Source organism: Plectropomus leopardus, chromosome 12 (assembly GCF_008729295.1).
Source record: "Plectropomus leopardus isolate mb chromosome 12, YSFRI_Pleo_2.0, whole genome shotgun sequence".
Taxonomy (NCBI): Eukaryota; Metazoa; Chordata; class Actinopteri; order Perciformes; family Serranidae; genus Plectropomus; species Plectropomus leopardus.
The window spans coordinates 27,398,221-27,686,578 of record NC_056474.1 but is presented as its reverse complement, the minus strand read 5'-3'; the positions used below and the strand labels follow the sequence as shown (position 1 = coordinate 27,686,578).

Sequence of the window (288,358 nt, the reverse complement as noted above, 5' to 3'; positions counted from 1 at the left end):
TAAAGTCCCGTAATAAAAACCTTGATCCAGACTTGTTTATTATATGTTGCACAATACTGTAGGAAATAAAGAAATATATATACTACATCATCACCATGTCCATCATGCTGGTGGAAAGAAACACTCACTAGCTGATAACAGATTGCTGAGCATTCGCGCGTGTGTGTGTGTGTGTGTGTGTGTGTGTGTGTGTGTGTGTGTGTGTGAGTAATCATAGCTTGATAAGCAATTAAGTGTAAAGGACAACAATTAACTACGTCTTAATGAGCAAGTTCTACAATCAAGTGCTTGTCAACTGATTGCATTACTAAAGATTCAGCTCCGATGTGAGCCCATTAATGGAGACAGAAGGGAAGACAGAGAGAGTTAGTGTGCAGCCACTAGCTTACAGGAACAAGCTGCCCCCCTGAAAACCCCATTAAAGCAATTAGTAAAGTAAAATAAATGACTGTAGGACAGTGGCGAGCTGCATGGGGAGCAAAGTTGCAGTTAGTGTGTGGCTGTGTGTGTGCGTGTGTGTGTGTGTTCCTGCTGTAACTTTCTTCCCTTTCTCTCTCCAGTGTAAAGCGGTCTAATTGTGCCCCGTGGTGTCCGCCTGGCATTTAGTTGTTTCGGAAGAGGCCCCGTTCGATGAGAAAATGTCACAGTGGCTGTATAGCTAAGACCACTGTTGTCTGGAGCTATTGTTTCAGGCTGGAAAATTACTAGCTACATCCAGTTGGTAACAAACTTGTCCCGGAGGCGGAGGGAAACAAGTCATCACGAGAAGGTGGGGGTGTGATAGAACGATGGACACCAGGGGAGCAAGGAGGGAGAAGTGAAATGAGATAAAGGAGAAGGAAACTTTAGCCGAATGAAACGCAGCAAGGGGGGGGGGGGCAGCAGATTCAAGGAGATTTAGCACTCTCCGGATACCAAAACTACTTAAATGTTCATGCGAAACCAGACAGATTTGTCTTGTTTCCTGATAACTGCGGCTGTAGATCCGAGGTTTAATTCCTCTCCTCACTACAGTTGGAGTTTCCACCCCCCCTGTGCAACAACACTGAAACCGTTTTAGAGCACATGGTTAGAGACATGAATTGTGAGCAACTGTGTTATTGTGCTGCAAATGGGAAAAAAAAACAAAACAAAAAAACAAGCTGTTAACCCAGCATTGAGGTAAAATTGTTTATTCAAACTGCAGGGTGCATGAAAACCTCGAGGATGTTGAAAGCCCAAGGCCGTGACACATGAAGTAAACATCTACAGGGTAAGAGCTCTCCGGAGTTTTCTTGACGTTGTTGCTTTAATCACATTGAAACACCTTGTGGCCTTGTTATTTCTGTCTCAGTTTATTGCCTGTCGCTGGGAGGATTGCCAATTGACATTCCACTTCCCAAAAACCACACTGATATCTGCAGGTGGTGTTTGTAAAAGAAATGAGTCTCTCTGGGCGGGTTTCCGTTAACCCTCAAATTGCGCAAATTGAAATTGCGAACATAAAATGCGCCTAATGGAACCACGTCAATTTCTAAAAAGGTGGTATTTATTTGATATATATATATATATATATATATATATATATATATATATATATATATATATATTTGAAAAAGCCATATTTGCAATGGAAACACTGTTTTTGCTTTTATAGCCCATGTGATGTGTAACACCGGGTGGTGGTAATGCGACTTTATGGATGCCAAACGCCATTCATCCCAAAGAAAAAGAAAAAGTACAACAAAGTCACGTGACATTCTAAAAAACAAGGCTTGTTGTGTGTGGATGGAGGAAGAGACCAAGATCCTTTTAACTCTTATACCAGACAAAAAAATTATGGCGATTTGATTGGCTTTATTTAGTGGCTGCAGTGGAAATTAATATGTCAGTGTTTTGGACATCCATTGCCATGCTTTTTGGAATGTTATCAAATTTTACAAGGAAAGTCACGTAACATCATGTCAGAAGTCGCATAATATCACTCAGTCATTTTGCAATTGTGTTTTATCAAAATTTTGAAAATATCACTTAAGTTTTGCACACATCTGTAATGGAAACCCACCTAGTGACACTTTAGCCATTCAGTCACAGTGGAAGAGGGACAGACAGCCCATTGGAAAGACAAACTGTCACATCTGACATATTCATGTGCTAAACAACAACAAAAGTGGAGGAGAACTATTTAGTGTAATATAGAATGATCCCTCTCAGAAACCCATACAGACCGCTGGGTCCGTGCTCTCTGCATTCAGCCTTCCTCTCATCCATAGCAGGCACTCTACCTTTGCACTGACATGTTTACCTCTAAGGATATTTTGTATCATAGCAACCAGACGCAGCGAAACCTCCTCAGCTAAAAAAATGCTGCGCCTCCAAAGCGCTCTCAAACACTCCTAGTTAAGCATTTCCTGATGAGCACCTGGTGTTTTCAGCTGTAAAACCAAATGCCTTGGTAGGCATGGGGGATTATAGTACTTTAAAAAAAAGTAATCACATTACTGTAAGCATTTACTTAGTAATGTGTCACATGCCCAGCACTTGTGGAGCACATCTTAAAGTCTATAATTAGAAGTCAAAACTGTTCTTTTACTAATGTGGCATTGCATAATATGGCATGCTTAAACCCAAAAAAAATATGCTACTTAAAAGGCTCAACAAAAACAACTTAAGAAAAAAGAGCATCAAATTATTCATGCTTGAACTTCATGTGTGCTCATCTTCTTTCAAAAAACGTCAAAGAAATGAGTCAAGCGGAAACTACACTTTGATCACTTATGGCTATTAATATGCACTTTTTGTAAATGTATGAGAGATAAGCCTTTCCTTTAGACAGACTGTAGAGATAAGAGAAGAGGAGCAAGAGACAGGCTGCTGATTTAGCTCGACACAGATTCTTCATTGTTGTTTTGGGCTCACAGTCAGCTCCTATACATGCTCTCTGCACTGTCCTTATATACTTTTATAATTGGCACTTCACATTGCAATTGGCTGCTTAATATCATGCTTCAATCCACATCAAACTGGCCACTATAAATGTTTTTAAGGTGTTTCAGATGTTAAGGGTGATGAGTCGGCTTGAGAACTTATAAGAACTTATAGTTTTTAAGGACAGAAATCTGAGAGTATTGCCTTAATGATAAACCAAACATATATTCAAATTAGGGTTGGGCGATTTAGCTTTCAAATATTATCCCAATATTTATGTCACGATAAATGATATATATCGCGATATATATCATGTCCGATGTCCTTTAAATTAAGTTAACTACTAAAATGAAAGAAATATTGAATAAAGTACTATAACAATAAAGTAGCTACTGTCAAATAATAAAGTTGAATACACTAGTTATAATAATATTTTATAAAATACAGTAAAGTGGGGTCACATTTGGAGCTCTGCAAATATAAAAAAATCCCACCTTACTTGCTCACACTACCACCACTACAACTAAAGTTCACTGTAAGCTGGAAACAAACCAACAGCTCTCCAGCTCTCCATTTACATTGTGTAAGTGTACTTGGCAATAAAAACCGATTCTGAATCTAATTCTGATTCTAAAGTCCTTTTTTAATATCGCATGTGGAACAAGTTGCGATACATCGAGAATACTTGGTAAATCGCCCACCCCTAATTCAAATACAATCTCTGAATTGAAATGTTCTGTATCTGTGGGAAGGAGGGACAGAAAAAGTAGGAAAAGAGCAGAAAATAGGGCTGATCCACACTCACGCATGAGCTGAAATCCTGGCTCAAGCTTCATTGCAGCATCTGTCGCTTTCTTCATTTCCCTTTAATAAAATAATGAACATCTAGCACTAGACTTTCACTCATCAAATATAAAGTGTGGTATCTTTTCCTCTGCAGTGTCAACCGTCTGCTCAGCTCGCTGCATAATACAACTCGCAGGACTGAGCTCTTAAAAGTCAAGTCTTGAGTGCTGCTGGACTCAACTCTGCAACACAGCCTGCACACACACGCACGCACGCACGCACGCACGCACGCGCGCACACACACACACACACACACACACACACACACACACACACAATCTCACTTGCCTGTCAATCACCAGACAACCATTTTTTCCTTGCCTTGGCAGGTAAAAGAGAGAGCACCGACAATAAGACTGAGCTGCCAAATGTATGAAACCGTTGGCCCTTTCTACCACCCCGTCACTGCTCTCCAGTTCCAGCAACAGACAGCTAACAGCCATACCAGTGACACTCTGAAAAGGGCATGCATGCAAATACGTATGCACTCAAATGCAAACTTAAAATTACTAGTTAAAGGTAAAGGCAAATAATATCAATTTCTAAACGATTCAGTGCCTCTAAAACTAATTTGCCACAAACCTTTACGACTTTGTTTGATAGGAGAGCATTAGTAGCTTGAAAAAGCAGCACTTAGTGCATAGTCTATTGAGTATGGATGCAGACATACTCACAAATAAACAGACTCATATTCACACAAAAAACATATTCACAACAGATTGCTTAGGTGAAATAAGACATGTTGTCCAATTCCTCCTGCTGTGCTCTGGCCTGGAGTCTTCCTTCAGCTTGAAGACGAAGTATAAGTACACACACAATTCCTCCCAAATCCCTCCCTCCTCCTCCTTCGATATTCCACTTTTTTCTTTTTTCCTGCATGCCCCCTTGCATAAAAAGTAAAACAAGATAAATATTTGATCCACTTTGAAACCACTTCTTATGAATATCTAACTCTGTTGTGAACTTTGAAGGGAACTATATTTGGTGATTTAATGAGGTAGCCAATGCTAAACAAATCTTAATTAATCCTTAATAAACAAATGAAGAGAGCAGCGGTGAGAGGGGGGAAGGAAAAGGCTGATAGCATCCGTTATTATCACCATGGCGCCGCTGTTAGAAAACACCAATAAAATAAACTTAATGAATCATCCAGGAGTGAGTACAATTACCATAAGGCAGATTGTTTTCAAAAAGCTATTATTTTATCACCTCACATATCATAATACCCATCAGAAATGGAATGAGTGTGCTCTGAGACCGCTACAAATGGAGTATACCACCAAATGTGTAATTAGAATGTGTTCAGTTAGGAGCATGACAGGTAACGCTTTAGCAGTATTCATATAATGATGTGTAGGTCGGTGAAGAGAAGAGCCTAGACGAGTTTAATTAGGCTTACAGGGAAAATAAAGTGTAATTTCAATTAACTTGGTTCAAACTGCGCTCAGTTTGGATTCTTACGACTCGTAGGTCAGACCTCAGTGAAGCTGTTTCCTGACACACCGCCAATTAGAGCTCCACCGAGCGGCTTGATTCACATTAATTATCAGGCTGCAGAAACATTCAGATTTGATAGCTATTAGAAAACCTTCTTTAGGTTTTCACCATTTTGCCTTTTTTTTCCAGTTGTCTTCTCTCCTGGCTGCATTTTCTCCTGTATTTTTTATCCCTGAATGCATTGTCATGTTCGCTTCTCTTCTGAGGCAGTAAATGTTCTTTTCTGTCCGACATTACTCATGTTGCACCACTGTTGTTGCTTGTAGAAACCACGGCAGGAGGTCATGTTGCGAACATGATAGAAGTGAAGGCTGGAGCAGCGATGTTATGTGCTGTACCTGCTCTGGAATAAGCAGAACAAGCACACGTGGTTGCTCTCTTTAATGAGGACCACGATAAGCTTTTACCTTCATTGTGGGTTTATGCTTGAGAAGTGTAATTGAATGTCAGGTTTGGCTGACTGCAGTCTGGTAGTCGTGAGCGGTGAGAATCACACTGAGGGGATGTTTACCAAGCCGACTGCAAATGATCATCAGAGGTACAACATTTTGCAACACCCCATTTTTTCAATTTGGCTGGGGATTTAATGAGCCGAGCTGCAGCTCATCTGATTTGTGTAAGGCAATATGATAGTTTTTTTTTTTTTTTTTTAAGTAAACTCCTTCAACTGGGTTATTGACTAGGTATTGATATGCTGCCTGCACATGCTCCTCGGATATCTCATATATAACGTATTTACAACTTACAAGTTACGAGCACATAAGCGGCCCTCCAAAGTCATTCGAGTCATTCCGATGATACCTGAGTTGCCAAGTTGTGACGTTTGCGTGACGCTTCAGAGCAGCAGAAATACCAGACAGCATGGAAACAGTGTCAACAATTGATGATAAAAAAATTAGTTATTTTGTACCTAGTAGCAATCAATTACTTGTAGTAATTAATTAATAACAATGTTATTTTGTAACCAATAGGCAATACTGAAATTAGAGCGTTGTTGTTCTAAAAAAAAAAAGAGCATTCTATTTCAATATGAATTATGGTTCCACTTTACGGTTTGCTGCTCCATTTGTGCCCAGAGTGCTGCAAGAGATACAGAGAAGAGAGGCAAAACTTCTAAAAAAAAATGCAACTAAATGTGGCAGCAAATGCTAAAATTGTTGAGGTCCAGCACAAATAAATGACTAATGACTAATTTATTTTATTTATTTATTTATTTATTTTTAATCAGGCCAGGCCCAAAACTGCTGGGTTTGGGTTTTGAGACAATGCATGTTGGATTAGCTTGTATATACTATATATCTAAATAATCTGAATAATGAATGCTATCTTTACTGCTGTCATTTTACTCCTGCTTTCCCCAGACATTAAATTTAAGATGTAGTTTTTCTCTGCTGCAGCAGTCCATCAGTGATGTTGCATCAGTTGCAGAGGCTATATGTATACATTTACATTCCCTGTCCTACTCCTGTATTTATGCCTCGAAATAAGAACACCATACATATTGCATGAGCTAAAACATGCACTACTTAGCAATGCTGTTTTTCTTACACTTTACTGGCACAAAACTTTGGTACGGTCCTTTAGTAAATATGGTGAAATACAAGAGAAATATTTAGCTCCAAAAAGGCTGAGAGCACCACACAAAAAAAACATTAAAATTAATATTTTAAAACGAGATGAAAGATTTTGTTTTGCACTGCTGTAGGTCCTGCACATGCAACATCTTGATAGTTCTGTACTGGACTGTCAAATGTTACCAGGCTGCGAGTAAAAAGACAGCTAATCAATACCCTGTGCCACTTTTACTTTATCTGTCATTCAACGAGACAATATGTCAGATTTTCCAAATAGGCACATCTCACATTGGAATGAAACTCTTTCAGAGCTGCCACTTCACACTGCGCTGCCCCAATAGCAGATGTGTTGACAGCAGAGATGATGAACGATACGAGGACAAAAGCTGACAGATGTGATAAATACAACGTCGAATGGCTAATCAATCTCATGTGGGTAGAAGGAAACGGAGGAGAAACAGCAGCAGGGATCTCCTGGAGTGAGTCAGCAGAGGCAAAAGAGTCTGATTGGCAGCGTGAGCACAAGGTTGTGTGTGTGTGTGTGTGTGTGTCTGCAGACCGCATGTGTGCGCGTCTGTGTGTCCAAGTGTGTGTAAGGCCTTTTCTTATAGTCTTTCAAGCCTGACCTTGTCTTTATGAACCAAAATAAACTCTGTGTGTGTGTGTGTGTGTGTGTGTGTGTGTGTGTGTGTGTGTGTGTGTGTGCGTGTGTGTGTGTGTGTGTGTGTGTACCCCCCCCCAAAAAAAGAACCCATCCTTGCTTCCTGGTTCCAAACACTGGCAAAAGCCCAAACACTGAAAAATTACACACTGCAAAAACAAGTATGGAAGGAAGTGACAAACGACTGGCTTAAAAAATAGTAATAACTTCACTGTGGTGCAGGAGCATGAAATATAACGACTTCAGGAAGAAGGGAGGCTGAAAGAAAGAGCTGAAAGAAAAGAGCGAGCAACTATCCATTTGTCTTCACTTTCTTCTAACAGCTGACACTCCTTCCACTCCTGTCTCTTTCTCGCCGGCCTTTTTCTTTTTACACACTCTCATCGGAAGGCAATTATCATGTCCTAGATTAGTGATACTCAACTTACGGCCTGCGGGCCAATTCTGGCCCCTGAAAGAGTGCCAGGTGGCCCCACAACTATTTTCTATTTCACATAAAAATAAAGTGATTCACACTGGGAATTGGTTTTGTATACATAAGGTGCCAGAGTGCATAGAAAAGCATCCAAATTGGGCATGTTTATCAAAAAAAGTGGCAATGGAGGATTCCCAACACCCTACCACAGCAGTCCTGGTTAAGCCCCTAATCTAAGAAATGCCCTGAAATCCTAGAAACATGCTAAAGTTCTGGAAATGTCCCAAGATCCTTGAAATGTCCAAGAAATGTTGACAATCCAAGAAACAACTTAAAATCTGTGAAATTATCTAAAATCTTAGAAACATCCTAAAATCCTAGAGATGTCCTACAATTCTAGAAATGTCCTTAAATCCTTGAAATCCAAGAAATAAACGTGCTAAAATCCTAGACATAACATCCTAAAGGCCTGAAGTGTCCAAAAGTCAGAGAAATGTGCAAAAGTCATAGAAATGTCCTTAAATCATAGAAACATTTATGGGGCTGGCAAGTAGAGCAAGTAAAGTCTCTCAGCCCTAGATCACCTTTGTGTGTGCGTGCTTGCATGACCCATGTGTGTATACATCCTCGTCATGTGCCCTACTTAGACTAGTAATGGACTTGGAGAACACAGTAGTAACTCGCAGTGAGGTTTCAGTCCAAAACATGCACAATCCATTATTTTCTCACTCTCAGCACTTTCACCTTCTATCTTTAGCATCTGCATTTCAGAGTACATCTCATCGTACTCAAGGACACACACAGTGTCCACAGTATCAAGTACCCACTCGACCCCCCCCCACACACACACACACACACACACAGCATGTAAAAATACACACTGTCACATGCACTCTTCTCAGACCAAACAGAGGTAACATTCATAGCACTGCTACCTACTGTCATTAAAAATGTATTCCATCGATTTTTCAGACTCACCATGGACAGTCAAAATCAGCAGCAGTGTAGCAGAAACAGAGATATTGTCCTTTTTATTCTGTGCATTCTTCTGCCTCATAAAAACCTGGAGCCTATATTACCCACAATATAACTCAATAGTCAGAGATTCTGGTGCTAATGTAGCCATGGGCCACTGGCCTCAAGCCGAGAGGGCTACAGAAGTCTGGTGAGTTCACTTCTTTCGAGAGATGTTCCGATACCAATTCAGATTGCGATACCTTAACATTGCATCGACCAATACCGAATACCTATCCTAGACTACGGTGTGAAAAAAATAAATCAAATCTGTATACTGCTCACTACATCGGTATGAAATGACAACTATTATTCTTGTATGGCCTGGCTCAGGTCAAACCCTCTGTAAAACATGAACAATATACAGAATAGATTCCAAAGAACTTTCTTTTGATATTTAATTTGATGTTTTGCTAACGGCTAACCTCTTACTATTTACTAGAAATCAATTATTTTCCGCAGCTCTAAAACAGCAGTTGCAGTAGTTACGCAGCCTTACTTGCTGTGTAGGACAGACTACTTAAAAGTTTATTGATAAATTACATGATATAGAATATAGAAAGTCCGATTTAAGTCAGACTAACATGTTTACATGTATAGAGTCCAGTTTTAGTCGGACTAACACAGTAATTTTGACTTTTTCTAAAATGATGTAAATGTACTAAGTACACACTTTATAAGGGCAGCTGTGGTAACTACTCTGAGTAAAAAGTAAAAGTATGCAATTCGGAACGCACTCTATTCTTTTCTTATTACATCTCTTGACATCACTTGAGGCAATTCATCAGATTTTACCATGAATGTATAAAGATAACTGGATACAGCATTAGACTTGAGGTGCCATTCATTCTTATAAAAGTTACTCAGTGGTGCATAAATCCAACAAAATCCGACGTCGCGGGTATAAAATTACCAAGATCTTCCTGGTGGTTTGAGTCATAGAGCAGGTGCACAGGAGACTTCTGCCACTTTAGCGGCTAACTTTCGGTTTAGCCCTCAGCTACCTTGAATGGGGCTAAAATGATTTAATTGTCTTTGAGACAAAAATTACCCACTGATTTATAGATGTCATTTTAACGATGTAAGTCTATGGGAAAAGGTCTTTTTTAGAGTGACAGAAGACCTTATTTAAACTTTTGTCACATATGCAGTAGCACTCCCTTAGACTTGTTAACACGCTTTGATGTAAATTCAATGGAGCTCCCCTTAAAATTTAAATAAATAATGTGATCTAGCATCTACATCACATTTAATCTGTTTTGCATTTACTGTATGTTGATTGGTACTTATCCTATGGAAGAGTAAGCTGATTGGATGTCGTTTTAAAACTCACTGGTGTGACTCGGGGCGGCCCAACTGTTCAACATGTAAATCCAGATTAAAATAGCTGGACAAATTCTGGATTAAATTTGGTAGAGGCATAGTCCTCAAACGCTAAACCCCACTGATTTGGGTGATTCTTGTCCTTTTCTATCAGCAGCCAGTCAAAATTTCCACTTTTCAGGTCATGACAGAAAACAGTTCTAATGATCCAATTCCCAGCAGCAAAGTTGTCTCTTCTTCTTTCATCCAATCAGTGAAACAATTTTGTTTCCCTAAGTGGCTGCAAGTCTTGCTGTGAGTTTTAAATCTCACTATATCTTGGATTTCAGTATACAACATTAAATCATATGCAAAACTAGTGAGGGCAACACTAAAATCAATGCAGCAGTGATGATATTATGACTCTTTGTGAAATGTTGGTGTACAATTTCTTGAGCTGATCATCCCCAAAGTTTAATCAGTATCTCACAGAGCGACTGGGACGTAGAAAAACTACAGCTCTAAGGCCTAGTTCTCATGTACAGGAGTATTTTTAGAAACATAGCTTCTAAGCATTTTGGCCTAGACAAGCAAATGGAGTTTCTGATCACTAAAAATGGACATTTTGGAAAACTTCAGAAACTGCACTTTCAGTGATGTGTAGACAGGAGAAACTGTTGTTTTTTTTTTTTGCTTGCCTACTTTGTTTTTAACGTTAGCTTGTAATTTTTTTATCTCCACCTGCAACACACTGCACGCCTGAGCACCGTGTGATGCAACCTCTCCAAACTGCAGCATGTTGCACGCTCGCGGCTTTGTGGCTGTGACGTTACTGCAGCGCTGCCTGCCACTATGAGTTCTGTATTTCCACATTTACAAACACACATTCCACTCATTTATGCAGTCGTGCACTCTCCTACGTTGTCGACAACACGTCCTGAAAATGTTCCATTATAAAATGCCTTATGTCAACAACTTATGGGATTCTGTCAACAAAGACTGTCAGAGGGCTTTTATTTTGAAATAGAAGCAGGGATGTTGGAGTGCAACACATGTATTCGTATTTCCTCATCTCTGTGACAGATAAAGACATTGAAATTGTGATAACAGGTGGTATAGAGTGGATATAATTATCAAAACACCATTTTTACTGTCCATTTCTGCCAACAACAGCGCATGGCATACTGAAAACATCGATGAGCCACTGTTTCTCTAGAGTGCATGTAACTTCTCCACTGTCTCCCCACGATGCGCCGTTGTTGTTGTTTATATGTCAACACATAGCATACAAAACACAGCACACCTCATACATGTTAGGAAGAGTCTAAAAGTCAGTGTAAGTCTGAAGAGTAATGTAATGAAAGACATCCAGCAGACAAAAATGAAAGAGAAGTTTTAAACAGATGGACACATCAAGACACATTCTGGCAGAGTCATGAATATTCTAACCTTCATAAATATGTAACAACCACAAAAGACAAAATCGACCTCTAGAGCTTACTGTTAGCGTTATTGAAGAAGAAAAATCAAGGCGTGGGCTTTGTCTTGTCCCTTTACTGCTTCGTCATGCACGGCGTCTCCGACCAAGCTCCTCCGACTTTGACAAAATGTAGCGAAATGAAGCATCCCACCACATTAGAGCAGTTTCAAAATTACACCGAGCTGCTGCAGCCCGAGGCTTTCCGCTAACAGATCAAAATGTGGTGACATATTTGTGACACATTAGCTCAGATGGGCATTCCATCATTTGTGTTTACTGTTTACTGTCGCCCTGTCTCACCCTGGAAGGACTGAAGGAATTATCCCCACTACTTTGTGGTGCTCATATTTCATTTATCCTGACATGTTACATGCGCGTACACACAATCACAATCACACACACACACACACACTGTTCTAACCTGTTCTTTGACGGAGGCAAGGATGGCGGAGGTGGTTTCAGACTCGGAGCCGTCTCCGTTGGAGGCGTTGAGGACGGGGCTCAACATGGTGGCAGCGCTGGCAGTGTCAGACGCCACCTCAGGCACTGGCATACCTCCTGGAAAACAAGGGAACATGCAACTCTTTTACTATTATTAAAGACACTGAGACATGCCAGTGTTTGGACTGAGTGGCTGTCACACCCACACTGTCCTACACTCTGGTACTGAGGGACAAACACATACAGATATGGATGTACAGTGGAGGCAGAGGTGCAGAGAGACACACATTCAATATTGACATATGGAGCTAATAGCTCAAGGATACACTGATAAACAGGCCTACTATTAGACTTCTAATAAAATCTGGATACCAGCCAGTTAGTGCTGTCCAAGCACCTTACAGTGGCCTAATGCAGTTTGACTGTGTGCTACTTTAACCCTTTGAAATCTGGAGCGACATCATATTTTTTGTGCTGCTCTCAGGTGACTGTCACAAGCATTTCAATGAAATGGTGGGAAAAACAATGAGCAACTTGGTAAGAAATGTTCCAAAAGTTTGTAGATTTAGAAAAGTATCTTAAAAACGCTTGGGAAAAATGTCTAGGGAAAGCAAAAACCCAAGGAAAAACTGATCATAATTATGTATTTGATTTGATTTATTTAGCGTATATTAAAAGTGACAATGTTATGCTTTTCATGAAAAGGAGACGTGCAGACCCAGAAAACCCTGAAGCGGCTTGACAGGTGGGGTTCCAAAACTGTCAATCAGCACATACAATCTCTTAACATTGATCAAAAACAATTACAAAGTTGTTGTTTTTTTTTTTTTTTAAAAAGACAAGCTATAATAAAAATATAAATAAGAAAGGACAGGCAGATGAGGACAGAAATAATCATTTAAAAAATAAAAAAGAAGAGAAAAAGGTAAACATGTTGAGCTATTGTTGTAGGATATTTCTCAGAGACTAAAATTAGTCAAAAACTCATCATTTTTAAAGAATTTTAAATGGGTAATATCAGTGTATTTGTATTTAAATGTTCCTTTTTTGTTTTGTTTTTATTTAATATTTTTTAAAGTAATTTTCTCTTCTTTCTTTTCTACCAAATTCTTGCTAATTTTGGGTCATTTCTTCTTTCGTATCTCCATTGCCTTCTTCCCATGTTTTTGAAGGAAATCAAGCCAATTTACTCCAGTTTTGAAGGCTTAACTACATTTGAGTCCACTGAAACATTTATTTTGACCAGTTTCGATTCATGTGTTGAGATTACCATTTTCACTTTTTTTCCCCATTTTCTTATTCACGTTCAGGGTCATGTGGAGTCTGAGCTTATCCCAGCATGCATTTGGCAGAGCAGTGACAGATCCTGGACAGGTGCTCTGGTGCATCTTGGAGCTGGAAATCTCAGCCAGTGAGAGGAAAGTGTTCAGACTCCACAGAGACACTGTTAACAGGTCTTGTGGTAGTCTGAGATTACAGGGATTAGTTAGGGCAGTAGTCAGTGCTGGTATGATTTGTGGGTGTGTAGCACCATAAAAAGTGGTAGTGGTACTAGAAGATTTGTGACAAGAGGAATAAACAGATATGTGCACCAACAAAGGTGTTTCCAGTTTTCATGAAAACAGAGGTGTACTTTTTGAATTTTACTAACACATACACATCTGGCACACATTTGTGACGGAGGTTGCTGCTGTGCTACAGTCATTTGTACCAAGGACCATATAAATGTCTAAAGTACTGCTCACACAATAATCATTGTACTCCACTAATGTGCCCTCACTGTAGTAATGTTACTCTTACTTGTAGAAGTAGCAGTAATCAGAATAGTTGTAATACTCAGGTAAACACTAATAGTGGCAATAACAAAGTAGCCAAGGAATAACATTGTTTGCCTTACAAACTTTACAGGGATAAAGCTGGGAATTTTCTGATTTGTTGCCATCAGTCATTCAGTGAAAACATAAAAAAACAATGTGTTAGTCAGCAAGGCATAGGTTTTGTTTCATCACCGGGGGCGGCAAATATGAAACTGGGGGTTTGAGCATTGATCATTCATTTCCTGCATTCTGGTGGTTTTTTTTGTTTTTTTTTTTTACCAATTTGTGCCTTTTCTGCATAAATGCATAGTGTGTTAAATTTTGTCGTGTTGGTTGGTTGTGGGTGTGGTTGGGGGGGGGGGGGGGGGGGGGGGGGATGCACATGTTGTAAATACTGAGGGGGACCTGTCATCTGCGTTTTCTGTCTGTGACTTCCAACCACAAGCCCATGAGCTCCTACTGAAGATATAATACATAAACTTTATTTTATTAAAGCTACTGACTTCCTCTGACAGCTGGTCACATGTGCATTTTGGGAACTATTTCAAAAAGATGAATCTATATTTGGTACATTAATTAGTATTCCAGCCACAGGATGATGGCTACTCAAAATAAGTTACAGTGTGTGTGTGTGTGTTCATGGGAGTGAAGAAATATGTCACCCCGTGCAACAATGTGGCTACTAGATGTGTTTTAATAGTTTTTTGATAACAATGAAACTCTATGACACAGAGGAAACAGCTAAGCCAGGGTTTGGATACACACACAGTGCTGTTAGTGGATTTATTCATCATTGGTTTTGGTCTTTTAATGTGATTTATTAACAATTAAAAAAAAGAATATTACTTGCCTTATCCGTTAAGGACAGAATATGCAATAGCAATTTTGCATCGTTTGTTGTACCATTCACTCACAAAATTATCCACTTATACAATAATGCTCACCCTGAGCTACGCTGAATTCATAAAGAAAACCTTTTCTTGTATGCCTCCATGACAAACAAAGAATCCAACAACAGGAAATTCTTGATAAATTAGTAACTGATATTATGAACCAATATGCATTAACAATGAAATAAAAGTCTTTCTGTCAATATTTAGAATTCGAAATATAACAAACTCCAACACCAAACACCGTTTAAATGCCTTTGGCAAATGCTGAATCAAAACAATGAATTTCAACTTCATATACAGCAAGTTCCCAGCAACTCTTTTTTTTATAAAGTCAAGTGAAAATTTAAACAAAAAATGAATAAATAAAATAGCTCCCTGAGGTTTCATAAAGTAAAAGTTCCTCCCATGCTGCACCTTTTAATCAGTTCATTTTATTGTCGATCATTAAAATAACATGTTGGTACAGATAATCAGCAAAATGCCAAATATCGGCCCAAATAATCGACCAGGCTGATAATCATCATGTCAGCCTCTAATCAAAACATGTTCTGCCACGACCAGTATTGAGAAATGCTATTATCATCTAAATGAGGTGTTTTGAACCATGATTTTTAACAGCTGAGAACATTTATTTTCACTGTAAATATTTAATGAGGCACTCAGTTTTGATATAATATGTGCATTCTTACTATTTCAAGCCACATTTCCAGAGGCTTAAAGCATGTTTGAACCGCAGAGACAGGTTTTATGCATAAATTGAAATCTGGCGTGGAACTCTTTAATACTTCTTGATGATACAAATACAAACTGTCACCCTGATTGCACTTAAAGTACTAGCTGCAGTGCTAGCAGAGTCAAGTCATAGCAGTAGCAACAGTATTAAGAGAAGTAGCTGAAGCAATCGTCGTGCTCTTTCATGGCATTAGTGAACAAATGCATGCCCCAAAAAAGCCAAAAGCCAGTGTCAGAGTACCAGAGGGACTGGCATACACACGCAACCACACACACAGTGGCATGCTTGACGCCATGTGTCATCCTGTATTTGACCAAGCGTTGGAGGACACGGGCTTCACATGTGCCATGTAATCCTGATGCAGCACAGAGCTGGTGTAACAGCTGCATCAGCCAGCTTTACACACTGATGAAAGGCTTGTCATGAGGAATCGGCCACACACACACCTACACACACACACACACGCACACACACACACACACACACACACACACACACAAAGGCTGGCTGTCAGCATGGGGCAGCACCGGCCTAGTAGTGAGGTAAAAATATCAAAAAAAGAAAGTCTGTGAGCAGAGTGGAGGGATAAGTGCGTAAAGCAGAGGGTAGATGGAGAGGTGAAAGGAGAAGAGGAGTGGAAACAGAGTGTGAATAACACAGGGGAGAGGAGGAGGCGAGGTGAGGAGAGAGGAGTAGGATAAGAGAAGAGGAAAAAAAAACTATTCTTGCATGCTGCTAGGCAACAATCACTGGTCACTGAAGGCTGCTAATATGGCTGACCTGGCTTTACTTGTCTTCCATTTTGGAGAGTGTTCCTCCTCCTCTCTACCTATCCGTCCCTCATCACTGTTTCTGAGCCTAAATATTTCATACGCACCCACCTTTCTACTCACACTACATTCCCAATGCATCCTCCCCCTCCTTGTTGCCTCTAAACTTTCTCTCCTCCTCCTTCCCTCTCTCTCTCTTCTCTTCACTTGACCTATTTCCTCGTCTTTTCACCACATTTCTGCTTTATTAGGCAGCATGCAGCAGAGGGTGACAGGAGGAAGATGGCCCCAAAGGTTGCCGTTTGGATTTGAACTTGCAACGCTGCGATGCACCTGAGCCCTCCCTTCTCAGAGCATGCACTGCCCCCTCGTAAATACTCGGTTGCTTATCTGGTCCCGTGACCCCACGACATGCTTCACAGACTTCACCCCATACCCGCTTTTCTGTCCTCCTTTTGTGGATTTTTTTACTCTCGGACTGTGCGGTCACAACTGCATCGCATTATGCCGGCACGTCTTCCATCCTCCCACTCTTATCTACTTCTCTGCCTTCAACTTCTCCTCCCTTTCCCTCTTTGCTCCTCCTGTACTCACATCACACACACAATGTCATTGCTCTCATTATCACCTCCACTCATCCTAATCTGTCTCCATCCCTCTCTTTCTTTATAGACTAATCCCAAATCCCTCAGTTACACTCCTTTTCGTTTTACTCAGAGAGCTAATGTGACTGACCTGTGTTAGCATGTTCTTGGCAGGCTAGAATGTTAAAGAAAAAATGGGGGTAACAGCAATACATCCCCTAATAATGCCTTTTTTAGGAACTACAACTGTTTTCTTAGGCTACTGAAATACCTTTAAACTAGGCCATCAGTTGGCAATACATTGCTGCACCAATAAATTCCCCCACATGATGGTGAATGAAGTTCTGATTCTGTATATGAATTCTTTACACTGTGCAAGGATCTGTAAGCATGAAACATTTCACAAGACAGCACATCCAAGCTTGAACTTGATCAGAGAACCGGATCAGAGAGCGGAGGAGGATGCCCGGTGGCCCAATTTGCCTATAGAACAAAACAAGAGAGAAGCTCTGGTTTTGACTGCGCAAACAGGGCAGGCAGCCAAATATAGGTCAGCTCAACAGACCGTGTCCAAGCCCTCATCACACAACTGACCAGTACAAAGCTGCTTTCCCCAATCACAGCCATCAGAACTAGGTTATAGAGGCCCACAGCCCAGCTAGAGACAAGACTTTGAATATGGATTAGGCCTAAAGGCTTTATTTCACTGAAGTATAATCTTGGATTTTTTAGGTCTATATTTCAGCGCCGTAATGCAGGGGTATTTAGCCCCGCATTTCAAAGTGGTAATCTCTGATATTGCTGTAACATTGTAAATGCAGCTCACCATGCTATGATTGACATGGCTGACATGGGGAGTATTGAGCTTAATCTTTTGACCCTTTAAGCTCATCAGTCAGGTCTGAGACAGGCGTGTTTTGGTGAAGACAGGATTCATAATAGATCAGTAGCAAATCAGCTAAGTGTCCATGTGGAAGTGTTATTTCCCTGTGTTACGGACGCATGTGTTGTTTATTTGCATGCACGGCTGTAGACGTGTGTGGAGCGCCAGCGCGAACTTGTGTGTGTAAATGTGTGCGCGTGTCCCTTCTGGGATGCGAGTGTTTGTAATGTGTTTGACGGGCAGTCCCCTGTCGCCTCATTAAAACTTGCTGCAGTGTTTTGTTTGGGCTTCACCAGTCATCTGTCCCTTTGTCTAGACCCTGTGCCCACAACTCGGCTTTCAAATTAACAACACTTTAACACTTACACTAACAATATAATTAGCGCTGTCTGTGTCTCATTGTTTATTTATTATGGGTACAGCGGAGGTATGTCTTTAATTTTTTGTGTTTCCCATATGATTCCTGTGATGCGTGAGTGATTTACTTTCAACCTTGTTTTGGAAAGCGGCACAGTGAATTAGAAAAACTAAATTAAACATGTGGTAGCGGGGATTGGAGTTTGCATGTAAATCCTCTGATCTGTGTTCTGTATTCACTGCTGCAGACAGCACAGGCACAACTCTCAGTGCATGGGGAATAGGGAATAGTTTATTTTCACTATTGGATTCACTATAGAAGTGCACCCAACAGGATTAAGAGTCAAAAAAGTAAGTAGGTTCCCTCCATTGGTATATCCTCACCAGTAGTTGACAATAGTTGTGGGCAGATTAAGGTATACCAGGGTATTTAGAAATCCTGAAGGTATGTTTTTCAATACTGTCATAAATACAGGCGCTCCACTTTCTATTAAATTCATTGTTTGTAGTGCACAGCACGCACCATCAGAGCTCAGTCTGTGGTCTTTACTGGTAGAACAGGCAGCTGAGCTGAGAGATACAGACACCTAGTGGTGAAGGGAGTTACATTACTGTACAGAGCTGGCGGCAAGCGAGACTGTCTTCGGGGAGGGGAATAACAGCTTTTTTTTTTTTTTTTACATCTTACTTAGAGAATTAAGGATTTATTTCAACCAAAATGGAGCTGGTGATTATTGGAACACTGGACTTGCAAAAGCACTAGTGCAAGAGATTACTAGCTCGGGTAAGCAAAACATTTTGGGTGAGTTTTATTTTGTTTCTGTCGAGTTTGAATGAAATGTATTTTATGATGAATTAATGAAGCAATTAAGTCTTGTTAGTCTTTTAACTACTTTATTTTAGTTTTTAGGGACTGTTTGTTTTTTGTGTTGTTTTTATTAATAATGATGATGTGTTTAGTGTTTCTTATTTTTTTTAATATATATTTTGCACCTGAGATCTCTGAGAAATGCTCTTTCATTTTGCTCTGCTTGTAAATGTATAGCAAAATGACAATAAAGCTGAACTGAGATTGAATTGAATTGAATTTTCTGAGGAGACTGTATGTAATGGCAGACAAGAGTTGCACAGTGAAAGCGTGGCTTATTGCAAGCTAATCTAAATACAGATGGGCCCATTGTTCTTGAGCCATTAAATTGTGCAAACAAAATTTACTTAATAACGAAGTTAAAGCCAAAAACAGCCAACACGACAATGATGGAGATGTCAATCAAAAGCAGTCTGTACAGCCAAATACAAGGTCTAATCAGACACATGGAATAACCTGTGTGTATGTGTGTGTGTGTGTGTGTGTGTGTGTGTGTGTGTGTGTGTGTGTGTGTGTGTGTGTGTATCTACCATATGCACGGCCTTTAAACTGAATGACTTCTTACTACAGAGTTGTCACCGGCAGACAATGGCAGATGGCCTCACGAGCATCATTGAGGGTTAATCACCCAACAGCAACATCTATCCATGGTAAAAGTCCAGATGCTAATGGACATTTATATTCAGCACACACACTACTTCACACACAAACACATGCCTACTGTACTGCTGTGATACACTGTGCTTCCCTCCGAGTGCCACTTAAGGATAGCAGCTCTGATGACAAACCATTAAGAAGTGCTTGGCCACAATAAAAATCTGTTATTTAACAAAAATGTATTACCAAAAGCATTAAAACACAAAGCCAGTTACATTACAAGGAAAACAATTGCCAAAGCTGTGTTGTTATTCTGGACGCCTGGCTCGCTGAATATGGATCACAATCCAATTGAATGATTGTGTTCTCATTTCAAATATCTATTTCAGGCCTAAATGCTAATGGTGCTCACTGATGTTTGGTGGTGTGTGATAGAAGGCGCCGCTGATTATATAATCAAAACACCTTTAGTATAAAGTTCCAAGGACAACTAATGACTTCAGTAACAACACACTTTGATTTCTTTTCTTTTCTTCCAAGCACAGTCGGGCTTCACAAACACATGGATAATTACCCAGAGGGAAGGAAGAGCATAGTCAGCCAATATAGTGTAAATATGGTGGTAGTGTGTGAAGAACAATGTGACGAATAAAAGAAGCTGGAAATAGTAGTCTGACAGCAGCCTTATGGCAGAGCTCAGGTGTTGAGGGATGTTGAGGAGCGTGATGATGATCGTTAAGGTTTCACAAGCCTTCAGGGTCTTAACAAAACAAACACTGCGGCTAATGTGGCTGATTAGACCTGTGACAACCACACTGTCAGCACATAGCACAAGAGAACGGAGCTATATTTAAAGCTGAAAAAGGCAAAAAAAAATGTATTAACCCCCTCCCACCAGAAAACCATGCTCATGCTTCATACAGCCACCCAGTGTTTCCCATGCATTGTTTTAATTAACCTTGTTTCATTGTATGACTGCACACAGCTCATTTGCTCAGCCCCTCTTTGCCCCACTCTCTCTCACTTGTTTATCAAAGCAAGGACAAGAATTAGCTAACTAGGCACCCCAAAATCACTCCACCTCGCTCTGCCACTGCACAAAAAGCCTGCTAACACCCGCAAACATCTGGCTTTCTAATGCAATGAGAATGCGTATGATTGGCATTCACACCCGTTCAAATGACTCTTCAGTAGACACGGGTTTTATAATCGCCTCTGGCTCTGATTGGCACTGATGGGAACACACCACCAGGGTAAAGCTAATTTCAGATCCTTAACCAGCGAGATGCAATGATGCACTGTTACTAATTACCACCCGTCTCCTAAGCAACCTAAAATACAGATCCAAATTAGTCTGCACCAAGTTTGAAAGAGACTGAATAAGTAAGAGATATAGAAAGAGAAGAAACCGCGGGAAAGTTCTCATAGACCTCAGCTCCTGATGCTGTGTACTCGTACCTGTTCACCAGCCTGTCCTTTACATGGCACCTATATTTAGCAGGTTCACCCGTGTTTGAAAAACCGTGTGCATGCACTAATTTTGGTGGGAAATGGGTATTGGAGATGGACGTTCAGTCAGTGGCTAATGCAGTTAAATGTAAATGAATTTTCTCAGTTTTTGGATTCTTCATCCACAGTTGTGGCATGCAAGAAAAAAAAATCTTCACGAATTTAACATAACACCTGCTGAGTAACTGATAAACAAATGATCACTTTGGGGCAGAAGTATTCCCTTTGGAGTTTTACAGGCTGTTGTCAGATGACTTTACAGAAATAAATCTTGTGTCTGTTTTCTTTATTTGTTTTTAACTGCTCCAAGCAGCGGCTACCACAGTCTGATTATCAGGCAAGATATGGATAAAATATCAAAAAGAGTTTTGTTTAGTCCTGTATTTGGATCCTGTGGCCTGCAGGACAGCAGGGCTTGTGGTTTTTACTTTGTTAAGTGGGTACATCTGACTGTCATTTCATTTTGTGCTTAACATTAACTCTTTAAGTCGATATACAGTATGTGTTCTAGTGTAAACTTCTACGATACTGACATCAATGATTATAAGGAAATGGTAAGCATAAGGAAGAAGCAGGATTAGTCTTAAATCAGAGGGATTTGGTGGACCTATTTAAAGCAAGAGACATACACAAGCAGGAGCCTGATTAACAAAATGAGAGTGTTAAAGATGCATATGGGGCACTTGGACATTTGGAAGAAGTGGATTTCGCATGCTTTTTGTGTTGCTGTCTTTCAAGTCGGAAGAAAACCAAAGAGAAACGTTTCAGAGAAAACAATAAAAAATGATTTTGCTCAGAGAAAGTTACGTTGGATCAAACCAGTGAACGCAGAATCAGATCAGCTGTGATTTCAGTGGCTTTAAACTGACTATTCTGGAGCTAGCCAACGAGACAGACAGACAGACAGACACACACACACACACACACACACACACACACACACACACACACACACACACACACACACACACACACACACATACACAAGCTCCAATATATACATAGCAGGTCTTTTTATAGCAAACTGCTTTTAAGGGTTTTTTTTTTAGACATGTCCTCAGATCTTTTGTAACATATCATGGAATAGAACAGATAGTAAAATGAAAATCTTTAATCCCATGCAAAACAAGATTCACGGTCCTTAATAAAATGAAGCCATAACGAAGGCCTGCTCTCTCGATCACTACCTGCTACAGCGCAGGGGTTATTGATGGGCACTATCGGTTCATTCGAGTTGATACATGTAAATGTATCGAACTTATCCAGCTTTGATACTTGGTGTCAATATCACTGTGTTTTTCTCTTATAGTACATGCACATTCAAAAGCGTGTTCTGTCTGCCCCATAAAACGTATCCTCAATGCATTACAAGTTGTCTTGTATACATTTACATTACTAGACATAAAATATTTATTTAAGTGGCAAGTAGTAAATATCCCACATTAAGAGGGTAGTATATTTGGTCTCATGCCGTGAAATTACCTACAGGCCTTTTGGGCTCGAGTCCTGTGCAATTGCTTCTTGCTCACTCATATAGCAGGCAACATTCGCAGTACCTTACCATAACAGTGAGTGGGAAAAGTTAGGACATCATGAGCACTTGGATGTTCAACAGGCAGACCCAGTACATGCAAAACACTTTAAAGTGTTGTTCAAAAAGACTTGTTTGTTTGTTTTCACCCATCACTAATGAGAAAAAAAAAAAAAAAACTCATTCAATTTGTACATGGCACTCATCCTCACGTAACTCTTTCACTTAGACAAACAGTTGTCGGCTTTCTTCTCTTACTTGCAGTGCTATTTATCAATCTACGGTTGATACGGTGGGTGGGTTTAGTTCAGTAGAAAGAAAATAGTTCCTTGTGAAACTGCTCACAAGGTCTGTGGATAATCTTGAGGAGCGGGGGTCATGATTTCTGGAAAGAGACATTGTTGTTGGGTTTTTCAAATTTATCTTTGGTTCTTTGAGCACTAAAAGCAGAGTGAAATCAAGTTGTATTTTATTGTAGAAAGGTCAGACATTTCTATGGCTGATACCTACAACATTCTCACAACAACTCACACCGAAACTATCTACATTGATAAACAGCAGAAAAAATATTTGTTTTTGACTTTAGGGTTAACTGTCCCTTTACGGTGATTGTTTTGATCACTGTTTATTATTAAACTTCACATTACACTTTTAATTTACTGCAGTTTAAATTCCAACTAATTTCCCACAATTCGATAAAGACTAAGGCATTTTGCTGCCTTATTTTGCTGATTAGGATTACATAATGATTCAACACATACAGTACAAGGAGGCACACAGCATATGTAACGTTATAGAAAAATACACACTTATGCCCGTACACACACGGATACCCTTCACTTGTCACTCTTTAGCCTCTCTGTCAATATGCTTAAATATCAGTTTACACACACATGCCATATGCTGCTGTGCCATAGCGACTGTGTCATTCCAGCCAACAAAGCTTCACCTCGGCACATTGAGTCAGTCTGTCGGGGACTGACTCAAATGAAATCAGAACACATCTTGTCACAACAGCGCTGGCCTTAATCAGTGATCTGTGTGCGGGAGTGTAAAATGTTTTCAGAGTGTCCATGTTTCTTTCATGTCTCCTTGGTGACAGTTAAAGCTGAATTAACACAATCCCCATGACAGCCAGCCCTTAACTCAATAATATTACTGCGTTATATAGCCCACTTAACTGATGGACAACGTAATTTTGCAATATGTTTGTCCATCATTACGGCATTGTAATGGTGCTTCTAAAGTAATTAGTCTCCAAATGAGCCTATTTGCTGAAAGACTGATATCTTCTACCTGCTCTGACATTGTTCAACATTCTTTACATGAGAATGGAGTCAGAAGTAACTTCAGAAAACATGTGAAACATGGACTTTAAGCTGCTCTAACATTATTTTATTATCAAACTAGATATACTGCTGTTATCTGTGGTTGTATACCTCTGCAGACCAGTCAAGTTGCACCTAAAGTGAAAACATGATGGCTTCTCACATAGAATATATACACTATGCAATGTTTTAGGTTGACACCCAAGGTTCTTGAGTTATGGCCAAAAACATGTTGTATGAGGTAAGGTCACCATGAGCTTGACCTCTGACCTTCAACCACCAGTGTCCTATCAGTTCATTCTTGTTGACCTCTGACAACCAAAATCAATTCATCACTGAGTCCAAGTGGACATTTGTGCTAAATTTAAAGAAATTCCCTCAATGTGGCCTTGAGATATCAGATTCACAAGAATGAGATGGATACAAGGTCACAGTGACCTTGACCTTTGACCTGCAAAATCTTATCAGTTCATCCTTGAGTCCAAGTGGACATTTGCACCAAATTTAAAGAAATTCCCTTCAGGTGTTCTTGAGGTATCATGTTCACGAAAATTGGACAAATAAAAACAAACCCTGATATCTCCAGCTATGGCATAAAAATATGTTAACGTAGGTTTAAAAAACATGTCTGAAGCTTCGTATGTGCAACATACGAAAATAGGCTAAAAGAAATGAATTACTAATACCCATGAAGTAAAAGATAAGTCGGATGGGGGAAGAGAGTGTTTCTGTTTTTGCCGTCCTGTTTTTACTTTCTCTGCTTCTTGTGAGGAGATGTTTTTATCAGCCCACCTGAACTATTTTATTTGTTTCCTTATTTGCCACATGCAAATAAATCAGAAATAAAGCCAATTCCCTCTCTTGCTTTTCCTCCACATTTCCCTTAATTTCTGTCACACACACACGCATACACACACACACACACACACAAACAGCCAGCCTCCATGAGTCGTTATACTTGTGAGGTCATACTGTTGGTGACAAGGCCTTCCACGCTTGGCAATGACATTCATGAGGCTTTTTAATCTTTCATTTGGTGGAATTCAAGTCATCATTCAGCCGAAAAGTCTGCATATTTAGAGATAAGACATGAAACTGGTCAAAAATTATGATCACACAGGCCTCATCTTTTACTCATGATCTTGTCAAGTGAAGAAATCCGAAGGAAATCATTTTCAAACTACTGCCATATCCATGCAAATCTCCTTCGCAGGTTTATCCCCAGGATGTGTGTTGATCCGGGGTCGGAGAGAGCAGAGGCATATTGATGAATCTGGGCATGATATTTCAGGAAAAGTTCTTTCAAGGTCATTCTGTTAGTGTGGGAAACTTGTAAGAACTTATTTTATTTGTGTCAGACCTGAAATTAATAAAAAAAAAAAAGGGACCTGGATGAATGATATATCACAAATTGCTGTCATTTGAGTTAATGAGTGAGAGAATCTCCTGCAGTTGATCTAATCTTCACTCTCTGACTGCTCTCTGCTCATTTAGCTGATTAACAAATCTCATTACAGAGCAGTTCAGCATAATGCACATCATCAAGAACTGACTGACATAAATGAAATGAGCGTGCAAGAACAATCACTACTTAGTAATGGATATATAAACTATTTGGCCAAAAGTATGTGGACAGAGCATTTGCATTTTGGAATGGGGCTGCTTTTTTAATAGTAAGAGATAGGCCACTTAGTTCCAGCCAAGACCAGTGGTTTTCAACCAGTGGTCCCGCAGCGGTTCTTTAGGGAGTTCGTAGGGGTCCCCTGAAAAATGGGGAAAAGCTTTAGACACTGTTAAACTCACAATAGATGTGAACCACAAGATTGATGATTCTGATTTGAATGAATCCACAGTTATCTTCTCAACTTAGACGAAAACTATAGAATTTTGGTCTTAATCACGTCTAACAACCAAAAGCTTTTCAGATGGAGGTCCCTGAAGTGAAATCTTATTAAATGGGAATCTGTGACCTCATGGATATCGCCCCACCCTTTGAAAAATGAATAAATTGGTCTTTGTTTTCCCAAAAACATGGGAAGCAATGCGAAACTTTAGAAGAAATGACCTAAAAATTAGCAAAAATAGTTATAAGTACAATAGTTATAGTTATAATAGTTATAAGTACCTGAAAATTAGGGGAAAAACAAAACAGATTTTTTTAACTAACAAAAAAACATGGAAATGACCTAAAAGGTTCAGTAAAATAAATAAATAATAATAATTCTGCAAAATATTTTAAATATATAATTATTATAATTATGAATATAGTTTTTGGACATTTCCCCCTAATTTTCTACATTTTACGGAGCATTTCTTGCGAAGTTGTTCAATGCCTTTTTTCCCATGTCTTCAGAAGAAGGGGTTAAGGAGTCGTTGACATGAAAAAGGTTGAGAAGCATTTGATTAGACAATAGTGAACCTCTGACTTTGCAGCGCCAGTTTGGGGAAAGAGCCCCTGTTTTAACATGATTATGCCCTCATGCACTACAGCTTCAACGATTAATCGTTTAGTTGTCAACCGGGCCGGGTATCTATGATTTTACGTATTGGCAGATATAACAAGCTGTAACAAGTAGTATCGAAATGTCTTCAGCCAAATGATACCTGTATTTAACCTTTATTGTACCCAGATCCCCAAATACTATTTATATGGTTTTACCCGCAACCATCACTGCAAGCGTACTTCGATTTAATGCAAATATAAGTGTTTGGCCCACTACTGCAGCAGCTACAACCCATACAGTCTGCAGTATGGTGAAGTTAATTGCCTTAAATTTAATAGCTGTTTGTACAGTGGTTTCAAAAATGTTCTTACATTTTGAGCACTTTCAAAATTTATTTATGCAAAAACAATTTACATGGGAAGTAAGCAACCAAATACTCCTATCAATATGATGGACGCTGTGGAAGAATGGAAGAAAAAAAGGAATCAAATAAAGTGTGGTATCTGTATTGGAATTGGTACTAATATCATAAGTTTTAACACGATACCAAGCCTTAGTTCTCCACTTTTAGATAAATCGCCAACTAATATGACAATCACTTAATTATTCTGAGTAGTCTTCTATGAAAAAAATGCCCAAATTCTCTGATTCCAGCTTGAAATACCTTTGAAATGGACTGGAACGTCAACTGTGAGCCAAACCTCATCAACCAGCATCAGTTCCTGACCTCAACAACTCCAAACATCCACAAAATGGGGCTGCATTCCAGCTCAGTTACACCTCTTTTCTCCACTCCATTCACACAGATTAAATTTGTCTCATTGCAAATCTGAATCTTGAAATTCTGACTGTTATAAATTCAGGAGTTCTTAAGTGCTTCCACAATCCTTTTTTGAAATTGAAGAATTTTGTCCAAGTTCATGGATTATTATCAAAAAATGAGACAGGCCCTGCTGTGCAGTAACCCTAACCCCTCGCTTAAGAAACAAGTCATGGACAGGGTGCAGAGGGCTTCACTGTGATTGGCTGAGGGTGTTGAGTTTCTGTGGGAGACCCCTGCTGGCTGGTTGATGGGACAACAACAGGGATGAACCTTGGCCGCAGAGAGAGAGAGCGAGACCTTCACACAGGCAACACACGCTGACCTCCACACACTGCCGGTCACTGCTAATGTGCTCTTATTGATGAGCACACACACGTACACACTGAGCAGGGGGCAGAGATACTCAGAGGTCACCAAGCTTCCCACTGTGTTCGATAAAAATCACATTCACACATACACACGCTGGTATCCACCTTCCGCAGGAACAAAGTCTTAGACACCGAAGTGAGCCGTTTTGCATACACTGAGCAGACTTGTGATTCCTGCTCATGAAGATCTGCTGCTCCCGACTCAAACATCATGTAGTCAGTCGTCTCCAATTTGAAATGAAAGAAAGCACTCCTAGCTGTCTCATATAAATTATGCCACTCTAACGAACAGGGAAATGTGGGCAATTCAGAGCTTAAGATATTGAATTTTTTATGCAACGTAATGGCACTCACTGGAATGTCTGTGACTGCACTGCAGAGCTTAGTGTTTTAGCTGGAAAGAATAACAGCAGTTAAATAAGAATAATATTGACATTAACTCTGCTGCTGAGGTTGATTATTCTTACCTTTAAAAAAAAAAACAAAAAAAAACACAGATGGGGGAACGTGGGAGAAAAATAAAAAATTGAAAGGCTCCACCTCTTTGAGCGCAGCCTCCCAGCGGGCAGCGGGCGAAAGTTAAAAGAGGAGGAAAACAAAGTGTTCACTCAAGGAGTGGATCCTCATCTTCATTACAAAGTAGCCCTTGTTTAACGCTACATCCTTGTCTCCAAACAACAAGCCGGAGCAGCTAAAAATACGATCAACATCATGAATTATACATCTTTTCCACAGATCCTCTGGGTGAGCTGCGCTCGCGAGCGGCTGCACCACATGGTATAATTACAGAGGTTACAACGGCGGTGATAAACACAGTGCAAAGACAAATTAAAACTCACACTGCCCTCCTCCGCCCACGGAGGAATTCAAACTGCTCGATGACAGACGACCCAGCATCGTGACAAAGCTGTTTGTGAACGGGAGGATTCAGGAATGAAAGTTACAAGCTGAGACACTTCAAAGTTAACTGCTGTGTACAAACTGTGGCGTTTTGTCGGGGAAAAAAAAAAGCTGGCGGAGTGTCTTTTAGAACTGCGCTCCCGGGGGTTTACGTGCTCATCAGTGAAGTAAATAAGTGGGGCAGAGTTGTATTTGCAGAGGGGGTCCGCTTGATGTAAAAGCACTGGTTCAATCCCCAAGTTTCAAGGATCATATACCCAAGATACATCCCGACAATAAAACCCAGACTGATGTGCTGAACTCTAACAACAACGCCTGAGGCTGCTGAACATGTTTTCTTCAGCCACACAGCAGGCTACACTGCTTTCATGTGATCTAGCTGTATGATCAAACTGATGCATACACATGTTCTCATATAAGCAAAGAATCTCTCCTCCACGTTTAATGTCCACATCTTTGATACATCAGAATAGCCAGTTAGTTTCAAAGATGATTTGTGTTGCATAGCAACACCTTGAACTCTTAAACGGCTGCTGGCGTAATGTTCAATCTGTTAGCGGAGCGAGCTGCAGCTGCTAATGACCTTGTGTTGGATCCTCTTCACAACCTTCACAACTTATAAAGGAAGAAGATACTCAGAAGTGAACTAATTGTGGTATTCAGTTCCAATAAGCCTATGGCTACAATAGTATTTAAAGACGCAACAAGACTAAAGCCTCCTTTCAACCAAGCAGTTCAGTTTAGTTCAGTTAAGTTTGTTACACTTTAGAACTTTTTTTGTTGTCCGGAGGTACAAATATCGGTCTTTCCAGGATGTTGAAATCGCAAAAAAATTAACAAATTGGACTATTTGAGACAAGTGAAGTCTCATGTAATTGCAGAGCTGCACACATGTTGATTCACTCAGCCTCTCCATGCCCCACTCTCTGTTTATCATGATACCACTCCTCATGTTTGGAAAACAGAGCCAAAATATAACATTATAGTACCCATACTATACTATACTATACTATACTATAATATAATATAATAAATATAATATAATATAATATAATATAACATAATATAATAACAAGAAAATAGAGCCAAATATAATAAAACTATAATAATAGGAAAATAGAGCCAAAACATAATATAGAAATGTAATATAGATATGAAAATATTTAGCATTTTTAGCCAATAGACAATATTAATTGTATTTTTTTTCCAGATATATATTTCTGTTTATTAGCCCATTGTATATTTTTACTATTGTTTGCATCTTGACACTACAAATAATTATTTTGAATAATTGACATAGCAATTTAAAAAAAAAAACAAAGCCTGTTGTGCTGCCATCCTAAAATAATTTAAATATTATTTTTATTATTTTTATTTATATATGTTATTTATTCCATACAATCTCATAAGAAAACAGGAGACCTTAAATGTGGACTGCATCATGTATATGAATTTGGGTTGATGCTCTCAGAATGCAGTTTCATAGTGACATCCTTTCTCTATGTGTAAATTAAAAGTTGCCAAATTGAGAAAAAAAACTCAACCCCCCACCCAGAAAAGATGTTCTCTATTTGAAAGAATTTAACTGGGATTTGATTTCCTTTTAATGCACTGGAGTGCTCTGAATATACTCCTCAGTAGTAAGTGATATCTCTATACTGTGCACAATGATAGCACTTATTAGAAATTACACACAGAGGAGGGAAAATGTCGACCATAGAGTCCAGCACAAAGGCTTCCCATTGCTATTCTCAGCACTGCAAGCATCACCATCCCCACCCTAGAGCACTACTAGCACGCTGGCTAGCTACTGTAGCGCCATGCATAATACATCAGCATGACTTTGAGGGCTTTTCTCAGAAGAAATGACATCACTGGAGAAATCGCTTATGGAAGGAGGCATCAAAGAGGTGCGACTGCCCTGGGCCTCTACTCCCGAGCTTGAGAACAGCGGCATCAAACAGCTGAGCTCACTGTGGTTTGGACAGCGTGATGCAAGTCAGGACACTGTGAGAATAAATGAAATGTCAAAGAGCTGTCTAAAAGCACTCAGCATTTTCTGAACTGCGCAAGTAGTACTTTTTATGTCTTGGAAAAACACAGAAGAAAGATTGATTTTTTGTATTTCATTGTTGAGGTAAAAGTTGCAGGCTGGGCCATTTCTTTACCTCACGTCACAAATCAAAGTCTTCCTGCAATTATGTGATGTTCTTTGGCTGACAGTACTGAAATGTTACGGAATTCTTAATCTATCTTACATCCAAAACAACAAGCTGAAGTGCAGTGATACTCAACTTATGGCCCATGGGCCAAATCTGGCCCCCAATATGGTGCTGAGAGGCTCCCCAACCATTTTCTGATACACAATAAAAAAATAAAGTGATTCACACTTTGTTGTTTTTGTACTTTTAGTATACATAAAGGTACCAGAGTGCATAAAAAAAGATTTATCAAAAAAGTGCCATTGAAGGATTCCCCACATCCCCCAAAAGAGGTCGTGGCTAACCCCCTAATGTCCCTAAAATCCTTGAAATCTCCTAAAATGCCCTACAATCCTAGAAACATCCTAAAAATCAATATATAATCCATAGTAATCACTACGGCATCTAGAGGGCACCACCCTCCAAACGTATGGGACGTAATAAGCTGCTTGCACTGTCGACCTATAGCCTGTGGTGGGTTCTTTGTGCAGGAGCATGACTACCTCTGCTTTGTAACTGATATAAGCAAAACTTAAACCTTTCTTTTTTCAATATTGTGCTTTTAAAACGTGTACCAGAGAAAGAATTTATTTGGCGCAGGTGAAGCTTAGACCTTCACAGTTTTGCTGCCCTCTCAGAATTTGCACATTTCTCTGTCTCTTGATGCCAGGGCTCTTTCTGGATCAGTTTCTCTCTCTTTTCCTCCCATATCTTTATCTTAACATTTTGACTAAATACACCTTTTCCAATTTCCCTGTGTTTCTCCTTTGTCAGAGTTTTTTTTTCTCTCATCCCCTTTTTCAAAAAGGCATTTTGAAAGCCCCATAGTGTACAAAGATTATTATTTAATGCAACAAATGTTTCAAATAATGTCATGTGTCAACCCTCTGAGCTCACATTTGTGTACCCCATGAATCAGCTCCAGCTAGTTTTTTAGCATGCTAGCTTTAGCCTGCTAGCTGCAAGTTATATTTCATATTAACTTAAAAAGGACATATAGGGGCACTGTAATTATTGTTTGTCCTGTAATATTCTGAGAATACTTGATGTGGGTAAACATGCGTGACTTTCTTTTCTACTTATGCTCCACATATAGGGATCTAATGTTAGTCCCCTGCCACTTGAAACACATGACTTGGGCCTCTTCGGTTAAAACACAGAGAGGAGGGACTATTAGACAGCAGTAAGGAGAGTGAGGGAAGTGGATACAAGTGCAAAAGGAGGCAAGAAGAGGCTTTATGTACGCAGTGAACATTCTTCACCAGTGACTGTGGGAGCCAGTGACACATGAAATATGAGAGACAGCAGCACTCTCCACTATTTATAGCTCTGCAAGAGAGAGGGAGAAAGATAGAGAAAGCGGCCACACCACATACACTTCAGGGCAGAGCCGGCATCATTTTTTCATCCGCTAAAGAGAAATTGCACCCAATTCTTTTTCAGCGTGCACGTATGTCAGGGCAATGGCATCGGACAGGCCAGTCCGTACTCGTGAGCGTACACGAGTTCCTTTCCGTAGTGAGATGCTAAATAAGTCTCTGGCCATCAGTTTTCTTTTTTAACTCACAGAGCTAAACAGATGCTCGGGGGGGGGCTGGTCCTGGCTTTTGTTGTCGCTTTGTGATGATTGAAACCCATCTGCAGCTCAGCACTGTTTTTGTACAAACTGCTAAAAATGTATCAGTGCTGCTGGGAGCGCAACGGCACGTCCTGTTCTGCTGGAGATAATGATGAAAAGAAGCCAAAAAGAAGCCCAGTCAAAGTGGGCACGCAGCTTTAAGAATCATTCCAGATATGTGATGTGTTTAGATGAAGCTTTGGCCCGTGAGTGAGAATCACAAGAGACTAGAAATAGGTAAACACTGCTATTGCTAAACTAATAGAGGTCAAAGGGCAACTGTGACTGTAGATGGAAGAGTATTTGGGGAACACTCATCATTAGACATCAACCACTTCAGCAGGGATACTCAACTTGCTTTGGGGTCTCTTTTGCAAAATGACAGGGGGCCAGTCGCAGCAGCCCAATACATGTTTCTAGGATTTTAGGATGTTTGTGGGACTACAGGACATTTCTAGGATTTTGCGATATTTCTAGAATTTTAGGATGTTTCTATAATATTAGGAAGTTTCAAAGATTTTAGGACATTCCTAGGATTTAGGATGTTTGTAGGACTTTAGAACGTTTCTAAGATTTTAGGACGTTTCTTTGATTTTAGGATGTTTCTAGCCATCACTAACACATTCATTGCCCCCTTGTGGTGTGGCATACTAATGCCTACCAAAAAATAACAAGAAAGAACCCAAAATAACACCCATAGTAACTTCAACACGTGCTCACAGTTGTGCTTTGTGTTTAGCACTAATTAACAAATGTTAGCATGCTAAAATGCTAAGATGTTGCACAAGGTCATCATTACATGTTAACAATGTCATTCTGAGCGCTCGGCTCAAAGCTCTGCTGCGCTGATGTAGCACTTAAATGCCTGTAAACGCAACATGACTCTGTATAAATCATGAGTTGCAATCAAATGTGATAAATATTAATGCAAGAGGCACAAAGTCAAACACATCCAGGCCTAAAACATAAAGGTCGACAGTGCTGCACATACACATACATCCAGCTTATCGTCTTCTGATCAAAGTCTTCCATTAATTAAGCTGAGAGCGAGTTAACCGAGGACAGTTATTTCACTGCAACAAATCAATGAGATTCATTAACTTAGCCCGAAGCCTGAGATAAGTACAAACACACTGTTATTTTACTATAGATGCTCAGTGCAAATAAGGAATTCCCAGCTCTAACTTGCATAGTTGAGCACATGGAGTGCAGTATGTTAGCCAGCTGAGTGAAAATCTCTGAGGGATTTGACCCTTAGCCAATAAACTGGAAAGTCTCTTCATCTCTCAGTCAGACACAATGCTTAGTCATCAGCGAGACGCTAAGCTCAACCTGACAAATCCTTATTAGTCAAAGTTTAAAGGTCTGAGAGAAAATATTTCCTTTGAGCTATGTTCAGAAGCTCCGTCTGGGTTTCAGGCCTGTCTTTAAGGACTGTGAGACATTTTCAATCAGCAGCTGCCAAATGCCGGAGCTGTTTTTTGCCTGACTAGGTCCGGTGATAAAACACCCTAAAAAAGTCTGACAGAGAGTTGTCCGACGGCTGATTCACACCAGTTATAAAAAGTACAAGCATCTTTGATTTCATTTCATTTTCATCTCATTCTATTTCCCAAGTGTAAATGTCCTGTTTTCTCTCTGACATCAAAGCTGATTAAAATACCTCAATCTTTTTTTATGTCTCGGATGAACTGACGAAGAAAAAAAAAGAAGTCAACAAGTTCAAACTGTAATGAGTTTCCTTCTGCGAAAGGCTTAAATATTATCAGGTGATGTAACAGTGAATGTAAAAGATGACAAAAAAAAACTGAATTATGGATTTTAGGAAAGCATTTACTAAAAGATGGGGTTTCTATTGATTGTATCAGTGTGTGCAGCCCCAGCCCCAGGCAGATCAATGACAGCACTCCTCTCACTAATCCCAAATCCAGAGCGGTGCACAAACAGCACGGGCGTGGCCCTGCAAGCCGAGGCTAATTTCACACGCGCGACTGGAAACAGCATCCTCATTATTTGCACAGCTTACTCTGCATCTAAATATCTCATAACAAGACCTTTCTGGCTAATTAGTTCTCTTAATGTTTTCACATTTCACATATGACTCATTTAGGGGGGGGGGGGGTCCACAAGTGATGTTTTCTTCATCCTGGTTATGAAAAGGTTGATTATTGTGAGTGGGGAAAGAATTGACAGGTCATTTATTGTCAGGGCTGTCTTATATTTCAACAAATCTGATGACTCGTATCGTCTTTAAGCACAAAAGGTCCTAATATTTACACACTCATGACATCATCCTGGCTATTGTGGTGACAGAATGTGAATAAAGGATGACTCTGCTGTCAAGGGTTAATGGACACATACATGCAGAGACATCATATTTCATTTTTTAGACATGTAGGACAATAAGGCGCAGTGACTCTTCACTGGCAAAAATGACCATCTTATGTCTGAAGAAGAGATTGTGGTATTATCAGAATGAGAAACACTTTATTGATCCATCGGGCTGGAAATTGGGATTCGTTATAGTCGTTTTGATGCCAAGCATAGATAATTATAAAAGTGTATTAAATATCAATGTAAAACTAGAAATACCGTAATAGTAAACAATTAGCACAATAGGTAAATATTTGAAAAAATAAAGTTTGTATAATATGCTGAGTATGTAGATATGTAAGATATGTAAATGTATATCTATGTTTATGTAAATGTATAAAACTAGTATGAAAGTTTAAAATATAAAAATATGTGTGCAATGCTACAATGAACAACAGAGATATACACAAGAATAACAATAAGAATATATATGGTATTAAGAAATCCATACAGTATGATTTTAAATATTGTCATAAATACAGATCTTTCTGTTATCTTTCTATTACCTCATAATGAGAGACTGTAATGAGAATGTTTTGTATGCAGTGCATATCGCACACCATGCCAGTTCAGTCTGGTGCAACAGGCAGCTGAGCAGAATGCGAGTGGTGGGGATAACGTTACAGGTCTGTGGTTGGCCTGCAATAGCAGAGAAAGACCGCAGAGGAAAGTAACCCTTTTTCCACATCTAACACTGTAAATCAAGGTATTATTTTGATCAAATATATAATGATTATTGTGATTATAATGATTAACATTTTCACCATCATAGTTTAGCTTGTTAGCATGCTAACATTTGCCTATTACTAATAAACAATGCATCTAGCAACAGCTGATCAGAATGTCATTAGTTTTGCAGATTATGGACTAATACCACTACTACTAACTACTAACAATTAAACCACATCAGTCACTTTACCTTAACTTTTAAGTTTCACAATTTTTACCCCATATTCTCTTATTTTGTTTTTATGTACCTCTTATTACTGATTTATTTTACTTCCTCTATTTATCTGCACTATTGCTGTCTTTGTGTTAGTGCATGAACCAAATTTCCACGCTGTAGATCAATAAAGGTTTATCTTATCTTAAACTTTGTGTATTTTGAGATGAAGTAAAACTTATAAATAGCCAAATTAAATCATGTAGAATAACAACAAAGGAGTTCCCCAGGGGCGAAAAAATAAAGGTCAGAGATTGGTTGACAATTATGCACATTCACAGGTCATTCATGTTTCTGTCTGCCCGATGACTGCTTGACTAAACTGGCTGCTTTTTTGCCTGACTCCCTGAACACAGTAAGTGCAGAGAGCCTCAGCCACATGAGAGCACATTCACTAGGAAATTTGGGTGACTCCTTTTAAGTGAGAAGAGATATAGTCTGCCAAAAAGTCACTAAATTTGTCACTAGGTGTTTTTTGACAAAAGTTGCCAAAGGGGTCTTAACATTAATTTGGAAAGACTGGATTCATCCTCTGCGTACCATGAATATCTTTAGCAAATGTTGCAAAAATCACTTGTACTCATGCATACACACATGTAAAGATATATGGTCTTGCAGACATGTATCCTAGAATCACAGTAACCTTTTCTTGGGAAAAGTGATCATTTTTTTTAAGTCTGCATGTGTGAAATTTCTATTACAGCTAGGTTCGAGCTATTCTGGAGCTAAACCAACCTCACTACTCCAAAGTACAATGACAACTAATGGACATAGTAGAGCAGTGAACTAGGAGTGCCGCTTTGCTGCCTGAAATCTTTGGTTTGCACCCGTCTGAATGGGACACCAAAGTGCTGAGCAAACCTTTAAGATAAAGAGGAGATTAGTTGCCGTCAGGGCGCTGGCTGGATGTGAGTACAGTGAATGAAGAGGCATTAAAGCTAGACAAAGCTGGGCAGCACTGGCCTTACGCCACTTCCTCTGCTGCACGCGTATACACACACACACACACACAACCCACTCATACAAAAACCTGCAAGCAAGCAAATGCTTGCATGAGGTTAGAAATTAATGAGGGCTGGGGGCACCAAAATGCCCTTTAAAGTTTAAAAAATGCTTACAAAACAAAAAACTGTTGGAGAAAGAGAAAAGATAACAACCCCGCCCATTTTTGGCTGTGCAATTTTTTTTCACCATCTTCGTATTTAAATGGTTGAGTGGTCATTTCCTCACATGCAATGTCCACTTTAGGTCATCTTTGAGGGTTGGAAAAATGGAAGTGTTTCTGGTCAGACAACAATCAAGGACACAGCCTGGAGCAAAAGATTACACTGACACCATGCAGTCTGCAACAGACCCCACAAACCACCACGTCAGCAAAAATGAAACAACCAACAGGGTCGAAAACTAAACAATGGCACCAAGGAGGGTGGGACGGTTGAGGACAAAGAAGAAAATAACATTTTTCAATGACTTCCATCACTGGAAAAAGTCAAATCTTAAAATTGTAATTTTAGCATTTAATTGCAAATATGACGTGCGGGCATAAAAAGGACCAACACTTGAAACAGAAATCACAAGGGGGCAAAAAATGCCCTCAGCAAAACCATTCATTTCACACCCAGATGAAAATTCTCTCTCTGCCACCATCTGTGAAAAATCTGTATGATTTCATCCGCTGCCAAAGAACACAGGCAGTAAAATAAAGCCGAGTGAGAACTGTTCTCATCAAGGTGATAAGTGATGAATGGGTGTTTGGCCACTACAATCTGTCAGTTTTTTTTAACTTCACAGCTCCAAAAAGCTCTGCAGGACATAATGGCTTTCTCTCTGCAGTATTATGGATAAGAAGCTCATTTGTAATTATGTAAGACCCACTTACACATAAGAGTTCATAAACGCTGAAGGCATGTGAGAACAAAGAGCGGCTGTCAGGCTGCAGCCAGTCCTCCAACGCCCACCCAGTCCAACACACACACTATACACACACACACACACACGGAAAAAAGACAAGGGCATGCAAAGTCAGTCTTACATTTGAGTATACCAGATTAAAAAAAAAACAAAACAGCTTTTTCGGTGAAATGGACTGAGTGAGCAGGTGAATATGTCTGAAAGCTCTGGTATTCAGCCTACTGAAATCATGAGAGGCAAATACAGGGCAGAACATGAGCATACACGGGTTAATATACCCTAAAACAAATGAGGCATTGGTTATGGAGCATAGAAGGTGGTTCGAATATTTGGCATGCTCATATGCTATTAATTTTACAGCTTTGGGAGCTTGCCATCATGGCTGATATTTGGAGTTAACCTTTTGAAACTTCAGCAACATCACTTTTCTTTTCTTGCTTTCAGATGCCTGATTTTTTTTTCTCCAAAATATGGGAAAAAAATGGGTATGAGGAACTTGGTGAGAACTGTTCCAAAAATCTTTTAAAAAAAATATTTGAAAAAAAGCTAGATAAGAATGTCAAGGGGCAGGGGGGGAGTTGCTTGTTTTCAACAAATTTTCAGGTAATTTTCTCATACTGTTTTTTACAAATTTCTTGCTACCAGGAGCTGGAAGTGACAGGCACAACTGAGAGAGTGTCTAGTGTCAATGTGAATGGAAACGCATCCAACATGCTAATGCATATTTGGCAGCATCATAAAAATGTGTCAATCGCCTGGTGGATAAATCTTTGGGTGTTTTGAAAGTATTCTATGCATTTGGGTGTTTTTAGTTTATAGGATGAGAGATGCTTTTCACTCTTATAGCCTGTTGTAACCTGTTGCTTGAAAGTGTTTGTTTAGTGTTCATGCAGTTTTATACAGAAGTGTATGAAATTGTCCTTCTTCTTTCACGACAACAGTTTTTCAAAGTTGCCAATGGGCAAAACATTACCTCAGTCCCCAGCAAGAGGATTTTGTCTGGCTTTGAAACTAGCACTGCTGTGTGTTCACAATGGATAGTAATAAGAAAAAGAAATGAAAAGAAATGTATCCTTATGCATTTGTTTTTTTCTACCTTTCAGAACTCGCACCATGCCGTGACTCCTTAACTATGTGACTTTTGTGCACCACTACACCCCTATAATTACATATACATATACATATACATATGCCGCACACTTAAATGTGTTTTTAATATTTCTTTCACTTGTTGCAGAAACAAGCATTTGTCCATACATAAACATACAAGTAACAAACCAGACGGGGAGACCTTTCCTGTCCCACTCCTATACACCCACTCACTCTCTCCTTCACACACTCCAAGCTAATTGGGAGTCGCCCCTCGCTGACCTCCCCTCGTGCACCAAAAGAGTCATCGCCATGACAGCAGAGTCTTGCTCATTATCCCCAACAAGGGTCGGCCTTGTTAAGAGCCCAAACTGCCACGCCGCACCTGGCTGACATCACAGCAAAACCCTGAGTCCCTGTTGCCACGGCAACCACAACTTGGCAACCGCAACTTGGCAACGTCCCACTCCACGGGGGATTGATTGGGTGAGCAATGCAGTGAGAGGTGGATTAGGAGGAGTATTATTGTCTCCCTGGGTGCAGAGGGACACGCGGGGTCTGAGCTTTGCCAGACACTGAGAGGATGGTGGACTCAATGAAACAATGATGACAGCGCTGGCCCCAACTTGGTTTAACACAGAGATGAAAGATGCCTCTCATGTATCCATTGCTCATTAATTTGCTAATGTGCTGCAGTGATTAAAAAAATACTGTGGTGCTCTTCTGGCTGAGCCGGCTAAGCCTTATTCCATGTATTTTTTTGATTACTAAATTGAACTAAATGCCACTATTCAGCCGAGCAGAGTGAGACAGACATGGTCGCATTTTCACTCAAGTGTATGTCTAATACACAACCAAATAGGTGCCGGCGTAAATATAGGTCCAGAGTGATTTTGCAAGGACGGTTTTCCGGCTGCAAAGTGCACACTCAACCATGGAGGGAAATGAACAAAACTCAAGTGACAAAATGATGTGTCCGACAAACAACCATTACCCTCTCCATAGCTCCCGCTCTGCTCCTCTCTACTCTTAGGGCAGCGGAGAAGAGGGAAAACCACTCAGTGCCTGAGACAGGGAAGCAAAGTGCAGCTGTTATTTGTCATCATCCATTAGTGAACCAGGCGGACCCACGAGTGGAAGCTGCAGAGAGGAAATGGTTGGTGGTCAATCTGTCACCTGATTTCTGCACCTTATTGGCGCTGTAGGTAATAATATATTGTGTATACAGCATGGGTCAACACCAGCAATGTTGAACCGCCACACATGACTTTTGACAAGAACCACCCCAGTAAAAACAGAAAAGTCTTTCCATTGCATTAAAAAAAAAATCAGCGTTCATATGATAACCTTGTGAAAATGGTCCTCATGTACACAGATCCGCAAAACCCAAAAATTCTGTAGTATGCATGCCAGGCCAGTAATCGGTGGTGTTACTTTGTAATGACACCATAGAAGAATACCAAAGTGCGCAAAGTGTGGCAGTGACATAACCGCTCTTGGAGGATCTGCACATTGGGTTTTGAAAAAATGTTAAAAATGTGTTTTGTCATGTGAACAAAAGGCCAAACTGCAACAAAAGTTTAACATTTCATGCAAGAACCGTTGCTGTGTAAATGGCCCCGTTGGTCCTCACCTGGTTAGTCAAGTAACTACTGAAATACAGAAAGTTGTGTGCTCTTTAACACCCTTTTTCCACTAAAATTAGCACATGCATATTGAGTATGTGCAGGTTTTTGAAATGCAGGAATAGATAAAGACAGACTAGACTCCTTTCTCATTGCTGGTAGACAAGTATGTCGCACGTTGTTTTCTGGTGTTGCACATTGGACGTCACAAACACGGCAGTAAACAGGAATAGGAAACAGTAGAAAGTAGTGTGGTAGCCAGTGAAAATGTTACAATGCTTACTTCTATCTGTTAATTATTTAGTCTCTCTTTCAAACTTGGTGCACACTAATTTTGAACAATGTTAAAGTGCTACTTGGACAGAGATAGACGGCATTTTGTGTCAGAGTGTCTTTGCACCGCACTGGAAAAGGGGTGAGCATTACCCAGGATTTCCACTGCTTCCATGTGCGTTGCGCTAGGGCTCTGCAGCAACCAGTTGCGTTTTGAGTCCGGCATGGCGCAGCACTGCCGGATCAGCTGAAGTGACGAGACCAAGGAGTTCCCGCAGTAACAGAAGAAGAAGTAATAACTCCATTCTCTCCATGGATTCACCATAGTAAAGTCAATTCACTCCCATAACTCCCAATAAGTTGTTCCACGCCATTTCCTCTCTATGGTTGTGGTGGTTGGTATTCCACCTCCCAAATTAGCTTCTCCTCGTCCGTGTTGCCAGTACTGACCTCTGAAAACCTCTGACCTGATGAATACAGGCCTGGATCTGCTTATTGTGAAGTTTTGTTGATGTAGTTAAGTGAAATACAATTAGACGTAAACATGGCGTGCTTTATTCTGAAAATTAAGCAGATGTTTTAATGTTGTATCGCTGTCTGATTTCCTGTCTGTTCTGTTTTAAATTTGGCTGAACTTGTGTGGAGTGATCCGGCGCCCGGCAAAAATAGGAGGCTTGCGTATCTGATCCGCAAGCCACCAGACAGCTGGAGCTGAGACGGAGTAGATCCGCAACGCTGCGAAGTCAGAGGAAATCAACACATAGACTAAAGTGTAATCTATTTGCTCCGTCTGCCGTGACGGAGCGGAGCCGGACCGCACACAGATCTGGTGGGAATAGCGTCCACCCCGGTCTTGTATTCCCAACACTGCCGATCAGTGTCAATCAAAGCTGGAGCTGATTTCCAGCAGGAGCGGAGCTTTAGTAACAAGGGTGTGGAGGTTAAATTGGTGGACAGATGTGTGGTGTGGCTGAGTTTGAGGCAGGAGACTACAGTTTGCACCCTTTTAAAGAGATGCACATTCATCTTACCCTAACCATAACCACAATAATTTCCGAAATTAAACTTTTTAGCTACCTAACCTTAACCAAACTTTGGCTTATTTACAATAACCACAATCTTTCCCTAATTTGAACCATACCATGTCATTGCCATGACTGTGCAGATATTTCAGAAAGTGGAACGTTTAACATAATTGTCATTTGATGTAATTGCAGGGTTTTGCAGAATCATCCAGTATTGACAGGCATGTCTTGGCAACAGGTTTGGTTATAGAGTTATCACACTGTATTGGTTGTGCGGTTTGACATGACATCACAAATGCACAGAAATGCAGTATTTGTGAGGCCATCATCTACTGGACGCTTGACCCAAAAAGGTACGACGACTACAAAAACATAGGTCATACTATGATGTAGAGCTGCTCCGATATAACTGGTTATTTGCATCAAAGCATAAATTGTAAAGAGTTAGGCTGGACGCAAATATTCTGAGCAAACTTTATCAAGTTTACATTAGGTACATTTCTATTTTGTGGAAATTCAAACAAAACCCGCAATATCTGGACATAATATTTTCAATTTAAAAAATGGGACGATTCTTTAATTCATTACTCATTCCATGATTTAATAAGGTATTGATAAATGAGGTATAAACTTGACACCCAGCACTCCTGAGAAAGATAAGCGGGTTTGTGCTGTACTTTATACAGAAGAAGCTATCTGAACTCTTAAAGACACATTTTAAAGCATCTTTTAAATATTTCCAGTGCGGATTTCTCTTGGAATGTATTCAGTTAAACTTTTGAACCTTTGGCTGATTTTGCTTGGTATTTTTACTCCATTTATTTACAGACAGAGGCAGTAGTCATTCCCTCATCCTTGGAATATATTTAGTTCCAGAGAGATTTAATACAAGTGTTAGAAAGCTCTACATGACTTAATTTGGGTAGTAACTTTAAAAACTCAACTCACAGGGACTCACATATCAGTAAAGTACCATCTGCAAAAATGTTTATTTGCACTGGTGATTGATGAGGCAATGTAATTAAAACAGAAGTGGAACTAAAACCAAACCTTGCGGGACTCCTGCATTGACACTTAAAACATCAAAAGCTTTATCACCATAAACCACACCCCATAAAGCTATACAGTTGAATCCAACAGTAGAAGGTTATATATATATAGAAGGCTATATCTAACAATCAGATTTGCGCACAGTTAATGCAGTTTTTCAGCATGATTCATTACTATGGTAGCAGTAAATGTGCAGTGACCTTGCTCTAAAACCCACTACAGATATGCAGCCCACTACAGACATGCACTGAAATAACTGAGGAGAAATGCCTTATATGCTCACAACTGACTTAAACATTTAAGAGGTTGTAAAAAGACAGCAATAACAGCACCAGTAGATTTCATATTGGTTGTAAATAGTTTTTTTTTCTTGTATGCAATTGCTTTGCATTGGTTTTTGTATATGGTATTTAGTTTAGTATAAATTACATGCTAAATTAGTCAAGTAAGGGAAGTGAACTACAACACATTGGTCTATTTGTTCTTCAAGTGTTGCTAAATTCCTTATTTTCTGTAGTACTTTTTTCATTTATTATTTTTTAAAATGAAACTATTTCAGTTTAATTTTAATACTTTAATACTGGTATCTTCATCTTTGCCATTTTACTGCAATATATGATGATTTTAAAAGTGCTTCATAAATGCATTTTATTTATATTATGCCTTGGAAGAAAATGTGGGGCATAATGTCTCTGACTCATTCTGCTTTTCGCATCTCCTACTGTGTTTCAGATCTGAACGGTTCAAGGAATAAAGAGGTTGTTGACCAGGCAACCTACCTTCCCCATCTATTCACTGATGGAGGGGGGGGCAGCTGCGATATGAATCAGATACAGCCATGATTGGAATACAATGGCCTGGCAACACACGGTCTCTCCCTCTCTCGCTCTCTCTGTCTTGCCATGTGTCTCTTTTTCTGAACAAGGTTATCAGCAAAGATAATCGGGGTTAGGACAATAGATGGCTTGATTCACATGTAGTGAATGGTTTTGGCACAAAACGTATTTGGGTCTGTGAATGTCATTTCTTCTCAACTGCAATTGTTTTTAATAAAAAAAGAGGGCAAGGTGTGATCAAAATCATCCTTGGTATATTAGTATTATTAATTGTTTTAGTAAAACAACTTTGGGCCATGGAAATAAACATGTTACATATGAAAAATTATTAAATGTGATGACATTTTTACAAATCTGTTAAGTATTTACAAAATCCTAATTATTATCAGCACTAATAATACTACCATTTCCATCAAGAATTCCCCAGTTAAATATAGCTTCTATATAATTTTAAATAAAATCTACAGGGAGTTGATGAAATAACATACCCACCCATGAAAAACAACTTTAACTTTGATGTTACTAGGCATGCTAATGCTGCTACAAAGTGGGTCATATGATGTCTCATACTAATTAAGTATTTGTCAACCCCCCTATATGCTTTATACAGTATCTTTATTATCCCCGATGACTTGTCTCAACTAGTGGAGGCTGTTGTTCTTTCTCAGTGCAGTTCTTGATTTTTAACACTGTACTCCTTGAGGTATTGAATAATTTAGCAGTTTTTGGACTGATGCGCCTGCAGTTTAAGCACAGATGATCTAACTGTTTCAGATTTTGTGCCGGTTGTCACATTACACCCTGAATGCTCACACATCAAAGTGCTGATTGCCACACCTTTTTATCAGTAACAAATACTGCTTACTGGCATGCAACCTAATTATGATTCACCTTTGAGGCAGTTGTTGTAATTACGTTACTACAAGGTTAAATGACAGCCTGGGTCTATTTTTCATTGTTTGGGCCTCATTTTCTAATGGAAACAATAACAGTGTATACATCAAGTTAATTGCTGAGATTTCAGAACATGCAGACGTCGCTAAAAAGGATCCCAGTGGACTAGAAAGACAAGCAGTCAGATCCTGGATTAACTTTGGCCTACCCTTGTTGCCGTAGCTGTGCACACATACAGTTGTGTGCAATGACAGATACAGTATCACTCCAAGTGCCTGTACAATATGCTTGGGCAGTTTCACTGCATGATGGTATACCAGGGTATTTAGAAATCACGAAGGCATGTTTTTTTAATTCTGTCATAAATACAGGTACTCCTCTTTCTATTAAGCTCATTATATGTAGTGCACAGCATGCACCACCAGAGCTCAGTCTCCAGTCTCTACTGGTGGAACTGGCAGTTCAGCTGAAGACACCGCAACACCTAGTGGAGGAGGGATAAGTTACAAGACTGTAAAAAGCCGGCAGAGAGAGACTCTGGGGAATAACGGCATGTTTTTCACATCTAACTTAAAAAAAAAAACTATTTATTTGACCAAACCAGAGCTGATGATTGTTGGAACAGTGGACTCACTAACTAGATTACGAAAATTAACCAAGACTGTTTGGGTGAGTTTTAATTTTGTTTCTGTCAAGTTTGAATGAAGCGTGTTTTATGACGAGTTAACAAGGCAATTAAGCTTTCACAGTCTTAAAATGAGAAAGTTTCATCCAAAAGGTGTAGAGTTGTATTTCTCTGTTTAATAAGGAAAAGGAAAATAGGTGTGACAATATTACTTTTAGAAATTATGTACTATTGAGTAAGCTGAAGGGGGGGGCTTGTGCCACACACCTTCATATACCCCGGTGAAATTTCAAGAAGGTTAGAAAGTGTGACATATTACATAACCACTGTCATCATAACCACTAGAAAATGATTGCAAACCCTACAAACTCAAATTATAATGCACTTGAGAAAACTTTCAAAGTCCTATGTCATTGAATGTTTATATCATTTTTTGCGATCCCTCTTTATAATAGTCTTGTAAGTAATCTTGTAATATTTTGCATGCATAGCTCTTTCGTTCTACAGTAATGCAGTTCATTTGGAAAACACACTTAAATCAGAGTGTGTTTTCCAAATGAACTGCATTACTGTAATATGAAAGAGCTATGGATACAAAATATTTTGACTGCAGCTGATGCACAGGGGCACTAATTCACATCTCGGATCTGTCTCAGCAAAAGGTTATTAAGAGTTTGTCCACATCTCATGTATCATCTCCTTAATATAAAAACTTAATGAAGCCTGTTGAGGCTGCAGCAGCTGAGGCGAGTCTTTGGAAAAGGATATAACACGCTCTTAACACCTCTCTGAACCGTGGCAGAGTGCATCACTTTTCACAATTTTCACCCGGGACGTAACTATGGGGTCACACCAACATTCACCATGAATCTTTGGCAATTAGGCAGAGAAATGGAGAGTGGAGCTGGGGGTTGTGAGATAGAGGGGGGTACTATATTATACCTAAGGGTAGCAGGTGAATGTACTCTAAAGACTTCTGGCTTCCTGTAATGCTGCTTAGTGTGTTTCAGGAATGCATGTGACACCGTTTGGGGGGAAAAAGCTCTTTGATCAGTTAAATGTTGTGTGACAAGAACACTGGCTGGCAGTTTCACCTGTGTGTGTTAATGTAAGTGTTTAGAGCTCCGCTTTGAGATGTTGCTAATCTAAGTTGTAGCAGTCAGTTAACTCAAGCTGTTTGTGTGCACTCTGGCAGACAAAATGAATACTGTAGGCAAAGAGTTGAAACTGTGATCATGTCCATGCCAGAGTCATTCCATTATTAAGAACTGTTATTAAAACACTGATTATGTTATGTGTTTAGGATAATGTGGCCACACTGTGTTCAATCAGTGGCTCCCAACATGAAGATGACCCCCAAGGGGTCATAAAATGAACTTGAGTATTTTTACCTCCTTAGGCCTCTAAAAACTATTAAAAAAAATAACCTGAGAAGGAAACATCATTTAAACCCAGACACATGTTACCTCTGACAATGGGCTCTTGGTCATACAATACTTTTCAAAGCAAAAGTTTGATTTTGTGGAGGGAAATTTGGTTTCTTGCCTTGAGTTAGGTGAGGAGATTAAAACCACTTATGTCCTTTAAATATAAAGCTGTCATCATATTGATGTGGCCAAGCAACCACTCCAGGAAGTTAGTGCACCTGACCCTTGGATGTGTAAAGAGAACTGGATACAGCGCCTGAGGTGGGGCACCATTCATTTCTATGAAAACTGCAGTTTGACTGTCCCAGTCTAAAATTACCTGATCTTATGTACGATAGAGCAGGCACACTAGGGACTTCAACCAGCTGTGCAGCTGAATTCCAGCTTACAGCTTTGCTAACTTGAACTGAAATGGGTTTTTTTTTTCCAAAGAAATTAAAGTTTTATCTGACCTTAAGGGTCAAATCCAAATAGAGTGCTGCAGGGATGACATTTTTTCTGTAGGTCGACACTGAAGTTAGTGTTGCCCCAGTACCCTCGTCAAAAAGCCAATGGGATTTTTCCATTTGATTTTGGATTATTACAGAAAATAATTGGCAAGCAAACATTTATGACACTTAAAAGCAAGATAATCTTACAAACAAACACCACGTTTATGATTTTTGAATGGTAAATGCAATAACTACAAATAAAAAAGCTAACGTTAGACTATGAACAAGCTACACCACCGTAGCATGACTTAACATGTATACCACAACAAGGCTGTAAAGCCATATTTGGCATGATGACGATCTGTAGTCTAATTTAGCCACTTGTTGGCAACCATCCTTTTTCAAACACATTAAAGCTTCAAAACATACAGACATATTCTCAATCACAGAACAAAAGTGAAAGTCTCTTCAGCTTGTGTTAACCACAGACCGTATTTCAGGCATCTAACCAAAAAATCCATTATAAAAACACTGACTTCTAGACGAGAGGACCAGGTGTGCTAAAACGCTAACTCATGTCTACATTTTAGGACTCATTCCTGAAGTTACTTTATGGCGAAACGAGTTGTGCATTCATCAACGACTTTTTGTGGGGGTTGTGACTCTTGAAAAAATGATCCACTGATTTATAGATTTTTGTTTCGATGTAAGTCTATATGGGAAAAGCTCTAGACGAAAAACCCGGGACTTGTAAGTCCGCGGTTTGGCCACTACGTTAAACTGGCTTTGCAGCCAGCACTGTTTCTGTAGGCTGGACTCTTCCAAGATATAATCAAGCTCACTACCCTCTGTTAATCTAAAAATGGTCATTGTTACACTTTGGTGTTTGTACAAATTACCCAAGAGAGAAAAAGTGCTTATTTTGTTGCCTTGGATGATCCAGACTATGTCCCCCTAATTTCAGGCTTTAGTCTATGCTAAGCTAACACACTGCTAGCTGTAGCTTTCTATTTAGCATATAAATATAAGAAAAGTATCAATCTTCTTTTCTAACTCACAGCAAGAAAGTCAATGAGCATATTTCTGCAAATGTTTAAGAAATTCGTTAACAGGTCGTTAACAGGTTAACAGGTTGGGAAACAATCACGAGAGTCAGTAAAAAGTCTAGAGCCACAGTCTTAAAACCACCAACCCCCTGAAACAGAAATAGCTGCCATTTGATCAACGGATCTGTTTTGATGTGATCGGTTCTATTGTTACATCTGAGCTGTGACTTTCCATCGGTCTAGTGGGCGGCTGCATGTTTCACCCACAGGATACAGAGATTAAAAGGCAGAGGAACTTGCATCAGCTGCCTCGGTAAATATAAACACATCACTACTAAGCTCATTTTCACGCTGCCGTATGCACTGATCTTTGTCGTGTTTTTTCATTCAAACCCCATGGAAAACATCTGCTACAACACACTCCAGAAAAACAATGATCGATGTTTGATACGCAGCCTGTTGATAACCTGTTTAATAAGATATTTCACTGCCAGACACAATCTGGCCTCCCTCAACCCCCATGTCCACCACATTAAACTTCTTATTAGGGCTGGGTAGCTCCTCCATCTTGGGAGCGATCTGTGATCTACAACCCAATAGCCCATCAGAGAAAACACAGGAATTAACTTTTAAATGAGGCGTCATAAACTGCCATGCAACACAGTGACTGGAGATCCCGTTAGGCAACATGAGGGGGCTAATTCAATAGGCACAAGCAGGCCCCAATTTCTGCCAGGTCACAGAGCAGAAATCCACACACAATTAGCAAACATCATAACGCTCTCTGCTGAAACACAGTGATCTTGGCAATGTGATGAATGAGATGAATTACTCTACAGCAGGAAGGAGGAAACAGCCCGGAGGTGATCCGAAACACGCCGTAGTGGTCTTTTTTTTTTTTTTTTTTGTGATCAACATGGAGCGATTGAAGCAGGCAGGCCGGAGCTGGAGCACGCAGGCAGCAAGGTGCTCTTCATACAGCTCACATGCCAGCTGACGGCTGAGGGAAACAAAAATTCTGATCGTCCGAGTATCGCCCAGCAAAGGCAGCACAAAGGCGCTTGCAGCCGGTCACGATGAGCCGCTGTCACCTGTGTTAATCCCGCGAATATCACTCACATTTAGGTCAATCTGAAAGTAATACGCATCAGCCAACCCCCCCTCCCCTCATCCTCCGACCCCCACACACCCTCGTATGGACGGATGGATGGCGAGTCTAGCTGAAATGGGGGGTTTTCCATTTTCGAGCACACCACAGCCCTTTAGCGCATCATAATAAAAAAAAAACACAATCCACACCACGCCTCGGAATAAACTCACACAAAATAACAAAACAAACCAAACAAACAACAAAAAAAAACCCAAACATCTGGCGCACACTTCGAGCAACAATACAACAGCCAGCCATATTCCCAGCAGGCTGACACATTCTAGCATTTTTCAAGCATTTGCACAGATGGGAGGTGTGAGACGAGCGGAATGAGGAAACTGGAATGACATTGCGCCTGCTTACTGTAAAATAAATTCTCTCGGGGGATGGAGAGCCTCCTTTTTTCTCCCCTCTCTTGACTCCCCTCCTTTCCGACGTGCGAAATTCCCGAAATTCAGACCATGCAAAACAGGTAGTCAGTCATTCCGCCCTCCGAAGTATTTGGTCCAGCGCGGCGGTGGTGGTGAGGAAGAGGAGAAGAAGGCAAAGAGGAGCCAGCATCCGAGAGGAGAGAGCCAGCTGTGGGGAGGAAATGAGGAAGGAAGGAAGGAGCGGCCGGGCCGGAGCTCTGCGCACAGGAGAGGAGGCAGGAGGAGCGGCGGCAGCGGTGCTCTCTCTCTCTCTCTAGCTCTCTCTCACTCTCTCTCTCAGTTCACAATACAACATCCCCCCATCCCTGCCAGACAGACTGACAGACGACTTGGGTACCAGTGTCAGCAGCGACACCCACCGGGGATGAGAGGAACTTCTGTATGGAGGGTGATTAATGCCACAAGCGAGGCAGCAGCTGTAACAGAAGAACTCACTGTGGCTGCAGGTGCGTCAGGACATCGGTTAGCTTAAAATTTCACAAATAAACATTTAGGTCCAACTAAAATCATATTTAGCGATCCCTCTTTTTTTTTTTTTTACAAAGAAGTCATGTCAAAGTGATTATTAAGGTTATTAGCCTATTGATATTTTGGTATTATTGAAAGGAGTAGAAAGGGCTTGAAAGGCATGTATTGGTAGCCTAAGTATAACGTTTGAAAACAATATTTACATCATTAGTATTTTCAAATTCCACTGCGTTATTTTTTTTAACCAACATCAGTCCTAATCATAAATATCAAATATTCATTAATTTTCAGAATATTAGCCCTTTAAATGCCAGGTTGTCGTTATGATGCCACTGTGTTTTTAGATGAAAAAAAATATTTTCAATATACTATATGCAAAGTACTTTTTTTTTTCATGTATTTGCATGTATTTTCCCCAGATGCCAAATATGGTTAAAATGATGTCATCAGGTGGAAAAATTACAAATTCCAAGGCAAAAGCCCAGAATGACACCAAGATATAATACAGTAATACAATAATATTATTTTTATGCTTTGGAATTGAAAATTGCAGTTTGAATGGCACTTAATAGTATGAATGTTGCAATCTTGTTTCCGCAGTGTATTTTAGACTTATTGTAGGAGCTGAGTTGGAAATTGTAATATCAAACAAAAATGCAAAGTCTTGCCAAAATATGTGATATGCATGAACACGGCCAAAATTATCAAAAAATGAAGAACGGAAGGCGCCAAACAGCTCCTGAGAGAGGCTTAGGGCAGCTACACAGAGTTTTTAACTGGTCATGAAACAGTAATTATTATGCCTCTTTTGGACCTACATAAGCAAATGACAGTATCGGCTATTTCTATAAGTTATAGTTATTTTCAAAGTCAGTCCCTGGGTCTGATTCCCCACTAAATCACACAATCCCCACAAAATTTATACTACACAGAGCGGAACAGCCTGTGTTTACATTTTCTCAGGCAAGGTTTTGCAATAAGTAGGCTAGAATTGTTAAAAGGAAGCAGGAGTTTTTTTGTTTGTTTAGTCAGTGTTTTTGTTTGTTTGTTTTTTGGAGAGAATTTTATTTTTGACATTATATTTACCAGCCAGGACAACATTGCAATCTCTGGTATTGTTTTCACTTAGTGAGCGTGTGTGCTGAGTATTTTGCCAAGTGTTTATGTTCATCTGTTTCTAGACAGATTTTGTCAACACAATAATGATCTATTATCGCTTGCATTACATGCCTGCATTGCCTTCAATTGGAAATAACAATGGCTGATGCTGTGGCTATATGAAATAAACGTGCTAATGTTTTAAACAGCCATCGCCATGCTTCTTGGAATGTTATTGCAAGAGGAGTAACTATGGGGTCACTCAATGGAAACAGTCATCTTGCAAGTTTTGTGCAAATCTGTAATGAAAACCTGCCCTGTAAGTCAGATCAGCCCTTACTCCCCCACAGCTCTAGCCTTTCTGCAGAACTCGAGGCTTCAGAACAGGAGTCTACAAACCAATGGATGACGTCACAGTAACTATGTCCATTATTTTATATAAGCTATATTAATGTCACCCCATAGGTGTATGAAGAGCTAATATGTCTGTCTTGAGGAGGCCAGTGTGCTGAACAAGTAAAACAAACACGGGACTTTAACCTAAGAGACTGCTGTTTGTGTCCTGTGTGAAATTAGGAGGCAATGTTGACTTTTTAACTCCTTAACATATCGACATCACATTGACACACATCAGTTACAACAAAAATAATCCCATACATAATAAACTTTGTATTTTTAACACAATCTTTTTCTAAAACAAAAGTTTTGGTGCCTAACCATGTCGCTACCCTGTAATTAAGATGTAATTTCACTTATGTCTGTGAAATACCGTTGTGATGCCAATAGCTTTAGAAGCGCAAAAAAGCAGTTTCTAGAGTGCAGTTTCTTTGGATGAAACTATTTTTTTTAAGAGAGCCTCGTTTAATAAGCCTGTTAGGGTTAGTGTGCTCACACGAGCTAGAAGAATCTGGATGGATGCCTTATGGTTGGAAGACAGGTACTCTTACTGCTGACAAAGAGTTTCTGTCAGTAATGCATTACAAAAGTCAACCCCTTCCAATGAACTGCTCCTTTTTAGCAGTTTCAGCAAGTAAATTGTTTTTTTTTTGTTTGTTTGTTTTGTTTTTTCAATAACACACCATCATTTTTCTTTTTTGCCTCCTTGATATTTTCTACCTTGTTCTGTGCCCCATCAACTTTGAAGGCAAACCTTCATCCTTTGTTAAATAAACTACAATAGAAAATACAATATGCACAGACTCACATGCCAAATCAGGACAAATCCTTTACTAGAGGGAGTTAGAACACAAATGGAGACTGGGGAAAGTTTGTAACCCAGTTGAACTGAGCTCTGTTTATCCTGCGACTCTTTTCTATCTCTGGCTTTATCTATATTTGTCTGCCTCTCTTTCTGCCTCTCCCATTCTTTCGCTTCCTCTTTGTCTAACATTTCTTTGTTCAGTCAACTGTAAGCTATTTCCAAATGCCACAGTCAGTGGCATCAATGGCAAACTAAATCTTGCACACATTGTTCTTGCATGCACTGTTTGCTTCATTGCACAAGAAATGACTTGGGATGCTCAGATTATCTACACACATTGCAGCCCAAATGTCATACTTTAACGGTGGAAGAATGAAGGCTTTGTTGATATAAAAACCTTGAAATATGACTTTGATAAAGCATATGCATGGTGTAACAATGTACATTTTTAATTTATGTTACCCTGTAAATCTGTATTATTTGCTGCATCATCCCCAATCTGCTCCTTCTCACACAGTTTCTTGCAGTACACACTCCATTTGAGCTATTCTTATCTGTAGCCTATCCTCCGCTGCTCTAATGACCTGACATCTCCACAGGGATCATTAAAGTTTCATCTGACCTAATCTAAAAATTGAAGTCCCCTTAAGCAAGGCACTTGTCTGCTCCAGTGAAGCTGCTCAGTGTCCATCAGTGGGGAATGTGGCTATACTGAGAAGCTGCTCGCAGGTGTGTGTGTGTGTGTGTGTGTGTGTGTGTGTAGCACAATGCTGCAGAGAGGAACACATGCTCATTTAAACCTATGTTAACACAAAAGAATATGTCAGCCCCGTGGTATTGGATTCAAAGTGGTGATGAGACAGCGTGGTGAACATGCAGCAGTGGTGAATTGTTATCTGAACAGTAGGCAGGTTTCCATTAACCCCCACACTGCGCATATTGAAATTGCAAATAAAAAATGGAAACATCAATTTGGGGGAAAAAATTCTTGTTTATCGTAAAAAAGTATTTACGCTCGCATGAGGTGGTATTCCAGGTGATTCTAAAAAGCTATATTTTGCAAAACTGCAATGGAAACACAATTTTTCAATTTTACAGATCATATGATGTGCAATACTGGATAGCGTAATATGACTTTATGGATGCCAACCTCCATTTAATCCAAATAAGGAGAAAAAGAAGTACACAAAGTGGATAGAGAAAGAGACTGAGATTTTCTTAACTTATTAATGGAAATGTAGTCATCTTGCAATTGTGTTTTATCAACAATTCAAAAACGTCGCTCAAGTTTTGCGCAAATATGTAATGGAAGCCCACCTAGTGTCTGGCTTTTGGAACTGGCAACGTAAACAAACAAAGCATCCACCTACCACGGTGGTGCACGATGATGTCATGTGTGAGAGAGACAAGGAGAGAGGCAGAGAGAGAGAGAGAGAGAGATGGAGGTGCTGTGAAGTCAAGATGTGCAGACTATCAGTCATAAACCCAGTGACTCACTTTGCCTTTCATTTGTCTGCCATCATCCACTCATCTCTCCATTTACATTCACACAGTGTAACCTAAGAGGTGAGAACCAAGGTAGTATAGCTGTGTTAAGATTTTTTTAAAGACCCAATCTGCAATTTCAAAACATACACTATATTGCCATTTAAAATTTTTGGAATCTCCTTCCACAAGAGCTTGATTGAAAGGATTACTCAATATTTTTCAGTGGTCTTTGGTGCGTCCAGCTTGTACAAAGTTCTCTTTGAATAGATGTTATTTCGTAAGAAGATTTTTGGGGTTTTTTTGATAAAAAAATCCCTCTGAGTAAAAGTTCAATAATAATAGAAGCAATTACCAGTCATTGGTAAAAGAAACTGGAAGTTCAGCATGTTTAAATAGAAACAGGTTCCTGTTTCAAAGGAAAGTGCATAATAATAAGCTCACTGCCAGAATAAGATGTTCGAATTTTACATTTCTACAAATCAGGGATATATTACACAAATACATTTCATATGTATTTTAGATGAAATGTAATTGTGCTGAGTTTCTCCTTAGGTAGAGGAGGGGATGGTAAATGGTGTGACTGCCAAGCAGCAGACAGCAGCAGACCATTATTCAAGACCAACAAAAATGGGCATTTTTCAAAGTTTGCGACATGTACAGTCCTGTCTGTGACGACCAAACCGAGTATTTTTAATCCAAAACATGTTTACCTAACCTTAAACAAGTGTTTTTTGTGCCTAAACGTAATCAAACATTAACTACAGCATTGTCACAGCATAAAGATGAGAACTGAATCATAAAGAAAGTTTTAACATATCTGCAACATATAGCATGCAAATGTAGCATATATGTGGTTTGCAGAAGCGTACAATGGCAACATTTATTTTGGCATTTGTTTTGCAATAAAGTCGATAACAAGCTGGTATTAATTGGCAATGTGTTGCTTTAGCAGAGCTATTCTGCTATAAAGTTATTCTAGAGTTAGCACTGTTGGAATTAGATCAGGGAGTATCAACTGATCATAAAATGGACAAACAAATCACCCATTTAAATAGTTTCTTTAGAGCCCAGTTACACCGTTGTGTTTTAATCATGATCGAGGGTCGTTTCAACAAAAAGATACTTCTCACATTTATTTCCAAACAGGTGAGAGTAACAAGTAAAACACAACTTACAGAAAGACTCTCTCGAGACTGTCTGACTCAAGGACATTGGTGAAATGGAAGTTTGTATCATTTTCTTCTTCTTTTTGGGTCAAAACTATATTAAATGTAGATAATAAATGTGGGGTCTTAAGTACACCATTTTTATCTGTCTTCTTTCCTTTCCTAACGGCTATTGCAACAGACATCAATATTAACAGGTGATTCCAAGCATTTGAGCGGCAGTGTAAATATTCACATACATGACTTGAAAGGTTGGATTAAAGACCCCATTTACACCTATAATCCATATCTGCATCAGGTATGTGGGCATGATTACAGGTCAATGGAGGACATGGAGGACATGATACTGTATGGGCTCTTCTTATTTTTCATTATTAGTCATGCTAGCAGCATGTATGGATGGCAATGAGGTCGGTTAGTTGACCACTTTGGCTCAGACTGAGATATTTCAACAACTATATAGATAATGAAGAGTTAGGTTCAAGTGTGTTAGTCAGTTGATCTTCTTGTGATTCAAAGCTTGTGCCTGGTTCTATTGCATTTAACCCATTCCAACTTCACCATCCAAATTAGCCAATAATCTAACAAGTGCTATAAAAAGTACTGCTTTTGGCCTTAATTAAAACTTGCTGAGATTATGTCTGATCTCCAGAGTTGCTCCCTCCTCTGATAAATTCTTTTGTAGACTGCGGGCTGTTCAGGTTACAGCTAACCACATCTTCTGTGAGGAATAAAACATGACACTGCTGTCACTGAGGTCTGAATCACATCCTTTTCTGTACGAGCAACAGGTAAAGAAATTCTTCCCACTGAAGGTTAAGCTTGATCTAAAAATCAAAGGGACAGGTAGAAGTTCTGGGCAGGGAGAGTCTTTTTCCGCTTCTGTTGCGTCGAACCAGTGAACCAATCTTTAGGGCTGATGAACCAAGTCACTTCGTGAAACGACGCATTCTTTTCTTACTAAAGCTGAGCTCGCAGTCAGTTTTGAGCAAACATGCAGGGATGGAGTGCAGTGTGAGTGACATGCATGTTCAAGTGACTCGTCGCTGAAATAAAAGGAAAATTTTTAAAAAGTCAAGAAAAATAAATTTACCTTAAAATAAGCAACAAAAAAGTAAAATAAGAAAAAATTACCTAAAAAGTATAAAAATTTTGTTAAAAATGTATTGTTTGTATATAATTTTTGTAACATAATTTTAAATATCAAAATATATATAATTATAAATATAGTTTTCTGGACATTTCTCCCATTTAAAAATAATCTCATAATCTCCTCTTTTTAAATTTTTTTTAAGTTCTTTTCTTGTCACCTTTTACCAGTTTCTTGCAATTTGTGATACATTTTTTTGCCAAGTTGGTCATTATTTTCCAAAGTCATTCAACAAATCTGTTCTGTTTTTAAATGGTCAAATACTTGTGAAAGGTGTCTGAACGCAGCACTAAAAAAATTGATGACAATCCAGGTTTCAAAGGGTTAAGTCTAATGCTCCTTTTCCCTTGCTCTTAGGTCTTGAAGTCTCAAAGTTGGAAGTAGTGCAAAATATTTTATTTCATAATTAGGTACCACAAAAAAGTAGAACTACATGCAGCTGTTGCTCTGGCTGAACATTTTTTGGTGAACAAATCTTTTTAATGAACGGATTTTAGTGATTTAGTGCGCTGAAAAGAGCTGCTTTGCCCACAGTCAGCTGGAGAGTGAAAGCTCTAACATTTGCTGAAGATACTGTAGGAAGACACTGCAGGTTTTATTGATCTGCTCTGAGCTGCCATAAACCATACAGCTATAATGGGATGAGCACCACTGTGAGCACAGGAACTAGAGTTCATTTTTAAACTAGTACATCCATAAAGCTGCTCATTTTTCTGTCAGATAAACATCTTGTGTCTCTTGTTTTCCTGAGCACCAGGTATTTCATCCATTTTTTGTGCACCAATCAGACCAGACTGCTCAGATTTTCTTGAGTCAACAGAGGAGTGTGTGTAATCTTTTGTGTTTAAAGTACTTTGACCCTTTACTTAAAGCCACTGGAAACCCAAATCACCAAAAACTTTATTAATATTTAATTTAGGCTCTTAAATGCATAATAAAAAAGAATAAAAAATGATCAGACATTAGCCTTAATCCAAATTTGAACAGCATTATCTTTGCTTTCAGGGTTTTGATAACAAATGGGTGCATCTCAGCTCATATCATATGTGCTACGTGATGCTAACTGTATGCTGAAGTAATATCAATAATCAAGCATTCAATAAATTTGCCATTCGGTGACAGAGTGAAATATATTATTTTGAGAATCCTCCAATTCTGAAAGTTCAGAGGATGTGTTCAGAAACACACACTTGGAGTGCCAGAGCGCACTCTGGCACAAACTGGACCATTGGTAAATTCGCAGCGCTGTTGGAATGTAACATTTGGATATCCAGAGCACTGTACTCTGGAAGTGTCAGAGCACAATTTGGGCACTGTTTGGGGAGAAGGAGCCGCAAAGCATCGAATGAAGTGAATACTTAATGAACTTAACAGTTTGTTAGTTCTTGGAGAAACAGAACGCTCCATGGCTTCAAACAACAGCTCTCTCATTTTAGTGTACAGCATCAGATTGGATTTAGGAACGCAGCCAGAGTCAGAGGGCTGGAACAGATAGGGCCGTACCACGCCGATTCTGCTTTGCTCCATGGCTATCGTCGTGGAGACGAGAGACAGTTGACGAAGGTGGGATCCAAGGAGGTGTCAAATAAAATATGATTGGCCACGCCCAGACAGTCTGGAGAAATGCTGTTTTGAACTAGATTTGTCTAGTAGTTGGGAAAGTGAATTTCTTTTCATCCAGATTTTTGTAGATACTTAATGAGACACACTCAACTTTGATATAGTATGTGCATATAGTAACTATATCAAGGCATGTTTCTAGAGGCTCTAAGACAAGGTACTAATACAACCATTGCAAGTCAAAGTCCTGTATTCACAATCCTGCTTCTGTAAAGATGCAGAGTATTAACAGCAAAATGCACTTAAGAGTATCACAGCGGTTCAGTGAACTAAGTCCATCTCATCATTACCCCTCATGTGTAATGGACCGGAGACAATAAATTGATGCGAACTCATCTCTCTGCAAACTATAATGTCTGATTTCTCATTGCTTCCTCCTTACCTTGGTGCTGAGATGGAGTACAATGTTGCTAAAGCTAGTGTTGATGTGTGCCTGGATTCTCCCTTTGAGATACCTCAGATTAGCCAATTAGCAGAGTACAGGTAATGGAGTCTCGTATTACTAGCATGTGTCTGGAGTGCCAGTGAAATCTGAGACTGTATTAGCAAAGAGGAGCTGTTCTGACAGACACGGGGTCATCTCTACATTCCCAGGGTCCTATGTCTCTTGATATAAACTAACATCGTAAGAGATTTTAAGGGCTAGCTGCCTCGCTTTGAGTTTAAACTGAAAGATCAGATATGTATGTTTCAAATGCAATTCACATGAAAAAAAATCCACTCAGCCACTGTGGAGATATCAACGCCTAAAGTCAAGAAAACTGCCTGGCCCACAAATCTGAGAGTATAAGTTTCAAAGAGTGTAACATCAGAGGGCTATGAGCTGTATGTGGTTGATTTAAACTTTTCTACCCAGGAAAACACACACTGTACATTTGACTTCAGGAAAAACATTGCTGAGAACATAAAAACCTTCAAAAGTCCCCCTTAATGTGCATTCCTGGTGAATTGCAGATTTCAACCAGCTTAAGTATATATATATATATATATATATATATATATATATATATATATATATATAAATATATATATAAAACTTCTCTTGTTTAGAATTCCTTCAGTTTAGTTGTTCAGGAGGTTTTAACTGCAAGCTGAACTATCTGCAGAGGTCTCTTAGTCTCTAAACAAACTGGATGATTCAAACCGGTAAAAGCACTGATTAAAGCAGTTTCACATTATTCTCAATGTTTCTCTAGTCCCGTTTGGCATGTTGGACACAAGCAGCTTGCCCACCACCTGCTATTGTGCATCCACCATTTTCTCTGATAACTTAACAAGTGTTGACTTACTCTGATAAAAACGTTCAGAGGTTTTACGGGGAGCCAAATTATGCACAGAGGTCTCCTCATCTCCAAAACACACAGACCAGTTGATTAAAACCAGTAAAAACACTACATAAAGCAGCTTCACATTAAAACTCTGTGTTTTTCTGATACAGTGCTTGACACAGACTGGCTTCTAACAAAGGTGGCTGATGTAAAAACACAAATGGCCACATCTAGAGCCAGTGTTTGGAATTTTGATGATGGAATTTTAAACATCATCACTTAAGACAAGCTGTCATCAGTTTAAGATACGCCTTCGAGCAGGAAGCCACAAAGGAGACACGAATCTCTGCCGCACTGGGCTGACATGCCAAATCAAACTAAACCAAACCAAATTAAACCATGCTATACCAAGCCAAGCCAGCCCATGATTGTGAAAAAGGGGTTAGAGACTGACAGGAAAATACGAGTGAGAGTGAGGAGATTTAACCCCTTAAAAACTGATGTTGATAGCCTACAGGTGTTAAGGGTTAAATAGATCTAAAATAAGAGCCACAACAGCTAGCACATTTATTCTTTTTGCAGCAGAAAGGTAAGGCTTCTATATTCACTGTCATCTCATCATGACCTTTAGTTATCTTACCTTACATGCCATGTAGATGTAGTATTTCACTGCAGTTATATTCCGGTATTTGCCCAAAATAGCCGCAGGATATCGCTGTTTCCATCTTGTGTGTATATATGTCGCCCTAAAAATAAAATGAAAACACAATAGATTGAGAATCCATACTTTTAACAACAGAAAGCTAAGGCCACTGTCTTTCATGGCATAACTTCATTAGCTTGTTACCTTACCTTATGGGCCGTGCAAACTGTGTATTTCACCGAAATTACAGCGGAATTTCCCCGCTAAGGGACACGGAAGATAGTAATTTGCATACTCTTGTATATACTGATTTAATATATAATACATAATATAAACCAAAATAGCTAGAGCATTCATTATCTTTGCTGCAGAAAGCATGAATGTTTTTTTTTAAATAGTAGACTAAGTAGAAAGCCCAGGTTTCCGTCTTCCGTTACGCTACATGACTTGCGTTGTGAAAACACGCGGCACGCTAGTGCACTAGAATAATAATAAGAATCTCTTAAAGAGCTCTGGACAACGCCAGTGAACTCTGCTCATAAAAACAAGCACATCTCAAAAAAATAAAAAAATAACTTAGAAATATTTTAACTAATTTAATTAATTTTTAATTTTAATTGATAAGTTTCTATGTTTCTTTGGAAAATCCTTTGGCTCATGGCTGGTGTCGAGGAGTAACTAGTTACATGTAACTAGTTGCAGTAATTCAATTACAAAGTAAATGTAAAAGTTATCAGTTACAGATTATGCAGTTAAACTACAGTTACTAATCAAAATGTTGGTGATTACAAAGGGGTTACGTATGAGAAAAGTCTTTTAAGTAAACAGTTTATGTTAATAAAAAATTTGTTGCTTTACAACTGTTTGCTGTGCAGGAATTCTTTTATAATATATTTTTGGACAACACAGGGCCTTTACAAATCTGAGCACAACTTCTCTCAAGTTATTTTTTTAAGGTCTTTTCAGCTTTTTATCCTATTTAAAACATTTGTTAGAAAGTAATAAAATGTAATATGTTATATTACTTTAATAGGTAATAAAAGTTATATTACTTATTAATTAATGTAGTCAATGTGATTAATGTATTAAAGTTAACCGATTACATTTCAAAAGTAACCTTCATAGCGCTGATATAGGACACCTGGGCTTTTTTTTTTTTTTTTTTGCAGAGTTCAAAGGGTTAAAACAGAATCTTGAAAAGGGAGATCAAGGTTGTCAATCTCACAATGTACATCAAAGGTCTTTTCATGTGATATCTTAATATGAAAAGTAAAGTAACAGCTGTCAAATAAGCACAGTAGAGTAAGAATCACATTATTTTCCTATGAAATTTTCCTGATAGAAGTATAAAAGTAGTAGAGAAAAGGGGGAAAAAATTCTTAAAACTGCTATTTAACCCTTAGTACCCTTTAAAACCTGAGCACATTTAATTGATTTTTCAGCAAGCAACTTAGCAAAAATGTCCCAAGGAGCAAGAAAATTATTTTTTAAGAAGGTAAAAAAAAAACGAGGAAAATGTCCAGAAAACTAAATTTATAATTTTTATATACATTTATATAAAAAATTATATATATGCATAAATTATGTAAAAGAAAAAAATATATACTTTTTTTGTTTGTTTTGTGTTTGTCAATTTTCAATACTTTTTGGGGTCTTTTTTTTAACCTTTTTTTTTTTTTTTTTTACCTTTTTTTCTTACTTTTAGGTTATTTTCTTGTTTTTGGGGAGTTTTTTTTTTTGTTGTTGTTTTTTTTACCAATTTCTTGCTGGGCCAAGCCTAGTTATTTTTCCCCATATTCTCCCTATAGTTTTGCAAGAAAGCAAACCATTTGGCTCAGGTTTCAAAGTGTTAATAACCTGATATGATAGTTTTCTCTGACTGCAATGTGCAGTATTCTAATTATGACTAATGGTTGTTTAATTTCATAATTCCGCATGTTTCCAGGCCCAGTGGCTTGTCTGCTGATAGAGCCGCAGTCTTTCATGAAGCCATCGCTCACAGAGAGACAAGGTGCAGCTGGAAACATCTAAAGTGAGGTGACAGAGAGGTAAAGCACAGCATTGCAGCCAGCCAGTGAAGACAGCCAATAAGGACAGCCAGCGAAGACAGCCAGCGAAGACAGCCAGCGAAGACAGCCAGCGAAGACGCAGCTGAGCCTCTGTGGATCCTGTCAGCAGCAACGCATCTGAAGGTAAAAGTCCCTGAAGCTGATGGGAGTGAGCCCATCTCAACTCTTTGCCACTTATCAGATTCCTTTTTTCAAAACTTCCCCAAATGTGTCCTGCTGCTGAAACCCTGCACCACCAGTACAAAGAGGAGAAATTGTTTCCACAGCAACAAGATGCTCACGCTGTTCACTGCAGAGTTGGAGTCAGGGGTGTGGAAAGGTCAGCATGTTTTTCTCTCTATACTGCAACTGTTGGTTTTGTATGTTTTATCTTTAATTCATCAAGAGGAAACTGAAATTATCCATATTTTTTTCTTTACAACACAAATGGAACTATAAAGAAAACTGATGTGGTGAAGAAAGACATTGGATGCTGGTTCCCCAAAAGACAGTGGTCCTGAAATGTGTCACCACGTGCAGCACCAACGAGTTCTCATCCCAACTCCCAACATGTCAAATGCCGCCACTTTGTCAGTCGACCTACATGTTTAGATTTTTTTTATTTTTTTATTTCAAACATGCAAAAAAAGTAATATTTACAGACAATGAAAAGCATAAAGCAAGAGAAAATGGTCAAACACACGATTACTTGGTTTGCGTATTTGACAGAGTGAGAAGAACTTATTAAATCCCAATTTTAATTAACCAGCTTCCTTATTTATTTAAACCTACACTCTAACTAAAAATATATATGTAAACACCCACATACCCTCAATCAGATATCTTAATTTTTTATCATTATTTAAGAAAAAAAAAGAGGAAGATAAACTAGGAGAAAAATAAATATAATGTAACCAAATAAATAAACAATAACCCCTCAATCCCTGTACCCACATGTTAAAATACAATGCACTAGGTACCCTCCTTTGGGCACAAAAATCAATATTATATTGATATTGTGATATGTGACTAGATATTGTATTAGATTTCGGATATTGTAATATCGCAATTTATGTCTTTTTTTCTGGTTGTAAAGGCTGGATGGATGGACTGATCTCTGAAAAGCTGCTTTACAAACCATATGGCTGCTGGTGCAGTGGTGTCAGTGAGTGATGTTTTGTAGTTGTAACTGTTTCATTGCTCAAAATATAAAGGGATTTAAATATGAGATCAATAATTGGTACCTAAAGTATATTAGAAATGGCATGTTAGTCCACTGAGACCGCATCTTTACATTGTTGCTTTACATAAAGTATACTTTCCTAAATAAAAGTTCTAACAGTTGGACTTATTTTTTCAATGTATTAATTTGGTTTTATAGCAGTGATTAAAGGTAGATTGCAGGAAGCTGTGTTTACTCATGCTGACAGCAGCGCCATCCTGTGGTATGACAATGTATTGCACACAATTATCTCCTGGCATTATGTTGTTTCCAATCGCATTGCACATCATCACAAAAGAGCAAATATCCTTGAAAACAATGCACTGTGTGTCATCGAGCACACAGGGATTTCTCTGTGCTCATTCATTTAATTTACAATGGTTTTTTAGAAAGAGACAGACAACACTGTCAAAATGTGACCACATTCTTAACTTCATGTAATAGAAAAAATATGTTTTCACAACTATTTTATTCCACTTATTATGGACCCAGTCCGCTTACATTCAGTGTGATTCCTGGGATGAATAGATTTAAATGGGACAATGTGAATATGAAGATAACTCATATGTGAAATGCATTTGTGATATTTAACCCTCTACTACACCACATGATGTTGTGCGCTGTTAATTCAGCAGATGTGATAGGAATAAAAATAAGCAAATGTAACTTTTTAAATTAAAAAAACAACCTGTTAACAATGGGAGAAATTATTGTAGTTATGGCTTTTTGCCACCTTCAAGTGCTGTACAAAATACCGTTGTATGGAGTTTAGAGCACACGAAAAATTTAGTGGTTTGAATTATCATATTTTTAAACATTATTAAAGTATATTTCCTTTCATTTTATTTCATTATATTTTATGTTTTCAATCTGCGATTTTATCAGTATTTTTATTTTATTTTTTTAGTCTGTACTATAAAGATCCCTGCTGCATATTCTGAAATATTCACTATTATTTTTTTAGTTTAATTTTATTCTTTTTTTAAGTTTTAAATAAAGCAGAATTAAAAATCCTTTTTTTTAAAAAAAAAAAAAAAAAGGGACTTTTTCTTTCCATCTCTTTCAACTAAAGCCATGCTAATCTGAATGAATTTCTTTTGAAACTACGAAACATAATTACTTTTCTTATCAATAACTTTTCACTTTTTTTCATAAAACAACGTCCAAATAGCCAAAAACATCATAAGCAGATATTTTATTGCCGTCGCTGAGATTTACGAGCTGACTTTGAACGCAGCGCGAGCCTGGTGCTGCTCAGAGCTCTCTCCTCTCATCCTTTTGTGTCTGCTGTCCAATCAGCGCGCAGATGCTGCTTCCTGGCTACTGATTGGTCGCGAAGGAGGAAGATGCGACAGCTATGGAGGAGAATAGACTGGGGACTTTTCAAAGCATCCTGCTGATGTGATTAATCACGTTTAATGATAAACACGCATTGAGTCGTCGCGGTATGTAGCGTAAGGGTTTAGGATTATTATTATCTGCTGCTCGCGGGTCGGTTCCGGTATTTTTGTGTTTGGTGTTATTTGTTGTGTCGGAGCGTTTGATGTGATGTCGGGCCCGTGGCGCTGCGCTGGATGTGAAGTCACTCCCTAGATGTGTAGCTTTGGTTACAACACTGCTAGAGCTATCACTGCAGGTAAGGACACACCGAACCTTGACTAAGACATAAAGCAGTGACATCATGACTCATTTTGGGGATCAGACTTGACTTGTGGTCGGGTTTACACCTGATCCTGGACTTGTGGGCCTAACGGTGGTCGGGCAGCCTGGTTTAGCATGAGATACTATGGGAAAAAAATGCATGAGTTCAGATTAAAGACATGGGAGTGATTCAGATTGTGATAGTGGGTTAAAAAGGTTAACCCTGAAATCTGGATCCACATCACTTCACTTGTGCTGTCGCTTTTCACACAAACGCCTTTCACGTATTTAAACCTTTAAACCCTGAACAAATTGGTGCAATTTCTTTAGAATAAAATAAATAAAAAATATATATATTTATAAACTAGAGGAAATAAAAATAATTTTAAAAAATGGAAAAGATTATTACTATAATTTATTTATATACTTATTATTATATTATAATAACCATAATACTATATATTAAATTAGGTTACACAAATTAGTATAATTTGTTCACTTTTTTTCAGGTCCTTGTTTGTTTTTTTACTCTTTTTTGCAAATTTTCAGGTAATTTTCTTCCTTCTGTTATTGTAAATCTTTTAATTTTTTAAAAAACCTTTTAATGTTAATTTTTGTATCATTTTTTCTTAAGTTGGTCATAATCTACTTCCCATATTTTTTGAAGAAATTAAGCCAATTTGCCCAAGTTTCAAAGGGTTAAAACAAATAATGCCTTGTAGTTGTTTTCCTGTGTTGTGTTGTCAGTGGTGCTGTGCTAAGGCTATATGTAGACTAGAATAGGGGAGACGGGGGACGGTTGTAACACTTTTTGCATTCCTCTCAGTGACTCATATACAATTTGGACTACATCAACCACATTTTTATATATTAAACTTAAATCTGTCTGCTAATTCCTCATGCCATTTAAACATGATTAGGCTACATATGACATATCATTCATAATATTTATTTCAATGGAAGAAGGGAGATATTGAAACTAACCCCAACCCTGGGAAAAGTTGCTGAAAGAGTAGGTGTAGTTACATGTTCGAAATGCCAGAAATTTAAACTAATCACCTTTTGTCTCAATAAGCAGAATATTATGAAAATATGCATTGTTGTATGATAATATAGTATTTTTAAATATATACAATAAACAATATTATACTTTTATTAAAAATTAAGTAATATTTATCAAATACCAGTTTTGAGTTTTGACTGTGTCTGTCAGTAACCTTCTTCCTTACACTTGGAATACTTTAAAATAATAATAATAATAATAAATAATTCTACTTTAAATGACAAAATACATCATCAACAACATCAACATCAAAATAAACATGCCAGATTATATACTATAGTATACTACGACTCAAGTCTAGTATACTACTAGTAGTAGTAGTAGTAGTAGTAGTAGTAGTAGTAGTAGTAGTAGTGGAATTTCAGCATCTTTCCCAGCTTTAACGTCATGTAACCAGTGTCAGTCGTCGGTCTAAATATTGTTTGGTGTATGACAAATACACACTGTATGCTGTTTGCACTTTAATGTTGAAAACATTGACTTTACCTTTAGTAAATGGGCTACATGAATAATATAACCTTTCCAGTCTACATGTAGGCCTACTATACGCACACACTGTAAATGATGAAGCTGAACTTCGAGCTACTCCCCTTGCAGGTGTTGCTGTGTGAACGATGCACAAGCGATGTCTGATGTTGAGGCCACGTACGCAGACTTCATTGCCTCCGGCAGGACGGGACGCAGGAACGCCATGCACGACATTCTGCAGAGTCCCACCGACCCAGAGGGACGAGAACTGCCCCTCACCCTGTCTCTGTCCCAGCTGCACATCAACGCAGGAGGGGGAGGTAAACTACTGCGTCATACGGGGGTGGATTACTGTGAACTGATTTTACGTATAATAGTGCGTTTGATTTATTTGATCTTTTCTTAACCCTATAACACCTGGATTGATATCACTTTTCTTCTGCTGCGTTCAGATGCATTTGACAAGAATTTAAACCTCTGAAACTAACTTAAAAAAATTAATTCTTTCCTGGACATAAGGAGCAACCTGGCAAGAAATGTCCCACACTGGCAAAAATGAATTTTTCATCTGCTTGTAGTGCTAGATGAAAAGTCAAAGATCACCAAAGTAAAAAAAAAAAAAAAAAAAAAGAAAATTTATCCTCTGGGGACACTGAATGTCCAGTATGTCTTGAGATATTTCAGTCTTTTCTAATGTGAAGGACCTACAGGCCAATCAATAGACCGTTCTATCCCTGGAGCCTCGCTACTCGCTTAGCTAAAAAGTTAAGTATGATAGGGGCAAAGGAGAATATACTGAAACATGCAAAAACACTGATATAGTCCTATTCATATTTATGTCCTGTAACTTTCCTCCCAGATGGAAACGACACTGAGGACAACCAGAGCTCCTCCTCCTCGGCCCACAGGGAGGTGGAGCAGAGGAACAGCTAACCTGCCACACGCTCCTGCCAGTGGACAGAGAGCTGCGAAATGGATTCCAGCAGCCATTGTGATGAAGCCGTTAGTCAAGAGCGGGCTGGTAGCCGGAGGGTAGCACCGCCACTGCTGAGGTGCCCATAAACAGGGCACTGACCCCCCTAAATCCACTGTAGAGGCGCTGTGCTGTGCTGCGATGTGATCACCCAGTGCTCTCATGTCCCCGTGGCTCTGCTGTGCACTAGAATAACAGACTGTTGGCGAGGGAGTCAAGTACACAGAGAGACAAATGTGTAGCTCTTGTACAGCTGATTTTACTTTCAGTCTTTGTTACTAAACACACAGGCTGGATGGGTGGAATGAAAAGAGAAAAAAAGTGAGTTTTTTTTTAGTAGTGCGGGCAATTTGTAAGACCACTGAGACATGCTGATGTAATGGGTCACAGTGGGAGTCGCATGTTTGTCGTGACGCTGATAGAGATTATATTGCCAGTTAATGGCTTGTGCTTCCTTTAAATTGACAATACTGTGGAGGGAATTGGACTACTCAGCTGTAGTAAAGCTGGAAAACACCATGAACAAAAACACTGGGGTTTGGTTACTTTACTGTTGAAAGGTGTGTTCACTGATTATTATGTTTGATGAAGAAATTCAAGTGAAATGTGAAAGTGGTTTATACTGTAGAAAGCTGCAGACTGGATGGTGGTGTGACACTGTTCTGTTGACCAACACTACTTAATAATCAGTTTAAAGTACAGTACAGTATGGATGATGTTAGTCAGTGGCTCAGTGGTTAAAAAAAAGAAATAATGGTAGTGTACTATCTTTTAAAAAATTTTTTTTTTTTACTTTTCTAATGACGTCATTATAATCACAACCTTAAAGGAATAGTTTTAAATTTGGGGAAATGTGCTTATTTCCTTTTTTTTGCTGTGAATTAGATAAAAGGGGTTGATGTCAATGTAATCTGTTAAATATGTAGGTGAAAACAGCTAGCCTGGCTCTGTCCGAAGGTAAGAAAAACTTCTACACCTACCAGGTCTTTCTAAAACTCACTAATTAACTTGTTATATCCAAGCCACAATATCCATAATTAAAAAAATGAATCCAGTGCATAGTCATAAAGTTCTTGAATTTAATGTTAAAGAAGGTGTGCACACCACAATAATTTCTACAAAAAGTGAAGTTCATAAATAGCAATTAGCAATTTTACTGGTGTCATATGCCAAACTAGGTCTGGTCTTCTTGGATGTGACCAGTTGCAAAGATAGATAGATAGATAGATAGATAGGTACTTTATTGATCCCGAGGGAAATTTAAGTAACCAGCAGCATAATAAACATACAGAATAGAATATAGACCAAATAAACATACAGAAAAAGCGAAACTCCAGGAAGTTAGTGGTCACTTGACAGTTCAGTTTTTGTACAGATTGAACAAATAAAATAGATAGATAAGATAACAAGTTAATTAGTAATTGTTAGAGGTGTTGGCAGGTTAGTAGAGTTTGTGAACTTTGAACTGAGCCAGGCTAGCTGTTTTCCCTGGTCTTCATGCCAAGCTGGTTTAAAAAGCATTCATTAGCCTGCACATTAGATAAGTGTGTTCTCTGTTTGCATACATTCATGTACTTTGTTTTCCAGACAAAAGAGTAACAGTGGTGCTTTTTGTGTCTAAAAACTATAGATATGCTAGATAGTTAAGCTAAGCTGCTTGCTGCAGCTACATATTTAGTTTAGAGGCATGAAGCTGATTTCAATCTTCTCATCTCTCTCCCAGCACTTAAGTGACTGCGTATTTCCCAAAATGTCAAACTATTCCTTAAATGTAGATATGCAATACTCAGTGGAGCTTCCAGTACGTGTAACATGTTTGTGTGAGCGTTTCTATCTCTGACACTGAGGCTGAACTACATCCCTGCTTCTTTCTGTAATAATGGAAACATCCCATAATCGTCATCTGGTAAAGACCATCATGCATGCACTGTTTTAAGTGTGTATTTTGGTTATTTTGTTCCCAGTTTTTCTTAGAATAATCTTACCGTAACACTGCAGCTTGACTGCATCTCATATCCACACCAACAATAATAGCGAATATATAACTTGTTTTTATGTCACTCATTCAATCAGGTTTTCAAGTTGTAAACTGCCGTGAAACTGTATAGTGACTTCCACCTGCTTCAACGACACTGTAGAAAACCCAGCTGTTCATAATTCAGCATGTAGAAATATAGCAGGTGCATGACTCTGCTAAATGTGTAGGTGTTCGTCTGACTGTCTATAACCATATTTTCTACTCTGTGTGTCCAAAAATAAATGACTGATGACAGTAGAATGAAAAGCTTTGTTGTACTTCTGCAATGTGGCCAACAGGTAGCACTGCGGGAGAATTCACTGAGCCAGAAACATGCATGTCACTTAAACTGAGGTAAATGCATGCCAAACTGTATATATAAAGTTTCACACGCATGACCAGTATTAACACAATTAAAATGAAGTAGTACTGATAGTACTGATAGATTTTTTTCAAGAGATTCTGCTTGTTCAAGTCTTTTGTAACATATTGTAAAACCATTCTTAACAGCATTAACAAATGAGACAAAAAGACCTAAAGGCCCTTGTGTGCCCCTGTGTGTGCCCCTGTGTGTGCCCCTGTGTGTGTGTGTGTGTGTGTGTGTGTGTGTGGGGCTTATGCAAATATTCATTAGACAATTGTACCAGGAAGTTTCAGTAAAAAAAAAATCCCCCACCAGTTTCTCCAAGTTCCTCATTCTGTTGGCTGAGTGTAACAGTACATGTCGACCGGCTGACCCAGTTGCCGAGCCAAAAGTCTGTCTGTCCACCAGTCTGTCTGTCATCAAATGAAAATCAAAGGGAAGAAATCTAAGGACTAAGACATTTCTTCACAGTGGATGATCTGTTTCTTTAAGTGGGGATACACACTGAGAGAGGTAAGCGCTAATGCACTTGAGGTGTGAATGACAGATGTGCAACAGGTCACTGTGCTATCAGTCTATTTATATTCACTCACAGACAGAATAAAAGAATTGAAAACATGTTTTCTAGTCTAATTTGTGGAATAAAATTAACCACTGAGCCACTACACTGAAAATTATAGGCTTGGTTGTGATTTTTGTTATAATGTACCAGAGCATTTCAGAGAGTAACTTGAGTTAATTACAGAAAATATTTCAGTTACTGTTGGATTTTTATTTATTTAGAATTTATTTATTTGGAATCAAGGACTTATCTCCTCATGTATTTATTTATTTATTTGAAGTATGGTTTGTCCAGGTTTGAAAATTAAAATTTAAGGAATCTTTTGTGAACTGTACAATAATCAGTGGTTGAATTGAATGTGATGTAGGCATAGGTTTAGGGTGGAAATGTGTACTATATGCCATTATCATTTTGCAATTACTTGTATCAAATTCTGCAGTTGAATTTGTTCTTTCCTCTGGTTTCATTTCTTCACCATTCCAGCCTTTGGCTCAGTCCATCACTAAAGAAGGAAGTTTGTATGTTGGTCATAGGCACGCACACTGAGTGAGTGTGTGTGTGCGTGTGCGTGTGTGCTCCTAATCTGTTCCGACCCCTGCTTTCCGGCTGTTTGCTGACTGTCGAGTTAAAAATATAACAGAGGCACTGAACCAATAAATCACATAACCAACAACAAACTGCCAACCTGCTGGTAACAACACATTTTTATTCACCATCATGAATACTGTCATCTTGATTCATAAACCTCTATTTAGACAAGTTAAAAACTCGCTGAGCATCAATACAGGTTTTTAGGTGTGCTGCTTTTCTGTTGCCTTTGGGGTGATGGTATTTCAACTCTTTTTTCCCCCCTAACTCTTTCCAAACAATCTGTCAGATTCAGGTCAGGAGCTGACCCCAATCTGTCATCAGAATATCTTTGGGCACACTTTTATTTGCATACTATTACTCAAAAACTTTCCCTTTCTTTTGGCGCTAAAAGGGTCAGTTGTTTTGAGCTGCTTTTGGAGGTTTTAAAACTTTTAGTATTCAATGTGGGGTTTAGGTACCAGAATGGCTCTAACCTTTTCCTAAAGTGCCACTTACAGATAAAAAATATATATATATGTGGTTCCCAAATAATAAATCCTTTTGACTTATAGTGATCCCGACGCCACAACAAGTAGGGTGAAGTCAGGTAATGTGGGACGTCAGGTAAATCGCAACAAATTAGGTTTTACATCTTTAGCTCTTTAACAAGTGATAGCTAGTCACCAAACATGTTTCTGAGTTGCTGCTATAAATGTCATTTACATAAAACAATCATTTTTATTGGTCTGAGATAACTAGGATGGGCAGAGCAAAGAGAAAAATCACTGGTCCCAGAACTTGCAAGTATGTTGGTAATAAGAATATTGCAGCTAAAACAATATGGGTAATCAAAATATTTTTACAACACTCTTTACTTTTTGTGGTACAGGGTTTTATGTGAGTTCTTAATGCATTCAAGTAAAATGGGGGGAAAATTAAGCTTAAGTGGGACATTTTTCAAAAATGACACCAGCAAGTCTAGGCTAAGGTGCCATAAAATCATGACTTGTACTAATGAGTGCCACCCTGTCAAAATTCAGATATTTTTAGTACTTTTGTCACAAAAAAAAATAAAAATTAAATAGGATGCCACGAGTCCATGTCAGCCACAAAAAGACATATTTTTTTGAATTTCCAAAGGTTAAGTGAAAGATTTTAAATTCATGACTCTACTGAAAATGAATTTAATCATTTGGGGAAAAAAAAGATTGTCCCATTTTACCTTACCAACCGTCCCATTTTACCTAAAATGTCACCTGAGTAATATCGGTGTACTAAATGTATTTGAAGGTTCAAAGTCTCTAAATTATTTTACTTAACTTTTTTTTTATTCATACAAAAGTAGAGCAGAGAACCATGACAAGTTATAAAAGTAACTCTTCAGGTAGTCTGCAGAGTTTTAGGCGGTTTTCTTGATAATCTACCAAAAGGTGTCCCAAATAACCTGACTATACACTACACCTTTGTGGTTTTTAAGTGGAATGTCTCTGTTATTGGATGGAGTACCCTAAGGTTTGCAACAGACATTCATGTCTACTAATGACCTCCCCGTCAGCCTCAGCTGTATGGTAGACAAAAGTCAGGGCAAAGGTGTGAAATTTAAGTATCTTGAGCTGCCTTGCAGGCCAAAACAAAGTTGTCTTCATGACAACTGATTGTAAATGTAACCATGGTTGGCTGTCTTTGTCAATAGTGATTTATCTTGACTTTTGACATGTGACCTACTTTATTTTCTGACTGGCCTGGACCATTTACTGTACGACCTACTGTCTACTGGTGAACTTCTATATAGCCCTTCTATATAACCCACAATATAGCTAAACCTAACCCTAGGCGTGTTCCTCCTGTTGGTTTGTGTTCAGTCATGCACTTCAGTTTCCTGGAGAAAGAGCGACAGTGTTGTTTTTCTTCTTTTCGAAAGCAGGTTTTATATTTCTGACCAACATGTACTGCTGCTTCTGCGATGCCTCGGTTTCTCTGCATCCTATCAATTTTATCATATTGTCAACTTAGTTATGCTCCGTTGACCATCATCTGTTCGTAGGCTTACTATGATTCATCATATAAGTAAATTTCTGCCTTCACATGCCAAACATCATTCAAGGAAGTTATTTGATATCATTGAAGTGTTTGTCATAATAATCACTGTAATCTATATCAGTTTACCTGCTTGTGTGTGTGTGTGTGTGTGTGTGTGCGCGCACATGCGAGTGCTCAACCGGACTGTTGAATTGTATGCAAGACATCTGCAATTAAAGGGATGATTTACTTACACACACAAGTAAAACTAAAAAGCAGTTATTTAAATATTCAGCGACTAAGTTTTAACATTACCAAATACCGAAACTAACTATAGCATAAGAAGAATTAACCAAAATAAGGTAAAAAAGGGTAACGCAAGGCTTTAGTAAATGAAAAAATAACAAAGAGGAAGCAAACGGTGAGCATTTAGCCAACAGTATACTGTACTGGATTATTAAAGCTGAACTTAACAATGCTGGCAAAATTATTAAATATTCCCAAATGAGTAAGTTTAAATAAATATAGTATGCTGGTTGCTCCAGGAAACAAATCAAAAGCTTCTGCTGAATGTGAACTTTGACTAAAATCAGTTTTTACTTTCTGTCTGCATCAATGAAAGAACCCTTATCACATTTCCTTATAGCACATAAACTTTTTGTAAAGGTCACAAGGACAATTTGCAAAATACTTCAGCGTATAAATTATTTTATAACTTTGCACTTTAGCATGGTGTGCGCGTGGGTGTGTGTTTTCTTTGAACTTCAATACAGCAGGTGATATTGGGATGTCAGCTGTTGACAGGTTTGCTCGCAATTGTCATGTCTTCCTCTTTAATGCCCTTTAAAAGTTACTTCACTGGCATAAGTCATGTGAAAATACAAAGCACGCGTCAAAAAAAGTTGTCAGTGTAAAAAAAAATTCAGACAGGAAGAGAGTGAATAGGGTCCACATGCTCATCTCAAGTCAAGCTTTCAGCCATGGACCCCAGGGGACAATGGACCTCAGGGGATAGACATGCAGAGGGCCCCGCCGTCATGCAAAGACGCACATTTTATAGATGTTTAGCCTCTTTTTTTAAAATGTTATTTTTTTTGTCTCTTTGTAGTAGTTATGCAAATCTCTCTGGTTTTGCATGTCTTTTGATCATCTCTTGGTGTACATTTTGTGGTCATTTTGAGTCTGTAGTTGCCTTGGGTCACTTTGTGGTCATTTTGTTTCTCTTTGTGGTCATTTTGTTTCTCTTTGTGGTCATTTTGAGCCAATTTGTGGTCATTTTAGCTCTCTTTGTGGTCATTTTGACTCTCTTAGTGGTCACTTTGTGTCTCTGTAGTCATTTTGTGTCTCTTTGAGGTCATTATGAGTCTCTTTGTAGTTGCTTTGGGTCATTTTATGGTCATTTTTTTGCATCTTTGCAGTCATTTTTTGTCTCTTACTGATCAGTATGTGTCTCTTTGAGTGACATTTCGGTGGGCCTTGACACTTTGGTCCCCTGGGCCTGTGTGTGGTAGGCCTGTTCAGTAATCCATTAATGAACACAGAAGGTGACTGTCATTAACAGTTCACTGTCAAAAAGGCTGCTACAGACCATCACAGATACACACTATTACTTACACTAATAATCTACCACACCCCTTCTGAACTACCACCATTTGTTGCACAGGAAGCACATTGACAAAGATTTAGTGGTCATTTTGTTGCATGTACCAATCTGTGTGAGCTTGAGCGCAAATGTCACAGTGTGTCAGTGTTTGTGGGCCTCTTGTTGTCACGCAGACAACAGACTGACCTCAAGCCACAATCAAAAATAACAATACTGGCAACTGCAGCAGTACTCGTCAGTTAACAGCACCTTTATGACTGATTCTCCGATTTTGTTGTAGCACTCATAGGAGTGTCCTGCAAGCTCACTGTTGATGTTTTGAAACAGCTGTGAACTGAACTACAGTAACTTTAAAAGAAATTGTGATGTTTTCTAAATACAAGTTTTGTCAAATCGGTGAGCATGTTTCTTTCTTAGTTCATGTTATGGGGTTTTTTTTCTGTATTTTGAAGAGTGTTGAGCTATCAGTGCAGTGCCACCGATCAAAACTGCAATCTTTCAGATTGTATAGACTTTTTTTTGAAGTAGGTAAACTGAAACTGGAACTGTATTAGCTACAGTTGATGGTGGTCGGCTCACCCGCTGTTCTGAAAACAGATTTCATATGTATGTATGTATGTATGCTGTAGCAAAAATTTACAGCTGTGGACAGGGACAGCAACAAAACATATTTTAGCCTCCTAAAAACAAGGTCCACCCAAAAACAGCAATGTGAGTTTAAGTGTAGATTTAGGATATTTTAGCTGCCATATATTGCTGTCAGGCAGGCCTAGTCAGCAGGGAAATGAAGCCGTTATCTCTCCTCTCTTAAAAGCCACCAGACTCCATTGACAAAAACAGTCATTTTACCTTGCTGAACATGGGAGTTGCTGGTCTACCACTGCCTCCATCAGTGTGTCATTTTGTGACTTTGGTGAATTAATGGGTTTGTTCGGATTTACAGAAGTCACAAAATTACACATACAAACTAACTGATTGAGTAGACCAGCAACTCCCCTGTTCAGCAAGGAAAAACCACAGTTTTTATCGATGGAGTCTGGTGTCTTTGAGAGCAAGCATATACAGTATAAGCCTCAGTAACATCAGAGGGCTGTCTTATGGCAAGGTAAAGCAGTGAAAATATTCTAAATATACTGAAAATGATATGAATTTTTGGGTAAAGTGCCTTTTGCTGCTGCCCCCACTCACAGCAGAACATGAGTTTCAAAGTATATTTGTGCATTTCCACTTTGACTTTTTTTTAACACCAAGGGATTTAAAAAAAGGAAAACTGTTCACGTCACTAGTTTGGTCTTGTGTTATTTTTACATGTGAGAGCCAAAGAGTCACAGGTGTTTGGTGCCAAACATTTTAAGAATTGTTGACTTCAGCAGCTGTAAATGGTAAAGGTCTAACGGTTCAGTTCACTCTTCCTTTTTCTCACTTCCCCCCTGCAGGCAGTATGGGCTGTATGAAGTCCACGCTGAGCGGAGGTCTGAGCAGAGGTGTGGAGGTGAAGAGCGGCCAGCAGACTGTACGTACCGACTACACGCACTATGTCAGAGACCCCACCTCCAATACAAAAAACAACATAGTAAGTAGTCAGACAGTCGGGCTGAGCAAAACCAAGAATTTCAGTAGTAGACAGTAAGACACTGATCGCTGCTTTTGAGATAACCAAAGTAGAAAAAAAGTCACAGCATGAAAGTCGTGAATTTTATGTTGTTGTTCTTTATGAGCCCTTGGGGAATTTAAAAAAAGTAAACAAATGGAAAATGTCAGCGAAAGGAAATATTCATTTCTCAAGAGAGTATTTTACAATTTAGATACACCCTTTCCTATTGATTCGGATTATGACTCAGATATTTCCTAATGAATGGAACTTCCTTGTCTCACACGATTACATCAAGCAGAAGGAAATGAACAGATTTTGAAAGTCTGTAGCCTACAAGTGATAACTATATCAGCCAGACAGACAGATAGCATTAACTTTTGTAATTTGTATTATGTAACGTTTATTTTCTGATCCTAAAAGAAACCCTTGGTCTGTCCTTTGTAGCAGAATAACTCCCTGTTACCCGGTCAAGTGTTTCAAAAGATGGAAGGTGAGCCACATGTCTTCAGTTTTTATGTTTCAGTCTTTCTTTCTTACTTTCTATTGTAAAAGTAAAAATAAATACATTGTTCGATCTTACACTTGAAAACAAAAAAAAAGCAAGGAAAGGAGGTAAGGATGAAGTAACATCTTCCTAATGTGACCTCAGTGTCATAGATGTAGGAAAAAATACCTACAGTAATATGAGGCTTCAGCATTCTGAGTTAGCCCAATTAAGCGGTTATCAATATAAGTTATCAATATAATGATAAACCAAACCAGTCTGCTCAGCCTCTCTGTCCCACTGCGCTCCTCAGTTTTTTTAATGCTTAGAAATAACTAAGGCTCTCCAATCACATCAGTCATAAAAATATGTTTGTTACATGCCAGTTTCTGCTCATTACATGCATACACTGTATTTTCAAAATAAAAGTGAATACATGTTCATTGGAAATGTAAGTTTCAGCACCAAAACTATTTCAGGTTCAAGACAAGATCATGGTTTGGGTTAAAAAATATTGCTGGTGAGCCAGACCCAAAAAAACACCTGTTGGTGGCGCATTATCATGGCTGTGTTGATTTGGGTCACTTATCATGCTTCTCAGGTTGTGCATTAAATTACTGATTGATTAAGGTTGACATTACTATGTCAGAGTACAATAATTGGGTGTACAGCCCATTTTTAGCAGGTTTTCCTGTGTTTAAAAAGCTTGTGAGCACTTACTTATTTTGGAGGAAAAGGGCTATTACAGTCTGCCCTCCCACTACTGCAGACATACCTGCAGCTTCCTCTTTACTCCAACTGCTGAGTATCTGCTTTCTGTTCCACTCTTACACATTTTATTATGATTTTACATGTAAATTTTTACCCTTTAAGAAAAAAATAAAACAAAACCTAAGTAGAAGTGACATTATTAATTTTTTAAAAAACAACATTGTTACAGTAAGAGGAGCAAATGTAATTTGATATCCTTGTGGGCATGTGAGTGTTTTATTAAAATAGACTTTAATGTATCTAAAACTATTTTTTAATGTTGCAAAATTATTTGTTACTAATTTTCTGTTTCCTCTCTCAGAGCAAAGCGTGGGTAAAATTGTGATCGGCCTTTATCCGTATGAAGCCGTGCATCCCGACGACTTAGGATTCAAGAAGGGAGAAAAGATGAAAATCTTAGAGGAGTGAGTGTCTGATATTGATGGGGGACTGATTCAACTTTAAGAAATATTCATCATCATTAATTTATATACTGCATCATGAAAGGCGAGAGGCAAAGATGAACACGCTACGAAATGGGAGCACTGTTTCCACTGTATACCCATGAGAAGACCGTCAGAGTCATGTACAGTTCACAGTAACCTCTTCAACCCAGATAGACCTACTGATCCATCAGTCATTACAAACTCTTGCGTCACTTGAAAATATTCAAACACATAGAGCCTACTTGCCAAGAGTGTCAAAAGTTCAATACCAATATATTTCAGAAGACGCACCCATTAAATAATGAAAATAGTTCCTCTGTATACTTCATAAAGTTGCAATGAAGTGTTGGAAGGCTGATGAATAGATATATTCTGATGGGTACATTATATAAATGTATATATTCCTACTTTGAAGTCTGATTAAGATGGAAATTAACCAGAAAATCAAGGTTCAAGAGGCCATAGGTCAAATCACAATGATTATTAACATTAAAGTCCTAGTGGATAACCCCTGTATCACGAACAAACACTTTAAAGGCACTGAGCAAACAGGGGGGAGGAACAACTGAGATCTTGAGAGAAAATGCTTGAGTCTTGCTGTGTACGGGAGTGCAAACCTGCTCCAAGCTCTCAACTCAACATGGCTTTTTCATGATTCTTTCATCTCCTTCATCGAGGCTAAAATACGACTGACGTTTTCATATCTCATTAGAAACAACACTTTAACTTCAATGATTTTTTTTCCTTAAAGAGGCCCCTTTTATATCATTGAGTAAACTGACGACCCCCGACTAAGTGACATACTTTACGAATATTTCATCTCATATTCAGTGCATAACGATGACAGTACAAAGAAGCTGACAAGCTGTAAAATAACTTAGATAGTGAAAGTAAAATATTCAGGAAGTTTGGGTAAAATTATCAATTTGTATGAATTTTAAGCAAATTATTCCCTGTCCGAGCTGAGTTTTCCAGAGATATTTAAGGGAACTTTTAAAATAACTTTTTCATTTTTTAACAATCATACATACTTAAAGGCCTTCCTTTCGAAAAATTCAGTGTGTCCTCTCCCTGACACTTGGCCATTGTTCTATTAGCTCTTTGGCTGTTTAAACTGCAGACTTTTCTTAAGCAGGAGGAGGCTGTTTAGCAGCACACATGTCCTGTGAGACTGAAGGGCCGTTTACACTGCAACGGTTCCTGTATGAAACATTAAACTTTTGTTGCAGTTTGGCCTTGTGTTCACATGACAACAGTGTTTTGGGAGCCTGAAAACGCAAACCTTTGAAACTGGGTTCCAGAGTGTAAGTTTTTGAAAACACCACCCATGTGTCATTACAAAGTTATACCGCCAACTACTGGCCTGGCATGCATACTACAGCTTTTTTGGTTGTTTTTGCAGGCCCGTGTACAGGATAATCATTTTCCACATGAACGCAGATTTTCTAAAAATCACAAAGGAAAGACTTTACCATTTTTGGTAGGGCCATTCTCGTCGAAAATAGCCTTAGTTTATATTTTTATCTTTTCTGCCATTTTATCTTGAATGGTAATGTACACCCTAAAAATAATTTAATTTCGTTTTCTTCACAAAATGAATCAAATGCTGAGATATAAGCCCAATATACTTTTTAAAACGCTTTTTAAACCCCTTGAAATCAAGAAGGCCTTGCGACCCCTTTGTGAAGATCTGGCAACCCTCAGTGCAGGTTGGGAACCCCAAGGTTGGGAACCAGTGCTTTAACCACCGTTTAGTTGCAGCCTAATTTACCTGTTTGGCCACAGACTAAAGAAAACAAGAGCTTGAGTTTACCCAAAACTAGCAGTTAGTCAGACAAGCAGTTGCGATGTCATTGCTGGGTAGTGGCATATTCGGTATATCAAAGACTCTAGCAAAGCAGCAAAGTACATGAGATCAGCACAGCAGAAACATCAGATAGATCGGATCACCGTTCCTTAACTTTATGTCTTTAAATACTATAGTCATGGCTAAAAATTACAACAGAAACATATTTGCCGATTTCACATATCTCCGCAATACAAATCAGCTGCCATTTGTCTACCCAGAAGTGATTGTTGTTTGGCGTCATGGTGATTCGGTCTATTCTAGCACTTCAGGATACCCACAGGAGGTACTCTGTCAACACTGACATTCATAGAAAAAACAGTTGTGCTAAAATAGATTATTATTTCCTGCAGACATGGGGAGTGGTGGAAAGCAAAGTCATTGACAACCAACAAAGAAGGATTCATCCCGTGCAATTATGTTGCCCAAGCCGACACCATGGAAACAGAAGAGTGAGTAGCTCGTCTAAATACATGACTTTTTTTTGTTCTCAATAAACGCCCTCCAAAAAGGGATGTTTGATTTGACAAGCATTGTTTCATGCTGACAATAGACACCACAGTGGGAATACTAATGAGGCTATTATGCTTTATTAACTTCCCATATTTCATCTATACCGACTAAAAGGGAGGACTTCCAAGCTCTGAGACACCTGCTGCCACTTGTAAAAAATTGGAGGGATGTCAATATGAATTAAGAAATACAATATATTGTGTGAATTTCCTTACATTACAGGTGGTTTTTCAAGGACATCACAAGGAAGGATGCAGAGAGGCAGCTGTTGGCGCCAGCAAACAAACCAGGCTCTTATCTTATCAGGGAGAGTGAAACATCAAAAGGTATGGAAATCACAACAGCCCTCAGAGACACACATACATTCACTTTCAATATTCTGAGTTCCTTCAGCTTCATTTCAATTCACCAGTCACATTCTTTTACTCGATGATTTCCCCACAGGAAGTTACTCATTGTCCATCAGAGACGTGGACGCCCAGGGGACGGATTCCGTCAAACACTATAAGATCAGGATGATGGATAATGGCGGCTATTACATCTCTCCTAAAATCTCCTTCCAAGACATTGGCAGCATGATCAAACACTACCACAGTGAGTGCAGATCTGGGATGTAGGCGTTTAGGGCTGCAACTAACGATTATTTTGATAATCCAATAATCGGTCGATTACTTTTCGATTAATTGGTGAATCGTATTTAATAAAATAAAATAGAAATAATAATAAAATAAGACATTTTTTTTCTCTCATCACTCTGGTAAAAAATAGATTATCATTGACAACAGTGCTAAAAGTGCATAATCAGGTAGTTGCTTGAACACCCCTGAGCTCAAAATACTATTAAATTATAAAAAAAATAACTACAAAATCGATTCTGAAAAAATTCAAAAACTAAATGTTGACAGCATTTACAACATACTGTTATGTTTCCTTACTTTAAAACTGAACATCCGTCGTTTTTCGTCAAGACTTACTCTGCCGTTAAGCTCTCCTCCTCCTCACATTCACTTTTGTTTTAGATGCTGCATCTTAACCGTCGTGCTCGCATGTTGCCGTGTCACTTTTGCATATTTTGCAGCTAACACACTTTCTTGTTTTGCAATTTGACGTAAACAGTCCTACGGCACAGCGACTGACGTAGTAATCACACGACACAACGAACCAATAATTTGATTCGTTGCAAACAATTTAATAATCACTTATAATCAATTTTATCGATTCGTTGTTGCAGTCCTAGAGATGTTAAGTATACCTTGTTTAAGAACTGTCACCATACCCCTCTAATATGTTTGGCATCAGTTGGTGATATTTTTAATAAATCTAATGTAAACCTAAAGCTAATGTTTTATTCATAAAAACAATAATAAAAAAACACTAAAGCAAGTTTACCTTCCAGACAAAGCAGATGGCCTTTGTCGTAAGCTGGACCGTCCATGTGTGAAACCCAAAGCGCAGAAACCATGGGACAAAGATGCCTGGGAGATTTCCAAAGATTCCATTAAAATGGTGAAGAGACTCGGAGCAGGGCAGTTTGGAGAAGTCTGGATGGGTGAGTAAAGAGAAAATAAATTGCTAAACTTAGTCAATTATGTTAACAAGGAACAGCTTTTTAGGTTTAAACCCAATAAAAGAAAATGTAGATGACTTCCCCTGAAGAAAAAAGAAAGAAAAAGTCCAATTCCTTCAAGGGTCTTTTAGCAGCATCAAATGCTTAACAAGACTTTTTTAGATTACCAAAACGTTACAAATAACCTTCATGAACTAAGAACACACTGATATAGCAACAGCTAACATAGCAGCTATGTCTATACTCCGTGACTCTGGGGTTACGCCATGGTCATGTTACCTCATCAACGTTGTCGTGTGGTACCGGCTTGTCAACAGACAACACTCACCCGTCACATAAAGCAGCCACGCCCTTAATTGTGCATAACTTTAAGCCTTAACAGTAAACTGGTGAGTTATATAGAAATCCTATCCCAAAACATTCGTCATGACAGGGAAATTAGCTACAGAGGCCTTTAAACACCCTAAAAATAGCACATAAACATCAGTGGTTGGATGAACAGGCCTGTGCCTCATTCAGTTTCGCAGTGTGAGGATTTCAGTTTCTTTGTCTCATTTCTGTAAATTCAGAGCTGCAGTAGTGAACATTACAGGGAAGTTCCATTTCCCCCTAATTAAAACAAAAATGACTTCCTGCTTTTGTTACCTATTAGGTGTTTTACATAGTTTTGATCAGAACTGAGTCCTTTCCCTGAAAGGAAAAAGGTTCAAATGTGTCCATGAGGCATTCATGTGTGCATCAGTGTTTTATCCTCCATGTCTGAAATGTTTGAGTCTGAAATGAGATTTGCATTGGAAGTTCGGGAGCGGTGTTGATGACTGACAGACAGACACACATACACACACACAGGGGTGTGTAGAGAGGGCTAAAAGAAAAACAAGGTTTACACTTTCTTATGTTTCATGGATTAAAGACTTAGTCAGATTAATTATTCATTTAAAAAAAAAACTAGAATTGTTTTTTGAGCACTTACACAACTGGCTGCAATTCTTTGAAACAAGAGGGAAGTGTATGACAACATAGTGGTAAAAAGGGTTAATGTTGGCGTTGTCTCTTTGGGTGGGTAATGATGAGAAAGTTGTGGTCCTGGTTCCAGATTACCTTTTTTTAATGATAATATTACATAAAATACACAGAGAAATTACTGAACAAATATGTGTGGTTATCATTGATAAAAATGATCTTTCCAGCCACTGTATATTTGAGAATATCATAGATGTGTATTCATTGTAGTAAAACTATGTGTTTGGATGCTTTGGATGAAAAAAGAAACTGTGTCAAAACAGGTACAGTTAGTTTCACTAGCAGCTTGTTATGAGTGGCCCCAACACTGAACAGGCAGTGAAAATAGGACATAAAACCAACTGTATGAGCTTACAGTATGAACAGAGAGGAGGGGTTGTTGTCATCATGGTCAGCCGAAGTAAGAGGGAGAGTCTAAACTCACCACAATTTACCTCGTACTGTCTGGGGAAGCACTGTTAGGTCTCGTCTCTGCTTCATAATAGGAAACAGCTGGTTTCATAAACATCCCACAAATCCCACCAACAGCTCAGACTCACACTAACCCCGACTGAGCTTTTATATACCATCTCTCTCTCTCTGTGTAACCCCCCTGTCATGCTAATAACCAGCAGGCTCATATAGTGACATGGTACTGCGCTGTATGCAGTTTCAAATGTCTGTTCTTTTGTCAAACTGAAGTTCAGTAATCAAGTCATGCAACTTAATTAAAGTGAAGCAATGTGTAACTGTGACCCCCTCTTCACAGATACTTTATTCTGAGATTGTTAATTTGATTTTTGGAAGCGTTACTGTTAATCTTTCCAGTATTTCCAACACGTTCTCACCCCACATCACCACATATTGCCACTTTGCAGTAGACTTCCACGTCTATATATTATGCACTAGGTATCCTTCGTTCTACGATGGCACTGTCGTGATGTCAACAAATGCACATGGTGGGATGAACACATGGTTATGTTTAAGCAACACAAGCACATGGCAATCAATGCGGGATGTAAAGAAAAGCACATGCTGGCACGGATGGGCAATAAGGGAACAAAAATAAAATTAAAAAAAAAATAAATAAATAAAATTCACATTCAGACAGGAAGCGAAAACTAGACTCCTGCATGAATGTCTGGGATTTGTTCCAATTGATCCATCCATCACCACTCCCGCCTGCCCTATAGTGACCTTCGTGCTCCATATATCATGTAGTTACCAGCACCTTTCAACAGCATCCAGTGGTGTGTCACGAGGATGCAGCAAAAGGTGTTTTTTCGGGATCTTACACCAAAAGCACTGCGAAAGCAGCTATATTTGACGACTTCGGAATGGGAGCAGGCTGGTATTTCATAATCATCACTAGAAACTTAACCAAAAAAAAAAAAAAAGAACTGACGTTTTTTGTAAACTAACCATAGTTCTTGGTGTTGTATTTACTGTGCTGTATATTTGTCTTGTGCTGCGTTGGAATTGCACAGATCTGACTGAATGACTGTGAGAGTGAAAGCATCTTTATGTTGTAAAACTGCAGCTTCACAGTTCTAGCTGTGACTGTGTATATGGCCCACTACTCAAAATTTAAAAGTGAAAAGTGAAAAAGCTAGCATATGTTATTACTCTTTGTTTACTGAACTGTTACTAAAGCAGTCACATCACCATGCACAATTTTCAGACCCACCCTGCTCCAGCTGCTGTGTGAGAAGTGAAAGTGAAAACACCTGTGTGTGTCCTTTCGGCTTTTTAAACTGAGCAAATGGAACAACTGGCATGAATACCTTTTTAAAGGGGCGCTCTGCTGATATGACACATCAAGATGAGTGTACTAGTAATGGAGAGAACGCCTCAGTGTGTGAAAGTAGTTATTGTCCTTCTGGTTCTAAAGATTATGGGTCTATTAATGAAGTGCTTGTGTCTGACAATATGATGATATGGTGCTTTTTGGAATGACTGCTTTTTGGATTCATTGCTTTTGGATCTTATCCAATAGGGGCTTAAAAGCTAATCACATGACCCCTAATTTTATGGAAATGTAATATGTGTGTCTAGTTAAAGTTTCTCAAACTCATTCAATATTTTAGCTTCAACGCACACAAAAATCGTGTATTTTCTATTTTAGCATCATGCATTATCAGCTGTGTGATGTTTTTCTGCATCAATAAATACTGTACTACTGTTATAGCATCAAAAGTGATGTCCTTTTTCAAAGTTATAGCCTGTCAGACATTGTCTAATATTCATAGCTCACCAAAGCCAAGCAGCATGTCAAGCAGATGGTTTGACACTTTCACAGAAATGTATTAATATTCTCCATTTCTCCCCAAATCTCTCCATCGCCCTCTTGTCTGCACAATCAGCTCACTACAACAATGCAACCACAGTGGCGGTGAAGACGCTGAAGCCGGGCACCATGACTGCTGAGGCTTTCATGGAAGAAGCCAACGTCATGAAGACGCTGCAGCACGACAGGCTGGTGCGGCTCTACGCTGTCGTCACCAAGACACAACCCATCTACATCATCACGGAATTTATGGCTAACGGTACATGAGCTTGATACTCTTATCTTGAGCAGCTTCTCATGAGAGAAGCAGTGAAGACATTTAGAATAAGCATCCAGTAATAAAAAGTGCAGAGGTCAGCAGCTCAGTATTGGGACATACAGAATTCATGTGACCACACGCTGATCTGAGGAATTTGTCTGGACACAGACATCAAAGACACTGACAGTGTTTCTTGTTACATCTTGTTTCCAGGCAGCCTACTAGACTTCCTAAAAAGCGACGCAGGATGCAAACTGCAACTCCCCAAGCTCATCGATTTCTCAGCGCAGGTGATTTGCACACTGACCACAACATGCTGTTTTTTCTTACAGCTATCTCACTGCCATGGTTGCGAAACAGACGCAACGTCACTGTTTCCATTGTTGAACTGAAAGAAGGAACCATAACCAAAAGTTTTAAAAAAAAAATTGATGTTGCACTGATAAAGATTACAAAAATAAACATTGAAAAAATATATATTAATAGAGTTTTAATTGGAACAGTTCTTTCAAGGAAATTAGTGTTTTCTGCAACAATTAGTGGGAAATTATGTAATTCTTCGCAGAAAATCTCCTAGAAAATTATTAGGGAATTTACAGACTGGTTAAATGAGGCTTTATTGTCTTTTTTTTTCCTATTTATTACTTTTCCTCTGACAAAAAAATCACTTGAAAACAGCAAATCTTGCTTCTTAGTGTGTTTTTGAGTGACTGAATGAATGAAAAATGAATTAATATTTAATCAGTTCTACCAGTTTACTAATTTTTTTCCATTCGTGCTCATCCAATTTGAATGAAAATTAGGGATGCAGAAAACTATCAGCACGTCACCTGCTTTAAAATGAAAAATCGAAACTGGCCTACATGCTGATTTCTGCCAATATCACAAACTGATGTTTTTTCTTGAAAAAGTGAACAAGCAAACTTAACAGCAGCCCCAAGTTGAAGTATTTTTCTTATTTTGTACAATAAATAAATATCACATACATTAAAAACATTGTGTTTCATGTGTCTACCTGCTGGTGGGCCATCATGATAAGAGTCTGCATAATACAATGTCGTTTCTACTACAGGCGAGACTTGGTGATCACTGAAATAAGGTGTGAAAAAAATGGATGTTTAAATATGAGTTATCAGCCAAATGAGTGGTTTTTATGTCATCATATCTGATATTGGCAAAAAATCCAGTATCATGCATGCCTAATGAAAATTGGTAATAACAGATGATACAGTGCAGCTCTGTACACCATGCTTTCCTTGTGCTGTTGCAGATCGCAGAGGGCATGGCGTACATCGAGAAGAAGAATTACATCCACAGAGACCTGAGAGCAGCTAATGTCCTGGTGTCAGAGAGTCTGCTCTGTAAAATAGCTGATTTTGGACTGGCCAGAATCATAGAGGATGACGAATACTCTGCCAGAGAGGGTAAGCTCTGTGTGTGTGTGTGTGTGTGTGTGTGTGTGTGTGTGTGTGTGTGTGTGTGTGTGTGTGTATGTGTCAATGTTATTTAGTTTTCCCATCACAAAAAAGCTGACTACCTGACTGGATAGTTATGACACATTCAAGTAAAAATCCCCTTTGTGGAGCTGGAAGAGGAATTGACAACTATTTTTTTGTAAAGACCAGTGTGTTTTCTGACAAGCCAGACTTTTGGTTTCATTTACTGGTTGCTCAACTTCTTCCATCTCATTTCATGTGCACCAATACCACAATGACCAGTGCCTCAGATGGCCTTAGACCACATACTGGGTGTATTTCCTTTAATACTGAGCCCAGTCTCAGGTGCAGTCTACAATACTACGGTGTACACAGAGACAGGTGGGAAAAGTGTGGGTGCGTTCCAAATCACATACTTTTTATTTTTATTTTACGGCTGCCCTTAACGAGTATGTACTGTTGCATGCAGTACACACAAAATCAGGGCAGACTATTTCTTCATAATACTTTGCCCTGAACATTGACCCTCTTTTTCATATATTTGTTACCGTGGAAATAGGCCAAAACAAATCACCCTTTGCCAAAACTCATCAGAAACGGAGGTTAATCCAGGAAGCTCTGCTGTTGTTACTTAACAATGTGTAACTTTTAACCCTTTAAACCTGGGCAAATTGGTTGGAAAACCATGGGAAAAATGCAATAAGCACACTTAAGAAAAAATTGATAGAAATAGCAAGAAATAAAAATAATAAATAATTTACATATATATATATATATATATAACAACAACAACAACAAGAAAACAACAAGCTGGAAAGTAAAAAAAAAAGCAGAGAAATGAACTGAAATCACTGCTTAAAAATTATAGCATTTCTGCAAAATTATTTAAAATATATAATTCTAATTATACTTTTCTAGACATTTTTTCCTCGCATTTTTAGAAAAGTTTTGCTAAATCTACTATTTTCTTCTTCTCAATTTTAGGGAAATTCTTGGCATGTTGCTTATTGCCTTTTCCCCCATGTTTTTGAAAGAAATTGAACCAATTTAAAGGATTTTAAGGTTTTTTTTGTTTGGTTTTTTTTTTAATTTGCAAATGTTGGCATGCAAAAACAATGCAGTAGGTGTGTACTTAAAACAACACATTTCCCCCTTTTTCTTTTCCATACATAAACAACCCACCCACCCCACCCACTGGGTTTAAAGGTTTTAATACTTGTGAAAAGTGTATGAATGCAGCACAAGAAAAGTGATGTTGATGCAGGTTTCAAATGGTTAAGTTATAACTGAATACACTGAGGATTCTAACATTTTATATTCATTCAACTAGCCTAAGCGTTTCTCTGTCATTTTTATTTCCATTGTAACTTTGTCAGTTGTCAATCGGCTGTCAACTGTTTGCAGCTCAGTCAATGTGACATATTTCCTGCTGCACAGAGGACTGCAGCTCAGAGTAGTCAGAAAAGCATGCTGGCTTGAATACTGCAAAATTTAACCATATGTAGTACAACATCATGGCACTAGATTAATTACACTGTATACTGGGACATACTATACAGTATGCTAGTATGGGTACTGGAAAGCACAGAGGACGTCTCTCTGTGTCATAACATGAAAGCTGATTGATCACTGATCTGGAACCAGGAGACACTGAAACTAAACTAAACTAAGTATATAAATAGAGTCTGAACCTTCCATGACTAACAGCATGGAGAGTAGAGGCGAGCTGTGTGGTAATGTGGAGGAGTGTGGGTTATTTACAGACAGCAGTTGATTTGTAATCGCCATTAGCAGATGTTATTAATCTCTTCTTTAATATCTTTGTACCATTTCATCAAGAGGTGGAAGCATGTCATTGTTTTGCAAATCAAAAGTAAGTTTCAAGCCTTTGCACTCAAGTCCCAAGTCTTCAAGCTTTGAGTTTCAAGTCCTAAACAGGTCATATATGCGCTCTTCAGCAAATGTGAGATGATTTTAAAAATAGAGTAATAATTTAATTAATTTACCAATGAATGCTTTTTAAAATTTGTATTTATTTGTTAGGACAAGTTTGATAAAAAAAGTTACTTGGCAAACAAAGTTGAAAGTCATTGTGTCTCCACCAGTCACATTTGGTAAACTGCAATTTATTTTTTCTTGAAGTTTGCATAGTTTTTTTTATGCCAACAAGATTATCTTTGGTATATTTTTTTTCATCATGGTTCTCTCCTGCAACTTGACTGGATGCAGTCAGATTGGTTTGAACAAAGTGGATGTGGAGAAACTCCACAGTCATGTGTTAATGGTGACATGATGGGTGTGTGTGTGTGTGTGTGTGTTTGTGTGTGTTTGTGTGTGTAAATGTGTGCATGTCCTCCCCAGGGGCCAAATTCCCCATCAAGTGGACCGCTCCAGAGGCCATCAACTATGGCTCCTTCACCATCAAGTCAGACATGTGGTCCTTCGGAGTCCTGCTCTATGAGATTATAACCTACGGGAAAATCCCCTACCCAGGTAAACATTAAAGGAAATTGTTTTTTTAGTTTTCTATATCATTCTGTAGCTTTTCAGTAGTGTTGCAGTATTAGTATTCAAATCTGAAGATTAAAATTTTGGTCAAAGTATGATTTAGCCTCAAAATGCTATTTCCCATAGCCCTCCCACATTTCCTCACGTGACTTGATGTAGGTTTCTGCATGATGACCATGCTCCATGTTAACTGCCTGCCAAATGTGCCTCTTTGTGAATGAGCCAAACCTTCTTTGACAATTGTGTGTTTTCATTCCCCCAACTAGCTTTATTCCTTTAACCCCCTTACCAGCTCCTTACTATTACAATTGTGAACTATTGTGTTTATATTCTGATTGACCCTACTGTGTATGACTGGCCTGGGCAATATGGGCTGAAAATTATATTGCGATATTTTTAGGCTATATCTCAACACACAATATATATCTCATTATTTTCAAATCTCCTCAAAAGCACTTCATTAATGCCAGCACTGGGAGATTGAATCAAACAGTACAAACAAATATAAAACATTACAAATTCCCTCTTTGATGCGACAATATTGTAGGAATGACTATATAATATTAACACAATTCAAAGTACAAAGTAATGTAGATATTATGACTAAGCGGGTGAAGGCAAGTATTAAAACAAGCAGAACTATCTGATAAGTTGAGAAAAGTACATCACTTAACTGTAATGCAACCTTTAAAATCAGGAAGAAAAAAAAACACCGATTCCATATCACAATATAACAATGGCTTATATCTAAAAAAATATATTGTCTCATATCTCGATACAATATATCTTTATATTGCCCAGCCCTATAGTGTATGACTTTAAATTAGCACTGGGGTCATTTCAAGGGTTAAGGGAATGCCAAGTATTTATTGATAGGATCCAGTTTAACAACAGCAAACCTCATAGCAAATCATTGCTTTAAAAACTCTCAAACAACTTGTGCAGTATAATCCAAGTCTTGGTTATCAAGTCATATTCTCAGACATGCATTTTTGCTAAAAACTTAACTGAAACTTATCTATGTTCTATTCATACAAGGAGTTTTGTGCAAAAATGTATGCTTTTTGGAAGTACTGAGCATCCAAATGCTTAAAGGCTCTTAGTGTAATGAAGCTTTACTGCCCTCACCTGGTGAGTTCATATAAAAAATAATTTTTCACTTATATAGTGCATTTCTACACTTCCCGACCACTCAAAGCACTTTTGCACCACAGAGTCACATTCACCCATTCATACACACATTTACACACTGTTGGTCAAGGTTACTGTACAAGGTGCCACCTGCTACTCAATTTCAAACACTCTCACAGCCACCGCAATCAGGAGCAATTTGGGATTCAGAATCTTGCCCAAGGATACTTCGACATACAAACTGCAGGAGCCACTCTAGCCGCTCTACTTCCTGAGCCACAGCTGTCCCAATATACGGAAGATAATAAGCTATAGTACAGTATTTCTATATTGCCTCGCAAAACCCTTCTATATTCACACCTCCTCTACCCGCTTTGTCCTCAGGTATGACTAAAGGAGAGGTGATCTCCTCGTTGCAGCGTGGCTACCGCATGCCTCAGCCCGACAACTGTCCTGACGAACTCTACACCATTCTGATGTCCTGCTGGAAGAGCAAACCAGAGGACAGGCCCACCTTTGAATACATGCAGAGCGTCCTGGATGACTTCTACACCGCCACAGAGGGACAATACCAGCAGCAACCATAGAGAGGGACACCTTCAGCCAAAGACATTTCACATTCACTCCAGATTATGTCTGGAGCTCAAGATATTATTCTATTTTTGTAATATTTTGTATATACCACATTTTGTGTACTTAAGTGCTATATTCTGGGGATATTGAGGAGATGGATTTTGCACAAAATTGATAAAAACAAACAGAGTCTTCCTTTTGTTTTTTGACACTTGTGCTGAGGCATTTTAGCATTTGGACCTGATACATTTCGATATGCATTATGTTTGTTGAGGGACTGCACAAACAGCTGACATTATAAAAATAATTTGCAAATGTAGGACTGAATATAGGAGGGTAAGAGTCTTGATTTTTGTACAAACTGCTGCCTTATAGAGCATGGGTATGTGTAAATAATAAGGCAAAATGGAAAACTGGATATGCTGCATATAGAAATAGCTGTCAAAGGTACGCTTCTGGTCATCCTTTCATACTGAGCAAACATTTAGAGATCATATATTTGACTTTAAAATGGTAATGTCTAATTTTATTGGTGTTATTTACAGTAAGTTTTTTCTTTGACCACAATGTGTAACTTTTTACACAACACAGTTTTGACCACAAACTGAGTCCATCTCAGAGGCTGTACTTAGTCTCTTTCAAACACAAAACTTTTGCCCAATGTGTGAATAGCAGCATTATATGCTATGATGTTCCGTAATAATATTTCCATTTGTGTGAATAGTTGAGAGCTCTATAAGGTGTGGACTATGTGTTTTGCATTTCATGATAAATATTTCATAAGCTGCTCTTACAAAGTGACGCCCATCTCTGGAAAAGAAACATGCTGTTTAATGTTTGAGTTGAGTCTGTTTGCTTGCTGTTTCATTGACCACCGAAGGGTTGATCACCTTTAAGTCCACTTCATATTGAAGTGCTGTACGTAGCTCTTGCTTGTTTTGTTTCTTTGTTTAGATGTAGTATTGTATAATCAAAAGTATGATATGGACGTTGAAGTTGCATTTCAATTAAATCTATACTGTGCAGATGAAGATTTTGAATACTGCAAAGTTTGTAAACACATCGGTCTACAAGCTGTTTGTCAGAATTTTTACTTAACCGGTTAAAATCTAAGCAAATTTGCTTAATTTCTTTCAAAAATATCGAAAGAAGGCAATGAGCAATGGAAGAGGAAATGACTCCAAAATTAGCAAGAAATTGCCTGCATATTACAAAAACAAACAAAAATGAAAACAAAACAAACAAAAAAAGACCTCAAAATAGTGCAAAAAAAAAGATAGTACTTTTATAACTAAGTAATTCTGATAATTGATAATGAATTGCTAATTGTATAAATTAATCCTAGCATTTTCATTTCTTCCCTAGACATTTTTTCCATACTTTTAAAAAATGTTATTCAAAATCTATCAATTTCTTGACATTTGTGGAACATTCTTACCAAGTTACTCATTGCCTTTGCTTTCTTTGAAATGTTTTTGAAAAAAAATAATCGCACCAACTGTCTCAGGGTTCAAAGGTTTAAATATTTGCTAAAGGCGTCTGAGAGCAGCAAAAGGAAAGTGATGTCACTCCAGGTTTCAAAGGGTTAAATGTGAACGTGTCCGTTTTGTATGGACTGATGGTGTTTGTAGTCATTTTTTTTCTGTGTTGGATGACTTTGCTCATTTAGCTCTTTTACTCTAAAAGACTGAAAAGCTGAACTTTTCCCTGGCGTACTGCATTCAAGTTAACTGTAGAGACACAAGTAACCTAACTTGAGTATCAAAAAGTAGGCTACTCTCAAAATAATAGATGTACAGGTAGTGTAAAGCAAGTGGATAAATTAAATATCGTGATTTTTCGCACTTTAGCGCTAGTTAACCATCTTTCTGGCCTGCCAACCAGACTTTGTAAAGGTGGAAATCATCATTTAAAAGATACACCGCTGGGTCCATTAGTAATGGTACCCCGTTTGTTGTGCAAGTGTACTTATCTCCCCCTAAACACCAAAAAAAACACTGGTCATTGCTATATAAAAACGGTTCTCACAGAGCAAAATAAGCAGTATGGTTCAGGCAGACATGCTCAATAATGGCTTCAAGTTTCGTCATTTAGACGCCGAGCAGAAGTGTCCACATGAAACAATAAACAGTTCAGTGTTGAGTTGCATTATTTACCGTGTTTAAATGTTGACTGTAGCAGGCTGACTTCCACCGTCCACCTCCAAGATACTTGATAACGACACAAAAATATTTCCAAGTAACGACGAGAAACTTAGAGCAAACAAAAGCGGTTGAAGAAATGCCTCCGGGCGTCTTCCTGAGCTGACTAATTGACAGTAGTGGGGACGCCATTCTAATTATCCCGCGTTCGCAGGTAAGTCCAAGCTTCAAAATAAGAGAACCTATAAAAATAAAAGTTAAAAAAAAATCTACTTCTCGCCATATCGTGTACATAAACTAAGGCATTTATCAAAAATGTATCAGACTCAGTTATCAAATATTGAGATCATGTGTTTGTGTGTGTGTGTGTGTGTGTGTGTGTGTGTGTGTGTGTGTGTAAACCAGTAAACATAAGTCAAGTATCAGTATGAGCACGCTGGCAGCAACTGATAAAGATATGTTATATCATTTTATTACAAGTATTTACAATACAATACAAGTATTTTTAGACATTTGCATATTTTTTTACAATGTAATAACTTTTGAAAATGTAAAGAAAATCGTTTTGTTTTTAATATTCCATTAGTTTTATTTTTTCATATGTCACATACATTAGAAAAACAAACGTAACGTGGCAAAGTAGACATTAAATTCCAACATAAGGAGGAAAACAGCCAAGGATTTTATTTTGAAAGCGCGGCTCTTTTCCTGATATGGTCACATGGTCTTTCAAGATGGCCGCGCCCTGGAGTGAAGGGGTGTCTGAGCAGAAACAGTTGTGCAAGCAGCTTTAAATGACAGTTGAGGAGCTGCAGGTCGCAAGTGACATCTCCAGAGAGACAGAGGAGCGTCTGAGAAAGCCTGACTCCTCCTGACCTCCCGACATGAGCAAGGACGGGTTCATCCTGTGAGTTCTCCTCTTGTTAGCCTAAATATACAGTATTACATTAGCATTTTGGCTGCTAGCTGAGTGACGTTATTAAAAATGCCTGTGTCATTCTTATGAAAACATTTCCTCATACAATATGAATCGAATGTAACAACACGTTCACCGATTATGACCCCATTTTCACAACAAAATAGTAATATTTTATGGACGCTAATGCTGCATATTAGCTTTAGTTGGCACAACTCCCTCTGTAATGGCGAACCCTTATTCAGAAAACCATCAGTTTAATCGTTTCTCGCTCAAATGTGAAGGTGAGCTTCCTTTGCGACATAAATTATGAGCTTTAACCAATCATTTGGATCTTCTGATAAATTCGGCATAAAGATTATTCATCAAAGAGCAACTGATTTTTTAAAAATCCCAACAGTGACATCTTTTCCTAAGTTTGTTTTGTTTGTTTACCCGAGTTATCCCAGTTAAACACACATTATTTCTATGCCATTTATGTGAAGAGTTTAAGCAGCAATGCATTATGTAAAAGTGTTGTAGTTAATGTCTATATATATATTATACATGAACATGTTCATATTTTATTAGTAATTTGTTTGGAGGAATTAGTGGTCTGTGTTTTAATTGGAAAAGCAAGATTCACAGCAAAATTTGAATTTGTCAGATTGTGATGCATTGTAACCGTTTTTCTCCAGCTGTTGGAAGACGATAAGAGGGCAGACGAGTGTTATCTGTCATCTCAGTCATTGACAGCTCTTCAGCTGGATGCTTGTATGACTGCTGCAGAAAGGGAGGAGCACGCCTGTGTGTTAGATAACAGGAGCTTGGTACCGTATTGTAACCCTCAGAATCAAGTGATCAGACACAGCCATGCAAACTACATTCTCATAAAGGGCAAAAACTTAAAATTAATTTACTAGGTATGCATCAGTTTGTTGTATGGTAAAGTTTAGTAAAATTGAGAGGAATAGTCGTAGATGAATAATAAAAATTGGACTCAATGAAAGCCATAAATGTGACTTATTGTCCGCTAGGAAAAGACTCACATTCTGGTGTGTCAGAGTTAAAATTAACACAGTACTAAATACTACAAGGAGTACATTGCTGACAAACAGATAGAAGTAAATGGTGTCAGAGCCAACCAGCTGCTTGTAGATCAGAATAGATTGTGGTGCATATTCATGTAGAAATATGGAATCTTGGAAACACTCATGTATTTTTATTTCTGTAATTTTTAATTTTCATCATTGTATTTAGTGATTTGTTTTATACTATATGTATTAGTCATTTGATTTGATGACCATAGGTGACATTGTTGTTTTAGCACTAGGTATCGTTGCTCTTGCAGGTTTTTCTTTTGCATACTTATTTGCTTCATTACTTTACACAACACAACACTTTAACACACAGCTGCACTGCAACTGGCTGTATGGGTTAGCAAATGTCTGGTGTTGCGTGGATATTGTCCCTTTCACTGCATTAGAGGGCTAGTCCTTCCTTTGTTTGATGCACAGTTGCTTAATGAGCACAAAGAGGAGACTGAACCTGTTTTTTCCTCTCCTTTTCAGCCCCAAGGACTTCCCCCAGCTCCAGAACGATACATTCCTGCGAGCAGCACGAGGAGAAGAAACTGAACATGTCCCAGTGTGGTGTATGAGACAGGCTGGAAGATACCTGCCAGGTACAGAACACACCAGTGCTTCTTCTCTCCTGATATACTGTTTTCTCTGTTAGGAGACACACTGTTGCCGACTTAAGATGATATGAACAAAGGAAGAAGCAGGCAGCAGGTGATAATTCAGCTGATCCGTTTATTAAATTCAGGGGGTTAACAGGTGTGTGTGTGTGTGTGTGTGTGTGTGTGTTCTATCTCTGCCATCAGAAAACAAAGGAACACAAACAAATAGAAAAGTCAATGTAGTATTAAAGGAAAAGTTTCTTACATGACGCACACATGGTCGCTGTACAAAAGGTCCCACAAAGGGAGGAAGGCAACATTTATAGCCTCTCATTAACTAACTGAATGCACCTTAGGGGAGGTGGAGTCCTTCCAGGCAGGTGTGTTGGGTTTATACACCCTCCCTCAGGTGTGTCATGCGATCTCTTCTGTAGATCTTTCTGGGGACTTTTAACACTCATGCTCATCAAAAGTCAAAGACTCTTTTGTGCACCATGTCTTTTTTTTCTTTTAACTTTAAATAAATGTCTGTAGGCAGTATAATTTTAGGACAAATGGCTTTTCAAACACTGAAGGCATCATGAAGACGTTAATGTTTTGTTAACTGAAATCTGCAGAGTTTCGGGAGTCCAGAGCAGGGAAGGACTTCTTTGAGACATGTCGGTCACCAGAGGCCTGCTGTGAGCTCACTCTGCAGGTAAAGCATGAAAAGTCTAATATGAAATCATATAAAAAATATGTTTTCAGATTGTTAGACAGCAGTGTTAGTCCACTTTAAATAGAATTAGATTGATGTAATTACTGAAAATTACAAAAAATGAATGATCAAACACACTTAAAATATGATCTTTATCTCATCTAATATATAGCAAGCCACCAGTGGAATAAAACCAAATGATATCTTAATGTGTGTTTATTTTTGTTTTATCTTGTCTGAAAGATCACATTTTCATCACATTTAACCAAGTTGCCATGATATATTTTTATTACTTAATTTGAGCTGAAAAGAAGCTCCAGAGTGCAAATAACCAGTGAAAATCTATTCAAAACATTCACTTTTAAGATACTTAACAATACTTAAAGTAATATTAATAATAGTACAGTAGTAATGTGATGATGGTGTATAATAAAATATCTTAAGGCCACCAATATAAGACAGAAAATAACAAACCGAAATGACTTTCATATTTAAGTTGTTTTGTTTTTTGTTGTAGTTGTTTCGTTTCATTTTTTTTCAGTGTCCTCCTTTTTTCCTCACTTTCAGCCTCTGAGGCGTTTTCCCTTCGATGCTGCCATCATCTTCTCTGACATCCTGGTTATCCCACAGGTAAGGCCATCAGGACCAGAATCGCTCAGTAGCATGTTTACTGTCATCTCTTTCTTTTATGTCTTTGGATAAGTGTATGTGGTGTTTGCAATTTAAAGGGTGTTTGCCCATGAGGAGTTTTAGCCTCTTTCAGCTCTTTGTTTTAGTTTCACAGCCCAAAAATTAGTGGACTTACTGTCATCAGGCGGACAGATACAAAAGCTGGATGTGACAATAATACTGCTCCAAGCGAATGTTAGCAAACATAACTGCTTTATTAGCCAGTAGTGTGTGATGATTGTGAATCTGTCAGCGTGTTTGGATGCTTTTCTGCCATCTAGTAGACAAATTATATCAATAGACCTTAAATAGCGTTTACGGTGTTGTTTGTGTATATAAGCAGTTAGCTTACCTGGTAATAAGGACAAAGTGGGGAAACAACATTTTCCAAGCTCTTTAACCATATAAACCAGTGTATACAACCTCAGTTTGGAAATTCAAGAAATTTAAATATTCTGGTTTGAGCTACAAGACACAAATATTTATAGATGTGAAAGCGGGTTCCGTTTGGAGAACTGAACAGTTAAAAATCACTTAAATCACCTATAAAGAGTTCCATATTTCTATCATCTATTTAAACATCTACAGGCCATGTGATAACTTTCCTCTGCCTCTCCCAGGCCATGGGTATGGATGTGCAGATGGTTGCAGGTAAAGGTCCAACATTCCCGGAGCCCCTGAAGGAGCCCGAAGACCTGCAGCGTCTGCAGGCCAAAGTGGACGTTGGCAAAGAGCTGGGCTACGTCTTCAAAGCCATCACGCTGACCAGACACAAGATAGAAGGCAAAGTGCCCCTCATAGGATTCACTGGAGCTCCGGTTAGAGATGATGCATACATTTTTAAAGATGTATAGTGAAGCATGAAAAAAGAAAAGAAATTTAAAGTGCTGTGATTCTGACTCTTCCCTCTTTGCTGCGTCCCTCCACAGTGGACGCTGATGTCCTACATGATTGAGGGTGGAGGTTCTAAGACCTTCTCCAAGTCAAAGCGTTGGCTGTACAGACACCCTGAGGCGAGTCACATGCTGCTGAGGATGCTGACTGATGTGATCGTGGAGTATCTGCTGGGCCAGGTGGCAGCTGGAGCTCAGGTTAGATCATGAGAGTTCTCATTTCTGGATACGTGTTTACAGTTTTGATTATGTCGCCCCACTGCCACGACAAATTTAACTGAAATATGGCAAAAAAATGACTAAACCAGGGTTCCTGCAGATCCTTAAAAAGGCTTTAAAGGCATTGAGTTCATTAATCTAAAAATAAGGCCTTAATTGATATGAAATTGACTTAAATTAATCTTTCAAAAGTCCTGAAAATGCTCAGACATGAGAAGTAGGATTTTATCAATCTTTGTTTCTGACATTGCGCTGTAAAATCTCAAAATATTTGGTAACATCTGTTTTTTCTGTTAAATAATTTAGTAAATTCCTTTTCTTAAACTCGTCGTGATGGAAATCCAACAGTGAAATCTCACATGCAGATTGAGAAACACAAAATCACTCAATCAATCAGAAAATTGTCCGGAAATGCCAGATTTTTCCCACTTCTCTTGATAAACCAAAAAGATATTTTAATGATAACATAACATATTCATTGTGTTTAATGTGTTCCACTCTAAAAAGGGTTGCTTTTTTTCAACATTTGTCACAGATAAGTCCAATTTTCACTGGACAGAAAAGTAATGTTTTATGTTACAATAAATATTTGGGCAAAATAAAATTGTCAATTTTGGATATTAGAGAATTGGTCTTGTACTTAATTTAAAAGTGGTATTAAAAAAAGTCAGATCCATGTTGCTTTTAGCTGCAGGAACCCTGGACTGGACATGAACTGTTAATTAAGTTTAAAGAACCTGCGAAATAAGATTCAAAACGGTCGAAGAAACAGACTCAGCATAAGGCATATTGTGTAGATTATTTTGTTGTTTTGGGACATAAATACTATTTGCTGATAGTGGCAGCCCCTACACACACACCTTATGGAAAAAACCTGCTTCTCAGTATCAGCAGAAAATGTGATTGTGGCAGCATTTTTTCCCCCCAAAAAAAGTTGAGCACAGCCTGAGAGCACAAACCTTATTATTACACAAAGTCCAGACAGTGTCATAGCAGCACAGTGCGCTGCTTTTTTAATGCACTTTTCAGTGTTTGGGGCAGCAGGGTGGCTTATGTATATATGTATTTTATCTGGACGGCTGCCTCTAGAAGTGTCAAGCATCCTCTCTGCTGCTGTGTCCTTGACCTTTGACCTTATGGCAGAGCAGTGTAAGAAAAGAGACATGATTGTTTTTAGCGATCTACAACATTTTTTGAGATTATTTATATATTCAATATTACTCGAAATTCAAAGATTAAACAAAAATACACAATCTTGCCTAGATGTATGCTAGAGCATTAATACAGCCAAAATTATGTAAAATGCTCCAGAAAATTTGATCTGCGGGTTTTAACTGTATGTGTGTGTGTGTGTGTGTGTGTGTGTGTGTGTGTGCGTGCGTGCGTGCGTGCGTGCGTGCGTGCGTGCGTGCGTGCGTGCGTGTGTGTGTTCAGGCTCTGCAGGTGTTTGAGTCCCACGCCGGCATTCTGGGTCCAGTGGAGTTTAAAGAGTTCTCTCTGCCTTACCTCCGAGACATCGCTCGCCGCGTCAAAGATAAACTAAAGGAGGATGGAAAAGACGTTCCCATGGTGAGAGACAGCTGCACACAGAAGCTTCAATGTGCTTTTTTTTTTCCAGATATATAAATATACCCAAATCCACAGCACACAACACACATTTTAGACTCTGTGTATGTTTTTTTGTTCTTTTTCCTCATATTCCTGCATGTGTTCCTCTTGACAATGTCAGTGGCTAATGATGTACACCTGCACATCATCCAAACAGCAGATGACTCGCAACTTTGTTTATTTATTTATTTATTTATTTATGTGCCGTGTCTGCTTCTCTGTGTGTTCTCTTGTTATAATTACTTTCTGTATTAGTTTCTATTCTATTCTTATCATCACTCTGTTGCTTCAGCAGCACTGTCTCCCAGGAGGGATCATTAAGGATTCAGCTGGTCTCATAGAAATAACTAAAGTGTTGCACTTTTTTGACCACAAGGTGGCAGCAGTTCACCAGAAATGGTTCATGATGATTGCTGCAGAATTTGGTTTGAAAATCAATTCTGTTTACTTTTCTGTGTGTGTGTGTGTGTGTGTGTGTGTGTGTGTGTGTGTGTGTGTGTGTGTGTGTGTGTGTGTGTGTGTGTGTTTGTTGTAGATCGTGTTTGCAAAGGATGCTCACTACGGTCTGGAGGATCTGTCTCAGTCTAATTATGAGGTGGTCGGGCTGGACTGGACCATTGACCCACGATCAGCACGGTAAAACACACACTTGTGAACAGAGCTGTTTTGGGGTTGCTTTTTTACTTTTCTGCTGATGTATCATGTAATAATTGTAGAAACAGATGTTTTAGCTTAAAATGACAACATGACACAAAAATACAAAATAAAATGACCTAAAAATCTAAAATCAAACTGCACCTCCTAATTTAGATTATCTCCTCTGCACCAGGCTATGTGTTAACCCTTTAACACCTGGATTGACATCAGTTTTCATGTGCTGCATTCGGATGCCTTTCATTAGCTTTTAAACCTCTGAAACCTAAGAAAATTGGTTTGATTTCTTTTGGAAACCATAATGGGAAACTTGGCAAGAAACTGCAAAAAAATTGTAAAGGGTGACAAGGAAATGATCTGAAAATTGGTTGGGAGGATTATAGATATTATTAAAAAAAACAAACAAAAAAAAACGGGGAAAAGGTCCGGGAAACTAAAGAAAAAGAAAAAAAGAAACAAATTAAATTTTTTTTAGTTCTTTCTTTGGGTCATTTTTCTTGGTTTTTGTTTGCTTATTTTTAGGTATTTTTCTTGCAGCTTTTTACTAATTTCTTGCTATTTTTTTAAATTTATTTATTTTTAAATATATCAAGCCAATTTGGGTTTCAAATAGTTAAATATGCAGCAGCCCAGCGGCTATGTGTGAAATGGTAATAGGAATCTGAATTTGGAGTTGGCTCCTCCAGTGGCAGTTTGTAAGATTTAAGGTGTTGAGATATCTTTGGAATGTGAGCAGCAATCAAAAGGATCAATACGCAAATCTCCTCAGTCAAAAGCAGCTACAACATCAAAACCCTCTGTCATGGTCAGACTGCTGAAGACGTCGCTCGAGGCTGAATACATCCAGTCAGTCGCCGTAATCATGAAGCACAGCGTCGTGTTTCCTGAGGAGCAGGTTGACCATTAGTGACCTCCCTCATCCCTGGTTTTTCACCGCGTGCAGGATTTAAGTCAACAAACGTCTGTGTTTCCTGCTCCGCTCATCAAATGCTTAACCTGTTGGTTAAAGGATTACTCTGTGTGTCCTGTGTTGTGTGTGTCCTGTGTTGTGTGTGTCTGTGTGTGTTCAGGGAGCGCACAGGAGGGAAGGTCAGCCTGCAGGGGAACATGGACCCCTGTGCTCTCTATGCTCCAAAGGTAAACTCCACTCCCACTTTGGTTTAAGCTTGCACATCAACACAAGCTTCACTTTTTTCTCTGTTTTTGTCTCCTTTTTTTTCTTACTATATTTCATTTTGAAAATTCAAAATACCTCCAAACATTTACAGAAACCCTCCTATCCATCCCACATGACAGCAGTGCCTTTTTAAAAAGAAACTGAAAAGATGTAACATTAAATATAAATAAAAAATATATATTAAATATAAGATATATATAAAAATAATAAAAAATAGTGTAAATGAATGAGTAAAAATGTTAAAATAATCCACATCTCTAAAGCACAACCCAGATAAAAACAGGCAGGGCATCATCTTATTGTCCCTCCTTATTCACAAACATATTACTCTGGCTGTAATACCACGGAGTGACAGCACTACACCAATCATTGGTCCATTATAAACATAATGGTGTTCTTATTTTGAAATGTTCCGCTTGTTTTTAATCTGAGATTTTTAAATCAAAGTCAGCAAATCCTCTTAAACCTTCAAACTTGTCGTAAGGTGAAGTAAGTTTCATTCACAAAAATGCCACCAAAGAGTAAGTAGTAGTGTTAAATTAAATTAAAATAAAACAAAATGTATGATTTTTAATTATGATAATAATTTAATGTAGTTCTTAAAATTTGTTTTATAATTAAATATAATGTATTGGCATTTATTCATGAATGTATTCAAATTTTGATTTAATAGTGCTACTTACTTTTCATAACTTGATAACAATATGTCAAAAAACATGCACAGCTGAGCTCTGTCATTAATGGTTTAGCGTGAGTTGTTTAATGAGGGTTCCGGGGTAGAATTTTGTATTGTTTGTCACGAAATGAATAAGGAAGGACGGAAAATAATTGATAACTTCATTGCAACTCTACAGTTTTCTCAAGTTTCAGCTGCTGCTATTTTCAGCAACAGCCATGAATCCTATTTTTATTCAGCAGTATTTTAATTCATACATTTATTACAGTGAAGTGCTGTCATTCATTCTGACAAACTTTAGTTTCCACACACTGTGGCAATTTTTAACTCTTCACCAGAACTTTCTGAAATTGTTCTTCTCTGACCCAGTTTGAGCAAAGTTTGTCTCCCACAGATACTGTTACAGACTTATGGTAAATATTCTGAAGCCGTTGGTCTAAACGTGCTGATTCGTACATTAAATCCTCTCTCCTTCTCCCTCTTCTTCCTCTTCTTCCTCTTCGTCTTTAGGAGCGCATTTCAGACATCGTAAAGAAGATGGTGGAGGGTTTCGGCACAAGGGGCTACATCGCCAACCTGGGCCACGGCCTTTACCCCGACATGGACCCGGAGAACGTGGGCGCCTTCGTGGAAGCCGTGCACCAACACTCGAAACAGATGATCAAACAAATCTGAAGATGGATGTGATTGTGTGAGAAAGTGTAACCCAAAAATGGATGATATTGATGGAAACATTTATAGTAATGCATTATTTTATTAAAAACCAAAACTTTAACAGCTTTGTGTGTTTTCAGTCGCTAAATAATCCATTCACAGATTTTCTACGAGGAAAAATAAGAAAACACTTACTTATCCTGAATATATGGCACAAAAAAAACCCATAAATTCAGTACATTCTCATGCAGGATAAACAAGACGTGGGTTTTCTGATACAAGATTTTCTGTTCATCTATAATATGTTGATCTGAGCAGGAGTGGATTATGTGTTTCCACTGGAGAGGATCACATCATTTTTGCAATTGCATGCACACTGCAAATGCATTTAAGTTGTATGGGATTTGTATTAATATTAGATCTATTCAAAAATGCTGAAAACAGCTTTGACTTGAAGATGAAAACTCTTGATATTTTTCATCCAATCAAACTTCCAATAATGTCACTGCAGCACAAACAAATACAAATGGAGACAAACCTTTCGAACCTCTTACAAACGGCTTCAATCACAACAGAGCTCCTCATCAGCACAAGTAGCCGCTTTGTCCTTGAAGTGAAAAACAACAAGGAAACAAAAGCTGGCGATTCTGCAAAAGAACTTCAGCAAGAGACACTTAACTGCAGTTCTAAAAAATCAATTTTTAAGGAAAAATGTCAGCTGTTGATCATTCCAGCAACAGTCTGACATCTTAACAGGGAACAAAATCCCCCGCTGGATCTCAGCATGAAGGGATTTATTTTTACTCCCGTAGACGGAAAGTCTTCTAAGAAATTCACATTGTACAAGAAGACGCCTTCTATGCCTTTCATTCTAATCTGTTTTTATCTTCTTTTATTTCAATAACTCACGGAGAAAAAATGTCTTATGAGGTGAATCACATGGTCGCATGTGACTGCAGTTATGTGGTAGCTGTGATAATCATGCTTTGCTTTTGAAACATACATTTATACATAAAAAACATCCTCTGTCTCTGTGTCTATAACTTGCATCACATGCCAGTATTGTCATTTCACAGCAAAATCCTACTTGTCTTAAATATGATTATTTGTACCTCAAGCCATTTAGGAATTGAAGCTCATTTTACCAAAATACTTTTAAGTCCCATTGGATGAAAGTGCCCAATACTCTCAGCTATATCTACATTAAAAACCACCACTTTCTCTGTTTTTTTTTTGTTTTTTTTTTCTGGATGGTTTCTGCACTTACTGGAGGCTGGGGCCCGGCCCAGAAAATGGGACAGAGACGTGACAGTGACTGGGGCTTTAACTGGGACAGAAGTGAGACGGTGTCCTGCCTGAAGGTGCCTGAACACGATTTTATCATCCAGTCTGAAGTCCTCGGGGACTGCTTTGTAATGAAGGTCTATATAAATAAAAAGCACAAAGTGGCTTCTGGAACAACATTAACTATTAGTTATGAGAGAGTAACTTGACTTTTTCTATACGAATAGGCTTCCAAAAGAAAAAAATATAGGAGATTACTCCACTATCAACAGCTATTTAATAAAGAGAGATATATGTGAAAACACATCTGTGATTGTAATGTTAAAAATACTTATGAAGGTAACATTTATTTTGTACCTGCCTGATTCTGGAGCATTTTCCAGTGTTGTCAACGTACCTCCCCGACCTGACCTTGTCCTAGTTTTGAGTTTGAGTTTGCAAAGTTCTGACAAAATGTTACATAATTTGCAGGCTCCTCAGACTTGGTAAAGTCCTTCAAGATTCACAGTTTTTTGCTGCTGCCACCAAACTGCTTGTTAAATCCGAGTGATAACCAACACAGATCAGTGATGAAGCGTTGTCTCTATCATGGCTGTTGGAGGCAGACTCCAAGTTAGGCTGGTTGCATTGATGTCGATGGGAAAGGCCTTCCAAAAAAGCCTTTAAAACAGTCCAAAAAGCACAATAGGAGTGCAATACTCAATTGGTGGAGTAACCCTTAAAGGAAAATGTCCACACAAAACATCTTCTCTTGTGAGGAGTCATTTCAATAACCTTCATAATGATTGCTTAAATGTAATGGCAACTATCATTCCATTAGGCTTCTAAAAAAATCGTGGTTAAAAATACCTTTCATAGCACTGTGTTGTTATTTTATTCAAATAAAATGTGTTTTGTTAGCGCTTGCTCATATCTCACGTTCATTCAGTCACTCAGTGTCATCGTAGCAGTTCTATTAAGCTGTGGTGTGTTTAGGTCACTATAGTGTTGATATATTCCATAATATGTTTTTTTTTTTTTTTTGGCCTTCCATCTACACTAAGCACCATTTCCAATTCCAACAAGCTGAACCTGTTTTGTCTTCTAGAACCTGAGCGGGAAAAAATCTTTTTGAAAACATCTGATTATTAACCTGAGCAGAATGTGTAGTCATTACTTCAAACTGTTTAGAAGCACTTTCAGGACAGACAGGGGTGTTAAACAACTCATGTCATACCATCGCCATGACAACCCCTAACAGGATGCTGAAGCAACCAATCACAAACCTCCAAGTCTTTTGTCTCAATGCGAATTTAACAATTTAGCAAATTTGGGGTGAATGCAAAGCTACATTTTGTTACACAGAATTTGGCTTAAAATGCAATGATGTGCATTATTACAGTAATCAAAACGGAAGCTCTTTACACGAGGAATCAGGAAAAAGAGATCAGTTAATCCCAAATTGTGTTTTTCTCTGTGAGGCGGCTCAGAATGTCGGATAAGCAGATTCGAGTAAATCCGGTTGTTGTTGTTGTTGTTGCTGATGTTGTTGTGAAGGGTTCCAGCAAAAATCATAACATGGTGCAACCAGCTTGGATTTCAGGGGATTCTTCGTCACCAGTCACTGGGTTTCATTATGGAGAGCATGCTTCCATCACTGAGGGTGTGGAACAATGTTGACAGTCGATGCCGATATTTTAGAGTGAAATCAGTCATTTCTCCTGCTATTTTTGAGTTCTTGCTTTGTTTTTTTGGGGGGGTAAAAATTAAGGTTATTCTTATAATTTGATTTTTTTTTTTCATTTTAATATTTTCAGTCCAAATTGCATTACATCGGATATTATCAGAAGACTGCATTAGAATCTCTCATAGTAATATATAATTTGCATCTGAAAATTTGAAAAAGCAACCAATCTTAAAAACACCATCATATTTGCAATTAATTAGTTGGTCAAATATTTTATGTTTCAAAGTGAGAAATAGACATTGATGGTGTTGGCATAAATAACAATTTAACAAAATATCATCCATCAATTTTAGTTGTTTTTAGGCTAAAATGCCATTTCAGATGCTTTCAAGTAAGTTTTGCTAATAATATTCCATATTTTTCTTCCACAAATACTATGAAAAGGCCAAAACCCACATTGTCCTATGATGCTGTGCAATTTCTCAACCCTGTCTATGGCACTCAGCCCATTTGTTTTTAATTTAAGAAGTAAATCTTTAGTAGCAAGTAACAAATATAACGTTTTTAAAAAGGCTCAGTAATTTGCTGAATTTGCATTTGCATTTGCTGGGCAGTGTAGTCTTTACAGGGGTGAATAGTGCATTTGTTAGGGACTTTTTTCTGTGGAGGATTAATACACAGCTTGTGCCTTAGTGAGTGTTGTCAGTAGTAAGATGATCTGAGGTCTCACTCCATCTTGTCAGATTCTGATGCTTGGTCAGTGGCCCTGACTAAGGCACGCTTTAGGTGACATGAGACACACTGGGCAGTGGCATCTTTTGATGCTCCAAACAACTGCTATGTTACAAAGAGTGTGAACGTCTGCACAGGTCAAGTGTCATGTTATGCAGAGCAGGTGGACCCAAATGCAGGAGACAAAAGGAACTCAAAAAAAAATTGACTCAAAATCAAAAGGAACAACAACTAAACATCACATGACCAGAGCAACAATACAACAAAGACTGAACCAAAAAACAGGACTTACATACAAACTAAACTGACGAGGGGATGAAGTGCAGCTGGTGAAGCTCAGGTGGGGAGAATGAGGTGATGAGGCAGAAGAACAGGCAGGGAGCTGTGTAGCTGAAGAAACTGAGGAGCAGGAAGGCTTAAAGAGGCTGATTTAAGACAGGTGTGACAGAAAACAGGCAGGAAACAGACAAAGGCAGGAAGTAGCACAAGACATGACACATGACGGGATACAACTTACAAAATAAATCAGGAAACAGACTGACCATGATCAATTCATGAAACAAGGAAAAAGACAAACCTAAGACCCTAAAACATAATCCAAAAAATAATAGAATATTAACAAAAGCCCAGGATTATGACACTAGGGGGAGTTTTTGGGTCAAACAAACTCTTAATTTTCACCTAGGAGCCTGTTATTTGTGTCCCGTCTGAAACCAGAAGTCATTTGAGTTAAGGTCTCTGCACACTAAGACCGTTTTTTTTTCTACAGCATTTTTTTAAAATACAAAAAATAAATAAATAAAAAGTTACACAGAGAAACCATGCATGCACATTGCATCCAATGTGTTTTACTGTTCTATTTGCAACATTGCAACTTTTTTTTCGGATGACGGACTTTAAAGAATGCATAAAAAACAGACCCAGTGTGCAAAGGCCTTTACTACATTATGTGCTGGGATGAGTAGCATACTACGCCGGTGCCAGATGTTATGTAGCCTAAGTGATGTATATCACATGACATTACATTATGTTAATAATAAACGTTTTTAGACAAACCATATTTTTTCTAGACCTAACTACATGCTTTTGTTGCCTAAATCTTTTTTTTTTCTTTTTACCTATGTTCTATGTCCATTTTTAGGAGAGACTGTATGCATTTCACAAGCAGAAACTGTATGTTTACTGTGAAGACTGAAGATTATTTTGAAAAGACACAATGCATGTAATGAGTGGTAATAGGTAAGCAGTCCTTGAGCGTCCAAACTGATGCATGATGGGTACCTGAGCGTCATAGTTTGACATGTAGGGCCAATGACCAAGTGTGGTATTTAATGAGTTACAAGTGAGAATGTGTTGAGCAGGTTGGTGTGTGTGGAATTAACTCAGTATAAACTACAGTGTGTGTGTGTGTGTGTGTGTGTGTGTGTGTGTGTGTGTGTGTGTGTCCATGGTAATGAAGGAACTTGTCACCAAGTGCAACAGTGTGGCTCATTCATGTGTATTAATAGTTTTTGGAAAACAATGGAGCTCTATGGCACAGAGGAAGCAAGAAAGAGGATCCATCAAGTTTTGGATACACACAAAGCTAATCATTTATTTGTTGCTCATTGTTGATTTTGTTCTTTTCATGTGATTTATTAACAATAAGAAGCATTTTGAATATTACCAGCCTTACAACCACTGAAAAAGTTCAAGATAAAGGTTAGCCGAGCTGTTCCACCACAGCTGAATCTTGCAGATCCTTTATTGATTTGCCCGCTGAACACTTCAGTGGTAGAGCAAAATGAAATGCTGAACTCAAGCCTCCAAATAATTAAGACTGGGCAAAAGCAAGTGGGCTTTTGTGGTATTAATAAATACAAAAATACAGCGTGCTCAAAGCAGCTGAATTAATGTTGCTGATGATGGGAAAAGCAATTCCTCCTTCAAATGAAAGCGGGCTTTCATTCATCTCTGTCCTTTGTGTTGTTGTAGTACCATAAACACGGACACACACATCTCCCGCCCACACACACACACACACACACACACACACACACACACACACACACACACAAAGGCTTTTGTTGTGGCCCCCCTATTGCGTAAATAGCGGAGACAAATGAACAAAAATCACCGCTGATTGTCGACAGGTAGACTGAAGAGGCTGGGGCTGTGTGTCAGTGGGCCATCTGGGAACAAAGTGACAGGTTGTGTGTGTGTGTGTGTGTGTGTGTGTGTGTGTGTGTGTGTGTGTGTGAAAGAGAGAGAGAGAGAGAGAGAGAGAGAGAGAGAGAGGTTGAAACAATGAATCTATGCTCTTTAGAAATGGAGATCAATTTCCACATGGTTGCTTTAAAGGCTTTTGCAGGAGAATAATATATAAGTGTGTGTGTGTGTTTGTTTGTCTGCTTGTGTACGTGTGTGTGTGTGTGTGTGTGTGTGTGTGTGTGTGTACCGGCTTGAGTCAGTTCATAGTGTGTACTTGTGTGTATTTGTGCCTGTGTGTACATCCGGGCTTTTATGTGCTTATTTTGTGCACAGAGATTGAACAGGTGGATGTGCAGTTGTGTGTGTGTGTGTGTGTGTTTGAAGGAGGTCCAGACTCCATCTCTCAGCAAATCAGCAGGCCTGAAAATCCAATCTGCCTGGAGAGACAGCAGGCTGTACATCATCTGCCATGGATGGACACTATCAGCGCTTTATCAGTGACCGCCCCTCAAACACACACGCGCACACACACACACACACACAGACCCAAACTTTATCTATCAATGACCACATGCATGAATGAACACACACATCCACACACACACACACACACACACACACACACACACACACACACACACACACACACACACACACACATGCGCACACACACATCCACACACACACACACACACACACACACACACACACACACACACACACATGCGCACACACACACACACCACACACACACACACACACACACACACACACACACACACAAGCTGCTGTGACAGAGACTGATAGGCATTATTACCATAGCGTTTATGGAGGGAGGAGCTGAAACTCTGGCTTTAGTCTAAAGACCTTGAGATGCTTCACACTAATACAGATGCTGACAGCTGTTCCTCTCTGCTAATAACTTCCTATCCCACCATGGTCAGCCTCTTGATGTGGACCCACATGCCTGCACAAGGTAACACCTTGTACTGTATGTCTCGTTTATTACGTCACCTCGAGTTCTCATGTACAAAAATTTCATTGCGTCTACGGGCTTTGTAAATGATTTTAAAAAGATCCATGTTCCAATACTGATGAAAATTTGTAAGATTTTTTAAAATAACACTGTTAGCCTGCAGGGTGTGGTAACATCTGAACATGACACATGGATCTGTAAGGAGGCTCCACACAGATGTAACTGGTCCCCCTTTTATACCAACATGGAACAGATTCGACTCCGGTTCCTGCACCTAATTTTGAACCATTTGGAGCATTTCCAGCGACAAATAAATTGTTTGAACCCAACAAGTTGGTTTTTCTACCTGGAACCAAAAAATCTAAGATTTTTCTGGACGTGAAACGCAAACTGTGATGTCATTAATGGTCTTTATATTGAAGAATGGTTGGCTTTCATTGCCACTAGTTGTCTGACGTCCGTTTGTTGTGTCCTGACCTTTAAGCAAAAATGCCTCTGCATATTCAGAGCTTGTGGTCCATCCATGGTGGACTGTGCCAAAGTGTCTCAATCGAGTATAAACAAAGCTTAAGCAAGGTAACCCAGATGCTTCTCTCCCCAAGCCACTTCCTCCAAATCTTCCTGGGAGATCCTGCACAATTCCAAAACTATCTAGTATAACTAGACAAGGAGTTCTGTCAAAGTTTTCCTGGTGTCTTCAGGCACAGTACTGAGTGTGGATCACCTGTTTTTTCTGCAGTGCACAGAGCCCGACACACAATCACTGTAGCTACGCATATAACTAGATGAAGAAAATAGAACAGAATTATAAAAATACTTGCGGGGTTAACACACATATGATGCAAGTAAAACATAAGGCATCATGTGGCCTGTATAGACAGCTGGATTGATTACGAGAGAGATAGAGAGAGAGAGAGAGAGAGAGAGAGAGAGAGAGAGAGAGAGAGAGAGAGATTGGGGGCCGCAGTGCAAAGTGAGGAGAAAAAGACTAAGCATATAGCAATCACTTCTCCATCTATCTATCTGTCTGGATAATTAATATAAATCTGCTCATTTACCATCAGCCAATCAATCTAGATTTCCACACATACACACACACATACACGCAGTGTCACAGGCACACTTAGCTCTTCTTGATGGCCTGATTGTCTGCTTATATGGCTCTGCAGAAATCTCTAATGAATGAGAATGAAGCCGAGGAGGAGGGATAGAAGAAAAATATTCTGATTAGAGACAAATGAGTGAAAGATTGATGGAACTCTATCAGCCTCCGCGTACTTCATTTATCACTAATACCGGGTGGCTGGACGGGTGAAAATACAGGATTCTGGCACACCAGCTGGCGTAGACTTCTTTGCAAAATCTTTTTTTTCCATGAGTTGTGTGAAAGAGAGAGACACTGACAGTTTCAGAGTGTTGGACATCAAATCACTAATGAGATATTAGTAATTGAGCACATATACAGGTGCTGAACATTTCACTGAATACTGTCATGGTGTGGCTCAAACGGCCACAACAACAAGGGAGACGGAGATATTTTTAAAATCAAATTAAACCAAATTAGAGATTAACTTCCTATTTACAAGTCAAGTGGTGTCAGTGACCTCCAGAGGCTGTAATAATTATGACCGGGGAAAGAGGAAGTCAGGTAGTATAAAGAGCGACAGCCTGCTGACCCTAACCCAAACCAAGGAGACAGCTATCATATGTATGTCACGTAGTTACGTACATATAAGTGCGATTGGAACGTATATATATGTAACGTACGTAATACATGTATCATACTTATATATATATAAATATATAACCATATATGTATATATATATATATATAAACCTATGTATGTTATATATGTGTATATATATATATATATATATACCCATATATATATATATATATATATATATATATATATATATATAAATAATTATTGCACATTGCACACGTTTTTGCAGGATAATTTTTATCAGGGATCATTACTAAAGATTTACAGTGCACTCATGTTTAGATTTATCTCCAAATGAAGTGGTTTTAGAATATGTGGCTGGTCTGATTGTGTTTTCAGATTTCAGCAATGGCTTTTAGATGTACAGTGTTATTATACACACAAAACAATGATTCCAAAACCTATGGAATAAGAACCAAGTTCTATCTGAGCCCTCAACTCTGCAAAGTAAGGCGAGTCACAATTGCACCATTGTTTTCATCATGTTTCTTCCTCTCAAACTTCTTTTTTAGAGGTTACTTCATTCCCAGGACCCCAGCAATTGACATAGAGAGTAGAATGTGATTTTTAGCAATAGGAATGATGAGAAAAACTACAAAAACAAAGAGATACTCAACTTGCAGTATTACCAAAATTAGCTTTTAATATGTGGAGCATTTTAATACTGTAGCTGTTTAGGTTAGAGCTAATTGTATGTACTTCATATAGGTTTGGGTTGTTTTATCCATCACAATGTGTATTGTGTGTGAAACTCATTCAAAAAGGTAGTAGAACTGTCAAATAAATGTAGCAGGGTTGATGCTTTTTATTCTTACTTTGAATTCTTTTTCCCTGAATTCCATTTCCCTGAATCATGTCCGCAACTGCTTGTACCAAATAATATCGTAAAAGTCAAGATGGTTCATCCCTGCAGCAAAATCTGGGGACCAGAAGGTCCCCAGAAGTACCCTACACAGTACACTGACTAGCCAAAAAAAAAAAAAATCGACTGCTCCACTTCAAGCAGTCTCAGTCAACTCAGGGGTCTCCAACTGATGATTTGTATCTCTGACTTTAAAGTGGCAGCCTTAGTAACTACATTAGTTGAGTCAATGTCCTAAGTAACCTTCCACCAATGTTTGGATGTTCCAAACCCAAACCACCATAATGCCTCCACATATTTAAAAAAGTAGTCCATGTAACGTGTTTCACACTTTATTCATAGAAAAGCACTGAGATTCCAACACAAATCAATATAAAATGGTAGTAGCGTTACATAAATAGTAATAAATTCTCGCTTTATAGACAGTAGCTCAAGAAGTTGCACAAAAAAAATTACAAATTAAAAAAAAACAAATGTTGATGATAAGCTATCATACTTCTGTGGCAACAAATACTGGAAATACCTTTTCATAATCAGTAGCACAAAGAGGCAACAAACACTTTCAATTTTCCCTTAAGTTAGAAAGAATCCAAAACAAAAACATATGGGGAAACAGTAGGTGAACTAGATCTCTACCAGCAAATAGTACTCTCCTACCAAAGAAAGGGAAACAATAAGAACTGGCTGATACTGTTAACACAGACTGAAAAACAGGGATCAAGTTAAAGCGAGGAACTTTTTATGTTGTAATGCTGTCAGTTAACGCATCGCATAAAGGCAACTGGACGCAGCTTCCAAGTTTAGTTCACGGAGAGCTGGTCACTGACAAATAATGCATTAGTCCTCCGTCTGTGAGAGCGGGTGAGGCAAACTGTAAATTAGATAAAGAAAGAATGGTGATGAGAAAGAAGAGGTGAAAGGAGTTGAGAAAGCAATTTGAAAAAAAACAAACAAGTAACAACAAGGAACGAACACAAGGTCATCCACAGGCTGCCTCCTTTGTTCACACAGTTGCTGTTTCTGACTCTGACATTTTGTGTATTGTTCTGTCTCACTTGTGGCGCCGCCACACGACACCTCTGAGAAGACACTAAAGGCTTGAGTCCTGATTAAATAAAACCAACAAAGAAGTAAAGCAAATATAAACTTTGTACATTGATCGGTCACAAAGGCATTTTCCACCATTATTTTTTTCTCCTCTAAATGTTGCAGCGTATGCAGGCTGGCTACTGCGCATTGTCCAAATACAAGCATGCTGGGTCTTGTCTTTGTCCCCCCCCCCCCCAACTCCTCTCTTTAATAGTGGTTCAGTCCACTGAGTCTCTTCTTCCGTACTTTTTTAGGGGGCGTCTTTAAGAGGTGACAAGACCAGTCGAAGTGGTTCTGCATAGTCAGGTTTAGTTTACAAATGAATGCCTTCCTCATTTTCCTCAACTCTGAATAACATGCTTCCTTTTGGAAAACTTTTTTTTGTCTTTGCAAATTAAACAAAAAAATGTAAAGAAATACAAATAATAATAGTTATAGCAAAAACAAACTGAAAGAAATGTACACAGGAGCACCTGAGAAATGCCTTGAAGTCTTACAAAAAAACGCTTCCCGTCCAAAACAATTCAAGTACACCCCCGCCAAAAAAAAACCAACATAAAAATAAAGTAAAAACAAACACATAACATACTTATCATAAATAATTATAACTTTACAATTTTCTGAATTGACACTTTAATATTTACAATATCTTAAATGCTTAATGCTACTACTTTTTGTTTTGTTTCTTTAAGTGATGTCCCTGAGAACTGAGTTTAGCCTCTCTTTTCTTTCTTTTGCTCAGTTTTCTTCTTTTTTTTCTTCCCATTCTTCTATCTGCGTTTCTTCAGATTTAAAAGGCCCAGAGTTGTGACTGACTACCTGGGTATAGTGGGTGAAGGTAGCTCTCATGGAATGTAAAAGCAGACAAGAAAATGTTCCTCCATTCAAAAACCCTTTTCTTTTTTTACTCTCCTGCCATCGACAGGCCGACTAACTCGCTGTGTTCTGTTTGTGTGTGTCTGCGATTCCTACGCAGTCATACAAAGTTACGAAACAATCAATAAATAAATGCTGAAGCAGGCAGGAACGTACTGAAGAGGTATTTGTGTGAAGTGCTTGTACGATTTAGTCCGACCGGTAAAGATTCTTGCTGTACTGTATACTGCCATTAACAACAACACTTTGCCACTGGGTAACAGAAGGGAGCATGGACGTCCCTCATATAGAACAAATAACTTATTGTGCCAAGGCATGTGGTCTCAAATATGTACGATTAAATCATCAAGTCATAAAACATACAGTATCTGTTGTGTTTCTTTAACCCTTTGAGAAAGACAAGGACACTCGTCTTCACAGTCCACAATGATCACAACCAGTAGCATTCACAGGTGAGTGGCTTTAGTAACTAGAGACTCTTTTCCATCACAAGACCAGAGAACTGGAGGATTTAAAATTAAAATTCAGGATGCTTAAGGATCTTTGCTTTAGCCATGATGGGGGCTAATATGAATACTGCAATTAATGTGAGTTTTATTGTTTAGGTATTATTATTTTTTATGTCTAGGTTTATCCAAGCAATACCTAAACCAAAGTTAACTGATTTTGGGGGCCATGGAATGGGCTAAGAATACTACTACGACATACTGTTACCTAATTAAGTTCCTATGGCTGATATATTAGCAAACGTTTGCTAATTTACACATTTAGCAGAGAGAGCAATGTTAGTATTCCATTCACTTATGTGACCTCTGTTTTGGTCCCCACTGACTTTTTAGCAGCTCAATCTTACTATCTTTGTTTTAGTTCATCCAAACAATACTTTAACCACTCCATACCTGATCTGGGGTCAGTGGAACAACCTTAGGACACAACATTGACATGTTATCACCTCAGAAAGTTGATATGGCTAATGTGTAAGAAAAAGTTGCAAATGTACACATGTAGCACAGGTGGAGCAACATTAACATTGTTTTGGAGTCATGTTTATGGCTAACTAACAAATGTAAGTCCAATATTTACTCTCTTTTTAGCTCAGTTTTGGTCTACACTGATGTTAGCAACCAAATGCTACACTATGTCCACCGGCTAGCTGCTAACTTTCTCTGTCTATAGTGTTTGGTGCTAGACAGCTGGTGTACGGTTGGTTAGCTTTTTTTCCTGACAACAGCTAGCTGCTGTGGTTTGGGAAAATTAGCACAGCAAGTATATTTTTGGCAAGAAAAAGTTGAAGCAATTACCCAAAAAACTTAGAGTAGAGGGGAACAGCAGAGTTGGGTGATTATTGTCTGTGGGTTTGTTACTATGAGCGGCCTTTTCGCATGACACATACAAATATTGACTGGTGCAGATTTGTCAGTGGCATAAGCCCAACTCTCCTATAAATTCATTAAAAAATGGCAGGCTTTCAGCGGTAGATATACAAGGCAGAGCCTCTACCTTGTTATCAGTCTAAGACTTAACTTAATTGTTCAGCACTTGCTTTCTAATCTTGCTGCAATGGTAATTTTAGATAATTCTGGCTAATAAATTGAAACAGTGCTTGTTTGGCCAATCGGCAAAGGTAAGTATTGCACAAGTCAACCCGAGAACTCATAACAATTGGTATAAAGTACTATCTGGGCTGCTGGGGCTCTAGGGGTAGGAACTACGACCAAAAGAACCAAAATTGGAACCAGATTTCTGCTTTTATAATGAGGCTTTGGCTCTACGAAGTTGAAAAGTTCCAGGAAACAAAATAACAAACTTACAAAAATTCCTCAGCTCTGGCAAAAGTTCTTGAGATGGAAAAGGGACTAAAGCTACGGGCAGAGTTAACAACTAACAGTCACTGGAATCAACAAGGTCCCAATATGTTCCAAAGCTTCCAAACACAATACACAAAGGTGAAATTAATGCCGCTAGGTGATAAAATATGAAGCGCAGACTTGACTTATATTGCTTATTGACTAAATCTTGATCTAGCGAGTGAAAGGTGACCACTGGAGTCTTATAGATTTTAAAGTTTTGGCCACAATTAGCTGTACAGCAGTGCAGTGGTAGCTCTAAAGATGGGAATACTGTGACCCCACCGTTCATCACAGTTGTGTATTGTCACTGTTAATAAGCTTATAGGAGGACATACGAGATATACTGTATATATATATATATGTGCACGTGGAGCCTGGACTACTCTACCTTAGCGAGAACAGCCTGAATAATGTCACTCTCAGGCTTCTGTATTGGAAAACATGCACTCTGTGAAGCAACATGGTTCTTCCTCTGAAGATATTCTTTAGGAAAAGCACTGACCAGCAGGTGTAGAGGGTAGGAGCTAGTCTAGAGTGGCTTTAGTCAAGTTTATAAACCACACATGTGTAGTTCTGTATTGTGCCCTCTCTACTCTACGATGCCCTGAATGAAACAAGAGGCCATTTCTGATAGAGAAGTTAAAGCTGACAAATAATACAGTCGAGGTATGACAGTAACACTATGTGTGTTTTTGACCTCAGCAGGTTTTTTTTCTTTCTTTTGGAATGACGTGTTCCTTCCACTTTGAAAACCACTTCCTCTTCTTCTTCTTCTTAACCCCAGCTGAAAGCGTCTTCTGGCTCAAAGTACCCCATCCAACGAAATCTTTTGGTTTTTAAATCGTCATGTGCCACAGAAAAACAAAAGTTCCTTTTGTTTCTTTCATCACAATCTTTTGACTTTTTCATACTAGATTTAACATTAGTTGGAGGGGGAAAATGCTTTGTTTTTGTTTCTTTGACATTTCAAGCCGTTTCCCCCTTTTGCAGTCTCAATGAAGTAGAGCAATGTACTGCGAACACTTCCTGGTTCACATTCAAGAAACAAAACAACAAAACAGGACAAAAACTTAAGACTTAGTCAACAAATGGCTCAACATAAAAAGTAAAAATACAAAGAATCCAAAAAACCTTAAATAGAAACAAATAAGTTTAAACTACTTCCCAAGAAGAGGGTCCCTGTGAGGGAGGGGTAAGGTCAGCCGAAGCGCTCTCTGACCAACATCATCAGTTTTTTCTTGCCCTTGTAGATCTGTTTCAGGTTGTCTATGAACTGGGCAAACTGAATGTGGCCGTCCTGTGCCAGCAGGAAAGTCTCCCGTGCTTTGCTCAGGAACTCTATGAACTCCCCGTAGTGCCGCGGACTGATGTGCGTCAGTCGAGAGTGCGTGGTGTTGATGTACGCTGAGATTGTGGCGTCTAAGAGCTGCCGCAATGGCGCCTTGTCTGTTGACATCAGCTTCCCAGAGTTCCTTCTACCGGGAATGCCGGCGAGACCTGGCGCCGTCATGGTGCACCGCCGCAGGATATCGGACAGCACCGTGGCGCAGTGCACGCTCTTCACCACCAGGGGGATAATGGCTGCAAGCTCATTTTTACCCAGGGAGTGACTGAGCGCGCAGGCCCAGAGCACGTCATTAATGGCTGGGTGTGTGTCCTGGTTGTAAGCCAGGTTAAGGTGGGTCATGGCGAGGGAGGCCAACTTGAAGGACCGCAGAGGGTATCCTCTGTGTTCCATGTACCTCGCGATGGTAAACAGCTGGGAGTAAGTCATACCCGTGGATGCTGCGTCGATCACGATCTGGTAGGCCGTCTCAAAGGCGATGTGGTCCTTCTCGCAGAGCGTCAGAGCCGACAGGGCGCAGTTCTGGGGGTCCTTCATGGCGCACTGCAGCGCCAGGGTCCTGGCACAGCTGGCCAGCTCCTCGCGCTGGGGGTAGTCGAGGCTGAGGCGCAGGATGGTGTTGTGGGACATGACGGTGGCCGCGACGATGCTGGTGGCCTCGGTTGGTGTGAAGAGTGTGTACCAGCTCTGTAAGATGCTCACCAATGCCCGCAGACCTGAAGAAGAGGAGAGAAAAAAAAGACAAGATTCATTATTTATTGCGGTCAGAATGTCATATGTCGTATTATATGATACTGGTATGATTTTTCTCTTTTAAGGACTCTTGGATGATTGTTTTGTAAGATTTTTTCCAAGACAAGGGAGGAGAGGAGAGAAAAATAGAGAGGGTGTACTTTATTCTGAAACTTTAGTTTGACAGACGTCAGTCCTTCAGAATGATTTCTACAGTATTCTGCAGCTCAAATGCAGACAAGTTCTCTATTATTATTATTATTACCATCATCATTATTAAACAGTATCCACTCCTTTCCCAGAGTGTCATTTCTGACCATTTGTTCCCATTTTATTCCGTTAAAAGCTCATTTACACTCATTTATAGATCAATTTCAAACATAACCGTCACTGTCCTCATACGTCCATGCATCCTTTAAATAGTCATGGATGTTTCCATGCCAACTAGAAGGCACGAGAGGACAGAGGTATTGACTTTTAATTCCCAAGCAAAGTAACATTATACAGAAGTTCATGAAAAAGATTGCCTCAGCAGGTGGTTGATGCTCGTTTTTTGCTAGACTGTTTTCAACATAAATATACTTTAGTAAAATATGTTTCTAAAAACATTAAGGGCAAAAATACAGTGATGTTATTTTTGATTCATATTTGATCAGTGCTGCCTAGCTTGACCTCATCTCATGAGACACCTTGGCTCTGATTAGTGGTTTTTTCTTCATGACATGCAGCAGTTTATTGCAAATGCCGTTAGAAGCAGCAGAGGAGGCAGAGGAACATGATTTTTTTCTTCTTATCTCTCTCTCATGTACTACTGTGTGGACATAAAGACAGTTTCAGCAAATGTGATTATAGTGAAGTTTAACCAGTGAAGCCCTCGTGGTGCCACTGTATCAGTGAATTACAGACAGCAAACCTAAATTGAAGGAAAACCTTAACGCACTATGGAGGGCATAATTACACCATAAATCCTGTTTTACGAGTGTGTGTAAAAAAAGCATCACGTACCGACTTCAGTGGCGCAGGTTACCAGCCAGCGCACCATCTCTCTCCTCCTCCAGTTCAGAGTGGACAGAGTCATCCTCATCACCTGCAAAGCACACATGCACAGCATGTTCTCCGGTCCAGCTACTTTGTTCAATAGAGATACTAATTACATGCAGTGTTTTCTTGGCAGTCAGTGAGGTTTTGAAAAAAGAAAAAAACATTTTAGCATATTCTTACCTTTTACTAACAAGTGAACTCAAAATGTGTGATTTTCATAATTGAACAGTTAGCACAACACAACATGTCTCCAGTGATGACAGATGTATCCAAAATGTGTTCATAATTACACAGATGACTAATTGTGACCCTTTCATTTTTGAGCACTTTATTAGCAGTTTTGCTGACAGGAATCCAGCAGATACTCGAAATACCGGGAGGAAGAGGCGGGTGAAGCCACAGCGACACTGCTGCCTTGATGATCTGAGGAGGTTTTTTTTCTGTGTTGACTGTGGGACCCAAAAGGCTTAATTATGTGGTTTCTTCTCATCAACAGCAGCAAGACGCTGTGTGATGTTTTCTCTGTTAATTTGTAGCGAGGCTGTGGAGGCCGGCACAAATTACAAGTTCAAGGAAACTGTTGCATGTTTTGACTGGTGACCAGTGCTCGGATCTTTATTTATGTTTTGGTGGTGAAATGATTTATGAAAATTGCTGACTCGCCCTCATACCTTGCCTGCTCATTCCCTTTCTCTCACACACACACACACACACACACACACACACACACACACACAAACACACACACACACACACAGAGACACACACACACACACACACACACACACACACACACACACACACACACACACACGCGGTCAGTACCTGCAGTCCCAGCTCCAGTGCCACGTTGAGCAGGGTTATATCAGGCGGGTTGTCGGCGGGTGTGGCTATTTTGAAGGCATCCTGGGCCAGTTTGAAGATTAAGGAGGAGGAGTGGATGTTTTTCTGGATGGCCTCAAGCACCGTCCGCAACCTCAACATGTCACCTGCAGGCAAAAAACAAAAAAAACCTTTATCAACAAACATGCACTATTGGAGAAAAAATCTGAGAGATCATTTCTGTGATGGCAGCTATGGATGTGAGGATGTGTACCTTTAGCGGCAGTGAGCATGGTGGAGGCCAGCTCACACTGCTGTGACTCCAGGTGTCCCAGTGTGAACCAGCGCGGGTATCTACTGGGAACTATGGAGATGCCATGATGAGGGTGGCCCACGTCCCCGGAGCCTGCTGAAGACTCCAGCACCGGCAGCCTGACAGAAACACACAACAACATATTAACATATAGTTTCATCACTGAAATGCGCTTTGTTAAAAAAAAAAAAGCTCTCTGCATGTAATTCTAACTTAAAAGTAGCACTTGAATATACCGCAATAAGATAGATCTCACTATATTTACAACTAAATAATACCTGAAACAAATGAGAATACCCACACGAATGATCAGCTTTCCAGATTATTAAGTACACCGATGTAAAACTAATGTGGTCATTTTTATAAAAACTGTTTAGAAATATATCACTGTAAGTTGGACAAAATACTAGAAACACAAAGCAGTTTAGTACAGTACAATTCAGTAGCAGCAATACCACATGCTACGGGTTTCTAAATCACCATAAAGCTGAATCAGCTCCCTTTCTAAAACTAGTTCAACTAGAAAAGTGTACTCAGTCAAGTGCAGATCTCTGCTTGGTGTTTTTAGATTGGAAGGGTTCGCCTAGATGTATAAACCTAATGAGGAAACACTAAACAAGACGGTAAGTCCAAACTTCTCAGTTTAAACTCTTATTTATGTAGCACAGTTATTGTAACACACCACGGAAAATCCAACCCCCTACCAACCTCCTTCTCCCCTCCCCTCAAAAATAAGAGTTGAATCTCACTCGACCTTCACTTCAGCAAAATGCTCTGGTTCAAAATGAGACCAAAACTTTTCTATGGAAGTCAGTTTTTGAGCCACGACGAAGAACAAAATGTGGCCTCTGTGCGACAGAGTGGGTAGGGCTTGTTTTTAGCCAAGCTGATTGCTGAAAAACTCACGACCAGCCAGTCAGAGGATTGTTGAGTCTGCAGTTAATGATGGTACGAAACAGTCAATATAACAAGTATTTAAACAACTGTGTATTCCCGCAACCATGAGACGTCCTTGAGCATTAACATGTACATAAAAATATTAGGCTAATTGGCCAAGCAGTTTACGAAATTAGCTGTGAACAGACAGATACACACACGACTTGTCGCCTGGAGAACTAATTAAAGTGAACTCTGTTACCTTCATGAAAGATCTGTAAAAGGGCTGCTGTCTGAAACTGCAGAGACTAGCCATGTGGACCTCATAAGCTGCCAACTAAAAATCCCATATACTTTGCATTGTTTGCCAGATTTTTCACTGAACTGTGAAACTGACCTCATGGCGCGGAGAGCCACTTTATAAGCCAGGTCTGCATCATGCGGCAGCAGGGCAGAGAAGAGGTACTTGGCGAAGGTGTGCATGGGAACGCTCTCCCTGTGGATGACCTCACCGAGACCGCTGAACGGACCAGCTGCATCAAGAGAAGGACAAAACTGTGTTACATTTATTCGTCTTAAAATATGTGAAAGCCAGAGTGTCCATCATGAACACGGCATTATACGTGAAGATGTTGATGTTGTACCCTCTAGTAGCTGTATGGCCTGTTTCCGAAGAGTCTGAACCAGGAGGTCATCCAGCTCCAGTTCTTGAAGTTTCGCGACAATTTGCTCCTCGTTGCGACACACCTGGAACATGTTTATGACACACAATTTATTCACTGTGAACGTAACAGAACATGTTCAGTTTAGTGTCAGTGAAAAATGATCTACAGACACTAAAAACAGCAAGACTTTTTAATTGTTCAAAAGTTCAAAATGTGATGTCAATAGTGTCAGTGAGATCATGTTTGAATTAATTCAAAGATATACAGTTAAGGTCCATGACTTATAACTTACGTAAGAGAAAATGACTGAGCACTTTGAAGTTTAAATACCTTTTAAAGAGGGGATTTGGGGAGTTTGAGGTATTAAAGGACCAGCAGGGTGCTTTAATGCCTAACACTCACATCTGTGTATATCTACCGTGACAGTACACATGGCAGAGGCTGGTTTTATTTCACCATTAAGAGGTACTTTTGAACATCTGATTGGTTCATATGCAATTTTTGTTCAAAACATTAAAATCTTTTAAAATCCTATGCATCTTTGTTTTGCCCATCATTTTCTTATGCCTTTATGTCTCCTGTGAAGCACATTTCCTCGTTGATGAAAGGCATCAACGAGGAAAAACTCTTTGCATAAAACACTGATATTTTTGACAGTTCCCTTGACATTAAAAAAAGGTCTATAGCAGCCATGTTTTGCATTATAAAGCAGATTATCATTCACAAAAAGAAATGTTCTTTGGATTTCTTCTTATTCAAAGTGCACTAGAGTATGTCTGCTCATTTTTCAGGATACAAAATGCTGTGACCTTTTCTCTCTTTTTTTGCATTGTAATTACTTCACACAGACATTTAATTATAGTGATTTTCTATCATGCCGACATTGTCTGCACCAGGCAAATTCACACCGCTTGCTTTAATATGCAAAATGCAGTTTGGTTACTGACTGCAAGCAGCCTAGTATTACTGTTCTCTATGAAGGGGGAAAGCTTTCTATTGGATTATGTTAAAATGTATATATTATAAATGCCAGTGTGACAGTGTGTATTTAAGGCCTAATGTACCTTATCCTGAGCGTACAGGCCCTCTGGCATTATCCTCTGCTGGCCCATACCCATCAGAGCCACCTCCAATGCCAATGTCAGGTAGGACTCCCCCCCATCAGGACTGCCCCACACTGGAACGTGGTGGTAGACCGGAGGCCTGGGGTCCCCTTCTGAGAAGAAAAAAGAACATTTTTTATTAAATCTAGCAAAGATATGTTCAAGACTCCTTACAAAATAATATTCTGTGGAGGAACAAAAGTTTAGTCTCAATGAACTAACATTTGTTTTTGCTGGTCATCAGTTATTAGTCATTAGTCATTAGCGTTCACGCGGACCTCAATATTCTACTAATAATCAGATTAACAGTCCAATCAGAATAGAAATGCCTTATGTTAACACATCAATTGGAAGAGACTGGCCAGATTGAAAGGAGTTCCCCTTTGGGGTTCAGGAAGGGGCAGAAAAATGGTGGCAGCAAAACAAAACTGGTCTGTGGCTGATACAGCTCTTTTGTTGGAGTCCTTAAACCTTTGAAACCAGGACAAAATTATTCTAAAACATGTAAGAATTTAGGACCCAGAAATTAGCAAAAAATATGTCAAAAGTACAAGAAAATTCCCTGAAAATAAGCAACAAAAAAGGAAATAACCTGGCAAATTAAAAAAAATTAAAAGTTTTTACGAAAAAACACATATATATTTATAATATTTAAAAGCAGAGTTATCTGGACATTTTTCCCTTGCTTTTTTTTAAAGTAATTTTCTAAATTTACTAATTTCTTCTTCGTTTTTCCTTATGTTTTTGAAAGAAATCGCAACAATTTGCTCAGAGTCCAAACATCTAAAAAACTTGAAAAAATTAGGCGTCTGAGTGTAGCACAAGAAAAGTAAAGATGATCCAGGTTTCAGAGAGTTAAAAGACTTGTTGGATGCTTCGATGGCCAAAAGGCTAAAAAGGAGTTGCTCAGATGAATGTTAGAAAAGATGAACAAAGCCGGAATTCAAAGACCAATCGGCCAAATCAAACGCTGCTGGGAAAGTCTCAATAAAATTCTATTTGCGGTAGATTAGAGGCTTCACAGCGGGCGGAACAACTCTGCAGAAGTAAAAAAACATAAATGCTTTGGGGCATATACACGCACATCTTACAGGATCACTTTTTTGTGCCCATGTTAACAGTGAAGCTGGAATTTCTCATTAGAATGATATTTCAGTCAGTTTGAAGAAATATAGTCCATGTAAACACAGCTATTGTGTCAAACTGACCCCACTGTCTACCTACTTAATGAGAGGAGGGGCTGAGTCATCCGGTCTAACTCATCATTACAGAAAACCAACCTGATATTACATTAAGCTGCCAAAATGATCAGAACCCCAAAAACGATTTATTTTACCAGCCTGATGAAATTAAAAGTAACCCAGATGGAAGCTATGAGATTTTAGTTAGACAGAGACTGCTTCAGGGCCAGAGAAACGGTTACTAAGTACATGTTGTTAGATACTGTATTAACCCTTTGAGACCTGGATCGAGATCACTTTCTCTTGTGCCGCGTTTTACAAATATTTAACCCCCCCCCCAACTGGTTTGAAGAGGGTTGACAATTGGTTTAAAGACAGTGAGCAAATGTTCCACAAACTGCCAGAAATTGATTTAGAAAAATTATATTTTCAAAAAAAATTCTAGGCAAATATGTTGAGAAAACTACATTTATAATTATCAATATTGTAAGTTTGAAATTCTGTTACAGATCTTTAATTCTCTTTAAGCTGTTTTTTCAGGTCATTTTCTTGTCTGCTTTGGTTTTTGGTTTTTCTCCTTTTTTTCAATTTTCAAGTAATTCTCTTTTACATTTAGCTCATTTCCAGTGATTTGCGGGATATTTCTCCATAAGTTGCTTTTTGCCTTTTTCAAATGTTTTTGAAAAAGGCAATTTCAAAGGGTTAGACAGCCTTGAAAAAAAACTAAATCTATCCTTTAGTGAATACTGAAGCTGACATGTCTGAAACAGCTTCAACTCTCTGAGAAATTAAACTTGGTATGACCTGCATATATGTAACATTAAAGCTGCGTAACATTATATAAATGTGGCATTCATGATGGGTTGTGATCACTAATCTAAGATGGCCGCTAACGCTACACCAACACTCGACAGCTATAAGTGAGAACAGATGCTGTGAGAGTCTCAGCTGTTGATTGGTGTCCATTTGTTCTCTCTTGCTCCCCCATCCCATCATTCTGCTTAAATCCCCTCTGAGCAATAGATCCCCTCAATCCTGTTTATTCCGTGTGTGTGTGTGTGTGTGTGTGTGTCTGTGTGTGTGTGTGTGTGTAAATCAAGGGAAAAGTGGAAACTGATTTTACAGGCTTAACCCCACCGCTAACTCATTTTTGTTTTTCTTTCTGTCCGAGGGCTGCTGTTCGATTGGTCGATTTGAAAAGATCAAAGGGAAAACTGCATTCCCATTGGTTGATGGATAGTCTGGGCACGCCCCCTCTTTTAACAGATGTTCCCAGCTGTCTTCCAGAGGGAAATAAAGCATAGCGACCAGGCCATACACACACACACTTGCACACACACACTCACACAAAATAGTCATACCACTCTCCTCGAATTCCCAAAACAACACAAGACAATCATTCACTCAATCGCCAATACACACACATACACACACACACACACACTTGCACCAATGAGTGTGCCAGTGGTCAGCATTGTTTGGACTGACAATAGTTCCCTGTAGCCTGGTAACAATGGGAAAACCCAACCTCTATTCTGCTCTGCTGCGATGGCCACTGGTGGAATAAAAAAGGCCCTGGGCAGGGTGAGAAATGCAAATGGTGATGGATTCTATACATACCACACACGCACGCGCACACACACACACACACACACACACACACACACACACACACACACGAACACAACAGGAGTGTGGTCTAAATGAGCGGGGTGTTCCAGCACCATCCATTCATGCTCTGCTAGTTTATGGCTGTCTGCAGCACAATAGCGGCCGGCTCTGATAGGAGAACACGGGTTGTCTGTTGTCTAATGAGTCACTGCTGGTGTGGCCCATCACCTCTGCTCAGGATTACACTGCATCAGCTGGTGAAGTGTGCGAGGAATTATACCTTGTGTTTGGCAAAGAAACTCTTTGAGCGTGTACTGTGTGAGAGCAGGTTGGTGGTTGAGGAAGGTTTGAGCTTACTTTACAGGTTTAGTGGACATTAGGTCTCCTTAAAGCCACATGAATGGAAATGTAACAGTGGAGACACTGACGGACAATGAGTTTGATCTTAAAGGTGTAGTTCGGATTTTCTGAAGTGGGGTTTTTAACTTTTAAGCACCCGGTCATTCCCTTGTTTTAAACTGTCTTTTTCATTTTTTCCCAACAAATTTTCAGGTAATTTTCTTGTACTTTTTACAAATTCTGTGCTCATTTTGTGGGTCTTTTCTTCTCTTGTTGCTCATTGCCTGGTTGATGTTATCAACAACATGTTTTTGAAAAAAGTTTTTGCTCAAGTTTCAAAGGGTTTAACACCAAAGCCACACAATAACACATGTACAAAAAAACTTTTCAAGGTAGCAGTAGACCAGTAACTCCTGTGTTTGGCAATGTTAAATCACTGTTTTTCTTAATAGAGTTTGGCTTTGATGTGAGTGAAGTAAAAACTCTCAGACAGAAAGGCACAGCAGTAAAAATACTCTCAATACACCAAGCACTTAACCAGAAATAGATTTTTTAGGTGTGACTTTTTTAGGTGGCTATAATGTATGTGCATTTCCTAGCTTCCGTGTTAGACTCCTGCCTTCTTCTAAAACTGGGGGTGTGCCATCTCAGATCAACTCTTTGTAACACACTGTCTATGGGTAAGCACCTCATACAACCTCACTTCAAAAAAACTGGAACTATTCCTTTAATAAATGCATTAGTGTGGCTGCAACTAACAATACTTGTACCACTCGACATGTCTGAGTGATATCATTCTGTGAACATCTCACCATCTCTACCTCTTATTTCCCGTCTCTTCGGCTGCCGCAGCTCGGACCAGAGCTCTTTACTAATGGCTGCTCATAATAGAGGCGACATGAAAAGTGAAGTTCATTCTCAGCTTTGTTCACCATGTCACCATGATAAGAAGCAGTGTCAAAATGCCTATCATTGTATGTAAAAAACAAACAAACTGAGAGCCACATTATACATTTTAGTGACTAAGTTCTTGAACTTGGAAAGAAGAAATTAAATCTACAAGACTAAAAAAAAAAAGCCATGCCTGAACCTCGACTCACTTCCAGCCTTCTCATTGTTTTCTTTTAAGAAGAGTATCATTACAAAACTGGACCGCTTGTTGGTGCACCGTAACAAGATTCACTCTGCAGAAAATCCTTCAGTGCTAAATGATGCAACAAAAAGTGGGCAGTCACTGGAATTGCATTGATTTCTCATGATGATATCCAAAGACAGAATCTTTGACAAACACAACCCTATCTCCATACCTCCGGTGTCCATGGTGTTGTCGTCGTCCACGCGGCAGGTTTCAGTGAGCGTGGTGAACAGACAGCCAATCGGGTCCAAGGGATGACCCACCCAGCCCTCCAGGTTGGTGGTGGAAGTCACGCCCCTCTGGAGAAGCTCTGAAAGAGGAAGAGAAAATGATAGCACCCTCGCTCCAAAAAAAACCAACCAGCATTACGTGTGCTGTAATGTAACAAAGTCATAATACTTCATAACAGTACTTATTTTTGGGAAGAGAGGGAGAAGTGGATTTTGTTCTTTAATCCTTTAAGAGTAATGCAGGCTCCATTTTTAAAGTGGTGTAAATGTTAAGAAGAAATAAACTTCAGAATTCTCAAAAACTTTTTAACAGCATTTACTAGTACTTTTACTTTTAATACTTAAGTACATTTGATATCATAAAATGACTTTTGATAAATAAATATACATCAAATAATTAAGACTTTTATAAGTAAAACTCTAGTGGGTGACTTTAATTTCTACCAAAGTCATTTTTTGGTACGATATCTGTACTCAAGTGTGGCTTTCAGGTACATCATCCACCACTGAGCACTACACACACAAAAATGCTGGTTCCTCAGCGGTTCTTTGGCCCCAGTTGAGGTTCTATGTAGCACTGCTGCCACATAAAGAATGTTCTAAGTCCCTGTAAGGTGATTTGGAGGTTTTCGACTGGTTCTTTCCTCAGTAAACTAAACTAAGCTGAAGGATCAGCAAAGAACCTTGTAAGTCACTGTTATCATTCTTTACAGGTTCTTCGGCTTAGTTTACTGGGGAAGAAATAGAAACACTTCATTAAAATAGCGTGCAAACAGTGCATTTCCATAAGATAACACATCAAAGAAGTGGCTCTCTACCTTTTTGCCCCTATGTGCACGCAAATATTATTTCAGGTATGAGAAAATATCATACTAGGGGTGGGAAACACAAGAGGCACAACACAATACATATACATGGCATCTGTGCATCAGGACAACATTACCACACAAAAATATTGGGACATTATGCTGTATTGATGTTTTCATCCACTCTTATAACATATTGTGCTTCTCAGTGAGCATTGAGTTTAGGATTCTGAATCTTTTAAGTCAACATTTTGTGACAAATTATCAGTAACAATCTTAATTTCTTGTTACATTTTAAGTAAAAGTGTCATTTGGAAGTATATTGACTCATCAATGGTACTATCAGGCATTATTCAAGAACCCTTAGACTCAAAAATGTAACAAACAATATAGCCTAGTGCTATATGGGACCTTTAAAAAATGGTTGCATTAGAGCAACCAAACAGCTTCCCCTAAATTAAGAGCCAAAGAACTGCTTTGGGTTCTGTTTAGCACCATTTTTGTTAAAAGTGATATATGTGTGTGTGTGTGTGTGTGTGTGTGTGTGTGTGTGCACGTGTGTGCGTGCATGTGTGTGTTTTACCTTTCTTTTGGTGTTTGTAGATGTCCATTTGCCTCTGCTGCTGGAGGCGGAGTGTGTTGATGATGGCGACAGCCAATCTCAATGCTTCCCTGGAGTAACCGTGGGAACGCAGGGCGTCGACCCGAGCGCACGCTGTTGGGACGTGGTCTGTGTGGTCGAAAGAGAGATAAGGTGGAGTCAGGACAGCTTCACACACACATGAACTGAATTAGATGAGATGAACACACACACACACCAGGACCCCTTGATATACACAGTCACAGACATGTATTTTTTTTTGCAAACACACACACTATGAGATGCAGCCAGTTACGGCACAAATACACACACACACAGACACACACAAACACACACAGTGCAGTCTCAGCAGAACACCAGTGTGCGTCTGATAGCTGGCTTAAGTTGCAGAATCTGACAGATCTTAGCTGGAAGCTGCTTACTGCAGATACTGGCCTCAATATCAGCAGAATTACTGGTTGTGTGTGTATGTGTGTGTGTGTGTGTGTGTGTGTGTGTGTGTGTGTGAGTGAGTGAGTGAGTGAGCGTTGGGTCGGCTTTCAGTGGAATTAGAGATTGTATGTATGTGTGCCACAAAAAAAAACATTCTGAAAAGGAAGTTTTGCTATACATATATATATATATCTATATTGCAGACACGTGCACATACAATGCAGAGTGCAAATCATGCAATTACTTTTCCTAGAAATAGGTCATGAAATATTGCCTCAGTTTTAGTGACACCGAGGTGTTCTAACACATTACTAGACCAAATAAGAAAGCTGACTTCTGAGGAGTAAAATAATCTCACTATGATAAAACAGAGCAAGTGTGTGTGTGTGTGTGTGTGTGTGTGTGTGTGTGTGTGTGTGTGTGCGTGCGTGCTCACCTAGCCAGAGTGGCAGTCCCTGTGGGTTGAACAGCAGGCTCTCCCCCTCTCTCTGGTAGGATGGAGACATGTAGTGGTCGCTGCTGATGATCCTCTGGAGGTGGCTGTCCTGCCAGTGGAGGTCGCACGCCTCGATGGCCCGGCTGAACACAGACCTCCTCGGCCTGGACAGAGAGTCTGAACAGAACAACACACACATGAAAGGTCAGTAAGACGCATCTTATCTGTGCAGAACACACAGTATTCAAGTTCAGCTTAATTATGCAGTATGTATATGTCTGTGTGTGTGTGTGTGTGTGTGTGTGTGTGTGTGTGTGTGTGTTGTTGTTGTTGTTGCTGACCCTGCGCTAGGTTGCTCTGCGGCAGAGCGTTGGTGATGTTTGGGAGCTCGCTGCCGTAGTTGCCGTCCTCCAGCGGGCAGACGTCCATGTCGCCCCACTTCTTCAGCTGCTTCAGCCAGCCGCTCTTCTCCTCGCTCTTACAGTGGGGGTTGAGCACCACGCACACCCACAATGCACCTTGGGAAAAGAGGGCAGCCAGAGGTCAGGATACAAAGAAAGCAGAGACACTTGGGTGCTGTTTAAGACAATTTATTAAACTTGAGCCACAAGAGCTGGTTGAATTCTCTAAATGCAACAAAAATAAAGACTTTTCAGTGCTTGCCTTTGTTTTCCTCTGACCTTGAAAACTTGGGACCTTAATGAATTATTCTTTAGAGAAGAAAACAAATATTGCCATTCTTTGCTCCAACATGTGAAATTTCACAATGTTGTCACTCCTGACTGACTGATTTCAATCTGAAAATAAAGGGAATGAAGCTTTATTCTTGGTAACATGTCTTTATTACGTGCTTTCACAGAAAGAAATGTTTGAATACCACTAAAGTATTTTAAGTTTAAGCTACAACCTATAAGCTACGGGCACAGCTACAGTAAAGCACTTACTTTGAACTGTGTGAATTACCACAGACTTGTGGATCAACCTAAATCCAAGAAGTTAACTGCAGTGCTGCTAAATGAGTGGGACCTGACTGCAGACCAGTCAATACTGTGGAAGACTCGGGTCTAATGGAAGTTCTCAGATTGACAAACACTGTATTTGACAGAATAATCGCTTTAGGTTTTCTGTTCACTGCAGCACTAATTTGAGAGAAAGCTAAAAGTCAACATCATAAGTACATTTATTTGCATTTATCTGCTTTCCAAACAAGACACTGGTAAGATTTGCTTTTTTTCTTGTTAATGTGGACTTCAAAACTGTTTTGAAATGCAAGTAAATGGAATTTTAAGCATGCGATTAAAATATAATTGATCATGATTAACTATTGAAATTCAGTAATTAGTCACATTTTTTTTATTAATCACTTGACAGCCCTACAATGAACACATCCTTGTACATATTCTGGGAATTGGCAGCTATAAACCTCACCAATAAAGATATAAAAACAAGCTAGTGCTGGATTAATGAGTTGATAAATTGATGCATTAATTTTTCAAGAACATGCCTGCTTCTCCAGTTTGAGGATTTGAAGTTTTTTCTCTGTTCTACTTGAGAGTAAATTGAATGTCTTTGGCTTTTTACCATTGATTGAACAAAATATACGGTCTCATATGTATTTACAATATTCTGATGTTTCATTGACTAAACAATTCATCTATGACTACAGAAAGCTTACCATGGCTGGATGAAAAAAGCAGACAAAGAATAATATAGCAGAAAATATGCATTCAGTTGTGATTTATGTCTGAAAAGCTGAGGTATGGGCTGCTATGATTTTCTTTTCAATGCAGAACGTTTATCTACAAAAAAAGAATTTGGAAACTATTATGGGTTTCATAATTGAAATATTGTGTGTCAACTTACACAAAGGCCCAGAGAGTTTGCCTCAGCCATTTACAAAAGCCAGGGTTGGTATATTGTATGAATATAAATAACCTAACACCAACCTGACTGCACTGATCTCACCTGTTCTACGGACACAGACCTCAAGCGGGGTCAACTGTCACATGTCTGAATCTCAGAGGAAAATAATCAGGCAGCAAACTGCGACTGTCTGGCTGTTATTTCTGTCTGTGTCCTGATCTCCCTCGCTCACCCAGGAAGTGTTCTCATTGACCTCCTAAATGCTGAGATTGATTGCAGAGAAGCCGAGCAGCCGTATTGATCGGTAGCCTTTATCATTCGCTCAGTGTAGGGAGCGAGAGGAGATCAGAGGCCCGAGCAGGAGGAGAAGCCGCTGACTGGATGACCTAATAGCTTACTGACTGGATGAACGTTTACCCAACAAGGTGACTGGCGATTTGTCTGAGTAACTGACAGGCTGGACACTTCCGCCGGCCTCGCTGTCTGACCTCCAGTGACTGATGGACCAACTAGCGAGCTGATTGGCCCACTCATAAACAAATTTGTCATTCTGATTTTCTTTGACTGCTCTTACCTAGCTCGTCCCAGAGCTGCCGACATTTGTCTGTCATGCCCGTGCCCTGCTGTCTCCATAGCGACAGCCGGGGGTCTGCCATGAACTGTTCCGTTATAAGCGTCAGCATTCGGGCACCATTGGAGTCTCGCATTCGTAGCATCTCCCTCACCTGGAAAGACCCAAAGAGTGCAGACTTAGTCACTGTGTGCGATCCATGAGACTCTATCTTTCTTCCATCTGTTATTCATGTGTATGTGAATGTATTACAGGAGGGGAAAAAACACTTTGATTTGCTGTGTAATTGTATCCAAGATGCACTGTCGATCCAACCTTTAGAGGTTAACCCTTAACGCCTGGATCGACATCAGTTTTCTTGTGCTGCACTCAGACGCCTTTAACAAACACTGAAAACCTCTGAAACCCGAAAAAACGATTTCTTTTCAAAACAGAGGAGAAAATATAATGAGCAGCTTGGCAAGAATTGTCCCATGAATGGCCAAATATCTGCAAAAGGTGAGGAAATTATGTAAAAACTAGTTGGAGGGGAATATTTGATGATGATTATGATTGAAAAACGGTGGAAATTGTCCAGAATACCATATAAGTCTCTCAGTAATATATTAAAAATGATGTTACAGAAAGAATCTATTTTTCTGCACTTTCTTGAGGTCATTTTCTTGTTTTTGTTAGTTTGTTTTATACTTTTATTTTTCTTATTTTCAGGTCATTTTCTTGTAACTTTTCACTTATTTCTGATATTTTTTGGGCCATGTCCAAGTTGCTCATCATCTTCTTCCCATGTTTTTGAAAGAAATCAAGCAAATTTGCTTAGGTATCAAAGAGTTAATCATGAACACAGGTGCAACCAGGAAGTGCAGTTCCATCAAAAAGAAGGCCTGTAGCTTGGGTTAACATACCTGTCAAACACAAACTAAAAATACAACTGTTGCTGTGCGGCATTTTGGGAAATATGCTCTTTTGCATTCTTGCCAGAAGTTAGATGAGAAGAATGACACCACCTTCATGGTTGTGTAATTATTCTTAAGATGGAGAGGGGAACTTACCTTAGACTAGCATAAAGACTGTCCACAGGGGGAATCAGCTAGCCTAAAAAAAAACCCCTCTGCCTACCAACATTTCTAAAGCACCCATGGGTTTCTCATGCATTCATTTACTTGTGGCAGCCCACCAAAATGAAAACATCTGCCATGATATGTAGCACTCCTAATTTTCCGTTCATCAGGAGCGCTATCGTAATATATTTTCAGTTATTCACTGCACCACACTATCGGAGCGCAGGGTGTACTCTGGGCGCAGGCGGAGTAGCAGAATGGCAGGTGCTACATTTTTGGTTTGGTGCGACTTAAATACATGAGATATCATGTGTTAACTAGTGAGCAGCATCACATTTAACAGACAGATATGAGAGAACTGATCTCCTCAGGTGTCAAAAGGAAAATGAAAGAGTGTATTTCTTGAGACTTCAAACTATTCTTTTAATAATACTAGACGACAGACGCGTGTTTTGATAAGCCAGATATGACACATGAAAAATCTTATTTACATAATCAAGGGGAATGTAAAAGATAGAGCATGATATTCTGGCAACACACATATCATATCATCTAGTATACTTTGGTACTATGACAAAATAACATTGTGAGTGCCATTAAATGTTCAGAGCTCAGGCTCATCAGAATATGCAGTAAGTCTTTCTTAAAGGACCAGTGTGTAGGATTTAGTGGCATTGCATTGCAGATTGCAATAAACTTATTATCATACACTGAAGAAAACATTTTTATTACATTTTATTCCATTTCTACCAATATAGCTGCATAAAATCCTACACACTGGAAGTGAGCTTATTTTACTCAGAAAAAGGCATTAACAAAGGTGCATTTATGAATTCTCTACACAACTTTGAGGATTTGAGACTTTGAGACAAAAGTATATTCCACCATATTTAAGATTAAGACCTGTTAATGCCTCGAGTTTGAATAATACAGTTAAAGAAATCTCCAGTTCCTCAGGTCCTGCAGGGCACCCTGTTCCTTTGTACCATTTTCTCAGTGGGAGCCTGTACTTTTAACAGAGACAAGAGGCTGACTGTAGAATGGACGCAAAGGGCAGAGCGATTCAATTTAAATGTCTTTAAATCATTGTATTCTTTGACAGTACAAAATAAGCTGTGGAGTTTAATATAAGGTGGGACAGAAGTGGGAAGAAATTGTGACTAAATTATATGGTGGGATAATGGGAATAGTTAAGTGATGACATCATTAGGGTCATCTTGCATTAAACCTCTTTTTTACAGTTTTCAAATTTCTATTAAGATTCTTCTTGTTTACACAAAGCGTACGTTGCAAACTGAAGGTGTGGGGTTTGAGTTTATCAACATAGCAAGCGTTTAAGAAAACTCTATAGTTACACTGAGTTGCATTATGGGAGATGTCAAATTGAGCTTGACCAACACTTGGAACAATATATCAGGATACCTCAGTGTCTGCAGGAGCAATTTTAAACAATTATTTAAAAAATGTCTCTTGTGAGTCCCCTAACTTTATGGAAGTGCAATACTGTTTTTTTTTATGCACTCCTTCTGTTACCTCTCTCTAAATTTTTGCTGGTCTGTGAATGCAAATGATCCGGTCAGAGCTGATCTGATCAGATCAATGGATGAGAGGAGCAGCTGCTGCGGTGGTGAGAGGTTAAATTTCACTTTCAATGTGCCTGACGTTCTGCTGCTCCATCTGTGCCAAGAGTGCGCTCTGTGCTCCGTGAGGGAGGTGCAATTAATTACTGAACAGTATATGTATATTCCAAATGCTCTCCTAATGAATGGTCCAGCACGAAAATTATAAAATCATTACATGGTGGCACATGATTTAATCATGGTGGGCTGCCACAAATACATCAATGTGTGGGAAACCCTAAGATTTTTCATTACAAATTTCTAACAAGAAAAGTAACAAATAATCTTCTCAAAACAATTTCCCATTGACATCTAAGCTTGATGATAGTTATTAGAATATAAACAGATATATAAATGCCAGCCATATAGTGAAGCAGAAACAGGAAGTGGTGATGTATACCTTAGCGAACATAGAGTTGAGTTGCTTCCCAGAGCCATAGTATCCTCCCTGTGACAGAAACTGTTTGACCTGCTCCCTGACTTGATCTTCGTCCAGATGCCAGCAGTTGTCATCGTCAATGCTGGCGCCTGCGGTCGGGTCTGGAGCACCTGGGAATACATGCATGCACACATTAGATAGCACCCAACATACCCTACTGACAGAAACATAGGCAGACAGAAGGCATAGAAACACATAAAAGATGGAACAAAACTACACCTAGAATCACAGTTTCAATCCAACATTAACATCCTTCTCTCCACATCAAAGCTGGTGGAGTTCAGTCTGTTTTCACTCTGTTCCTTCCTGCTTTCAATTCACACTTGAACAAAAAAAATAAACAGACGGTGACCATGGGAAATAGAGCTTACTTTTAGATGACCTCACTTGCAAAAAACCAATTTCCTTTGCTTGATCCTAACATGTCATTCAAAATGTCCTCAGATCTTTTGGATAGTTAGCACTCCTTAGGTCTATGCTGAGTTGTTACACTGATGCTGTTCTCATACCTATTTGTTTTACATTTAACTCACAGCGCACCTACGTGACACTTGAGAAAAGCTGCTCGCTTTATGCTAATTGTGCACTGAGGGAACATAAGGGCAACTTTATTTTTCTTCTGCTCAGCACTGAGTGTGTCTGAGCAATACTACGGGGAAATGTAGATCTGCTCAGACGGGGGAAGCCGCTTTGATCTAGCAGGAAGTGAGGCTGAGGAAAGCCCAGAGATGTGTTTCCAACTGGCTGTGAAGACCCAACAGCAAACAAGCAACATTCCTCCATCAAAGAAAGCCTCGCTCCTGGATCGACTGAACTTCAACCCCCATGATCCCCCTTGTCAAGCACAGACAGGAAACACAGCGCGGGGCTTCCTGGACAGGAGAGCTGGAGGATGTCAACATTTAGCGAAGAGAAACAGAAAAAGAGTTTTGTTTGGTGAAAGGATGTGTCTAGTTTGTCGTTTCCCCGACGCGAGTCTGTTGTGGTTCTCCTCTTTCTTTTTCATCTCAGTACATTCTCCGCTGCTTTCATCTTTCCTCTCCTTTCCGTCTCCCCGAGTGCTGTTTCTCCCGTCTCTTCCTTTCGGTGTCCCTTTCCTTTCCACACATCTCTTGCTACCTTCTCCTGCATCCATTTCATCATTCACCTCTTCCTTTCTGTTTCCTTCAACACCCTCCTGCCACTGGAAGGAGGCAGCCGCTGGAGAGAGGGAACTAAGAAATCAAACGAGCCATTTGAAGCCTGCCTCACTGCTCCGTTGGAGTAATCAGGGCTGTGACGTATGACAGCCTGTAGGCTAGCATGCAGCACGTTTTAAGTCTGGAGGCTTTTAAGTCTGGCCTGTTGCTGTGAAGATATCACTGCAGAGGGATGGACAGCACCTCAACAGAGCCAACTTTTCAACCACTAAAAACGGCACTATTGACTGCCATGTGTTTATGATATTCAGTTCTAGGTGGATTTCTGGATAAGTGAGACATGAGAGTGGTTTTAAAATCCCACATCGTGGCATTTTCACTCCAAATGTAAGCTCAACCTGTCCTCAAAGGTTGTCCTCTCACCGTGGACCTGGTTGATCTCTGAGTTGGAGGAGAGGATCTCATCGGCCAGTTTCTGAGCGGTGGGCAGCACCTCGGTGTGGTGGGCTGTGATCAGGTACTGGACCAATTTCTGCAGCTGATCTCTGTTCATCTGGAACAACGTCTCCGAGATGGGCAACCGCAGCTTCACCTGTATCAAACACACACACAAAAATGTTGCTGTATGTCAACTACATCAGCAGTATTTATATCACATCTATGATACTTTTCATAGATGTTGATATCAGGGTTTCCACACATTTTTTCCAATGAATGAATGAACTTTTCCTTAATAGGCCTGGAAAACAGTTTTTCGAACTTCATAATTTCTCCTGTAAATTTCTCTTTTTTTATTAGTTCTCCTTTTTTTTTTTTATTAGTTCTCCTGTAAATTTCATGATCGAGGAAACCTTTCTGTTGTGGTTATTACCTGTTCAGGCTTGCGAATCCGGTAAAGAGAGAGTGCCACCACGTGGGCACAGTAGAAAATGTCTCTGTTCCCGCAGCCACAGGTGACGGAGGTGATCTTGCACCTGTCGAAGCTGATGGCCACCTTATGAGTGACCTCTGGCTCTGAGGATGTGGCAGGTTCAGTTACTGTGCCACTGAGGTGAAACCCTGAAAAGACACAAGAAAGAAGGAGAGGAGTGAGCTTCATTATTACTTCTACTTTTTATTGTAAAAAAACAACAACAAAAAAAAACATAAAAACAAATTATCTATTAAATGCACATTTAACTATTTTGACTGGCATTTTAATGCCTGCCTGATGATAACTGCAACAGGAAACTGCCAAATCAATGGAAACATCAGAGGTTTCCATTAGTTTTAAAACTACATTTGCAAAAGCTGACATTAGAGACACAGCTACCATCAATTACACATGTACTGTATATCATTTTCCCCAAAGTTAAGAGGTTCAACATCATCATCACAATGTCTTCTTTTGTGTTAGCTTCCATCCAGATCTAGTGTATGAACTGCCAAGCAGGAAAGAAGCACCAGAAAAGGAGCATCTGTGGTAATTTGAGCCTCTACAAACATACAGAATGAACCTTCAATACAAAACACACACATCTTAATGAGATGTCTCCAGCAGGGCACTGTGCCATCTGATACTCCCTCTACCTCTCTCTCCTTATGTCTCTATGCATTTGTGTAGGTGTGTGCAGCGAAAAGGGGGTTGCTAGGGTGTGATGATTTCCTGCCCACACACACACACACACACACACACACACAAACGCATACAATCAGCCTCCAGGATAGTAAAGGTTGTAATGGCCCTCAGAGATGAACTCTGCTGTGCACAGTTAATCTTCAGGGCCCTCACACGCTAGGTCAACCACTAGCTGTTGGCAGCTGTTGTTGAGCATCCGTGGACAACCACTGCTTGTACTTTTAGTGGTTCATCAGGCATAGTTGGCTCTAGCTGGCACTTACAATCAATTGTTTAGCCGATTTGGTAAACTGGTTGGATGGATTTTGAACACTGAGTACTGGTTCGTTATTTCTTCTAACACATGAGCATGTCGGCCATCAGCAGTCCAACAGCTGTGGTCAGACAGGGTAGAACTGCTTACAAGGCAACATCAAGTTATGGGTCTAGACACAAATGTGATGAATGGGAGAGAAAACATATTTCTGTGGAGTACCTCAAGGCTCTATCCTTGGGTCCCACTTCTATGCTGATGACCCACAACTCCATGTATCTGTTTAAAAAGGAACCAGCAACAGTGTGATATCGCTAAATGTCTGACTGATATCAAATGTAAGATGTCTAATAACTTCCTTGAGAGAAAAAAATAAAACGAAAAGAATGAGCAATAATAATATTTGTGCTAAACTTATCAAAATTTAGCAACTTCTCTTGAATATGGGAGTTAGCTTTGATTCTTGATTTCTACTTGATTATCATATTTATAAAGTAGTGCAGTTCTGATTTTAAATTTTGTAAATGCTTACCTAAAAATAAATCAATTCTACTAAGTCCTAAGTCCTTTCACTACAATGCCATCCACTGCAGGGATCCTATATAGCCCAGACACTGAATTAAAAATGTGTCTGAATGAAAAAATTACTGAAAAGAAGGACAGGAAAGGAAAGGTGGCTGAGTAAAAGAATGGCAAGTGAGGAAACAGAGGATAAAGGGGACGAGATAGGAGTAGAAATGTGAGAGGGGAACAGAGAATAGAGGAGGGGAGAGTGTATCTGGTCTGCCCTGTCGTCTCACTGTGACAGGTCAATTATTTATGAGGTGAGGTAGGTGTGTGTGTGTGTGTGCATGTGTGTGTGCATTCTCACATTGGATTACTGTATCTCACCAAACCATAGCAACCCCACTGCTGCTTTCAAACTAGAAAGACAGGAGAGAGAGAGACATAAAGGGAGGACGAGCAAGCTAACTGGAAAGCAATGATATGGCTATTCTGGGCATGGTCTGAAAAAGAAGTACATGTCTAAAACTCAAACTAACAAACACTAATGCAAACACCCACACCCACACACGAACAATTAAATTCTGGGGTATGGGCCAGCGTGGCAGAGCCGCCTAATAAGCGAGTGTTAAGCCATCTCCCTGGCAAAATCCCACAACTGGCTTTTCCAAACCAAATGTTCCAAGCACACACACACACACACACACACACACACACACACACACACACACACACACACACACACACAAGGAAGCAGCAGACACATGCTGAGATCCTATCAATTGCAAGCTGCTTTCACTATGACAAAGAAAGATGAGCAACAGGAGGATAAGGAAGGAACCAGACAACCACAGGAAGGGTTGAAAAAAAGCACTGATGCATGGTGTTGTCACGCCAACTGCTTGATGACCAAAGTACATTCTGAACCAAGACTAAACTTGTTAGCTTGACATTTCCCACCAGTATAATCGCCGCCTGCTGTTCAGATCGACATCTCCCATACCTCCCAGGCTGCCAAAATACAACTATCAAAACATCAACCTGCAGTACAGACACAACAAATAGGACAGAGTTTGGACCATAAATAGCACTGTCTTGAAAAAATGGAAGGGCCTTTGATGGTGTTGGCTTGCTGCTACAGGTATACGTGAAAATATGACCCAAGAATTCCAGTTCAGGTAATAGTGAGTGTTAAGTGAGGATGCACCAATCCCACTTTTATTCCCACATATGGATTCAGATATGCTGGTTTAGGAAATCTGCTGATAGAGAGTGCCGGTTTAATACCTGCACACTTCACTGCAAGGAGGTCATTAGGATTATTTGATTATTTTGACATGGATTAACTGTAGTCAGACTAGAACCAGAAATTTGAGGACTTGAGACTTGCTTGACTAACACTGATAAAAGACTTAGTATTCATGACTTGAGACTTGATTGAATTCAGATAGATGACTCAATAGAACTTGAATTTTTCATTTTATTCTTAATTTTTCTACAATATTGAGAAGGTACATTTTCTTTTTGAAACAAGACTGGATGATTTCTTGTGTAATGTGAACAAACCTAGCAATCTACTGGGACACGGCTTACGAGCTGACACTAATGCATTAGACAGGTATCCTGAAAAGGGCTAGTCCCAAAATATTACAATCTGGAATCAAGGAATCATTGGTAATGATGGTATTAAAAAGGAAACAGGAGTTTGCAAAAAAACATAAAAAAATCAATGACTCTACGACTGCAACATCGAAAATAACCTGCCTCTACAAAACCCACAAAGAAAACGCATGTGAATGTGTCTTCTAAGCTTACTGGTTGACAGGTTATTAGAATTTCATATGACTTGACTTGTGACTTGCTTGACCTGAGCAAAGACTTGATTGGTCATACTTGACTTTGATCAGAAACTCCACTTGACTTGTTTGATTCTCATCACATTAACTTGGGACTTGCTTGAGGCTTGCACACATATGACTTAACTTTGGTGTAATATAACATGAATACAACAGACAGCTAACACACTGAATTTAGATGATGAAACTGTTTTTCCAACCTTGCCAGTACAAACCAATGTGCAATGTCTTGGTATCATGGACTGGATCATATTTCATTTTCTTACTGGTACGTGCAGTAACACATCCGTACCAAGTGGGGCTATTTTCGGTTCCCACATGGCCAAACCATTTGAACTACCCTCCAACAGACTTACAGACCCACGCACAAACTGGCCCAGCAACCATCAAGCCACATGGAAACCACCAAGTGAGTAACTGGCCGACATACTTACAAACTGGCCAACTGGCTTCATGCCAACCAACACATCACCTAGTAACATACTGAGCAACCCAAAGACCTGCAGACATACCTACGCATAAACATGCTGACCTAGCACTTCAAAGATAACTAACCGACCTATAGATTCCCAAAAGCACCTGACTGACCAACACAAACTGTCCACTGAGCCAAACAGGGCATCTGACTACGACAGGAAGGATGATAGAGACACAGAGAGAGAACAGGCTGCAAAGGGAGAGATAGAGAGGCTGATGCATCTGCCAGTGATAGACATTAAGAGTCCTCCGAAATTGTTGAAATCTCTGCCTCCCACTGAGTCCGCCTGTCAAACCGATCTTTGTGTCTTGCTGCGCATGGTAATATCAGAAATGTCAGGATAAAGGCTTTCCAATTCTTCCCTCTGTCTTTATAATGGATATACCTGTAGAGCCAATTTGCGCTAACCACAGCTTAGTGTACGGGAGTGCAAATTTGATCTTCCAGTGCTGAAATCATCACAGCGGTGAGCAAAGGATCAGGCAAAAATCAGGGGAGTGCATATCTTAAAAGCATCGGGGGAACATTTGAGAGCTATCTTCCCTCCAAGCTGTCTAAATAATGTCTTGTCAGTCATCAGTCATCGCTACACTTGTCTCCAGAAATGCAGTCTAGCATCTACAATGAGTGTAGAAGTTTTGATGGCAGATGCTACTAGGTGTAACAACTTTCCCACAGCTGGGAGTGCTGCTCTCTCTTTCTGTGTTGGCTTCGGACCTAACCCCCCCCCCTTTCCTCTCCGTCTGTGTCTGTTAGGTTAAAGCCTATTGTTGCTCAGACCACAAGGATGAATGTGATGGTGACACCACTGCTCTTTTCACTTTCAATCAAGTTTAAAATGGCTCAGACACAGTTCACAGTCTGTCTGTCTGGTACCCCTCCCCTCCATCTTTTACCAGGTTTCACACAAAAAACGTGCAACATAGCTGGGTTTAATTATCCGTAAGTTAGCAGTTATTGGCATTTATTCCTCGGTCAAGTATTTTCCCACACAAAAGGCCATTCCTTAAAGATTAGTTAACGCTCATGTGAGACTTGATATCTGGCTCATGAGACAGGGCATTGCAGGATGTTACATTTGACAACACAATTTAAATCTCTTGTGATGGCTTATTTGTTTTAATTCTGAAGAAATAGAAACATTTTTGGAATACATTTTTTGCTTTCTGGCCAAGAAGATCAATATCACTCTCATATCTCATATAACATAAAGTTACAGCAAGCTACTGTAAAAAAAAAAAAAAAAAAAAATTAAAGAGACTTAAGAAAGTCACTGCTTGTATCTGATTTCTAGTCCAGTACATAACACCCCATAAAACTACAATGCTTTGTCTTAACAATGCATTTCAGGCCTGTATGCAGTTAATGTCAAAATTAACATGACTGTGTACTGATTGATAATGAGAGTGCCAAAAAGATACCCACATTACACCAAAAACTATGCGTATCTTCTCAATAACAATAATCAATACAAATAGAAGGGGACCTTGCACAGAACCTTGGGGTACTCCAAAGCTGAGTATATTTTTTTCTCTCTTTCGTTGAACTCCATCTAATCCCAAAACTAGGTGATTCAAACCTGCACCTTCTCTTACTCTTCTGCTGCTCTCTCACATACAGAGCACTTCTGTGTGTGTAAAGGCTAAGGGAGACAGTGTGTCTTCAGCAGATGGGGATGCAATGACACTTGATAAATAGACGCTGCAACAGACAGTCTACTAGCACACACACACACACACACACATAAACACACACACACACAAAGTGATGAAACAACCTTTTCAGAGCCTGTCTGCTTTTTTTCTTAATGCCACAGCAATATAGCAACACAAAATAGTCAGTGATATTCACATGGATATCACTAAACTCTTTTTGTCACACACACTCAAACATGTACATACACACTCTTCATGTTGTTCTATATAAGGCTATTGGACCTGTTCTGCAAAAACAACGAATGTCTAACAATGGTGAATTAGGAGTGTGATGTGTGTAAACTGGGAGCGTTGCCAAGTACAATACTCTGGCCTATTCCTTGGGGAAAATCACATGGTCCTGTGTGTCGTGTCTTTTTGTCTGTTGTGATGCAGGTACGCATGTTTGCCCTGAAGAACCACACACACACACACACACACACACACACACACACAATATCAATGACATATTTCATGCCAAAGAGAGTGTGTATGCTTGTGTCCTTTAACGACTGCATTTTTATTGTGCATGCTGCGCATCATTTAGAGCATCATATAGAGCAGCGTGCTTTCAAACCCCAGCTATAATCCTTATTCGGATTCTGTTTAGTGAAAGAAGACACAATATGAAGCACAGCGGCTTCCCCAATTTAGATTTTACATGAGGATTTGTTTTTAATCTGGATTTATTTTCCTTTTCAATCAAAATATATGAGAATGCATGTGGTAGGACTTGGCAATGTATAATGTCTATCTATGAATGCATGTGTGTGCACATTAAATCCTGTGGCACAATTTTATCCACAAAACCACAAAAAGTGCAGGGAAACAATAGAAAAAAAGAAGAGATGATGAATGAAGAGACCACCATTGTACATCTCTCTATCGTAATTAGAGGACCCCCCCTTGCTCCAATATATATATGTATATATATATATATATATATATATATATATATATATATATATATATATGTATACAGACATACACACTCCTCCCTTCCTCCCTCTCTCCCTCCCTGTTGTACGCCATCTGTTACTCGATGGCAACTCGCCCACACAATGCAGACAGCCAATCAGAGGGCAGAGAGCTCCCAACACTCATAGGCCATTAACCCCTAATCAGCTGGGGAGATGGAGGCGGGCAGTGAGCCAAAGTGTAGACACACATTTTCTCTCATCACACACACACACACACACACACACACACACACACACACACACACCCCTAAACTATAGTCTCATTCAAACAAACCCACACCACAGGCTCAACAGACTGACAGACAAGCCCTGCCCACCCCTTAGACTGGATTTTAAAATTAAGGAAAAGATCTTTGATTCCATTCATCTACTTGTCCCACAGTGCTGCACCTACATTACACATACTTTGCCAAAAGCCACTCCTTCACAGTAGCGCCCACACAGGATAACAGCATTCCCTGTTCGGTAAAGCGACATGAATAGGTGGCAAATTAAAGGGAAAAAAACAACATTTTGGTTCATCACAAGGCCCAGTTTTGTTTTTTTTTGTCCAAAAAGATGTTCCCTCATTTTCTTAGAAGATAATGGTAAAACATAAGTTTGCTCCAAAAATGTCCAGGGTATTATATTATCTAGAGAACTGGTAAATGTGACGGCCAATGTGAACTCAGTGACCCCTCACTCCCTGGCAGGAATCAGTTACATTCATTCTGTTTCTCAACTCATTTATTCATGTTGTTCATTTTATCAGCCTCTATCTCTAGCAAAAAACACTCACCTCATTGACCCTGTTCCCCAAACACTATAGTAACCTACAATGGCTGGCTTCATATCATATTGTTCCTCTAAATCATAAAGTGGGGCTGCAGCAGGTTTTAGAACTGCATTTTTTTAAAGTCAAAAATAATCTGATTAACCAAACCAGTCAGTCAGATCCAGCCTGTGTTGACTAGAAGTGACAAAGAAATAGTGAAACCAAGTGATCACTCTCCGTTTCATTGTAGTTTTTATAATAAAAGCCAAGTAATGAGGTAATGATAGACTGATTTAGGTAATTGGGTAATAATGCTTTGACAATTTGCAAAAAACATAGTATATATGAGCATATGTCGGCCAGTAACTAATTGTAACTTGCCAAAGGCATGATTTTAAGATATTCATGTTTGACTTTGCTTATGTTTGACGTCATCATTAAATAATTTGCAATGAGAAGTTCATGCTTTTACTCTAAAAGGACAGGCTTTAATTCAGCTAATTTTATGCAAGATTTCATGCGTAAAACAAAATTGCAAGATGGCAGCGTTTCCATTATGCTACTTCTCTCGCAATGTTATGCAAATTCTCCTCTCATGATAACATTCCAAGAAGCATGGCAATGGATGTTCAAACCACCAGCAGCTTTATTTCTATTGCAGCCACTGCAGTAGCTGTCATTATTTCCAATCCAAGGCCACGTATGCATGTTATAATGGAAAGGCGAGCCCCTTATACGTGGGAGCATTCAAATATGAGGGATTTCTGGGAGGTGATAGTCCACAATTTCACAGAGGAATTGTGGATTCAAGACTTTCGGATGTTCCGCTCAACTTTTGAAGAGTTATGTCACGCAACAACACCTTTCACAGCACCTTCTGCATCATGAGGGAGCTAGTTCCTACCAACGAGCACACACAGCCATAGCATCATGTGACCTATAAAAGACAAAAAAGTGTTTTTATTGTAGTTTTGCAAAATATATGGCTTCTTTTTCAAATCACCTGAAACACCACCTCATGCAAGCATAAAAACTTTTCTGCGATAAATTGAGGTATTTCCATTAGGCGTAATTTATATTCGTAATTTCAATTTGCGCAGTTTGGGAGTTAATGGAAACCTGCCTGCTGTCTCCTCCTCATCCTGGTTAGCTAAGCTGACTCTGTCTCTGAACCCTTCACTCTGTATGCTCACGCTGTCTACGTCAATGGCACATTTCTGTTTACTTTTTATCAAGAAACTGCATCTTCAGCAGAAATGCATCCCCCCACCCAGACGCTCACACACACATACACCCACCTTTTCCTTCTCGAATCTCACTTCCCCTTTCCAAAAGTAGCCTATACCGCAGGATTCATCCTCCTCCAGCAGCCAACACATCCCTCGCAGCCTGCGGCCCTTCCCATCTCCCATCTGTTCTGACAGCTCCAAGGTTTACAGCACCCCCCCGCTCGCTCCCATTCACACACACAGACACCCACATGGCCCCGTATTCAATCAGCCATCTATCTCTGCACAACAGACGTGCAAATGCACACACACGCATTGAGTCCACTGAATCTTCTCCTCCCCTCTGCCTATCCATCCATCTATCCATCCATCATCCATCCATCCTTCCATCCCTCCCTCCATGCAGTGTTTGCTGATGCGATAACAGCTGATTGATTCATTTGTGATTTCCCAGCAGCCCTGTCCCAAACACACACAGGCACACAAAAAAAAAGTCCTTGCTAACCGCCGGGACTCATTTGTCATGATTACATTGAATTGATTCCCTGATTTGCTCCATTCTGTTACAACGGGGGGGAAGGAAGGAGAGAATGGGAAGACAAGGGGGGGATAGAAGAAAAAAAGATGGGAGAGACAGGTTTAATCAAGTCCCTTTCAGCTGATGTGTCACTGAGAAAACAACGAGAACAGGAAAAAAAACTGCAGATCTGACAGAGCTGACACGGGTGGAATCAGCAAAAGGCTGACGTGTTGGTCCCGAGTTCCCAACCTGATTGAGCAACGGGCAAAAAAAAAAGAAAAAGAAAAAATGGGGGAAGTGGAAAGAAGAAATTGAGAGGGAGGGAAGGTAACACTTGACATAAACGAGATTACTCTGAAAGGAAGATCATGTTCAGCAAAATCAAAGAGATAAAGAGATGGACAAAAATCAATCAAAATCATCAAGATGAAAAAGAACACGAGCGCTCGTAAGTCTGTTTTTTTTAACGCTAACACACTCACACACAGGTATACTGCTTGAGATGAAAGCTGTGGCCTCTAAACAGCATGCAGCGAGGGGTGGATGGATGGATGGATGGATGGAGTGAGGGAGGGAGGGGCAGCATCCTTTTGCTTGATGGTGTCTGAAATTGAAAGCAAGCTATACAACCTGAAAGCGAAAGTGGTCCAATTCAAGACTCGCATACACTCAGCTGTTAATGGAGAGTCACTTGGTCGATTCATGCCATTGTGAGCGTGTGCGACACTAGAACGAAGGTTGCTCGGCGAGGAGAGAAAAGCCATAAATGCTGCTTTCAGCTTTTGTGGGAGAATACAGGACCAAATAAAACTGAGAGCAGAAATGCTCGCACATAAACATGAGAAACACATTATGAGGAATACAAAACTGAAGCCGGGCTGAGGTGAAGCGGAGTTACAGGGCCTTGGCATGCGAGTGTGTGTCGAACACAGAAGCTGTTCTTTTTCCACTGTGTGTAAACCTTTTTTCACTCAAGGCTAAATTAGAGATAAGAAGGCCATGTTTTGGGTTTTTTTTGTCCTGGCCTGTTGTTTGCAGTGTAGAGGCATTATTGGGGCCGCGGCCTTGTCTGGCCACATTTACAAAGAGACGAGCAGAAGCAATTTATTAAACTGCAAACACTTGGAGACAGGCTTGTGTCAATCCCCTGCAGGTGATAAAGCCAACATTCATTGTCTGCTAGAAAACTTGGACGAGTCTGACTTTTTCTATATTGTGGTTAAGAGGCGGCATTGTCTTGTATACATAACCCCTGGTGCAAGCAAAGTAATGGTGAAATAAAATATGTATTTTTGAGTTGGTTTACGAAAATTCCCATTCTTTGAGCTATTGGAGGCATTTGATGACAGGCCATTAGAAATATTTGGGGAATACATTTTAATTTTCCATATACTGAAGGGGAGCATACTGTATATACTTATATCATCGCACAGGACTAGCTTTACTTAGCAAGGGTCCTATCTGTTTACTTGTCAGATGACTGCACAAATAAGCAACTTACACAAAGACAAACTGTAACAAGTTAATCTCTATAACCACAAGTTGCAAATTAAAGCAGAATCTGTTGGCAACAGGACAAGATTTTGGTATCAGAGGCATTATAGTTTTAATTTCTAGTCGAAGTAATATTTATCCTATCATCTTTGAGCATGTTTAGCAGATAGGTTCCCAATATCAAATTCATTTATTCATTCATTCAAGTTATTTAATAACCAGCTCCCAGTCTTTCATGTGCAAATGTGGGAAAATAAAAACAAAAATAAAAAATAATAACACATTTTGTAATACATACTAAATTTTACTATTTTATTATTAATTTATTTTATTTTAGCAATTTAATTTATTTTTATTTTTATTTTTAATAATTTACAACTTGTATAATAAATTTCATATCACAGATGTGTTGTCTGACCTGTTTTACCATTAATACAACTGTAACAGGCCAGAAATTACTTCACATCATTGTAAATAGACAAAACCAAGTTGGCATTACCACAGAATTTTTTTCCATATGTATATGTGGTACTAAAAGTAGGACAAGTGCAGAGGAAAATGTGAAAATGACCCCTAAATGTCAGCGTGTCACTACTTTTCCTCCTAGCCGAAAAAGATGCAGCAATAATATGATATGGACACACACACCAGCATGTGAACGTATGAAAGGAGACATAAAAGGTTAATGCACTGGATTTACCCTCCAATTACTAGTACACCAGCTCAGCAGCTCACCAAAGCCATGCACACACATTTACACATGCAACACCATTTTTTCTTCATTCAGCGTAACCACCCATACACACGAAAAAACACACACAAATACATGATCTCTGCTACATGTCCCCTTTCTTCCCTGCAGCAGCACATTCATGTGGAACATGTGTTCTATTCTGGTTATCTCCGTGTGTCAATTTGTGCGTGTGCTAGTGTCCGTCTGTGTAAGCGATGCATGCAGCGTTAATGTGGTTATGCACACACACAAATGCACATTTTACACACATGGATTTCCTGCTTGTGTTTATGTATGCCTAGCCTGTTGTCTCTGTCTCTCCCTCTGCTGCTCTTTTGTCTCTTCCTCCTCTGTCTCTCTCGCACTTTGCCCTTTTTCCTTAAACCAGCCGTGGCCTTAGCCATGGTTTTTGTTTAATATGGCGGCATGCAAAGCAAAGGAACAACCATCTGCCACATGCATGCAGCCGCCGTCTTAGGGAACAACAAGGGGCTGGCATCACAATGCCTCTTTAGTTTTGTGTGTGTGTGTGTGTGTGTGTGTGCGCGTGTGTGTGTGCGTGCAGGCATGTGTGTGTTTGCTCTTCAAGCGCAGTCTGCAGGGCAAGATAAGTATGCATTTAAGAGGCTTATATTTCATTTCAGGAACTGAAGGAGACAAAATGGCTCCATTCTGAGTTGGCGGACACAACACAAGGAACGGTGAGGTAGTGAGAGAAGCATAAAGGCGAGAAAAAAAGCTTGGCGTTTGTGTACACAAACACACACACACACACAGAAAGGAAGAGGCACAAAGCCGAGCATTTTTGTAGTTTGTGCACAAACACAATTGAGCACAAAGCTGAACATTTGAAATACAAATCCAGCTTTATTAATCAGCGGTTTGTTTACTGTACGGCTAAAAAGGCAAATATCTGATGAAAGCAGCCAAATCAATGTCTGAAGACGGAACAAAAGTAACTTCACAGACATTTTGGGAGAAGTGAATATTGACCTGGGCTTGTCAAGCAGATGCCACACTCTGGTGGAGCCTCTGAAGCTGCGTGAGCACACAAAAAATTAGCAAAAAAATACACACAGTATGAATAATTAGGCAACTTTCTGATGTTTTGCAGTGATTGAATGTGGCCCAAGTACAGTATGTCAACGAAATTTCACGGTGTACTCTTTTTTTTGACACACAAAGCTGAAAAAATGCTTGCAACTCACTTAGAGACAATAATCTCAGTTAATTTTAGATCGCCAGTTGGATTCTCAGTGCACTCAGGGATGTGATAAGTGTTCATATCAGATAAAAGAAGCAGAAATTTTAGACATGGACTCAGTTCAATCCCTGCTGGCACTCGTGCAAATCTGAAAATAAATCCCGACTGCAGTTTTCATGTGATGTTTTGGTTTCGCTTCCACAAGATATTTGCTTCTTTCTGGGAAATGTTTCGTCTGATGCAAAGGTCGTGACATTTGTGGTTTTGTTGGACCGTCTGCATGTCTGAGTTTAGAATCCTTTCCACCCCCTGATTAGCCTCCACCCCTGCAGAGCTGATCGCTGCTCGCCTTGCACAATCATGCATGAAACTTGAATAATGAAATATAATGAAAACAGCTTGCAAGCCAATATACAAGCTGACGATCCACACATGCCCCTTCTCGCTCTCTCTCTCTTTCACACACATACACGCACAATAGCTCTGCAAGGGTGAAACTCTCATTTATCCATTAGCTGAAAAGCAATCACAGATTTGCACATACACACTTGCAGAGAGGTGGAGAGGTGGAGGAGCGGGGGGGGGGGGTGGGAGGGGGGGGGGGGGGGGGGGGGGGGGGGGGACTTCTGGTTGACTTCATCAAGCTCTCATCAAGCCAAGCCACCATATGGGGATGGGGCCCAAAACAGAGGGGATTGGATTGTGTGTGTGTGTGTGTGTGTGTGTGTGTGTGGTGTGTGTGTGTATGTATGTATTACAGAGACCCCCCCCCACCCCAAATGCAACACCAACACAAAGGGAAGCATGCATCACCAAATCAGCTTTGTCTTGCATGCATTATGACGCTACTGCTGCCCCATTAAGAGGACCTCCCCCTCCCAACACACACACACCCTGAAGGTGTGCTGGGCTCAAAGTGAAGCAATGAAGAGGGCCAGACACTCTGATTACTACCTCCTCCTCTCCCCTGCACATTTCTCCTCACTGTGTGTCTTTATCCCTGTCTCTCTAATTTCTAGCTTTGTCTTCCCTTCTTCCCTCTCGCAATGTTAACCGGCGAGCCAGCAAGGCACCCTGACAATCTGAAGAATACCCACCGCCAGCAAACACACACACACACACACACACACACACACACACACACACACACACACACACACACACACACACACACACACACACACACACACACACACACACACACACACACACACCATGTAACCGAGGCCAGCTTGCTGACGTAGGCAGACAGTCGTACGTGGGGCATACATTGAATTTTAATCTGGGCGTGACCTGCTTTTTCTTGGCTTCTACTTCAAGCTTGCCTCCCCTACTGGCTGCCCCCATAGAGTCAGCCTTTCACAGGCAAGCACACCCCCTCCTCGCCAAGCGCCTCCCACCCCGACACCCCCTCTCAGACCCAGGCTGTAGCCTCGAGGCTGGGGCCTCGCCTGCCATTGTTAGCCCACAATGGGTGAGAGGCGGCTGGCAGGCAGGCAGCAGCCGGGAGGCCTTGTGGTGGAAGCCAGGGGAGAGGGAGGAGAGAGCTGCTACTGGAGGGGGGAGGATGGATAAAGGGGGTCTGGCAGCCCTGCGTAGGCAAACACACGATAAACCTGTTAGGTGAACATGAGATGAAAAGACAAGAGTAGAGATTTATATAGTATATATACTGAACTCACCATATCAAGAAAAATGCAATAACTGAGTAGGAGAGGGAAAGCAGAACAATCACAAACTGGCTGCAAAGGATGGCTCCATACACAAAGCCACTATAGCACAATACTGAACGCAGGCTGTCTACTCCATTGAATCATCGTCTAAAAGCTGGGATCAAGCTTAACAAAGTGAGCTTTCTTCTCCAAATGGAGGTCCATTTATTTATGTCAAATGAGAACATCTGTCACTGCAGTCACACTGCACACATTTACTGTAGGGTCGTGTTCAAACCAGAATTTCAGGATTGAACAGGAAAAAAAAGTTGAAGATGGGTCAATTTTTGCTACAAGCCCACATTTATGATAGATTACTTTGTTACATGAACGTCGTGTTCTACTTCTTACCTGAAAATTGTCATGATGGGGGATATAACAGTTGTTTCTGTGAAAGCCAAGTTGTAATATCTTTCTCAGTGTTGTAGTTCTTGCTATGCTTCTATACCATCCGAAATAATTATTACAAATGTAATCTTATTCATGATTTAATGCAAAAAATGTATTTCTACTGTCAAACTTATTATTATTACCACTGGTTCTAGCATTATGGTGTACTACAGTTCTGTGTTTGCTTTGTCCAAGTGGTCCCAAGCCGTACACCAGCAGAATCCGTTGCCTGATTGCTGTGAGTAAAATCTATGTCAAACACTGTATTTCTCCATTTCATTACTTTTGAATGTACTAAAAAAGGGGAAACTAGAATGAAATTTGTGTGCTCCATGGGCTATAACACTGTTGTTTGTAATAGTTTTGGGTAATGTTAAAATGCTATGAAAAATGTCATAAAAAGTCACAGTATTGTATGTCATAAATCTAATTGCCCAAAGTCATTTTTTGTGACCCTATATAAATTGTTTTTATTCACTAGTAGGGCCAACAAAGACTTGTGTTTAATCTTTTGCTCACATCCTCCATTGCCACCCAAATAACTGTTATTTCCCAGTTAACTAAAATATTCACTTGTGCCTCAGCTAATAAACTTTTTTATTATCCAGCCCCATTTTCTCCCATTCTTTTTTGTTTAGTCAATTTTGCTGTTATTTCCCTTTCTCTACATCCCCCTGAAGGTGTAGGTTGAAAATGATCCCCACAGTGTTAAACAGATGATTACAGTCCTGCTTTAAAAACATAGTTTGGCTGTGCAGCGTCAGGTTGTGAAGACCTTCCCACAGGTCGAACTGAAGAGGTTAAAATCAGTGGTTGTTGAATGAGGCATGATTATGTAACTGTGTAACCTGTTTCTCACTTATACTCCAGTCTGAGAGTCTGACTCTGGTGAATAGTTAAGTAGAAATATGTTGTTTCCAGGACAGCCACATTGTTTTTTCCAGTTTGAAAATGGGGCAAAATGAACAATGACGGTCAAGTACACAACCGCATCTACAAAAACTTCCACTGAGGTTTCAAACGTTCTGTTAAACTAAAACCCATTGACCTCCAGTATGAGAATACACCAGCAAGAGTTTGTTTAACTCGGTCAACAACATGTTTGAAGAACTGAAATACAACTCTTACAGGCAACACTGCAATTCTGATTTAAACACATGAGAGCGTCTTGTTGTGAAACCACAGGCCACATTTGAATGGAAAATAATCAAGTGCATGCACACATCCACACACAATCAATCATCCAATAATGTCAATTGTTACACACACACACACACGCGCACACACACACAATAGTGGCGATCCAATAATGTCAGCTGTCATGTACATAACCACACACAGGCATGCGTGTGCGTGCAAACACACACAGTGACGAGTCGTGGGAGCAATCATCTGATAATGTCAACTGTCACACAAGGACACACATAATGTGTGCACACACAAACACACACACAATCAGAACAAAGGAGGGAAGGCTGGTAAACAATGCTCCACAATGCTCTCTGGCAGAGACTTGAGTTTACAAAAGAAAAGGTTTCCAATTGCTAGACATTCATTCAGTCTCTCTCTCAAACACACACACACATTGCTGGGGTGAGAGAGAGGGAGAGAGACCTTTACGACATGCGCTAGGGGACACACAATGCCAGGCAAACCATTCTCTCACTTACTCCATTCAGTCATTCTATTGCTCTTTTCCCCCCCTTCTCCCTCTCTCTGCTCATCTTTAATGCACTTCAAAATAAACCACTTTTTTCTGAATGTTTTCCTTTCTGTCCTCTGCTTTCTTCATTAAAAGGATCTCAGTCATTTATCACCCAGTTGCTAATATAGGACAGATAGGAAGGGATCAGGCTGCACTCGTTGCCCTGGCTCGGTACGTCACAACACACACAGACGCACACACACGCACACACACGCACACACACACACACACACACACACACACACACACACACAAACACAAACTAGCACACACATCACATCCCATCACAAATAGCCTGGATTCACACAGTGCAGGGACGGCTTGAGATTGAACCAACAGTGATGCAAGCCTCCCAATCCCCTCTGTATGGACAATGAAGGGCTAGTAACAACAACCCTGGGGCTACAGCTGTATGGATGTATGTATTTACTGTATATATATATATATATATGTGTGTGTGTGTGTGAGAATGTATACTTGTTTTTTCATTCATATACAAAGCTAGCAAATGATTATACAACTCATGGTTCCCAAAAGAATGTTTTTACAGAGGATAATCAAACTTGCACAAATCAATATTTGTATGTATAATGAAACTAAACTATACTGACGTGAAAGAACTAGCGAAACTAGAACTAGAACTAGCAAATTATATCCAAACAAGTTGCTCTTTGCTTCAGAACTGCTGTTGATGTGGAAATGCACAATAAAGACATGAGACAACTCAGATCTTTAACCTGCTCATTTGACCTCAAACCAGTCACCTTTTTAAGAGTGTTAAGTTGTCAAGAGAATGAAGAGCCAGTATTTGTAAGTCGTACCCTGCTTGGTATTTACCCCCTGGCACTGAAAACCACTATTGTGAAACCTCATTTTAAAGAAAAACAACCTAGACCTGCATTCTTTTACGCTTCATTGATTTCTTTCAGTAAAATCACTGAAACATTAGTCTTTAAAAACATCTAAACCTGGCTTAATTATACCTGTGCGTTTGCAGAAACTGAGTGTACTGTACACCACAGCAACAAGACAGCTATAGTTAAAGTGGTGTAAAAATTGTATTAGATTGAACATGAATGATAAGAAAACTTTTAGTATTTAAAAAAGGTACTAACATTGACATAGTCGCTGAGGGACACCTCCTAAAAGACTTCAAAAGACAAACATAAAGACTTTGTGCCTCTCTGCCTCTCAAATTGTCTCCCTTGGTGACCATTCCTTTGATAAAATGCAATGTGGAGTCCCTCACGGCTCCATTCTGGGTCCTTCATTGTTAAAGGGGTGACTGTTTGTTGGATGGTCTAACAGCATCTGGAACCCCATCCCCTAACACTTTTTCAACACTGGAGCTGGGGATAGGCTGTGTCTGCCATTTTTAGAACTTTAGAAACCCATATTTTGTCACTCGCACCAACTTCCCATGGTGGTCCATGTGTGTAAAGGTAAGAAAGAAAGTATGCACAATTTGATCTTCTCTCTCAAGCTTCCTTTTTCGTTCTTTATACAAGTACTTCAACTTTTGTCCATACAAACAAGTGCAACTCAATAAATGCCTTGGAGGAAATATTGTTTGAAAGTGTGCACCATTATCCCCGTTTGAGCGATTATCTTGTCTTGCGCCTGGATCTCCATGTTCCTAATACATGCCTGATTACATAAAAAGGGCAATGATAACACAGTTTGATATGATTGGACATGATTGTTATCCAACTTCCATGCACCTCATTTAATTCACTACTGTTGGTGAGTGGAGTCTGATGAGGGTGTATTTAGATCCCCTGGAGGCTTCCACTGAAGCTGTTGGATGACCTCAACCCAGACCTTCTTTTCTTGGCTGGCATTAACATGTTTCTATTGACTGGGATGCAGAAAATCCAGGTGTGAAAGTTAATTCGGCACAGTTAAGTTGACCTCTGATTAGCCATAGCACAAATTTAATGGAAAGCTGAGACCAGAAAAAAGGGATGACTAAGGAAACATTAGAACAGGGACTCATATGTTCAAGATTTGCCATTTTGGCAAGAAAAGAGCAAACCAATCCCACTGTGATAGTAGAGACTCATTTAATGCCAGATGGTACATTCACATTGAGCCAGTGTTGGATATGTGGCAATGTTAATGGCACTATTAGTGGTTTTTAACTGAAGAGTGATTTTAATCTCTACTTGCCACTTACAGAGTAACGCAGGGATAATGTTGATTTGCGGACCAGCCTGGAGGTTAGCATCACCCTAGTTCACTAAACAGAAAGCTAATGGGATTTGCTTCCAATGCATTTTGGATCATTGCAGAAAATAAGGTCAGTAGTAAACAAAATTTTATTACACTTTTTTTTCAGCAAAATAAGTCACAAATTAAAACCACTTTTATAATTTTTGACGCGTAAATGCATTCAACAGAAGTAAAAAGGTTACGTTAGGATATAAATGAACTGGACTATAGTCATGACTTCAATGTTGCCACCACAAAGCCATGTTTGGTGTGATGACGTTTTGTAGTCTCATTTAGCCTTATTAGCAACTGCCTTTTTTACGACATTTAAAGATTCAAAACTTATGAGTGGGGTATGCACTGGCGTACTTGTTGCTATTGATCAAAATATTAAAATCTCTTAAGCTTGTCTTAACCACAGGCCTTGTTTCAGGCATCTAACCAAGAAACCCATTCAAGAAACAAACCAAATTTGAGACAAAGGAACCAAAAGTGTTAACATGCTAACTACTTTCCATGTTTTACAACTCATTCCTGCAGCAGTCTATTCCAGAGTAGGTAAAGCTGTTCAACATGATCGAGAATTCTACCATTAGATGTAAATAAACTAGTTTAACATCTTGTTTTTGAAAACCGTAGTGGCAGTTTGCTGTTGTGGTTGACCAACATCTCACTATTCCAACTGCTTTTGCTTAATCAAACCACAATATGAATGCAGCATGACTCCTCCACGTCCCATTTTGGCTGTTTCACTCTTGCACACACTCCCTCTGTGTGACTTTCTTTCTCTTCTCTCTTTCTCCATCTTTGTCTCTTTTCTATGGTGGGACTCCTGTGCAGCCATCTATCTCTGTTTGTCTGTCTCCCTCACACACACACACACACATGCACACACATGCACACACGCACTCAGACGCACTACCCTACAAACAATGAGAGCCTGATTAATAAGTGTGTCTCTCCCTTGTTTCCGGAAAGTGTCAGAACAGGGAAGGCCATTTCAAAGGCACTTCAGCCCAAATTATGTAGATTTAAAAACAGCTTTGGACACATGAGGCAGCAGGAGGTGGGAGGGTGAAGGGGGGCTGAAGGGTTGGACTTTGTTCATGAATATTCATGAGCAGACACTTAAAACACATCCTCTCATGGGTCACCACAGGCAGAGAACCAGCCAATCAACTTCTTTTGAGACATTCTTTTTCTGCCGCTGTACTTCAAGTCAGTCAAGTCGGTCCGTTTCATCTACAGTAATGTTGAAACAGCGATGTCAAAGCATTTAAAACACAGTTGAATGAAAAGGATTTCAAAATATGACTTACATAACAGATCTGCCTATTAAATGCAAAAGTAAACAAAGAACCAGTTTCTTTTCATAAACTATGCCTGTAATGTGCTACAAAAATTGGGACGCATCTTATCAGCAAGTTACTTCTTCAATACTATCAGTTTAAATGCTAGTTCCACCAGCAAGTGCCAAATTTTTTACGCAAAACTCAAAAGTTCCAATAGAATCACCACCGTTTTCTCTATAGAGAATAAAAATCTTAACTTCTTAGGCATTGATTTTAATATTGGTGAACTTTAACATGCAAATTTGCACTGTTAAACAATAGCAAGCCATCTTGACAGGTTTGACCTTTAAGGTAGAGCCAGAGGAATGGAGGAAGCTATCATTGCTTATTAGCTCTGCATCACCATCCACTATTATATAACCTGCTCTGCTGTAACAGATGAATTAATTTGTAGGTGGTTATGAGACAAGAATCAATGGTAAAAATACATCTTGTGAATAAACTGCATGAAATTGTCCTGTTTGCGGCCTAGCCAATCGTCTCTCTCTCAGCTAGCCTAGCAAGCTAGGTAGCTTGGAGAGCTTCCTATCCTTTTTTTTTATCAATGTATTGGGAAAAAATCTAATATATATACACCCGCATGCACTGTAGAGACCTTTTATAAATAACACTGGAAAGCAAACAGTTCAGTACAGACAAAACAGAAATATGCTTAGAGAGCTATTGTGACTGACAAATGCTAGCATGTGTCTAGCATGTATCTGGCTGTCCATGGACGTATGAAGAGGACTGGATGCAGTGTTTGAGGCAGAGCCCCATTTATTCCAATGAAAGGTGCATAGTGGTGCATAAGGCCAAAAAAGTTCAACTTGAAGGTGTAAAATTACTTCTGTCAGCCTAAGCAGCTAACTTCCACCTGCCGTGCGGCTAACGTCAAGTTTAGCTTTCTGCTAACCTGAATGAGGATAAAATAATTAAATTAGGCAACTCTTTTTGACTGATCAAATCCAAGTCATTTTGCAGATGTGGCATCCAGGCATCTCTTTCACAAAGTGTTTTTGGGCACTATGGCATCACATGAGCAACACCGAAGTAGCAATTCTACTATTTGGCTTCAGTTAAAACTGGTTTTAAAACCGGGCACACTTTGTTGGGGCCTGGTTAACTCACCAATACTAGCAGTTTAACACCTAACCCTGTGAGTAGTCCGTGCACCACAAAGCTTCTAAGAACACCATACTTTGCAAAGATGGACCTTCACTATGACATATGCTGGTGTAAACCGGCCTTCAGGGTTCAGTGTGCTTCAGACACACACAGAAATGGTCACACCATTTCCATAAGGCAGAAAAAAAAAGTATGCTGTCAACACCCAAATCTTTTGGTTTAATTTGTAATCACAAAAGGTTCCAGATTTAGTTGTGTGAAGGATCAAAACAAGACAATTCAAGAGAAAAGTTCAAATCCTGGATACTTTACGCCACATTTAATAGCCTCAACTTATTTAGAGAAGAAACAGTTTGCTATAGATCTGCTTAATAATCAGTCCGTTAATATTTCCAGCTCCTTTCTGTATTGTTACACAGCACAAGGTGGAGAGTCACATATGCAATGCCAGGCAACAGTAGTCATTAACGGGATCTGACCACAAATCCAAGCAGCGCCCCTTCACCTCTTTGGTGTAACAACAAACAAAAACCACAGTTACAGTGTGTCCAAAGTCAAACACCAGTGAATATTAAGTAGGTAATTAGATGCAGCAGCATTTAATTTCTAATTTTCTCTATTGCTCTCTATTGGCCCACTCGTGTTTCTAGTTTTCTCCACACATCAAGGTCACTGCCATAGGAGACACACACATACACACACACACACACACACACAAGAGAGGACGAGGGAGGGAGAGCGAGTGAAAGGCTCTTCACAACAATGTGTGTCGTGGGCTGAATACAGAGCATAGCACAAAACAAAAGCATGAGCGACAGCCAGCTGGCTTGGCACCACTTGGCACGGGACAAGCCCGCTTGTCCTTGGCATGACAATGAAACGCACACATACACACGCAGACGTAACGACACACACAGATATCCACACACTCTGTTTTCTCCCTCTCTTCTCAGGGTGTAATGAAAAGCAGAGCAACAGAGAGGCTCGGCACTTAAAACAGTTCTGTTCATCAGATCCCGGTGAAAAGAGGCAGTGCCGGGCTACACCACAGAAACACAACGGGATCCTCTTTTCATCTTGGAACAAGAGTGGGGAAAGAAACATAGAGGAACTTGAACGAGACTCAGCTGGCAGCTTTAGAGGGATCTGGACGAATATTTGGGACGGGCTTTTACCTCATGTGTAGTGCCGGGTAGTTAAGTGTTCATGGGTTTAGAAAAGTGATTTGAACTTGTGAGTCAAGGGCTGGCAAGTTCTCGCTTGATGAAAAATAAACACCATTCAATAATGCAAACACTTTCTATTATCGCAGTCCATTATCTGTCTGGCTAAGTCTCACATGGTTTCCTATGAAAATGGGTTTAATGAGTATCCCAGGTTCTCTTATACAGAGGCGTGTCAATTTCACTTCCTGTCATCATTTCTTAAGACTTCTCGACTCCAGTATCCATCAAGTGTATTGGTATTGAAGTTTCAGTGTGGTTTCGGCATCTCTGTGGTCAAATCTACAGCAAGCACACACAAAGGCCACTCAGAGGGTCGACATGAAGTAGGGCTGAGTATCAGAACTTGATATCTTTTGAGGTACCGACTCAAATAAACCAGAATCAGTGGTATCGAAACTTCTACCATCAAATAATACCTGCTTTTGAACCTTTTTGGACACAGTTCTGGGAAAAAAACAACTATTTGAATGGCTTTTCTCACACACAGTCACTGCAAGTGTTCTTCAATTGAATGCAACATGTGATTAGCAAACTACTGCAGCAGCTACAACCCATATTGTCTGTGGAGTGTTTACTTCAAAGGTGATGTATCTGATAGATTTGGCAGTTTAGTGTGCCAAGATGCCACCAAAATGTTCAACAGTATGGCTATACAATGCCTGTGGCAACTGGTAACATGTTACACGACTAAATGCTTCCGTTCAAATGATGGGTATGAAATGAAGTAGAAAGAAAAGGTATCATATGAAGTACTCTAGTGGTATCGGTATAACTTAAAGGCTACTGGTAGTGTCAGCTTTTAACCTGTATCCCTTACATGAACACAGTTATACCTGCTGATTCTTTGGTACAATGCTCGTCCTATGGTACTGTTAAAGTCTAGAAAACTGCATCAATGGCTTAATATTTTAATGAAAGGCTTTTTGACAGGCTGGCACTCCAACAAATTGATCAATGAGACATGGCTGCCAAAACTTAACCAGTATACTGTACATCTAAACTTTTTTGTGTGTGTATTTCATACAGTGTAACTCCAAACTGCTACCCAGTGAAAGGCAGATAAATCTTTATCAAGGACATTGTTTCTTAAACAAAAGACCATTGTTCTGTGATTAGCAGCTGATTAAAACTGTTGGCTACACAGATCAGAGGCCAAGCAGCCTTTGACAATAAGGTCTGTAAGGTCTAAGTGATGGTACCAACTGCAATTGCAAATGTTTGGGTAAGGGCATGCAAAACAGTGCAACAAACAGGCAGGGTCCACTGGTTCTGCACTAGTAGCCATGAAGGAAACAGTATGTGATGTTAGAAATAATACCAAAACCACAGTCAGGTGTTGAGCAAAAAAAAAACAACCAGGTGTGGCTGTATGTTCAGATTTAATTTAAGGAAAGAGAGGAGTTGTTCCAGCTGGTAGTGCACTGAGGGGTATACCCACCTCTTTTTCTGGTATTTGACAGTATACGAACCTCTCAGCCTAAAAAAACCCAACATAAAAACACATAAAAGCACCTTCATTTAGACAATGTATAGCAACATCTATATTATGAGTGAGATCTACAGATGCTGTAAGTTGGCTTTGCTGGTATCACCGGATCAGAAAACCATCCAGAAGAATGAATACCAAAGCACACATAGACGAAACATTCAGGTTTCTTGAAGCATAGCAAGGTAATCGAAGTGTTAATTAGACCCCCAAATTATGAAATACTTCCTCCTTCAGGCTTAAAGAGTTAAAGAATGAGCCGGAGGCAGTTCAGCCATATTTCTCATACCAGGTCCAACCTCTCGCAAAGTATACGCAGTCATCATAGACAAGACTGGGTAGCAGTGAAGAACTCTACCTGTCTATGTTTTGCGCTGGGTCATAAATACTGTTATTATCTATATGGCTTACAGAACAGTAGTCATTGTACAGTTTCAGTCAGCAAACAGCTTAACACTTGTTCCAGTGACTCGTGTCACTCAATGTACATATCCCTTAATCAATAGCCAGCGTGCTTAGAGGGTATGAACAACCGTCAAAGTAGGGACGCTTAAACAGTAACCAAGGTATTGCCAAATCTATGCTTAAGAAGTTTCTGTATATTCAGGTTTCACCCTGGTTTATGTAAAGCTATACTCATCTGTAATTAATGTGAGTCACTGTGAGGGGGATTGGGCAAGCCTTGGCCATACACTACCTTCCATTGTGAAACATCATCGATATCTTAAGGCTAAATGTGGCTGCCTGGATCCCAGATGCCCCACCTCTAATTCTTAGCTGTTGAGACATTACCGCCAGCAGGAGAATAAAGACATGACTAATGGCCAAAGTTAAATCTTCACATCTAGTTACAACGTGTCAATTCAAAAGCATTGCAGTGCAGCTTAGTGATGCTGCAATACGGCTGACGGTAAAAAACCTTTTGAGGGATTTGATGGGGGCTGGCGTCAGGGAAAAAAAAAGGGTGAAAATGGGAGTGCCTTGGGTTTCCTTATTCTCTGCAGGTTGAGGACGTGTTAAATACGTGGGAAGAGATGAAATGAGACTACTGTGGGGGCATAAAAGGAACACAGACGGAGAGAAGGCCGGTCTGAAAAGAAACTGGAGGTACAAAAAGAGAGAGCGAGAGAGAAAGACCGAAAGAGAGCGAGGGCCTCCTTACTCAGCAGGAGCTGTCTGCCAAGGCAGGAGTCAGGCAAGGGGCGAGTGTGTGTTTTGTGTGTGTGTGTGTGTGTGTGTGTGAGTGTGTGTGTGCGCGCAACGTAGGGGGAGATAGTGGCCACGTGCCAAATACAATGACCCGCAAAGCTGGCAGGGTACGGGGTGGTTGTGTGTGTATGTGTGTATGTGTGAGTGAGTGTGTGTGAGAGTGTGCATAGGAATGTGTGTATGCTTGCATTCCTGGGACGCATGCTGCCGGTTTCTCCACAGTAACAGTGAGAGGAGGCAATAGACTCTGTCTCAACAGAGGGAGGGTGGGAGGGAACAGAGGACGAGTACGAAGGGGAGGAGGCGTTGTTGTAAAAGCGATGGAGAGCGAAGTGAAGATCAAACCGGGAGACGGAATAGTGCTTTAATGCGATGACCTATCCACCATCCTCTACAATCGCTTTATTGTGTACCTCTGTGCTGTACTTTGCATGAAATTAGCTTTAGCTTTACAGTACAAAGGAGTTAAAAGGCAGGGCTCTAAAAGATGGAGATGAGAATAAGCAGGTAGAGTGGGTCATTCACTAATTGCAGGGCTGGCGGTTCAATCGCAGATGTCAATCGAAGTGTCCTTGGACTTGATACCTAACGCCAAATTGCTCACAATGGTTACGCCAGTACTTTGCATCATAGCTCACTGCTGTACAATGAGTAGCTGAATAATTGAAAAGTTTATTAACAGAAAATGAATTGGCACATATATTGATAATCAAATAATCATTCTAGTTATTCTTAAACCAAAAATGCTAAACATTTGCTAGTTTCATAATGGGCACATTAGTCGAGAATGGAAATAATCATTAGCTGCAGCCCTACATTACACTTATTGATATTTGGCTTTGTCAACACAGCCCTGCTGGAAGCCAGTAGACAGTAGAGAGAAGTAGATGATTGGAAACAAACCAGAAGAAGGAGGATGAGAGCTAGAGAATGTGGTGTGTGTTTCTATGTGAGTGTTGCTGATTTTCTTAGTTGGAAGAAGTATTGGTCCCATCTGGCAAGGACACAAACACACACCCACACAATCACAAAGTCACACAATCACGCACACACACACAGCCATTGTCTGCAGGAGGGAAGAGGGTTAAAGGGTCCCCCTCCCTCCCTGCTGACTCCTGGATGCTTGGAGCACTAATCCTGTTATCTCCGTCCCAATAAGAAATGAATTAATGAATAGAGCTTGGAAAGACAGTGCAAAGCGCTCGGCGACAGCCCTGCATGGCGGCCGGTGAGCTCACAGGCTCTGCCTGCTTTTGCTTAAAATAGGCAGAAAAGCACTGGGAGGATTCTCCATACCAAGATAATGTAGTTTTCTCCTCTCATTTAAAAGGAAAATATATATGACCATGTGAACGCTTTGCTCTCTAAAACTGAAAAAAACACTTGACAGTGACAAACTAGAAACGCTGTTATGGGTCTCACTGGAAAAGCGCCTCAACGAAATGCTAAATGTAATGTAATGTACGGTGATGCGTAGGGTAAATCTGTGATCAGACACACTTTCCCCACAGGGGCCATTAAAGTTTCATCTTTTCAGACTCCCTGTGGAAATCATGGAGAGAATGTAGAAAGGCACTTCGCAGAGAACAAGTCTTTTAGAGCAAAGATTTTTTTATATGGGTCTTGTGCAATTCAGCATCCATCTCACTGAAAATAAACCTACTGGTTCTAGGGGCTGGCCACATCACTCAGTTCATATGAATTAGCTAAGTGATTATTACAGATCAAGCCAATATAAGCCTGCTGCAAACTGTTTTAACGCATAAGCAGTAAAGTTACCCAGATGTTATTCGCCCATTACATGTGGTTTTTAGCCTCATAGATACGGGTTAGAAGGTGTTCATGACGTGACCAGTGCCCTGACAGGGATTTTGGAAGCACTCCCATAAAGAGGCAGACTAGGGATGGTGATTGGGTCACGAAACACAGGACTTTTCCCAAAGACTTTCCCCAGGAGACCGACATTAGGAACAGTGTCAACTTTGAGAGAACTCTGAGTCATTTTAAGGTACACCATCAACATGTTTCTTTTCATAAATTTTACCACAGTAACTCTATGTTAGTACAGAATGGCGCTAATTTGTAGGATATCGTACACTGTTGTATGAGGATACGATAGGTTTATATAATGTATACAACACTGTGTAGTACATGGCTTTTGCTAAATAAACAACTATTTCCAACATGCTTTCTACTGCTGAAAAACCTTACTCTAAGCATTTCAGACCACCGAGTGGCGTTTTTGTGTCAGATAAGGCTTAAAAACTGGTACTCCTGGTGCATTTCATTTTCTCACCATTACTTTTTTTCAACACACACACATGCCATGGGCCTTTTTTCTGGCACCTCAAGGACTTATTTGAGTGCTTTGTCCTTTTAAATTGGAAAACGAAGGACTCTGTAAGGTTTTCATTAAGAGACACAAAAGACAGACGAGTTCAGTTTTACACACAATCGCCAAAATTGTAACGTAAAAGATACACTGCCACTTATAAACACACTCCTCCACCAGCACAGAAAAATATGCTGGTGATGGAGCAACCCAAGCAAACACCCTTCAGGACTTTCAGGCCAATTAAGTGTTCAACAAGAAGAATCAGAAGAGAGTATAAATGTACATGAGGAAGCCCTTCACTTGCACTGCAGATATTTAAGAAGAATTTGATGATGAGGTGGATTTTTCATTTCTTCTACAATCATTAAAGAGGATGCGCATGTACATGCTAACACACACACACACACAAACACACACACACAGAGAGAGAGAGAGAGAGAGAGAGACTGACCATATTTCAGTGTGTGTTCATACAAATCTGCTTTAGCCCCCCGCATGAAAATGCCTTCCCTGACACCAACATAGCTCGGCCTCACTTAAATCCCAGGGGGAACCAACATCTGATCAGTGCTCCAAATACACACTCTGTATTGTTTGGCTGTGTGTGTGAGGGTAATATGCAGCTCAAATATCTTCTGTTGTATTTCTTATAGAAAAGTAGCCCATTGACTATGTTTCTGTGATAGGAAGTCAATGCAGCGATCATTAGCTAGGAATGAAATACCAGACAATGGCAAGATGGACCACAAAGGGAGGCTCTAAGTTTTCAAGCTTGGGGGTGAGGCAGGTTCACAGTGTGTATGTGTGTGTGTGTGTGTGTGTGTGTAAGAGTGACAGATTAAGACACTGAGATCTTACAGTTGCTTTCTAGTGTCATAAACACTCCCTCTCTTTGCTTTGAACTCAATGGAAATGTCACAGCAGCCTGTCCTTGCACACACACGCGCGCACACACACACACACACACACGCGCGCGCGCGCACACACACACACACACACACACACACACACACACACACACACCCTTCTCTATCTCTCACACACACACATTCACACACACAGATACAGAATAGGGACAAAAGAAGAGGTCCTTTCAGAGTGAGGACCTGAGGGAGAAGAGACAGACGAAAGGGGGGAACTCCCCCTGAAGTTCACAGACAGCCATGACACAATACTGCAGGGAGCAGAAAGGGAGACAAGACTACAAAAACAGAAAGAGGCCCAAAGGAAGGCAGAAAATATGTATGTCTATTACATAGTATTTAGCATCCTGGATGACTTTTAAGTTAAGAGTTGCAAAAATGAATTGATAAGTTGTCAAATATCAAATTCCTTGTGAACTCATTTGATTATTGATTAATTGGTTTGAGTCAAGGGTCAAAATTCTATGATTCCAGCTTCTTAAATGTGAGTATTTTCTGTTTGTTACTCCTTGTTAACAACACAAGATATTTGAAGATGTTATCTCTGGCTTTGGGCAACACTGATCCATATTTTTCATCATTTTCTGGACAGAATAATACATTGATTCATTGAGAGAATCATCCACATCAACCATGAAAATAATTGTTAGTTATAGCCCTATTTACAAAGACAGATTTTTGCTAAGTTTGCATGCAAGTGATACGAAGACTACTCTAAATATGATCAAGGTCATAATTTGATTAAAGTTTTTACCAACTGGGATTTCCCACATATTCATTTATTTGTGGTGGCCTGCCACAAACAGAATTTCTATTTTGGAACCTGGTGAATTTATCAGGAGTGCGGTTGAAATATATTAACTCTTCAGTTATTCACTGCACCACACTCTTGGAGTGCAGAGTGTAGTCTGGGCACAGATGGAGCAGCAGAACTTTGGGCACATTAAAAGTGAAACTTATCCATTCATTCTACTGGGTCTAAATGTTTTCATTCATCCATCGATCTGATCAGATCAGCTGTGAACAGATCAACAGATCAATTATCCACCTCTGCAGGTCGCAAACTGCTGCTGAGGAAAAAAAATACTTTCAGAGAGCTCCACCTGCACTGTGTTTAAGCCTCCAAATTTAGAAGGGAACCTGGAAAATGTTGCTGTTTAATTTTCACTTAAAAGACTGATTGATTGTCATGTTTCATCATGCCCTGAGAAATAAAATGAGTGACTAACAATTAGTGAGCATATATCTAGGTGCTAATCAGGTTATGTTTATGCAGATTAAGAAACTCAGACAGAGTGTTACCTAAATCAAATCAGTCAAATTATTAAAGTCAAAGTAAATGTACTGAATTCATGCTTTCTCTGGTAAAGCCCTTTTGCCAACTAAAAAGTCTACAAAAAGTTTAAAGAATCAAATATACAAGTAATCAGACTCAAAATGAATAAGAGCAGTGTCAGCAGTCATGATGCCAGCCTTTGTCCTTGGATGGCCAGCAGCGTCACACCTACTGGCTTCCAAAGATTTGACGTCGTTTACCGGATTCATCACTGTATCTTGTTGCCATGGGAAATGTAGCTTTCCATAATAATAGAGAAACAGGTTTTTACTGAGTGCCAGCAGCATTTAGAGCTGGTCCTGGCAAGCCCTGTGTGGCCGTACCCTGCTTTTGGAAAAAAAAGGCTCTTTCCTGGCTTTGTGGTGTTTGATATCAAAAGCATTCATCAGCCTTCTCCTCACCCGTCGGCCACCGTTTGTGCTGCTGTCTGTTGAGCCGGCTGAATCAGTCACCTGGCAACACACTGAAACTAGTGCCCGGTTTCACCTCGGTGATTTAATACGCCCAGTCAGTCTACCAAATGTTCTTCTGACTAGCATGCATAGCAACCCCGTTACAAAATGCCAAAGTGGGTTGCTTTTTATTGCTATTTGTTGATTCACAGAAACCTCAGTTAAACCTCAGCTTTGAGGGAGACAAGCTGGATGCTGCAACAGGAGAAGCCCTTTGAGTGGAACTGGTGTAGAAGGTGGGGAGAAGGAGGAGAGAAGAGCAGGAACTGGATGATTGAGGAGGGTCTGATCATAGTGTTGTGGTTTTCCCACCATGAGAAACACACACACACACACACACACACACACACACAGCGACCCCAGGCCTCAGTAACTACTGGCTTCTAACTGAAATGGGCTTTTGTAAGTTAAAGGTGTGCCAGCCTCAGCTATAGACCTCTGCAACAAAAGCAGTGGTTAAAAAGCATGGGAACCCCCCTAGGGATGTAGGCCAGGGTCAGTTAGTAGCCTGTATGCAGTGTGTGTGAGTGTGTGTGAGTCCGTGTGTAGTGAAATACTGTTTGTTCAGTGTGCATGGGAACAGTATAGAGACTGTATGAGATCCACAGAAAGGTGTGTGAGTGTGAATGCATGTTGTGTCTTTCGTGTATGAGCTGATATCTGGATAGCATGGCAGCCACAGGGGAAACAGCTAATAGTCATGAATGTGAACAGGCATCTGTTACTGTGGGGCCTCATGACCCTAAAAACCAAGGGAGCGCCTGCTCACTGCACCAAGACCAGCAACTGTGCGTGGTTTTTTTTTTCCCTTTTAGATATGCGTATGCCTATTTTTCTTTCTGTGTTCCCTCTCTGTGTTTGGAGATTTTTACGGGTAGTGAACTCAGTGCAGGTGGAGCTTTCCATGAGTTCTTTTTTTCCCTCAGCAGCAATTTGTGACTCATAGGTTGAATAATTGATCAGCTGATCCATTCAGAGGTGATCAGGTCAGACTGACGAATGAGAGGAGCAGCTGTTGTGTGAGAACGCAAACTTTGAGACCCAGCAGAATGTATGGTTAGAGTGTCACTTTCAATGCACCTGACATTCCGATGCTCCATCTGTGCCCAGAGTACGCTCTGCGCTCCAAGAGCGTGGTGTAATGAATAATCGAATGTATTTCAACAATGCTGCTAATAAATAGCTCCAAAATTAGAAAATCTATTTGTGGCAGTAGATGTTTTAATTGCGCCACAAACAAATAATGAGTGGAAAACCCTGCTTTTAGCAGTCTCTGCAATTTGATATTTTTATATTAGTTGCTACATTAAGCTATATGAATCAGCATAAATGGAAGCTATTCCATTTGGCATTCAAAAAACAGATTGTGATGACTAATAAATGATGAAAGCACCTAGTAAGTGATGAATGAATAAATAACCACATAGAGCTTGTCACATTTGAAAGACCAAAATAAGAAAGACATACAGTCAAGGTCAAAACTCTCCTTTCTTCTGCGAAGATTCAAAAGGCAAAAACAGCTGGACTCAAACTTGATTCAATAACTTCTTTCACCAAAAGCCCATAAGCTGAAGAGCAGCCAGGTCAGGTCAGTGAAACGCAATCTGCACGGCCCTGGAGACGCTCCCGCTGCAAGAGAGGCTCGTGCTGAAAACAGACTGCAATCAGCTGCTGGATGCAGGCAGCTTCTGTTCCTCCAGTTAGCTCAGTCATCACATTCAGAATGATGCAAAATTCTCTCCAAAAATCTACGCAGAGCTTCACTGATTGAAAAATGATTCACTACTTAACCTGAACTTATTCCTAGATCTAATCAAATCATAAGAAGGTGGGATGATAGAACGTTTTTTTTCGCTCAGCTGCAGGCATCATCATCCTGGGAAAGTTGCGTTCGTGCCTGTTCTTTTATGCTGGGACCCAGTGGACAGAAGCAGGAAAGAAAGAGGGAAGCAGACAGAGGACAAAGAGGCCAAATCAAGGGTAAGTAGCAGCTCTGACGCTCACAACGACGGAGAGAGGAGACAGAGACTCTAATCAGAGAGAATTATCCTGACAAACCCTCTTCAATCACGCAGCCCCCACCCCACCGCTACATCTCTCTGCTTTCCCCTCATCCGTCATCCTCTCCATCCGACCACTCAGAATGAAAAGATGAAAGATGATTAAAGGTAACAGCTTTGAATTTGCCTGTTAGCCACTTTTTTATTACAGAAGAGGGAAAAATAGAGGGGAGGAGAGAATGGAATGAGTATTGTCCGTTTATTGTTGCTGATGACAAATTCGTCTTTGCACAGCCCTGAAAACTACCCGTTCTTTGCCTTGCCATCGGAACATGTCATGTGATTAATATGAATACAGTAACACCAGCAAACACACGAGCTGAACTATTTTTAAAATGAAAACAGACAACTTTAACCGCTTGGCGTTTCAAAGTGCTCTTATATTTGGTGCCACTATTGCAAAGACAATTGGATCGCTTTCTGTTTTCCTCAGAGCTTGGCAACTACCACAGTTTTCAGTTACTTTGGTTATTAAGTCTGCCATTTCTACTACTGGGGATTGTAACTGCAAAGAACCTGTTGTTTGGTAACTTGGATAGGTACCCACACAAGGGAAAAACAAAAGCAACATTCTCTCCTGTTTTGGTTTTGCACTAGTTGCTGGGCTTCCTTTCAGCATAAACTGGAGTTCGTACACACTGGCAGTCAGAATTTTATAGTGAAAGCGAGACGTAAAGGGAACCAATCTACAGCTAAGGCCAATGGTGTCATTATTCTATAGCCATTACATTGTACAATCAACATTTACTTCATAACTTCTTTTATTTTTTTTTATATTAAGTCACAAAACAAGTTATGGTACAAGATATGCTTTAGGGTTTGCATCTTTATCTTTGGTGTTAACTTTCTGTGTTTTTATTAAATTTCCCAGCATTCACCTGCCAATCAAACAGTGTGACCATGACTAAAACATCTTTTTCCATTTGTTTTAAGTAAAATAAAATTGAGTTTGTTGAATTGAAGTCTCTGTTTTGGGAGTTAATTTTGACATGCAATTCATTTATATGTTTAGGCTTCCTAAAAGTTTGATGTTGTTCCCATTGGACAACTTTGTAAATAAAGGCAAAACCAAACAACAGAAAACTGTTCCCAAATTACAGCAATGCAAGTGCTGCAAAGAGCACATTTACTTACAAAAAAATGTCCCAATAATCACAGAAAAGGGATGAAAGGGAGTTTTAAAAAAAAAAGTTTTGTTAGCACATCTATTTTTAACAAATCTAGCTAACCAATCAGGTGAAAGGACAGTTCAGCCGTAAACCAATCGGTAGTGTGTGCTGGGAACCTGCGGACGCCTCCAGAGAAGAGGAAGAGGAAAAACTTGAAACTATGAAAGTGCTTTTTGGTGTTAGAAGCAGATGAGATAAGATACCATTTAATTGCTTCTTTCATAGGCGCAGCTTTAATCCCATTGTTACAGCGGTGGTGTTTCATCCCACTGATAACTCACAACACTTTGAACAGTGATTTTCACACAAGCGCACACACACACGCTATATATATACACACAAAGATTTCCTTTCTGCTGCCATGGCAGAAAAAAAGTGCTTAGCGTGCCACATGCTCCCTTTTTTAAGGCGAAATTTAACTAGGTGAAAATTAGACTTTAAAATCAAAAAGAAGGGAATGTACACATCACATGTGGTGTGTGTGTGTGTGTGTGTGTGTGTGTGTGTGTGTGTGTGTGTGTGTGCTAGAGACATGAACAGAGAGTTAAAGAGGGGGAAGATCATTTTGAGAAAGGATGTAGGATCTTTTTTCTGCATTCAGCGCCACCTCCGTCAAGGTCGAGACAGAAAGGATAACCGAAAACAAACAAGGTAAAAAAAAGGAAAAGTATAGAGGAAAAACAAATCTTTAACTTGATGCCATGAAATCTAAACACGTTCACTTCCAGGAAACACCATTTAGAATAAATATATATATATATATATATATATATATATATATATATATATATGATTAGCAATATAATTTATAAAACCATATGTTTCAGAAAAGTTTTTCTGCAAAAAACCTGTTGATCACACAAACACACAAACGCACACGCACGCACACACAAACACACACACACACACACAAACACACAAACGCACACACACACACACACACACACACACACACACACACACACAAAATGGACCCCCCCAGGTTTACAGGACAGAGCAAGACCCCTGGAGACAAAGCTCCACCAATGGACCCTAGCATACACACCCCTACACTACAATGGTCCTGTGGTGTAACAGTAGAGAAGGCACCTAATCCTGTTAAAGCATGACAACTACTAGAAACCCTGTATTCACTGACAAATGCCCACCCTGGACACACACACACACACACATATACACACACACACACACACACACACACACACACACACACTGAGAGGCACGCAGCAAAGGAGCAGGAAATAATTCACAACCTTAAAGTGGACATTTAGTAACCTATTATGTGCTTCCAGAGATGGACAGTTTACTGGCCTCATCTGCACTGACAGTTTAAGTGGTTTGGGTTCAAACATCTTGAGGCCATCTTACAAAGGTAATGTTTCAAACAGCTGCATTAGCAAGAGGGTTTTTACCCAGGATCCATTTGTTCATCATGTTATCTGTAGAAATTTATTTACAGCTGTACACAGCGGTGATTCTGACTGTCTGCTAATGTGTGTGCCGGTCTGCTGGCAGGATAGCGGAGAGTCCAGGAACTGGTATTTTTTTTTGGTGAGGGCACTGTCAATTACAGGAAGTTCTGTGAAGATAATTCCCTCAACGGTGACACATGGATGCATTTGCAGGTCAGTCTACCCTACTTTCTCTGTTCTTTGAAGTTTCTGCTAGGGATGATAATATGTAACAGGTTAATGGGCTAACCCTTGAGAATATTTTTGACTGGTTTCACATATCAGTCTATAGGTTGATTTTGCTACTCTTCAGTTTGGTGCACTGCACACTACCCAGGTCTGGTAGGAGCGAACTCATTTGGTAACTGCAGTTAGTATCTCTGTATTGACTCGACAGCACTGCTGTAGAGATATTATGTGTGTGTTTTTGTTTAATTGTGTTTTCCCAATGATCTACTCTGTCTGTACTTTTATTTTATGTCTTTTTGTTACTTTATATAATTTGTTTTGTCTTTTTATGTGTCCTTGCAATTGCCTTCCTTTGCTCTGTTATAACCACATTTCACAATAAAAGTTTAAAAAATGACAAAAAAAGAAAGAAATATTGTGCTCATCTTCCGTCTCCCCACAGGTAGCTCCTATGAGTAAGTGGCTCAATTTTAAGCGGCAAACTCCCTTTTAGCGTTGTTGACTATGTTATCATTGTTAGCACAGTTAGCAGAATCAGCACCGGCTACTGATGCTAACACAGTTAACTATGCTTAAATGGATTTGTGGCTCAAAATTATGCTGCAACACACCAGGCTACCTGGGGGCAGATCATAGGGTGGTCCCCTTGTTATTTGTTTGATTGGTTTGATAGGTTAGCCAGCTCCCACACAACCCAAGTGGTGTGCGGTGCGAAGCAATCAAGACTAACATTAGCTAACCAGTTGGTGGGCAGTGGGCATTGTTTCAAGATGTTTGAATAATGAAATTACTTTTCTTGCCATTTTCACATTTTATACACAGAACCATTGAAGACACTGAGGTCATGTTGTATGTATTTGTTTTCTAGGGATTTAAGGATATTAAGGACATATGACAACTACAAACATTCCACACATTGGGCTTAATTTATGTCCAAATACTTGTAAAATTACCAAGCTGTCTTTAAGCAAAATAAACAAAAATAAAATAAATGGCAAAACATTTACATTCACTTAACATTCAAATCTTAGCACTGCTAAATGGATAGTACTCTGAAATTAAGCGCTAAGGCTCACCAAGTCAATGGAGTGTAAACTAAAAATAAAGTCTTGTATTTCACATCATTTTGCATTGTGTATCTTTTTTTTTTCTTAAAAAAATTAAGCGAGCAGTTACTGGTTAGTTGTCGGGCAATCAAAAGCATAATTAACCAAAACTGATGATGAAACTTGGGTAAAATTGAACATTTGGTTCCTTGAAATCTGTTTAAGACAACACACAAAACTAATTTTTTCTACATTTGATATTATGTGGTTTAGAATTGAATAGAATGGACGCCAGGCTTGTACCAGTCTAATGTACTGCTGAACAAAAACAAATGTCCCCTGCGTCTGTCTCCTCCATCTTTGTTTGGGTGCAAGGAGGGTGGTTGGGGGTGAGGAGGGTGTGTGAACAGACTAGCCAGAAAAGGGCATGAAGACACTTAAAGAGGACGAGGGCAACATTTGTGTGTGTGTGTGTGTGTGTGTGTGTGTGTGTGTGTGTGTGTGTGTGTGTGTGTGTGGTAAAGGTTGAGAGGTCTCAACCAGACTGATCCTCACGGCTGTTGACCACATTAATCATGTTGCATAGAGGGGTGTGTGTGTGCGGGCATGGTGGGAGCTTGTCCTCATCTGTCCCTGAGTGTGTGTCTGTGTGTCTGTGTGTGTGTGTGTGTGTGTGTGTGTGTGTGTGTGTGTGTGTGTGTGTGTGTGTGTGTGTGTGCGTCTTGCTGCACTTGACTGCTCCTATCAATTCAATTTCATTCCTCCCTCTGCTCCCTTCGTTTCTCGGGGCATCCCATCCCCCCACCATTTAAACCAGTAGTCTCTCTCTCCCTCTCTCGCTCCCTGTGTGTGATGGACTGCTGAGAGCCTAATGAGGTCCCTCCCTCCCCTTTGGCTTTTTTTGTGACTGCAGTGTGTGAGTGTGTGTGTGTCTGTGTGAAGGGGGAAGGGAGAGCCAGAGGTGACAGGTTGGTTATGTACTTCCACATTTTGTCTTTTAGCTCTCCTCCTTCTCTCCCTCCTTCCTTGCTTCACACCTCCCCTTGCTCTCCCCCCTTTTTCCTCCATTCCTTCTTTCTTCACACCCTCTTCTCCCTCTCTTCTGTCGCCTTCCCTCTCCCCTCACACACCATCACCTCTTTTCTCACCCATCCTGTACCCTGCCCAGGCCCTTTTTCATCCTCGACTCCTGTCGTCCTCCTCCTCCTCCTCCTCCTCCTCCTCCTCTCTCCCTGCACTCAGTCTCACCGTTCATTTGTCGGTGAGACTGCAGCCTAATGGGCCATGGCAGGCCTTCCACTAAAGAAACCCACACAGAGTGCTGTTATTAGCAGGCAGGGAGATAAAGAGGAGAGCGAGGCAGGCGGACAGGCAGAGAAAAGGAGGAGGGGAAAACTGTGGAAAATACAGCAGAATGATGCACGAAGGTAAAATGGGGTGATTTGTATTAACGCGGCGTTCAATTAACAAGTGCTGAGGAGGCATCTTCCACACTCCAGCCTGATTCGGTGATGTATCTGTGCAACCAGTCAGAAGCCCCGCTTGTATAGTGAGGAAGAGGCCATCAATAGATCAGCATGACCCAGCAGCCTCCTACTGAACAGATAGGTGAGTCACGGGGAGGGAACAGCTGCAGAGATACATCATGTTTCAAAGCACTTTCTCCAAATCGGAACAAAGCAGTCGAGGCTTGTTGAAAACATTTCCGTAATGTTTAACAGTCTAACAGTTTAGCTAACCATTACATTTGGAGGGGAAAATAAACATTAGAGTACCTTAATGTCAGCAACAACATGAAAAAACCATCAACTTGATTTAGCTACGGCATTTAGCAGCTAAAGGAACAGGTGGAGACCAAAACAGAATGAGAAGAAGAGTGCATATTGGACTTTTCAAATTAATGCTTGTTCTGCTACCTGTCTGCTATAGTTTTAATAAATATTAAAGTAAGCAAGTACTTGCTTACATGTTAGACGTAACACTTTTTTTTTCAAGTATGGCGATAGTTTACAGCTTCTTCTGCTTCCCTGAGTTGCTGTTGTTTGTTGTTTTTCAGCTTATTAAAAACTGGTACAAGTTAGCAGACTGCAATATTTAGACTAAATTTTGGTAGTCTGGCATGCCTTTTGATTATGTTTGGTTTAAAGGATTATGCCTTTATCTATCGGTCTGACTCCAGTAAGCACAGTGTTGGCACATTTTAATACCATAAGGACCATTTTATTTTCATAATTACATTGGGAATTAGATTAATGTAGTACTGATTGTTTGATGTGATTTTATGTTACTATCATCATCATTTTTGACATATCTGAAAGGTTTGTTGAAAACTTGCAGCTGGATGTAAACACAGCTATAGAGTCAGACAGATAAAGTGGGACTGACTCCTTGCACAAAGGGAAATGGGAATGGTGGAGACTTTTTAGGACCTTTGGGGGGTTACAGAGTGGTGAGCTGGTCACATTTCGGATTCACACAGCGCACATCTCAGAATAATTCAGCCACACAGGAGGCCCTGGCCCATTTGCTAATGCACACTGACAGTCTGAATCACCATAATAGGGGACTTGGTCTCTAAGTGATATAATTATTCGTAGTTTTAGCTCTAAGTGCTTCCTTTAAAACCTTATCCACACATTTGGGGAGAGAAGGAGAGCGATAGAAAAGCACAAGATGGCCAGGGAGAGGCAAACCTCAGCAATCAGAAAAGATCAAATCACTTGAAGAGGTCAGTGCTGATGAATTACATTATTAACTGTTAAATAAGGCAGACAGAAAATGTTTTCTGTAAGCCATGACAATACTGAGCTGCACTCAGGAAAGAAAGACATGGCTGCTGACTCCCATTTCCTCACATCAAAGTCGACCAAATGTATGGAAATAGTTTCTAATCCAGCTATAATGGATGTCTTGCACACAATGGACTCCTATGGGCCCTCGTCTGTCTTGTTGGCAGTAATAGCACTGTTGTGAGGGGCTTTGAGTGCTGCGGAGATTGGAAAGGCACATAGGATAAAGGCACTCGCTGCAATACACAACTGTGTGTGTATTCAAAAGTAGAGTGGAAAAAAGATGACGATCTGTGCCTGATATCTATGATCTACAACTGCCCACTGCTAACGGAGATGGGCAACACAATAAAGCACCAAATTCAGTGCGTTCAAAGGAAAGATGGAAAGCATCAGCTCATGGGCTGGATGAAACAAAGCGGGGCATTATGGGAATTGGCGAGTGCTGCGCTCAAAATGCTGCAGATGTGGAACTTACAAAAAAGATAATCACATTGCATTAAGATTCCTTCCATTTGATGCCATTCATTGTGCTTTGCGTTTGTCTGTAACACGAGGCAGTGCAGTATCCCCAAAACTGCTTCCACTGGTTTCTGCTCTGCCACACAGATCAAACCCAGAAACCCAAAGTGTATGATCATGCAGTGTGATGTTGAACGTAATCTAATTGGCTCAGAGAGTCCCTGATCTTTTCACTTAATGGTTTAGCCTCTGTATCTGCTCTCTGAATGCTCTTTTAGCTTACAAAGAAAAAAAATACAGAAAGCATGTGAGGCAGAAAGAAAGAAAACATTACCATACATGCTCTTTAAGGATTAGTTTTTGGAAGCATGCCTATTTGCTTTCTTGCCAAAAGTTGGGGTAAAAGATTGATACTACTCTTTTGCCCCTGGTTCTCTTTAGCCTGTCAACAAACTCCACAGTCTTAACATTGTCGGCGTGATTTTAACACAACATAACATTTTAAAAAAGCAAAAATAAAGCTGGATTTAGGACGATTATTCTGTAATAAAATAAAAAAAATTAAGTTGAAAGGTTTTTACTATAGCGGCTCCATGTGCTGCTCTTTATTTCCATCTGAGAAGCTGCATGCTTGCAGAGTTTCCCATACATTCACTTATTTTGGTGGCCTGCCATGGTTAAAACTTCTCCTACTATGTATTGATTTTATATTTTTCAGGCTGGACCGTTAAATAGGAGCACTGTTGGAAAATATACGGTATTCAGTTATGCACTGCACCACAGTGTCGGAGCAACAAGTGTACTCTGGGCTCAGGCAGAGCAGCAGAGCACTAGACATAGTGAGAGTTCAACTTATTCATTAATTGCACTGGGTCTACAAGTTTGATTTCAGCTGCTCTTCCCATCCACTGATCTGAACTGATCAGCTGGAATGGATCGACAGATCAATCATCCATTCCTCAAACTGCTGCTGAGGAATAAACAGAACTTATAAAGAGCTCTGCCTGCCGCTGGGACCCGCAAAACATCCAAATTTAGAGAGGGGACACTGAATGATTAAAAAGGACACATATACACCCGTCAGATACCTCCACATATATATCTAATTCTGTGGGAAACACTGCACTTGGTCATATGACCTCATTCCAAAAAACTTAAAACTATCCCTTTAAACTTTTCCGGGCTACTCTGAAATTGCCTGCAGCTAATTAAAAAAGGGAATTTAAGACATACACACATCTAGACACACACCTTGAACGGGAGTTCTGCTTGAATGAGTTCTATCCAACCATCAAGTAATCAATAGTACCACACAGATGAAGAGTACTGCTGCTTTTTCCCCTCAACTACTTAAACAAGGAGGAAGGAAAAGAGGTTTGGGGTCAATAAAATGAAAACAGGTTTTAAGTTTTAGTTTGAGTAAAAAAAAAAAACCTCTTTTGGCAGGACTAGGCCTGAACTCCTTCAAGTGCAAGAAAACTTCTTTGTCTTTCAACCCAAGGGTCCAAATATAAAAAGTCACCGCAAAAATATCACATCCTCTACAAATAGGTCTACCCCCAAGAGATTTAGCTTTTGGGTTTTTTTTCCAACAATGCTACCTGTCACTGCTTTCCTCCCCCACTTAAGTCATCCTGGATTTCCCCTCCTGTTGTGCCACAGGCATTGCTGTTATTTCTATGGAAATGCGTCACTTAATCTCACGTGGGATGAGTTATGAGTTTATATTACCTGACAAAGTATTATAGAGAATATCGTATTTCCCCCCGGTGATAAAATTCTGGTGCATACAGCCTGATCACAAGACAGAATTTGATTTGAGTCTGTTTTGCATTTCGAATACCACCCCCACCTCCCCTTCCCCTCCATGTCCATTTCTTTACTTTCTCCCCAACATTTGTTAGGCAATTACAACCAAACGAGTACATAATGGTCCGGTCTGCGAGCCTTCTCTTTCAAGTCCAGCCTCTCTCTCTCTCTCTGAGACGTGGACAGAGGCCAAATGTGTGCACCAAGCATGGTAAACACACACTTGTACACACACAGAAAGCCAATAAAAGACAGGTGTGGAACAGCGCAATAACTGAATACAGCAGGCTTCAAAAGCTAAAAGGACAAGGCCATTGATCCTGGCTGATAATTGCACACCCACCACCCAAGGTAAAAGCACTAAAGGTGGTGGAAAACACACAGAGCAACACACAGGTATGAAAACAGGACAGGGGTAGTAAAACATGTTTGCTCTCTGTTTTTTTTTTTTTAATTTCATCACATGTGCAGGTACACACAACCTCCATCCACACATGCTGTGCTGACAAGTTTAAGAAAAGGAGCCGCTTTTGAGAGATGGGGGCTGAGCAAATAGTACCAACAGCAAAGAATGCCTTTTTTTTTTTTTGCTTGCTGCTGCAAACAAGTCCGGAGTGGAAATGGCATGGCTGGAAATCGCTGCAAAAATGTGGCTGAAACACCTGAGGCCAGGTTTAAACAGAAAGCACATAAAATACTCACGAGGAGAAAATGGGAACGATGCTGGAAAATACTAGAGGATACAGCAAGAAAGGAGCTATGATTCATTTTACAGCAGGGAGTGCTGTGAGAATAATACTTCCATTTTAGAGCTTCTTTGGCTTTACAGTAATAATCCAGCTAGTTTTTCATTAATTCTATAGTGCAATGTACTGGTTTAGGTAACACAGCTCTGATAGATGATCCAATATCTATAGCCAGTTCATAAAGCCTTTCCTTGTGTTTTCTCATGAGATGTTTTATTTTGCACACAGTCAAAGAGGAGATGCCCAACAGACCATGCTGAGCCCTTTAACAAGAAAAGTTTATTCATTTTCAATCATTTTAAATGAAGATTGTTTTTTTTAAAAAACTAATGAGGATTCAAGGTTACATTAAGAATATATTTTGCTGTTTTTTGTTGCAGCCTTAAGTGCAGTTGCCCAAAAATGATGCATTTTCAACCTCTAACAAACTGCTTCAAAATTCAGTTCATTTTCTGCTGTTCTGACATGCTGCATCAATGACAGATCGTGTGTGAACAGCCTGAGCATCTCACACTCAAAACCAATCAGAACTTTGTATTACTGAACAAAAACTGAGGAAGAATCACAGAGCTGGACACAGTTGTTAGTTGATGAGTGTAGAGCAACAAGACTAAGACAAAATAAAAGTCTGAGGATAAGCACTTCCTTATTCCTCTTCCACCTTGCTTTCTGTGTCTCATAGTACGTACCGTTCAGCTGGTTGCCTAGCTGTCTAGAGAAGGAAGCCCTCAGACAACAACCTCTGATGAATGATTTTAGATAATCAGCCCTTATGCGCTCTCGCACACGCGTGCGCACAGGTGCCTCTTCCTTTGATGAATACAACAACAGAGCATCTTCCTAATGGCCTCATCTTTCACGAGCCTCTCCGAGACCTAATAAGAGTGCGGGGACGATTTGTTTTACCGATTTTCTCTTTTGGAGTGTGGCGGGCATGGAATTAATTACACTGATTAAATATTGTCTGTCTGCGTTGTGGGCTGGGGAAGGGCTGAAGACAGACTGTGAGTGTGTGTGTGTGCGTGTGTGTGTGTGTTTGTGTGTGTGTGTGTGTTAAGTGGCTTAAGTTGTGGCTCTGAATGGGCTCTGTTGTGAATATACATGGATAAATAGATATACAAGAAGAAATGCACTTAAGGAGTGGAAAAAAGTGCTTTTGCAAATTAATGTTCAAGCATTCAGCTACAATTACCAGTGCAGCGAAGGTTAAAGCACTTACAAGTTGCAAATGTACCATTTCTTTAGATGAAAGTAATGACAAGCATTTTAAATAATATAAAGCACTTTTCTAAACAAAGTTGAAAAGGGCATTACGACAAAAAACGCAGTACGCAAGCACCGATATACATAAACGAGACAGAAAACATACAAAAGTAAAATTAGGAAATTTGTGTAAATAAAATGTGACTTGAAGCAAAGGGCCAAAGGTTTAAGACAGCAAATAAATCTGAATAAGACAAACCGTTTGAATAAAAATAATGATATGGAAAAGGACACTATATCAAACTACTATGAGTGTATGAACATATCAGGGCTGTAAATTAGTAGAAATCAGGCAATACGATACAAGTCACAATACAGGTGTTACTGTATGTTACTAATATATTGCAATATATGGCATTTTTTTGTTTGTTTGTTTTAAGTCTAATGTTAGGGGCTAGTGATGTGCCCTTTATGACTCTGCCTGTTTCATAGGCCTGGGTTCTTTGTATTTATGCTTGCTAAGTGTTGCTATACTGTAATGGAAGCGTCATACAGCTATAGAAGATCGATACACTGGCTCTGTTTACATGCTAAAATTTTTTTTTTTTATTTTTCCTGCCCTTATTCAGAAAAAGACAGTATCCCTACTAAGCTGTTCACATGACAAATGATAATTAATATTCCACTAATATTCCTGTTTACACACAGCCCTACATACTCTGATTAACATGCTCTAACATGTTGTTTATCACAGCAAAATATGGAAAAGCAGAACGGCTGAAGCCACTTATGCTAATTTGCATCTTTGCATCAAAACACTTGACATATTTATAGTTTTCCACCGGTGGCAGACGTGTTTAACTGTGCAAACACAGCTCCCCTCTTTCATTTATGTAACCACCATCTAGAAAAGGATGGTGATGCAATATTTGTGTATATCCAAAAGACCTGATGATATTTTACGCTTTTTAATAATGAAATAGGCATTCATCTCTTCCACAGCCTTGGGAATGGTTGACTAGTTGGTTTGTGTGCAAGGTATCCAAGCTGACCATTAACAGAAAAAAGGAAGTGTGTTGCAAACACAGCAGTAAAAAAAACAAAACAAATTGCAACACATATTCAGATTGCACTGTATGTCCAAAGACTTCTTCTAAAACCTGACTGATACCAGCATATCCCACATTTTAATCAGAAAAAAGCCTAACTGGGAATATCCAAAAAGGTATTTGCTGTTTACATGACCGGTATCAAATTCAGAATATTGCCATGTTTAGATTAAATGAAATATTAGTGTGCATGTTAATTGATACAGTATCACAAAATATGATACAGCATTACTCAAGTGTATCGATATTTTCTTATATTATACAAATAATACATTCAATTTCTGGAATAAACCAAAGAGCAAACCATTTAAAAATGATACACTTATACCATCATACGGAAGTTACTCATGGTTACCCAGAGGACCATGAGCCAACATCCCGACAGTGTGGAAACACTGCAGAGGCACATGCCAGTGATAACATGAGTGTTGTCAACTGTCTGACCTCTTTCTCACTCAGCACAGTCATGACTGGCTCTTTCCAGCCTCCCCCGGCCTCCTGTCCAAACCGCCAACACTTCCCCAACCAGCATCAGCCTCACGCGTGAACAGTGGAGGAGACGGTAGAAGTTAAGAAAAGAAAAATTTTAAAGATCTCGCCTTGGCCGACAAACAGCCCTTTACTATGCGTGAGCCTTCAGAGAGAATATGATTAAAGTGCGAGTCATCTTTTACTGATGTAAGTTAAAGAAACGGAGAGGGAAGAGCGAGTGAAGAACATAAAAGAGCATGAAAGACAGGACGCAGGCGTGGAGTTACATATAGTTTCACTGAGTGAGAAACAGATAGAGACATTAGAAAAGAAAACAGAGCGATGAAAACTGAGCGGTGTCAGTGGACTCGGTCCTGAGAGTCGAGTCAGGAAGAAAGATTGGGAGATGAGGCAAGCGAGGATGAGCTCACCGCCTCCTTCTGTCTTTTATCGCAACACTCTTGAGCAACCAAAGAGCGGATTTACACCAGAGGCCCAACAAGCTTTTCCACAACAAGGAACCCCGCGGCCATTCTGCCAGGAAATTACATCTGAGGAAATACTGGCAAGACCAACCACCAACACCTCCCTCCACGCACACATTCAGCAAACTGAAAACTGAAAAATCATACAAGAACTGACACTGACTAAATACAGTGATAACAAGTTGGAACCCCATAGGAACTCCACACAAAAAACCTTTCAAAGTGATGGGAAATGTGATGCAAATAGCTGCTCTTTTACATAGTCGAATGCAGAGCTTATCAGGGTCGCTTTTTTCACAGGCAATCTCATTTGCTTACATTAACAATCACTAAAGCATTCCTTAAAATGTGCAATGCGTGCATGGATGGGGCACAGGCCCAAGGGCCCAAAGTGACAGGGATCCTCCCTGGACTTCACCTGCAAAATGTCATTTAAATTGACGTGTACTGACCAGGAGGAGACTCAAAAGAACCACAAAAAGTTGCCTAAAATGGCAAAGAGACAAAAAAATAACAAAAAAATGGGTAAAACAACACACAAGGGGACAGAAAATGACAACAAAAAAACACTAAAAACAGCCAAGAGACACAAAATGACCACAAAATGACAAAAATGACTATGAAGAAATATCACACATTAAAAGATGCTAAATGAACTCAAAAAGACACAAAACAACCATGAAGAGACATAGAATGACTTGAAAAATACTAAAAAAAAATGGTCTAAAAGATGCAAATGACAACTATAGAGACACAAAACTACCAAGAAAGACACAAAATTAAGTCAAAGCGACACAAAATTGCCTCCAAGGCATACAAAACAGCATAAGGAGACACAAAAAGACAGGAAAAATACAAAAAATGGCCTCAAAAACACACAAAAGAATGACTATAAAAACATACAAAGTCACCAAAATAGAAACAAAATTAGGTGAATGAGACACATAAATTGTCTCCTGGAGATACAAAACACACATAAGGAGACACAAAATGACCCCAAAAATTAAAAAAAAATGTTCTCAAAGACACAAAATACAAGAGACATAACAACCAGCAAAGACAGAAAAGTAACTCAAAGAGACAAAAAACTGCCTCCAAGAGATACAAAACAAACACGAGGAAAAACAAAATGACCCCAAAAAAAACTATAAAAAGATGCAAAATTAAAACAAAAGACACAAGTCTGTGTTTCTTTCTGCTATGTAGGAGAGGTACAGGGGCCTTGTTGCATGTCTGTGCCCAGGGCCCCACCGTCCCATAATCTGCCAGTGGAAATGTGGCATAAGGCGTAGCTATGGTGCTAAAATGATTAATAGCCAACACCATTGGTACTTGATTAACCATTTAATTTATATATCAAGCACACTACTAAATATTCACTCTTTTTGACATTTGACATGTTGCTGCTTTTTCTTGTTTTATATGATTGCAAACTGAATATTTGGGGATTTTGAACAATTGGTTGGACAAAACAGTAACTTGGAGACATCACCTTGGCCTTGGCCTCTGGGAAGTAATTGTTTTCCCATCAAAGTATGGTCCTGACCAGATATTCAATATGCAAACTTTTTGTACTTGAAAGTCCCTGAAACTCTGTCAGCTGCTGTTTGATACCCAGCCTTAATTAAAGGACCGGTTTGAGGAGCTTTTAGACTGTCGAAGAGCTGAAATGTTTGGAGTTAAGAAGCCCCGCAGTGTTTTCAGCCCACTGACTGACTCTCCCATACAGTTTAATCCTGTTCAACTTTGCTGCCTCGCTTTGTCAGAGTCACCGGTGCTTCAAAAGGCGTCAGGGACCCATTACAGCTTTATGTAACGTTGTGGAGACAGAAACACGCACACACACATACACAAAGACCCCCCCGCACACAAACCACCATCGCCACCCCTTTCTGTGAACAAGGGGTTTTTCTACAGCTGGGTAACAAAGCATGACCCAATAATCCCAAAGCTTGACTCAAAGCTTAAGAACCCCCCCTTCCCTCCCTCCCTCTAATATCCCTTCCTCCCGCTCTCTGAGGACTTTATAAGGCTCTGGCAAGGGGGCTTCTGGGCGCACATGTGTGTGTGTATGTGCCGCGAACGAGGGGGGTTTTACAAATACAAGCACGCTTAGCTTTGATTATTCTAATTATGACTTGGAGCGAGGAGTAGATTATTATGAACACATGGGCCGATGAGTTGTTGATGAGCTCACGTCTCTTCAATCTGTCAGTATTACGGTTAAAAGAGAGCTGACAGACAAAGGCCTTTGCGCATAATGTACGGGGGTGGAGGGCATCTAAGGAACAAACTCATTTTTTAGTTGTTGACGCATAAACAGATGTGTTCAATGGCAAATGCGATCAAGTCGTACTGAGATGACTTATTTCATGATTACTCAGCTAGCTAGAGATGTGGTTAAATGTGCAAACTTTTGGGGCCATACGCTAACCATACACACCATGACCAAGTGGAATAAGTCCACAACTCTGCAACAATAATGTTGAAAAATGAGACCAGAAGAAAAAAAATGGTATTGTCCCTTTTAGGGGTCGACTGATATTGTTTTTTCAGGGCCAATACTTAGATCGATTATTAGTAGCTAAATGAAATGATAACGGATATTTGGAACCAACACAAAACTATGTTTACATGCCTTTAGTAAATGCTTAATCAAACCTAAAACTTTAAACGTGTACAGAAAGTTCCAAGCAACTTTATTTTTAAGTCAAGTTAAAATTTAGGGTAAAAAATGAATGAATGAAAATAGCTCCCTGAGGTTTTACAAAGTAATAGTTCATCCCATGCTGACACTTTTTTTGCACTTTAAATTAAGAGTAAAAAGGGGATTTGTAAGTCTTGTGTGCCTGTGCTATTTGTTTGTCCATGTGGACAGCACTAAAAAACATTTTCATTCCACTAACTCGAACTCTGGACACCATGTCTAGCGTATATTCACATTTTTCCAAGAAATAAGATATAATTTTTTTTTTTGTGAAAAGAAAATGAAATGATATCACTCACGCAGCTCTGTAACAATTACAAAAAAAAAGATTTCTGTTACTCTTTTTCATTGTGGCAACAGCAGGCAACAGTTATCCTCCCCTTCTCACACCCTCCTAGTCTGGTCTTAAACTTCCCATGACCTGCTCACTGAATTTGTCAAGTTCCGCTCAGTAGAAAAGCAGATCACAGATTTCGCCCCCACCCACCCTTGCACCAGATCCCATTAGTAATTACCTGAAAAACACAAGAGCAATTCCACAATCTGGCTCTGGGCGCACTGATTCTGAGAAACCGGGACAAAAAACAAGTCTAAAAGACAAGAATTAGTTTATAAGGACAGGAGCTCCTGCTGTGCTTGTGATAGCTGTGAGGAATAATAAAAAAAAGTAATATCTCATGATAGCGCAGCGTGTGAGCTCTCTGTCTTTTCAGTGCTCCTCGTTGTGTGCGTGGTGTCTTTAAACCTTTAGGAAGCCAGTGGTTAACAGCTGTTTCAGCTCGCCTCAAGTCACAAACACAGACAGGAGCAGCATCACCCACCACAGCATGGGACTGATGACAGGTGACGTCTCTGTCTTGACTTGAAACTTAATAAAGGTGTAATACAGCAAAACAAATGCATTTGATTTGGTGCGTAAATGTAGCTTGCAGTCCAAATAAACAATTAACATGCAACATTTTTCCAGACTGTACTTCGCTTAGATGCCATACTCTAAACTGTGCACCATCAACATGCATGTGTCAGCACGCAGTCTTGTCTCATTCTTAATCACCCCCCCAGCAAGTTCCTATTACAAACTACATGAAGCACGTCCATCTCGCTTTCCTAAAAACAGGTACTGCCACTATGTGAAGTGGCGATTACATTATGCGACATCAGGTGTGAAAGCAATCTTGAGACTGTCATTTACAGGTGTGCAACACAATCCGTAATGAGTGCATTGTGTGTGTGTGAGTGTGCTCTGTTGCCCAACCTATCTAAATCCAGCTGTGAACAAACAAAACAAGTGTTCTCCTGCTAAGTCAGTCAGCAAACCCTCCGCAGTAACTGGTTCCCATGGTGTGCAAAGTGAAGAACAAGCCGAATCTTATCTTGATGTCACACGGCTATTTTTTGTTGACAGAAAGACAAAAGCATGTGCCTGTCTGGCTGCTACGACTGACCTTGAGGGGAGATTGGAGAACGATTCGCTGGTGAGGCAGGTACGACTGGAAGTGTTTGCTTACGGGTGTATGCTTTGTTTTGAGCGTTAAATGTCAACTGAAGCAAAGGGATGCAGTTTCTTTAATCCCCAAATTTACATTTTGGCATTATGTTCAAACGTTATAGTTATTTTAAATGGACTTGTGTGCATGCAGAATTGACAGACTGAGCCCCGAGCTTTACTCACACACATGGCTTCAGCTATGGGGGTGTACCAGGTTGACTGTGATGACAGGAAGTGTTTAAAGTAGGTCATCAACTTGCTCAAGCACCCTTCACTAAAGACAATCCATGCATATGGTGCAAATGTAAGGTCTGGAGGCAACACACGGAATTAATTCAGAACAAATCTGATTTCAGTTACTCATAAATCAACTCCCTCAGACAGACTTGCAAAACTTATCGAGCCAGACGGCAACAAATCTCACCGAGAGCAAATCTTACTTTCATATTCATAAGTCTCAAATTTCATTTAATTACAGGGTGCAATCGATGGGCATTTATAAGATGCAATTAGATCCAGCAGTCATAGAGAAAGGCAGCAGCCACAGTTTGCAGCTTGTCCCCCCTAGATACCTTGGAGCAACATGAAACCCCAGACAAGCTCCAGTGGCTCTCACACCATATGGCCTAAGAAAAATCCTCCGGGTAACCATAAAAGGCTGTTTTTTTGGACAATCTATCAGTTTCATCTCATCAATTTCCCTGATGTCTGAGCTCATTTTGTGGCTGTGCAGAGCCGGAGGTATGAAGCTAATGAGAATGTGAGTGGAGATGGAGCTTTGCGGAATGGCCCTTTGTTTGGAAACAGCCTCTCTGCAGCGCTGGAAATGCGAGACGCTTATCGATCATTTCAACTGGAAGCCTTTTGTGTTGCAAGCGACTGAGAGGCTGCGGGCACTAATAAAGGCAGTCAAACGTTAGACGCAGCTACTAAGGGGTTAACTTTAATCATAAAAAAAACAACACAAACAGCCCCAGCGTGTATTTTCCACGTTGGTGGCGACAGCGCTCTTTGTCCGGTTCGACCAGCAGCGGCAAATAAACAAAAAGCTGTGGGGGGATTTTTTCGGATTAACGTTGGATTAATCATAATAAGAGACCCAATAACCGCCTTTGTTCCTTGCCTAAGCCACCCTCAACCGATGGCGAGTTGAGAAAAAACGACTTTTGCAACGAGGAATTTGCTCAAACAAAAATAAAGCCCCGACGCTATAACGCTGGGTCCTTTTGTATCCGCGTCTGTCAGCCCTCCTCCTCCGCGCCTCCCCCTGCCTCTCTGCCGGGGATCCGGTCCGTTCCGACCGTCGACGAGGTGCCCCAGAGAGGCTGAAAAGTGCGGATAGTTGCCAAAACACGGCTTCTCTTGTTTGAAAACCCCTTCACACACCGAGGCATACCTTCAACGTGAAGGCAAAACTGGGCACAGACGCAGTAGCCAGCGGCGGAGCTTCAGACTAATGAGAAGCCACAATAGGAAGCCCTTTAATTTTTTAACAGCAGCTGGTCGGCTAAGCTAGCAAAGCGACCGTGTCTTCGCTTCCCTTTTCACACAGAGGCAGATGTAAGCACGAATTCTGACATCAAATGGTTTCTTGTAAGCCTACTAAATTAAAAACACACACAGACCCATGTGTGGTTGGAAATGTGGGGAAAGGAGACGCTTTGCATACTTTCCGCGATAGCAGGGAAAACTTCCATCAATCATCCCCAGTAAAGATCCAGCAGCACACACTTGGAAACGGTCCACACTGTTTGAGCCAAAAAGCTTCACCTCGCTCAGAGTGAAATATTCCACTTACCGACTTGTAAAACGTTTTCCACACAGCCGGTCTCTAGCAGCCTGATACCCCGGCGGAAAGGCAGTCCGTCTCCCGTTCCCACTGCTCCGGCTGCCCCCACGGTAGCCGCCGTACCGGCGGTAGATCCTCCGCCACCGCCGGCGGTTGTTGCTCCGGACCCTGCAGCCCCAGCTCCGCCGGTAGCCGCCGACGGACCCTCCTCGCCGGCAACTCGGCACTGAAACGAAGAGTACATGCATATCTCCTTCTCGTTGCGGGGAAAAGACCAGTACACGATGCGGCGCTGGACGGGCTCTGGGATCCGTTCAAAGCGCTCCTCTACTCTCTCGAAGGCCCACTTTTCCGCTACTGCCTTCGCGGCGCAGTCCAGAAGAGACTCCGGGGAACGATACCGGGAGCTGGACAAGCCGCTGCCGTGGCCGGGCCCCGGGCCGGGACCTCGGGGAGCAGGGCGCAGGCAGGGTCGCTTGCTGGCCGGTGGTAAGGAGAGAAGAGGATGGGGCGGCTGTTCTCTGCGTCCTTCCGCCATGGCTAACCGATCAACACTGACGAGACGGACGGTGTGCGGACACCGAGCAGCAGCGGCAGGAAGCCGAGTATACATACATACACACACACACACCCGCACGCACGCACGCACACGCACACACACACACACACACACACACACGCACACGTCAATTGTAAAGGATCTCAAACAAGACTTCCGATCAAAAGTTTCAAAATAAGATTTACTATTTGCAAATTGAATAGATAAAATAGCCCTTTAAAAGATAAATAAGGTTTAAACTTTTCATTACGGTCGTTTTCTGTAGTGTATAATTGTTTAATATAATTGTTTATTGCACACACACCATACTGCTTCAATTTATATTTTGTAAACCCTTTTTTGCATGAAGCAAAGTGGTATAGTCTAGGTACAACTGATGTGTTACAAATGTTAGTAATGTTACTTCAGGTATAACCTCCATATCTTATTTCACATCACTCTGACCAATCAATAATCATATCACCTTTATTGCATTTCTCAGAGTCGGATTTGTGATTTTTTGTTTTAATATATTTTTTAAATTTCAAAATAAAATTGACTCATGGATCAAATTGTTATTACAAAGTAAAGAAAATAGTGTTCCTGGACTTAACCTTTTGTACTAGCTCCCTTACTAGTCTATTACAAAGATCCAAGGTATGACCACTTTATTAAATGATAACTTCTTAAATATAATTGCAGCGATTATGTCGGAAATGAATTTAAGCCATGTTTGTCTGAATAAATAGAACAGAAATATTGAAAAGTTAAAAAAAAAAAAAAACAAGAATACATGATAATTTTGTGATATAGCTTACCTCCCAAGGAATGAAGAACACTTCCCTACTTCTTTACAGGAAATTCACCTCTGAGAAAGAAATTTGTAGAAATTTCACATTTCACTTTCTGTAAAATATTACACCTTGTTCTCTAACCCTATTTCAACATCCGCTCATCAGGTGATTACAAACCCAGCAAGTTATTCAAAGTTGCAGAGCTGTGCATGATTGCTCTGGATACACACACAGATGAAGATGACCTGCAGTGCAAGAAGTCAACAATAAGGTCTGACTCAAGTTCAAATCGATCCTTTTAAGCTTTTGTGGTCAATTTTGGCTGCTCATGTCTTTTTTACTTTATCCTTGTGCATCTCCACAGCTGTAGAAACTACAGTATGGATGCCATCACATCATCCAATAGTTTGTTGAATGTAAATCCTCTGGTAATAGAGAGTCTTTTATTTTAAAATCCCAATCTGCTAAGTTCCTGTCTCTCAACATGTGTGTCTGTGTGACTTGATGCAGCTGAGCAGGCAGAGCGAGCAGCAGAGACAGAGGGAGAGAGAAGGGGAGAGAAGGGGAGGGGGTCAGTGGATTGATGGGAGGTGGAGGATGTTACACGTCACTAACCAACACAAAAACAAAACTCTCCAGTCTCCTATCAGCGTGGCATGCCAGCTATAGCTCCCAGATCTGCACTCTAATATTCAAATATGCTTTAGGATTTGTATGAATGGGTGTAAGCCATTGATGCAAACGCAAAAATCTGACACATTATATTCAAGATGACAATAAAGGAACACAACATACTTAACCCTTTGAAATCTGGATTGACATCAGAATCTAAAAAAACAAGGAAAATGTCCATAAAACTATATTTGTTATTTTAATGAGTTTATAAAAAAAGTTTCAGGAAAAATTATTATGAAATATATAAAATAAGTACTTTTTTCAGCACCGTTTAGGTCATTTTCTTGTTTTTTTTGTTTTGGTTAAAAAAAACTGAAGGTTTTTCTGTATTATTTGTTCTATTTTTTTTATTAATTTATTTTTGCACATTTTCTGGTAAGTTTGTTCTAACCTTTTCACTAATTTCCTGCTAATTTTTGGGCCATATCGTATGTTCAGGTTTCAAAGGGTTAAACCAAATGCCATCAGTATTCAGTTCAAATGTAATACATAACATACACATACATTCAATTCTAGCTGCAGGTTTTTATTACTGTAAAATGATCATTAACCCCTCTTATCACACCTGCACTCTCCCTTTGATATGACAGTAATGTCCCTGACGTGCGCATTTTACATTGAAGCAGATAACGATCCCAACTTCTCCTCATAAATAACAAAGTTACTGTTTTGCAAATTAAATTCACACCATTATGTGTCCTATTACACATCAATGACCTCAGGTCAGAGAATACACATTTGTTTGAATGGGTGTTTCCCACAGCAGGACACAGAGGGTTGGAGCCAACTGCTGTTTCCAACTTAATACTTAGTCTAGTGCTTATGTCACAAGAAAAGGGAGCTTACTTGTTATTAATCTGAGGCTGCACATGAATGTTTAAGACTTTAAGAGTAATGAGGCATTATTGTGGAGCAAAACTCATAATTGTTGTAGTTATGTTCTTAATTAATTTTCCTTTTGTTTTTATTATTTTTATGTAATATGTTTCTTGTATGCACCAAATACCAATCCAAGTCATTGTATGTCAAAGCTTACTTGGGAATAAACTTCATTCCACTTCTGATACTGATTCTTAAAGAAAGGCACAACATGTGCACACAGTTAATAGTAACATTATTAAGCTTTAAGGCCTTTTTTTAAAAAAAACTACCATGGTGTTGTGAAAAAAATTGTAAAAGGTCATGTTCATTCAAAATTGACTTAATATTAATTTTTATTGTCATTGACTTAGTGATAGTCAGCATCAATGAGAAGGTTTGACCTGTCTATCTTAAAATGAATATATAAATGAAATCTTTAATAGCTAATCAAGGTTACATTTAGTGATTTCATGATGGACAACAATCACTGTAGCTAGCAGAAGCTTTCAATTTGAAATTGCTTTGCTGGACCAAAGTATATTATATCTGGTGACAATGAAAAGAAGATTATTTGTGTTTTCTTCAACTTTCTTGATGTTGTCTTCACCCTCCATAATCTGCAGTTGCATTGGAAACTTGTAGCAGACAAAAGAAACAGATGGAACTGGTCAATGACAGTTCTTGCATTCTCCACACTCCAAAAATGCTTCAAAGAAGTTAAGTGGTGTAGACTGCACATTAAAGAGTCACTTTATGAAGTCAGTGGGTTATGGGACAGACAAGGGCTCATTGAAATTTTATTGATATGAACATTTAAAGTATTATTGAGCAGTTGTAGAGTTATAGAGCATATAATCATAAACACAAAATAACTGAACAAAAAATCATTCAAAAAGTGAGCTGAATAGATGGATTTTAGATGCTCATGTTCCTTTTCCACCAAAATTAGCGTGTCCACATAGGTTTTTTAAAAACAGATAAACCCACTAAAAACAGGCAACAGACTCCTTTACCATTGCCAGTAGAGCAGTGCTGGGTATACAGCTCTGCAGCAGAGCATGCCTTTCTAAGTGTGTGTGGGTTGTTTTGGTGTGTCACTTCCGACATTACGGAAAGGTCGGGGAACAGGTTTGTTAACAATGGAAAGCAGCGTGGAGGCCTGTTAAAACTTTACAGTAGTTACTTCTCTTTATATATCTTTCACTTATTCAGTCTCTCTTTCAGACTCAGTGACGGCTAATTTGGATCGATGGCGTATCATGCAGATGTGACAGGTTCCGTCCAGCCATGATTGGTTCTGTCTAGCCTTGTTCTCAGCCAACGACGTCTAGTGGTGAAATATACGGATGCGAAAGGTGGCTTTAGGTGTCCGGATAGCACTGGTATTTTAAAAAATTCAGATCGAGAATGGGCTGGCCTTCTAGCACACAAAGAAAAACTAACAATTTACTGGGGACACATGAATGATTTTGGTGCTGATGTCGGTAGACTTCTCATATTACCGTATGGGTTGGGTGTGGTTTGTGTAAAAAATAGTCCTTCGATAATTTTGTGGAAAAAAAGAGGCACTCTTAAAAATTTGTGTTCATCAACTTATAATTATGACTAACTGAACAAAATTAAATCGCTTTAAAAGATGTTTGGAAACACTGGCTTCCACTCGTTCCCAGCAAATCCATATGTAGCCCAGAGCAATTAAAACAATCAAAAAGAATAAATGGTTTATACTAATATGCAGCATTTCAGACAGTTGCACTTGAAAAAAAAAAAACACTTTAAATGAATATAATGATTTTTAAAATGATAAATTCATATCTTTCAAACAGTTAAAAAGATAAAAAGCAAAATTTCTATTGACAAACTTGACAAAAAGCCAATAAAGTCAAGTTTATGATCATTGTAGCCATTCAAACGCTTCAGCCCGCCTCCCTACTGACTGGTCTTGTTAGTAAAGGTCAAAGAGTATTGTATCAGTCTGAGCTGAGTGCTTGAGGAGAACAAAGAGCAGACATTGAAGTGTTAAGAAACTTAACGAAACAATTGAAAAACTCACTTCAAGTTAATATTATGTTTTAATGTGTTAATTCATGCTTCATGTTGACAATGTAAAATCACAGTGTGGAATATGAAAGGAGAGAATGTCGTCTCTTTCAGCGAGTGGTCTGAGGCCTGATGCCCTTCTCCTTGCTTATATTCATTGCCATGGTGAGTCAGCAAATTACTAGCATGTAGCTAACTAGCGGATGTGAGGTTAACCGCGTTGCTATTGTGCATGTTAAACTCCATTGACTTATGCTAAAACTGTTAGCGGCCTAAATGCCCACTAGCTGCATTGCTAACCACTCCTGTAAAATCTCAGTGGTTATGCTAACAGAGTAAGTGACTTGAAAACTGAAGCTGAAATGGATTTAAGAGATCCTGCTAATAATGACGTTATTTTTCATTTTAGTGTGTTAAGGTAACTGTTGTGGTATGTTTCGCACTATGTGAGTTAAATACTGCAGCTGGCTGCTGGCTAAATGAAAGTTACTAGTAAATAACTACTGTTAGTGCTATTTCCATATTTCATAAGGGTTAAGCAATATGTTAAAGGTTCATAGTAGTTCTAAATTTTATGAGTTTAAGAATATTGTAAAGGTGCCAAGTAACTAGTGATTTAAATTAATGTTTGATTTTTGTGTTTCTATTTTGCATTTGAGCTGCAATTGAGTTTGTACTTAACATATTAGCTCTCTAAACTGATTATTTTCACTGACTGTGGATGAAATTGAGATTTTGAAAAGAAGTTAAATACCCATGTTGTACAACAGAAGTTTGTCAATTGGTGCTTTGAGTTTATTTTTAAAAGCTTTATCCTATTATCAGCAATGCTCATAAAATTAGCATAAAGCTAATTAGCATAAAGCTACTTTTTTTCTTGACTTTATATATAGGTCAGGACTTTTTAGTTGAGTTGGGAGACTTAAGCTGACCCAAGACTTCAGAGGGAGATCTTGGAGCCTACAATGGGTGATTCAGAGACGTGAGAGGATTTAAGTGATTCCAGAGACTTTTCCAGTACTGGATGGCGAGCCTAGCCCAAAGAGACATCGTACCACCTACCTGCTGTAAGAAGGCTGCAAACTGAGGAACACTCAGGTATTCCACCCTTCCACCCTGAACTGTAAAAACACACATACACACACACACACACACACACACACACACACTGTTCCCACAACAGCATATCCACCTTGCTTCATCCTGGTTCAATGGCGGATCAGTTGCAACTGTGATTCTCACATAGAGACAACATATACCCAGGTTTTTTATTGTGATTTGTGGGCGAAGTTTATTATTTTGGTTTATTATTTTCAATTTATACCGGAAACTGATTTTGCACTTACTGGACATTTGTGAATTTGTACTTACCTTGGGTCCCAGCCATTCAATACCTTATTGATTGCGGTGTCCTGTGCTAAACTTCACTGGGGTTGCCCTCTTCTTGACTCCTGCCATTCCGAAGTTCTTCTGAGTCTGATCCAAACCTTATAGTTACCTTTTATCATTTATTTTCTAATATTTTCCTTCATAGTAAACACTGGTTACACATATCCTTTTTATTCTTCACTGACCTTGTATGGGAAGTTCTAGTTTTCACAATAATTGACAGTTGCGTGGGTGGAGAAGATGTTTCATTAGCCAAGGATAAAGCCAATCTTGAAATAATGGCTAATAAAGCACCTGATGAATGGACGGCACGGTTGAAATTAAGCAGCCGATCTCCTCTGAAGTGAACTCTTTGGAGACACGGGAGAGACATTAGTCGCCGAGCACGGAGACAATATCCAGATCTGTGTCTCTCTGTGTATCCCCTTTCCTCTTCTAAAGACGGCGTTTTGGCGTGCAATTATATTGAACAATAGGCCAAAGCCAATGGAGGATGCAACCCGTTACCATGGAAATGATTATGATGGATTTGTGGATAGACAGAGCAGGTAATTGGAAAAAGATTGATGGGTGACAGGGCGAAAGAGAGAGATAGGAAAGGACGGAAAGAGAGAGGGATAAATTACCAAAGCAGCAGTGGGAGGAGAGAAAGCCCTATTACAGCCTATCTTTCTGGGATTTACAATTATATAATGATGCATCCTCTCTCTCATCAAGTCAATAGGCAATCACTCTTTGTGGCTCTTGCAGTCACGCCCTCTTCACTCTTTCTTCCTCCTATATTAGACCTTCTTTTTCCTGTTTTCTCTCTGTCAGCTCTTCTCTTTTCTGCCTTCAATGAGAAAGCGGATCCATTGTGTATATTCGCCACCATTATCGTTCAGTGCAGGGAGGGTACTGGGTGTGTGTGAGTGCACATACAGATACATACAAGTCCAGGGGATGTACATGCGGTGTGTTTGTTTTGTCATATTTTCAGGTTGTAGAGGAGCCTCGAGGGTAGAGAGCCTGGTTAATGATCGGAAGGTCACTGGTGACAAACCGCAGATTACAAATTCTAGTTGAGGAGTGTGAAAATGGGATTCTCTTCCTCAACAACTGTTATCAACCTGCCCTTGAGCAAGGCAATGAAGTCCCCGGTGCAGCAGTGAGTCAGCTCAGTGGGCAAAAAATTGCACACCGTGTTTGTGTTGGGTAGCTCGCAGAACAAACAAGGACAAACAATTGAATGCTAAAAACATGTCAGTGCAGCTCTAAATGTAAATTTCAAATTAGATTATATGTACACTAAACCAATACTCTCGTTGAAGGACCTGTGTGTAGGATTTAAGGAGATATATTTGCAAAATTGAATGTAATATAATAAGTATGTTTTCTTTCGTGTATAATCATCTGAAAATAAGAATCATTTTGTTTTTGTTCCCTTAGAGTGAGACATTTATATCTAGGTAGCAGATCCTCATTTACAGATCTGCCATGTTTCAACAGTCTCCCAAAATGGACAAAGCAGACACTTCCCACACCGTTGGTAGCCACAGTTAGAAGCCCCTCTGCAATATACTTTTTAACATAAACTTACTTTATTCAATTTTTACCAATTCATATCACTTGGTCCATGTGTTTTGGAGGAGGAAGAGACCTCTTTAAATAATTTGGCTCCTGGTAAAAACCTTGTGAATGCCAGGATCAGAAATAAGGTGAGCACACATTGAGAATGCGGCACATTTTTCATTTGCAGAACATTTACATTGTGGTAAATGATTTGTGTTTCCTGTGTTTTTGAATGAGCATCGTTTCTGAAGCTGCAGCACATTTCTCTTAATGGAAATTTTTGGGCTGTTGAAACACGTGTGAGAAGCTAGCATGACATGGAGGGTAACACTGGATTCCTCAGGTCCTATAGTTTCACTTGATGTCAGTATCATCACTTTAAAACCTAGCCTGGTACAGCCTCATAAAGATGGAAATGTAGGCTGGCATTTAACGTGATTTAGACCTTTGACTCATGAATTATCAACCACGCGCTGTGACTGAATATCACTAAAACTAAAACACAAGACTAAAAACTAAATCAGGAACCAGAATAAACACTGACATTAAATGAACATAAATGGATGAAAAGACGCATCAGAGATGGCCAATACTGAGCCCCGTGAGTTCCCCAACTAAATTTAGTTTGCAATTGATTTAACAGAAATTTAACTCTATACATCATATATATACATTAACTGTAATATTTAAAGGTATTAAATCTAGATTGTGGCATGGAGCTGAGGGACTCGAGATCAGATAATAATGCAGAAGCCACATTAAAGCTTTTTCCATTTCTGTTAATATTAATCAGTTAATCAAATTAACACAAAGTAATTGCTTCTAGTGAACATGGGACATTTGGGGGCCCCTGAGGGTATGGGGCCCTGGGGCAGTTCCCTACTTTGCACAGTTGGTAATGCAGACTTGTTCACTGTAGGCAGCAGAAACAGCGATTAAGTTTTTACTATTAACATCTTTTGTGATAAATTTGACAGATATTTGTTGTGTTACACAGATGTTTAAAATATGTACATATCCACAAGCACCACTCACACACATTCCAACCCACACTCCTTGTACACACACATTCAGCAACCCAGCCACCCACACACATTCACAGACATGTTCTCAATTATATCCTCAAATAATACGTAGGTATACTATTTGTTTCATACATAATTCCAGCAGGCGGCTGCTGTTTTGAGGCCAACACAGCTTACTGGGAGTCCAAATACACACACATACACACATACACTCCTCAGGGGACAAGAGTCACGTCCTGTAGAGTGAGAGAAAAATAGAAACAGATCTCTGTATAGCCGGTGAGAGAAAAGCATAGCTTCACCACAGTGTGAAGACATTCAGTAGACAAACAATGTGTGTGTTGGTTGGCCTTGACACATGCGCTCACACCTTTTGTCTCCCAAATCTTGCTAACTGAGGGGCTATGCAGCATGCTTCCCTCACCGTAAACACTCCACTTGAGCGCTTCATCACTGGGGGACAATAGAACAAAAATAACTGCCTTTCACTCTGTTCCTCTGTCTGTCTTTTCCTCCTCTCTCTGCATTGATGGCTCTAATCATTTCAATTTATTTTCTACTGAAGTTTTGTCCTTCTGCACTCCGCCGCTTCATTGTACACTGATATAAAGGCTGCAGATGAAGAGGCGGGAGGTAGAATATATCTGTGTCTACAAAGTATTTGGTCACACGCAAGGTTTCGACTGTTGACCTGCTGTTAGAATAAAGCTCAGTAAATTTTAGACCAAACTTCTGGGGGGCTGGTTTTAGACATGCATATAAACAATTACCAGAGATGGTGAACAATGCAGTGACTACTCTCTTCTCGCATGAAGCACATTCTTCACATTGTATCGTAAGGTTGAGAGGGGAAGGTTTTTTGATGACGGCAGAGAAAACCTAGATCTAAGTTTGCAATAGCAATAGCGTTCCCAGTGGGATGTCATACTATGCTTAATGCATAATATTTCCCAAAATACAAAATTCTGTTTTGAAGCGATCACTGCCCAGTCACCTATCGCCGAATACCTATCCAATACTTCTATTTGTAGACAATAACGATTTGTAGCTATTAATAATTTTATTGGTGTTTTTTTAAATGTCACACCCCCTTCAAAGCTCATAGTAACAAATAGAAATAATCCCAAGTTTCCAGTGGAATTTGTCAAACCCATAACCCATACAAAACCCATGCTCATGTGCTAAAATTTTGGTGGAAAAGCCATATAATCCAGTGATTTTTGGAGATTGCTGCTTCATACAGTAGCTGCTAGCTGGCCTCTGGGTGCTGCTTCCTTACTGACATGCCTCCAAAAAACTTGTAACTTCAGTTCCTAATGTGACACTAACTTGAAACTAAATAGTTTGCATGTCCAAGTGATTTTTGTAGATGAATTATCAGAAATATTACCCCTAATTCTTGCCAGACTACATACATTGTTACACAGATGTAAACATATAAAATAAACCCACAGCTTTGGATGTATGTGGGCAGCTAACCAGATTTCTCCAATGGAAATTAAGTTCTCTAATCATTTTTTTTCTCAGTCCCTTAACCTTGTTAAGGAAACCCCCTTCAAAGCTCATAATGACAAATAGAAATAATCCAAAGTTTCCAGTGGAACTTGTCAAACCCAAAGGACAAGAGATCAAAGTCTCACAATGACTTAGAAATGCATGCATCAGAAGTATCACAAAGGTGAAATCTTTCTGTTATGTCCACAATTCTGATTTTGTGGAACTGTGAAAGCATTAAATAAAGGCCTGCAAACAATTAGCAGTTTATTGATAGTAAGTGAATCACAACAGACATAAAGTTGACAGTCACTAATAATAATTAATAATATACAACCCAATCACAAGTGAAAAAACATTGGCAAATTTCTGCAAATCACAGATATGTGACATTTGCACATTGTTATGCAGATGTTTCAACAATGCTTTGGTTAATGTGTGGTTGGCTTTAGGCACAAAAACACTTATAGTTATAGTTATAGTTATAGTTATAGTTATAGTTATAGTTATAAAAGATCATGCTTTGGCTTAAAATACCTTGTTTTGGGGGCACAGTCCCTCCTGGAAAATCAGCTGGATAAACAGCAGGAAAAACAGCAATGGGGGCCTAAAAACACCCATGTTTGGCGTCTAAAAGGCCACTGGAACCACGGCAATAACTGTTGGTCTGTAGCTTTGCAAATGTCTTGTCTCAGAGTCATGCAGTCTAACATCCCTTATGTCAATTTACAAATGCTGATATATGAAATGTATGAATGTACTGTTTGCAGAAAAAATATAATGCCACCATTTTTCTTCACAACCTGAGTGTCATGTAGTTCCATTATATTCGAGAGAAGACAAGCATCTCTACGGTTGATATCTCAAACACTCTGCAACTCACACTAAAACAATCCAGATAAATAGCACTATAGGTACAAGTACTGAGCTTAACCATTCTACTTTCCCTTTGGTGGAAATCTGCTGTCACTAAATGAAGTAAAGTCGGCACATGTATGAAGGACATTGTGTTATCTCCAGTAGGCTGTCCCTTTTTTTCAGAAGAAATCCTCTTTTGTCTTGCTGAGAAAACAGCGATACACAGCTGACATCCAATTTTCTCAATGATTCACGTCAAGGTTCCTTTTTCATCCCTCTATGTTATTGGCATTGATTTCTTTCAGCACATCCCTGTTGAAGTCAACATTGTCTTTGTCCATTTCCTTGAACTGGACAAAGGTTTCAAAAAGCGATGCTGATGTTGCTTCAAAACCATCGGTATGATACAGTTTTTTTTTTTTTCATTTGACATCTGTGATACATATGTCTAGTTCAGCACTTCAGTTTGTTAAAACGTGATCATGCTAATGGTAGTCAATATGCACTGTTTGTCGACGTTTCACCTCACATATCAAATATGATGCTTGGGGAACAATTCCATACTTTCAAAGTTGGGAGAGAAGCACCTTTGATGCGTTTAGGACCGGATAGCAAATTCACCATGGTCAAGTCATAGACAAGTTTTTCAGAGTAAGCTTGATAGTCGTTCACTATGGAGTCCTGTTGCTACTTGTTGCAAGGGGGTTACTCTCAACAGTTTATTGACCCTGCCATGTTGCAGCCCATTCTCAGTCCGAACTTGTCAGATAGCGCCTTTCTGTCAGTGCTTTCAGCATATGAGTGTGACATCAAAAGCCACCTTCCATATACAGACGGAACTCGGCTGGAGAGAGTCAGATGAAAATGCACTTGGGCGGAAACGGTGGCATTGTTATAATGCTCTGGCGGATGGCCAGACGGAACCGATGGCGTGCAGACTGCCTCAGGTAATAACACTGCCAGTAACCATGAATATAAGGAGCACACGTTTGCTTGTAGGGTGGGTGGGTGGAGAGGTGGATGGGTCCCACAAACATCTGACTGTTGTGTGGGAGTCTGGAGTTTGCTTCCCATGTGGATGTGTGTGTGGGTTTTTTTTCCTACACTTTGTGCTTCTTTTGCCTAAACCTAAATGTGTATGACTTTGTTGTCTATTCCCAACCATCATGACAGTCTGCGCTGCTAAGGACCATGCTGCATCATCCCACCATATGCATTTGTTGATATCGCCATAAACAGCTGACGCAGAGGGCTATCTAAAACGTCATGAGTAGACACAGAAGGTCACTGACAGAGCAGCACCATGTGACGAGTTGGGATGAGAACGTTTTGCATTTTCCTGAAAACAGTGCCTAGTGTAATCCTGAACTCATGGTGATCAGGCGAGTCAGAATTTCCCTCACAATATGAACACAAGAGTAGACCTATTACATGTGTGCTGGCTATGAGCTAAAAGAGACATTGTAACTGGAGCCAAAGCTGACCTCGGTATGGTTAATGTGCTGTCAAGATAGTGATTGTGTTTACATGCACACAAAGAAACAGATTATCTGCACAATCTGGGATTTTCTTATTTTGGACACACACCATGATAAATGTCCATTCCTGCCTTCCTGGGGTGAATCTTTGTAACTTGCCCAACAGTTATCACAGGTAAACCTTTTGAATTCCTTTGTTGTCCAACGTTTGAGCTAAAATGAATATTTCTCACTCTAAAGTTACTTATATTGGACATCACATGAAAGAACCAGGACAGAAATAATCTCTTAAATATGTCTAAAGGACATGTAAAGGATAAATGTTATGTAATGGTATTTACTCATACTTCTGTCCAAAAGCAAAATAAAGCTGGGGCTTATTGAAATAATGAGTTCCAAGAGCCTGCGATATAATCTGTTATTTCATCTTCTTGTTTTGTCTGAATTGAAGAGATTTCAAGAATAAAACACTGACATCAGACAATGTGAGACCAAATGTTTACCATTTGTACTTGATACAAAGTGGCCATAATCTATGTTTTAATGGATCAAAATGATGTGACATGTAAAAGAGAGTCCCTTTAATGGTGTAGCGTATACACTTATCACCTCAGCTGTAGGGAGCTCTGTAGAGTTTTTCAGCTCATTGCTTTGCTTTTACAGCGTAGGACTTGCTGTACACAGTTACCACTCTCAATGTGTCGTTTTTGGCTGCAAAAGGCAGTTTGCAGTGAAAAAGCTATAAAACCCCAATGTACACTAGCTGCTTAGCAGTCACTGAGACTAGAGCCCCTTTTATACACGTACTAAGTAATAGGTTTTGCTTTCTGTGGTTTACTCACCTGTTTTCCGGCCTTTCCATGACATCAAACTTGGCTCAACACTAGAAAAGTGAAAAGCATGATGATCTGCTGCAGGGCTGTGTACACAGCTTTGGTCTACTGGCAATGGGAAAGCAGTCTACAGCCTTTTTTTAGCATGTTTTCCCAAGTTTACAAAACCCATGCTCATGCACTAAAATTTTGGTGGAAAAGCTGTATAATCCAGTGATTTTTGGAGATTGCTGCTTCATACAGTAGCTGCTAGCTGGACTCAGGGTGTTGCTTCCTTACTGACATGCCTCCAAAAAACTTGTAACTTCAGTTCCTAATGTGATACTAACTTGAAACTAAATAGTTTGCATGTCCAAGTGATTTTGGTAGATTAATTATCAGAAATATTAACCCTCATTCTTGCCAGACAACATACATTGTTACACAGATTTACACATATAAAATAAACCCACCGCTTTTGATGTACATGGGCAACTAACCAGATTTCTCCAACAGAAATTAAGTTCTGTAATCATTTTTTTCTCAATCCCTTAACCTTGTTAAGGAAACCAGGTTTCTAATTTATGCAACAGAATCGCTCAGAAATGAGGTTACAGCTGAAAACTGGGAATAATCTGATTTCCTAAGTGCATGTGAACGCAGCGAGTGTGTGACAGACGCAGATCAGAGCGGAACACTTGGTCAGCCTGACACAGAGGTGATGATTAAGACTGAGGTGTCAACAGGCTGCGGACTGGCCAGACAGTGTATGTTGTGTGTGTATGTTGTATGTGTGTGTCAAGGGGGAGGGGAAGTGTGCAATCACCCAACCTATGGCGAACTCATGAGTGTGCTGTTTGCACCCGAAGACACTTCCTCTCCAAATTGCGCGTGCGCACACACACACACACACACACACACACACACACACACACACATTAAGCTGATGAGATGTTTTGTGAAGGGCTCCTCCTCAGCAGAGGTGACACAAGCCTTTTAGCAGCTACTTATGACCCTCCATCCCCTACAATACACTCTCACATGCAGCCTCCAGGCAACCGACCCTCTCCCTCCCTCTTTATTCAAAGCTTGATTTCTTTTCATCAAGTCTGTCTCTTCCCCTTTTCTCATCTCCACCTTTCGACTCTGCTGGATACTCTTGTTTGTGTCAAATCCAATCCTTGCTTCCCTCCCGGCCTCTATCTCTCTCTCTCCCTTTGCTCCTCCTCGCATCTTTGTCTCCTTTCCATTATCCTCTCTCCTGCCACTTTTCTCCTTCTCTTGTTCTACCTCTTTCACCGCTGACTATCTCTCCCCCTTTTATTTGCCTCCTTTTCTCACTCTCCTTCTCCTTCTTAAGTCGTCCCCTCGCTCTTTCTCTGCTGTCTATTCTCTGCTCTCTTTACAGCGCTCCTCCGCGCTCGCTCTCTTCTCTTCCGTCTCTTCTCCTCTGTGACCTCTCACCCTCTATTTTCCCCTCGCCTTTCTCTCTCCCCTTTTCTCTTTTTGCTGCCCTTTTCTCCTTCACTCTGGGCGTCGGGGGGCTTTGTGGAGGCTCTCAGCCCCCAGTGGGACATCCAGCGGGAGAAAGAGCTGAAAAGCAAACTGTGGGGCATGAGAGGGAGGAGAGAAGGAGGAAAGGAAAGGAAAAAAGATAGGAAAAGGAGAGAGGGAAAGTGAGAAGAAAGGATGGATGGAAAGAAGACAGACCAAATGTCCATGTGGTCATGCTGGCTGGGAGCACGAAAGTGAACCCAGCAGGTTTTTTCTGGACTTTCGGCTTTATGGAGCATTGTATTGACCGAATTTCAGGGCATTGTTTTATTCCAGTATCCCTCTCGTCTGTTTTTTTCTTGAATAATTGCTTGACAGGTGGCCTCACATACTGTGTAAACTTGATTAGTTTGTAATACGCTGATGGTGATGAGTCCAATTTAATGCAGTGGACCCTTGAGCTGGATTTTCCTTTGCCCATAAGGGCCTGTATAGTTAGCCTATATCTGCATGCCATGTGGGACCCATTGGACCCATATGGACACCACACTGTGAATCCAGTTTAAGCCTGTCCCTGGGCCTCATTCGCCCCTTATAGAGCTCAATGTGTCAGCTGGAAATGTGCCAAGTAAAGACACAATTGGTCTGGTTTTACTCTGTTATATACACTTAATAAAATACACACAATACACTACACAAAAACAGATATCATACAGATATTCAAAACACAAATTCAAGTATTGGTTGCAAAGAGATGAAGTAAAATAAAATAAGATGAGCAACAAACAGAACAAAACTTCAGTGTGGTTAGATTTAGAGTGGTCCATTTCATTACAAATACGGCACTGAAAAGGTGTTTGTCCATGGTTCAGTCCAGTTCATATAACATGATTTGACAGCCCACAATTTATGTCCACTGCAAATTTTTCTGGTCAACATAGACAGGAGTTTGTCCTTGATAGCTGCGTTTTCACCAAAGGCTTTCAGTATAGTACCTTTCAAACCAAAAGCATCTCCTTCTAACAGGTACTTAGACCCTAGACCTGTCTAGTGTCTCCACCGCAGACAATGCTCTTACATGTGGGCGGGGTTGTTGTCAGAACTCGCTGTATTTCCTTGTTCACCATTGATACAGAGTGAAGTCTGCACCCCGTTTATTGTCCACAGTTTGGACAAGAACAGGGGGTTATTTTGCTCAAGCACACCAAACAAAGCTCCGACAGTCAGACACGTTTTTTTCTTTTTTTTAATTATTTTTACATCCTCTCATTTTATAGTTATAGTTTACTAATGTATGAAAAACTTGTCATGGTATGAACAACGGTTAAACAACCGACAACTCAGCCCTGAATGTTGAATCTCTACTGACCAATCAACAGACTGCAGCATTTCTAGCTCCACCTTTTGGTTCTGAATCTGTGTGCTAGATACGTCAAGCAGAGGGGTGACCAAAAATGTGAACGGTACCAAAGATACTATAGGTATAATCCGCAACTTTTTACAATGAAAACAATGAAGAAAGAAAAAAAGCATTCCGAACTGAACTGAAATGCCCCATATGTAGAACATAAGGGTGGGTTGGGCTGCATGCAGGAAACTAAGGTCTGGTGCTGTGCTGCAATTGAGATACTTCCGTAAGTGCACTTCTATATGGTACACTGTGTACAGTCTGCGCTCACTTGTGAAGGGCATGAATTTCGAAAGCATAGTGTTGTCTCAAACCGAACATGGCTGTTTTGCACTAACCAGAAATGACAATTGCAAGAGTAGCCCCTTTCTTCTTGTTTTTAGTGGCAAATTGCAACTGGATGGAGAGTTAATACATTTAACTGCGAGTGTCACCTGCTAAAATATCTAGGGCTGCACCTAACAATTATTTTTTTTATAGATTAATCTATTGATTATTTTTTTGATTAATTAATTTATCTATAGATTCTTTTTTTAGTTGATCTGACTATAATTTTTTTATTTTTCAAGAAATATAACAACAGATTTACTGATAATAAAATTTTCAAACTTGTCATACATTGGGGCATTATTCCCCAACAAAAAATAGCCCAGTCTTAACTGGTAATCTGTGTTTTACAGTCTGATATAAAGTCTCTCCAAAATAAAATTAAGGCAAGAGCTTGTTCCTCTCAAGCAAAAGGAATGTAGTGTAATCTACATTTAGCAATCAAACAGCAAAATAAATAAAATGATGTAAAATTCAAGTCACTTAACAAAACAGTTACTCTTTGTTACAGTAACAACCTCAAATCTAGCAGCCCAACAAAATCTTACAGTAAAATTAGTGCAATTTGAATACCACTTTAACTTTTCTCTAACAGAAATAATTATAACTAGTATTTTTTTTCTGCATCAAAATAGTCCAGCCTTAACTGGGCCTTGAGGCATACTGCTGCCTGCTGATATGAGTGCTGTATTTTCATATTTATAAGCAAATATAGTCCACTCATTTATGAAGTTATACAAGCTCCTGCACAGCTGACAACCCCGTCCTGTAAATGTTTCAAAATAAAATGCATTGTATCAGCAGCTGATCGCATTGGGTCCACAGAGACACAGTCAGATAGCTTTTGTTTTGAAAGGGAATCAAGGAAGTTGAGGTAAAACAAACATCTTAGTATTTCCTCATCTCTGCAACAGAGAGAGACTTTAAACTGCAGTATAAAATGGTCAACAAACGAGAGCGTCACATGTAAAAAAACAGTGAGCCACCGTTTTTCTAGATGTGCTGCAGCTGACACACAGCTCAGATGTGCCTGACAAGCGCTGCTAAGGCGAGTAGTGTGCACACTCTAACTTGATACATGAGCACCGAGCAATATTGTTCTCTATTTCTCTCATGTCTGTCATTGCGCTCTTGTGTCTAATGACAAATCTTTAATAAACAAAAATGCCAAATAACCCACTATTCAACGAAATTGGTTGCATTGTCACATAGCCAATGTCTTGAAAACATTCTTCTCTGGTATAACTTGACTCAACTAAGGAGCAAAACTCAAGTTGATTTTAACTTAATCCAATTGGAATCCTCTCTGCAACCTTTGACATTTAAAAGACGTTTTGTAAGAAAAAATGTAAGACTTACAGAAGAACAGTTTTTGTGGCGCTTGATGTGTTTTCACAGATTTCTTAAAGATCCTATGTGGAGCATTTAGTGGCATCTAGTGGTATGTTTGTAGATTGCAGCCAACTGAAACTTCTCCCAAGTGCCAAGGTGTAGGAGAACTATGGCGGCTTCTGTGAAAATGCAAATGGACCTATCTAGAGCCACTATTTTGTTTGTCCATTCTTGGCTACTGTAGAAAGATGGCGGACTCCATGGGTACCCACTATGTAGATATAAACAGCTCAATTTAAGGCAACGACAATAATTGTTCTTATTTTCAGGTGATCATACATGAGAGAAAACATAGTTATGAATATTCCATTCTGTCTCTGCTGATATATCCCCCTAAATCCTACACACTGGTCATTTAAAACTTTCCTAATCAGATGCCTTTAGAATCAGGACCTGCTCCTCTCAAGTGAAATAACAGCAGTTTTGCAATAAACTCTTCTTACCCTACCCAGACACCCTCCACACAAAAGTTATTTCATACTCCTGCAACAGCAATTTCTTCCCCTTCAGTAATGACCTACCAAGTGATATCATAGACAGAAGTAGCCAAAACGAGTGGCTGAGATGTCAGAAAAGGGCACGAAATTATTTCATCACTGAAGCGCTAAAGCCAGTGTCATGGTGTCAACTTACTGGACAGTTCTGTGAAGACAAAAAGGAAATGTGAAACTAAAGGCAAAAGTCAAAACAGATCATAAAACGAAACACCGAGCATGTTTGTACCTCTGATTTCAGCCCTTATCTCTGCTCCTTTCACTTCAACTAAATGGACTCCCATCACACAAGGGAGAGTTATATCTTAAATTGCTGACATTACTTCAAAGCTACAGAAATCAGTGTGGCTGCTATCCTCTCTTTCCTTCTCCCAACCCCCCAAAATCTCTCTTTTTTGCCCATTTCGCCCTCTGTATGGGCTCATTGGGCCCTGATTGGAGTGTGTGTGTGTGTGCATGTGCTTCTGTGATGTCTCTAATGGTGATAGGGGGTGATTTGAAGTGTGTGTGTGTGTGTGTGTGTGTGTGTGTGTGTGTATGTGTGTGTGTGTTAGTGTGTGTACTGTTTCTCGCTCCTTCATTTGCATGTTCAAACAGGATTAAGTGTATTGAGAGAATCAGCAATAAACAGTTCTTTGACAGGAGATAAATACGGCAGATTAGCATTGCAGATCAGATAACGCCAAGAGGGGAAGCTAGCTCTCACCCTGTTAACGTCTTTGTTGTGTGTCTGTTTGTGTGTGTGTGTGTGTGTGTGTGAGTGAGCAAGAGAGAGTTTTGCTTATGTGTTATAGCCATGAAGGTGACCAGAGGTGACGTGAATCTCCTCAAAAAATGTAACTACAATTTGTGACTCCAGCAGCTGTGGAAATATTGCATGGAGAACACTTGAAGTGAAAAGTTGAAGAATGGCTTAGTAATGTTCTCCATAATTACCTGACGCTGTCCTTCAGTGTTTCATGCGCCACCTGGCCGTCCTCTGGCGCATAATAACAACGCCACCAGTTGTGTTTGAGTGCATTTTCATCTGATGCTGTCCAGCTGCATTCCGGTTGGACATGGAAGGTGGTATTTGGCGTCCCACTCGTAAACTGAAAATAACTGACAAAGCGTATTTGACGAGTTCGGAGTGAGAACAGGCTGATATCACTTATGCTAAGCGCTGCCACTGCACGTGAAATTGGTTGAGTTACATCATTTTTAGTCATTACTATGAAACCGTTAGAAGAAAGGCATTGTGACATGTCATCCCTGGTCAGTCTATTAAACCACTCTGCAACGAGACAATGCAGGCCTCCAAAAGACAGACAAATGACCACATAAACAAAGAGTAATTAACCAATCAGAGCTGTGAAATTAATTTTCTCTGTTTGGTCATCTGGAAAATGAAATCTGACAAGCAGTGAAATTGTGTGTGAGCGCTTCTGATTGTACTGTACATACACTGATACATGGGTAGCTGCCTCTGTTTGCATCGGAGGACGTCTACGTGTGTGTATGCAAATGCCTCAGTGTTTGTGTTTACATTTGGGAGTTTTCTCAGGTCCACCCCAGGTGATGTTTCATTATCGTAGAGCCCTGCTGTGAATTAATGATCTTACCCATAATACAGCATTTATTAATGCGGGCTAACACACTTTATACTTGTTCTACATTGTAATATAAGAGCAGCTGTAGTTGCCAAAATAATTCTGTAAAAAATACAGGAAAGATGTTAACAACTTTGCAGAACAACCCGTAAATTTTACAATTTAAAACTGTTGTAACTGCAACATTTTTAAACTGTAAAATTTACACTCTCATTTGGAAGACAAAATAAAATTTCTGCAATTCCATCACCAGTCACCTCATGCGTAAAAACCTTAAAATGATATTAATAATTAAATTGAAAAAATAATTGAATTGAATTAATATCTACACATTAGAAAATCACAATTATTTTTCTTTCAATTTCAAATAGCTGTTATTGGCAGTTAAAATAACTTTTCTTTTGTTAATGTCCTAATATTAATGCCAAAAAACATTTTTTTATTTATTTTTTAGATTGAACATCAATAGGAAACATATTTATCATGAATTTGTAAAATGTAATATGCTTTCTTTCTTTAAAAAACTACAGTAATCTGTAAATTTTCTGCATTTTCGTCAGTGAATGGTTGACAGAACACCCTTCACCAGAGTTTAAACTCATTTAAATGCTAAACACCTTCGTGCATGCAAGACTTGATTGTAACCTCAACCCAATAGTCCATGTTAAAACCATTTAGATATTATTCCATAAAGTCCACAGCCAATTAGCAGGCATGCTTTATTCATAATTATTAAGGCATGACATACATAGCATTTTGAAGTGTTAATGACACTTAAAATTGTGGGAAAGAAATTGTGTCAAATGCAAACAGCACTTTCAATAATAATCCATGACACACCATTCACACATACGAGTTTAAAAGCTAGGACAAAGATAGGCTATTATTCATTGTGCATGAGAACGGGCGTTGCAGGCCGGCGCCACCTGCTGAGTTACAAAGAAAAAAACTCAACCTTATGCAGATGTCCTCTGATGCAATGAGAGTGACAACCAGGTGACAGCCAATCATGCTCATTTGGACACCCTTAGAAATGGAAGGATGGAGTTGTTTACTGGTCTGCTTAATCAGTGGAATGAGGATCACTTTCAGCACAAATGCATCTATTTGTTCTTGGGAAACAATCTGTGCAACAAGGAATTAACAACTTTCTTATGCGTACTATGATGGCTAACTCAGAAAACAACTTTCTTGTGCGTACTATGATGGCTAACTCAGAAAACAACTGTCCAGTTGGAGCAGAGAATGTAAATTATGTGCTCAATGTGACACATCCACAGAGATACAACAAACATTTGACTCTTTTCGAGTTGAAAGACATTTTTGTTTAGTATGTGTGCATGTGTGGCACAGTACTCATATTAGTGGTTGTGCACGTCAGCGCCTTTGTGCTCACTTGAAAGTATCCTTCTGATTTTTTTTATAATTTTAGTGAAGCGACAATAATATGAGTTGGTATCACATTCAGTGGAACAGTGCACACTGCATCTAACATTATTTTCTTGAAAAGTTTGCAAGTGTGTTAAGAAGTAGTAGCTGATTCAGGTTTCAAAAACAGGTGCTCTTTGGATTCAAGGACAAAAATGATCAACAAAGGGTGGAGAGGTTAGACTTGCTATTTCTTTTGTTAATAAGTCAAAACCAAAAAACTCCAAGGCACACTGTTTTGCAAAAGTTTAAAAGTCTTTAAAATAGACTTGTTGCTTCATGTTTCAACACACAGTTTTTATCAGGGTATTTAAAAACATGTGGCAGCTCACAGATATACTGAGGCTGATGTCAGGTGCCAGGCAATCAGAGCAGCATTAGATAATTGTCACAGGTGCAATCAATGAAGTGAGTGTGCACACATCCAGGTCAACCCTCACAAAGCACCAGTGTGCTCAAGACCAGCAACGTCAGCGCCTTTGTGCTAACTTGAATGTGTATTTTTTTATTTTAGTGAAGTGGCAATGGTATGATTTGGGGTTACTCTGGGGCAGTGGGACAGTGCACACAGCATCTGACATATTATTTTCATGTGAAGTTTACAAATGTGTCAAGAAGTAGTAGCTCATATCAGTATCTAGCAGATACATAGTACAGTTGTAGCATTTATCGAGACACATTTTTCTGACTTGACTAATATAAGTCCAATATACACTAATCAGTACAGTTTTGATCATCAAAAATCTAGATTTATAGCTGCTTGAGTGGACAGTTTACATGTAGTGCTATTTATCAATATAGTCCAGTGTTGTCCAGGAGATATTGACTGTAGAGATGTGTGACTGCTCTCCAATATAACAGAACTAGATAGCAGTGGTGGTGCTGAATGCGTTAAAACAATACATCTGAATAGCTCAACAGCTATGTCTCTTTCCAGAAATCATGACCTGGTTACTCAAGATTATCCACAGACCTTGTTGTGAGCAGTAAGAGGACAAGCCGTTACGGACAATGAATGAATGAATGATTTGGGGGTTACCTGTCTCTTCAATTCTCCATTCTATCCTCATCAGCTAGTCGATAATGTTGTCTATCTGCCACATACTGCTGGGCAGGTGTAGGTACAGTGGGTTTATTGGGGGCGTTTTCACCCAAAATAGCGGTCCAGAATGGAGTTTGCAAGCTCGAAAACCAAAACAATGAGCTGAAAGATGCTAAAGACTCTGTTGACCTCAAAGTGACAACTTTTTGTGGGTTCGTGACCACAAGTGACACCATTCGCATTAAACATAATCATTTGATCCATTGTTGATATAAAAATATTGATTAGTGTAGCTTTTAATTCACCATGGGAAATATCCCTGGGGTGGGTTGTCCTGTTCCGCTGGATTGCTGTTAGTGCCCACAGCTGTCAGTAACAGGCTTTTCACAATTGATTTTTATTTTCTCTTTTCACATGCTTGGGTTCACTTGCAGGGTGGGTCCCTGCATACACTTCTGGTAGATTATTATAGATTTATAAAAGGATTTGGGGCAAAATTATCACATATTTCATAAAAACAAACCCAATATTACATACTGATGCAAAAACAAAGAAAAAAATATGTAAAACTACATTCTAAAACTTGTTTTTTGTCTTTCCTTTTTTTTTTTCTTTTTTATGACTTTTCCAGTGAAGTCAACAAAAGTAGCTGGGAAAATGAAAAACATTTCAGCTGTTGGGATGGAGGTCACATTTCAGAGGTTCCCAAGCATTTTATAAGGGTGCACAGGAGAAAATCCAGCTTTAAACTCTGTACCATTGCCTCACTACACTCTTCACCTCATCCACCACTTCCATCTTCATTGCCCTGAGCCATCATTTTACCCTCAGTCACCCTCCTCTCCTCCTCTCCCTGCTCCATCTCACCACAGCACTCTATCATCTCCACCCATCATCCTCCCATCCGCCCCCGACTCCCCTCACCATCCTCTTAACGCAGCTAACCATCACACACTCTAAAAGGGATCTCGAGTTGTCGTCCTGGAGTGTGTATGTGTCAGTGGGGGTGTAGTGATCCATAGGTTCCAGACCACTGATTGCAATGAAGGTACTCTGGGTGGGGCCACATGCTCTATGGAGCCCCCTCCTACTAAACAAACCCATATAGACACACATGCATGAACACACACTCCATATGAGTCCATGGCATGGTGAATGTAATACCAGATGGCTAGCACTCAATCTGAGGAGGTATCTTTGTGACCCTAAACAAACCCAAGTGGGAGGTTTTGTGTGTATGGACCTACAGTGGTGTCACCACACAAAAAAAGAGTAATGTGCAACAAAGCATAGACTTTGTGTTTTTTTTGGGGTGTCAGGAATCATATTAGCTGGAAATGGTTGGAACACCCAAAAGAGGTGTTTCTTTGGCTTGAAAGGTGGAATCAAAAGACAAAAATTGTGTTCCAAAGGAAAATGCAACCTGATGTAACACTGTCAGATGCTGCTAACCTACTATTATACTATTTTAGCCACACTATTAGAGTGGCTGAAGGGATTGCAATTTATGTTGTTCTGCCACTTTGTTCAGATTGAAATACATTCATGGAACATGACATTCATGGTCACCAGATGATGAATCCTAATAATTTAGGTGATTCTCTCACTGTACCCCTCTTGCCACCACCCAAATTCATTTAATTTATGCAAAATATCTCGACAATTTCTGGATGGATTGCCATTAAGTTAGGTGATGACAATTGTGAACCACAGAGGATGAATTCAACAGTCTTTCATTTAATTTCATTCAACCAACACCATGAAAAAAGCGCAAAACATGGAGGTGCCTGCTATTTAAGACCCTGGAGTTGGACCCTTTATTTCCTGTAGTCATCACTGCTTGCTGTGTCCACCACAATATTTGACTGCAAAAGACACTATCAAGCGCACTGAACAGGTTGAGGAATTAGAAACGACTCACCTTGGCAAGACAGAGAAAAGGACCAACTTTCAGCTTCGGCTTCAACTGTGTGGAGTTGAATGAACATGCTTATTATCAAACTCGTTTATGTCCAGTCATGATTTGCATCTTTTTTTTCCATTCACGTTATTTCCTATTTAACCTTTCCTGTGTTTATCTAGAGCCCTTACTTATGCTACGTGTCCACAGGGGCATTTTTGGATGCACCTTGGGTTGTGCCACTTCTCAGTATTGGACGCTCAATGGGTGTGCCACGAGGTACGAGGGCTGTGGGCTGATTTCAAACTGAAAAAACATGATGCCTAATTTAAAAACTTTCCCAAAGAGTTACAACTTTCTCTTTTATCACCAACATTGATCACCAAAACATGTTTATGAAAACATTTGAGATGAGAAATAAGGTATGCAGTTGCTGAATTTGTCTTTATTTTAGGTGTATAAAAGTTCTCAGGTGTTTCCAGAGGTGGCAAGTCACACTGTATGCCCGTCATTCTCCTCATGTAGCCTAGAGCCGTAACGTTTCTTTTATACATCACGGGTGCTGAAAGGACTTGTGCAAATGATACACCTGTGCATCCTTGCCCGTAGCTCCTCTGGCAAGTCTCCTCTCTCCTCACTCCTCAAGATGCTTTTTAGGAATTAGGGCATCCTTCAAAATGGTGTTCTGAGATTGATTTCTGGGTTATTGGCAGGAAGACAGAGTTGAGAAAAGAAGAGGAGGATCAAAGTAGAGAAAATAAGAGGATCAACATTATATCAAGATGTCAGTCACCCCTTGACCTCTCTCCTGGCACTACCATCATGCCACTTGAACAAAAGACATGGCATACTATCTAATATGTATAGGATTAAATCCCCCGAATAAAAGAAAGTAACAAGGGACAAAAAAATATTGTCTGTATCTGCAAATGCACTCGAGTTGAAGCCTGGCTATGTCTTTACAGCCATGTGATATGCAAAACCAAACTAATAAACAAACAATATCCAATCAGGCCCAGCTGTGAAATTAGGTTTAAATGCGTCCCTTTCTCTTGTCAACAATGGATGAATGAATGAAATGTGACAGGCAGGGATGGATTTTATGTTCTGTGTGTGTGTGTGTGTATGTGTGCTGGGGGGGCAGGTTACAACTCTCATAATGCTCTGCACTCTCACTAATGACTGATAACATGAAAAGTGCAAGGTGTCAGCTCCAATCGCTCAATGCAATTATAGGATTGGTTCACTAAACACACGCACGCACAGAAGTGTGCATGCGCATGGACTCATGCTTATGATTACATCATTATATATGTACATGTGTAAATGTGCACGCATACAACAGCATGCATTATGCGTGCATGCATATTATACACATTGCTAATGACAGGAGCAAGTGTGTGTGTGCGTGTGCATGTGTGTGTGTATCTTTGTATTTCTGTCTTACATATTTGTCCGGGTTGCAGGGGGCTGTCATCGGGGTGTCATCGGGCGTACACCCTGGACAGGTCGCCAGACCATCGCAGGGCCGACACATATAGACAGACAACCTTTCACGCTCATAGTCACACTTATCTATGGGTCATCTTTAGATCTCATAAACATACACATCACAGCTGTGAGTAGTGTGTATGAATGCGCTACAATAAGAGTGTTTTAATGGGGTATTTCTAATCTATTTTGCAAGAGGCAGCTTCCCAGATTTTACCTCCTTCTCAGATCTGGTGTCCACTGCCCAAGCAGCAAATGTTTGTTGATTGTATTGCGGAGTATAATTTCTCACGTCCCCCAGTCCTCACCTTGTTGTAACCTTGTGCTGCTGATTATCTCTGTTGTTGCAATAATTCTTCACAATAGGACTTATTCAGCACCTGTGCCGGTATTTATTACCATGTGGACAAGTTGAGACACCAAGTCAGAGAGGATAGTTGCAGAGTCTAGTTCAGAGTGCTCTTGAAATTTGGCCTCAATATGTTAGTATTCGTGCAACTGCTTTATTATGACCAGTCTCTCTCCCCACATGTACCAGCCAGCTCCACATCCCTGTAGCACTTTGTGTTACTAATGTTTTATCATGCTTTTTTTTCTTTTACATGTTACCTTCAGGGCCAGACTGGGAACAAAATTCAGCCCTACAATTTTTTGACTGGATAACTTAATGTATTAGGTGTGCCAAATTCAAAACAGGGCACCAGAAATTTTGAATTTGTTACAAAAAGACTAGTTTCCATTAGCACCTTCCATTAGCAGCTAAACCACAGAATAAGTGTGGTTCACTGCTGTCCTATTCATGTTGGAACCGCCTTTATGAAGTCCTCTGTTTTCACACAGTCACCCAGTAAACCTTGACAAAAATGTTGGTGTTTTTCCCCTGCTGTGTAAAGTAGAGCAGCGAAGTGGTCAAGTTAATGGCTTCAAAAGTAGCTAGCCCACACAGAATTATTACTGATCACAGCACAGTCCACCTGCTTTTACAGGAAAAGCAGTGGAACAGCACATTATTGTGGGACTTGCCAAGACATGAAGGGGGATCCAGGGGATAATTTAGCTGCAATGCTGCAAGTGGCCACTTGAAGGCTGCAAGGCCTGGCACTAAGAGACACCTAAACTTGATTGAAACTACTGATGGCAATTTGAACTTGAGAAATTTCATGTGTTTGTGGTTGACTAGCTCAAACTATGGACATTTCTGTCCTGATGTAAGTCCTAAACATCACATGTTTGACAGATTAGTTAAAGTTACCTGTATCACCCACTTAAAAGTATCATTTAGTAACACAATTGACAGGAAAAAAGTCAGCTTTGTGCATTTCTTCAAACCTTGGACAGTGTACATTTCTACCATTTTATCAAAGACTGTATAAATAATGTACCTACCTACTGTGACGTCACCCATTGGTTTGTGGACTCCTGCTCTTAAGCCTCAAGTTTGGCTGTTGCCATCTTGTTTTGTTTTAGAGCCAGAAGTGACAATTTTGGATGAGAGGCTGGAGCGGTGGAGGAATGTTGGGTGGATCTGACTCAAAGCTGGTTTTGATTGGTCTCATACTGGAGGTTGTAGTGGTCTGTAGCTTTGCAGGTGTCTCGCCTAGGTGACACACCATCCACCCCCACCCCCAACCCCTAATTGACAAAGTCAGCTCAAATACTGCATCACTTTAGAAATGTGATATCAGTCTGAAATGTACAAATGTAATATATTTGTGGTTTGCAGAAACCTACAATGCCCACATTTTCTCCTGGTGACTGGGCTGCGTTTTGTCCAGCTCGCATGTCCTCCTCACTCATACAGTATACCACAAAATACAGTAATTCAGTGATGGAATAGGCATTGTTTTGTTCCCTGCCGCCATTGAATAGCAGATAATCTCAACATTTTATTTCACTGTGTATATTAGCACAATTGCAATACCTCAGAGAATCATTTAATAGAATTTCAAAAGAATTCATTTACAGGTCGCGAGCAATGCTTATTGATTTTTTTTTGACAGCCCACACAAATAACAGTTTTATTTAGAGATTAACTGAAACACAAACACTCCATACTAGAACATGATCATGCTTCTGTTTTTCTAACCATATTTTATTACTCTCTTATATTCCACCATGCACTCTTCCTAATCCCTCTGTTATTAAGTGTGTGGGTGACACACAAATGCATGGATCCACGTTCATACGTGAAAATGTATGGTGTTCATAATTTCATGAGCTCGTGTGTGTGTTTGCCCACATTTGGAATATATTACAGAGATGTTTGTTTGCGTGTGAATGTGTGTTTGCAAGCTGTTGTTCTTGGTATTAGAATGAAATGAAGTGTGAAATAAGCTTTTCTGTCTCTGGAGTGTAGCTGTGGGAAGTCCCCCTCCTTGACACATCATCACACATGTTTACCACCTATCCCTCCATCTGTAAACCCTCCCACCTTGCCTATTAGGCCTCCACTAAAGCTAACATTAATAGTAACAAGGTGGGCATAATATGATGGATATACTGCTGATGGATAGGCACACTGAAAAGAATACTGAGGTATTATAGAGTCCATAAACCCATTTTTAACGCTAATCTGCCTATAAATATCAAGGTCTTTACATACAAATGATGTGATACGAGTATATATAGTATATAGAGGTGCCTATATATGCAAAGTGTGTATATACTCAAAAAAATATACTTGGGTAGAAGACTCTAAACTGTGTTTCAAGAAAGAAAAGCAGTGTGACAGTAGGACACTAGTTCAGGAGTTCATATCCCAATACAAGAATGTCTGCTTTCTTTCAGCTAATATGTGGCTTCCATCTCATTGTTGCAATGCATACTGCAGTAAATGCTGCATGAGTGCACATAACAGGTTGCTGTGAGTTAAAAGTTCCTTGGAACATGCCTGACATCTAAGTACATGAAATCCAAAATGAAATACTTTTATTTCCTTAATCTAGCTCTCTAAATAACAACTTTGCAACATCCACGCTGCCACTGACCGGGGAAGAGAGGCTGGTATTAGTGCTGCAGTGCTGATTAGAGAATGAGATGTAGGTGAGAGTGAGTGTGGAAGGCCAACTGCAGAGCTGATGAGAGAAGTGGGGACAGGTGTGTAGAGGTGCAGGGCAGTCAGACGATGGGGAACGGAAAGAAAGTCTGAGGGCATCTGGTGGATGGAAGGGAAATGGCAGTAAAAGGGTCTGCAGAGCAGGGAATGTGGCTGTAGAGGAGCAATAGAAAGACAATGCATATGGCAGGGCTTTTCTCAAACCTTTCACCGTCTCTTTAATTTCTACATTCCCGTGGAGGGTCCACCAAATTTAGTGCTGACCCAAACACTGGCTTATAAAACCCTCTCAATGCCGACTTACTGACCATGTGCAACATCATATTGTGTTCTCAAACTAAGGTTTCATGCTGTCGTACTGTTGTACTGTTGCAAAAAACAAGCAGCTTATAAACATTAGAGTAAAAAACAATAAGCTGTTAAAAAGAAAAAGGAAAAACTGCTTTGGATTAAGTTTTTTTTCTATGAATTGACTGATTGATGACTGATTCATCAATTTATTTAGGCCTGTTTTATTTGAACAGATGATATACTAAATTCAAGTTAACAATAGAAAATATAAGTGATAATAATACATTCAAAAGACCAAAAATGGGATTAAGCTTTATTTTTTTTCCATGAATTTAGGACAGTTCCACTTTCTGCTGCAAGGGAGTGGGACATTTGTTCCAAAGCTTGCTGTTGTATTTACACCCTGCACTTTAACAAAGGGTGCTACATTCAGCTTTGAAGGTGACAACAAACGGAGTTGCACTCTGTGACAGAGGGCGAGTTGGGATGATTGTTTGGGAAAGGCCCAAAGTGTGGCTGAACGGAGGGACCGAGAAAGACTTGATATGATTCAGTTTGTTGTGAAGTTCTGCCCCTAAGTGGTGAAAAAAAAGGGAAAGGAAAAAAAGATCACCCCCTTCAAGTCATTATTGTTGATTATGAATTGTATTGTGAGTAGCATTAAGAACAGTGAGTGCAGTCTAAATTGCACTAAATTAATGATAAACCCACAATATCGAAATACTTTCTCACAATTTTAGAGGAAATTGTACGTTTTTGTTAATGGCATGATTTGCCTTGAAAAAAATCATTCAGCTCTGCCAACTTGAGTTGACTGTCTTTTGTCTATGCTTTGCGTTTGACTCTTGTGCTGAATAAGATTTACTGTAACTAATTCTGATTCATTTTTGACAAACTAAAGCGTCTGTTGTGGCACTGAGAGGTTTAGTGCTTGTTTCTCAGTTTAATTACACCAGAGATGTCAAAATGTACTTGGCATGTGAATGAAAACAAAGACGATGAATGGAAAGTTCAGCAAAAACATGTGTATGTGTAGACACCAAGCATCATGGCTGCCACATTGTTAATATCACTGTCATTTCATGGCACCCATGGATGCAACCATTTCTTTCTACTAAGTCATTTTTTCTGGGGAAAAAAGGTAACTAATGGTAACAAATGCAAAAAAAATTAAAACATTTTCTTCTGAAATGAGTTCCTTGAACCCCCACCTTCCTAAGTAATATATATCAATTACGTATGCTGTTTTACATTAAATGAAACAAAAAACATGCAGAAGTGAAAATTACATGGAATTCTTTAAAGCAGACTTAAACAATCTAACTAAAGACAAATATTCAGAGACTGGGAGATTTCCTTGGTGTTTTCCAACAAGTGACACTCCCACACCCTGCAGCCTGATGCCTGATTTGCCTGATTTGGTGTGAATGTAGCCTGTGATTTCAGTTCATCAGGACTTTTTTTTGTTTTTTTATATTTACCAGAGACATCCAAGAAAAAGTTTTCTTCATAAATTCAACGCAATATGGGACAAGTTTCTGATATGTAAGTGGTCATTTGGGAGTTGAGGTGTTCTTTTAAATAAGCAGTCATTTTAAAAATGGCACATCAAATCAAATTTCAAAGACTATTCCAATAACAACATTGGGGTGAATGCAAAATTAAGGGGTAGAAGTTGAGCACTGTGGCCACTTACACTCCTGATTGCAATTTCCAGCCTGTGCTGGGTTAATGTGTGCAGTGGATTACATTTTTAATCTCCAACCGTGCCCCCAAGGGCCGGTCCCTCAACCCAACAGTGGATCTCCATTAGCTGAAACCTCCAGAGGAAACATCGTGGCCTCACCTTGCCCCAAGGCTCTGCTCCAGTTTTCACTTATTGGCAGAGGACAGACAAAGACACTTGTCTGCATCCACATTCACCCAAGCACACACACACATCACAGAGCTATTCAAAACACACACACACACACACACACACATAGCCTCACAAGTGGGTGGAAGGGGACGGTATGTTTTTGAAAATCCTAAAACAAAAAAAAAGCACTGCCTCTCTCCTCTTAATCTCGGTGTATTTTTAAAAATAATAATAATACCCATGATGCTGCAGGGAAAGTGTTACCTGCCAGCGATTTGGATGTGTGGAGATGGGAGGTGACAGGCCTGCAAATCATTAATCTCCCCTCTGATGCACAATATCTCAAGTCAGGCTGATAAATTTATCAACATCAGACACAACAAATTTTAAATCCCAGTGACTCACACTTTTCTTCCATGTCTTTGTTTCTGCCCCCCCCACCACTCCTCCTCCTCCTCTCCAGCTGTTAAACCAATTAAATGCTCACAGAGGGTAGACTGCCCACTCTCCTGTTGAGAAAAATACATGCAATAAAAGCCTTCTCTGTGCAGAGCCATTGTGCGACGGCGAGGACGCCATCTTTAATTATGGCCTACGCCCCCACCCTTCTCCTCGCTGAATAGAAGTGGGCTGTAGGTACAGACAGCCACTGGCGCTGGATCAGGTTTTGTGTTTTGTGTTGAGCGGCTAAAAACAGAGGTGAGCTGGTGGACGGTGCTGAGGTTGCAAAAGCTGACTTCACTGAATGAAATCTTGCGGTATTAAAATGTTTTGGAGAAGGAGGAAAAGTTGAAAAAGGGTCAGAGAGAAAAAGCGGAGGAATATAGGTACAAATATAGTATTTATAATAAACTAAATTATGGTAGAGGACTTCAAGAAAAGGCTGATAGAGGGTGTGTGGGAGTGGAAGAGAGAGAACGGAGATTCAGAGAGGAGACACAAGGTAGTTAACTGTCAGTTTTATGACTTAGAGAAAAAAAGACAGAGCAAGAAAGGGCATCAATGAAAGCTTAGGTCTGCAGAGAGAAACACTTCAGAAAAAAAAGAGATGCGGTGGTGGTGGTGTGATTGGAAGGGCTCTAAAAGAGCGATAATATCAGAAGGAGAAAGGGAAATGGGGGCGTAGAGAGGCCCGTGCCCTTCCCAGTGCCCTGTGCCTTGAGGGGGGACCTAGGGCAGGTCTGGGGAATGTGAGGCATGGAGAGGGGGGAACAAAGCCGACTACTGTCCCCCAGAGAGAGGCCTTGTTCTGGGCCAGGGGGGTACAAGGAGTCAGCCGTTCAGATGTATGAATGGATGGATGTATGGCTGAGCGGCTGTCGGGATGGATGCTGAGTCCCCCGGCTGGCAGGCTGGCCATCCTGCTTGCCCACAGAGCAGGCATGTAAGGGAACCGGGGCAGGTCTGGGGAATGTGAGGCATGATAGGGGAACAAAGCCGGCTACTGTCCCCTGGAGAGAGGCCCTGTCCTGGGCTGCAGGGCACTAGAAGTCAGCGTCTCTGGATGGATGGACAGATGGATGACTGGCTGGCTTGTTGGCCGCCAAGAAAGCAGACCAATAGTTTGAATGGATATCACACACACACTGGGGTCTCCTACTGATATTTTGCAGAATTTCTAATGTAAATAATCAATATTTTTAGTGAGCCTTTAATGTGCACAGAAGGATGCATCTGTTTAAATCAGGTTTAATCCAAAGTCATCACAACAGTGACCCCTTCAAAGAGTAACTAAACCCCCAAACCACTCTTTTCAGTTGAAAAGCAAAATATACGAGTATTTAGTAGTGCTGCGCGGACCGTATGCATAAGAAGCACACTGACTGCATATGCTCCAATCTCTTATTCCACGCTCCAGTGTGATATTCTGTCTGTTTATGTTCATGTGGTTGTGTCCAATTTCTATTTTATTTTGGAACATGCTCTCCAATTGCTAAGTGTTACTCTTCCTTCCTGGGTTTTCCTGCCTTTGTTAATTACCTCATGTGTTTCACCTGTGTCTTGTTTCACTCAAATGTGTGTGGTTAGTAATCAGCTCTTATGTACTTAAAGCCCAGTGTTTGATTCCCTGTTTTTTTGACTTTGCTTGAATTTGCACACTTTGTTTCTTGTGTGATTTGAAGGTTCTTGGTGTTTGTTGCTTTTCTCTGCAACTGAATCCAAGTTTCATACTGAATAGTTCCATCCAGTCCAGTCCAAAGCAGAGCAATCAAGCCAGCTGCAGCCACCTCACCACAGTAAAGTTAGTTTTAAGTCAGATATTGGACAGACATTCACTGCACACTCTTTACCTTCTTAGTTTCACTTTCACCCGATGTTGACAGTAGAAGGAAGGAAGAATACCTCCCAGTCCTTCTGTTTACTGTGGGGACCTGCAGACGCTCAATAGTACTATAAATAAAACTGCACTTGTGTTTGCATGACCGTAGGTGCCAATGAATGTTCAATGCGGAAGGTATGTCCTAGCTTTAAGTGTACACTATATTTAGAGTATTTTCCCCACTTTGCCATGCCATCAGACAGCCCTTTCCTACACGGAGCTGAAGCCATTGTCAATTCTCTTTTGTGTTTTTCTCCAAACTTTGGGCGAGCCAACTGCCGTCTACACTGACTATGACTACCCTCATACAACCACTCAAAAAATCTGAACTATTCCGTTAAATTATTGATAGTTTTCTTGTAAATGTGCATTTTAAGTCAGTCTCATTATCAAATTGTCATTATCAAAGATAAACTTTTATGTAAAGAAATACTCATATATTCATTTAAAAGATTACATCTTCAGTGACATTGTTGAGACCTTTTCTAGTTCTTTTAATCAATACTTCACTAAATCCAGAATTTTTAAATTATTTTTCTACTGTTTCAAACTTTAAACATATGCGGTCTAATGCTTTAATATTTGTACTAATATAACATTCAATGAAAAAATAGACCTATTGTGCTCATATGCAATTCTCTCGAACTTCTTGCTTTTAACTCTCTCTAACTCTGTTGAAGCTGTGTGATGGACTGAATGCTCAACTGTAAGTAGAAACATGAAGGGCTACACTGTAGGACTGACTGTAGGAGCGAATGCGGGACTGAAAGCTTGACTGAATGTCGAACTGAATGTAAAGTTGAATAATATGGTGTATGGAAATCTGAATAGCACAGTTGTGCCAGCAAATTACAATAATCATGACAGTAGACTTCTTTATTCTAGATGCAGTCCCTCCAATAAAGCCAGCCCACTGCTCTCTAGTACCATACTGCTTCACTTAATGATTGAAAATGGATTTAGATATTATCATCATTGGTTTATAAAAAAAAACAGATAAAAAATCTAGTAGAGGGCAAGAAATGATACCCCTTTGTTTTACCAGATCTTAATTCATCTCTCCATTCATTTACTAAAATGCTTATTCTGTTTAGGGTCAATGTATCCTCATACAACGGTTCATATGATATCTGATGTATAGTGCTCCATAAATGAGGGTACAAGCTTATTGTAAGATTACGTGCTTAATGTTAAAAAGGTTTAGGAAAGTAAAGCTGCATAGCCTAGTTAAGGAAAAAACACATGGTGACGATGTACATTAAAATGACTTATAGCCCTTTTCCACCAAAATTAGCATATGCATGTTTTTTTTTTTAACTGCCCTTTCCTTTTCTTTCCCATTGCCAGTAGACCAGCCCTGTGTACATGGCTCTGCAGCAGCCTTACTGTTTTTTTGTTTTTGTGTGTGTGTGTGTGTGTCATGTTCAACATCATGGAAAGGCCTGAAAATGGGATAGTAAACAGCAGAAAGCAGCATGAAGGCCAGTGAAACTGTTATGGTGGTTACTTCTTTTTATATTACTAATTCTTTAGTCTCTCTTTCAAACTTGGTGCAGACTAATTTGTATCAATGTTTGAGCGCTGCTTGGACAGAGACGAGATATAATGTCACATCTCGTCAGTTATGGGGCTAAAATTAACACACTCAACCCCCCAGTGTTGTGTTTCTCATCCTTTCTGATTACATAGGTTGCACAAGAAATATAATATATATATATATATATATATATATATATGAGACATTGCATGACAATAGCTTGACATGCTTACAGTGGGCTGGCTGGATCTTATCCAGCTGACTGAAAGGCAGGCTTAAGTCTGCACAGGTCATCAATCTATCAATGGACTGCGTTAAGTTAAGCTAGGTCACTTATAAAATTAAATTTAAAAGCAACACAAGATGATCAAAGTGTTTTACCAGTTTCCAAGGTAGGGTTATATCAGATGTGCAAGACATGACACATGGTGGAATGTAGTATAAGAAAATGGTAGAAGTTGAGTTGGTTGAGTAGGCACCTTTTAAAACAAGTTTCAATGAATATGGCCGATGTTATGAATAACATTGAGTTAAAGTTGTGAAAAATCTCCTTTTAAAGTTATTAGAATTTCTATTATTTTTATTTAATCAGGTAAGTTCCGTTGAGATCAACAATCAATGGAGACCTGGCAAAGACAGCAACATAAGAAAAGTTACAAGCGACAATAACCCTAAAAAAAAACATAGGAGAGTTTACAATAACATGTAGAAATACTAAAAAACTATGAAGTTGACATAAATATTCTCATTTGTGTGACAGAACAGCCACAATGAAACAATGAAAGCATGGTGAGAGAAAACCAGGGGGTTCTTTGTCACAGGTGACAGCTATAGGCTGAAAATAAATGCAATTATTACTAAATTGAGCCATACACACACTTTTTCTTCTCCATCTAGTTGGATCAACCAGCTATCACCAAGACAGGAGAACTTCACGCAAAGTGTCAATGTTACCATGGTTATCACAGGTAATTCCAGGTTACTAATGCCTAATGTGACATCACCCCTTCATTATCCTGCCCAGTGTATTTTCTCCGCTTGCTAATTCTAGCTTTATTATTGTCTCAATTTTTCATTCATCCCCACTAAATCACTTTCCTTTTTTCTCTTTCTGTAGCTTTTTATTCAGTGCGTTTGCCAGATTACTGTGATTTGAGCTGCTGTGATTGAAATTGGAGCTGGGGGGAGATGAAGGTACTTCAGTGATAGCAAATAGATAATCAAGTTTTTATTAAGAAATTGGGAAAAAATGACACAAGCATTACTGGTTCCATTTCATAAAGTCAATTTAAGTTGTCTAGTTAACTCAGATACAGAGGAAGAAGTAGTTATGCAAACAAACAAGTCCCTAGATTAAATGTGGGCATCGCACTATTCTGCAAACAAAGGACATGCTATATTTGTATGTTTTACTGAAACAGATATGCTGAAACTCTTTCTCAACAAAGCTGTGGTTGGCAAGTTAACAAAGATCATGTTTTGGCTTAAAATACATGATTTTGGTGGCACAATCCCTGCTTGAAATGCTGCAGTGTCCTAGTAAAATTTTTTTGTGGCACTATCCTGGAGAGAAATGCAGTGATGCCTCTGCAAAAAACAAACATTTTTTTGTGCCACTGTCTTGGCTGGAAACACAACAACTGCTTTTCATGGCACTATCCCAGAAAGAAATGCAGCAATATCTTGGTAAATACAATAACCTTGTCTCTGTAAAAACAAACATTTCTCATGGTACTATTCCCGAAAGAAATGCAGTGATATCTCAGTAAAAACAATAACTTTGTCTCTGTAAAAACAAGCACTTTTTATGGCACTATCCTGGCAGAAAGCTCCTGGCAGCATTATTTGGCAAAAAAAATGCATTGATGTCTTGTTAAGAAAACAATTGTTTTTCATGGCACCATCCCTGACTGAAAAACAACTAAGGGTTACTAAAAAACAGCCATGTTAAGAGGCTAAAAAGCCACAAGAAACACAGCTAGGACTCAGTAAAACACATCTAGTTTTGTTGTTTGTTGGTTTGTATACTGGTCTGCAGCTTGACAGGCATCTCGTCAAGGAGTCACGGTATCCAACATCTCCTCCTTCTCAACATGATGAAGTCAGCTCAGATGCTACATCACTTTAGAGACATTGATGTGTTACCAGTAAAATATACAAGTGCATGTGGTTTGCAGGAATGCACAACTTTTTTTTCTTCTGGCGACTGGTCTGCTGCAAACCAATATCAAAACATTCAGTGAAAGGAACAGAAACTCACAGGCAGATGTGACAGACATCAAAAGTTGATCTGGATCCAGTCGCAGACTATTTTGGAAGAGTGTGAGTGTGTAATTTTCAGCAATGAGAGCAAACATTGAGTATGACCAACTGTTATTACTAATTTGTATGGACAATTAATCTATAGTTATACTTTAATTCAGAGGAGAGTGAAATGTCTCTTCCCTATTATGTGAGTTAATGTTACAAAAGCCTTTTAAGCTGTATGCATTAAGAAATTTCATAATGGCAAATAGAAGAAAATTGTTTAATACCCCAGTGCCCAATAACATATGCAAATGTTGATTGTTAAGTGTGCAGTTTGCCTTTCGTATTAAAATGAATGACTGTAGTCAATGGCTTTAAATTGCACAAGGAAGTGAGACCCATTGCAGCAAAGTCAAGTGGAGGCATACCAAAAACAATGCTACCCTTTTGAGTGTAGGAATCCATTGTCATGTATTTGTGAACAGCACATGCTTAAGTTGCAGTTATGTTGTGCTTGTTATCTTTTGGCAAATCACAAGAAGCCGTAAGGTGTTTTTTAGCGTAGACTGTTGGTGGGTGCATATGCACTCCTTACTGGAGTAAAAGTCAATGTCGTGATGATATTTGGCCGAGTACTGTGCTCAGTATGACTATCAGGAAGTGGTGTGATGTCCTTACAGAGCAGTGAAATGCCTTGGGGAGGAAGTTGAGGTGGATGTGCATAAAACTCTAACCAAGACTACACACTTTCTGCGCCTAAACGAAACCATAGCTTCAACCTCAGCTGCAGAACAGAAAACGTCATTTTTGCAATGTTCATATGGGTCTATTTGGAAGGCAATGGCAAAATATTTATTTTGTTATTCTGTTACTGAGAACTTGTTGTCATGTAGGAGTCTTTGTTGGTCTTACAATGGAAGAAGTAGATAAATCAAAGCTGAAACTGTATTGAAGAGAGTATGGAGTTGTATGAAACACTGATGGGTAATTATTTTCACTGGCGGCAAAGCTGCATAATGCTCTTACAGAAGTGATTACTAACTTACAAAATATGCCCATGTTTTTGTACACTATAAATAACAGGGTAGTAGCCAAAGAAGATGGACTAGAAAAATGCTGTAAGCTAAAAATCAGTTTCTAGGGAATGCAAGTTCATATTTTGGCTTGGCTTGAAGGTACATGATCACAAAAAAACACAACATGGTGACGTTAACAAGCCATTTTCTCTCCACTTCTGGTTGCTGAGATGGAGACCAATCAGAAGGAGGCAGAATGGCCAATCAGCAACAGTAGCCTTGGAAATAGCCAATTAGGCCTGTTTGTCTGTGAGGACAAAGGAAGTGATATTGCAGAGTGATTGCACCAGCACCAGGCTACACAAACATGCTCAAATGACACCTTGCTTGTTGCCTTCCAACCCTAATTTTCCAGGAGTGTAAGATCTTGATTGCATTGGTGCCGGCAAGAGAGGACAGCTCATTATTACACCAAAACAATCGCCACCTCAGAGGCAAAAAAACTGAGATTTTGTTTTCATTAGGGAACTATTGAGTCACCGGCTCTCAAGTCAAGGCCAACACATACACACACACACACACACACACACACGGATGCATCGAGGCTCTATAGTCTGGCAATTTTATTCAAAAGATTTGTACCTTACTCCAGTCCACTTAATGAAGCTGTAAATTTAGAGACATGAGAGCCTTTACAGTGCTCCTCTGAGAGCTGCTACAATGATCCTGGGACTGAGCTGGTTAATTAACTGATTATTTGCTTGGCTGGAAGCCACAGAGAAATAGGGTAGATGTGGAGAGAGACAAGGAGAGGAGAGGAGAGGACATGCTGGGGAGAGGACAGAAGAAATGAGAGTAAAGAAGCAAAAAAAAATGCAAAGGAGAGCTTAGATGACAAATGCAGGGCAGGCAAAAGAGGAGAGAAAGGAGAATGAAAGGTAACAGAAGAAAGAGATGATGTGGGAAGAAGATAAAATGACGTGACGATTAATACAATAGAAGGCTAACTTCAAAACCTCTCGATAATGCAAAGACCAAGAATTCAGTGTCTCAATAATCAGTGGTATTGCTGCAATACAGCTTCCATCCACCAGTGGCAGCACTGAGTGCACTGCAGCAGAGCACTCAGACTGAGGAGGACATTGTGCCATGGGTGGTTTTAGATTTATATGTCAACATCACTTTTCCTGTGCTGAATTCAGATGCCTTTCACAAGTATTTAAACCTTTGAGCCCAAAGCAAATTGGTTTGAATTCTTCTGAAAACATGGGGGAAAAGGGCATTGAGGAACTTGGCTAGAAATGTCCTGCAAATTGCAAGAACTTAGTAGATTAAAAAAAAAAAAGTAAAAATATAGGGAAAAATGTCCAGGAATTGTATTTCTAATATCATTATTAAATATTTAAATTATATTGAAGAATTGTAATAATTTTTTTACCATTTTTTAGGTAATTTCCCTTTTTTTTTAATTTATTTTTTCCTGTTGTTTTTTTTAAATTTGTTTGCTTGTCTGTTCTTTTGTTTTCTTGTCAATTTAATTTTGGGATAATTTTATTGTGCTTTTTGCTTATTTCTTACTAATGTCTGGGTCATTTCAAATTTTGTTGCTCATTGCCTTCTTCCCGTGTTTTTGAAAGAGCCAATCTAGCCAATTTGCTCTGGTTTAAAAGGATTAAAGGTCTCATTAATAACATTTTTAGATGGATAATTTAAAATAATAATAAATAATAATAATGCATCCACAGATCTTTTAGAAAGGTGTTGATTAAAACTATTATTTTCCTGGAAAAGAAAAAAAATGTCAGTGCAAATTTATTGTTTTTCAGGTCTAAAATAAATGTTTTGTTAACCTCAGTGCAAGATTTGTGACATTTGGTTATCACTTCAAACACAGCTTATATGCCAATAGTACAACACTGGTATATAAAATGTTATCTTAGTGATCAAGAGTGTTAGTAGTTGCCATTAGAGTTAGATAATAATAAATAACTACAATCTGAGCCGATCCTTCTATGTTGAAGTCATAGGCTGTATACAAAGATGGACGACGTTTTCCCACTTAGCCCAACTATGGTAAAGTGAAGCCAAAATATCCGGGATATGGCCGCTGCCAACTGGTGACATCATTCGGCTTCAAAGTCAGCGCAGTGCCGATCTCTACGGATCTGGAGTTCCCACTAAAACACCCACCCAAGTGGCACCACTGAACGCAAGCGCACAGATTGGCATACACAGCTGTGAATTATGATGGAAAATCCCCTTTTTGTAGACTTAAGTAACTCAGCAAAACCAAACTTATTAGAAAAGCGATCACTTGAACTTCATCAAGGTGATGAGAACCACCTTAAATGACAGAAACCATCTGTGGGATAAATTGATTTGATGTGTACTTTGAGTACTGTGGGGAAAAAAAGTTTTTTTTTTGTCTATTATCAAAATGCATCAGTCAAAATGCACTGTACTGTGTCTGAAAACATCTTGACACAGACAGTCGACTGAGGCTGCTGATGCTCTGTTAACCTGATGCTCATGCTACACCTCTTGTGTAGATATACTTTTATACTTAGTGCAAAGTTATGCAAATCGAGACAGTTCGGAGCTTTTCTTATGCAAGCAGACACATTGAGGTGTTTCAGAGAGTTTAGCGTTTCTCAAGTGTTCCAGTGAATCAAAGTAATGAAGGACGTCTGGGCACTGATCAACCTGTCAGACAGACCCCTGAAGAGAGTTCAACCCAGTCACCTATTGTACATAATGCAACTGTAATTACTGCTGCTGTAAAGTGACACTTATGTTGAGGCTATACGTACAATAAGATATGTGATTAGCTTTGATTATAAAAGAGAACTAGAGAGACAGGGAATACGTATATGGACAGAAGAGAAGAAGTGAAACAGTACCTTTCTCTGATAAGGCCTGATGTAACTCTGTATCTAATTGTCTGGTTTATCAGTGAAGTGTATGAACAACAATGCAGACTGGAGTGTCCATTAACAGTGACAGACAGAGTGAGTCTCATATGAATGCGTCCAAGATCAGTGTTTACACCTGTCTGCTGACTGAAACATCTCTCGCCTGTGTGCACATGCGGTCTCACTCCCTCATCGTATACTTAGAGGCTTTAAACAAACTCCACACAGAAGCCCACTGTTCGTCTCCTGCGTGAATCCCAAAGTCAATCAAGTTACTTTAATAACAAACATAAATGTGCTAGTGTGTGTAGTGTACTATGCTAGTGACAAATGTATATATTACGTTAACAAGCGTACTTACTTTCAGCATGATGTTTTTTTTTCTTAGCATAACCCCTACTTTTGAGGTACGCTGGGCAGGCAAAAGAGGAGAGAAAGGATAATGAAAGGTAACAGAAGAAAAAGATGATGCATGAAGAAAAGCTACTTAACTTCAAAACCTCTCAATAACACAAAAACCAGGAATTCAGTGTCTCAATAATCAGTGGTATTGCTGCAATGCAGCTTCCATCCAGAAAACAGATGTTTATTTTGAAATTAGACAATGCATATAATGAGTGTCATATTTTGACATGTGGGGCCACCGACCAAGCGTTGGTATTTGAGGAGTTGGGAGTGAGAATGTGTTGGCATTTAGTATGACATCATTATAGACTTTCTCTCAGTACCCCCAATTCAAGGAACCAGGTATATAGTAAGACTAACCAGGGTCAGGCTTTTTATTATTTTGTTTATTTTATTTAAATAGGACACCTTTATCGGCTGATTTCTGTGTTGTGCTCTTTAGCAATGCAGCCATTACCGTGGTCACAGAATCGAACAGAACGCACTGACAGTAAAGAATTTATAACTGGATTTATCATTTATAGCAGTCGCTCCTCCAACGGATAGAGGTGGCCGAGATAAGTTTGACTTTTACAACCAGTCACCAAAATAAATAATGGTATTGTACATTTCTGCAAACAATGTTGTATGATTTGTACATTTCAGATGGAGTGGATATGTTAAAAGTTGACACTTCTTTACACTTCACCAGTGCTGTGATTAATGTGAGCACAGTGAAATCATTAAGACTTTACAGTAAATGTATTTGTACACTCTGTGAGTCTAATGGTTTTAAAACAAGCTCAACCGCTGTGGACATTCTGTCTCTGATCTATAGGTATCGAGTATCAAATCAGTATTGTTTCTGTTTCAAGTATTGTTGTGCTAACAAGTGCTATGATACATACTTGGGATTGGTATCAAAGTCAAAAAATTGGTATTGTGACAACATTAATGTTTAGGCACAAAAAATACTTAGTTATGGTTATGTCTCGCCAACATTTTCATTTTTATATTTACCTCCCCTATATAGATAGTTATTTTACAACTATAACTTTAACTACCATACTAAAAATGCATTATTTCTTGCATTGTAACATAAACACATTTAATCAAATTCAAAAACACATGAAGTTTTAAAAGTGGAACTTCAGTCAGAGGATTTATTCCTTCGGGCAAAAAAATATGATGTTTTTTTTTGTCAGAGTAGAGGGTAACAGCACAGCTGAATCATTGCTAAATGGCTATTGCTTTTTCCCTGGTTCTATGAGATTTTAGTGCAAACAAGGCTTTAATAGTGTTGAGGTAACTTTTGCAACCCTATTCTTAAAGCCCATAGATTAATTCATTTGAGTTAAGTATGTTTCTAAGAGTCAAAAACATTTTAGCCTTATGCAGCTACACCTGCTGCCAATTCCTGCAAAGCTAAATCCATTGACTCTCTTTAAGCTGTTAATCAAAAGCCTTTCTCTGACTCTTGCATAACTCTTATATTTCGAAAGAAGCAGTGACTGAATCTTTAATGTTTAAAAATCACACATTACGATTAAAAGTATGTTGCAAGGACACACACAGAAACAGTAGAAAGTACGGACGGAAACACAGCTTCATGTTAGTATATTCTTAGTTTATTAATTGCAGTAGTAGCTGAGGTCTCCATTGTAACTGTTCAAAAGGTCAAAGCTCCATCAACAGTTAGATCTTCTTGCTGGTTCTCTTCAGCACTACAGAGCCGGCTTTGGAGGTCTAAAGAGAGACCAAAAAAGCGGTAAATTATTAAAGCAAGGAGTATGGTATTACAGTGTCTTATACCTTTATAAATCTCATCAAAAGAGATGGTCATGTTCCTACAAATACAAATGACTAATAGTTTCTGTACATGTTAGCTTGTCTCATTTTCGAAGACTTTACAATTAAATTCTTGAAAATCCCTTAAAAGCAGAAATTGAAATGTAAACACATGGTGCTGTAAATAGGTAACATTTGGAAACAAAACTGGAAGGTTATCTCACACTGACTCAGGTTTTAAAGGTTAAATGTGAAACAGTTTTGCTTGTTAAGATGCACTCATTGGCCCGACTCTGTTTGAGAGAGTTTTTCTTAGCAAATGCCCATCTCCGGCCGCAGGATTATAACATTAATGACTCTAATGATCCCTGCGGGGTGTTGAGTGTAGTAACTGCTGTCATCACGTTAGCCGCTCAGCTCTAAAAGCCTGAGTGAGTGTGTTTACCTCGACGAGCTTGCCTCCGCTGATCTCAGTGGTGTGGTGGTAGTTGGGGAAGGCTGTGCTCAGCTTGCCTCCTTCCATGTTCACTGTGGCCTGAAAACATGCAGGTTAGAATCATTCAGGGAACAAAGGTCCCTTCATCCTTCCTACTTATTCTGCTCGGCCTTTGGTCGCCATCCTGTTTGTATATTTCTGCCCTGCACAGCTTTGACTTTAGACCAAACTAGGTGAAAGATCTCTTGATTCTTTGCCTCCTACCTTGAATTTCTTTCCTCCGATGGTCTCCATGTCGCACTCCTTGCCGATGGTGAATGTGTTGGTGACCTTGGCGTTTGCTGGGTAGAGCTGGGTCCAGGTGAAGGTATCGCCATCCTGGGTGACCTCTGTGATCAGTTTGTAGTCACGGCCTTTCTCGATAATGTCATCTGGGATACCTGTAGAATGGGGAAACAGGTACACTGTGAGGTTACGATATCCCAAATTAGTCCAGACAAGCAGAGCAAGTAGGGAAGTAAAATGAACATGTTTTTTGGCTGAGAAGGGTCTATCTTACCAAGCAGCTTGCAGAAAGCATCATATCCCTCCTGGGTCTCAGTTTCCCATCTTCCAGTGAAGGCCATTTTGGTGGTGTTGGTGTGCGGAGGTGTGAGCTGCTGAGGCAAGCTGAGGGAAAAGCAAGGTACTGAGACCAAGACTGCTCCCTGTTTATATACTGTACACCTCTCACCACCTCCCTCATCTGCATGTGATGACACAAGAGAGCAATTACAGCTGAAGATGATGACTCCAATGGGCTACGAGGGAGAGGGCATTAACCTGCATAAACGCGCGTTTATGGAGTTTTCAAGCAGTGAGTAAAATGCTGACTGCTCATCAGTGTGAGCTTGTAGCTCACCTCCAGGTCAATGAACTCTCCTGCAATGACTTTATGGTCGCACCCTCTGCATTTACTACTCCCCAAGAGTCTGAAACCAAATAAAAAGCTTTGTTTGAAAATATTATCCCTTTATTTGAAGTAGTTTATGATCTTACATTGTGAATGGTCTGATCAGTAAAAAGATCTTCATGAACTTGTTCAAGGTCTTGATTTGTTGGGTTACATTGTAAACTCTAGAATATGATGGGACATGATCTGAGTCATTTTGATACTTATACATTTGAGTAAGGAGATAGGGATAATTGTTTTTGTTGTTATAAAAAGTGAACTCAAGGCTGGATTATAAACCAGCGGGCAATCGCCCCAAACCACAGGATACCCAAAAGTCCTTTGGTTATTCTGTATCAGTGTTTTTTGTTTGTTTGTTTTTCAGTTTATCAATTGAAAATCTTTTATGACATTTCCTCCACTAAAGTTCAATACTAACTGAGTCCTGGTCCATGATTGTGAAATCTTGTTGCCCTGTCAGGTAGAGACTCCCAGTGACCAAATCTAGTTTCAAAACCTTAGTTATTCAAGTGTGTGTGTTGTGCTCATACAGTATGGTGTGGCCTGGTCTGGTCTGGTCTGGTCTGGTCTGGTATGGTATGGTATGGTATAAATACTAAATACTTCCTGACATACCTACATTGTCCGTGGCATTCAGACCCATGCCTGTTTTTTCCTACTTATGAAATCACGAAACATTTTTTCTAAATGTATGGTTTTATTTTGGTTAACAAAATTTCCCAAAACATGTTGTCTTTGTAGCTTTTAGCCAACATTTTTCAAATGTTGGTGAGTGCATTTTATAAGGACTATTTGTAGCAGATACTGAAAAGAATTTAGGGCACCAAGACGCTGTAAGTGGAATAGACTAAGAATAAACAAAAGTGTCCATGTTCATCACAATAAAAGAACATCTCGCCCAGTGTAACGACATGGTTGATAAATGTTTTTAAATCATTATTGAACAGCCTCTGAGCTACGTGGCATAGAGGACTAAGATATATATTTAGCTACAGAGAGATTATGTGTGTTTATAGGAACTATGCATTGTTGGCTCTGGTCATTTATGAAATTTACTGAATGAAAATTAACTGACACAGGAAACGAGGCCAATTTATACTTTTCCAACATAGGTATATTGGTTTGATTTTTTTGGACAAAACATAATGAAGCTACCTTTTGCTGTGCACTGTGTGCTCTGTACAAATAAGAGATTGGATGATTACTAATCGAACACAACAATTGAGCAATCGAATTGCAAGCACATGTTTGTATCAAGAAAACACAATGCCACACAGCAAAGATGGGATTCTGAAAATATTATATTGACCAGAATAGAAGACAATATTTTTTTCTAGAAAAAAAAAAACATTTGAAAAGGAGTTTGTCAAAAATTGATTTTGCTTTATTGTCAGGAGATCTGAATTTCTTTCTTGTGACCCTGGTTGTCAACAGTTTAACATAACTATACACAAATACAAAAACAAAAGCTTAACAAAACAAAACAAAAAAAAAAACAAAACAAAACAAAAATCATACAAGCCTCACAAATCTGACCTTACAAAAAGTGGATGTAGTGAAACGTATTGCTCATTACCAATTATATTAATCACGTTTAGGCAGTGGGCTTCATCACATATTTGTTTTGAATGAAAAGTGTCTCCTTAAGAGTACTGCATTATAGGTTCTTTGTATCCTCACTGTTGCTAGCAAGTGTCCTCAAGTCTGTGTGTAGTGTGTCTTGTAGAGTTAGACAACAAAAGACAACAAGGCAGTTTGAAAAATGCCGTCAGAGAAAATCATGATAAATCATTATTTGGACATTAAATCTTTGTTCAGTAAACAATATCCAAAAGTGTAGAACATAAGGAAGTTTGGGTAGTGGAGGGAACTGTGGCAGCTGTGACAGCTTCATGACTGGATGTTAGTCTTCAGGTTGCCAAGCAGCTTGTGAATAAGTCACTGATTTAGAAACATGAATTAAGCAGATAACATTAATCAGCTAAGTGCAGTTTTAGTGCTACCGTAGCTAACATTTTGTTACATGTTTTTGGGGGCCCAACAGAATATTTTTACCCCAGAGCCCCTAGATATATTGTTCCAGCTATGACTAGTGCAGCCATATTTTGCATTTACAAGTAATTCAGTCATATTTGTGACATTCACTTCCACTTTGCATTCACTTTTATTGCATTCATGGAAACAGACAGTTTAAAATCAAACCACGAGTTATTTGCTACATTACATTCCATGATCAAAAAGGGGCAGGGAGACGAAAAATCATTAAAATTATTAAGAATTATTAAGGAAAATTATTTTACCAGCCCCTTTTTCAAAAATAAATCAACAAATAAAAACAGATGGTCTGTCAGCCAGTTAATTAGCAGTAAATACTTAGCATTATATGAAAACTTCATATTATTTAATTATTTTCTCCTTATACATATTTTTCTTTCTTTTCATTCTTCAAACATAAAAAAGTAGATCTTAAAAATACTATAAAAAAACTTGAAATGTTCCAGATACAAATGTAAAATGGATATCTCTCCTAATGCCATTAAAGCTGAGGCATTTTTTTGTTTTTAATTTAAGTAACTTATATCAATTCCACAAAATAAATGGAAGTAATATTGTACCCTAGAGATAACTGAAAGAGTTCTGACAGAAGATGTGTGGCAGAAAATTGAATAGAAACAGCGAATTAGAGATAAAAACAGGCACTTCTTAAATCTTCCTTTATGATAAACACAGAAAACGTTGGACTGTGAAGATGGCCGTATTATGTGAGACTGAAGTTAAGTGCAGCATCAAAAGCTTTTACCTATTCAATCTTTGTCAGAACTGAAAGCAAGCCCCGAGGTGCTTCAGGCACATTGTCACCTTATGGACAATTTTCAACCCCTAGTGTGTTCAAGCAACATTATCCTGTAACTCTGTTAACAGGGTTTCTAAAGCATGAAGTCAACATGGCCTTGGAGCTCTTTATAGAGAGATAAAACATCATATTGGCCAACCTCCTATAAAAGACACCCACTATTTCACTCTCTCTTCCTCTCCTTTAACTGCCGTTTTCTCACTGTTACACACATTCACACAGAGGCCAGTGGGCCCAAGTGCACAAATGCAGTTTAAAAAACCTATTCCTCATCAAATTTAACATGCTATCCCCTACCAACTGCAGCATCTTTAAACTTTTTACAGCTGGGTTAGTGACATGACATCAGACTCAGGTTGAGCTTTAGTGCTATTGCATTTGACCTTCCAGAAAAACTCAATGCAGCATTTTCCACATAATGTTCGAGCTTCTGTACAAATTTTTTATGCACATTTCCACATGTATGGTTCTATTTTGAGATTATGTGATATATTTTGTGATATTTTGCCTCGTTCTTCGTAAGCTTTTTTCTTTTGTGCCTTGGTGTAAATGAGCATGGACTTAACCGTTAGCGCATCTACAGTATGTTGAGCTTTAGGTATCCGGTGATGGAATGTTACTACATATTGAGGTATTTAGATTTTGCTGGAGTATTTCTAGTACATGCTATTTTATACTTCAGAATGCACTATTCCGCTGCATTTTGGAGATATGTAGTGTGCTTTTTTGTGTAATTGCATTTAAGTGAGACCTTTACTTTTGCAGACTCAGGGTATTAAAAATGATCATATAATAAATTATTATGGGCTATTATAGATTAAGCTAGTAATTTAGATTTCTTTTCTTTACCCACTGCAACATTATCAATTTCTACACATTAATGCATCAATAACTAGAATACATGGTATAAATTATTCTGACCATTCTACATAATATGTACTATATTTTGATGCTAAAATTATATTGCATTGTACTTTTACATGACTTGTGTATTAAGTGCATTAACACTACATTTTTTACACTAATATAACTATTTTCTGTTTCGTAGATTATCCAAGTACTTCTTCCATCACAAAATTATATGTGGGCATATAATTACCTTAACTATCAATACTACCATTATTTAGTCAAGTTTTGAGAAATTACACAATATTCGTTTGTTAATTACCTTTAAATACTTGTGTTTTAACATCCCTTTGTTTGAATAATTAAAATTTGGCATTGCATTCATTGGTTATTAAAATATATTCAGAAATAGCCTAATTATTTTGCAGTCACATCATAACTTACACCTGGCCCCGTGTGATATTAGTAGCTATTAACAGACCCAATAAAAACTATCACTGTCTATATTGGTAATTCTAACTCATGTATTATTTATCAGAATGGAACCAAATTTTGTGATTTTGCCCATCCCTATGAGGTTACTATTGTGTGCAAATAAGCCACCACATGTAAAAAATATTCACACTGCAAAAAAGCATATCAGTTCATATTTGCAACGTGCTGTGTTTAGTTTTACATTTAATTTTTCTCTGCTGTTGTTTTAAACTTTACTGAACTTCACTATTATACCAGCTCATGCTGGCTGCTCTCACACCTATATGTCTTATTTATTAATCCCAATATTTGATCAAACTAATCAAAGAGATGCAGTTTTTTTGCTTGCAAGTTTTGAAATATACTTTATCGCATCACAAATCCGAAATATTAATAGTCCAGTGTGTAGGATGTAGTGACATTAAGTAGTGAGGTTGCTGAACTGAAACTTCATGTGTGCCAAGCGTCTAGGAGAACTATGGTGGCTGACGAGAAAATGCAAAAATGCAACAACAAAAAAAACAAAGAAAAAAAATAAAAAGAACCCATACAAATAAAAAATAAATTTTAAATTTTTTTAAAATTTAAAAAAACAAAAACAAACAGAGACTAGGTTTGGTTTGTCCAAATGCAGTTTGTTTGTCCTGCCAGCAGAATTTGATTGCAGAATACCCTGAACTAAATTAAAATTTCACACTAATCTTTGTTTTAAAATATTTTTGTCCTCAAGGTCAAATGAAATCAAACCACTCACAGCAAGAAATGTACTGTTGTTGAAGTTTATTGTGGATGTTGTAACCTTGTAGTTACACTTTAATAGTAGGTTGTAATTTCAACTTTGCTGAAACATTTCCTTTCTCTGGGGGTGTGAATCCTACTGGACAATAAGTAACCAGGATTGCCGGCCATTACCTAATATCCAATCACATCTCGATGAAGTCATGCTTTACTCTTGCTCTCCTCTCGTTTTATGATAGGCATCTTTCGATATATGTGAAGAAGCAGGGAAATAAAGACGACTAAGCTGAGCTGATGATGACTACGAAAGAAAAGACAAGAAGAAACAAGAATATGAACAAATGAACAAGGAGTTAATGAAGAACAAAAGAAGGGAAGGGGGGGAGGAAGAAAAGATTCTAAAGAAAGATACATATAGATAGATTCCTTTTATCTACAGCTATAAAGAGGGGATTTGCGATGGAGGAATTAAAGGAGGGGAGGCCTTGATATGCAAATGAAGCTGCTGCTAATCAAAGCAATAAGATTAGCCTTCCAAATTGAGATGAAGAAAGGCTCCATTATCTGGGCCGAGTGTCATGTTTAATAACGCGGAACGGCATGGTAATTCACTAGTGATGCAACTGTAGCCCATGTGGGTGTGTGTGAGCGAGTGTGCGTTTATATATGTGTGTGTGTGTATGTGTCACAGAGGGATGCATATGTGTCTGTGTGAGTGGGTGTGAAAGAGAGAAAGAGAACAAAATTATATATAGAGAATTAAACATGTGAAAGACAAATTGTGACCTTGTCTGTGTGTGCATATAGTGTCACCCAGCATGAGTGTGTGAGAGGGTGTGTGTGTTCATTTGAGAGAGAGAGATAGTAAAAGGAAAAAGGGCACCAAACATTGGTTCCCATGGGAAAAAAAAGTGCGTGTGTGTGTGTGTGTGTGTGTGTGTGTGTGTGTGTGTGTGTGCATGTGTGAGCGTGCTCGGCTTTAATGCTGAAGTTTGGTGCTATATATACATGGCTAGCTTTAGACAGACATTCCTGTATGCTCACACAGACAATACAGCCTCACCTTGTTTGATAAGGTACATTATATTTGCTTAAATTAATCACTGAAAGAGGTGAGAGAGGTGAGGGTGTAACTGAAACAACTGCAGGTGACACTGAGAGGACTCCAGCACATAAATTGGCTTTTACAAGCACCAACACGTGATAGTGTGTGTCCTTGTTCAGCAAACTCGTTTTTGCCTCTTTTGTAGAATCTTGTCAGCAGGTATGATTTGTACAAGATGGCTAAAAAGGGTAACAGTGATCAAAGAAAGTGAATATAGACCTTACGTTTATCAGGTTGCCACAGATTTGATTCTACATTAATGCTATGTTACTGTATCTGCTAGTTGTGTCAGTAGGCTACAGTTTGTTAATATTTTTAGCCACAACAGCTTTTTGAGGAAAGACATGTCAACGTTGTGTTTGCATCTTGTTCTACTGCATAAGCATGAAAGGTAAAAGTAGCCTACATTTGCATTATAATGTAAAGTATTGTGTAGAATGGCCCCTTTCAGAGTGATATAACATTATAGACTATATTTTACAGGCCACTAAGATTATGATTAAAAATGCATACATTCGAAAGCAACATTTTCAGAATCAGAATCAGAATCAGAAATACTTAATTGATCCCCGAAGGGAAATTGCCGTTAGTTACAGTTACAGTTAGAGTTATAACTGCTCAAAGTTGTGCTCTTTTAAACAACTTTATATAATGTTGGGTGGTTTGTTCTGTCACTATGGATCACATTTCATAAAATGATTATTAAGCATTTGAGTACTTTTCTGACACGTTTTAACTGGGCAATGAAGCTGAATAAGAAATAGGCTATACCAAAGGAAGGCATTCCTGCACAGTGAAAACATGCAAAGCAAAAAAAAAAAAAGAAAACATGCAATTCTACGTAAACGTGTACTAAAAAGAAAATAACTGGATGTAACCCCTTTGTATCAACATATTGATTAGTAAGTGTTATTCAACAACACTGTCTGTGTACGTTATCGATGCAGAGAGGGCATCTGTATGTTACCCACTGGACTGCTTCCCAGCAAACATTCATATGTGGGGCACACGATGGTGAAAAATGGGCCCTATATAGAACTGTCCATGGGTTCATAATGAACAGATGCCAATTGCCTACATGGATGAGTTTACCCAAGCAGGCCTACAGATATTATGCTCATACTACCTGGGTACCAAGTAGGTATGGACCCAAAATGGGCAACTTATCTGGGGCCCACTATCGTAGATCCACCCATGTGGGTATTAGGCATTGGGGCATAATGGGACTCACTGACAATCCCTTATAGGACCCATTTTCACCCACATGGGCCCTTTATATGAATTTTGGCAGGGTTCTGAGCAACTGATGATAAAGAGTGAGAAAGTCCAACTGGGGTGGGGGTGTGGTGAATGGGTCAAACAAACACAGGTCTTTCACCTAGGAAACTTTTCAAAGTCAACAATTAGTTATTTAAATGTAACATACAATGTAGATTTGAGGTCACATAACATATGTGACGTTGTACTCATTTAAATCCAAAAATTATCTTTTTTTTTAATTTAACATTTTCATTATTTTGTTACTTAAACCTAAATAAGTAAACCCACTTTAGAAGCTTATTTTTAAACATAAAATATGCATTTAATATGCAATATGCATTTAACAAGCACAGTAGCACATTTCTTGTGAACAAAAAATAATAATTTTAAAAAGGCATGGTGCATGTAGTGAGCAGAAACTGACATGTCATCCCAGAGCTTCCAAAAGTGACCAGGAGGGGAACCTTGAGTGTAATAGTTTGAAGCGTAGGGCCAGTGACCAAGTATTGGCATTTTACAAGTTGGGAATAAGAATATGAAGAACAAACGTAGAGGTAATTTGAGTAAAAAATCTTCTTCTAGCTTCTTAGTTTCCACCTTTACCAGCCTCTGGATTTTTGTGTTCCCTAATAACATAACTAGGAGCATTAGGGCTCACACACATGCATTACTGCATGGAAAACGCAAGTTTGGGTGCTGAGTATTACTTTTGTGCCAACTTTCAGTGGCATGGAGGCAGGTTGCGCCTAATGTTGCTAAGCGACCATAGACAGCACTGTCTTAATCTTGACAGAAATCCCAAGATTGGATCCACGTCTTCCATGAATAAACTAAAACAGGTGGCACAAAGATGGGGAAAGAGAAACAAGTAGAAACATTATCGCAGAACAAGTTTGTGGCAAATATGATACGTAGGGCTAGAAAAACAGCATTGGTGTGCAAGAAAGGCGACCAATTGTTTATGGTAATTATATTGGTCTATCACAACTAATTTGACCACGACAGTTGACGGTTGAAAAATGCTGCAGATAGCACCTTTAACTCTGAAGAGCCTGACAGGAAGAGCTGCCTCAGTGAGTCGGGCAATGAGCCAATATAACCATTAAACACCGAGACAGAAATAGGCCACGGTGGCCGCCAACAGTAAGCATTCTGTTGTTGTTATCTTTACTGTTTCTCAATCCATCCTGACAGCCTTACCATCCTTTGGGGAAGGAAACGGCAGTCACTGGTGATTATAAAGCCCCCACCACTCCAACCTCATCCAGGGAGCCAAATTATGCCAGCATTAATATTTCATATTACACAGGACTCGCAGAAAAACCGCATGTGTACTCAGCCCTTTGTCTTCATGTCAAATGAAATGTGCTCGGCAATCATCAGAGGGTGAAGTGAGGTGGTGAGAGGAGGGGTCGGTGGCAGGAGGGAAGGAGCAGAGAGGAAGGGGTGGAGGGAGATGAGAGGAAAGGATGGTAAGAAGGAAAAAAGGGAGAAAAAGAAGGATAAGAAGTGAAGCCAGGAAAGAGTGGAGGGGTGAAGGGAAAGAAGAAGAAAGATCAGGTGGGACGAATAAAGGGAAGAGAATACACGTGAGAAAAAAGACGAGGCGAGAGGAGAGGAATGATGAGATATGAAAGCTGATGAAAGTTAAGATGAAAGGCAAGTAGAGCAAAGAAAAAAGTAAAGGGGGGGAGGAGAAGGGAGGACAAGAAATACCTTGGTGCTTTAAATAATGTAAGGGGTGAAGGCGTACGGTGGGCTGAACAGAGGACAAAGACGTTTGTAATACATGTGAGAGCGAGCCACTTAACAGAGGCAATATTTTTAGTTTGCTTTTAACTATGTATCTAATCTAAATAATTATATTTTTAAGAGACAATAAAGGATAACTGCTAGATGGAAACAAGAGTAACAGAGCTGGGTTCCCATCAAAGAAAAAATAAAGACAACAATATGGCCTCAGAAAGACCAATAGCCGCATTTACACTACCTGTTTAAGGCGGGAGTTCCATGCAGTTATGCTTTGCCGTTCTGTAAATAGCGTCCAATTGGCGAATGGGGAGACAGAGTAGTCTTGCCTCTGAGCGGGGAATGGAGGTAGTAACAGTGCCATAACAAGGTCAGTGTAATTTTTAATGTCCGCAAACTGGGAAAACAACGAGATTCAGGAGCTCCTGACCCTTTGAGAGGGCGAGAGGATGAGATCAGTAGCCATATAACAAACATTAAATGATTGTGATTGACATTTTATGCCTTTGTTATTGTTTAGAAGCACTGCCGACACATATATTATACGAACAGATGCTTATGTGTTAAACTTTGTGCCCATCATGTCTCTTTTGATTGTGGGATGCCATGATACCACGTATAATCACACCCGGGAGCGGCATGATTTGGTTCTACTTAAAAGTGCAGTTTGTTTGACTTATTTTGATTACTTTTAGTTAATACATAATTTCATTGGTTAATTTTACCTGTGTGTCACACTCTCTGTCCTGCTCAGACAGCAAATGAGTACATCTCCCATAATGTTGAAGAAAATTTGGCAATTTCTTTAATTAGAATTTCAGTGTAATATGCTAAAGAGATGGTACACCACATATACAGTCTCAAGCTGTGTTAGTACGTTTTCCTATACAAAAAGTAATGCGCCAAAGTTTGTACATCCCTATCGTAATGATCAGTGAGCACTTTGAAACCACATATTTTGAAAGGCTGCGATTATGTTACCAATGTGCTGACAGTTGTCAAGAAGGAAATGGTCCCAAACAGTCCATCTAAGATGCAGGTAGTGATGTTGGATGGGGTGGTTGCAACCATTTGAACTTCGAGAGAGTCATTTCAAGGTACATCATGTTCTTTGTCTATCTTAGTCACAGTAACTTTACTTACCTACACCTAAAGACGCCCTACCATGTTTCTTTTCCTCAACCTAACCCCCATAACTTTACGCTTGTTCTGTAACATTATCTCAAGAATGTAATGTCATTCACAGGGCACTAATTTGTATTGTATCATACAAACTGTTGTTTTTGCATTTTTGCACACGGACTGTTGTATGAGGATATGTTGACAGTGTTGTATTTTCTTCATTTCTCTCCCTTTTCTGCATGTGGTCCCTAAACTGGCAGTGTTATTATAACACTACTCGACTAAAACACTAAATGATCCTATTGGTCGAAGGAAGTGCAAAAAGTATTGGGAAGGAATGATAAAACTTAAAGTGAGGTGACACAAAATTTATGGCAAATTAACTGAAAATAAGCATTCCAGTCCTGATTCTTCAAGGGCTCCATATTCTCCTTCCTCATGTCCTGGACGAATGTCCCTTCCAGTTTGTCCCAGACAATGTCTGTGCTGTTTTGGACTTTGTCAATGTGACCTACCAAGTCTCACTGATGACGGAGAACAACGAGGTCAGGGATCAACTGTGTTGCACCAGACAAGTCAGTCAGACAAGTAAAAAAGGGGAAATGCTTTTGTGGTCATAATGTGACCTTAAAGAGGCCAGGGGTAGGGTAGTGTAGATATTCTGGCTCCTGGTGGTAATTGTTGTCTCTTTTCAATATACTGACAGTCTTTTTTTGTGCAAACAGCTTAATTCACAACTGTGAAGATGCAGTTTAAGTTAAGTATATCTCAAAGGTTGCACTGTCTAGTCTGCTCTGTCGGAGCCTTGTCTGTCGCTGATCATAATGCAGTTGATTACATCATTCATCTTTTATCAGCTGAATTTTGATTGAATGGATCAGTCTAAAATAAGTTTAATATACATTTAGAGGCAAGATTGTTTAACCTGGCCATAGATGGGACCATGGTTAAATTGAATGTAAAATTCAAGGTTAAGTATGCGTAAATTTGGCAGATTATATGTGACAGCTCTTGTGGCCTTAAATATTTGCTTAAAATGTAGAGACTGAAAAAAGGGAAAATTGTGTACTTTTTAATTGTGAATGTGGCTAGAAGTGATAAGTAAAAGGTTATCACAGTTTAGACACGGTGATTGTTTTAGTGATTGGCCAGAGGCTTTCAAGTGTCTTTTAATGTTGGGTTTGTGGTGCCAAAGATAGTAATTTTCATTTGCAGTCTGTTATTTGACCTGCTTTATATCCTGGAAATACACAGAAACTACTAATATTGTTGCAAGGGATGTCTTTTTTGTTTTATATTCTGGCTGCTGGAGTCTATACAAAAAGTCTAATTGTGGAACAATGAAACATAGTTTTTACTGCTACATACAGTTATTCCATTGGCAATCACAAGTACCAGAGAGATATATGTGGGAATTTTGATATAAGAGAAAAGTGCTGTGATCTCTGGCCCAATGCCCTCCTTTTGGCTCATGGGAGTGATGAAGAGGACTGACCATCATAAAATGTTACATCCTTCACTATAACAAGCATTCGCTCCATGATGGCTATTTTTCAATTTTTAATGGCAATAATCCACTTGTTTTCAGTTATTTCAGTCTGGACCAAAGTGGTTGACCAATGGGGGCCATATGTTCCCAGGTTTCTTGCCTTGTGCTGAGTTATGTGCACGCGTGCCTCTTGATACGAACCAGCATTGTAAGAGATCGATAAGGGGTACAACTGTAGCTCAATTTAGAGTAGGATGCGCCTTCTGTACTCTAACAAACCTATATAATAGGCAAATATAAAAGGCAGTTTTCTCTCTAACACTTTCTTGCATTTTCTTCCTGGAACAGGTCACCTCTTCAGCGATTTCAAAATTAGACTTCTTGGACACAAAACAGGGCACAAAGAGTAAAAGGTACAGAAAAATGTAGATTTCCTCTGTCAGGTCCTTTCCATGATGTTGTGAGATACTCATAATAAGAATCAGAGTATATTACTGGTGAAAACAACCACTAACATAAATTAGTGCAGTCATAAATAGAAGGGGTGTACCTGCCCCAAAGTGGTTACATTAGCCTGATTCACCGATCTCTGCTGCAGCACTCTTGATACTGGATAAGTTGTTAAAATGTGTTGTTTTCACAAGTCACTAAGACAAACACATTGAAAAATAGGGTTCCTAGATACTGATGAATACTGAATGGTACTGAATGGTACAATGCAACAAAGTTTTGGCCGCTTTTGAGCAGAAAGTTTACTTTTAGTTCCTAGGATGTTTTTCTTAAAATTAGAGGAACATTATCTATAAACACCAAAAAATATTAAAAAATGTTTTCTGTTGTTTTTGTTGTTGTCGTTGTTGTTGTAGGAACGTTTTCTGAAAAAAACATACTATGATTTGTCACATCTTAAGATCACCAAAACATTCTCTGAATGTTGCACTTATAACATTACATCCTGGTCGGCATTTTACCTTATAGGAACATTAATTGAAGAAATAAACATACTTAAAACGTTCTTTGAACATTAGATTAAAATATTTTCTTTAAAATATTTTTGTAACTTGTAGGTAATGTTAGCCTATATTGTAGGGGAGTTTCCTGTTTGCTGGGACCCTGGAAACATAGTACTGGCGTCGTCATCACTGTAGCCACGCCTCTAGCATTGCTAAAAAGTGACAAGTGTAACAGAAATCAAATCAGCTAACAGGGCAAATTTACACTGTCAGGTTCATGCAAATATGAATCAAATTAAGTAATAACCCAGGGGCCTAACAAATCAAATCTCTTTATGTCCGAGATTGTCTGACCCACAGCAAACAATAAAAGCCATAAATCATGCCTGTCAAGACAAATGGCACATCCCCCATGTAGCTCTGATAACATACAGGTGGCACTGAGTTCATCCCATTGTCCATAAATGGGGACGATGTCACCAACAGATGGGGCTTCTTATGTTGAGGACAAAGAAACACACGAGTACACTTATACACACGGACTCAAGAGATGACCAAGTGACTGATCGATGTTTTTAAACCAATGAGATTCATACTTGAGTTACTAAAATGTAGCGAGTTCAGAATAAGACCTGCTTATGTCCAAGAGTCTGTATTGGCGACTACTTAGAGCTTCATGCTTGTTAATTACAGAGACACACACACTTGACAGGGAGAGACCAGCTGATTGGTTGGCTCATTAACACTAGCCTGCCTGCTGGTTGAGTGTGCTCCCATCACGGTGAGATTGCCGCAGCCTCTTGTTAACCCTCATTGTATGAAACAACCCAGTGGCTCACCTTCAAGCACACTTACAAACCTCTTATTCCCAAACCTCTCTCACTATCAACAATTATGGTTGTGTGTGTCCTTGTGTGTAAGTGTGTGTATCCCTGTACCTCTCACTAGCTAAGAAGTTAGCAGCAGCAGCTTTGAGAGCGCTTCAATATCCTCTCCCCCTAACCTGATTATTAATTACAGTCTGCCTCGAGCTGACCGCAGCCCAAACACTGTCTAACATGGTTACCAAGGAGACCGACACAAAGTCATTCGCAAACAAGACTAGGGAATCACACATTTAAGCAGGTTCACAGCACAGCAGGCGCTCCGATTTCTTTTCATTCCTTGTGCTTAAAGTATTTTAACTGACATGCATGCCGATCAAGTTATTCACATGCTGAAAAATGCTAATATGTAAGTGACACCTGTAACAAGCTTGGCATCATCTCAAAAGCACCATATCTCACTAAACATTCAAGATGAAACCCATCATCTGGTTGCAAAATCATAAGTTGATCAAAGCAACTGCATGCCAGGAAGTCAGTCAAGCCTGAGCCATGCGGCACTCAGCAGTAATCAACCTGGAGCCATGCCTGCATTGAGGCTGAGGGACATCACTCTTTAAATGGGCTTCTGGCAATCAGCTGTGTGTGTGTCTGTGTGTGTGAGTGTGTGTGTGTGTGTGTGTGTGTGTGTGTGTGTGTGTGTGTGTGCGTGTGTGTGTGAGTGTGTGCTCCTATCACACTTGTGTTGAAATGAAGGGCAGATTAAGCACTTGCCAGCAGCAAAATATGGCTTATAATGCTACACAAGTGTGTCCTGTGTTATTTTAGTACTGGCCATACGGTGCTGTGCTGCACTCAGTGACACACACACACACACACACACACACATACACACATGCACACACACACAGATTCTGCAAAATGCTTACTCTGTGATGTCAGCCAAGTGTCAGACATCACACAGCTCTCAGAAGAGCGTCATCTGCCAATAAAGAACATAAGCTAAATCTGTAGTAATAAATTCTAACATATATTAAAGTTACCCTGTGGAAATTTCTTTAAACACAGGTTTTATTTAGATTTTCTCATCCAAGTATATTGTGCGTATTCTTCCAACCTGTTCTCATTCGGAACTCGTCAATTATTGCTGCTCTGTCGGTGCTTTTGGATAAGTGTGTGACACCAAAAGACACCTTCTGTGTCCACATGCAATGCGCACAGAAGCGTCAGATTATAACAGACAGAACCTGCAGCATTTTTATCATACGCTGTCAGACAGCTGGATGGTAGCAGCCGTGTCCAAATGCAACGCGCATGGGCATTACTTGATGATGCAGCCAGGCAAAACCAGTCACATGTGCCTGAAATGCATTGTTGTGAAAACAAAGCGACCGTGCTGCTTCATCCCACCAAGTGCATTTCTTGCCATCACTGTAACGGCATCCAGAGCTTAAACAGTTGATGCACAAGGGTACCTAAAATTTCACAGGTTGACTCGGAAGGTCCTGACAGAGCGGCACCATGTACAAGTTTGGAGTGAAAACGTGTTGATCCTTCTGTTGAACTCCCTTCCTTATTTAAATACTTGCATTTTTTTAATCCATGTTTGATGGCTGGCAGTCTTCTTTTTTTTCCTTCTGTAAAAGTCAGTCACACATAAATGGGAATTTCACACAGGCATCCTCAAGGGCCTAGCACCAAATTCTGGGCCCTATGCATAAGCAGTCCCTGTGGGCCCCCCACCCTCCTCTCTTCCTCTTTATGTCTCTCTCTCTCTCTCGCACTTTTTTTTTTTTTTTAAAAAAAGTACAAAGTCAGTTTGCCCTCTTTCCATTTCTCTTCGATCTTTTCTTATTTACTCCTGTGCCAGCATATATACACTGGCTGCCTGTTACTTACCACATCAATTTAAAAATGTCAGTTATCTCTTTTATAGCACTACTGATCTACTAATTTCTTGCAATTTGTAGAACATTTCTTACCAAGTTGCTCATAGTCTTTTTCACCTGTTTTTGAAAGAAATCGCACCAGTTTGCTCAGGGTTCAAAGGTTTAAATACTTTAAAAAAGGCATCTAAAAAGCAGCAAAAGAAAACTGATCTTTATCCAGGTTTCAAACTGAAGCACATTACTGGCACATTGTTCTCATTAATGTTATTAGTTACACTTTATTCTGTAGTAAGATATAGAAACTGTGCACAGTGTGGAAAAAGCTCTGTGTGCCATTTTTAAGTGTAAAAGATGTTGTGATTTAATTCAGTTGTTTCCAGTGCATCATTATATTGGCATGTAGCACCCCTTCCTTGTACTTTTTAACAGTTTTCATTTTACCAAGTGATAAAACATCCTCTTTTGAAAGCATTAGTTTGGCTTCTGTTTTCTTTGTAAATTGTTTCGAGTTACTTTGAAAAACTTACATGTAAAGGGATGATTCTCTGAAATTCGTCAGGCTGCCACATTGTGCTGATTGCTATTAAAATGACTCGCCTGAGTAGCTGCCTCGCAAACTTTGATTTAGTCACTTCAAAGTGCTTTTTCATGTAGCGTTCTGTTATTCTGTCCGCCCCCTGTTGAGTTTGGAACAGAGCACAGTCAAAGCCAATATGCTGCGAGAGATAAAAGTATAGATATATAGATAGAGAACAGATTGGGAATAAGTGATGATGGCAGGAGGAATATAGTGTAAGGAAAGCGGATATGGTTAATTGAGTCAGTCTTTTTCATTTCTGTCCACAAGGGGGAGTGGAAGGGACCGCTGGTCTCAGGCAATTATACTTCTGCATCATGACAGATGGAACCTGGGGGGTTGTGTGGGCTGTGGTTACCGTATTGGTAAGAGAGATTAAATGCTAGAAACTGGGGAGGGGGACCCTTATCTAAAAAGAGGAGGAATGAATGGGGATACAGAGCTAATGGCAGCCAACAGCTGATTGGCTGTGACTACCAGCCAATGGGAGAAAGAGAAGAATAAAGCGACCCAAATGGCGATTAGGAAGTCTCATCTATTAGCAGCTGGGGGAAGGGAGTGATAAAAGAAGGGTTGATGTGAGTTGAGTGTTTGTGGGTTTTCACTGGATGAATGAACAGAATGAATGAATGAATGTGGTAAATGGAAGGCCCTCATAAGTATAGTAAACAAATCTATGTGTGTGTGTTTAAGACACAAATATATCATAACACAAAATGTTGTTGTCATATATATTTTGCACATGTAAGAAATCAAGCAGTACTTCCCATAGCACAATTAACATGAGGTCATCAGTATAAACAAAGAAAAAATGGCTTTTTCCATTCCCTCTCCTTTGCCTGTTTTGTACTGCTTCCTGTTTCCAAATTGTTCCATTTAGATCTTTTCTGTCTTATTATTTTAGAGCTTCTTTTTCTCTCTCTATGTCTCCTTGGTGTTCTTCTTGGTGAGGTAGCTTTGGTAGTAGAAGTTGCTGAAGAGGGCGATGAGGCTGAGAGAGTAGGCACACACGACCATATTCATGGAGTCAGGGAAGTCACAGTCAGCAAATAGGTTGTAGGTGGTGTGGATGGTTACTATGAAGAACTGGAGCTAGGAGACATACACAGATACAGGAGAAAAAGGAGACAGAGAGAGAGAGATTGAAAGGTGGATTATCTAAGCCCTTAATGAAATAAAAAGCAAGTGACCTCAACCTGACCACTGAGATTGGTGAACAGACACCCAAAAAAACAGAGCAAAACCTATTTGAACACGAAGACATGTATAAAGACATAAACATGTATTTTTTAACCAAAATGAAACACATGTTAAGGGCGTAATGTTATTTGTGAGCCGCTGATTCTTAGGATATTAGCTCACAGTATCATAACATGTACTGTGCACTAATATCCATATGTTTCATAGAGCTGCAATAGAATTCAGGGCGCCAGCAGGATGCGTATAAATGAACATGATTGACATTGTGCGTCTACACACACACACACACACACACACAGAGAGAGAGAGAGAGAGAGAGAAATGTACTCTCCAGTCAACTCAACTGTCTCAACTTCAGTTTACCAAATTGTGAAGCCAACTGTTAATAGAGGCTTGGGGGTCACCTCTAAGGTCAGTACAATTAGTGTTACATAATGGCAGTCAGCCACCATACTGACCTATATATTCTGCAGCCATACAGAGGAACAGAAAACCCTACAGAATGCATTGTTACCTAACCAACGCTATGAGAGGAAAACAGATGGTCCAGTAGTTAGTTGAGGAGCATCAGTGCTGCTAATCTGTTTAGTTATGCCAACAGCCAATCAGAACCATAACTAACAAAGCCGGAGGCCTCACGTCAGGCTTGCTAAACTTGAATACTTAGAGCTCATGGAACATGCTTGGATAGTTGGTTTTTTTTTGGACATATACCAGTCCAAACAGGCGTTTACATATACAAGGAAAGGCTTGCCAATGTTCTTCAATACTGGTAACACCATAGTTTCACAGGATGCTTATTCAAAAAATGCCTAATTGTCTTTATGTTACAGGTGCAGCTACAGACTTTCTTTGATAAAAAAGTCCAAAATGTTCATGCAGATGATGCTAAAACCTAAAAGAGGACTAATCACCAAAATTAACCACAGAGATGATCCCAGGAGCATTTTGGCTACATTAACATATTAAAGTGGCTCTTTCCTAGTGACAACAATAGTAATTTGATAAGTGATAACATCCTAAAATAAAAAAATAGAAAGGAAATTTAGTTTTTAGAAGCAACACATGCACAAAGTGGCCAGTGAGGCAAATACTGACCAGCTGCAGGGTGGTGAGGTAGCGCTTCCACCAGAGGTATTTGGACATGCTCGGTCCCAAAGCTGCCAGGCCGTAGTACAGATACATCACTACATGGACCAGGGAATTGATCAGGCCAATCAGGAAAGCTGTGGACAGATGCACAGAAAGAGTGCCTAAAAATGTAGGTTTTTCACTAAATGATTCATTATTTGTAGATTTTGTTAAATTTGACGTCTACTCACACTGGCCACCAGCCACATATTTAACCCCAGCCCACCAATTGAAGATCATGGTGGCGTGATGGTAGACGTGAAGGAAGGTCAGCTGACTGTTCTTCTTCCTCAGGATGAAAAATATCTGAAACACAAAGCCAAGCATATAGTGAGGTCCTGCAGCAATGTGTTCATTCATGGAGGCAGAGCAGGTACAAAATACATGCACAGGTGAGCATGTTCCCAAAAACATTGCTATAGATATTTTAAGTTTATACTAACAAATTAACTCAATATATATTTCTTTCATACTTACGGTATCACTAAGCTCTATGACTTTAGAGAAGTAAAACCACCAGCACACTCTGGCCATCTGTTCAACAGGGTGAAACATATGTTACTACACTTTAAACACTCACAAAATAAAATGAAATAAAAATTAAAAATTAAAATAATGTGAGAAAATTAGTTGCAAAAATATAATTTAATGAGGAATCACCTGTGTTCATAATCATGATTAACTTTTACTTGTACATCAACTTAAAAACGTGTTCATAAATACAGTAAATAAAAATGTAAGTAAAGTTTTTCACATTATCTCAAAGACATTTTTAAGTGTTTTAATAACTGTATTTATGAACACACGTTTTGAATTAATTACTCATAAAAAAAAGTTTTCACATTATTTAAAGGAATTTTAAAGTATTGAGCTGTAATTTTAGGATACACATTGATGTTTTGTGAGGTAATTTTTGTCATCAATTTATAGTCCACTAAAACTTATGTATATCGACACATAATTCATTCCAAAGTGGAGCTTTATGAGGAAATTATTGGATACAGTACGATGTAGTGAAAAGATTTACCCTCATGGCCAGTGGGCTGTCACTGTAGTCGACTGGCTGGCACAGCAGACTGTATTTGGCCAACCAGGCAGAGGCTGTGAACTGGAAAAACAAAAGCTGCTTGTCATCTGTGCTGTTTCTCAATCAGCACTGTGACCTTTCATCCCATTTTTCTCATACAAAAATTGTCTGTAATCACGTCCTGTATGACTGATGACTCCCACGATTGACACGGCACGATAACTCTGTGATACCCTTTGACTCAAATTGTTTTTTTAAACATTTGAAGAAGGCAACAAGCAACTTAACAAGAAATGCCCCCCTGAAAAATAGCAAGAAATTACTAAAAAGTTACAGGGAAAGGACTGTAAAAGGAAAAAATGAATTTAGAAAAAGAAAAATGTAAAAAAATAAATGACATCAAGAAGATGCTTAAAAAAACATTTTTTTGTAATGTGATTTTTAAATATATAATTAAAAAACTTCCAGATGATCCACTCAAGTTTTGAAAAGTTGTGCGATGCAATAACACGTCATGTTGCGCCTGCGGCATCATGCCCGAGGGAGCCAAATCCTACCGACAAGCACACAGCCATAGCGTTATGTAAAAATGGCTTTTATGAATCACCTGAAATGCCACCTCATGTGAGTGTTTTAGGGTTTGTTTGGTTTTTTTTAAATTTAGGTGTTTCCATTAGGCATATTTTAAATTTGCAATTTCAGTGTTCTTAATTTGAGGGTAATGGAAACCAGCTTATAGTCATTTGATCTGTTGTTGTGGCACCAGAAGCACCAGAAAAATGTCAAGTTCTGAATTCTAAAGGGGATACAACTTTTTGCAGCCATTTTTGTTCCATATCTTACAACCTCTCACACCAGCTTAGATGATCGTGATCCAGTTGTTCCTTTCGTTCTACCAGTCAGCAACTGTTTAGAGGTCGATGACATGCAAACATTAGAAAACCCCACATACTGACACAGCTTACCATCTACATACAACCCTAACATAAGCTCAGTTCAGCACAGTAGTACCTCATAGAACATGTATGCAGATAGGCAGACCATGGCGAAGTTGTAAACTATCAGGATGAGTTTAAGGTTGACTGGCTGTCTTTTCGCCATCAGCTTTGGTCCCACCCATATAATGAGCAGGTAGCACAGAAAGATGCAGCTGATTGGCACAGGAGAGTAGACCAGCGGCCAGTTGTCAGTCCTCTTGTCTGCACAGAGAGAAAGCAAGAGAAAAACAAAGATCAGACAACACAGATATCTAACAAAGGATCACTGAAATATGTGGGTAATTACACCAGTGAGGTGACAACAAAGACTTGCCTCCATTTCCCAGAATTCCTAGGTAGAATAATTGAAATTTCTGCCACATGGTGATATTCTGAAAACCCTGAGATGGATGAGCAAGAGCAACTTTGATCAGTTAGTAAGTACAGAATATGAAAATAGCATTGGTGCAACTGCAATAATATCCCTCAAAGCCAGAAATGGAAGATATAGTCATGAAACGTGTCTGAAGGAGGAAAAGTATTTCATGTACAGTGCAATTGGGGAAAAAGTACTTAAAAACAACGACTAACACACTTCTGCAAATTTGATTAAATCACCCAGAGATGATCTGGATTATACTTGAAGGATTATGTTCACTAATCCAAACGTATCTCCTGCTAATAGATAATAACTAATAATCCCCTTGATGAACGGCTGCCTAATGTGGACGACAGGGTTTCCACATACGATTACCAAAGGACAGTGCTGACATCTAGTGCTTACAGATGGAAGCTCATAACAAAACGTTACATTTTACTCTCCTCTATCTTCCTTTTAAGTGAGTTTCAGATAAAGCTGAGTTTGCATGTGCTTTGTGTCTTTTACCAGGACTCGAGCTCCCCCTTGTGGTATTGGTGCATTAATCAGCTAAATTTTGGTCCAGTATTGGTCTGTAAATGTTGAAATTTCAATAGTCTTTTGTTATGTCTCTAGGAATTTGGGTGGAATTTATTATTAATGACCAGTTTAGTATGCTAGAATTATACACATATTACACGTATGACATTCGATGTGCCTTTAAAATGTAGCAGGATTTAGGGTCAACTTTAATTTAATTTCTTCTTAAACCATGTTCAAGAAAAATTAAAAATAAATCTACCTTGTACCTTTAAAGATAATTTGGCCTCTTTTTAAATAGTTCCACTTTTAAATATTATTATTATTATTATTATTATTATTATTATTATCATTACTATTATTATTGTTGTTGTTGTTGTTGTTGTTGTTGTTGTTGTTGTTGTTGTTGTTATTTACAATAAAAATGTTTTTATCTGAATTATATTTGCACTGAATTAATTTATAGGCAAAGACAATTTTCTAATAAAAACAAAAGCTCTAAAAATAGCATTTGGGGAGATAAAAATTTCCAAAAGATATGTTTAAACATCTGACCAGTTTTATTCTCTATGCCTTTAAGGTTATTTTTGCCTCTTTTTTATTATTATTATTCTTAACAACTAGATATTTTTGAATTTGAATTACATTTGAATTCAATTAACTTAGAGGTAAATAAAATTAAAAAAAAAAATAATAATAATAATAGTAATTGAAAACAGCATTTGGGGAGATAAACATTTACAAATGACATGTTTGAATGTTTAAATAGATTAATTCTAATAGTAATGATCAAATATAATATATTCAGCTGTTTTGGTTAGGGAGGGTTGTGAATGTTTACACAGGGGGAAAGAAGCAGAAAGAACATCCCTGCTTCAGTAAGCCTCTAACTAAACATCTCACAGTGGATCATTGTCCTGTAATCCCATCATTTCTAGGAAGAAAGTATTTTAAAAGAGCAAGCTTAAATAGATATTTTTCTGTCCATGTTGAACGCTCCACCTCAGAATGTCAGTGAAAGCATTAATTACTGTATTGGTAGAAGCCGCAGGCTGTGTGGACAGGGATAAGTAGTTTAGCTCCTGCAGGAGCCTCCTCGTTGGGATTTACTGAGGAAAATCCTCAACATGGCCAGGCTTCTAGAAACTGCTGCGTTTTATCGACTCAGTTTAGCAACTACTGCATTGCTACATTGAAATCTAAAGAAAACTGTTCAAGACAAGAAGCTGTAACAGCAGACAGAATACAAATCCAACACTGGACTGTTTATTGAGTGGGGTGTTTAGTACCTGCATGCAGGTAATCATAAGAAATGACGACAGACAAACTTTCTGTTGTATTACTCACATTTAACAGCAAGAATTTCAAGAATCACCACATACTTATAGTTTGAGTTAAAAGCTCTTTCTCTATGAAAGGACATCATCTCAACGTGATCTTACCTTCATAGTGATGGTGTCTGTTTGGATTTTTCCTCCTCAGCTCTCCTCAGTAAAAAGCATGCTGCATCTCTGCGATGTGTTAAGCAGCACTGAGGTAATCCACCTGCTCTCTGTGTTTGTGTGTGTGCGTGTGTGTCCAGCGTGACATATGGCAGTGTGTTCCTTTATTCTAGCATCGCAGGTCAAGTGCCTGCCTTCTAAATCCCCGTTACTGTGTTGTTCAGAATGAAGTTGTCCAAAAAAAACCTTTCCCAAAATACTGAGTTAATATATAAAAAAAAACTCTCTCAGAGTAATGACTTATTACTGTACTTTCAGATACTAGCTTATCACGTTGAGATACTAACTCATTATTGTGAGATACTAATTCATTATTGTGAGTTACTCATAATTTTTGAGATGTTAATGTCATTTTGAGATATTAACTCATAATTTTAAGATTCAATCTCATTATTGTGAGATACTCACTTTGTTTTTTGAGACAATAACTCATTTTGTGATAGTAACTCATTATTGTGAAATAATAGCTCATTATTTTGAAGAGCTCATTATCTTTTTTTGTATCAGACTGGTGGAAATGGGCTTCTATAATAACTGGCCTTTTCCAACACACTGCTTGCCAGTTCTTTAAAATCCCATACAAAAATGTACACATGATTTAATGCTTTTTAAGACTCCTACAAACAAACAGTGTATAAATATTTCTTTTATTGCAGAACAGCAACCTAAAGGCTCACTCTACATTCATGTAATTAATTAGAAGTAAAGTAATAAATCCACAGCAAATATGCAAAACGGATCAATGACCAGTATGTTAATCAAGTGCAGTATAGGTGAAATATATCACTTTTGCTGGTGTAATTTAAATGGATGTCATGTACTACTCTTTATTAGACTATTCCCCAAATGCTTGCACACTTTCAAATGAATAAAGCACAGTGCTTGTTATATATACAAAGTGATGTAATAGCACAGCATAACACTCCCAGATCCTGTACGAGACAGGACCGACACACGCAGAAACTGAACTGGTGGGGAAAGGTTTGGACGGTAATCAGACTGAGGTTGTCTCAGCAGCAGTGTACAACATCCTCTGACTCTGTGTGGGTAACATAACCATCACTCCATCCAGTCTCTCCACACACATCCATCTACAGCCTCCTGCAGGCAGGTTTTACACTGCAGACTTCATTAATGGGAGGAGACAGAGGAGCATGGCTACATTATCCAATCAGATGAGTGAGATGTGAAGATGCTCGCAGAGAAACCTCAATCTGATTACCACTTAAACCGACTCAGCTGCTCAGTGAACTGCTGCTGTCAAAGTAAAACACTTCACTGAAAGTAAAACACCAAATATAGACCTGTTCTAAAGAGAAAAAAAGCAAGTAAAAACACTAGTTATTTCACTGGCATCCTATTTCCTATTTATCGTAATCACTGTGGTTGCCATGCTGCTGCTGATGATGCTGATGATGATGGTGGGATGATGATGCTGAGGATGCTGGTGCTGATGAGGACGACTGGAATGAAGAGTTTTATTGTGAATTATTTCGTGCCGATGGTGCCGTTGGGGCTGATCGGTGTGGTTGTGGGGATGAAGAGGGTGATGGTGAGGATTATGATCGTGAGGATGATGGCTGTGGTGATGAGTCACCACGGGAGCCGTTTCTTCCACCTCATCATCTGGCTGAACTGTAATTGTATAGTTGTCACTTGGTGAAGTAGAATCAGCCTGGAAAAGAGAAAGTACATTCTAATTTTATTCTGTTTTTGTAGTTTAAAACTGCAGTATTTCCAGTTTTTTTTTTATTGTTTGCTATGGCAACCTACAGCTGCGACAAAATGATGTGAAATGCTCCACTGTGTTCCCCTGCCTTCTGTTTGGTGCTGAACAGGTAGTGTACAGTAGGTTTTTCTGAGGTTTTTTTTGTTTGTGTTGGTTTGTTGTTGGGTTTTTTAACTGTTATCAGTTGCCTGCTGCGGAGTAATGTTAACTATTGTTATATAAAAATATTGATAAGTGCATCCTTGATTTAAATGAGCAGTGTGTAGAATTCATGGGATTTAGTGGGTGCAGATTGCAATCAGCTGAAACTTCTCCCATGTGCCAAACGTGAGCTTCCTCTTAGGTTTTCTTCAGTGTTCATAGTTCAGGAGGTTTTTAGTGACCCAAATTATCTGTGAGGTCCCCTCCACTCCAAAACAAATGGACCAGGCGGTTTAAAGTGCGTTAAATACTGAATACAGCAATTTCACATTTTTAACATTCTTCTTGCAGAGGGGCTGCAGTGGCAGATGGGAAAATGGTCCTGAAGCCAGTGTTTGGTTTGTCCATTCTGGGCTACTGTAGAATGGAACACAGCAGACTCCATGGACTATGACCCAGTCCCTTTGAAAATATAAACCACTCATTCTAAGGTTACGGAAACATATCGATTGTTACTTTGTTTTATATTATATTCCATTTCTGCCAATGTATCCCCCCAAATCCCACACAGCGGATCTTTACAGGGGCATATGACTTTTCTTTTTCATTATAAATGAGAAAGTAATTCTTACAAAACACTGAAAATCACTTGTGAATGAATGTTTTAATATTCACAGCTATTTGTGTGTTTTGTGAATACTCACAGTGCAGTTGCAGATGTTTTTATGATAAGTGGCTCTGATTGCAGCCTCGACGTAGATGTAATGCAGGTAACTGTAAGGCAACACTATGTGGAAGGTGAGCAGGCCACACCTGGAGAAAAATGAGAGAGAGAATATATGGCTGTCAATTGTTATAGTTTTTGTAAACTGTTGGTATGTCATAAAAAAAGATAATTAAAAAGAGACATAGTATAGTGTGTCATTAAAAACATGACTTAGAGTGTGTACATATCCCGTGTGATGCTCAATCATATGCTGGCTCCCGAAAATGGAAGTCAGTCATCAAACTTTGAGAATGCTAAGATTTTGTTTCACGTTGCTGTAAAATGGTGTGTTTAGCCGTTAAGTTTCTCCTGAGGGCAATTCCCACAAGACCACCAAACCCTTAAGGGCTGAGTCACAAAAGGTGACAGTGGCACCCTCCAAATGTTAAATAGGTGATAACAGTCCCGCTTTATACCTCTAAAAATTATCTGAAGTAACAGACAAAGCCCTTGTGTTAGAATTCAGATGTTGGTCATTCAAAAACTGGTAATCCAAGGTTGTGAGGACTAATATTCTATGCATTTTATGTTTGCACTCAAACAAAGAGTTAATTACTGGGGTTGTGGCATAAAATAATTTATATGCGATCAGCAGGCCTGACCTATCATAGACCAAGAAGTCATCTTTGTCCCCATCCAGAGCCTCCCACACGTCTTCCTGAAAAGGAGTCTGCTGGTAAACAGGAACCCCAGGGGGCGCTCTTCTCTTCAGCTCCCAGTACATCGCTCTGGAATGAGGCTCCCGCTCATTTACTATCATGAAAGACACGTCTGTTATGTTGCTGCGGTTCAGCTTGTCACGCAGGCCTCCGATCCTACAGAGGGATAGAAAGAGAAACTCAAGAATGCTAATGGAAAAAGCAGATTACAGAAAAAAAACTGCCACGAACTGATGACTTGTTGACTGGTATTATGACTTAATATACACACATCATTCCTGCATGTACAGTAACATAATGTTTCACCTGAGGGACATTAAGTTATGACGCATTAATCCAGACTAATGCCCAAATTTCAAAGTATGGAATAATTCCCATGAATGATAATGCAATGTAACAGGCAGAGGACAGAGAAAATCAGGGTTTTCTATAATTTTTGATTTTGAACCTGGTGGGTTTAATTCATATATAAGAGCTGTGTAACCATAGCCACTTAACCACTGTGTTGTTATTTCTTTCAAAAACATGGGACAAAAGGCAATGAGCAACTTAGTAAGAAATGTTCCACAAATTGCATAGCTTTTTAAAAAGCTTTAAATAAATAGAGGGAAAAAATCTAGGGAAAAACTGTAAATACAATTATCATGATTACATAATTAGATACATATTATTATGTGTTTTATAAAGCGCCTTTTAAAGTCTTGTTTGTTTATTTTCCATTCTTTTTTCTTTTTTTTTTTTTTGGTTATTTTCAGCAATTTTTCTTGTACTACTTTACTAATTTCTTGCTATTTTTGTGATTTAATTTCTTCTTTCATTGCTCATCGCCTTTTTCCCATGTTTTTGAATGAAATCAAGACAGCTTTATTAGCTTCCAAAGGGTTTAAGATTTTGATCATAAATGAAAATAAAAAGCTTTTTAATTTTGTCATAATAAGAATTACCTTAATGTTTGCATTTATGATCATGAAAAATCAAACGTGAGTCTGTTTTCTTACTTGGAGGCCTGTGTGAGACAGAACTGTCAGCTGGCCTTCAGTAGCGCCACTACAACCACATTTCCCAGCAGCCCTTGCATGGGTGAGCTCCCCTTAATTGTCCAGTTGGGGGCGGGTTTGCAGATCCTGGAGGCGTCATTGTCCCCCTCCACCATCAGAGTGACATGTGAGGCCCACAGCAGCCCCGGCAGGGCCATGAAGAGCCACAGAGACCAAAGAGAGCGCATGGTCCCTCTTCTATGGCTGGACTCTGTCTATCTGGTGAGGACGGCATGAAATACTCCATGTTACTTTGACCAAGAGACACTTTGTACATTGTCACACAGGTGATACATATAGCCCTTTAAACATTAATAAATCATATTTTTGGCACATGCATGTAATTAAGCAGAAATACAAAGGCAGAAAAGTTATAAAGTCAGTTAAGATGAGTCATTATCAGTCATAGATCTTCACAAAACTTCTAAAAAAGCTTCTAAATTATATATAATTACAATCAGACTGACAACAGCAGGGCAGCACGTGCACAGTGTGGGACGAAAAGCAGGGTCAGTCTTTGGCAGGTTTCCCCCTGCTCTGAACCAAATGTCCAGTCAGTCTGATCCCCAAATAATTAAAAGAGTAAACCCTCATTGTCTCTCTCATCGCATGTGGAGATAATCTACAAAAAGACTTTATTATGGGGTAAACAGCCAACGGACACAAGAATGTCAGGGGCAAATGGGACAGACAGGCTGACCACGGAGAGACAAAGAGCGGCTGGGACAGAGATATTTACAGCCACGGTGACGTCCAAACTGTCTGCACAAACAGATTAATGTGCCCTTTTGGCAGTCAGTGTAAAATGAAGTAAAGTTTAATATGTGAAATTGCAAATTTAACCTAATGAAGGTATGGAAAACAACCCAAATGCAACAGTAACTGTATGGCATTTGCATGTCACATAAGCAGTAGCTACCTGCCGAATTCAAATTATATTAAGTGGATAAAAGTGCAATCACAAACCTTAAAATTGATTGAGTATTTTGAAACATTTAAGTAGAGAAAATAAATTACACGCATAATGCAAAACAAAAAGTCATTTCAAAAAATCAAATACAATTAGTAACATATTTATAATTTGCCTGTCAAAATAAAAGACATACAGTTATTAACACACATGAGCCCAAAAAGAAACACTGTCCAAACTTACCTCTGTCCACTCTCTGTCCTGTGACCCACATAAACATGGGCAGTAAACCCCTGTTGTTTTTAAAGCCTGTGGGGTTGACTAAGCACTTCCCCCAAATTAAACAGACAGACAGAGGGAGAGAAAGACAGTAAAAGGGAGAGAGAGGGAGAGAGAATATAGTTAACACCCTTGTTGTCACAGGATTTTAACTTGAAAGTGTCTAAATCATCAGTGTTGTTTGTAGTTTATATTTCATAATATGTCCAATACCAATTAACCACTGGGCCTTTTGCATAGCATGAATTTTGACATGCCAACATGAAAAGCAGGTAAAGGGGAGAAAGAATTACCCAACAAAGATCCTCAGCCGGACACAAAGTGAGGTATCGTGATTTATGCTCGGCACCTTAAATTCCCAGGACATCTCCAGCATTTGTCAGAATGTTATGCCCATCACCTGTACATTTGAATTTGAAGTTATTTTGTTTATTCATACTGACTTATTTTCAAGTATTATTCTAGAGAGGAATCAGTGCAACATCTCTTCAATCTGATCATTTTTTTAAAGATTGATGTAGAGCAGCACTGTTTCCACCAGGGTGTTCCTGTACTGCTGTTATCAATTTAGGCTTTTTCATTATTTTAGCCATGCTATTAGCTGCTCTTGGTCACCTGGGTCACCAAAATTGTGAAATATCTAAGCAGCTATTGGATGGATCATAGGTGTAGATTTTGAGGAGGAGGCAATGGACACACCCCTAATGTATTTCAGTGAAAACATGGATGTAACTTTAGGACTTTTATTTGGACAAAATCAATGCCATTTACACTATTAACTGATGCAGAAAATGCACAAATTGGTGCATAAAAATTCACCAGCATGCAGGACATTTAGTGTTTGATGCTCAAAAAGTTAGTGGCAGAGGACCCCCAAACCCCTGTTTCATATGGTTATGTGGATGTGGGTGTCACCCAATGTTAAAACGAAACCTATGCCCTTGGTATTGACAGCCATGAAATTTGGTACAGATGTCTTTGGTGCCCAAATGATGAAGCCTAATGACTTCCATGTACTGTACCTCTCACTTTTTATTACACCGCCATCCAGTCACAGCCTTCCCTTATCCAGTAAAATATCTCAAAATCTACGTCAGTATGAGCACATCAACAGACACTCATGGTCCCAGAGAATAAACCCTAATGAATAGCGATGAAAATATGGTATCAGAGTGCATAACAAAAAAAGCAACAAGAAGAGCTCTGATCAAAAAAAGTGTCAGGGTAGGAACATGGGAATCCAAAAACCGCCCATGCATACTCCATACCTCTTTGGGACTGTTAAAACTGGCCTTGTGGCCTTCTGTCATCCCTGATCTAATGCCATCATCAGCTCCAAATTTTAATTGGCCTAATATTTGGTTTATGAAAAATACCTGCACAACTAATGACGTTCCCATCTGCCTCAGCTGCCAGTGCTATATTCATTGTTATTTAGCAAATGTTAGCATGATAGTAGGCCAAACTATAATGCATGTTTGCATCGTCATTAGTGGGTCATGCTCGTTTCTGTTCAGTTCAAAGCACCAGCGTCCTGAGAGCCAAGAGTACACTCTTATTTACCATCCGAAGAACTTCTTGTACATGACATCGATCTCATTGCTGAGTGTATTTACTTTACTATACATGACTCATGCTCCTGACTGTGTGGAGGTGAATGCCACCATGAGACAAACAAAACCATGGTTGCACTTTTGAAAGAGGCAAGGGGCCAAAATCAATCAGCAATATGCACAACAAAGTCACAATGACAGACTATAGCTGAGGCGAGTTTTGTTGTTGGTCAAAGAAGCTGATTTTAACTTTACTGCATGCACATAGTCTGTCAAGCTACACTTGACAGTCTTTACTAACCTGTATACAGCATTTAAATTTTGCCATTTTATTCTTTGTAACCTAATGTCGCTACGCTTCATGTTGCGGTTCAGTTCAGGTAACAAGTCCACTGCAAAACATTTATCTAATCTCTCATGTGAGTGATTTGGTCAAAGTCCAATGTGGGCTTAAGTAAAGTGTCATTCTTTGTTTTATGCAGGGAAGAGATAAAGTGGACAGAAGCTAAACACATCACCTGATAGGCCAGTGGGTATTTAGTTACTCCACTCGTATTTAACCCTTTGAAACCTGAGCAAAAAAAAATTGGGGAATAGCAACAAGCACCCAACCCTGCAAGAGAATTCTTGCCAAGTTGCCTTTTTTTCCCACATTTTCGATTAAAAAAAAACAAACCAATTTGCAGAGTTTTCAAAGGGTCAAAACTTGTGAAACGTGTCTGAATGCAGCTAAAGAAAACTGATGCCCCTCCAGGTTTTAAAGGGTTAAGGAGACTTGTGGTGAGGTTTATTTTTCACCCAGGAGCTTTCATGTCAGTTGTATCCAGTGTAGTGATGGCAACAAAACTGTTAATTTGTTACTGACATGTAGTGCAGACCTACATGTACTATGTCTCTCTCATATGCACACTCAATGAAAACAGCAGGGACTTCCTTACAGTCACTTTATTTTCTCACAGCGCCAGTGTACTTTTAAATAGTGAATGCTATGTGACTTACTGTGACTCACCTGTACTTTTTTTATACCCTTTGTGGTAACTACAACTGCACTGCAACACTTCAAACCAGAAATTCACAGTCCATCTAGTACGGAATTACACTACAAGCTGTTATTTACCAGAAGAGGGTTCACTTTTTATTCCTCTGAGGAGGCGCTCCCTGGTGTACTCCATAAAATTTCATATGAATAAAATCACCCCTTATTTGTTGGCAGCATTTGAAGGATTTGCGGAAGTGGATAATTGAGATCACATCCTGCCGATTAAATGCAAACATTTTTCTAAACACTTTCATCCGAGTTGTGTGCTATGCTGCTTTACACACACCATCGAATGATAAATACCTTGGGACGAACTCTCACAACAAAAATAAAGCTTGGATAATGTACAGGGAAACAGTTTATAGTGTTAAATGTTTACATGCCAACGTCTTTGTAATATTGGAATACTCAATGCTGCTCTCAGAACATTTGAGCATGTTGAATACTACAAGCGTTTACTGTGCATGTGAAACATGTTGAATTAGCTGTAGCACAAGCAGCAAAGTCAACAGGCTTTGTGCAAGTTATGTCTTCATTTTCCACTCTCCTTGGTAGCCTTCTTAGTCGCAGACATCTCTTCACGTTGTAGCGCACACTGTTGTTTAGCATCTTCATGGTAAGAAACACCATAAGCATAATCCTTAGCTAACTGCACGCCCAAGCATCAGACCTTAGTTGAGCAGAGCCATGTCTTAGTGGTGCAGATCACAAGCGGTGACAACTCAAATGAGCCAACTCACAATCTGTCAAGCAAAGCATACATTTATACTGAAGCTTAAGTCTTTCATGAATGAGATATAAGACGCGTACTGTGCCCTTCTTCAGTTATTTGAAGTCACATTTGCAGCCACAGCAAATTCTCCCCAGTCACTGAAACAGCCACGATCAGGACAAAACACCTATCAGTTCCTCCTCATCATTGTCCCCCACACCCTCTGTGGGACTGTCACAGGTGGCCATGAGACCCAGCCCCAGCTCTGCCAGCTCCTCACAGCTCATGTCAGTCGTCACCATGATTTTAGTCTCCAGGCGGTTACACAGAGTCCTGTATGAGGGCAAAGGGTATCCAAGCTCTCGCAAGTACTCGTAACCTTTTGTGCCGACTGCACAGCGGATTTTTCGGGCCTTCAGGATGGTCTCTGGAGACCAGACGGCACGTCGGGAGCGTTTGGTGAGGGACAGGGCACGAATCTGGTCCTCGTACAGAAAGTTCTGGAGACCCTTCTCGATCCGGTCGAGCCGATAGAGACGCTTCTTCATCTCCTCTGCCTGAAGAGAGAGAGAAGATGGTTTATTAGTGCTATTTTTTTGGTATATTCCTGATTTCCTGTCGCATTTATTGGTGTTAAAATAAAATAAAATAAATTACAACGCCCTTTAAAAAAAACAAACAGAAACAAAAGCATGGGAGTAATTTGTTGAAAAAGACACCAGCAGCCATCCTACCTCTTTCTGTAGCCTCGCAGTGTGCTGCATCTCCTGTTCCAGCTGTTTCTTGAGGAGATGACACTGTGTGCAGGGCTGCTGGTCCTCAGCATTCCTGTCTGCATCCTCCTCCTCAAGGCCAGGCAGAGGGGTGCGTCTGGCATAGCCATGATCCCCAAAATTCAGCTCCTTCTCCACTAAGACAAGACAAAAAAGCTTTTGTTGATCCACACACCAGGGAAATTCACATTATAGAGTCGCAGTGCAACTTCTTTTTTAAAAGGAGAATATACAATATTAAATATATGGAAAATGGGAACACAGATTTGAAAAAAATGACCCGAATTTAAGCAACTATCAACATGTACACAGTATTGCACAGGCTGATTGCATCCTGAGGTAGGCAACAGTGGAGAGTGCAGCTGGTTAGTGGCAGTAAATTGCTGGTGGCTGACCAAAAACAAGCAGTTCTATTTAAATGTGAATAATGACAATAACAAACACACTACACACACAAAGCAACGTTTGACTAGTTTTGTATTTCCTGGCTGGAATCTGGAGCTTTTGACATGTACCTAAGTAACAGGCATACATGCTTTGGCATTGTAAATAATGCAGATTAGGAGAGGATAAGAGCCACACTAAGGAAAAAAAAACAATGCATTTACACACATTTGCCTCTAAGTGCAATATGTTTCTGTATAGCTGCATACTTGCTGTTAGAACATTGATCAAATTAAGATATTTTAATTTCTTGTGCATTTACCTGGTTCAGGTTTCATGGGAAGCAAGATGTATGGAATAGTGACTGCTGGGTAAGGAGGGTCTCCGATACTGAACAGAGTGGGGATGGCATTGGGCTTCAGCTTCTTTCCTCCAGCTGGAGACCTCGCAATCTCCTCAAACTGGCTCTGCTCAAAGTGATCCTTGGAGGAACAAGACAGAAGAACGCAGACTTTTTCATCCAACTCATGGTACACAAACACACAAGAAACAAGAGCATGCACACAGAGTGCAAAGTTAAGATGTGGCAGAGGGAAAGTAATGTTAGAGAGTGAGTGCAGTTACAATGGCCTGAACCCTGAAGATAATTCATTATCATAATAACAATAATGAACTGATGCATCATCTCTATACTAGTGCTTTAGTACACTAACATGTCAGTCCGTGTATAAGGTCAGCTACCTGACAGAGTCTGGAGTGAGGAGTTGGCTCGAAGTCACGTCGACAGTTAACCACCCACTTCTTCTTCCGGACAGGGTCTTTGGGGAACCTAAACAGCTGTTTACCGATGCTGGTTGAATTGGAGCAGTTTGGAGCGGAGCAGCCCCCCATCGCGGAGGTTCAAACAAACAGCAGAGCTAAATTTAGCAAACGTCTAGATAGCCTGGCTGTCAATGGAGCTCAGCTGGGGATTTTAGTCATTACTTTTAGCTATCAACTCACGCGAAGTATAAGAAGAAAAAGTTACAGTGGCATTGGACGTTTACTCAAGGAAACCGGGAAACCGCCCTGCGCACTTTTGCATGGCATTTAATGGATAGAATTTAAAATAATTTCTCGAGGATAAAATGTTTCTGACTTTGTTTGAGCCAAAATGGCGCACTTCACCTCGACAGTTAGGAATAGTGACGTATTGTTTATATGCGTCTGTCGTAATCGCCTGCTTGAAATGTTTCTTCAAAAGCATAAATTCAAGCATGGAAGTAAAACTAAGATATTCAGTACACATTTGTCAATGCAAAATGTATAGCCATAAATTGTACAATGTCTGCGCATGTGTGAAGCGGTAAAAGCTTTTTATTTGTGCTCAGGCAATCGTCCAACTACCATTGAGGTTTTTTTTTTCAGAAGACCCCGAAGCACGTTGAAATGTTTACGGTGGAAGTGCTGTTAGCTATGAACCCGAACAAGTGCTATTACATTAACAACCTCTAAAATAATTACCAAATATGTGGAGATAGTTTTGCAAGTAAGCAACAAGCAAGAAGTAGAGCAGTTGACAATGATTGCTGTAGTTAGCTAAGCTAGCTCATATTCCAGGTAGCCGTCGGCATCTGCGGAAAACGTGTCAGGCGCGAATAAGCTTATTACACAGTTAATGGTCACAAACATGGCGACTTCACTGGTAGTTCCAGTCATTGATGTTCAGAATGACAACTTCAGAGAGCTTTGGCCTGCCATGGTGGTCGCCATTAAGACGTCTTCCTTCGTTGCACTGGACACGGTAAGTGCAGATGTGTGTCTGTGTGTCTGTCCGCCCTTCCAGTGTGAGTTTTGCAGGAACTGATGAGAGGAGGTGAAATCCAACATGTAAACAAACTGTACATTAAAGGTCAACACACACACACACGTTTTTAGGATTTTAGGTAATTTCTAGAATTTTTAGTATTCGGGGATTTCAGGACATTTTTTTCTGATTTTAGAGCATTTTGTAGAATTTCTGGACATTTCTAGGAATTTAGGAAATTCTATGGTTTTAAAACATATCTGGGATTTCAGAACATTTCTAGGATTTTAGGATGTTATGCTCTTAGCTAGGACCTCTAGGTAGCACTTATTTTTTTATTTAGATAAACAAGCTCTGTTGTGATGCTGTTTTATGCACTTTTGCACCTCATGTATACTAAAAATATAAAAACAATTCTCAGCACAAATCATTTAATTTTTATTGTGAATTACAAAATTAATTGTAGGGCCACCTGGCACTGTATCAGGGACCAGATTTGGCCTGTGGGCCATAAGTTGAGTATCACTGCTCCAATCTTTACTTTCATACATATGTAGCCACGTGATGTTTGCTTTCTCTGCCAGTTTAAATGTTGTGTTTGTTTCATCACATGATTTTACCAATTGAAAGATAACATTAGTAAGTGTTTCCTGTGTTTTTTTAGGAGCTGAGTGGTCTTGGAAACAGAAAGTCCTTGCTGGCCGAGTGAGTAAAAACATTAGCTGTCCTCTGTGCATTTCTTTGAAACACAGACTCACCTGAGTATCAACAGGTTTGTTTATTGTGCATGAAGCCATGGGTGCTTTATTTGTGGTTTTGAGTCATTGCCATACTGACTGCTTTGTTACGTTTGACCCCTCGCTGTCATGTTTCAGGTCTATAGAGGACAGATATAAAGCCATATGTCATGCAGCTCGCTCTCGCTCCATCCTCTCTCTGGGAATCGCCTGTTACAAAAAACTGGACGGCAAGGTACAATAAGATGATGCTTTCTCTGATTGCATAAAACTTGTGTACACTGCTGTCCTAATACCTCTGGCCATGTACTGTATATCAAATGGGTATTATATATTTCTGAGCATGACATAAACTGGCAGAAGATGGTCAATTAGATGGTTTTCACACGAGTGATTTTTGAATATTTCTGCTCTGTCTGCTGCACCTTCATCACATTAGATAAGAGAATTTGCCACTGCAGACTTCTGGGATTTATCAGTGAAATCAAGCCTGTGTCTCCCTGTTTTATCTCCTCCCCAGGCTGCAGAAACGTACCTGGTCCAGGTGTATAACCTCACCCTGCTGTGTTCAGAGGAGTACATCATCGAGCCCCAGTCAGTCCAGTTCCTGGTTCAGCATGGGTTTGACTTTAACAAGCAGTACGCCCACGGGATCCCTTACTGCAAGGGCAATAATACGGTGATGACACTTGCATGCTGTTCTGTGTTGAGTGTCATGGGATCATTTTTATTATCAGCGTTTCTCTGCTTCATGCATGTCAACATGCACGTAACATGAAAGGGCTATAGACGTCTCTAACAGGGCACACAACACAAAGAACAAGACACAAATAGAACTGAACATCAAACAACATAGAACAGGACACCTTGAAGGACAGTTGACCTTCCTCATGTTATTATCTAATTTATAGCGTTCTTCTCTCTCTACTCTCTTTCTTAGGGAGATTCAGATTACAAAGGTGTCCACATCCGAGCTTTATTCACTGAACTGCTGCATGCCAGGAAACCCCTGGTGCTCCACAACGGCCTCATCGACATGGCCTTTCTTTATCAGGTACCACCAAGTTATTGTGTTTGCCATTCAGGTTTTTTCTTTTCTGTAAATTTCATACATTTGTGTTTGCATAAATGCGTTTGAACTGAATAGTGAAAATCTTTATGTTTGTTGCTCTTAACCTGAAACAAAACTTTTTGCACTTGTTACATTGTGATACCTAGTCGCTTTTAGGATAAAAGCTGCAGCAGTCACACTATAAAATGAAGAAATCTTGTCCGTCCGTCTGCATCCATTTTTATCCTGGATGGGTCGCCCAATCACTCTGAAACTGCACATAAGCAGTGAGAATTGCCATAAGAGGAGACTGACAAAGCCCTATGTCTCTTTCACCCACTGCCTGTGCCCCATTTTGTATAAAAATACTCCATAAATAAAATGAACTTAATTTTCCTCTGCCCAAAAATTCAATGAGTGAAACCACTGACAGCACGGGTCTGGGATAAAATGTGATGGACATTTTTCAATATTTTCTTATGTTTTAATAAATGAAACAATCAAATATTTCCAAAATAATCCTCAATAAGGTGAATTGTAGTAGAAATGGCTCATTATTAAGTTAACGCCTCAAAACCTAAGAAATTTGGCTTGATTTCTTTCAAAAACATGGAAAGAAGACAATTAGCAACTTAGGAGAAATGAGAAAGAAATAGCAAGAAATAAGTTCAAGAGTACAAATAAGCCACAAACAAATAAGTACAAGAAAGTTACCTGAAAATTAGCACACAAAAGGAAAAAAAGCAAAAAAAAATCAACCAAACAAACAAAAAATTGGGAAAGTTAAAAACAAAACGACCAAGAAAAGGACATGGCCTGAGGTGCTTAAAATTCTAATTCATTAAAAAAACAAAAAAATAAATATATAAATATGACCATTTTAAATGTAACTCCTTTGAAAAATGTCCCAAGCTTTATTAAAAAATAATTTTCTAAATATACTGATGTCTTGCAATATGTGGGACATTTTTTGCAAAGTTGCTGATTTCCTTTTTTCCCGTGTTTTCAAAATAAATCAAACCAATCTGCTCAGTTTAAAGGGTTAATAACAAAACATAACAGATTAAACCTTTCAAATAGGACTTGTCAGTCATTACCATATTATCTGCAGTAATATATTACCAAACTATATTACATATGGTAATGATTGGCTTTATCTGCTTTTAATTGCAATAATTTCTCACAGCACGCTGTATTTATTTTTAATGACTGCATTGTTTTTTCTTAATGGAATACGTCTCATCTTTTCTACCAGAGTTTTTATGCACATCTTCCTGACCGCTTGGCCACCTTCACAGCCGACCTGTCTGAGATGTTTCCTGCTGGAATCTTTGACACCAAATATGTCACTGAATTTGAGCTCCGGCTCACCGCCTCCTATCTGGAGTACGCCTATAAGAAATGGTGAGTAGAGACTTTTAGTATCACAGACACAGTGAAAACACAACAGTCACAAGTGCTGAAATTATTGTTTGATTGCAGTTTGAAATTTAGTGAAAATATATATTTCCCTGAAGAGCTCAACAATGTCGGGACTGTCAATATAAACTAAATTTAAAGGAGTAGACTGAAGAATATAGATGATTTATTTCTTTTATTAAAACTGTTTTAATTCGGTCAATTATTTGCTGGTTTGTATCCCTTTGCCAAAAGGTTAAGAACTGATTAGAGCATGCTGTCCACTTCAACTCTAAAATTTAAGATAAAACACATAGGTGCCTAGAATAATGTAAAAGATCACCAATGAAGCAATAAATAGAAGAGAGCAATTAAAAGAAAGCTGGGTTTTGTTACAAAAAGTGTTAGATTTGCATATAGATTGATAAATGCTCTTTTTGCATATTTTGGCATAATTCGATTTTTTTTAGCCCTTTCATACCTGAGCAACACCTGAGCTTGATTTCTTTCAAAAACATGGGAGGAGGGCGATGACCAACTTAACAATAAGTGGCCTAAAAATAGCAAGAAATTAGTAAAAACTAAAAACTAGAGAATCATCTGAAAATAAGCACAATAAATGAAAGAAAAAAGAAAACTGAAAAATAAAAATATAACATAAAAGAGCAAGGTGACCTCAAAAAATGTTTTAAAAAATGTGTGTAGATTTTTATCTTTTTTTCTGTAACATAATTCTGAATGTATAATTAAGATAAATATAAATACAGTTTTGAATGTGAACAAATTACTTGTGTGTATATGCATCAGAATTTCAAGTTTTTTTTTCTGCAGCAACCATAATGCAATGTAACAAAATAATGGATGTGGCATAAGTGAAGAGCAGAGCAGAATGACTTTCTTCATTCTAGTCCATGATTTTCTGGATCAGGACACCATAAAGTCATTCATTCAGTCAATCATTGTGCTAATATCAATACAGTAAAAAACGAGTTGTGTCTGTGTCCCTCTGCCTCTCCCTCTCCCTCCAGTAAGCTGGATAACAGTCGCAGTGTGACCTCTGGAGGGACGGGGCCTCACGTCCATATTGAGTTCTGTCAGTACACGGGTCACACGTCCAGCTATGTGGACTACAGAGAGTGTCCAGCTGTGGCCTCTGCAGAGGGACAGACTGAAATCTGCCAGCGCTTCTCTGTGAGTTTTCTTTTTTCCTTTTACCTGAAGGAGTCTTTCAGTTTTACAGAAATTCTTAATGAAGATCCTGAATAAAGTTTCAGTGACTACACTAAAAGTAGTTCCTTTTCTTTCCTGTGTCCATTAGAACCCACAAGCCAGTAAGACAGTATGTGTTTGTGTATAAATATTTATCATTAACCCTTAGGGACTGTGTGGTGCATTTTCTGCTCTTTTCATTCTTTTTTTCATTATTATTATTATTATTTTGGCTTTGTTTACATATGGCATAAATTTGCAAAAATGCACCATAAAAACCCATTCAAACTGTGATTTTTGATCCCACAGCCATCAAAGCAGAAAAACATGCATTTTATTATTTCTGGGTGTCGTTCTGGGCTTTTGCTTTGGAATTTGTCATTTTTACTATTTTCCACCTGATTACAAAATTTTTTACCATATTTGGCATATGGAGAAAATGCATGCTTTCTCCACTGGGTGCACTGTCACAATCGATGTTGCTGCAAATAACAAAAAAAAATCTACATAGCATGTAGTACACAGAAAATAATTTATTTTTTGTGTGTGGGGGGTTCATCTAAAAACATAGCCGCATCATGACAAAAACCTGGCATTTAAAGGGTTAAAATTCTGAAAAATAATGGATATTTGATATTTATGATAAGGACTGATTTTGGTTTTTAAAAAAAATAAACTCAAGAAAAGTAGAAAATAACATTAATGTGCAATATTTTTTATGGCCTGATTTTGAAAAGTGCATTCTGTGCACAGAGCAATAAGAGTGTGTGTAATATTAAAGCGGGCCCTAAGGGTTAACTATCTTTGTGTTTGTCTGACAGGCGTTCGGCTGGTGTCCAAATGGCACCCAGTGTCCTTTATCCCACGACACTGACCTGATCATCCTCCAGGACGAGAAAGACTCGGGGAACAAGAGAAAAAAAAGGAAGAGACATAGAGAGAAGAAGAAAGGTAGAGGCCAGGCAGGGGAGGGATCCTCCATCTGTGACGATGCCCCTGACTGCAAAATCCCTCACATGGAGGTGGATCCCGAAAAAACACCAGATGACCATCAAGCAGCTGAGTCATGCCCAGACAGAGAGCCTCTATTGGACGGTGACAGACATGCACAACAGAATGAAGGAGAGGACATGAAAACAGGCGGCGAGGGGAACGGAGTGTGCGAGGACAACCCAGATTTCAGAAACCCTGCAACAGCTGATGACGACACGACCACAAAAACCAACGCAAACGACAGTGCGGAGGACAGAGGGAGGGAAAACATCAGTGACCGCCCACATAAGACTGATGTTCAGAAGAAGGCTGACGCAGGATTGCACCGGGCCGGGTTCGATGCCTTCATGACAGGATACATTTTTGCTCACTCGTGTGCCCTCAGCAAGAAGCAGGAGGGAGCGGGAGCTGTGAAGAAGGAGCAGGAGGAGCAGTCGTGGCTTACTACGTGTGCCAATAAGGTCTACCTCAGCGGCAAGGCAGCTCCTCTCAACGTGGTTAAAAGCACCTTTTCCAAATCATCCAAGGCCCATGTGCAGAAGATGCAGATGGTGTGGGGAGGGAAGGTGTAGTGTGCACACAGCATCAGTGTGCAGGCTCACAGTCTGAGTTTCTCCTCCATGAATAACAGTATTTGTCCTCAACTCTGGTCCACACTGTAGTATCTTAAATATTGGCTGGATTGCTGTGACATTTTGTATATACACTCATGATCCCCAGAGGATGAATCCCAGACTTTTCTATCAACACAAGGGTGACATAATTGTTTTTTAAAGTGAAATATTTTGGCAACTATTGGATAGCTTGTCATTAAATTTAGTACAGAAGTCCATGTTTTTTGTAATGATTTCTGTTGACTTTTTAAGAACCTTGTTTTCATTTCTATGACAGACTTCTGTAGATTTTTCCACATACTAATTATTCTGCAAATTCTGTTTTCATCCATAGATAATGGTATTAGTGACTCATGATTATAAACCAGCAATAAATTGCAATGCAGAGGCACTTGTTTTAATTTAGTCAACTATTATTTTTAAGGTTTTCGTGGATATAGCCAAAGTGAGATGATGATTGATTTGTGTTTATCTCACATTTCAGATTTTCTAAACCTGGTTCTGAAGGTAACTTTGGAAAATAAACTAATGCTCTTGATCTGTGGTTATTTTCTCTTTATTGTATCTTCAGGTTTATCTAGAGGGAGGACAAAAAGCATTCACATGAAGTGTCTTATACCTGTAAAATCCATGCTAGTTGGATGTACAGCCAAAGTAACAGAAATGACAATGGAGATGGTGGACATCCCTGCAGTCAGCATGCCAATGAGACACCAAACTTTGGACATCTGTGGCATTGTGTGATCAAACTGCACATTTAAGTGGCTTTTTATTGTGACCATCCCAGGGCACACGTGCTGAATAATCAGCATCTTGATGTGCAACACTAGGAATGCATGTGCCAGATTTTTCTAAAGGTGAACACAGAAAAAAATAAAATTATATTTGGCCCCCAAACTTTTCAACCCTGAGCAAATTTCAGGTAATTTCCTGAAATTATCTGGGGTGGGGGGTGTTTATTTTATATTAAGTTAATTTAGTGGGTATTTTAGTTGTACTTTTTACAAATTTCTCTGCGTCATTTCCTCCAAAGTTGAATCTATGAATTCAAAACCTACAAATCAAGCCACACATATTGGTGTTCTTATGGACACTATACACATATATGTGTGTATATATATATAATACATCCAAAAATAAGTAAATATCTTGTATTAAATGCAATGATAAATTGCTTTTTTAAAAGATGATAAGCTGTTGTTAAGGTGTACTTTATCATTACATATCTGAGCCGTGTTTTATCTTTGAAAAGGAGTGCTCACTAACAGATTTCAATAAATTTGATATAAAATTAATACATTTATATATTTATTTTAATTTATATATTTACTTTTAACTTAATAGAAATATGGGAGCAAAAACGAGTGTGTGTTGTCTTTCCAAATTCCAAAAAAAGACCATAGTTTTGAGAAATATGATGCAGAATTTCATCAATTTGACTGACATAATACTTTCAGACAGAGGGGGGCGGTATTGGTACATTAGCTGGATGCTAGCTGCTGTCGGGGAGCACAGAGAAGAAGAAATGCTCCATTAGGGAAGCGGGGCTGTGTAGTGACAGTCCATCGACCTGTCTGCAGTCCGTCTGTCACAGGCTGGCATTGCTCATTTCAGCGCTTTGTAGCTCGAATCCTTTTTTTACAACAGCCAAATGAACCAAACGCTACCGTCACACAGCAGCAGTTGATACTCGCGCGTACAGAAATGGCAGACGATGAAATAGACTACAATATCGTGTTTCCAGATGCGGGGACATCGGGTGAGCATCATTTCATTGTACTGTACGGTGATACCTCAGTTAGCTTAGCCTGCATGCTAACGTTTTTCTCTCACAAGGAAGCCGTTAAAATGTGATTCTGCCGGCTGGTAGCTTAGCATGCTAGCTTGGTTTAGCTTAGCTCACTGTGGCAGCTTTGGTAACGCGCTGTTTCATCGTGCGTCTTGTTTTCAGAGAGACACTGGCAGGGGACAAAGGAGCCCGTTGTGATTTTGTTGGGCTGGGCTGGTTGTAAAGACAAACATCTGTCCAAATACAGCTCCATCTACAATGAACAGGTAATAAAATCCCCCCTCACAAGACATTCATCTCGACCAATTAGCTCGGCGTTGACATTTAGCTGGAGGTTGACATTATCAGCCTGGCAAATTATCGGGCCAGTATTTGGCATCTTGCCGATTATTAGTATCTTATTTTAATAACTGATAAAAATGATTATTAAAAGGTGCAAAGTGTCAGTATGGGAGGAGCTTGTACTTTGTAAAACCTCACCAAGCAATTTTATTATTCTTTTTTTTGATATAAATTTACACGCGACTCTATTAAAAAAAAGTTGCTGGAAACTTGCTGCATATGGTGTTGAGTGTGTTAGTTTTAACATTTACTAAAGCCGTTTAAACACACTGTTGAATTTTGTTATATTCCAAATTCTAAATATTGATAGAAACATATCCTTTTTTTTTCATTGTAAATGCATATTGATTCCAAATATCGCTTATCAGTCTTATTAACTACTTATAATTGGTATCAGTTTCCATCCTGAAAATACAATACCGGTTGACCCCTAGTCTGCAATACATGCAAAAAAGTGTCAGTGTCAACTTGCTAAAACTTCAGGGAGCTATTTCTAATAATTCATTTTTTATTTAAAAAAGTTTTTTGTTTGATTAAACATTTGCTGAAATAATTAAAAAAAAAAAAGTTTGTTATATTCCAAATTCTAATTTTTGACAGAAATAGTTTCATTTTTATTGTAAAAAAAAAAAAAAAAAATCTGTTATTGGTCTCATTGAGTAATAATAACAGATATCGGTACCAGCCCTGAAAAACCAATATCAGTCGACCCCTACATTTAACAACTTAGGGATTTAATTGAAGCAGTACAAACCTGCTAGCAGCTCATATATGATCTGTCTTACTTTCTCTCCTCCTCACTTTTAGGGATGTGTCACCGTCCGCTACACTGCTCCCCTGAAGACGGTCTTCATCTCAGAGTCGTTTGGCTACAAGGAGCTGAGCAGCACGGCCCTCAAGTTGCTGGAGATCCTGTATGACTATGAGGTGGAGAACAGTCCTATTTTCTTTCACATATTCAGTAACGGCGGCTTCATGCTGTACCGTTACATTATAGAGTTGTTGCACAGTGATAAACAGTTCAGTTCTTTGTGTGTGATCGGGGCCTTAGTGGACAGTGCCCCGGGCAGTGGGAATGTCCGCGGGGCCTTGCGTGCACTTAAGGCCACCCTGGGCCCCAAAATAACTCCTGTTTTAAGGTACGTCCTCTTAGCCCTTTTCGCCGTGACTGTTTTTCTGTTGCGAATCGTTCTCTACCCGTTGACCAAGTACATCCACAAGAACCACTATGACGCAGTGCAGGAGAGACCGCCCACCTGGCCTCATTTTTACCTGTACTCCAGAGCCGACCAGGTGATCAGGCACAGGGACATCGAGCTCTTTGTGGAGACCGTCAAGCAGAAAGGCGTCCCAGTGGACAGTTTTTGATTTTGTCTCCAGTCCCCATGTCGGTCATTTCCGGGATTTTCCTGAGCAGTATGCTCTCAAGTGCCGCGATTTCCTGGTGGCTTGCATGAAGGACTTGGAAGGGACTGAGATCAAGAAGAGACAGAGGATTCAGGATTAGTGAGGCTCGGAGAGAAGCTCGCAAGATTTTCCTAACCTTCTGTCGAGCAGGCTGAAGAAAATCAGACAACTTCTTTTCAGTGTTCAGAAAATGAGGCTAACAATGTTTTTTGCAAGGCAGCTGGAATTTAAGCGGAACAAGTGCAAGATTTTGGATGTTTTTCCGTCCCAGTGCACATAATGGCAAGGTTCCACGGATGTGATCTACCGTTTCCACGTCTGGAAAAGCAGCTATCTGACACACTGTAATTCACATAGCCCTAAAATGTGTGGTTCAAAGGCCTAACCCTGCCCACTTTTTTGCAACAGTCACATACCATTTGTAAAAATAATAATACAAGCACCTGCTATACACTGGAAAGTAAATTCTTTAGAATACTTTAAATGGTATTTAATATTGCTGTGAAATGTGATGCATTGTACATTAGTAGTAGTGATTCTAAAACTGAGGCTTGTTATCGGATGATAATAATAATTTGTATCTTCTATTTATGAAATTAACGACATATTTATGGTTTTAATCTTAAATTTGTCATCAAGATTAGATCACAGGGGTGCTTACAGTGAAGGCAACTCAAAAATGAATACTTTTCTTATTAATAACAAAAAAAAAAAAAATCTCAAACTTGTTGCCTTATACAGTAAATGCCTTTTGATTGTTTTTGGTCCAGAAATTGTAGGATATCCTGCCCTGACATGTGATACACAATTGATTTAGTTCAAGGACAAGGTGATTGACACTGAATGTAAATGTCCAGCACAGCTATTGTGTTCTTTCTAACGGATGTGCCTTCAATAAATTAGAATGCTCTTAAAAAAAAAAGTTTGTTAGCCCATTTATTTCAAATCATTCCCAGTGGTTAATATTTACCACATGAATCATTTCAGACTGGTTTGGATGAGTCAGTCTCAATGGATTTCTTTGAAAAATAAAGAATATATCGTTAGTCCAGATGCAGCAGGAAAGAGGTCAAAATTCTTTCGTTTTATTATAAAAATACAGGTGTTGTAAAGTTTAGGATTGCTGCAAATCATTCTGCCTGGTGTATCATAAACCACTGAGCTAACATTGTCCGGGTTTGCAGATTTTTTCCTTGTTGGTGTCAGTGATAGTTTAAAAAAGAAACATTCCTGATAGTGTGTTTGACCTTTGCTCATCTGTTCTGCTATGACCTCTCACGACAGTGCCCTGGAATGTGATGACTTTGGCCTTATTTGAACAAATGTGCTTGTCTTCAGAGTTATAGAAACAGAGTGGCTGAAGTGTTGTCCCAAAATCGGATGAAAATTAATTTTTAAAGCGTCTCGGCTTCACTGGTTGATTGACTGAAGTTTATTGATAAAAGATTGCTTTCGGAAAATTAAATAAATTCAGTTCAAGCTGCAGCAATATTCTCATTTACAAATGTTTGGAGCAGCAACCAAATTATAAAACTAAAGCTATTATTATTATTATTATTATTATTATATTATTGAACCTTATACCACAGAGGCTATTTTGACTATTTTGCCAGGTGTTTATACATCTGTCTGTATGTGTGAGGACAGATATTGTCACCTCAAGCATGCAAAATAGAATCACAAAACTTTACAGGTTTGTAGTTTAGATGAAAGTGAAGTCAGAGTTTGAAGATAGTCCGAGCAATTTCTTTGCAGGATGGTCTCCGTTTTCTTTTTTTTGTGGGTATGTTTGTTTTAATACATACTGAAATATGTGTTCACTGTTCTGCATGAGCCGTTTGTGATAGTAAGTCCCATTTTAAAGCCATTTTGCTAAATCAAAATAATGTTAAGTGCTATTGTGCAGCTCAATCATTTGCTATATTGATGCACTGATACGTGCACACGGACTATGGATCATTTTCAGTCATTTTTCTAAATGAGGAAAAGTTTATGGAAACTCTTAAATTGGTTTTGAAGCCTGTTTCATTTTAACCTCAGCTGGTCTCTCGGCTGTATTCCTTGGCTGATGACCAGAAGGACTCGCTCTGTGTACGACACTAGAGGGCTCACTGAGAGAGAAGACATCAAGACAAGGTGTGTGTATGTGTGTGTACGTGTGTGTGTGATATCTCATACCCAGAGGCAGATAAAAGCCAGCCATTTCCCCTCCGCTCTCGTCATGAGACATCAGGGACTGTTTGAAGAGCGTGCCTCTGAATGGGTCCAGCAGGGACGGTTATCGAAATGTCTGGTACATGTCAGATTTGACATTTGGAAGAGCGAGTGGTTGGCATTTGTCTCTGCGCCAGGCCTGGCCCTGGCACTTCATGTATCATGTAGAGCTGCTCGCAAGAAAGAGAGAAAGAGGAAAGTTTACGTATCGGCACAGACAGATGAACATCGCTTACTGGAGTGCACATGAGACCGGCTGCTCTGATGCTGTTGGTGGTCTCCTGCATTGTTTGAGGAACGTAGGAAGTTTTCAGAGGTTTAGTCTAAAGTGCTGCACAAATACTGCAATCTTTAATTAGTCTTTTTCTTAATGTTAGGGGTCGACCCATATTGTTTTTTCAAGGCCAATATTGATTATTAATCGTTAATGAGACTGTGTTTCTGTCAGTATTTAGAATTGGGAATATAACAGACTCTGAGACAAAAATTTATTTAAAGGCCTTTAGTTTAACTAAAACTAAAAAACCCGACAATCTCTTAACCCTTGTTATTGATTTACACAATTAAATTAATTTATTCAAAAATAAGGCCCTTAATGGGTTTTAAAATGTATCCAATCTTTTTACAGTTTTAACCCCCCCCCAAAAAAGGATTTTATTAATTGTTTTTTCTGATTTTGTGCTGTAAAATCTCCAGATAATTGATAACTTACTTTTAAATACTTAACGTATTGCCTCTCGCATTAACATGACCTAAATGGATACTTTTATAATAATGTATGTTTTCTATGTGTTCCATCATAGAGGGTTTCGATTTTTTTTCTTCGGCTTTTTAAGTATATCATCCAAGTTTTTAACTTGACCAAAAAGAGTTGCATTTTATGTTATCATAAACATTTGGACAAAATTGCTCCTAAATCTAAGTCACTGTTGGAGGTCCATTTTTTTCCCTTAAATTTATGTCATTGTAAAATTGGTCTTAAATTTATTTCCACGTGACATCCGAAAGTCTCAAATTTAACTTGTCTTAAGCTGTAGGAACCCTGCAATGCCGCCCCGTGCTTGTTGTGCTGACAAATTGACAAAGACAAAAAACTTTCCTGTATAATTTTTAGTTTTGTAAATACATGATCATTTCAAATGACATTTTTAGCCAAAAATATTTTTTCACACCTTATTTAAGTTTTTACTTTTTGTTAACTATAATAACGTTGCCATGAACCAACATTGCAAGAAAATGCATAATTTACAATAAAATATCTGCACAACTTACTGAAGTACCACCATATAACATATACAGTGATATAATGGAATCAGTGCACAGAGTTAGGTCGATTTTAGACGGCACCCCAAAACATCCATGAAGCAAATCCAAATACCTGAGTGGTGTTACATCCATACATCAGTATTCCTGAAGAGGGCAGCATTGACTCACTCTTCCCATCATGCAACATCTCACTGAGGCCTCCACTCTGAGCGTCAAGCCGACTGCGATCAGGTTCAGCGGTGTGTGTTTTATTCTGGGCTCCTGAGGGATAAAGGCTGTGAAATGCCACATTTACAAGCTATTTCTGTGCATGTTTGAGCTGCTTTGAATTTGGAGAAAGTTACAGTTAATTTGAGCACCAAGAAAAACAATCCTCACATTGAAAATGTGAAGGTTCAACAACATTGATATTTTTCTTGTGATTTTTCTAACATTAAGCAAAGTAAATTACAAAGCAATGAAAAAACTAGTCTCTTTAGTTAAAGGTGGGAGATAAAGGCAAGAAAAGAGAATAGCTGAGAATGGATGGGTGGGAAGTAGACGTCATAACAGCCCCCCCACTCTGAGAAACGCACTGAGAGAAGAAATTACCCCCATGGAAGTTAATGAAGTCTCACAAGTTGATGAGGGGAAAATTGCGGCGAAGAGGGGTCAGCGCTTTCTCTTTAGCCTTTCCCTCTTCCACAGAAAATGGCTGCGGTCAAGATCCATACTTTTAGAGGACGCCAAGCACTCCAAACGCAGAGATGAAGTGAGAGAGATGTGGGGGAGGGTGGAGGGGAGGAGGAGGGGGGCACCAAGATTAATGGTATTAAGTGGTAGCACTTGGCAATGCGGTAACATATCGTCTATGTTCTCTATTCCACACTGATAGTTTCATAGACCTTGGCTTTACACATTGACTTTTAGCCGTGATTTACAGGATTCAAATGATCCCGGTGGCTTTTCATCATCGCAAGACCTGCAAGCATCTTCAATCCGGAGTCACATCAGTGCCAGTTTTATCTGGAAATACAGTCAAAACCTTAAAACGTGCCAATGTTTCCTCTTGCACTTTGGATCTCTGGTTATCATGCAAAAAAGAACTTTCTCTCAGAAATGTTCCCCAGTTTAATGTCACTCCGTTTCAAAAGAAAGGAAATGTTTGTGTTTATGTATGTGTTGACATTTGGGATGCTTCCCTGTGAACCCTTCTTCTAGATCATTGCATGGGGAAGTGCAGTATTTTATCTGACAGGCGCACGCACATACACACACACACACACACACACGCAGAAACAGATAGGATCTAATGGCAAATCTCAGCGGCTCTTTCTCTGGTGATTGAGGGTGATTTTGTATAATGTTTGACATTTTGATTTTTCGTCTGACATTCTGTGATTTCATGGCCAATGATGGCAATGATTTTTTTAATTTTCTTATTTTTGGAATTTCCCTTTAAACACTGGTTTGCAATACTGCAACATGAAAGTATGACACTTGAAATAATTATCTAAATTTCCATTTTTTATGCTAGAATTTGTGTTAATTTGTTAAATTCATACATACATAATCCACCTTTTTTTCATTGTTGCACCCCTCCATATAATCTTTTTAGTCTTCCCATTCTTATCTCTTCATATACACACACACACACACACATACACACACACACAGTTGTGTCACGCTGTATTTTCCAGGTGACACGCAGGGCGTCGAAACCTCCACTTTCTCTCTCGCGCCACGGGACTGGCCTTGTGATCAAGTTGAGCGGGGAGCCGTCGAGAAGTCACTCAAGTCGCCCTCTCTTCCCTCTAATGAGCAAAGTGTCTCGTGGAAGCCGAGTCCGAGACAGCATGGGAGCTCCCACACACACACACACACACACAAATGCGTCATAAGTGCACACAAACACACACCTTCAATGGGATAAAATCCAGAGGATCAGGACCAAAGTCCCATCTGCCTTTGAGTAACTTTAAAAGGTCTCCTGGTGGTTTGGATTGAAGAATGAAGAGGAAATTGACGTGTGTGTGTGTGTGTGTGTGTGTGTGTGTGTGTGTGTGTGTGTGTGTGTGTGTGTGGGCGTGCGTGTGTGCGTGTGTGTGTGTGTGCGTGTGTTTTGAGGAGGGAATCGGCTTGTTGGACCAGACAGGGAGCCGTCATCAAAATCTCCCCTGGTCTATCTCAGCCCCTCAGCCCTCTACTTAAGACCAAAAGAGGCCAAAAAAGCGATGGAATGTTAGATAAAGGAGGAAAAGAGACAGAGAGACATAGATGGAGAGTGAGAGGAACAGCAGTGTAGAAACCCCTCAGCGTGTGTGCAGCCTCTCTCCCATCGTGTGGTGCAGCAGGCTGCCTCTCTCAGCCTATTCAAAGCGAGTGTGTGTTAGAGGAGGTGTGTGTGTGTGTGTTTTTCACAGATGTCCTTGAACAGAACCCCCTCGGCTCTGCGGATCCCTGCTGCCACTGGAGAACATTTGACAAGCAGCAGGCTCTTGTTAGAGCGCTGTCAAATTAAAGGTGTGTGTGTGTGTGTAGGTCTGAGCAAGTATGTGTGTGTGTGAATGTGTGTGTTTCAGAAGCTCTATTCAGAGCCCTGTCAAATTAAAACTACCAAACAAACTGTGCGTGTCACACAGACAGGCCAAGTGGCGTGTATGATGGCAGTGGTAGGCCTTGGGCTGCTTTGTCTGTGTTTGTTTGTGGGTGAATATCTGTATGTGTGTGTGTGTGTGTGTCCTTGTGCAGGTGTGTGTGAGAGAAAGAGATACACAGATTTTGTGGCATGCACTTTTTTTTTTTACGTGCATCCTTCACTTGGTTGCAATAAACAAATACACACATTGGTGTAGAGGAAGAATCTAATGAGGTGTGTCTAAAGGTAAAACATACACTGCAGTAAGTGTCACACACACATTCTACCTCAGCATGCTGAAGACTCCATTCAAATGACTTTACATGATTGTACAGGAATTTGAAGGTTTAGAAATTTAGAAATGTGGGAGTAAGCTCTCATTCCTTTTCACTAGTTAATACAAATACTGTCCAATAAGCAATTATCTATTCATTTCAGTTCAAACCATTTACAAAAATGAATTAATGTTGTTCAGGATTTAAGACATTAATTTGTAGCTGCATTCACTAAAATTGCTATCAAAGCAACAAAATGAGAAACCATTCTCTCAGCCCCATCATAATGTGATGAACATGAGATGATAAATGATCATTAACACACAAAGGAAAGCTGTAGGACTCTTATGTCAGCTATCTATTATTTACCGGACATCCCACTGTGTGTGTGTGTGTGTGTGTGTGTGTGTGTGTGTGTGTGTGTGTGTGTGTGTGTGTGTGTGTGTGTGTCATGTTTGTACTCTTACAAGGACTAAAAAATATTTTATATGCTAAACAATGATGAAAATCCCCAAGAGAGTCCAATTTGCAGGCCATCTGTTATTTAAGAATTTCAGTTTAGTATTTAAATTAAAATTAGGCAGGCAGCACTAGTACCCAACTTTGAGTTCAAGAACCAAAGCAGTGCTGCAAGGTGATCAAGAGCTGATTATGCATCCTAATCTCCAGGATAAATGTTGGCAATGTAAGTTTCTGCAAACCTTGGATATGTTGTATTTGTACATTGTTATGTAACAGATATACTTAAATTTCACATTTCAGTAACACTGTGGTAAATGTGGCTGTTTTTGTAACCACTTGGTTATGGTTAGGAAAAGATCTTGTTTGGGAATAAATACCCAGTTTTGGTGCCACAGTCGCTGCTGGAAATGAAGTGATGTCTCGCTGAAAACAACATGATGTCGGCTCTACCCGTCATTCATGCCACTCAGGCAGGAGCCCTGGGTGTTATTAAAATGCCACTAGGGGCAGCTTTTTATGTTGTATCTTGTAGAAGGAATAAGCAGTTAGGTTTAGGCAACAAAGCTACTTGGTTTTGGTTAAGGAGAGATTGCAGATTTTGCTAAAAGCACACCTGGCTTTGAGTTGCACACATAATGCAACTAATGTTTGTTGGTCTCTGGGAACGCTCTGTGGTTGGACAGACAGAAGGCAGACAGATGCAGATATTTACAAAAGCCAACTATGGAAAACACAGAAAACTGACTGCGTACAGCACACATCTTGACAAACACGAGAAGTCCATAGACTGTATAAAAAGATGAATGACGCATCCTCATTTTAACCCCTGTTATGCTTAAGTGAACCTAAAAATATCTCCACAATGGGGGAGTGTTCCCGCTAAAACACCTGTCCATCCATTTATGAACGGCACCATTGAACGCGGGCACATGGAATTGCACGCACATCTTTAAAAAAACCCAAACCGCTTCAAACAATTATTGTGGTGATAGAAACTAACTTAAATGACAGACACCATCTTTGAAAACAATTTGTTTGAGTTTTTAGTTTAACTCATTTCCTTTTCACTAACATGGAGGGGCGGGCTTTATGACCTATACTGCAGCCAGACACCAGGGGGTGATCGAGACATTAAAGCTTCACTTTTGGGGCAGCTGTCATGTTGTCCATCTTTATATGCAGTCTATGGATGAGACTATTGCTTAGCATTAATGTGTGACCAGGCTGTGCCAAGAAGCCAAGTAATCACTCTTTCTAATTCACTCTCCGTGAAAACCACAATTTGTTGTTTTTACATTAATAAATGAGATATTTCATGTTCGTTATTCAGCTTTGGAGGTACTTGTATGAGGATTTCTCCATCTTTAGACAGTGTTGCGGCCTGAATACTAAACTAAGTTCAGCACTGCTAGCTCTAGCATCATAGAGCATTACAGATTTGAGAGTTTTCTCATCTAACTTGTGGTAAGAAAGTACATTTTTTTAGCATAGTATTTCCCAAAAATGTTAAACTATTTCATTAAAAGCTCACAAGCCAAAAAGTTTGGAAGCCACATTAGGGATTACAAGTAAGGTTTTAAGTTAGCCATGTAATGGAGAGTTGAATTTAAGAAAAAAAACAGACTCATTTGTAATAGTATTACCAGTATGTGTGTGTATGTTTGCCTACCCGAGTGTGTATGTGTGCATATTGCATTGCCCGTACACTACAGAGGCTGTGTTAGTGTTTTAACTTTGCCTCCATTAGCAAAATGTTATGATTTATGCAGTTGCTGGCAGACTAATATCTTTAGAAGTTTTTTTTTTTCCCTCTATCTTGTAGCCGGGAAGCCGATTCATCTTAAAGAGTGATGAGGGGAGGTTGCTCTCTATGCAAAACGCATTAAAGCTAAATGAGGAGTCTATTACTCAAATCTGGCTGATAATCCGTTAGCTAAAGACCCCTGGCCGCTAACTAAGCAGATTAAGATATGTCATTGCCACGGAGGCCGGGATGACAATAGTACACTACTTATGTCCTCTCTCACTCACACACACACACACACAGAGAGTAACACCCTGCTGAGTATACAACACTTCTACTCGGCATTCTGCACACACACACACACACACACACACACACACACACACACACACTGTCTCACATATGCACATAATATGGTCAGTTAATCCTATACTTTCACACACACACACACACACACACACACACACACACACACATGTAGAGACACACACGTAGAGACACACACATATCGTCCACACCCCCACCACTTATCTACATACAGTGTCTCCTTGCCAACTCACTTCATAGAATTAATTCTCTCCTCTCCGCCCACTCTGTTGTGCTGTTTGTGTGTGTGTGTGTGTGTGTGTGTGTGTGTGTGTGTGTGTGTGTGTGTGTGTGTGTGAACACGAAATGCACAGGGGACTCATGAGAGGCCGTGTTTGTATGAGCGTGGACAATTCATCATGGCTTGATTAACATACAAGATTTTTATCTCCCTTTCTCCCTCTCTCTCTTTGGTCCTGTGGTGATAATTACAAATAATTTATTCCTACTGGTTAATTAACTGATATCCTTTGCACAGACTCCTGAAAATACAGGAAACATTTTGAGTAGCTCAGAGAGAAGCCAAGTGGGTTTATGTTGCTTTAATTACACAAAACAAAACGATTAATCATGGTGCATGTGAAATGATCACGATATTGACATTTTTTTCAAAAGCTGAAATTCTAATGCGAACTTAGATATTAGATGAAATAATCCTGACTACATCAAACAAGGCCTTAGATGTCATTTAAAGGGCTGGGCGAAATGGAGAATATTAATATTTTTGACCATAATTGATAATGATATTGCAACAATACTATAGGGTTGATTATCTGTGCTTTTATAAAATATTTAAAGTGAGATTTTTGAAAAATAATCTCAAGTAATTAGGATATCGCTGCTGTCGGGTGCAAACCTCCTATCTCCAAAATTGCTATTTTTCAGAAATTAGAAAAAAACACTGTGTTTTAAAAAGGATCCAATGGCAATAGAAAGGTTTCATTCAATATTTTTAAATAAATTTTTTTCATTGATTGTGAAATGGTAAAAACCACTAATAGACATATAGGGGGACCAATAAAATTAGTTTATGAAAAAAAATGAAAATAGTGAAATGTGGAGATACAAAGTTTGCACCCGACAATGACGATAAAATGACTAACAGCTCTGATGTAAACAGTAAACAGTGAGGCGGAAATCAATGAAACAAAGTTGTGCTGGATTAAACAGATACATTGTTTCTTGTGAATGTCATGAACCTGGGTAGGTGATGTGAATCCATATGCGGAATGGCGGACCTCGCCACTAAAAAAACCACCGACGTAATTACTTAACTCATTACTGACATTACATCACACACTTTATACAGACCATAAATAAATATAAATAATAATAATAATAAAATAATAAAAATTCTCGCACAATTTCTAACCTGCAAGAATAATTATTTTAAGGCAATTTTTCTGTAACTAGACCTTCATCAGGCAAACAGTCTTGTGACAAAGAAAAGCCCTCTTAAGTCTTTGTCACAAAACCGTTTGCCTGATTAAAATCATCGCTTTAACATCATTATTTTTGCAGGTGAAGTTTTTTCCTCAAGTTGTGTTTTGATTGTCCCTCTCAAACGCACCTGTTTGGAAATAGTATCCTTCTGCTTTGTTACCCCCCCCCCCAACCATCATCTAATAATAGAATTTATATCATTTTAATAATATACAATGCAGGATCATCCATCAAAAAACAATTTATAGTCTCATACAGAAGTAATCCCTCTCAATCATTACTTATGACCCACTCTCAGTGTGAGGGGCATACTTTTCTGCAGTGACTTCGCCCTCTGCCTGTATTTTCTTTTTTTATCTAATTTCTAATTTTTTCTAATCTTTTTTTCTGTGTTTCGGATGGTTATTGGCATGTAACCCCACGGCCGATGACAATTCAGCATAGTATATCCTAACTACATGGAACCATTGTGTATAGTGAACCTTTTGCAGTCATTATCCCCTTTTCTTTTTGAACCATCCACTACATGCAGGCCTTTGCATGCAAAAGCAGCCACCAGTATTGGCATCCCAAATAAGTAATTCAGGACAGAATGTGCCCAGTGTTGTACACATTGTGACTCAGTTAAGAGGTGGTGTGGAGCCCAGCTGCAGACTGTAGATGGCCCAGGGCAGACATCAGTGTCCACATCACTTCAGACCTTGGAGCTGGTTGACCTGTGCCGGGCCTGTCTTGTTTCCAACGACCGTTTGTTACTAATTAATGGACTGGAGCCCATTCTCAAGCGCTGAGTGCAACACAAACCACATGCATTAAACATGACCATGCCTCCCTCTGCTGCCAGAGCTGGGGAGACAGAAAGATGGAGAGAGAGAGGGAGAGAGAGAGAGAGAGAAAGGTGACAACAGAGAACAACGTGCACTTCAGATGGCTTAAAAATGCACGAATAAGAACAAAAAAAACAATAATTTCATTGCAAAGTCAAACCTATTCACAATAAAAAATAAAGTGATTCACACTGGGAATTGTTTTTGTCTATATACAGAAAGGGGTCAGAGTGAATAAAACAGCATCCAAATAGAGCTTTTTTTTAAATGAAAATAGTGCAGGTAGAGGATCCCCTGTACCCCTTGACAGAGGTCCTAGCTAAGCCCCTAATGTCTCAAAATCCTAGACATGTCCTAAAATCCCAGAAACATCCAATCCAATCCAATACGAAATGTCCTTAAATCTGAGACACATTCTAAAATCCTGGTAATGCTCTAAAATTCTCAAAGTGTTCTAATACATCCTGAAATGCAAGAAATGTGCTAAATCCTAGAAACT

At 39.4% G+C, this 288,358-nt stretch overlaps 11 protein-coding genes across 15 annotated transcripts in view; 5 read left to right on the top strand and 6 right to left on the bottom strand.

Annotated features, from left to right (window-relative positions):
* Positions 1-12,249, bottom strand: part of ctnnd2b (catenin (cadherin-associated protein), delta 2b) — a 161,759-nt gene extending 149,510 nt beyond the window's left edge. The window contains exon 1 of the mRNA XM_042497886.1: positions 12,118-12,249. Coding sequence (XP_042353820.1) covers positions 12,118-12,249 — 132 coding nt within the window. The remainder of the gene's footprint in view (positions 1-12,117) is intronic.
* Positions 12,250-64,364: 52,115 nt separating this feature from the next.
* Positions 64,365-69,265, top strand: LOC121951827 (cAMP-dependent protein kinase inhibitor alpha-like). The gene is made up of 3 exons (XM_042498310.1): positions 64,365-64,498; positions 66,164-66,354; positions 66,894-69,265. Exons 2-3 carry the CDS (start codon positions 66,192-66,194, stop codon positions 66,965-66,967), a joined length of 237 nt encoding a protein of 78 aa, XP_042354244.1. The 5' UTR covers positions 64,365-64,498; positions 66,164-66,191; the 3' UTR covers positions 66,968-69,265.
* A 473-nt stretch (positions 69,266-69,738) lies between these two features.
* lyn (LYN proto-oncogene, Src family tyrosine kinase) lies at positions 69,739-91,569 on the top strand. 5 transcript variants are annotated; one of them, XM_042497262.1, is made up of 13 exons: positions 69,739-69,901; positions 75,579-75,655; positions 76,184-76,226; positions 77,293-77,395; positions 79,616-79,714; positions 79,998-80,101; positions 80,220-80,369; positions 81,172-81,324; positions 84,708-84,890; positions 85,104-85,180; positions 86,161-86,314; positions 88,688-88,819; positions 90,350-91,569. In XM_042497262.1, exons 2-13 carry the CDS (start codon positions 75,584-75,586, stop codon positions 90,550-90,552), a joined length of 1,473 nt encoding a protein of 490 aa, XP_042353196.1. In that variant the 5' UTR covers positions 69,739-69,901; positions 75,579-75,583; the 3' UTR covers positions 90,553-91,569. The 5 variants fall into 5 exon arrangements, with proteins under 5 accessions (XP_042353196.1, XP_042353195.1, XP_042353194.1 ...); XM_042497261.1 differs by having other exon boundaries at positions 76,181-76,226; XM_042497260.1 differs by having other exon boundaries at positions 75,579-75,715.
* Positions 91,570-93,417: 1,848 nt separating this feature from the next.
* On the top strand, positions 93,418-102,623 carry urod (uroporphyrinogen decarboxylase). Its single transcript, XM_042498068.1, has 10 exons — positions 93,418-93,586; positions 95,146-95,258; positions 95,873-95,952; positions 96,520-96,582; positions 97,242-97,439; positions 97,551-97,712; positions 99,168-99,302; positions 99,877-99,977; positions 101,066-101,132; positions 102,359-102,623. Exons 1-10 carry the CDS (start codon positions 93,564-93,566, stop codon positions 102,521-102,523), a joined length of 1,107 nt encoding a protein of 368 aa, XP_042354002.1. The 5' UTR covers positions 93,418-93,563; the 3' UTR covers positions 102,524-102,623.
* A 9,632-nt stretch (positions 102,624-112,255) lies between these two features.
* Positions 112,256-188,481, bottom strand: zswim5 (zinc finger, SWIM-type containing 5). Its single transcript, XM_042497273.1, has 16 exons — positions 187,856-188,481; positions 136,983-137,170; positions 136,535-136,703; positions 134,934-135,082; positions 131,860-132,010; positions 129,764-129,940; positions 129,423-129,599; positions 128,537-128,683; positions 127,090-127,227; positions 122,613-122,764; positions 121,528-121,630; positions 121,281-121,416; positions 119,969-120,126; positions 119,698-119,861; positions 118,837-118,918; positions 112,256-117,815 (listed from the first exon to the last, which is right to left on the bottom strand). Exons 1-16 carry the CDS (start codon positions 188,457-188,459, stop codon positions 116,953-116,955), a joined length of 3,558 nt encoding a protein of 1,185 aa, XP_042353207.1. The 5' UTR covers positions 188,460-188,481; the 3' UTR covers positions 112,256-116,952.
* A 42,760-nt stretch (positions 188,482-231,241) lies between these two features.
* On the bottom strand, positions 231,242-232,438 carry LOC121951982 (gastrotropin-like). The gene is made up of 4 exons (XM_042498483.1): positions 232,330-232,438; positions 232,035-232,210; positions 231,780-231,869; positions 231,242-231,292 (listed from the first exon to the last, which is right to left on the bottom strand). The coding sequence occupies exons 1-4, from the start codon at positions 232,394-232,396 to the stop codon at positions 231,242-231,244; spliced, it is 384 nt and encodes a 127-aa protein (XP_042354417.1). The 5' UTR covers positions 232,397-232,438.
* Positions 232,439-249,523: 17,085 nt separating this feature from the next.
* elovl8a (ELOVL fatty acid elongase 8a) lies at positions 249,524-255,283 on the bottom strand. Its single transcript, XM_042498330.1, has 8 exons — positions 255,278-255,283; positions 253,272-253,338; positions 252,972-253,159; positions 251,961-252,041; positions 251,411-251,467; positions 251,125-251,239; positions 250,901-251,028; positions 249,524-249,694 (listed from the first exon to the last, which is right to left on the bottom strand). The coding sequence occupies exons 1-8, from the start codon at positions 255,281-255,283 to the stop codon at positions 249,524-249,526; spliced, it is 813 nt and encodes a 270-aa protein (XP_042354264.1).
* A 682-nt stretch (positions 255,284-255,965) lies between these two features.
* Positions 255,966-260,906, bottom strand: selenop2 (selenoprotein P2). Its single transcript, XM_042498119.1, is given in 6 exon segments — positions 255,966-256,763; positions 256,766-257,012; positions 257,912-258,020; positions 258,576-258,788; positions 259,631-259,888; positions 260,823-260,906. Coding segments are annotated over 5 exon segments (858 nt in total). The 5' UTR covers positions 259,858-259,888; positions 260,823-260,906; the 3' UTR covers positions 255,966-256,701.
* Positions 260,907-263,341: 2,435 nt separating this feature from the next.
* Positions 263,342-266,473, bottom strand: si:ch73-382f3.1 (uncharacterized protein LOC100151273 homolog). The gene is made up of 4 exons (XM_042498215.1): positions 266,061-266,473; positions 265,642-265,801; positions 264,897-265,072; positions 263,342-264,719 (listed from the first exon to the last, which is right to left on the bottom strand). Exons 1-4 carry the CDS (start codon positions 266,208-266,210, stop codon positions 264,336-264,338), a joined length of 870 nt encoding a protein of 289 aa, XP_042354149.1. The 5' UTR covers positions 266,211-266,473; the 3' UTR covers positions 263,342-264,335.
* A 247-nt stretch (positions 266,474-266,720) lies between these two features.
* On the top strand, positions 266,721-273,649 carry toe1 (target of EGR1, exonuclease). The gene is made up of 8 exons (XM_042497918.1): positions 266,721-267,102; positions 267,770-267,810; positions 267,981-268,077; positions 268,363-268,521; positions 268,783-268,896; positions 270,149-270,297; positions 271,320-271,482; positions 272,322-273,649. The coding sequence occupies exons 1-8, from the start codon at positions 266,977-266,979 to the stop codon at positions 273,063-273,065; spliced, it is 1,593 nt and encodes a 530-aa protein (XP_042353852.1). The 5' UTR covers positions 266,721-266,976; the 3' UTR covers positions 273,066-273,649.
* A 992-nt stretch (positions 273,650-274,641) lies between these two features.
* Positions 274,642-277,567, top strand: tmem53 (transmembrane protein 53). The gene is given in 4 exon segments (XM_042497995.1): positions 274,642-274,866; positions 275,059-275,162; positions 276,046-276,600; positions 276,602-277,567. Coding segments are annotated over 4 exon segments (858 nt in total). The 5' UTR covers positions 274,642-274,811; the 3' UTR covers positions 276,746-277,567.
* The last annotated feature ends 10,791 nt before the right edge of the window (positions 277,568-288,358 follow it).

What these genes read in the sequence shown, in the direction of transcription:
- LOC121951827 (XM_042498310.1), top strand. Translation starts at nt 66,192, where the DNA reads ATGTCTGATGTTGAGGCCACGTACGCAGACTTCATTGCCTCCGGCAGG. An exon ending in CATCAACGCAGGAGGGGGAG is followed by an intron (nt 66,355 to 66,893) that starts GTAAACTACTGC and finishes CTTTCCTCCCAG; the next exon opens with ATGGAAACGACACTGAGGAC.
- lyn (XM_042497259.1), top strand. Translation starts at nt 75,584, where the DNA reads ATGGGCTGTATGAAGTCCACGCTGAGCGGAGGTCTGAGCAGAGGTGTG. An exon ending in CCAATACAAAAAACAACATA is followed by an intron (nt 75,716 to 76,180) that starts GTAAGTAGTCAG and finishes TGTCCTTTGTAG; the next exon opens with CAGAATAACTCCCTGTTACC. An exon ending in GACACCATGGAAACAGAAGA is followed by an intron (nt 79,715 to 79,997) that starts GTGAGTAGCTCG and finishes CTTACATTACAG; the next exon opens with GTGGTTTTTCAAGGACATCA.
- urod (XM_042498068.1), top strand. Translation starts at nt 93,564, where the DNA reads ATGAGCAAGGACGGGTTCATCCT. An exon ending in TAGGATTCACTGGAGCTCCG is followed by an intron (nt 97,440 to 97,550) that starts GTTAGAGATGAT and finishes GTCCCTCCACAG; the next exon opens with TGGACGCTGATGTCCTACAT. An exon ending in AGGTGGCAGCTGGAGCTCAG is followed by an intron (nt 97,713 to 99,167) that starts GTTAGATCATGA and finishes GTGTGTGTTCAG; the next exon opens with GCTCTGCAGGTGTTTGAGTC.
- zswim5 (XM_042497273.1), bottom strand. Translation starts at nt 188,459, where the DNA reads ATGTATACTCGGCTTCCTGCCGCTGCTGCTCGGTGTCCGCACACCGTC. An exon ending in GCAGCTCTGGGACGAGCTAG is followed by an intron (nt 129,941 to 131,859) that starts GTAAGAGCAGTC and finishes TCTTTTCCCAAG; the next exon opens with GTGCATTGTGGGTGTGCGTG. An exon ending in GGGACTGCCACTCTGGCTAG is followed by an intron (nt 128,684 to 129,422) that starts GTGAGCACGCAC and finishes TCGACCACACAG; the next exon opens with ACCACGTCCCAACAGCGTGC.
- LOC121951982 (XM_042498483.1), bottom strand. Translation starts at nt 232,396, where the DNA reads ATGGCCTTCACTGGAAGATGGGAAACTGAGACCCAGGAGGGATATGAT. An exon ending in TGCTTTCTGCAAGCTGCTTG is followed by an intron (nt 232,211 to 232,329) that starts GTAAGATAGACC and finishes CCCATTCTACAG; the next exon opens with GTATCCCAGATGACATTATC. An exon ending in TCGGAGGAAAGAAATTCAAG is followed by an intron (nt 231,870 to 232,034) that starts GTAGGAGGCAAA and finishes GCATGTTTTCAG; the next exon opens with GCCACAGTGAACATGGAAGG.
- elovl8a (XM_042498330.1), bottom strand. An exon ending in ACAGCCCACTGGCCATGAGG is followed by an intron (nt 251,468 to 251,960) that starts GTAAATCTTTTC and finishes CCTGTTGAACAG; the next exon opens with ATGGCCAGAGTGTGCTGGTG. An exon ending in TCATAGAGCTTAGTGATACC is followed by an intron (nt 251,240 to 251,410) that starts GTAAGTATGAAA and finishes TTTGTGTTTCAG; the next exon opens with ATATTTTTCATCCTGAGGAA.
- si:ch73-382f3.1 (XM_042498215.1), bottom strand. Translation starts at nt 266,210, where the DNA reads ATGGGGGGCTGCTCCGCTCCAAACTGCTCCAATTCAACCAGCATCGGT. An exon ending in TCCCATGAAACCTGAACCAG is followed by an intron (nt 265,073 to 265,641) that starts GTAAATGCACAA and finishes GTCTTGTCTTAG; the next exon opens with TGGAGAAGGAGCTGAATTTT. An exon ending in CTGCGAGGCTACAGAAAGAG is followed by an intron (nt 264,720 to 264,896) that starts GTAGGATGGCTG and finishes CTCTCTCTTCAG; the next exon opens with GCAGAGGAGATGAAGAAGCG.
- toe1 (XM_042497918.1), top strand. Translation starts at nt 266,977, where the DNA reads ATGGTCACAAACATGGCGACTTCACTGGTAGTTCCAGTCATTGATGTT. An exon ending in AGAAAGTCCTTGCTGGCCGA is followed by an intron (nt 267,811 to 267,980) that starts GTGAGTAAAAAC and finishes GTCATGTTTCAG; the next exon opens with GTCTATAGAGGACAGATATA. An exon ending in AAATCTGCCAGCGCTTCTCT is followed by an intron (nt 271,483 to 272,321) that starts GTGAGTTTTCTT and finishes TTTGTCTGACAG; the next exon opens with GCGTTCGGCTGGTGTCCAAA.